This window comes from Poecile atricapillus, chromosome 3, assembly GCF_030490865.1.
Source record: "Poecile atricapillus isolate bPoeAtr1 chromosome 3, bPoeAtr1.hap1, whole genome shotgun sequence".
Lineage (NCBI taxonomy): Eukaryota > Metazoa > Chordata > Aves > Passeriformes > Paridae > Poecile > Poecile atricapillus.
Genome location: NC_081251.1, coordinates 96766878 through 97055235, shown reverse-complemented (window position 1 = coordinate 97055235; position 288358 = coordinate 96766878). Strand labels below are relative to the sequence as shown.

The window sequence follows — 288358 nt, the reverse complement described above, 5'->3', positions numbered from 1 at the left end:
GCAATAATATTTTCCTCACAGGAGTCTTGAGGAAAGCCTTGCCTTTCAGCTTAATTTCTAACTCATTTGAGGATAACAAACTGTCTGGTCTTTGCTAGGATTTTGTCAGCTGTTTATCCCAAGATAATGAAGCCAAGATAAACCCACCTTCTTCCATTAATATGATAAGGGAGAAAGACAACCAATTACATTCCACAAATCTCTACCATCCTGGTTTCTGAAGGCAGAGTTGCCCTAATTTAGACAGCTGAAGCTGTACTTCTGGAGGAGATGAGGGAGGGACAAAGTAGAAAACAATTTAAATACTTTCAGGATTTTTTTCTGCTTTGAGGTACTGAGGAGTGCCAGGATCAGCTATCCATGCATTTTGGCTGATTGCTTCTGAATTGGCATCTGAAATAAGTTTTTAAGCAAATGTCTTTCATGCTGTGATATCCTTGTGAGAGACATTTTGCTCAGCCAGCACTTGCAGAGGATTGGACAAAACCTTGGGGTGGCCACCCTCACACAGCACCTCTCACTTTTAGTCCCAGGGCTAAAAGCATTTCTGGCCCATTCATGCACAGTGTTCACCTGCCTAACTGCACTGGGCCTGTTTTTTTGGGGAAGGACCTTTAGATAGCCATGACTTCCCCAGTCTCAGAGTGGATCCCAGCCTCCAGGCCAGCAGGCACAGGCAAGTCTTGCCATGCTGCTCTATGATTCTATATTGTTTCACTATGCTCTTCTCTATAGTCATGTCTATTCCAACATTGGATGAAAGAAAATGTCAACTTTTTTACCACACATCTACATCCTTTGTAAACAAAGTAATCAAGAGCTGTAGTAGATATTGTGCTCTGGACCATAGCATTCACTGGAGATTATCTGATTTAGATGACTTTAAAGGCTCTTCTCTCGAGCATAAACACAGTCTCCCGCCTCTTTAAAATTATCTCAGTTGAAGGCTGAAAAGGGAGAGGATCTGAGAAGTTTTGGTCCACCATTTTTTTACATTCAGCATTTTGCACAGATTTGTCACTTTAGCCAGGGGTAATTTCTTTGACAAGGAAATCATCTGCATTTTTCTGGGTGAGGAAATTTAAATATTTTTAATTGTCACTCTGGATTTATGCTCATCTAAAAATTTTAAAATGTGAATTGTTCATGTCAGTGGCTACTTAAAATGAATCAGCCTATATGAAACAAAGTGTGTTTGGGCCGATGTGTAAAACTTTCGATATTTACTGTAGGCATGTAAGATCAGGATGTAGAACTAATGCACCCATCAGTGTATTGTGGTATTAGAATAGAAACAAACAATGGGTTTTGAAGGCAAGGAGAACTTGCATTGACATGAAAATTTATTTCAGTCTTATGTACTGAAGCCAGCAGCCAAACAGCTCATTTAAAAAATGAGCCATAAAGACCAACACTGTCAGTGGACACTGAGACAGGATTTATGGTGCCCAACAGACACTGCCTTGGAAGATGATTCTGGTGAACCTGCTTGATTACTTATGTGGCATTTCTGTTCACTGTGAGTTTTCATAAGTGTGATACAAAGCAGATGGGTATGAAAGGTAAATAACCAGGTCAACCAAATTAATTGGTGGAAATGAGTCCTGCACCATTATATAGTCAATATGCCAAATTACTGAAGGTAGGCCTCATTCAGTCATCAAAACAAAATAAGTTTGTCCTATAGTACCAGAAAAGAAGACAAATTTTGGCTAGATTTCTATCAGGGAAAAACATTTCTCAATTCTTTTTTTCTCCCACAAAATCACAACTACAAATGTAGATATTCTGAAGTAGATACGTTAAGATTAGCTCAAGTGTTAAACTCCGAATATTGCTCTAGCTCTTATTTCAGAGCCAGGCATGGAGAAGGAAGGATATAGATCCTATGAATGTCTATCAATTGCCACATTTTAGTGTCAGCAAGTGATAGATAATTTTGTCCTTCTCTTGTCCCATTTCTATAATCTAATACACAATATACAACTCATGCTGAAGCTGTGGCATTGATACATCTCACACATACAGTGTTTTAGTAAATCCAGACTTCCTCATTGCAATATGCTCCACTAAAGTAAAAAAAAATCAACAAAAAACCCCAAAAAACAAAAACCAAAACAAAAAAAAAGCAACAAAAAAGCAACAAAAACCAACTATGGGCCTCACTTCAAGAAAGTATTTTCTCATTTTCCACATTTTATCCCTTTTCATGACAGCAAAAGGAGTTTAAGGCTCCATTTACTTTAATGATACAGTGTTCATTTTTTAATATTACAACAGAAATATTCTTCTGATGTGACCTGGAAACACCTCTGAGGGTGCCTGCACTCACTGAGTCCTGTTTTGGGGAAAGTGGACTATTAATACTTGTGGTTGTGATAACAGCGTGGTGATTCTGTGATGTAGTTATTTGCCATCTAGGCATGGGCCAGAATTCACAAACTCATTTCTTATGGTTTGAAATATGTTTCTATTGCAAGAGTGTTTACTTGTAACTCTTGCAAGAGAGAGCAGATTACAGCAAGTTTTGGATAAGAAATTGTTCTTTAGTCTAATAGCACCTCAGAGAAATTTCAAATTGAAATTTCTTTGGAAGTAGATATTTCATTTTATATGTGACAACTTATCCTACAGAGGAAGAGATTTTTTAAGTCATTGTTAATTATTGTGTTCTCCTTTATTTCACATTAATATATATTTATTGCTACTTAATAATAATACTATTTTGTCCCCACATTTTTAGAAAGCACTGATCAACTTACAACTAATAGAACTCAAATGGATATAGAAAGGAGCAGATTGGCCTATAGAATTTTATGCATTTCTAATATTTTGCTTTTCCTTTGTGCTTATTCTTTTGTATGTCATCTAGCATTTCTAGAATCCTGAGATTTTTCTGAAACTTTAGCATTCTTGCCATAAGCAAGAAAGCCACAAGCAATGTTTTGAAGATTTTATTCTGGGTCAAAGAGAATCTGCTGACAATAGGAATTCTTTGTGAGTAGACCCTGCTGAATAAGGAGTTTTGCTGGACTTTTGCTGTTATTTCACTTAAAAATGCTCACAATATGAGCATAGTGGTGTAGGATTGCTACTAGTTTGATCTCAGAAAACTTCTGAAATATGGTTCTTGCTTAGGACTTTAGTTAACAATACTTAAATAAGATGTATTTTGTATTTATTCCTAAAAATCTATGTTTTTAAAAATATTTATAGCCCATGAAGATAGTTTTCAGAAATGTTCATCTGATACCAATATTTCCTCTGAACAAAACATTGAAATTATCAGTCTCTGATCTCCAAGCTCCCCAGCTGTTATTACAAGCAAAGCTGTGGAGGTCAGTGTTACCTGGCACTCCTTGGTGGATCTGAGATATCTTGTAGATTTTGGTCCTGAACTTCACCACATGAGGCAATTTCTCTCAGGCAAGGGACTTCCTATAGAGGTGGCACTGAAATTCCATTTAAAATTGTTCTCCTTCTCTCTCTTGTGCTTTTTTGGGGACCACAACAAATGAGATAATAACTTAGTCTTGAGAGTATCCATGGTTTATTATAAGCAATGGAGAATGTGAATTTGTCAGGATTTGCTTCTGTTTCTGAAATCTCTCTTTTATGCAGGAGTTAGATTCAACAAATTATTTGTGCTTTAATAACAAGGAGAAATAACTTCAGCTGTCTCCAGACTTAGGCTGTTGTTGCTGGAGCATTGGTTTTTGGACACAAGATGCTTCTCCTCTGCCCCCACCCCAAAATGTTCACAGTCATTTTCTCAGGCTGATGTAATACCCTGGGATTATTCAGGGAAAATGGACTTCAGGGACTCAGCAAAAATTAATGGTTTTAAACATCACCAAAGTTTTCCCAATCCAGTTCACAGTGGGGTTTTTGTGGTGGTTTGGTTTTGGTTTGTTTGTTTGTTTGTTTGTTTGTTAGTTTGTATGTTAATGTTGTTTAAAATAGGAATGATCCAATTCCCCAAAACTACAAAATCATAGAGTAATTCTGAGGACTTATTACTGCTGCACTTGTACTGTGTTTTGTAAGTGGTGAGACCAAAATGCAGCATTGCTGGACTGCTGCAATTTCTTGACAGGTCCAAGCTTTCAGGTTATTATTAAATGTCATTGCTTTAAGCTTGCTGTGGGCAAAAGGTGTCGGGGTAAATTAAGTACAACAATCTCCAAGTTTCCTCTCTCTAGACCTGTTCCTAAGTTGTTTTCTTCAACTTCCAGCACACTTGCAAGTGCTCAGAATAAGGTCCCATCCAGCAAATCAGCCTACACCCTGCATCTGCCAAAGATGTGGAGATATGCATTAGATTTTGGCTGACATCTCTATCTTGGCATGACAAATGCTAAAAGCCATTCACCCTCCCCCAAAGCAAAAACAGAAAAAAAAAGGCAAGGAAAACCTTAATATTGGTTAAAATGTCAGTTGAATTAAATGAGAGTGTTGTGATTTGTACCCATGAGGGGAGAAAGAAAGAACAGCAGGTATGTTAAAGGTGCAAAAAAATATTGGGTTTCACACATAGCATGTATGAGCTGACAAGTCTGCTGGCAGCTGCCTGGTCACGGGGGGCTGAAGGGATAGCAGGAAAATACAGTCAGTGCTGTGGTCCAGAAACATGGGAGAGAAAAAGAGACAGAGCAGGGCAATAAATACATCTCTTGGCTTGCTGAAGCCCAAGACACTTTGGACTCAAGTCTTGGCTCACAGAATTGGGAAAGACCAAAACTCAGTTTCCAAGAGAATTAAAACAGAGTGAGAGCCCCTCTTTTCCGCATGTATTTCCTCTGACTGATCATCTGGCCCTTCCTATGTTTCCATTGTAGTGGATCTGTATTGAGCTTAATGCCTAAACATACTGGGAACTGCTTAGACTAAAAGTAAAATATAAATAAAAAATTAAATGCATGATCTCTGTTTTTTTCATTATTATTATTATTATGAAGATTGAACAAGAAAATCAAAATATGAAGTTTACAAAAATCAGAAAATTATCTTTCTTGTAATCAGAACTGCTAATTGAAGAAATGTATTGTTTTGGTTTTTCACAGAAAATAAATTACATTTCAAGGAAAATCTAATTAAAAGAAAAAAGTATTTAAACCTCTAACAAAAAGCTTTTTCATATCTTAATGCTGAAATAGATTGTTAAGCTATATAATCAATAGTTTTCTGGTAGTGAAGGAAAACAGATGAAGATTAATTTCCGTTTTGAATTATTGCAATATTTTCTCACAGCTTTATAAAAAATAATTAATTTAACCAAAGTTCCATTTTCTCTGCAAAATCAGCTTGAAGAGGAAATGATCTGATTTTACACTATGTAAAGTTTTTAAACTTTTCCAAGGATCAGGTTTTGTTCCAAATTAGACTCATTGTCATCATATTCAAAGAATAATACTTTCTCTAATTGTTTTAGATGGATTTCTGGATTTCTGCTGTGGTTGAGGAGATAATGCTGAATTTGTTTTTTTAACGTGTTAAAGTGCCTAGAATTTGGGATGGGCACTTAAGTGCTTTTTATTTTTCAGGTAAAATGAAACAAAAAAAACAGTTATAATAACATCTGCAACTCTTATGACCAGGAAGCTGTGCTCATGATGTTGTCCCTAGATGCTTTTTACTGGAGTTGGAACAAGAAAAGTCCGACATTACCAGCAGCAGATCTGTTTTGTGGGTAATTTGGGGGATGAAAGACCCCACTTCATCACATCACTTAAGCAAGCCCTTAGCTCATTACACACACTCAAATTTAATTGACTTGGACGTTTAAGCAGAACACAGTCTGTGAATAGGGTTGTATTGAATAGAGCCACGGTTTTCTCAGACTGGAGACTGCCAATCCACACAACCAAATGATAGATTCTGGAGTCAGGCCTGTGCCCTGGTTTTCCAGTGACTCCTAGAGACAGCCAAAGGCCTGTTAGGCTCGAGCATCCATGCCTCATCCCAGTTCCAGCAGCAATGGCCCTGCAGTGGCACTGAAGATGGGTGTTACACCTGCTTGCAGGTGTCAATTTTGATAGAAATCAGAAAAGATGGGTCCAAGGTAACAGGTTAAAATAAGTTGCTGGTGGTTGTGGGGAGCCAGTCTTCCTCCTGCTCTTTTCTGTGCCAATTTTTTGTAACCTTCTTAAGAGCAAACACTCAGAAAATGCAGGGTAAAGTCAGGTGCTCAGTTTGGGCAGCCTCCCAACTGCACCTGCCTTCACAAGCACAGGCACAGTATTGCTGTTTCAGCTAATGACTTCATTCCTTAGATCACTATGATATCACAGATAGGGGTTTTAGCAGATTTGAATTCTGTTGAAATCTTTACACTTATTCCACCTTTATACTGAATGCCAGAGAAGCTCCAGTTAATCTTCTTTAAGGCCCTATTCGCTTAATGGAAACGCTTAGCTGCATAATTGCTTTGAGCCTATTGCTATTCCAAAAGGAAAATATAATAATCTAATGGTATTGTCTCTATAAGCGAATGAGAATTTCAGGAGTGGATGTTGGTGCCACCCATGTGATCCGGAGAGGTTAATGCAGTTAAAGTTATTTCACAGTCCATTAAGGAGCTTACGGTGACCCGTCGACCTTTGAGCCAACAACACGGAATCCATTATCATCACAACGGAGGAGCCGGGGCTCCGCCGGCTCCGCAATGGGCCCGGGAAATCCCAAGTTAGTACTTAGTCTAAAAAAATGCACTTTTCTTTCTGCTTCTTGGGTATGGCTATTAATACACCCTCCCGTAATTTGTAACATTAACATTGCTGAAGGTACAGAAAAGGACATTGAAATGAAGACATCAAAACTGCTGACTTGGTTCGGAGTATGATAATATTGGCTACATATTGAAATGGTGGATATATATAACAGGAGAGATCAAGATGAAGAAAGTCAAGGAACTCGGAAAAATTGATGATAAATTATTGAAGGTTCCGAAACTCATTTAAGCAAATAATAGCTTTACTTCACATTTTCTGATACCAAAATGCTGGTGCTTTTTTGTTTTGTTTTGTTTTGTTGTTTAAAATTCTTTATATGAAGTAGATATTTGGCAGGAAAAAAAAAGGACATTGGGAGTTTGCTATATGCAGCATAGGTACTTTTTAGTTCTGCAGATGTAGTTATTAATATTTCTTCATCTAAAACATTATTTTTTACTTTAACTATTTTATTTACACATTAGTAACACTGAAGAAATATTCACTAGTATATTTAACTAGCAAATTCGTAATTTACTAGTTAAATTTACTTAGTAATTTAAGTATATTAAAATTAAATATATTAAAATAAATACATCGTCTTCAATGTATAAAAGAATTTTTAAAAGATAATGTCAGTCACACAAAAAGCATTGATATGGGGTGCTGAGGAAGAAAAATCAATTTTTAAAATCCTGAAATTTAGCAAGAAAGTGTCACAGATTTTACTCTCAAAGTTAATGAAAATGTAATTTTCCAAGTTGCTTAAGAGAATTAATAAGAATATTGAGATGGTATGTGCGTGCAGTCGTGTCCCATTTTATAAAAACGATACTGCTGAAATTCTAACAATCTCAATAAACATTAAGCAATTTGATAATGCAAATATCATGATTATACAGATTTTTGCTATGGTTAGAGATGAAAAGAGAATGACAAATCTTCCTAAAAGCCCTACAGGTTATTAAGGATCACAGCACTGGAAAGTTGATCAGTATCTCTGATAGTTCAGGACCCATTTTAAAGAAATAAAAATTGAGACTGCCATAAGCAAAGCCCCTCATGTCTGTGGTATGGTAGTACTGACAGAGAAAACACATACACATAGCTGCATGTATAGCTAGACCAATTTCAAGAATGCAAGACAATAACATCATTTCATAGCTGGCAGTCAGGTCAAATAATTGAAAACAGGGTTATATCATCCTGATGACTCTAAAGAAAAAATAATGTTTAGATGATATTTTTAATGACAGAACTTATGGTAAATTTTGTGTCTTTACTGTAGAAAACCTTGAGAAAGTAGTCTGAGTTGCTCTACTATAAAACATAATTAAAACTCACATATATCCTAATTTTCTGCATCATGTCTTTAGAGAGATTATGAAAACAATGTATATTGAGATTGGATTCTGTAGAAGTGGCTGTAAAAACATAGCAGAATATTTTGTGGAATTCCAGAATGTGTGTTAACTAACTGCATAGTGTCTCTTTCACCAGTTTACTGAAAAATAAAATTAGCTTAATTACTCTATCGAATGACAGAGATAATATCTCTGACTCTTTAACAAACATGAAAGGGGGGTGCAAATCTGTGGAGTGCTGTAAAGCTGTTAGGGTTTGCATCACTGCACATGTTAAAATAGCTCTTTTAAAAATATTGGGATTTTAGCATTGCAAAGGGGCAGACAGTCTGTACCTTCCTTTTTAAAGATCATTGTGGTCACCGTGTCATTAGCTAAATAATTAGTTAACTAGTGATACTGAGGGGAGAATAGCAATTTGAGTACTAAATGATAACTAGTCCTGAAAGATATTTTATGAGGTACATATTATTTTAGAAAATTGGTGAAATCATCAGGAATTACCATGAGAGGAATGCTGTACTGACGATTTTCCTTCTATTCCTAGTCTTTATTTTTAATTCCTACACTCAGTCACTACAGCAGTGTGCAGCTTAACTGAGCCCCAGTTCTCTCTCTCACACACACACAGAGGCACTATCAAATACATTTACAGAGCAGCAATTATTGAGAAAGTAGCCAGGGTAAATGTAGGTTGGCATAATAATATAATACAAATAATTAATCATTGGGTGTAGGATTCATTATGTCAACAAACTAGATGAAACCTCCTTGGGAGTGTGATATAAAACAATATGTAAGAATGATTTTTTTAAAGTGGCAGGCAGAGATAATCAATCAAAACTCTATTCGAAAAAGCAACATATTCATAAACCTGGAATATTTGGGAGCAGGAAATGTAGATACCGTTATTGCAAGAGAGGATACCTTTCAGAGAGTTCTTATGCAAATGGAATTAATAAATGGTATATCAAAACAATAGACATAGTTTACCACATCATGTAGGCGCATAATACAGAGTATTTTTTTATATATATTTAATTTTTCTTAAGGACTTGAACACTTTCCTGAAGATTATAGGAAAAAGCATAAATACTCCTAAAGGCTCTACATTTTCAAGCTGCAGTGAAAGAAGTAAATAATATTGATACACAGCTAGGAAGTCCCACCGCTGCACATGGGCAGGAAGCGGAAGCAAATTTTCCATATAGAAATCACATCTAGGACTACAAATGTGAGGCAAAAGTTAGTAATGACTTGTTAGTGAAATAGCAAGCGAGCAGTGAAAATCTTTGGACATAAATGGAGCTCCAAAGTGAGTCTCAGCCTTCAGCAGCCAAAAATAAACCAGTTCTTGGCTGAAAGGCATAAGTGTTATTGTGAAATTGATATCCCTCCTTGGCTTATTCCCAGACAATATGTTGCCTTTCTGGGGGCTGATCAATGTGATTGATGTGATGTGTGAAATCCAGGAGGGAGCTCCCCTTTAATCAAACCCACTGTCCTCCACTGATAGGCAGCTGTGGACTAACATGTTCTTCTGCCTTGCTCTCTCTGGCTCCCCTCAGAAATTAGTCCAGGCACATCAAAAAGGACGAGAGGGGAGAGAAAAACGAACTGCAGCACAGGACATGAGAGGGCAGCAACTGAGCGGTGGATTTAGTTCTTAAAATCTCAAAGCCCGTGACTGTCCCAGGCAGCCCCTCCTGCGCGGCGCTGGCTGCAGGGACAGAGAGGATGGGTTTGCTCCCAGGACAGATCGTGCCCTGGTGCTGGGTTACCCCCACATCCCTCCCCTGGCTTCCCCGCTCTCTTAGGATCGATCTGAGCTCTTTGTACTGCTTTGGGCTAGCACGAAGGTAAAATAATCAGGGATAAAAATACCTTAAAAGGTTTTTGGACGTTGCTTTTCTCATTTAGACATAAGTAGCTTTGCAAAGAATTTTAAATACTGACCCACTGCAATTTTCACATCACTGGCTTATAGTCCTTCATGTTTCTCTTCTGCTTGTACAGTGAAGGATGTGTGTGTCCTAAGGTTGCTGGGTTTTGACTTCAAGCTGCACAACATTTTTAGCTAAATAGAAATTACAGTTAATACTTCCCTAGCATGTGGAATACATTAAATTCATCTATTATAAAAGGTTCATGTTACAGTGTATTTTTTTAAAAAGAAATATGTTTTTACAGGCTTATTTTCATAATTGTAAAAATTTCAGAGATACGAATCTCATTTGGTTTACTTTTCTTACAATTTTCTGTATTATTGTAGTACTTGCATATCTGCTCTTGATGACAAACTGTCAAATAATTATGTCATAGGCCACCAGCCAAGAAAGTCCATCCAGGCCTTCTATAGAAAATTTATGTGGTTTTAAAGTTGAACCAAGAAGAAAGAACTTTGCAACCTGAACATGTTCTTGAATCCAAAGGTGGAGTAGCCAGAGTCAATATACTTTGAATACCCATTAGGTGGGTAAATAAATGTTGATCTAGCAAAGGATATAAGTGCATGTTAACTTTAAGTATGCAAACAACCTTGCAGAGTCTATGTCACCAGTCACAGACCACATGTTTTAATGTCCTACAAAAAAGAATTTACAGAGACCGATTTTTTCACTGAATTTGAGAACAGTACTCTGACATGGAAAGTGCAAAGGCTTTCTATGGTCCAGCCGTGCTATTGCCAAGAGTTCTACCTGACCATCAGGTTTTATAAGTATACCATTGCAGCCAGGAGTTGAAAGCCTGACTAAGAACCCAGCAGCGTCAAACCTACAGCATTAATCTCTTTTGTTTTTTCCCATCCCTTTGTGAGTAGCACCACACTGCTATTGAGGGATCCATGAACACGCAGATAGGTATCCCTAAAAGACCTACCTTGCTCCTGTACTCTTCTGAGCACCAAAAATATATTTTTTATTTGTGTCAGCATAGACCTTTCCCTGTTATATAGCAGACAGCAATCATTTATGTACAAATGCATCATAAGAGAATTGAATATTTGCCTTTCTTTATTTTGAGTTGCACAAGCAAACCCATTTCTTTCAGATCCAGGCAAGACTGCCCAGCAACCTTGCATTGAACAGAAAAAAAACCCAACTCAACTAATGCCATGGAGGAAATGTAAATATCAAGAGGGCAGAATTTTCCAAGGTACAGTCTTTTTAGCTGAAATTTTTAAAATACTACAATCATAAATGTATATACTCACAGAAACACACTTAGAAAATTGCATATAGTGAATATGAAGATCACCTAGCTAGGTCTTATAAATTCTATTGCTGTAAAAAGACACACATTTTCCAGATGTGGGCACACAGTATTTGTATTTATACATCCATACAACATCCTTATCCAAAACATTCAAAAGTCCTAGTAACACCAGTGATGTTCCAAATCCAAAGTATATCAGGATTTTTCTTAGGTCCAGAAAATCACTGTTTCCTGGGTTTTTTTGTAATTCATTAGCATTTTTTATTTGAAATTGTTTTAAGTTCTTGTTTTACAAAGGAAATGACAGGACAATATTCTTGGAGCTCTCTTTCATGTAGTGAAAATGCAATGATTGTCTGACTACAAAATGCATCTGCCAAAACTTAGATCCTTATCTTCATTACTAAAAATGCTCCTTTCATAGGACAGACTCAATAAAACACTAAGAGGGATTAATGAGTATAACACTACTTTGCTGAATTCTCAGTCCTGCTCTACCTCACCATGTTTGCCTTGCATTTAGAGTCACTCTGTCAAGGCCCAGTTCTAGTGGTGATGGACATAGATTATATCAGAGAAGGATAAAAGGCTGAAAGTGTCAAATGAGTCCTCAGTCACACCAGAGAAAACCACCTGTAGGCTGTCCTGTGAAAAATATTTAGCTTGCAGCCAGCAGTTCCCATGGAAATTAACCCAGACTGGAATACTGCTGATCTAAACCTCAATAATTTTTTTAAGAAAATGAGAAGACAGACATATTTGTGTCTTCCTTCCAAGTAAAAGCAAGCGTTTGGAATTGATCATTTCCATCAAAGAAGGGATGCATAAATATTGCCTCCAAAACATAATATTTACTGTGCAAGAAAATTTATTTTGCCATCAGTGAACTACACTGTGTTAAACCCCTTGCTTTTAGTAGCATGCAACACAGTAATATGAGGAAAATGAACAACAGGTAATAAACAGTTCAAATGTGCATCAGCTCGCTACAGCAAGTATTTGCTGAATGTATGTTAGTACCAATGCTCAAAGTAAGACTACAACACATTCTTTGGCTGTGTCTCCATAATTAATATCCCTCTAAGTACATTTTCATGGGAGTCACACTGAAAGATTGCAAGCTCTGATCTCAGCTGGGCCACTGCAGTGAGTCCTGCAGATAATATCTAATGCACAAAGACCAAACAGTGGGTAGACTGCCAAATTCTTATTTGTCCTTCACATGAAGACCATATTGACTGTTTCAAAAACTCTTTGTATGAGCCATTATTTTCAAATTGTTTCCCAACTTATACTGCAATTGAAAATTGGACAGCTCTTCAATTGCTCCAACATTTCAATTGATTACCAATACAGGTTTTCAGAATTAAGAATATTGCTCTATTCTTTTCCACAGCATCATGTTGACTTTGTGTTGTGGTCATTTAAATATTGCTTCACAGCTTGTGCCGGACTGTGGTGTTTAGATAACAGAAGGGAGAATCAATTAGAGTTATTATCTCTAAACTGTACAGTAAGTGACAAGGCAACCCTTACACATAATGTAGCACCCATTTTCAAGGACTTGTGTAATAGTAGTTTCAGTAGTGAAAGTAACAGAGCAATTTATAGTAACATATACAATGATGGAAATGACTCTGCTTAAATAGAATCAAAATTATCCCCAAGCAGGAAAATTAAAAAAGTAGGTGAAGGCCCTCATTCATGAAGGAACTGACTATGGCTGACTGACAAAGCTGAGGTTACAGTTCCAAGCTAAAATCTGAACTAGAGCAGCCTTCTTGAACTTTCCTGGCTTCTTTTTGTCCAGAAGTCTATTATTATTTGTCCCTAGGTCAGGTTTAAAACTCTCCTTAAGCTTCTTTTGTTCTTACTGTTTTCAGTAGGAGCTTTTGAGTAAAATTGACCAAAAGATGTGGTAGAAATTAATTTAAATACTTCAGCTTTGCATCCTTTAACAACTAGTCTCCCACAATTGTTCCAAAGCTAAGTGAAGACAAATTGAATAATTTTCTGATATCAATAAGCTTTAATTCATAATCTGCATAATTGTATTTATGGCCAAAAAAATGTGATGTGAAAAATTTTTGCTTTTCCGCTGAAAAGCAAAAACAGCATTTGTTTTCTCTATAGTCAACACTAGGGATTTTCCTTCATTTGTTTCCAATGAGATATTCAAATTGATGGGATAGCATTAAGGAAAAGGTCACATACACAAAGGCTAAAGAGCTTGATCCATCCCCCAAAATCAATGTAAAGTTTCCTGTTGATTTCAGTGAGAGCCAGACTGGGCCCATAGTCTAATCTTTGTTCATAATTCTTCAGAGTCAAGTGTTTTGCCTTCAATGACTTTGAAAAAAAGGAAGTCCATCCCTCTGAATACATTATTCAAAATCAACCTTGGACCTCCCTGTACAAAACAGTGTTCTTCTCCGTGAATGTAAGGAATAAGTTTCACATGAGTCATTTCCATGTCTACTAACTTCCCCTACTATGTTTTTTTCCACCATGATAAAACCTCACTTATACTGATCCAAGGTTTTTATGACTTTTGTGACACATGCAGCTTATTCAAAATCTGTCAACTTGCATTCTATTTGAAATGAATTTGCCAAATTGCCTTATACCTAAGACATATATAGAGGCAGTAAGTATCCAGTTTGTCAAAGAAAGTTAAGGCTCCCTCTGGATGCAACAGACCTATAGTTTCTTGTGTATTAAATTCCCCAGTGAGTTTTCATCTGCTGCCCATTCATGATATGTGTTGTCTAAATAACATATAAGAAGTATTTTACTCCACCAGACATGAGCAATGCAAACTGGGTATTAATGATACAAATTGGGAAAGCAAGGCAGTTTTCTGAAGATATAACATCTCTGGATATTTTATTTGATTGTACTTGGCAGGTTGTGAATCTGAAAATTTTAACACATAGACTAGACACCTCTGCAAGAGTACTAGGCTGACCCAGAAAATGGTCCCAGAAATTCAGGTGCTGCTGCTTTTCCTCCGTGATTGAAGGGAATGGCATTGTGCAACTGAGGACACCAGTTTTTCCTTGTGTTCATCAACCAAAATCCTAATCAGCTTTAGCCCTTGAAGGCTCCAGCATTCTCTGGAAGTGTAGGCCTTACCTGCATAACCGCAAGAGCTCTTCTTAAAGTCTCTTTATTGTTTTCTTATTAATAGTGTTATTAATATTCTGTCATTATAATCCGATTGTAGTCTTTTTAATTTTCACTGCCTCTGTTGTTTTTCTGTGTTCTAAATGGGGACTTTAATTGATATTTCACTAATACAGAAATTTCTGATCATATACCACCCTGCAGAGCACCCCTTATGTCCTGGGGTGACTTTATGATACTGGTATCCCCAGTCGTCTGGTTTATGTTATATATTAAGTTCTGCACCTTTAAGACTGGCTTTGAGAGCAAGAGAGGGGGAAGAAGAAGCCGCAGTTTGTGTTAAAGAAAAACATCACTCCCACACATCTCGCTCCTGGACTGTGGTGTCTGCAGCACAGACAGACAGCGGGACAGAGCTTCTCTCTGGTTTTTAGTTAGTTTTAGCTAGCTGAGGCAGAGGAGTTCCCTGGACCTTTGTTGTTTTTTTTTTTTCCTTTTTCTTGGATCTGTGCAAGCCTGCTCTGGACTGAACACCCAGCCAAACCCCGGGAGCTCATGCCTGTGGCCCACCAGGGCCTGGGCCTCGGCACTTTCCAGCGCCAGAGGGACTGATAAGAACCTGAGCGAGACGAGCTACACCACATGAAAAGGACTTTTCTTCCTAGACTTGCCATCCCATCGAACAGCAAGAGGTTTTATTATTTAATATTATTCAATTTTCTGTTAAATAAACAGCTTTTTCCACTTCTCTCCAAGGATTTTTTTTTTTTCCTTTCCCGGACCAGTTAGTGGGGAGGGGGCATTTCCCTGAGGAAATCCCCATTTGGAGTTTTCTTCCCTAATTTGCCCTAAACTAGGACACCTTAGTATCCCCAGAATCCACAGACAGGTCTATTGCAATACAAAGAGAAAGTGAAACTTGAAGAAAATCTTACATTCTGATCAATTTTTCTATTTACATCAAAGGGAAGTGTTCTCCATTTTTCATAAGTGGTTGATCAGGTCCTACAGGCACAGTCCCTTAACCATCCTCTAGTTAGATACACATTTACCAAGGTTCAGGATTTTCATCATTCTTACTAAATTATAAGCTTAAAGGGGCTACATCCACTGTTTCTGCAATAGAGGGCAATCCACTATAAAATGTTGTGATGACAATACTTATTTGAAGTATTTTCAGCTGAAAAAAGATTAGAAAAATTAGAATTATGGAGGTAGATTATCCAGTGTGGTTTCTATCACAGCAAAATCTAGTACCAACATAGAGCTAAGAAAACCTCCTTATTTAAAATATTCCGGCATATTGTAGAAATGTTGTATTTCAAAAATATGTTGTTTGCATTAAAAAAAAATTGGAAAAGATGCAAAATTCATGAGTTAATTTAGAAGTCTTATTCTATTCTGGGAAACATCAGAAGTAGATTCATATTGAATATTTCCATTGATAATTATTGAATTTTACAATATTTATATAGTATTAGGACATGGCAAGCCACTATAGCTTCAGAACAGCCTGTGCTCGGAAAAGTAATTTGCTATTCTGTGTATCCATTCACAAATCAGTTGTGACTACAACTTTAGAAGACAGAAAGGTTGTGCTGCCTGGCAACCCCAACTTCTCCTGCAGGGAGATGGCACCATCACTTCACACAGCCCACATGGGGAGGAACTGAAGCTGAAAGGTAAGGCAGGCGTGAGAAAACAGACAAGGGACAGGGGTGGATGTGGAGGCAAAGAGCACAAAATAACACTAGCTAAAGTAGCTGCCAGTGAGTGCAAGATCTGCCAGAGCTATAACAAGAAATCTCCCTCTTTAGCAGCAGAGATCAGCTGCACACCCACTCTCACCTAGTCCTGGGACTCCAAGGTGGTGCGTGAGTGCAGGCACAACAACTGCAAGTGAAAAGACAGCTTAACATTCAAACAGGAACATCAAGTCCAAGAACCTCTAGGACTTTAGCATCTAGACAGGTATTTTTGAAAAACTAAGTTTCAGATTTAGGTGTATAACATGCCAATGAAGTGGCATACCAGAGTGATATCCTTTTCCAGTTTGACACTGGCAATCCTGCTGGCTGTAAGGAGTCACATGGCAACATTATGCTGAATTATGGAGGTTAGTTCTGATCAGAAAGAATGACCAGTAGTAGTAATAGTTAACATCACAAACCAAGTTAATTTGGAACTCTTCAAGCATTGTGCTTTAAAAATATGTTTCTCAAAAGATTTTCAAACACTTTTTTGGAAATATTGTACAATGACATTTTGCATTGCTGCTCTTACCCCTCTAGATTTAAATATCCTAAACAGTAAACTGTGTTTGCAATAGTTGAAAGTCAGTTGGATCAAGGCAGTTCTCAAGTGAATCAATGTATCCTGATTTATACCACAGTTGATCTGATTAGTCTCATAAGAGAGGCAGCAGCTCTAATAAAAGCCTCACTGGAAAAAAATAGTGTACCTACTCATTGCTATCTTTAATATTTTGTGAAAAGAAAGACTTAAAGGTAAGCAGCTTTAATGAGCCTATTGATTTCCTTTTTTTTAAAATATTAATGAACTGGCTAAAATAAGTGATGTTTAAAAAAAAATATCAGATTTAAACAACATGCATGATGTTTTCTACATGATCCCAAGTGTTTATATATTAAAAACCAAATTAAAACTGATTAGTTGATAATGACTGCAGATGCTGACCTTTGGAAAGATTTATTAGTCCTGCAAACTGTGAACTGGGCTACCTGCTCATTCTGACCTTGATACAAGAACAGAAACAGCAAATGGTAAATTTAACCCTTACTGATTCTAAAATAAATTCCTGATAAAAGAAACATCAGTTGTGGTTAAACAGCAGAACTTCAGCCCATGAATATTAATGCAAGTCCTTCTGTTTTGTTTTTATTTTTAATGAGGTTATTCATAGGAAATTAATTAATGTCCTCTATATCCCTGGTTCTTTACAAATAAATATCTTTTTAGGCCATACAGAAGACTTAGTAGAACATTTCATTATATAATCTGTACAGTCACACTTACTTTCCATTCACCAGGAAAGCAAGTTGAATGTGCATCATACAAAGAGATGGTTATTGCCTCCCTTTGGTCTCATGATTGATTTCATTCAATGTCCACTGCAAACAGTACAAATATTCCCCTTAACTTCAGTCTGTTCAAGTACAAGCGCAGATATGAAGAAAACTGTAACTTAAAAGCAGACATTTATCAAGGTAAAACATCAATATGTCGTTTAAGTATCTGAGAAAACTATTTAGTTGTAATTTGTATTTAAATAATGATGATAACTGGAACTGTTTTCACTTACTTTTTATTTATTTATTGTAACATCTTTTCAGACGCCTGTTAATGATTCTTTCAAGCTCACAATTCATGTCTATTGACTTTAATACAACCCACTGCAATACTGATAGATCCTGCCTTCAGCAGATGCTTTATAACTTACCAAATAAACAGCTAAATATCAGTTCTTAGTCCTGGGCTTTTAAGCACAAAGAAGCCAAGTCTGCACTGTCTGGATTGTGATCAGGGACATGCAGTTACATGATTTAATATTTTTAAAAATGGGGTAAGGAATAAGGAAAACAATAGAGGAGAAGGGGATTTTGGGTTGGGGTTTTGTGGATTCTTTCTTTCTTTCTTTCTTTCTTTCTTTCTTTCTTTCTTTCTTTCTTTCTTTCTTTCTTTCTTTCTTTCTTTCTTTCTTTCTTTCTTTCTTTCTCTCTTCTCTCTTTCTCTCTTTCTCTCTTTCTTTCTTTCTTTCTTTCTTTCTTTCTTTCTTTCTTTCTTTCTTTCTTTCTTTCTTTTTCTTTCTTTCTCTCTTTCTCTCTTTCTCTCTTTCTCTCTCTCTCTCTTTCTCTCTTCCTTCCTTCCTTCCTTCCTTCCTTCCTTCCTTCCTTCCTTCCTTCCTTCCTTCCTTCCTTCCTTCCTTCCTTCCTTCCTTCCTTCCTTCCTTCCTTCCTTCCTTCCTTCCTTCCTTCCTTCCTTCCTTCCTTCCTTCCTTCCTTCCTTCCTTCCTTCCTTCCTTCCTTCCTCCCTTCCTCCCTTCCTCCCTTCCTCCCTTCCTCCCTTCCTCCCTTCCTCCCTTCCTCCCTTCCTCTCTCTCTCTCTCTCTCTCTCTCTCTCTCTCTCTCTCTCTCTCTTTCTCTCTCTCTTTCTCTCTTTCTCTCTTTCTCTCTTTCTCTCTTTCTCTCTTTCTTTCTTTCTTTTCTTTCTTTCTTTCTTTCTTTCTTTCTTTCTTTCTTTCTTTCTTTCTTTCTTTCTTTCTTTCTTTCTTTCTTTCTTTCTTTCTTTCTTTCTTTCTTTCTTTCTCTTTCTTTTTTTTTAGCCACCCTGTGATCTACACTGCAATCTGTTTTGTCTGTTGCTTCTGACAGTATCACAGGGAACCTCGCTTGGTGAGATTGATTGGTACCTCCAACTTAGCCATTTCCTTGCAGAATGGCTGCCTTTTTTTGCCTAATGATGTTACATTTGTCCTGCAGATGATGTAGAGCATGCTGCAGAGGATGAACAGCTCTGCTCTGATCACTCCTTACTTGGCAAGTACTCACGCTTCACACCAACACTCCTCAGCACCATTAATATTATATATAGATACCCTTGTCACAGATTTACATTCGGTGATCCGAAATCAGGACAGGAAGGGTGAAGTGTGCGGGGGGTGTGTGGGTGAGGAGGTGATCTGATTTATTGTGAGGAATGTTGGTGAATAAAAAGGAAGTGATCAAATTTATATTAATGTCTTGACCTATATTCTCAGTGCTGCTTTTTTCTCTGCTCAACCCCAAAGTGTCTTTCCTTCTGCAACAGATTTCAAAAAGTCTTTAAAAACATGACAGTTCAGTGTCTCAATATGCACTTGCAATAAATTCTTTGAAATCACAATATTGTGCATCAGTGACAGCCCCTGGGGAGTTTAATTAGTCGTGAAGTAGAGGCCAGGTTCCCAGTCTCTAAAATGGTTCATTCATGATCTGCACATCCTCAATTGGATGCACACAGGAAACTCAAGCACTCAACACAGTAAAACATAGAGAATGTTGCAGAGTTACCTTGAATTTACATGATCACCTGCAGATCCTATGTGTAAGACTTATCTGGAAAGTTCATTAGAGCTTTCTTTAGTGTATACTTTACACAGGAAGTGCAATACTAAGCTATACAGAAATGTTGTACAAATCTGCTGAGTCAAGAACTCAGAAAAGCAGAAATAAGATTTCTTGCAACCTAACTTCAGTGTCTTTTATTTAGGTCTTTTAATAATAAATACTTTAGTAAAATAAAGTTTTCATCCAATTAGTTTCATAACCTGCTCTGGGGATGAATCAGAGTATCATTAAGAAAAATCTTAAAATTGGTAAGAGTACCAGCTTTGTTTTTCAGAGGAGATAGACCACAGAAGGTTTTCTGAGGTTTCTTGTGTGGCACTTGCTAAGTTGCCTACATTTATATACTGATTTCCAAGTAAGTCCATTGAGGTTTGGAGGTCAGGGTGTTAAAGAGTAAAAACCCACAATTTTTTGAATGTCTGTGCCTCTCCTCTGCTGAGCAAAGTGGAGATAATAAAGCCACCTTAGGAGTAATGTGTGGTATAGTGGAAGAGAATTAGAATTGTGTAAATAATCATTTTGTGTCCTTTGCATAAATTGTTTCTCAATCAAAAGGTGGGAAATTGTCAATTTATCATGAATAGACTGCTTCATTTCTTACTGTTTTACTTTTTTTTTTTCAAAGGAAGGTCAAATTTGTTTCTATATGAAACATGGCTTCAACCCGAAAAGCTTCATATAGAAAGAATTTAGAATATTCATACAAAATTGAAATAAAATTATGTGCTTTGAAATATGTGTTTCTGATATTGAAACAGACTATTTTAACCCTTTGTTTTAAAGAGAGGTTTTTTATTTGTCTTTACTTTTTAGCAGTAGCATCAGTCAGAAATTAGTACAAATTGACTAAGTGTTCCTGGCAGCAAGAAGTGATGTTTTTCAGTACAGCAAATGTCCTGATTGTTGCTCTGCTCTACCTGAGCTTCCTTGGACCATGACAATCCTTGAGGAGAGGGTATATACACAGAAGCAAACCAACTGGTTCTTATTGTTCTACAGCAGAAAAGACATGACTCAAGCACTATAGTGGAACATGAACCTGCAGTAAATGCAATACTGCAATGAAGCACTAAGGCAAAAAATACCATTATGAGAACTGCCCAGTGACCCAGCAAGTCAAGATCTCTCTCCTACTCACCCCAGGTGGCTGGTCAGCAGTAAGTTAATGGTATCTTTATACATCTGAAAAGTGTATGCAAATAAGTCATTTACAGTCCATTAAATATGTGCTCTTGGTACTTGAAATGCACAGCTTTGTAATGCCTTGAGATATACAATCTAAAATCAAATGTGTACAAAACTTTGTTCTACTTTCCTGCTTCTGCCAGATTGTCCCTCTTCTGAAAGGATTTGGCAGGAATGTCACTATGTTTTCCCAGCTTCAGTTAGTAAAGCCACGGTACTTAACTATTGACCTTGATTACTTTGCTGCTGTCCTCTTCTGTCTGATTTCTAGCCAGTGAGTCTACTAGTATTAGCAAAATTTAATTTTTAATACATGGGAAAAAATATTTATGCGTTAAATATGATTTTTGTGTGCATTCATTCACATTTAGATTTATTGGTGATATTCAAACAACACATTAAACATAAACTAATACCACAGCTGATTACCATCAATGCAACAAGGCATGAACTAATGTGCCATAATGCTTCACTGCAGTTATAAAGTTTTCTTTTAAAATGCTTTAAAATTACTTATGTTAATTTAGTTACAGGGCTAACATGTACTGAGCAGGAAATTATGTTGTATTAATTTCAGCATTCACCTCTCTTATTAGCCAATCATATTACTCTTCTTTCCATTTTATAATTATCATTAATTACCAGTTTATAATAAGTTTATTCAGTTAATTCAGTGCTGTTCATGCCCTGAAGCATAAACCAATACTGATATCATTTGAACTTGCAACTAATTAGAAAATTGTACTACCATTAGGTAACTTGTTCTGTAAATTATTTCAGCCTTTCAGGTAACTTAATTTTTAATTTTATTTATTTTTTTTTTTTAATTCTGAATAGAAAAGACAGACATTCATGATTAATTCCTTTGAAGTTTGACACATCAAGATTTTTCCTGTGCTTGCTTTGTAACCAAATTTTTACCAGCAATAAGAAAATAAGCTAGAATCGTTGAATCATAGAATTGGTTAGGCTGGCAAAGACCTTTAAGACCATCGAGTCCAACCATTAACCTAACATTGTCAAATTCACCACTAAATCCTGTCCCCAAATGCTCCATCAAGATGTCTTTTAAATGCCCCTAAATGATGGTGACTCTGCCACTTCTCTGGGCAGCCTGTTCAAATGCTTAACAACCCCTTTGGTGAAGACATTGTTCCCAATATCCAGTCTAAACCTGCCACTGTGAAACTTGAGGCTTTCTCTTCTTGTCTTTTACTTACTACTTGGAAAAAGAGAATGACCCCCCACTTGCCTGCAACCTCCTTTCAGGTAGTTGCAGAGAGCAATAAGGTGACCCTTGAGTCTCCTTTCTCCAGGCTGAATTACTCCAACTCCCCCAGATACTTTTCAAAAGACTTGTGCTCCAGACCCTTCACCATCTGGTGTCCTTCTCTGGACATGCTCCAGAGCCTCAATCTAAAATGACTGAAAGTGGAAAGAACCAAATGTGTTACCTACAAATTTATATTGTCTGCTTCCATAGCAGAAAAACCCAAAGACACGGACAACTGCAGGTAAAATCTGGGAGTAGAGCTTTCAGGCAACTAAGCAGAGTGTTTTATTGAATGATCTTTTCTTGTACACTTTTAAATGGGACTAGACAATATCATTGATCAAGTACCATAAAGGGTCATCTTGCACTGTACAGAAAAGATAGAATATCTTCTGCCTGTAATTTCTTTATGGAATTTTTTAAGCGATTCTTTAAGAATGATTTCTTACAGTAATTCTGCTATTTGAGATGGAATTTTGTTTATGATATAACAACTCAACTATATAAAAGAATATTAACACAGTAATGCTACTAAACAATACCTCTTTCTTCAGAAACAGTGGTTTAATTCCAGTGCACTTTAGATACAGTCACAGGTTTTCAGAGAGATTACACAGTGCCTAGCTAAAGAAGTAAGGCCTGCACTAGCAGTACATGTACACTTTTCAGGTGGTGGAGTGAAATACATTTTCCCTTTTATAAGGAATACTTGAGATCTATTACTCTCAGCTTAGTTAATTCCACAACCATTCCAATTTCACCTAAACATTGCACTTTTAACACTCCAAATGCAAATAGACCTTTTTCCAGTGCTTTAATCCAAGACAGTAGGTTTTTGCACTGACTATCCCCAAACCCAAAGCACCCTTGTAGCACCAAGTCTTAGCGAGGAGGCAGCTGGTCATTCAGTCACTTTCACTGTGACACTCACAAGATATGCACAGGGATTTAGATATCCCAGAAAGTTCATCCATTTTCTGTATTTTCTACTCCTTTAAAAGAAGCAGAGGTAAAAACTCAGGTGCAGCTGTGAGGTTATGTCAGTCTACAGAGTTTCCAGTTGCTGCCCTACCAAATAGACCACATAATTCTTGATTATGTCACAAATATAGTTAGTGGTATAGTTATAGTTCCAAAAGAGTCATTGCTGCTTTGCAAATAGGCATGGTACAAGTAGGAGCACTGAAAGTAACAAAGTGGGGTGTTTCTTCCTTCTCATCTTGATGGCATGCTTCTAGCCAGTAGCTAGAAGTCAAGCACCACCCCCAGCATGAACCTGAAATCACTAAGCCAGTCTTGTAGGACCTATGGTTTAAATCTGGGCTGACTCATTTGCCATTTCCTATGAAGCCAGCTTGTGCCAGCTCTGCTGCTGCTTAATCACACTGCTGCTGGGAAAATTTCCTGGCAGAAGAACCACATACGGAGTGACAGACATCATCTTGGGCTTCATCATCTTTAGGTGGTATCCCACTATGTTCATACCATGAACAGAATGCATATGCAGAAGTGTATTTTAATCACAGCTTGAGTAAGTGCAAATTACTTTTGCAGTGTGAATAAACGTGAGGCCAGAGCCCTGAACTGCATCAGAGAGTAACTGGTTCACAGCATACCTGTGATCTCTGAGGTCTAACCTGATCCTCTCAACCTTTCTGTTGTGTTCAGTTCCTCCTTTCATAGCTTCAGTCATGACAGGATGATCACTCTCTGTGTTCTCTTGACATCATAGAAACAGCCACACTGATTAGGACCAGTAGTAATTTTGAGTCAACATTCTCTGTTCCTAAGGAAAGACTTCAAAGAGAGTAGCAAAAAAGCTTCAGGTGTGCAATTATGGAATAACTGATACTTAAAAGTGATTTTATCTTTGAATGAGGTTTAGATTTTATTTGCTAAATATTTCTTATAAAATAGATTTTTCAATCTTGTTCTTCATACTGCTACAGCCTGTGTGGAGTGATAAAAAATTCTGATCTCACGCCCATAGTTACAAAGCACTGTTTTGATTAACCAGAAAATTGTTTTAATCATTTGTTGCTTGGAATAATAAATTAATGCAGATGAAGTCCATACTGCTGTCTGTTGAACTGTGAGTCTGATATCACAGGCATTCCTGAAAATTCAGAGGAACTACTTATGTGAGTAAGAATATTCATCTGTATCCTTGGTCTTTAAGTCTTCACTGTTCTGTTTAAAGTATTTGAGATGGTTTTCAGTTGTATCTAGCATTTAATTTCTTTTCATATTCACAGACAGTAAGTAAATATTAGGAACTAATGTGTCAAGGAATATTAATATTATTAGATGGCATTTTGAATAATGGAGTAAAGATAAAATTCTACAGTGGAAAGGGACTCTGGACAAAGATAATCATCTACAAACTTTATTCCAATATATTACGACTTTCTTACTTAGATAATAACTCTTAAATCCATGCTTTAATAATTATTTGATAATTATATGCTGGATGTCATCATGGTTAGGTTACACTTTGCTACTTCAAATACAAATATCAACAGAAAGCAGGATTTCACTGATGTTGCACTTTTTTAGACATATCATTATGCACTAAATATCACTCATATGCTTACAAGACCATAAAACACGGAACCTTTATTTACTGCATACTTAATAAGGCAGAAGACAGGCTGAAAAAAATAAACACACACAGAGACTATCATGAGGGAAAGCTTTCAGGGGTGAAGAGGGTTTTGCAGACAGCACTAGTGGTGGTGCTTGTTAAGTTTTGACATCTTAATTTGGTGTGATTTGAAGAGTGTCCAACCAAAAATTAGATTTTGTATGTGTCAAACATTTATTTTCTACAAATATGAGAGCTAGGAAATGAAGCAGGAGTTGTGACAGATCATGAATTGCACTGAAAACTCTCTTAGGGTCACTTTACTTTTCAGATCTAACTGATTACTGGCAGATCACTCCTACAACTTGTAGTCAGGTAAGTAGACCCCCCTCACTCCAGTAATCCTGTAGCTTCACATGAATGCAAATGGCAAGCTTAGAACAAGCTTTAAATGTGTGTGTACTCTCACTTTTAATTAATGAGCCATTATTTCGTTATTTTGTATCAGTAATGCAGATACCATCGGGTTCTTTCCTATTTAAAACCAATAGGTTCTCACACACACACACACACACACACACATAAATACGCAAGGTCTCTTTCAAACAGAAAACTGATTTCTCAGTTACTCTCAGCAGTTCTCTGCAGATGGACTTCAGCTCTTTGGAAAATGAGGTATATTGAAGAAAGGAAACATGTAACACATAAAACTCTTACCTAGATAAAAGTCAGCTGTCAATATATGAGTACTGGTCTCAGAAAACTAATACCAGCTGCAGTCATATGTCATGTACCTTTATTCAGAGTTCTGCACTTCCTGTGATGGGTCAGCTCTGTAAAAAAAATAGTCAGAAAATCAATAAGTAGAGTAAGAAATAAAATAAAATAAAAGGTAGACCTTTTTTAGGCAGAGTGTTTTCTGTCCTCATCAATGACATATGTAAGCATTTTGTGACTTACACCTTTCTGTCTGCTGCTGAATATGTTTTCTGCATGTAGTGTGAAGACTCTTCAGGAAGAAGAAGCAGAGTACAGAATTCATTGCAAGGTTATTCTGAATTGATAATACTTTATAGAGGTTTTGTGTGCTTTTACATCTAAGATCTATCAGAACCTGTGAATGATCTGAGTAAAACTTGCATTTCCATATTACAGAGACTTGAGGGGTAGTGTGGCTCATGAATCTTCTATTAGTTTGTGACACAAACTCTCTGATTTACACACTTGAACAATTTTTAACTATGTTCTGTGCATAGGCAGTGCTCAGCTGAAATCCTCCTCTGCAGAGAGGGGAAATCCACTGCCACACTAATCTCTGAAACTGTTAAATGAAATCCTCCCCTCTATTAGTTGTGTCTTAGATGTGCTGCATCACAGATGTCCTAATCCAAGAGATGGTAACCAGGGCGTGAAGCAGCACTCCAGCTACCTGGAGTGGCTGGTCCAGCACACTAGTTTACCAGTCCAGCTGGTGAACTCTGCTGAACTGAGCTCTCCTCTCTACCCTACAAAAGTGGAGCTTCTACCCCAACATCATCACAGGCTTATCTGCAGCCCTCCACCACCAGTCTGTGCCTTTCTGTGTGGGCCCTCCTACCTAAGAGATCTGTGTGTGTGGAGGGATTTGTGTGGAGTAGTCTAAGGACCATACAGGATTTAAATTTCCATCTAACACTGCAGCAGAGATACCCTTTGGGAATATAACTCCTTCAACAGCATTAGTATCTTTTAAAGTTCAAACACAAGCGCATTCACATCTGAAAAATGTGCAAATGGTACTTTAGAAGGAGGATGTGGCTACAATTTATTGTGTGATTTAATTATTTTGAATTGATTGATAAAAATTTGGATTGCTATGGGAATTTTGTTGCAATTTCTCAAAGTCCTTTGCAAGTAGCAATGAGATAGAAAAATATTATTTGTAAAGAAAAACTTATAAAGGAGAAAAGTCATAGATAGGCTAAATTACTTAATAAAACCAAAATTCACAGCAGGATCAAGACTTGATACTACATCATTATGCCTTAGTCACTCTTTTCTGATGATAATGATGTTGGTGCCCCTTGATTTCACTTGAACACTTTTTCTAATCTGGATAATTTCTGAAAGTTTAACTTCTCTCCATTGCTGGAGCCTGAGTTCTTTCTGCACCTGAAATTTTTAAGTGTGGCTGAGAAATGCGGGCATCTTGTTATATTCAGCAGCAGTTCATGGGTCTCATAAGCTTTTCCAGTCTTCCAAATTGAAGAATAAGTTGTTCTGAAAAACCCTATTAATTCTTAATGCCAAAGGGAAAGGGTTTTACCATTCCTATACATTTTTTTTTCCATCTGTCAGTGGTAGTGTGATGAATTTTATGTTGTGGATTAAAATTAAAAAAAAAAGTAGCTAAACCACAGATTTTGTTCCTGGGCCAAATATTTTACAAAGTATGCCAATTTCAGTGTGTCAGGGAGATGTGTTTCAACACACCCATTTGAAAACTAGTACAATAAAGTTTGACAGACTCAAAAATAATTTCAGATTGTGAAAAATGGAGAAACATTAAGTGTCTTAGAATAAGCAGCAGGACAGTGATATCAATTTACTTTTTGTGGATCAAAAGAGAGAGGTGAGCTCAAATCCTAAGCAATGTGCCAAGAACTAAGACACTGGGGATAATTTATGAGCATACAATCAACCAAAAAGAGCTAAATATTTTGATCTTCAATATCCTTCTATTAAAATATGTTCATTTCCATGCACTATTTAGTTTACAAGTATTGATGGACTGAATGAGTTTTAAGAAACAGCAGGGGATTTATGGCCTTCTGATTTGTTATCTGGGTCATGAATATAAGAATTTCATTCTAATGTCCTGGAGCCGTATCACACCATTGATTTTTTTATTTTTTTTTTTAAGCAGATTTTGCCATTGATTTAAATGGGGAGTTCTGCTTAAAAATCAATGGCACAATATGGCCCTGAGACATTAACGCATTCAGGATATTGACAGAAAAGCAAAATAAAACCTTTTGTCAAAAGCTCTTTCTTTCAAAATATTATCCTTTCCCTAGAAGGTTTAGGCATTCTACTGGATGTTTTAAAATTAAGCATAAACGCTGTTGAATGCAAGTTAACAATTAGATTTTTTTTCCTAAAAAAACCATATGACTGGCATCCAACCTTTTAATCAAATAATTGACTAATCACTCACTACGGTAAAGCTGCACAATCAACTCTTCCAACTAAACTCATCTCCCTGACCCACTCCTCACCACTTTACTCTGCACTTCACTTCAGAAAATGTTCAGTACAGCCCATTAAGGAACAGTTTAATTCAAGAGGGTCTGGCTGATCAAGAAAAATTAAGCTCCTAATAACAGCAAAATCGAAAGAAATTTGGACAAAATGACTCTCCGCATCACAGATTTTGTTTACTAGTGGGTAATTAATTCTCCACATATGTTGGGAACATCTGTCGCAGTGACCTGCCATCGTATCTGTGAAATGACTGCTGTGCAGCTTCTCTGCAGATCATTAGCAATGCTCTGAAAGGAATCTTCCTCTTTCTGCCCCAAACGGGCATTGCTCTCTGGGGTGCCCACATCCCAAGAGCGGCCCAGGTCTCTGTGACCCTGCTCCTCACCTGCTTCCAGCACCTACATCTCCTTCTGAATGATGCAGTGCTCAGAGGAGGACCTAGTGCCTGGTAGAAGGATGTGCAAGAGAGACATTACAAGAAAAATCAGATGGATCTTGTCATCAGCTGCATCGCTTGAATTTTGTCCCAGTGCATGGGTTAGCAGCCTTCTCAGCTAAGAAATCATCCTAATGCAGCATTTTAGCAGCAAAACTGCCTATTCTGTTTCTACTCGGCCAAAGGGCTTTGATGAATGGAGAGGAGAAAGGGAGCTTTTTTCTCTTTCTGTGCAAAATTTCCTTTTCTGTCTGCATAGGGACATCAAGACAGAATGAGGATGTGCCAAAGGAAGTAAAACAGAGGCCAGGTTTTCAGGCTTCATCTACTGTGTCTGTATTAAATTATTCTGTAACATCCAAGGTATGAGCTTATATAGGAAGTCTTTCTGATTAGAGAAGGGAGGTATCAGTGAACACTGACACATGTGCAAATCCCTTTTTTACCATAAGTAAAGCAAAAAGCACAACAAATAAATGCAAACACTAAAGGAAAAGCCCAGTGTCTGCACTTGAAAACCACATTTAGGTCATATATTGGCCAAGTACTGCTCACATGCCAAGGCATAATCACATGCTTCAGAGCTTCACACATTATTTTCAAGGTCATGCAGAAAATATTTTCCTGGTGAAGCAAGTTCCCCCCCACCCTCCCCCATACCCATAGGGACTAGAATAAGCTGAGGAGGGTGAACACCTGCAGCTCTCCCAAGACACCTGTGTTTACTGTGAGTGCCACAAACCCAACAAATCTTCTTTCACATGAAACAAAAAAAGATGCAGACATCAAATAAAATTAATCTGAGATATCATTATACTCAAAACAAAGCACCTACTGGAAGGATCATGTATCTCTCTGCCTCATATTTTATTATATACAGGGATTTCAGATCTTGCCATTCTCAGATTTCCTTTAATTTTTAAATATCTCTTCCCTAACCTTCCCCAAACGTGCATTTTACCCCAAATCTAGGATTAACTGATGTCTTTAGGTAATTTTCTAGTTTTATTTTTTGCAAGGGACACTGCCACATTAAAATTCTGGATAGATTTGAACTGATGGTGTAACTTCACTGGTATATGAGCAACAATGCTGATTTACACCCACTGAGACTGCTGAACCTCTCTATTAAAAAACTACAACAACAACAAATCTTTATCAGTTTCAGATTATAACAGAAAGGAGAAATCCAAGTTAAATATTTCTTCTAAAATTAAGAAGCAATTCCTATCATCAACATAAATGCTGATCATGTGTAGCCTGATATAAGGCATGAAGAAGTCAGTCTGTAAATTATAAAACACATCTACAAATATAAAATAAATGTCTTACTATTGAACACAATTGATTGTATTCATTTTTCAAGATGCACAGTTTGTTCTGTGAATGTACAGTTTGTTGGAGTGTTCAAATAACTACAAAGAAATTGTGGCCAGAGCATAGGGCTGGGAATTGGGAGATGGAAGCTACTCCTGACTCGGCTGAAAACTACCTGTGTGACCTTGGCAAACATCTTAGGACTCATAGGACTGATGGCTGCTTAATGAGATAATCTACTTTGAAAAATGGGGGTAGGGGTATCAGGTGAGAACATATGTGTGCTCATGAGAAGAAGAAGGGGCTTCTGAGGTGAATTATTTTTTAATTGGGTCAGTGTTTTCAAAGGTTTTGAGACATCTTACATACAAAGTCTGGAATTGTCAGGACGGCAGGAACACAAGCAAATGGAAGAAGCGCATCACTAAACTTGCCTTATGGAAAGTGACAGGGTCAGGAGGTAGTTTGAAATGAAACCATATTTAATGCTGGATTTGGTCTTGCACATAAGAGGAGAACAGGCTGCCTGGGCAGCACTGAAGTGGCTTTGACAGCAGGGGAGAAAACAAAGTTCAATCATTGATCCTTTGCAATACCAGAAATACTGAAACAAATTTATGAGGAGATGCAAACTTGATTTGGGTTTACCATGGGGATTCATTAAAGAGGAAATGTACTTTGTTGCATTTTTAGCAAGAATAAGATAACGTGTCTGGGTTCCCCACAAGCTTCTGGGGCTCAAGGAGAGAAGTTTAAGAAACACTGAGAATCAGAAAATCTATTAGCAATGCAGAGTCTCTGACAAGCAAGCTCAGAAATCGCAAGGCCTCCAAGAGACAGCATTCACATGTCTATATGTATATTCATACCCATTCAATTCTTATCTCATGTAGTACTAGTGAGAGTTATATCAGACATGTTATTGCAATATGGCAAGGTTCAGAGTTGTGTAAAGGACTACCTGCACTGCATGCCCGGGATATTTCCACTTAGAAGTGTTCAGCAAATTCTTCAAAGAAGATCTCCTTGTGGATCACAAAAATAGCAATGGGAGAAGGTTACCTTCTAGGATTAGCATGAGCAATTTTTAACCACAAAGTAATACAGGTGAATATCACCCCCATCTCTCTCAGTCCAGTTCCAAAAATTCAAGAGGATCAGGGCAGAAGGAAGAGAGTATAATCTCAACCTTTATCTTTGAAATTCACAACAAATCTACACACAAGCACTGCACCTTGCACTGTCGTTAGTCCTCCTGTAATTCCTGAAGGTATAGATTCTTCTGCAGACTTTCAATCTTGGGAAAGTCTAGAGAAAGTTATCTGTGAAAAGTCAGAACAACTTTGGAAATTAACAGTGCTCCAAAGATGCAGGAATGTCAAAATGGCTGTGGCCACCTGTAGACAATGTCTCCAGACACCTTTTCTGAAATACTAATCAATTCTACAAGAAATCTTGCAAGTTAGGTTTTTGTGAAGAGACCTTCTTCATCCCTGCATTGCCCTCCCCTTCTCTTCTCACCATGCACACTTCCCCCTTCCTTCAAGTTGGAGGAAGCTGGAAGGCATTCTTCCACAGGAGATTTTAAAGTGTTTACTTCCCACAAATTCCTCACGCACGGCATTCTCCCACCCTCTCCATGGCAGACCCTGGTCTGACCCAATATGATTCACTGTTCCTTCTGCAGGCTGTAATCTCCAGCTCTCCCAGGAGAGCAAAACCAGCAGCCAAATATCTACTGACAGCTTTGCATGTGTAAATCCATAGCAACTTCATTGAAATCACTGGAATTAGTTTGGCTTGACACCAGTAAGAAGAAGAGCTGGATTTGACTCATTAACACAATAAGGGAGAAATTAGTTAGATTACACTAAGGATTTCTTTGATAAAAGACATTTAGTTTTCATTTAACCAGTGCAAAGGTAACAGCATAATTCCCTTAAGGAATGTTCAGAAATAGTGGCCTATAGACAAAGAAGGAAAACCCTTAAAGAGGAGTATGCTGTCAGGGAGAGTGATACTGATGCCCAGGAGAGCTGTATATAATTAGCTGTCATCATTTACATGGTTAGTTTCTTCACCACATACAAAATATACATAATTACAGTTCACATACAAAGGATTCATTTGCTGTTTTCCATATCTTATGAATTTTTATGGCACGTAAGTCAGTTACCATTAAGTTAAAATCTAGGCCAAAATTTATAGAAAACTTCCAAGCAACAATCTGTCGTCGATTGCAAGAGAATCAGCTATGACTGCTTGGTATTTCAGCTGTTAATCCTTCTAAAACTCAATGTTTAGTTATTTATAACTACATCAAATATTGAGATTGTTACTCATTTGACTTAGTTAAAAACAACTGAAATTTGGCACTTCTGATACATATTAAAAGATCAGAAAAGGCTTCAGAAAAATGTCAAAATAATTCAACTATTTAAATTCATATAAATAGGGAAAAACATCCTTTATATCTTGGAAATTATTTAAAATCACGCCACTGAGCAACTGTACCAAACTGGAATTTTTAAGGCCAGTCTCCTTGTCAGGAAAGGAAATGAACCCATCTATAAGAAAGTTATGAACTTCAGCCAGATTTTGGTTCTTCTGTAACCTGAAGAGACTCTAGCAGGTAAATTGTCTGAGGACTGGAGAACAATAAAAACATTCTCAGGAATCAGATATCCCAGGTGTTACAACAGACCCAAATATTTCTGAGTCTGACCATGCCTTTTCTGCTAACAAATTAATGTGAAGATCATTGGCCATTTAGAATTTTCATCTCCCCTCTTTTTACGGATTTGGAGTTGCTAGCAACCTACTATGAGTGAGTATGAGGCAGTTTGATTTTTTAAAAATAAAACAGCAAATGAAGGAGCTGAACTAATTTCTGTCTGTAACCTCTGTGAGGAAGGGGAAGTACAATGTTTTTATAAATAATGTTAATCAAGGTCCTTGACTGTCGGGAGAAAACACCACGTTGTTGACTTGTGTATCTCTACACTAATGAACATGAATTTCTAAACAAAATTCTGTAGAATAAGACTGACTCTAGAGTGATTGACAAGAAATTAAAACCTCATTGTTAGCATGGTATAAAGTGCTGGCTTAATAGAAGTATTCCATGCTGGCTCAAATTCATTTTAACAACACTTGAAAGGGCTAATATTGTCTTATCAAAAGCTATACTGACAGTAGATACTCTGTTATCTCACTACCAGCTCAAGAATAATTCTGCTTTATCAGAAATAGTGTTCTTTCTTCCTATGTTTTTCAAATTCTTGAGCTACAAGACTCTCTCCTTCCTCAAAACAGGTTATTGGACAAATTGATCTTAAATGCAGGTGGGAAAGGGGCCCAATACCACACCCTCTGAAGAGAGGAAAAGTTGAAACCTGGGCAAAAGGAACGAGAAAATAGAAGTAGGAGCCCATTTTTAGGTCTAGAGTAAACGTAATGCAAATGTATGAAATATATACATATGCATATATATTTGTGGACAAAGTACTTTCTGGAGCTTGATCTGAAGTCCATTAAACATGGCAGCTTAGAAACAGCAGTCAAGAAGCCAGGAACAATGAACACAGTGGATCTTTCTGAAAAAAAAAAAAAATGTTTCCCAGTAATTTCCAGACAAAGGGAGAGGAAATAGTGCAAAGCACACCAACCATCTCTGGAAATAATGTCTAGGCTCAGCTTATAGTGGGTAAATGCCTCAAGGAAATGATTGAAGCTTCCAACGTGTATGATGTGAAGGAAATGGTCTAGAATATGCAATTGGAGCTTCTTTCAAAGGAATTAGCAAATATAAAACCCTCTGTGTACTCATGCAGAAGAGTAAGACTGCAGACTGCTTGTTTGCCCTAGAATTTGACACTGGCCTGAGGGCAATATTCAAATTCCACCCACTGTCATTTCTATGCTCAATGTCCTTCAAATTTCTCAAATCTCTTTCAGCTTTGCCCTACACAGTGACTGTTGGTGCCATTTCTGTAGACGTTTGTATGTGAATTACAATATTACTGTTATTAGGAAGTATCACTAATTAATATAGATAGGTGATTTTTAAAATTCTGCTTGTATCTCCATTGGACTGGCATTCGGATGCTGGTAACCGTGCTCTACTGAGAGCAGTTGAGCAACATTGTTTTAACTAAGCTGGCTTTCTGCACCTTGGTTTGCTAAGCACCCTTGGCACATGGGGAAATAGGTCTCTGCCTTGGGAAAGAGGAAAACAGAGGAACTGGAGCTGTGAGTTAATTATTTTAAAATCACAATTAAATATTGGATTATTTTCTGAGGCTTGTAACATGTTTAGAAGGTTTCATCACAGGCTGCTACTACATTTCCCTGTGTGGTCAAACACTGAAGCTTTAGCAGAGCTCCAACTTCTTCAAGCAAATGTTGTGAGAAACTAACATCTGCTCGAAAAACGTGACTCACATGGCACTTTAATAATGCATTGAAATTGCTGAGGAACATGGTTGTGAAGACTTGCATGTACCACACCTTCCCACACACCGCATGCAAGACTGCATTAAAAAATTTGCAAAGTCTAAGCAGATGCTGTTACCATGACAAATTACTTTTTAATCAGTCATAATTTTACACTAAGTGCTGTATAAGTGCCCTTTGTTTCACTACTTAAACTGTCAATGGCTAACAGTGGAAGTCACAGACTAGTGCCTGTCATTAAAAGCAATGGAAAAAAATCAATACAATTTTTAATTAAAGCTGCCCAATGACTTGAGCTTTTAAGAAAGGAATTCTCCATTCTTAAAAGATCAGTCATTTTCCCTTCAGGCCCTTTCTGGCACTTCAGAAGTTAACACACAGGCAAATTGTGGAATTTCCAACATGCTCCTGGAAACAAGGAGAAAAGGGAGCATGAGAGGAATTCAGGGAAAATATTTTCCATTTGATTGGTATTGGAAGGGTAGGGATAAAGTACATGATGCCTGTGGAAACCCTAAAGCATGCTTTTTACTAGACCTTTGAAAATATGGAAAAATATATAAAGAGATATCCTGACAGCAAAAGTTGCAGTATAGATTTTTCTGTATAGACTTGTGAAAAAGCAGCTTGAAAAATCTTCCTATTGCTGTCATTATTATTGGAGTATTTCTGTTATTGACTGCCTCAAGCAACTTGTTTTTGTTTAGTCTTTTCTTACCCCTCAGTGCTCAGGTTTTTTTCTTGTTCTATTTTTTCTACTGCCTTCTGTTTCTCTGTCATCTGCAAAAGTCTTTCTGAAGAAGCAGATGTATTTTTCACTCATGGTAATAAAATCTTTACTGGCATACCTTTAATGGCTGTAACATACAACTGTAGAACTGAACTCTTAATTTCTCAGTAGAAGAGGAATTTGACAGGAATAAATACAAAGGCTGGGACAAACTGATGATCTTTTTGGGTACTTGCTGGATGGATAAAACTAATAAATGAGCATAATATTTTGAAATTATGGAAACATTTTTTGACTAGATAAAATTGCATTGAAAGGCAAAGAATATGAGACATGAGGGCAGTTGAGTACTATAGTATATGTTCACTTATGTTACTAAATTATGAAGAAGTTCTGCAGTATATGTGAACTTGGCATGACCTATAAAAACTTGCATTCCTTTTGCATTCTACAGAGTTATAGTCTCAGTAAATAGAAATGATAAATAAAGAGCATGACCTCTTTATTCATGTAAACAGCACTTCTAGGTTTTTATAGATTTAGATTGTAATCCTTTTGTCTGCAAACTGAAGACTGTTAGATTATGAAACAAAAACGGACTATTAAAAATTCTCTGTTTCTAGGACAAATGGCTAGATGATTTTTAATTTGACATTTGATTAAATCTTGAAGCAATTATAAAATAGAATACAGGACTTCTGTAACACTTCCACCAAGTGTATGGTAGTCTGAGTAAGCTGATCCTGTGAGCATTAGGTGATTGACAGTGCTTTTACTTCCTTACAAGGTGTTTTCATAAGCAATACCTGATTTCTAATAGAAGTTGTATTTCCACTCTATATTTCTGATTTAGTCACCTTTGTCTCAACTTTCTTTTTCCCTTTTATTTCTCTTTCTGTGATATGTAGAGGGTAGACTTTTTGTCATAGGAGTAGCATTTAACATGCAGCATTTCTTTTTCCTGCTTAAATGACAAAACTTCCATAGGGAGCAATGAAGAAGAAAATGGCAGTGGAAGAAAACAAAAAGCACCAACTGTGCATAAGATATATGCTAGAAAATGAAAAAGAATAGAAGTAATGCTTTGGGATTTGACAGTGCAGCCAACATTTTTGGATACAACCAGCATGGCCTACCTGCCCTGACTGAGCTCCAGGGACTTCTTATTCTGCTTTTGTCCAAGTCAGTCTTTCAAATTTGCTCTCTGATCAAGATTCAGGTGTCTAGACTTCTTTAAAGTCAAGCTAGAGATGTGGAGTAGGAGTTGCTGAACATCATCTTCCCAGCTCTCTGCTGACAACAGCAACAATTCACAGTGACTGGTCCCTCAGTGCAACTCAGGAGCATGTTAAAGTGCTTTACTGAGGACATGGCATTTCTTGTGCCAAGAGGTTGTATTCAGCCCCCTTCCCATGACTGCCAGGCAAGGTGTGGTATGAGAAGAGATGAGATGGGAGTCTGGGCTTCACTCTCAGGACTGAAGGAGCTATGTCAGACCTTGATTGTGTGGACTGTGTGGACTGAATTAACTGAGGGCAGCCAGTTAAGCTGCCTCTATGGTCACTGTGTCCCCTCAGAACTGGTAATGGAAGACTGTTCCTGGAGGGTGTTGAACTGGACCAAGCTGTTCCTTTCTCAGCTTTTGTTGAAAGGACCAAGTGTTCCTTTCTCAGGTTATGCATGCTGAAGGAGGTAACTCAACTGAGCTGTTGCTTCCAAACTGAAAGGTGAAGTGCCTATGGAAAGGATAATGGTGACTGAAGCACTAGAGCTCTGAGTGTAGGACCTGTCTGGCACTTAGAGTATCATTTATCTCATGGCTCTTTATGTGTCTACTTGCTTACACTTGAACAAGTTGCTTAGTTTCCTTCATGTCTCTGTGCGTTGGAATCTAGACTGGCCTAGCAAACACCAAAAGCTCAATAGGCAAAGTTCAAAGAAAAAAATTGCTGCCCTTCCAAAATGTGTCAGGTATCTACTGTGGGTCTGTGTCCTCCAACAGTGCACTTTTCCCATTCCTATCTCAGACAGTGAGCAGCAGCATTTCTGGGGAGTTTTTGCCTTTTGATCTCCTCTCTGATCTAATGCAATTGTCCACTGGCAGAAGCGCTGTGAGGTGCAGAATAAAGTAATGAAGCTAATCTGATTTCCAACCCCCAACCCCAGTATCTACATGCCCTTATTATATTAGATTCCTAATGAGATTCTCTGTCTGCACTCCAGAAACCAGGCTGGAAATGTATGTATATGTGGGGAGGGGAGGATGTTGTGGAAGGTTGCCTCCATTTACATCCCATCTTTAATGGATAAAATCTGCCCGTCCTTGAGTTGCAAGGAATCTGCTTCCAAGATTTCTTGAGGGAGAAGCTTCTAAAATTGCCAAGAAAAAAAATATATATATTTAACACTGGTATGTCTTTGGTATGGCGACAAATGTAAGCCCGGGAGAAATGCAGGGAGGAATCTTCTTGTGAAGGTCTTCCTGATACAGCTGGAAGATTTCCTGAAGTGAGTGAAGAGTTAGTTGGAGGGATGCACCTGAGCTGAAATTGCCAGGAAGAACTGAATAAACTCTGGAAAGGACTCTGAACAAACTAATTTTGTGCTGAGCAGCAAACATAATTACTTCCTTGTGTGTAGGGAGCCTACACCCTTTTAAAGGTCCCTTGAAATGTGGTCACACAAGTCATGCAATCCATAGTTATTCCTCACTAAAAAAACACAGTTCTTATCTTTCTCAGCTGTACAGAGCCATTTCCAAGCAGTTTTTAATAAAGAAGGTGGGAGCTGCTGGATGCTACAGAACTGGTCAGTAATGGAGCCATCCCAGGCTAAAATTCACACACCAGAACCATGTATCTCCAGTTTGGTCATAAAATCTCTCCAGCTACACTGGATTCAAAGCATCTTAGAAAACAAAGATCTATGATCACCTTACACTCTCTGAGTATTGCTCAGAGAGTGTATGGTGATGATAGAAGATTTTTACTTTCCTTAGAGGCCAAGTTGTAACTTCAGTTATGTCACTGAAATGTACTTGCTGTAATGTAGTATCAGAATAACCATCACCTAACAGAGAAAAACCTCTGGCCTCCCCTCAGTTCAGTGAAAAGCACTGCCAGCAGGGCCTGAATTCAGCTTTATGCTTGATGGGCCCAAACTTAATCACTTCAAACCAGAGTCTGCCACTTTTTCCTTAGGCAGAAATTTTTTCTTAAAAAAGACCCTCATGATTGCTGGGTGTTTATGGAGAAAATGCCTTTAAAAGCAGTTTAACAGCCTTGTCTGGTTCCTTCATGGACAAAGGTCCATATCACAGAAGCACTATACATAATTCACCACAAGAGAGCCCCAGAACTAAGCAAGAAAGCTAAATTACCTGTCACTTTCAGAAGAAGTGTTCCCTTTGGGTCAAGGTTGAAATCATTGGTAAACCGATGTGAAGAAGATCACGTTGGTGTCCGTATGCATTCCTTTCCCTGTGTCAGGACTGCAGAGAAATAAGAGAAGCAGAATGAACACCAGCTACAATTTTCAAGATATTCTCAATTCTTATTCACAAACCAGTGAGCCTGTCCCTGATCAAAGTTTGAGGGATGAAGCAGCATTGATTCTTGCACTAAAGCTAAACAACGCATGTGGCAGAGCACGTATTCTGCTCACAGGGGCATCCTGTCAGAGGTGCGGGGCACTACGGCTGTGTCTGAATACAAAAAACACCTCATTATTACCCAGGATGGGAAATGCTGCTAGTTACAGGGAGCGAGTATGACTTCAGGAGTACAGTTCATGAGAAGTAGATGCCATCTGGCTGTCATTAAGTGGCTGATTGTGGCTTTCTGTGATTGACTGGTGATTGATTGACAGGTGGTAGAGAGGAAAGGGATATAGCGTGTCAGCCAGACCAGCCAGCCTTTTGTTTCAGCCCTCTAATTTTTGTGGTATGTGTAGCTATCAGGGGGGCAATTTTTCTTTCAGTCCTACTCGCATTGCATTCTCCATGTCAAGTAGACCTGAAGTCCATAGAGAAGGAGAGTGGGGAGAGTATTCCACCAAACACTTAGACTCCTGCAAATCTTCACATTTTAATTCTGTGAAAAAGGTGTGATTTAAAGAAGATATTTGGTCTTATCTTCCCTTTCCCACATGCTCACATTTCCAAAGAGTGTAAAGAATAAATTTATGCTGTGTCACATTAAGTTTATAACAACTTTAAACATTTTAACAGTTTAATAACACCTTTTCTATATGTTAATTTGAAAAAACTGAAGCTTAACTGATAGGACACAGAAAAATATAGTCAAATTAAGCTTGAAATGGTCCACAACAAAATATTTGGGACTGAAGTATTTGTTTCTTCCTGAAAATTAAAGAGACTTAGACCTATGTTGTTCTGAGCAAGGTTTGCTTTCTTTAAATATGCATAGAGTAACTGGTTTCTGGGGGTGCAAGCACATGGCAAAGGCTCTATTCAGAGCTGGATCATGAACAATCTGTGTGCAGTCTCTACACACGGGAGCAGGTGGGAGCTGCTCTGCCTCTCCATAGCATGAACTATCACAGCAAAGCTCCAGATTTCTCAGGTTCATGGATCTCTGCTAGAGACTGAGCTTGCAGTCTAGGCAGTGCCATCCTAAGGCTGGAAAGCTTCCCAGGGGAGGTGGTGGTTGCAGCAGGGGCTGCTCTAAGCTGGGAGGGTGGAGCAGTTATCAAGGAAGGCTGTAAGGTCAGTAAATGAGCCAGTAGAGTAAGAAATCAGAATGCAGCTCAATATGGTCAGTGTATCTAGCTGACTGCTCCTCAATTTTCAGAGATTAGCAATGTGTCTTTTCCTCTGCAAGAGGATAAATTTTGTCTCAGTGAAGGTTTTGGGAATGAGTCAGTCCACGCTTGTGAAGGGACTTGCCCATGCCCAAATTAGGCCTTATTAGGTTTACTTAATTACAGTTTGTACATTAGTCTGAGGTGTTTCCTTGGGCAAAACCTTCCTTGTTTTCTACACTAGGACTGTTGCTTCCAAATAAAGAATTAAAATAACTTGTAAAACCTCAACAAAGATATTGGACCAGGAAAGTTTATTGATGTTAATGTTGATGTGTTAATGTTGATATTAATGAGCATTTCTGCTTAAAACTTGAAGCTGCACTTCCTCATATTTATATACAGAGATTTTACTGAAATACAGGTGATAAATAGCTATATTATATAGCTGAAAGACGTTTCAGATGATCACTTTCTAAATATGCTTAGTAATTTTGAGAGAAAGTGAACAAAATAAATTGCTTCCTCTGTTCTGATTATCTGGAGTAGAAAAATAATGTAATATCACTTAGACTGGAATAGATTTTCATCTAAAGCTTATTTCTTGTAGAAATATGTGAAACAAAATAATAATTAAAAATACAGTGCTTTTCAGGTGCAAAAATATCTATAATACAATGTGTAATATCTTTATATATTTAGTAAGCAATTGACTACATACATGGGACATAACTAAATCCACAAAACCAAGTTTTAATAGTTCCCATGGTAACTATATAATGCATAAGAATCACCTAAGTAGATAAGCAAATGAATTTATATTTAAAAGCCTTGATTCCTAAATACCTATTACTTTACTAATACAAATAAATAGGCTGAAATTTTTCACAGGAATAAAAACATAAGATCCTTATTAGATTAAGACTGAGCTAAAACATTACTGTTCTGTGGGATTGTTTTGTACTTGTTACACTTGTGCACTGATACAGCAGTTCTAGAACACAGTGCAATCCTTTCTACCAAAAAAACAAGCTTACATTCCAGCACATACCAGCAAAGAGTGTGCTCTTACAAGAAGGAAAAATTAACTATATAGGATTTTGCAAGTTCATGCACACAACTTGATATTTTATTCTGGGAGTCAACAAGACTACTGCTGCTTTAAGGAAAGATGGTCTCGAAACGGTTTATGAAGTGATAGATCATATATAAATAGGTTGTTTGCTCTCAGTACAGATGCCATCATTACTAACTACTTTCAGGCTCTTTGAGAGCTAAATAATTTCGTAATGCATCATTGAACATTTAGTTGCTTCGATAGCAGATGGTTTCAGGGGTCCATCTGCTCACAGCAATGTTTTCAACAAGCCCCCTTCACCTTCACCAAAAGGTTCAGAAACATTAGAATATTCATTCCTCACCACAGGTGCCTTTCCCAGAGCCTCCCCATACACAGGCATAGGGCGTCGCTCACTTGGAAAGACAGAGGTGGTTACTGAAATATGTGACTTAATCTATTGTGTGTAGATTACTTCTGTCAGCAAATGGAGACAGCAACAATATTGGGAAATACAAAGCATCAGGTTACCTGGAACAGAGCTTCCGTTTGTCAGGTGTAGGTTTTTAATAGGCTTGCATCTAAATATAAGGAGTTGAATAAATTTTAATAGTATTAATAATTTTAACTGTGCACACGCAGTTAACTGTAACTGTAACACCATGTTCACAGAGTTATGAATACTATTAAAATATATTCAACTCTTTACATTTAGATGCACTCACAGTTAAGAAAATCAGTGCACAGCATAAATATCCAGGTACCAGCTGCTGAAGAGAGAAATCTCATGTAGTGGAATACAAATACGTCAAGTATGTATTGCCTTGTAGTGCTTACAAGTGTAATAGCAAGAGAATAAGTTATAGTCATCTCTTTTGTAAATTGCCTGAGATTTGTAAATTGTAAAGAGCTTTTTATTAACTCTGATACAAGAAATGCAGTGAAGAAACTCAAGATTGATCTGCTTTGTTGAAAACAAAAAAAAAAATAAATTACAGGGCTCACAGAGTTATTTTGCCAGAGAAAATAAACATATTTGATCTGTTGATCAACAGGAGATGAATTTCTCTAACACCCATTTTTACAGTGGTTTTCTCAAGCCAGACAAGAGGGTTCTCTGAGAAGGAGAGCACACAGGCTGATCTGTTGAACACCACTGGGACACAGGAATTAGAAGAGCCTTTGTGTCTGAATTACTGCCTCTGTAGTTCCCAGGAGAGCTATCTAGAGTTGCTTGATTTTATCCTCTCCAAAGGCATATATTCTCACACAAATTTCCAATTTTATAATGTGTTTAGAAGTAGAAATGAATCCTGAATTACCTGAAAATAGCTTTTGAGCATTGAGCATCCTCCTAAGAGGAACTAAAAGATGGGGTTTATGGAAGTGACAGATCTGTAAGTAGAAATAACACTTCAGAGCTATGTACACTGGGATAGGGAATGGTTCAACTTCTGTGCTTATATCAGGTTGCTAATTTTTTTTGCATATAAATTGGGGTACAAATATACAGTAGCCACTCAGCTGTTCTCTGCCTCAAAAACAAGTAGTATGTTAGGTATACAAAGAACCTAGCACAACAGGGTGCTCTAGTTCATCAGTAGCTTGAACATGTTTTGATACCTGCTCAGGATTTCCTTTACCTGTATAAACCTAAAGAAATTCTCATTTCAAAGCAATATGATAGGTTTGACATACCAAAGCAGATAGTAAGAGTTAAATTACTATTGGTGTGTCTGCCCCCTGCAGTTCCAAAGTTTCTGAAAATGTACATTGTTAGGTTATCTCTGATCACTGAAAAATTGTTTCATAATTGTATTTTTGCCCATGGCATAGACTCCTAATCCTGACTGTGTATGGTGGTAGAAGTGGCTACAAACAAAGGACCTGAGCTGAAAACTTCAATTGTCATTTGGCCTCACTAACTCCATTCTGTCATGGAGAGTTGGACAGAAACTCCCATCAGTATTTAAGACACCCACTGCCTTCTGAGCACTAGCAGCATACCACCCCAAGAAAAAATCTAAACAAAGGCAAGTCAATTGTGCCTCCTTGGTTGAACACAGACCCAGAGTTCACTCTCCTGAAAGATTAACTCTGAATTTTGCAAGTAGTAGGATCATCTTGATGGCCTCATGCAGGTCAGACCCCAGAGAGGTCTTTCCCCCACTTTTAAGTCAGTGAAGCAGGATAACATGCCTTTTTAAATATATAGTCAGTGGGTTCCAGATAAATCTAGGATGGGTTCCTCTTTCTTTCTCACCAAACTTGCTATTTACACAGAAAATTTTATATTTACCAGACAGGAAGCACAAGGGCTCAGTCTGGAGGTCAGAGAGTTCAGTGAAGGGGATGGGTTTCTGCAGCAGTCTGGGGAAAAGAAGTGAACAGTGGTTTCCTTCTAATCACATGACCAGTGAGCAATACATCACCACTACCTTTCCATGTTTGTCAGTGGCCCATGTGGTTCTTTTCTTTATCTAAATTCCTTCCAACCCTGCTGCTAAAACTCTGCTGAGTGAACTGTTCCAACAACAGGTATTTATTTTACCTATCTAGAGGTAGGATACAGAGGTGGATAAAATTAGATTTGAGGGGAATTGCTTATTTTGGTTAGCTGGATAATAAAGCTTTGGTCTGCCTGTAATCAGCATTTTGAAAAAAGGACCCACATTACATGCATGCAGATACATCAGTCATTGAAATACTGATTTCAATGTTGAATCCCAGCTACATTTTGAGATATAAATGCTTTTGTCCTGGAGAAATATACAGTTGGTTTTTTTCATTATTTTTACCATGTACAATAAATCACAGCTGTAAACAACACTTTTAATAAAATATGTGTCATGTAAAATTATTTTATGAAAGGAGAGGTTTTATTTGCACTGTGGTTAGAACTTTACATGTCAACAAAAAATTACTTTTCCTTAACTATACTACTGCATGTGCCAGAATAGGTGTCACACCCCAACAACTGGAATTTGTGGATAGATATTGGTAAAAATAAAAGTTTCAAACACCGAAAAAGCATTCAAATTGAAAAAAAAATAATTTTAAAATATAACAGATCTTCTGTAGTGCTTACTAGCAAAGGTACTGTACACAGTGCATGTATATACATCCACAAAATAATAAAAGCAAACATTAATGTGTTCAAAAAGAAGATCAATGAGAAAGTCAGTTTTATTCTCAGAAGTATGGGATTAGACTTATACTGTGGCTGTCATTCCCATCTATACTGTCTACTTTGTTTTGTTATAGCATCACATTATTGCTTTAGATGGCTGTGTAAGGTTGTGATGCTGCAATCTTTCTCCAGTGAGTAGCATCACTGACATTTTATGGGACTGCTCATTTCATGAGACTGCTCTTTTTTGCAGCTGCAGAACCTCAGGCTTCATAGCAGATGATTATTTTTTGTCAGTTTTCACATGCTCATCACAACAGGATTTCATGCTACGGTGGACAAAAATCTGACAGTTACCAAATAATTAGTTCTAACTTCTCTATGCCCATTAAAAGTAAGAGGGTCAGGAGACCATAATCTAACCTAATATTTGCCATTTACACCCTTAAAAGATCATATCAAAAATCTATTTCAAAGGTGGTCATAGTGCTTTTCCAAAACTATGGGAAGTTGTCAGCTCTCTCAAGTCTTTGTTCTGGTCTGTCCAAGCAAACTTAAAAGTCCCTGAGAAGAGCAAAGTCTACAGACAGGCTGTTACAACTTCTCTTATCTGTCACTGCATCTTACTCACCAACTGCTCTAAATTCAAATTTTGTTCTCTTTTCTGGAGTCCTTGAGGTGCCTTACATATATGTTATCTAAATTATATGGTCCTCACCAAAAGACCAGTATAACTCGCATGGATTTTTTGACACTGCAAGCCCAGAGGAACCTCTCTCTTCCTTCCTCTGCAGTCCCTTTCAGGATTAAGCCTCTCTCAGACCCTCACTCGTCAATGTAAAACATCACTAGTCTCATCCTGTTGATACCTTACAAGCATTAGCCATGAACACTAACCAAAGCAGGAGAAAAAGGGATTAAAGCCCAAGTGTGATAAAGTTGGTTTAAATATCACAGGGAACAATTAGGAGGCAGAAAATTTAGTCTAAAAAAAGGGAAGTGGTGGAAATAATGTAATAGGTCTTTTAAAACCATTATGGAGAAAATGTGTTTAAGTTTGGTTTTGTGATGGCAAAAAGATGGATTTGATAGTTTTTATGGCTCTTGAATTTTCCGTGTATTGAACATACTGATTTACAATTCTATCACTTGATTGAGTTTCTGCTGGATGGGTACCAGATGCAACTTGCTTTAAGAAGGAGCTTAGAAACTTAAAGCATGAGTATGGAAGGGCTCTAAAAGTGAAAAGGTACCAGTATTTGAACTTAGAATTTCACTAGAATTAGGAAGAATTTGCATTGAGGATCAGGTCAGATCATACTTGTTAGTATTGGCTTTACGAAAAACTTTCATGCAATGTAGGATGGAATGCTACCAAGTATACCCACACTACGGTATTTTCTGAGATTTGCCAGTAAGTTTCCTCTGGGCTGGAATTTTATAACACCACTGGAACAACCTGGCTACTTTTAGATCAGGAGAGAATAAATTGTGGTTTTTTCCTCTCTCCAGATAAGGAATGATAGCCAAGCATTGGTGTGATTCCAGATCCTGTTTTGCAAGCCCAACTGCACTAAGTACTCCTACATTTTTATTTTATCTTGAAGAACTTTGGGCTAAGAGGGACATGGAAACCACAATTAAATATAAAATCAACTAAGATTTTTCAACTTTGACCGAAAACTGACTTGGCCTGTAGTTTGGACGTTAACACAACTCCCATGTTAATATGGTGTCAGGTTTATATGAGGACAGCTAGTGAATCTTAATACCCATTTGAAACGTTGGACAGCAAGTGCTATATTTCTCATTGTCTTTTAATTTCATTTCTCATTTTAAGGCTGGAATAAAGCAATTGCAATTTAAAATACAACCATTAAAGGAAAAATTTTTCTGGTGTTTTATAAAGACACTGCAGCTACTGAGCAGCTGACCCATGATTTTAAAGTATATAAATTATAATTATTAAATATAGGACAATTTAAGCATTTCTTTAAACAGGAATGTCCATTCTGGTATCCATGTGTGTTTTCTTTCCACAGCTAGCTGAGCTTTCTGGCTTTCCTACTACCAGTCATAGTAGTCATAATTCCTCTAATTTAGACTTTCATAAACAGTTTTTTTAGTGAACACTAAAGTAACTCACATTACTAAATTACGTTGGTAAATGTATTTTCTTATAGGAGATCTTTTAGATATTTCGCTAAAATTTAAACCAGAAATATAATTGGGTAAGAGTATTATATGAAAAATAGTATAAAGTAACTGAAATCATCAAATCTGAGCAGGTAAAAGAGAAAGAGTGCTGGAAAATGGAAGGGAAATGCAGTTATTTATATAAACAGTGATTTATATGCACATGCACATACACACCTCCATATATCCATACATATCCTCCATATCCATACTTTTTTAATAATTAGGCACCAAATTGATATGTTTTCACTATAGAATCCTTACTGTGAAGCTCTCCCCTATGCTTCAAATACAGAGCAAGATCTATGTAATACCTTCTCAAACTTTACACCTGCTGTACTCATCTCCTTTTAGTGGATGTCCAACAAGCCTTGACTGATAACTTTTCCATTCTGTTGCCTTTGTAACACTTTTAACATTATTTCACAATGAATTTGGGCCATTTCCCTTCCTCACTGCTATGCCTCTCCTGCTATCCCTGCTTGCATATCTAACAGAGCACAGGATTCTTCCTCTCTTTCTGGCCCCTGGGCTTTTCTTTAAAAGAAAAAGCTAACAAACATGCCAAGTTGTATCAAAAAGTAGGATGTCAGGGCTCTGGTGAAATAATGACATTCCATGTCTACAACCCCAATTTTTGAGGCAGTGTACAAGTTGGAAAACCACCAGTGGCAAGAGCAGTTGCCATTTTGAATTTCACTCTGACTCTCCCAGTAACACTGTGGAAGAGACTATCAAGCTTTTAATTTCTGTTTACAAATGCAGGTAGACAGTGGTCTGTGTTGGAATGATACAAAGTATGCCAAATCAATTACTATGTTAAGTTTGGGGCTGCACATCTTTTATCTACATAATGAAGACTAAAAAGCCACCAGATACCTTCTTCAAAAAAATGTTATAAATAAAACCAGAAAAGATAGCAATGACTGAAGGAAAAATTTAGCCTTTTACCAGTTGTAAAGTTTTGTATTACAAATGTTTAATTAAAAGTGTACATCAAGCTGTGTTTTGTGAAATAGGTTCCTGATGATGCAGTGTTTAAATTCAGACTTCAGTTTATCCGTATGCAGCTGCTTTTTTACAAAGGACCAAAGATCAGTAAATAATAGAAAATTAAGCTTCTCCATTACTTAAAGTACAAAGTACTTTCTTATATTGTTATGTGAACACTTCCCATAACTTCAGATTAGTAGGTATTTAGTTTGTTTTGTAAGACTGAGAATCATAATATCATATTTTAAACTAATTTATCTTTATGCTTTTATTCATGTGTGAGGCAAATCAGTTGTGTATATTCATCTAGCTAAAGTGAAATCCATTGTGTCACATTAATCTGCTCCGGCATGTTAATATCTTCAGTGTCTGTGCCTGAATTTTAAAATTAAAATTAAAACACTAAGTCTAAAGTGACTTCTAAATGTAGTTACAAATCTGTATACAATTCTAAAAATAGAATGTTGATATTAAAATGAAAGTGCATTTATGGGTCTGTAGGTAGAGAATTAGAGGGTAATCCCGTTATTTCATTAGTAGGTCACTTATGATTAAAAGATACCGAAACAGTCCATAAAAATAATTCATACAAATAGAGTAAGCTTTTTTTATCCTTTTATTTATTATTATTTTAGTATTCTTGCAGGAAATTTGCAATGGCAATAACTTCCAATTATGTTCCTTTTGATTTGTTCAGGTGCTGAAATTCTGTTCTCGTTGACCATGGAGTTTTATTCATGTGGTGGAATTGATTATTTTCATCCTATGGAGTTAAGATGATTCTTAGTGTTATCCACCTGAAAGCAAGCTTAGTGCTAAATTTTAAGGAAGGGTGCTCAATTTCACCTAAAATACCCTAAAATAACATCATGTTTTTCTAAGGGAGAGGGAGATGGAAGAAGGTGCTGTTCAACAATTTAAACAAGTGCCCTGTGCTCATTTTGGAAAAAGACAGGGGCTCCCTGCACCCATTTCTGCTCCAATTTAATGAAGTTGTTAAAGTAGCAAGACTGACAGGTTAATTATCCTTTATAAAAGGGGGACAAATTGAACTGTGTCTTTCCATCATTTTTTGATATATCAAGAAGCTCCTGAGGTGCTCAGGTGCCACTCTGGTGAATAGAACAACTAATCCACTCTGCTATTCTTTGCTGACCCTGGTCCCCCCATCGGGGCCTTGCAGTATATTGCAGTTGCTTTTTGTTTCACATTCAACAGATTCCACTTTATTATAAATTCAGAAGGATTTTTTTCCTCCATATGTTGGCTGACAGTTCCCCTGAAATAACTGATGGCTAAATTTAAACTCTGATGAAAATTAACCCGAGTGTTAAATGCAAACAGGAGCTGCTTGGAAAGAAAAGAGTTATCATGGTAAATGCCAAACAGTGGAAAATGTGTGTAAATTAATGGAGTCTCACTGGTGACAAGCTGTCAGGCAGTTTGATGGCTCTCGCTAGTGCTTCAATCCCACTGAAGTTGGCCAGAGGGCAACATGGACAAGTCCTGCTTTTCAAAAAGACCGCGGGATGCTTGACAGTAACGCTAACTAGATCATCTAAAGTTCATGGTCAAATAAGATATTTTTTTTTTTTTCCTTTTTGCAAAGCTTTGCACTAAACAGAGTTCTTGTACAGCTGGGCTGTGAATGAGATATCAAATCACAGTTTCTGTACAGCGGTCAAAACAGAATGAAGATTTTTAGAGACCAGAGTGGTGGTGAAAGGAATTCAGAGAAACTTAATTTCAAATAGATATTCATATTGTTTTGTTGCTGTATCTGCTAAACACAGAGCAATGCTTGAGGGGGTTCTGGATGAAATCTTGTATTTCTAGATGTATTTAAAATGTTTTTAAAAATTTATATTAATTTTAGTCTTTTATTGAATTCTTCAACTGAATCATCCTTCGTCTCTAAAGAAAGATTTGATATATATGGTAAGATATACCTTACCTCCTATTTTTTATTCTCTGTTATTTTATTTTTCAGCATTTGTACGCTGTGCATTTGGGAAATTAATCAGTGGTCTGCTGCTTTCAGAAGAAGAATGGTCTTGTTATTTACTTCTATGGAAGTAATGCCTAATCCTCACACTGTCTAAATAGTCTCTTATAGTATGTTCTGGCAAAACTTTAACACAAGATAAAGTAATGTAGTGGAAATTAAACTGAAACCACTATAATGCATCTGAGCATGTACTAAGCTCTACAGACATGAAGGAGTCTGTTTCTGGCTTTGTTTTTGTCAAAAATGGGAAAGCACAATCTTGTTTAAAGGAGAAGTTTTAATATTCTAAAATTAATATTTTGAAGATACAGTCTTAGTCCAGTTAGCAAAGTTAACTTACCTAAGCTTACCTAAATTATTTGTATATTGAGCACAAAGTGTAAAATATAATAAAAAGTCACTCTACTGGATAATTCACAACTGCCATTATTTACATGAGATTAAAATAACAATATTACTTATGAAAATACCTGTCCATATCAGTCAGGATAATTTCTCCTAGGTTAATGCTCAAAAGCACCACTCTTAAAATCTTAGCAAATGTCACACAATGTACAAAGGAATTGTATTTGAATAATACCTTGGAGAGGACAAAGGACAAAGAGCAGATCTACTCTCCATGATCCATCTAACTAAGTGACCTCACAATTTCACCTCCTGTGACTGATGTCACCCATCTATTCTCTCTTTTTCAGCATTTCAATGCTGTTATCAGTTCAAACAGCACCAGGTTCTCAAAGTTCTCCTTTTCCCTCTGCAGACCATTGGCTTCTCTGTGAAAATGATCTCTGACAGGGGAGACAAAATTATGTCCAGAGTCAGTAACCTCTTTCCTCTGTAGGAAAGCATCTCTGTCTTCACTCTTGATGTACTATGATTCTGGACAGGAGGATGAATTCAGTGTGTATGCCTTGATACACCAAGTTGGCATCTAACACTGGGAATTCTTAGTTGTTTTAAGTGACAACCAACTAATTTAACTTGTAAATTAAGATGCTTGTCTTTCCTTGTATTTTCCTTTCCTTGAGCCCTGTGTATGAGAGTGATAACAGACCTCTTGTTACTACCAGGTATTAAAACATGGCTTAATGATTAGCATCCAAGTGGTTCAATCAAATTCTGTGCGGTTTCTCATATAGGTAAAGTTAGTTCGCCCTTTGCTTGATGGTATGTGCGTTGTGGTGCACAGTAGAGAAGAAGGAAATGGTTAAAACAATATGAATTCTCTGCTGCCTTCACTGGTTACTTGTACAGGTAGATGAGGAGTAGACAGGAGTCTTGTGTAGGTAAGTCAATACCACACTGTATAAGCCATTGCTCTGTATCACACTCTCCTTACAAAGCAGCTCAAAACAAATCATTAAAATAAAAATTAGTATTCAATCTCTGCTTTAAATAAAAATACAAATGTCAAGAAACTCAGAACCAAGATAGCATTGGTTACATTTTAGATTTCTCTCGTGTGTCTGCAGAATATACAGTCTTGCCTAAATAGGAACAATTTTCTTCTTAGAAATACCAGAACTTATTTTTCTAGCTGCTGTTTAATAACTCTTTAAATACTTTTTCTCTGTTTTTCATAAATATCCTGTGACAAATACTGTGTGGTTCTGTTTTACATTTTCATCATTAAATTTCAAAATTTATATTATAATATAGAACACAACATTCTGATTATGTTCATAATTGTGAGCACTGTAACTAGAAATCTTTTTTTTCTGTGACCTATACAATTTAATCTGTGGACTTCATAAATTTCAAGAAGTCTTTTGATTGCATACTACTATATCAGAACCTGGAGCAATTCTGATTTCATTTAAGAGAATAAGTTTTTTATTCCTACTTCCCAGACTAGGGGATTTCGTCTGCAAAATTTCCTAGTGTATAAAGGCCAGAACTTTGAGCTGGACCTCACTGTGCACATGTGGCTACACCACAGTGTTTACTCTCCTGGTATGTTTTCACCACTCTTAATATACAACTGGGAAGGCTGGGAACAGCCTTACCCACCTCCGAATACCCAATAGTCTAACAAAGAGGGGAGTCATACATGATGTATTTAATCTGTTTCTTCCAGTTTCTGTCCAAGGGGCTGTGGCCATGGATATATGGTATATTTCCTTTCTTGTGCATCCCAAAGTGCCGACATGAATATACACTGCCATTTGTGCATTTCTGCTGCATGTGGGGTTTGCAGACTCTTCTCTGAAGGTGGGGCTTATTGACAAAATAAATTATGTTTAGAAATTGTTATGCTATCCTGATCTTTGTAGGTTTAGGTGATATTCAATTCCATGAATTTTCTAACAAGAATTCTTGCCAACTGAAGTTGAGCCCAGGTTCAAGCAATAGTGACTGCTGCTGCTAAGAAACACCAGAAGATACACGATCAGCCCATTGCCTTTTATAATTATATGACATGTGCTCCTGCTCCAAAACAACGAGGTTGCTGCACTTCTACCTTTGAGGCTTTGACTACACACAGTGTCAAAGAAACTGAACCTTGGATTTGCTTGAAGGAGGAGAACTACCTTTCCAGAGTCTGTAGTTTCTACTGAAGCTCTAAGGAGACAAAACGAGCTGACCTGTGTATCAGTTCCTCTTTTCCTCTCTCTCTTCAAGTCAAAAGGCTCTCTGTGTTATAAACAGCATGTTTAGCACTGCCTTTGTCATATGTTGTAGGTTGCATGGAGCAGACATGGAGGGGAGAGACTGCAAGAGACATGATTTGAAACTAATTGTCAACAGCTCTGTGATTCGAGAGGGAGGCTGTTTTCTATTTCACAGATGGCACCCAGGATATCTGCCAGGATAGTTGGTTTCCTGACTTAAACACAGGTCTGTGAAATCAGAAGGTAAAATGATGTGCAGTGCTGGAGAAATCGGAGGAGCCAGCTCAGGGTTAGGTGAAGATTTCAAGTGAGCCAAACAAGCCAACTGTGTAGCCAGTGCGGGATTCAAGCGAGTCGGGGCCTAAGCAGAAAGAGTCCCTAGAAGGAACTAAAGCATGGGGTCCAGCAGCAGTAGTGTGAAGCTGCTGCCACTGCAGGTGTGCCTCTTCAGGGTGTTAAACTGGCAGCAGGTGAATATAAATAAGGTGCACAGACGGTGTGTGGAGGAAAAGGGGGAAATTAATGAACGGTCTAACTGCTGAGTTCGGGAACACAGAATGAAAACATGTTGAACTTGACATGTCTGCACTGCTGTTTTTGTAAATGCTGATGGCTAAACAGAGGGTCTCTGTGACTAAAAAAAAAAAAACAAAGGAAGCTTCTATATTCCTGTCTTAGGAATATGAACAGATAATTTTTTTGGTTCAAACAATAAAATCCTGGTTGATCATCAAGTGTGACTTTGACCCTATTCCTGAGCAAGGGCATTTAAAGACAAAATATTTTGTAGCTATGGATTCTTTTGTTGAAAAAAAATAAAAAATTCACAACTCCTTAGGGAGCTGTAATCTTCAGTGTCCAATATTATGCTACATCTTGCAATGCAGGGCTGTGCAGAGTCACAGCGAGTCTGTTAAGCTATCTCCAGAACAAGAAGCAGTGGAAATCTGTCAGCATGGTCCTGTGTGAGTGTTATTTGCACAGCTGGAAGCATAGAGCAGATCAGATTAAAAAACTTTTAGTCCTCAGCTAATGTCTCTTGCACAGGGCTTTGCTGTGCTGTGCCCCAGCCTCACTGGGAGATAGCAGAGAGATTGCTAATGCAGTTCCTTTCTGCTTGGAGCTGACATGCCCCTGTGCCTACAGTAGAGTTCCCGCTGTATTTACCACTCTGTTGATGCTTCTGCCCAAAACTGCTTCCAGTTTGGCAAGATTTAAACATGTCAGGAACTATGAAATAGATAAGTCCTCCCAGATATATTCCTTACACTGTTCACTGGTCAATCTTCCTCTTTTTTTTTTACAGCTATGGAATTGAAATTCATAATTGCTCCTAGAAAAGAGACTCAAAGATGACACTTATCTCTGAGACGGAAAATCCCACTCCTTTTCTCAGGCAGACTTGTAGTTGTTTCATATAAAGGACTTGTCAGTAGAATGGTGGAGGGTGACCCACCCAGAAATCAAGGCTGATTCTGATATTTCCCACACTTTCCTTCTATCAATAAGCAGATGCATGAGCAAAATTGCATCTCTGAGTTCACTTTTTGGTGTTGATTTTTACATTAGGATAGCTCATATGAGCTATTACTTAGAGCTGTGAATCCATTAATCCATGAATGCATGGATTAAAACAGTTTTCTCCCAAATCTTGCATTTCAGTCTCAACATAAAAAGCAGAGACAAGATGTGGATACAGACAAAGCAAAATGGAAATACAGCCTGAGAAACAAGGCATTTTTAACCCATAGGAGGGCTTATGGTGTACATTAATCCAAAATCTATTCATTGTATTTCTGTTCTTGCTGCAAATGAGAAATATACATAGACAGTGAAATATGAGTATGTAAGGAAAGATAGGAGTTCAGACTGATCAGATGTGGGACTCAGCTTTCCACTTATTGGGTGATGATGGATAATTTGTGGAGAGATTCTGGAAGTGAGCATAAGTAATGAATCTGACACAACAGAGAAAATCATGTTGCAATAATCAGAATATGAAGTGAGTAGATACCATCCAAGAGTTATCTTTATACAGATTGACATGAAAGTCTGTATCATGATGATGTTATGCAATAATTATCTCCAAGGCTTAGACACAGTCTTCTATCCATGCTGTGTAGAAGATAATGCCAAAGATATGCACTAGAACAACTGATAATAGCAAATGGGAGAAAGCAGGGAAGCTTGGGTAGGAAGTCATATGTCATGACAAATGAAACATAACAAAATCTGTTTTTTTCTGTCGCACTGGGCTAAGGGCCCATGCAACAAACTACAGGCAAATATGAAAGGCATACAGAAAATTTCTGTGGTGACTGAGAATCAACCTAAAGGATAAATAAAAACTCCCAAACCCTACACTAAGGGAGGTGAGAGGAAAATACATGTGCAAATGGGAGATGTTAGGACAGGGAAACAGCTGCTGTTCAGCTGATCCTTCATCATGGATGCTGCAGTGTGAGAGGAAGAAAGATAGCAAGAGAAGAGAGAAGGGATTGTCAGTCAGAATCAGAGAGAACTAAGGGGAGGAACTTAATGGAACAACTGATGGCAGCAGACTTAGATAGACACTGAGAAGGAGAGAGGCTGAAGCCTTGTATGGAAAAAGAAAGGATACAGTGGACAGGTTGGAGAGGAATGGGAAAAGCCTTTTACATTCATGGGACACAGCATCTAAGAGGAAAACAGTGTGAGCAGGGTCCTGGGGAGGAGCCCTTATGCCTGTCAGCATTGTTGACTAAAAGGAAGGGAAGCTGAAAAGATATTAGACAACCTTGTATAGAAAGAGATAGAACAAGAAACGTGGAGTGGAGGGGACACATAACCCAAGAAATTATTCACATGGGAGAGATGGACAAGTTTTACAAATTAGGTGGGTGGAAAGCTGGCTGGCTTTGTGTGGATGTCAGTGACGGGTGTGGAACAGGGAGGGAAGAAGGGGGCTGTTCCACAGCAACAGCCGTCAACAGCCCTTTGCACCCTGTACAGAATGGGAGTTAAAATGAGATCCTGTGTTTGCCTGGATATCTCTGAACTGATGGCCACAAGATTTACAGTAGCAGTTTAACTTGAGATCTGTATCTTAAAAGTAGTGGGAACCAAGTCTCTTGAATCCTGTGTTACTGGTTGTGTTGGCAGACACCAGTTATTAGGTATGTGAGGAGTGCACCTGTCATCTTCTCTGCAGTCTGTGAATCTGATTCAGTGGTAATACTGACCCTCTGCTTACTCACCTAATGAATCAGTGACTCACTTTTATAATCAATTGGTATTTTATTGTAAATTTTAGACAGATCTGAGTAATTATTAAACAGAGGAATCTGAGATAACTCTGTTACAGATGTAAAGGGGGTTTGTAGTTGGGGAGGTTCATGACACAGTATACATATGAAGTCTTGGGAATTAATTTGGTTAAATGTTTCAGAGGATGGGGCTATATGTGTTTAAGAAATTAGTTTTCTTGCCTTCCCTAGCCCATTCTTAATGCTTGAAAATGCTGGTCATTAAACTTAACCTCTTCAAATCTATTTTTTCTTTTATTATTTTGTTTAAAAGATCTACCTATACCACCCAGAGAGAGGGAGAGAGAGAGAAAGAGAGAGGGAGAGATCTCCTCCATGGAAAGCACTTACTTCTCCAATTAATGTATTAAAAAATTCTATACTTGCTATTTGCCTGCAGGTATGTCAAATGAAAGATTTCAGACCTCTCCAGAAACAACTTCACTAATAACAATAGTAATAATAATAATAGTAGTAATAGTAATAATAGTAATAGTAATAATAATAATAATAATAAATAGCAACATGAAAACTCCTAAGATGCCCCTGGTGTCATTACCTTTTTAGGTGTCAGGGAACATTTATGTGAAATGTGTTGGTACAAGCTGGGCTGAACTGCTGAGAAACGCTGGGCAGTCTGTGCTGAGCCGCATTACTCTTGCAGGCCTCTTGTATAGGTGCTTTATGAGACAATGTTCTGACAGATTTCTTACAGGCATGATTTTGTTTTCCCTTCTTTCTTCCATGAATAGTTGGAGGAATTGATTTAGAATCTCTCCTTCTTGTGTATTAGGGAATATATTATTTTCTCCAAGTCTTTGCCTATTCTTGAAAAAGGATTTAAAAAATAACCTCTGAACCTGCTAGGTTTAGAGTTACAATGTTTTCAGGAGTTAGCAGTCAGTCGGCCGGGGTTAGGAGCAAACTGAGGTCTTTGCTGGCTTAAAGCAGACCTAAAATATCCTGAATCCAAGGCTGCTGTGCCGCACCTGACCAGCGACCACCTTTCATATCCCCACTGAATTAAAAACAGCTCTGCAAGGCAGGGGAGGTTGCAAGATGCCGAACTGTCCTGCAAGGCTGCCTCAGCCCACAGGTAACTGACACTGCCTCTTCCTCCGAACGGCTCTGGCCCTTTTGCTTCTCCATCTTCCTACCTTCCCTGCCATCTGTTCCCGCTGCTCCCGCAGCCTCCCCGCTCTCCTCCCGCCAGGGCCTGTCTGAGCAGACGGGTATGAGAGCCTCTGATGAGGTAGGCCTCAGGCCCCTCCATCACTCCTCACCACGAGGAAAGCACCAGCTGTCTGGCTTCATTTGCATTTTCTCTCCAAAATAATGAAATTAGCCATGAGTATCCTGAGGTGATACGAGACGCAAATTTAGGCTGGATGTGTCAGCGTGTGCTGGGAAGGGAGAGGGAAGGTCACGGAGGATGCTTGCAGCATTAAAATGGAGGGCAAGGCATCTCCTGCCGGCTGCCAGGGCCCCGTGACCCGGCACGAGGCCTGACGGGTGTCTGGCTCTCCTGGGCCCCTCAGCCCACACCGACACCGCCTCACGGGGCCAAGACGTCCGGGCTGTGTCCCTGCAGACACCCATAAAGGACACGAGTGTGGTTCAGCTCCCCAGGGCCAGCAGCCAGCTCGGGGTGCAGCCAGGCACTGCTGCAGCGAGCAGGAGCTGTGCGATGGCCATGTCTGGCCTGGCCGGCCTGGCCACCCGTCGCGCCTTTGCCACAGCGCGACTGTTCCTAATTATTTCAGTGTTTGCTCAATCAGGGCTCGTCGTAGGAGCTGCTCAGCAATCTTCATCTCTGCTTCGTGTTCCTGATCGTGTTTCAGAGTATTTGCTGAAGTGTTTCCCACAGTACTGTAAGCACACCTGAACAAGCTGGAGCTCTGGCCTTGCAATCTCTCCTTGTTCTGAGGACAGGCACTGCTTCCACGATTTTTACTGTTGTTCATTCAGGTAAACAATTATTTACTGCATATATATTTATATAGAATACAATTATTTCTAAAGCATACAGGGAAGCTGCCTTTTCACACTCTACTCTGTCTTAATTACTCTCCAGTTGTAAAGGGTCTTTGGATCTTTAAGACAGCTCTTTAAGACAACTCTAGAATAGCAGTACCTAGACGAAGCGATAAAATATTTAGAAAAGAAGGCATTTTGAAAGAAAAATGAAAAGAGATTTCCTTTATTCTCAGGTAAGATTATGAATTAGCCTGTGTATGTAAACAACTTCTTTTGAGAGAATTTTGTGGAATATTCTTGGAAAGTATCATTTTTGTTTCTAAAATATTAGTATTGTCACAACTGGATTCTAGAACAGATTTACACTAAAACTAATCAGTGCACTCTTTGCTGTCAAACAGTCACCTTAAACTCTTCATGAAAACAAAGTATTGGCTTTGCAAAAAAAAAATAAAAATCCCAGGTGCCAGAACAGATTTGTTCGCTCATGGCATCTTCAGGCTAGGTGGTTGGTGAGCAGCCTGTGATCCTGTATTTCCTCTTGACCATATGGAAAGATTGAGTTTCCTCATAGTATTTTCTGTCTTCTATTTCATGTACATAGCAACAGTCTAGGTTTTCTGCCCAAGGCTGGTTTACAGGTCATGGAGTCTTGAGCTTTGGGCCACCAAGACAAGTCAGAGTGTTCTCCACGTGGTCTAATGTGTGCTGGGGTGCACCCATTAGGTAATGATTTCATGAGCAACTGCCTGTGCTTTGTCAACATACAGATTGTGACCTGTACATACCTTTAAGACCACAGAATTTATAGCAGCCACATGTCATGTGCTATCAGGTTGCATGCTCACATTGTTCAAGAGACAGTGGGAAGGTCTGGTCATAGAATGGACCAGCTTGAAAAAGAGGATACATTTCAGGAACTGGCAAGTTTGTGGCATTTTCTAGGTTCATGAGGATGCAGGTGCTTTTTTCACTTTGTTCATATGTAAATCTTACCTGTACTCTGTAGGCAATGGAGATATGTATTAAAGTTAGAGTAGGGAGAAGATACTCAATTTCACTTGATCAGATTAAGATTTTCCCTCATATGTTTAGAATTTATTAATAAAAATGTATTATGTGGTTTGAGTATAATTTTACTTGCTTTGCACTAATTGCCAGGTTTTGGTGATATCTTCAGCTTTAATTCATATTCATCTTCAAATATATTGGACTTTGTTACCTGTTCTGTCCTATCACTTTTCTCCACTTGTGCTTAAAGAGTAAACAAAAGCAGAATGAGCCAAGATGATCTTGATTTTGCTGTCTTCCCTTTACACTGAAGTCAAAACAGATGCCATAAGACTGAGACAAGATATTTTCAAGTTCATGGGAGTTTCCAGTGATTAGAGCAAAGAAGGTTTTGCTTATGAAGTACAGCATAACTCTTGCCAAGAGTGCATCTACAGTGGTTCTCAGATATATTAAAACATTTTTTTTTTCATTTATTCATCAGACAGAATGTTTTATGGGGTTGGTAAACAGACAATGGGAAGTCTCTATTATGTCAGTCTTGTCTAAATCTAAGTAAAATTACCTTTCTTGATTTCTTACTTTATTGCAGTCTGGTTCTCACCACTTATTTCTATCACAAGTTATTTTACCAAACACAGCGGTGGCTCAGATCTCTCCAGTGCTTACTCACCACTTAGAATGATGTACCTTGCCTGACAGCTCTTCATGTCAGTCAAAAGTCTGGGTCAGTCACTTATCAATTGACCCTGTGTTAAAGCCAGGCCCTCATTTCAGCACCCATCAATAGCAGCTTTTGATGCATTTTCAGCCGAGGCTGTTTCAGTGGAGCTACTTGTAAGTTAGCATGTATGGACTTTAAAGGAAGGGAAACACTGATAAAACTCTGAAAGCAGCTTGGTGCCTGGTTTGTTGGTATTTAATGCATAGAGCTTCTTTTTTGTCTTTGTCTGGAGGACAATTCTCGTTACACCAATATCACTGGGAGATGTGCTGATAGTGAGAAATGCAGCAAGTGCTACTAATGTACACAGCTAAAGCCCTTGCTAATCTCACATCCCTTTTCTAATACAAATGAACACAAATAAAAGGCTGGTCTTTTGTACTTTGCTAATGTGGAAAGAGAACCTTTTGATTATTAGCTGCAGTTACCATGAGCTCCCAACCTGGGATGGTGTCTACGCTTCTCCTTCTGAGGTGTTAATCACAAATCTGCCAATCCTGTCCCACTTACAAGACAAGGAAAGAAATGTGAACATGTAAAAATTCACAGAGGGGCCCAGGAAAATTTCCCTGACACACTCCTGCTGTGACACCACAGCAATTGAAGAAGGCCTGTCATTTGGTTGTCAACCTTTGACCTCAGCCAGACATATTTTGAAATGATGTGAAAAGAATTGCTGTGCTGTACGGCTGGCTCCTTACAGCTTTGCATGTCTGTCCTTGATGTCAGTCAAAAGTAGTTAACTGGCACCCATGGAGTCTAAAAAAAAAGCTCCTTTAAAATATCAGTAATGACTTCTGTTAGCAAGACTAGCTCTTGTCAAGTAATGACTTTATGACATAAGGTATTGTTTATCTAGGCATCGTTCTCTTACTTGCATTTTAATGAGCCTAATTAATAATAAGTTAGAAGTCCTCAGCTATTTCTTCACAGCTGGACCATATGCACTAATTACACTGAGTGTGCAAACTTAGGCTAATCCCTTTGTCAAAAGAAATATTTTAATTTGAAAAACCTCAATGTACTTTTTTTTCACCTGATTGCTAAAGATGTAATCTTTTCATTCTGGCAAATTTGCACAGAATCAAAGTAAACCTGGGAGTGGGAGAATTCTATAATTTATAATTTTTATAGTGGTAGACTTCATTCTTAAAATAATTGAGAAAGATCATTCAAGAGCAGAGAGGTGTCAGGTTCATTTCAGATGTGCGTTAGGTTCCATAAAAGTAAGGGATAATAATTTTTAAGTTGAAGGATAATCACCAGTCTCTATGAAGAGATCCTTCCTGAGCAGTAGTATAAAGGATAAATATACTTTGGTGCAAACAAGTTGGGAGGGTTTCTATTCTCAAAGTACAAGAGAATACATAATAACATAATAAAATTCCCAACAAGTGATGAGACAATATTAGTTCCAGTCTAATAATAACAATGTAGTCAATATTAGAACAAGTACTACTGTTTGAAAATAGGCAGGGTAATTTTGACATAAATGTGTACATTTGCAAACCAATGAAATACAATTTTTTAAAATAATAATAATAATTACTTGTTTTTTCTTATATAATAATTTTCTGGACTGATATATTGGTGTTTGATTCTTTTTCCAACCAAAGAAGGACCATACAATGCTTTTCAAACCTTGGACAAGAAATATAACTATACAGCTGTCCATAGATTATAGCATCAGTGCACATAAAGAGCTAGAATCAGGAATTATAGCTAACTTCAGACTGATTCAATAAATACGTGAGATCATAAAGTACCCTGTTATCAAAATAGTACTCATATTGTGGATTCAGTTACTAAGAAAGGGGTATTAAATAAAAAATCAGTATTAAAATCCTGTTGGCGGATATGAAAATGGCCATCAGTCATCAGATGTCTTTGTTTTCCAGCTCCATACCAGTTCAAAGTCACATTTGTCTGTCTCCACAGGAAAAGCAGAAGTCAAAGAACCACCTTGGATGGATGGCAGCACTGTTACTCCCTTTTGACCTTTTTTTTGGTTTCATTTTCCAGTTTCCAGGCTGTTGTTCGAATTGGGTTGGCCTGCTGACTGGAGAACAATGCTGGTGTGTCTTCTGCCTCTTCTGCCTCTTCTGCATTTTGCATGTAAGGCTTCTTGAGTTCAGCACTGTCAAGTTTTCCTCAGCAGCTTCCATAGCTGAGTGTGTAGATATGTGAGCATGTGCCTCGGGAACATGTCCTTAGTATTAGATTCTGCTAATGGAACCAACAATTTCTAACCCAAAGAAAGCATTTCCCTATTTTCCAAATGAATAAAATGTTCCTCCACATCACACATGAAGCCCCCATAGAGCTGAAAAATCATCCCTTATGGTATCATCCCTCCTCCTTCATATCTTCAGCTCTTACCACCATGCCAGGCCCAAAACAGTTTCAGTTCTTTCAATCAGCTCCCCAACTGCAACCTCAGCATCTGAGTTCTTTCTTAGTATGCCTGAGCCCAAATGCTTATTCTTAAAAAGTTACACTGCTATGCATGTTACTCAATACAATAGTTACTCAGCACTATTAGCTGAGGTATCCACAGGCAACCCATTTATTGGCTTACAACTTTCAGTGGCAGAACCCAAATGAGTAAATTGGAATGAGCAAATATTGCTAGCAGAAGGGAAAAAACTTTGGTCATGAAGTAAACTTACTATATGTACACATTGAAAAGGTCTTTCCTAAAGTTCCTAAAGTTTGGTTCTAAAGGAATCCTACATTGACAAGACCTTTTTCCCAACAAAATACGACCTGAGACAGTTACCTCAGCCTGGGTGCACATAAAAAATATGGGGCCTTTCAGGAAAGGAAAAATTGACTGGGTGTCATGAAATTTGGTTTGCCAGAGACAAAGTTTCAGCCTGGAAACTCACTGATGTGGAACTAAAAGAAGTGATTTGTTAAATTTCTGCACCTGTGGGCTGGTCAGGGGCCACATTTGTATAATTCACATAATGTTCAGAAGTTTATGAAGGCATTTCAATTTTTTGTTTTATTTTTTATATGTATACAGGCAAAAAAACTATATCATTTTGGATTTTTTTTCTTTCATCTTCTTGTTCTATTCCTCCCACCTACATTTTGGGGCTTTCATTGCAGTGTCAGGACAGTGAAATGAAGTGATGTAAGCAGGTGACCATAGGTTGACACCCTTTCCTCAGCACCAGTCCTGACATTGCTCTTACCACCACGGTCTATTCTATTGTATGAAGGTCCATTTTAGCTATTTCAGAGAATTTCAGCAATTCCAGCATATCTCTTGGGAGGCTGCTTGGCCACGTAACAGATTTTTCCAATAAGAATTTTTCCCTGATGTGCCCAATCTAAATTTTCAATTCCTTATTTTCATTCCAGTAGTCCTTATTGAACTTTACTGTACTTTTCTGTAAATCTTTATTCCTTTTAGTTCTTCCATCCTACAGACCATTGCAAACTGTTAGCTCATCCTGCCTTACTTGTTGTTTAGCCAAGATTTCACTTCGGATTTTCAGACCTTTCAACCTTTGTTTCAGTGAAGAGCTACTAACATTTCAAATATTGACTTTGCAAATACAATAGTTCTTTCATAATGAGTTACTCCACACATAGCAGTTTGCATGAAAATTTAATAATGATGCTTTATCTTCTATTTAGAAAAACAGTCACAGTCAAAGAATATTTTTATCAGACTGTAACAAGCTATTTTGTAATTTGGAAGCGAGCATAACTTTCCAGGAATACAATGAAATGAGTTTGAGGTTTTTGTTCTTGAGTCTGAGATTTTTATTCTATGTTGTTCTCTTGGAAATCTGAATGCTATTGATTACTTGTCTAATTTGTAGTATTTCCTGGTTCTTATCAGACAAACAAGGTTAGCACTCCAGGCAATCTCCCCTCTTACAGTTAAGCACTTACAGTCTAATCCTTTGAGTCTTTCTCCATGCACAGAAAGCTTCTGGCTGCTCTGTGCAGCACCTTCCTCTATGAACAGACCTCACTGCCCTAAGAGACAATGTGCTGATGCTGGTACAGACGTTCTTCAGAAAGGACAGTTCTCCATTCCTGTTTGGTACTGGCCTATGTTCACCTTCTTTCTTGTGGTGATGCACATTTTTGGAGTATCTACAGTACATCTAAGAGAAGTCCTTTGTGTCAGGGTGAGCTCTGGAGCTGTCAGCTCCACTGAACTCAATGAAACCTAGTGCTGAACAGAGAGAAGGCAGAAATTACTCTGAGCTGAAGATGAAGCTCAGGTGAAGTTCTTTCCTAAACAACCTACAGTATTCAGGTTCTGACCCAAAGATTCTGGAAATCAGCCTGCTTTCCTTTTTGATGTTGTTATTGTCTGTGGCAGCACAGGAACTCCAGTCCTGAATCAAGGCACAGGCAGAAAGAGACTAAGTGTACCTAAATTACCTTCTCTGTACTTAATTTATGCTGATGTTAAAGTTTGTTCTCCCAGGACCTTCCAAATATAGACATGAACCCCTGTTTCCTTTGGAAAGCTGAGAATGTCTCCCCTCCAGAAGGTTAGTGCTCCAGTTTATAACCTTGATATATTGTCTGATCCTAACCTTGTTATTTAATTAAGTCTGGGCTCCGGAGCAGTGCAATTCCAAGGTGCTAAGACTGTATTCAGTGAAGATGGGGACATTTCTCTGGCTTTTTCAAGAGAAAGTAGCAGCGTAACGATGAGTGTTTAAACCCACTGCTAATTATCAGCCACAGGAATTACTTTTAGTATTATAAAGCCTTTTATTCTTCTTTGCTTCCCATAAAGAAAGATTCAGCTAATTTAGGTACCTACACAATTATTTTTAGCAGTGATTAATGGATTAATCTAACCATATGGAATTAGCGTATTAGTCTCAATATTGCATTAGATGTCAGATTATTTTTCTGGTTTAGGGCTTGGAGAGTTCATAGAACTGTTCTGGGGAGTAGGGAGGGGTTTTTCCCCCTTTTCTTTCCTGCTTTTGTTGTCATTATTCTTTGTTTTGGCTTTGGATTTTCTTTTTTAGTACAGAGTACTATTTTTGGATCATGCTGCAAGCTTTACCTCTCCTCTCAGTCTCATCATACAGATTTTTCCAGGGACAGTGAGATCCCTGTTAAGAGCTACAGGAAGGCCTTTTCATGTATTTTTCCACTCTTTTGTCATTTATGGCCCTTTAAAATGACATGAAATAAGTTAGCTGAGGGTTGCTGACATATCCAGCATTTACTACATTTACATTATACGTTTAGATAAACCTGCTTCATGTATAGTGGCAAGTTGTTTTGTCATTTTTTTAAGGAGCTATTCCATGTTGATCAGATCTTTTAAATGATAGAAGTGGTCCCACTGGAGATGGATTAGTAAGCAGAGGGTAGATGAGGCAGTCAAAAGCGCAAACTGCAATTTACCACATGGTCTGTGTAATTTATCACACAAACGTCTCTGACACATACATGGTACGTGTGTATCCTACAAGTTTGATTGTGTTGTGCTTATCTACTTACTGAAGATGTTAGCCAGCCTTCTCCCAATTCTGGAAAAAGGCTAAGTTGCACTAGAAGTTTGCTACTATTTGGTCTACAAAGCACAGTGTAATAATGAAAATATTTAAAACAGAAATTCTTTCTGCTGAGGATCACCACAAAATTTATATTAAGACAGATGCTGAAAATAAGCCTCACCCTCAGGTTAGATACGAATGCACAAGAAAGAAAAATAGAACCTTAAGAACCTGACACAGGTTAATTTAATCAGAAAATACTCAGTGTATGTCTACACAACCTAAAGGCAGTACTGCATAGAGGTATCTGTGCTAGCTAATGCATAGAGATGTATTTTTCATAGTCTGCAGATAACTGCATGGATATTAATGAGATTCAGTCATTTCTGCTAGAGGCAACATTTCTCCTAGATCATTTTATTTGTTCCATATTGTTATCTAGTGCTGCATCAAAAGGGTTTCGTTTGCTGGAGTTTCTTCAAAAATTACATTGTGAAAATAGTGCAGGCATCATGCTGTGTGCACCTGATAATGTTCTGCACCATCAGTAATTCCTACAACACTTTGTGCTATTATGAAAACACTGAACCAGAATCAATGCTTTCATAGAAAGAGCCTATTGTTTAAAAAAATAACACATATATTCTATTTGTTTTTCTACTGTGAATATAGATCCCATATAGCTCCTTCAACAATGAGAATACTACCAGTAAATTGTGAACAGTCACTGCTACTTGCTTACATTTTAAATGAAAAATAAATTCTATACATGTTAAGACAACAGTGTTCACATGAAAATAAACATGAGAATAAGGTACAAGTTTAAAGACAGATTTTTAGTGATAACTTAGAAAAGGATTCATAATATTCTGCTGTTTTTTAACATTGTTCGATTATTGATTAAAAATGTTTTTATGTGCAGCAAGGAGGAAATCCAAGTTCTAGGATGAAAAATACGAAAGATTTTTATTGTCTGAGGTTTGACTAAAGGGATAATACCCAAGACAGATAAAAATGAAATTGCTTGAAAAAGGCATGGGTTATTGCAGTTCTTTAAATATTTAAAAGTACAGTAGCCAAACAGAGGATGACTCCAAAAACCTCAGTTGATATAAACAACAGGATTTGTTACTCCTACCTGTGTGTATGTGAGCAATAAATTATTTATCATTCCAACTAAATTGCTGGTGAAAAACGGGTTAAACGCTACACCTTGTTCTATTTTGAAGGAAGTACATTTCACATAATCCTCATATTCAATGTTGCAAACGATGGAAAAGTTGGATTTTAAGACAAATTTCAGAATTCAAATAAGTTTTGCTTTGTGGAATGCTACAAAAACTATGTATACCAGTCACCATATGGATTCAACTCAAGGTTTCTGCATAAGCCAAAAGATAGGTTCCTTTATGAAAATACTGTTTATTAATAATTGTACAGCTTGAGCTGGCTGCTTCTCAAGATGAACCCCCCCCCAAAAAAAAAACCAACCCTGTGTAAATCTACCTTTACAATCCAAGTTCCTTGCCTCTCATGCAGTAATTTATGGATGAATAGTAATATTAAGGTCTAGTCTTATATTTGCTGTTTCGTTACCAAGCTGTTCTGTAGTTACCTATTCAGTTGCAGTATGGTTGCTGATGAACTGGTACTTAAGAAACCAACTAGAGTTGCCAGAGGAAGCTTGTGACATGCTGTAAGTTTAATTATGTTCAATTCATTAACACAATTAGAGCTGTAAACAAATCTATCGACACAGCCAGAATCACTTAGAAACAGCTAGTAAGTCATAGATTACAGGGACTTGTTCTCCATCCCTACATGTCGAGCATGATTCCCTGGCAAAATACAGCAGTCAGTCATTTGGGAGTGTAGATTTGATGACAGAGGTTTCCTCTTTTCCCTGGATCAGATTAGTCATGTTTCAGAAGAAAGGCCTAATAATGAAAAAGTACCTGAAAGCAAAATCCTTAATGTGTACTGACATCATGCAGTTGTGAATGATTCCTTTGCTGGATTTACCTAATCATCTGTTTGTTGATAAGGGGGAGATATATTTCAGGTGCAGAACTAGATCAAAATTAGAATTCATGTATATTTTGTGGGATCCCCTCTGAGAGCTTTAGTTTCCTTCTGAGCATGCATTTGCAACAAAGTCAGCGAAGTGACTGATAAGAGATTCAAGGAGAAATGTATAGGAGAGGTCTGAGGAGAAAAACAAAAAAGCTTCCTGAAATTTCTGCTCAGTAAATTTGTCACAGCACCAATCCACTCTCAAAACTCCCCAAAATTTCTGCAAGGTCAGAATACTCCTTGTGAAAGTCTTTTGATGCCATTGAAACTTCAGCTACTTCCCAGCAACCTGACTGCACTTGGGCAGGATTGCTTATAAATCCCCTGGTTGTTTTCCCAGGCCCACTGTGATAAGTGAATCAAGCAGATGGAAGGAACTTACATGAAGTATTTTTGGGCTGCCTTCCCCAGTCTGTAACTTCATTTTTCTGCTCTCCCTCCACCTCACAGGTTAGGAAATTTAAGGAAGTGAGCTAAGGTGGAAAGTCTATCTTCACTTTTGACTGTGAGAAGCTTGTGTGAAGGGTCCCTTCTAATCACAAGTTTGGGAAATAAGTTCAGGTCAAGTCTGTGTAGTGCCAAGTTATTCCTAAAGATTGTTGAATGGTCCTAGCTTTGTAACTTACAGATGATAAAAGAATCGTGTGCTTATTGGTCTTTTATTTTTATTTTCTTTAATATAGTTTTAAAAGCTTTCACCTGAGCTTCAGGGACTGGAACAGTCCGAGATAAAATTGTAAGTTTCACACAAGTTTGCTTTTATCAGGCAGCTAGGAACAGCCTAAAATTCATAGTCACTGGGAAATCTACTTACAGAGGTGTGTGGTGAGGCATTGCAGGTGTAAAAATCATATAAACCTTTTGTAGGCACTTAAAATATGCTAATTTCAGACATATATATAATAATATAGTAGAACTGTCTGATCTACCTTAATTGCACTATTAAAAAACATATATACTGTACATACACTATTTCACCAGCAATCCATAGAGCATCTGAGGGCTTTTAATAGCTATCATAAAAATAATAATAAAATATGTAAAGGATATGCTACCATGAAAATTGCAGAGGAAAATGATGAGCTATGTATTTTTGTATTTTGGGATGAAGTATCTTACATGTATGTTATGGTGTTACATTCACTGAACAGCATGTATTCAAGGGTTAGGTAACGTGGTGGGTTAATGCACAGCCTTTCACATCAGAAGCCGAAGCCAAATTTAATTTTGGTTATAAGTGATTTGGGTTTGGGTAGGTTCCACTTCTTAATGAATCTTTCAAGCAGCAAAAGTATGATGGAGTTTGGTATAATTCATCAGAATTAATCTTTCTTGCATGGGAGGAATCCAGGGTAAGTGTATCTGAGGCCATGAAAGAGGTTGCAATGGAAAAGCTGAACTGCAGTGTGACTAATTATGCCTTTAATGTTATTAAGCAAATAAAAAATAATTCACTGAGTTGCTGCTATGAGCATTATTCTAGAGCCAGTAATGGCCTGGTGGTAACAGGCAGCCCTGTTTTAGCATTAACAGAGAGGCTGGAGAATGTGATTATCTGTAATTACTCACACATCTCACTGTGCAGCTCCAGGAAGAGGTCCCAGGCCAACCCCAGGCCTGGGGTTAACTTAGTTAGTTAGTTAGTTAGTTAGTTAGTTAGTTAGTTAGTTAGTTAGTTAGTTAGTTAAACCCAGCACTTTTAGGTACATATACTCTAGTGCAGGTTCATGTGTCCAGTCTGGGAAGCAAAGCCACACTCTGACTACAACATCTCTGTTTTGCACTGCACTGCACTGTCCTTTGTTGGACACATCTTCATGTTCAGGAATTTCTTCTACAGCACTGAAATGCACCAGCATAAATCAGTGGTGACTCCAGAAACTGATTTACCTGGTTTCTTTAAAAACCAGAAAGCTAAAAATACTTCACATTTGTAAACAAACCAAAGCTTTCAATCTGTAATGATGCTTTTCATTGTCTTAACTCTAATATTTTTCTTCCCATTCACTTTGTGCATCAATCTGTCAGTGCATAACAACAGAAAGTCACTGTCAATCTCCCATTGCCATAACTGTGGTATGAAACTTCCCTCTCACGATCAGGGATACAGCTCTGCCCCTGGCTGCCCAAATTCAGGCTAAACAGCCTCCTGCCTACAGCACAAGAACTGTGTCCGCTTGAAGTTTGCATCAGCAGAGTGGCTGAGACCAACTCACATGCACAGAAGCTGATTGATGAAGCATGATGCATCCCTTAATTAAGCAGAAGCTACTAATAAAAATGAACTTACTGGATGATTTGTGTGATTCTTGCAAGGCAGCCATATGTGCTGCACACTGGTAGTGGGAAAGGGTGGTATGCAGCTGATGCTGGGAAAGTACAAAAGAGGAAACTTGTTAAGGGAGGCAGTTTGGGTGCTGTCACTATTCAGGGCAGTCCATAATTAATGCCCTCCATGCTTATCCTTGTTTCTGTGATAAGTTGTCCTTTCCTCTCTCTCTGCACCCTCTCAGCATTAGTCCTTGCCATTGCTGCTGCTCCCACATCTATTTTTACTTCTTCTTTAGCTGTGACTGCAGCATTTGGGGGGATAAAATTCCTTGAATCTGCACATCTGTTCCCCTTTCCGTGAGCCATAAGCATGTGTGTGTTTGTCTCAGCAAACCTTCACAACAGTCGGGGTCCAGATGCCTCTTCCTGTGCTTCTCTACAATACTTCACTACAGCATTTTCCAAGGGAGCTGGAATGGGAGCACACTTAAGCATGGGATCAGGAGGAGGCTGCTGGAAGTCCTCTGTACCATTGGCCACCTGCAGCTGCTTTTCCCAAGTATGCTGTTCACCTCTAAGATCCAAAGTGGTTGCAGTAAGATGGTACAACCTTGTAGGGTTGTATTGCCAACTAATCAACCAAGTAACAGCCTAGAGGTCAGTTTGTTGTAAAAACATGGCAACACTTTCTTGGTTACTGTCCATGATCTGCAAGAATTCCTGCTGCGCACCAGAGATACGAGCACAGAATTTAAAGGGAGAAGTGATGTGTGACGCTTGTATCCTCAAGCTCCCCACTCCATATGTCTGAGAATTAAAATATTCCTTCCAGATGTGCGTTCCTTTAACAGGCTGAAGAAAACTGACTCTTTCACCTCATTTGCTTGGGGGATATGATAACATCTTCATGCAAATACTCTTTTTCTGCAATTGTCTGCAGTAAAAAACAGCAAAGAAATCCCTTCTTCAGTATAGTCAATCCACTTTTATTAAAAGCAAGCTGGAAATGAGTGGCGAGAGCTGCATAGGAAAAGCATGAATTTAGCACAAAACAAGAAATACTGTCCTTAACACATTTGATAACAGGCCTTTCATTCTGCAGGGCACAGCTAGGAGTGCAGCTGTGATGTTCAGTTTCCAATGCCATGTTTGAGAGAGATGTGGCCCTAGCAAAGGGAAACCAAATGGCCTGAAGTCTAAATGGCAGCAAAATGAAAGAATGGGGGTTCTTTGGTCTAAAAGAAAATTTTAAAAATAGGAGGGATATATAGGAATCATCTTTCTATTTGTAAAAGGCACCTGATTAAAAAAAAAAGGAATAAACTTTTTTCCATGTCCTTGGTCTATAGAACAAAAAAATAGCAAGAATAGACTGGAGCAGTGTTGATTCAGAGTTAAGCATTAGGAAAAACTTTCAAACAACAAGGGTAGTTAAACACCAGAATAGATTGCCTAGGGATGTTTTGGAATCTCTGTGATTGGAGCTTTATAAGAACAGGTTAGACAAACATCTGTCAGGAATGATTTAGGTATAGTTGATCTTGCCTTGGGGTAGGGGGATGAACTAGACGACCTCTAAAGGTTCCTTTCAAACCTCTTATGATTCCACAAAAAAATACAGGAAATGATTGCATGTAGAATTGAGTTCGGCACCTTTTAGTAAATCTCATTGTTTCTGCTTTTCTGTTGTTCGCTTTGCAGCTCAGCCATGCTGAGGACTCCAGGTTCCAACAAGAATCTTAAAAGGCTGTTTGATGCCAAATAGTGCTCTGATTCTTTTACACTGTTACATTTAATTAGGGTTTCTAATTAATCTTCTCTGTGTATTACACTATATCTAGCCATCAATGTTAATAAAATCTTTGCTTAGTTTAAAGATTCTCTGAAAGTTTTCATTTTGAAAGTGAGACCATCTGGCCTCTCTACCTCACTAGGATTAGATTCTGGGTAGGGCATACTCCATCTGTTTCCGAGATTCATGTACATATTACACAGGAATGTGTTTTGGGGTGAGGCTAAGGAGGGATTTCATTGCAAAGATAACTAAAATACAGTCAGATCTGTCTAGAGAATCTCTTTGATATTCTTGATGCAAAAAATAGGCAAACTTCCTTTTCAAAATGTTCTCAATATCTCTTCAGAGAAGGGTTATTTATTGCTTCCCATTGTGTGAGGTGAAGTCCTCCACTGAGGATATACTTCAATCCTGAACATATGTAGCACAAAATATTGAAATGGTAAACCCTGTTTGGTAATCACTGAGGTTCCCAGGAAAGATTCCTCAGCCTACTCTGTTGTCACTGATGAGTCCCTGACAGACTGGGGGCTGTGTAACTGTGCTCCTGGCCAGCAGTACAGCAGTGCAAAACAAGCCCATATATTTCGTTTGTGAGCTGGGATGAGCCTGACTCCACCTCCTTCTTCATTCCTTGGTTTACTAAATGAATCCTATATCTGATTTGGTATTGAACCATGGATTATACATTGATATATAAAAGGAATATCTCTTTTCCAGGTCTTCTTTATTCAAGTTTGTTTGCCACATTCTATAGCTTGTATTGTCAGAAAAAAGCCACATCCTGTTGGATTCTCATCCTTCTTGACTGAAACCCACTGAGAGAAGAGCTTTTCAAAATAAAACCACTTCATTAAAAATTGCTGTGAGTATGTGGAATTTCTTACTCTTTTTTTGTGTGTCCTGGTTCTCTCCATGTGCAGTTTACCAAACAACAGAGCCAACAAGTAAACAAAAACGAAACAAGATGCAGAAGAGTTTTGAAAGGGGAGAGTATGACACTTTAGCTCCTGGATGCAAAGAATCATTAGCTACAGCTTAGCTTCCTTAGCATGGCCATTTAGAACCTCAGTAGATAACAGTGACTTTCATTGATACTGGCAGATTTATGGGGCCATCATTAAAAAAGAGCAAAGTGGCCTTGATCAATGTTTTCAATGGATGAGGTACATACTTGCTTTCCATCAATATCAGACATGCATCACTACTTTTCCTGCCTGTTCTTTTTTTTTTGAGAAAAGATATAAATTGTGACCAAGGGAAGACTAGATATTTTCTTGAGGCTCTGTGCGATAGTTTTTCAATGGAAAAGACAGAGATCCACACAACAAAAATTTGCTCTGCTCTGCACATAATTCTTTTCTGATAGGTTCCACTTCAGGTCCCCAAGTAAAGATTCAGATTATTTGGGCATCGATAATGGTATTTTATATTTTGGAAAAAATCAACAGGATTATTATCTTTGATGCATAAGAACAGAGAGGGTATCTGTCTTAGAATCATTCACTGACTAACAAATACAAGCAGGCTTCATTATCAGAAGGGGCATCACTGGGATCTCAAGAATAAATAAAGTAATTTTCAGCTTCTGATTGCAGCTGACGTATAAATAACTTCTCCCTTTCTATAATGTTGGGGTTTAGGTGTACTTTTTTTAAAGTCAGCTCCGTCAAAAAATTGCAAAATGTTAAGAATATCCAATTTTGCAAACACTTTCAGCAACCCATCAAAGTATTATGATGGAGAGTTGTAAGACACACACCGGCTCCCTATGAGGTTTGAGGAGTGGTTCATAGCTAAGGGCAGCAAACAGTGTCTGAATAGCCCAATAAACCAAGGCAACCACTTCATCAGGCCCACAGACAGGACCCTGACCAGGGTCAACCCCATCACTCTGACCTCCCTTCTCAGCTGGATTTTAAATTTCTCTTGTAAAGCCATTTTTTTTCTACTTTTAAAACTTTGAGTAAAATAAAAATAAATGTTGAGCAAAATCCTTTTGCGGCCTTTAACTTTCTCTTCTTAGAGAATATTACTCAGTTGTTTCTAAGAATATTCATTTAAAAATTCTGCATAGATAGTGCCAAGACTGATCCCTCTAGTCCTTGCTTCTGACTCCTAGATAGCAATAAAATACTTAATATTTGAATTGATTTGCTAATTCTATGTGACAATCTGAGTAACAGATGTATCAGCTAAATGTGTTCTTGCTGTGAAGAGACAGTTTATCAACATATTTTGAGAAAACAGCATGGCCAGACTCCTTTTATCAGTGTAAAAATTGGGGCAGCCTACTAGTTCTCAAGCTCAGCAGAAGGTTAGTAGTGACTTGTTCAAGGTGAATCTTCTCTCCATCTATCTTTATGTGCACATAATGAGGAGAAAATCTGAGTCTTCCAAATTTTAGCTGTTTATATGGGCTCTTCATATTTATAATAGAATCTGAGATTCCCCAGAAGAAAGAATTCTCAAGAATCATTGGCACACACATTTTATTTTCTTCCCAAGTGGACATAAACTTACAGTTATATTAAAAAAATAAATTATTATTTCTGCTTAGCTGCTGGACTTTGAGAAAAATTTATGAGTAACAAAATTATATCAAACATTCACAAGACTGAAACACAAGTCTCACTTTGTTCTAATTTCTTAAATTATCAGAACAATTTTTTCACCCATCAATAGAATCAGCTTTGTAAATAAATACTTGTACATTCTTTGCCAATTCTGTATCTGCTCTTTAAAAAAACCTACGATGTAAGAACTCATTTTTTCAGCTTGAGTGCCCTCAACAAGGACAGTTGTGAAAATCTTTTGCATCTGACCACCTTTACAAGTTTGTCTATATCAGTCAGATTTTTGTAAAGCAGGAGCAAAGATCAGTGAGAGGTGAGGAGGTACTGTTAAAATCTTTTGATATTTGGAGCAATCATTATTGAAGAAGAACCAAACAAGTGAAAGAAAGTTATAGGGGACAGAAATAAAGATACTCAAATGAGCCAGATTTTATATTTGTCATTTGTGGGGATCTCAAGATGTTATCATGGGAGAGATTTTCAAAAATTGCAATACTGTCTGAATGCAAGCAAATTGTTAATGTTCAAGCCCTCACATATGCCTGCCCTTACTCAGAGCTTCTAAAACCTCCCACAAAAGGGCTATGCTGGCACAATGTGCTTCTTTGCATTTTTAGATATGTAGATAGGTAGATAAGTAAACCTATCAGAAACATTTTAAGTCAGCGGAGACACTCTCCCAGCCCAGATGTGGTCAACTACCAGGCTGATACTGAACATCAAATGAACTTTCCACATGCTATCCCTAACAAAGCTATGAATTTTTGAGTCCATGCATGGGGAATTATTTCAGCACTCCTAATTCCCAGCTGGCCACAGATCTGTAACTTTTTCTCTGTTATCCTGACAGAGATGCAAATATATTAAACTCTGAATCAGCGAAAGCACCTTGTCCCTTTTGGTGCAATTATAGTGGAGAAGGAATCATGCAGTCTCCACTGTAAAAATAAAATGTTGAACAAGAATATGTACAATTGGAAATCCTTCAAACATCTCAAAGATAATTATTAGACTGATTATTATTTGGTGATTTCATCTCAACACATAGGAGCTGTGATAAATTAAATAAGCATATTGATAGTTTTTATGAGAAATTAAATACACCATCACTGTTTTAACATTTCTAGAATGTGCTGGTGGTTAAACAAAAATAAAAACTTCAGAGCAATGGGAGCAAGTATTCTTATTTTTTAACAAGAATCATAACTTATTGTAAATGATTACATCTCACCGTTTGATGATGCATTTGTATAGAGTCATCAAAAACCTTTCCTGATTCTTGGTGTTCAGCAACAGCTGTGAGATATATGACCATGAATAGAAATGAATGAGAGCTAAATCATGTGTTAATCATTGCCAGAAGTAGGTCAGACATAAGCTCTCTCTCGATGCTAACAGACACAGCTGTCTGTCACAGTCATCCTCCTCAACTGTCATTAGATGGCAAGTGACAAACTAACAAGTTGCAGGAGCTGTGGTACCAGGCAATGGAAAGTGGTCTCAGTCAGAATTCCTGCCTTCTCACGGGCAGCACGACTTTACAGTGAATTCTTTACCACAGAGATCTGGCTTTGAGTCACTGTGCATAGATCAAGAACTATTGCCATTATTGCCTTGCACCAAGCACTCACTGCCCAGAACTGACCTTTCTCTTCCATTTTCCTGGATAAAGTGAGTAAGTGGATAAAATGAAGCATGGATAAAGTGTTCCCAATATTTCCGATAAATGTCACTAGCTGGTCTACATGAGCAGGACAGTTTCTACGGTTCTTCCAGTCACTACTTTCTTTGCTCCTTTGCAATGGCTGTCAAATTTCTACTCTCTTTTTCCTCTGAATTACTTTCCTTTTTCTTTTAATATCAGAAACAGGAGCAGCAAACAAGAGGCTCTATTCTGAATAAGACACATGAACATTTGTGAAACTGTAGCAATGTTTATCCCTATAACAGATCCCTGCAAAAATGTAATGGGAGAGCTGCATAAGTGAGTATGGATATAAATACATATACACACATAGAAGTTACTCTAAACCAAACCATAACCCTAGCCCTAAGTCCCAGTATATCCCAGGTGCTCAGCATGCTCATTCCCAATCCTCCCAGTTGCCCCAGCATGTTTCCAGTATAACTCAGCTGCCTCCAGTGCACACCCACCATTCCCAGTTGCTCCCAGTAGCACCCAGTATGGTCCCAGCCTTACAAACAAGTGTTTGAGTTCACTTAAAGAATCACCAGCAAGGAGATCAGTAATAACTTGATTTAATATTAAGTGACAGCACGACAGAGTTCATTGGCAAAGGTTTTCTCTGCTACTTATGAGAGGGTTTAGGCACTCTGAGAGAAAAAAACAACAAAGTCAATCAAAACAGAAATAAACTGAGAACTCGGGTGGGGGTGTGTTTAGGTGCATGTGACAAAAGGATAGAAAGGGCAAGGACAAAAAAGAATATAGCCTAAAGGCTTAAAGGCAATCAAAAGTACTTCAACTTGACTTATAATTTAAATTTAACAGTTTAGCAAAGGAACAACACTAGACAACATATAACTTAATTTATAACTTAAATTAACTTACTTACAGGCCTAACTTAGATAACTAAGGTACTTGAAAAATAAAAGTAATCATCTGGACTAAGTAGGATTTAGGATTATTCTTAATTTTAGAAAATATATCATAACATATGTTGATATATTCTGAGTGAGAGTAAGATATAAACATAGTCAGACTAAGAGTTCCATAATGATTATGTTTATGGCACTGTCAAAGTTTTTTTCAGGAGACTGAGGCAAGTCAGAAAGCCCCTTCTGTTTCAAATAAATGTCCAGGTTTTGCTTAGGAACCACACAGACTGCTTTAGAATACTCTCTTCGGTCTGCTGTCTAGAGCAGAAGATTGATGACAAACCAATTCTCCTTTCATCTGCGGATGACAACACTTGGTGGTGGAGGAGATAGAAGATGTTAAGAGAGAGAAAAATATTGCAAACACAAATATTTTCAAGATTTGAATTTTTTACTCCCAATTGATCTTTAACTAATTTTCACAGAACATTTTTTATGCCATTATTAGCATAAATGTGCTAATGTACCTAATGTACATAATGTACCTATGATGCAGAGGAAATGGATCCAGTGGGAGAATAAAAGAAAAGCTCAAACAAAGAAAACCATGGTGTTTTCATTCCATTGAATGATTCTTAGCAGGTACAGAGGAAGTCACCTATCTGATGATTTGAAAAATAGGAAAAATTAAGCCAGCAAATGCCTTCTGAACTAAAGAGGGATCCATGTCAACAACTCTTTGGTCAGTGCCAAAACACAGGTGACTACTAGGCATGAATGAGATTATTATTGCTGCAAAATCATAAAGTGTGAGCAGCCCGTTTCCTTTTCGTTTTATACATGCTATGCCTATTTCCTCCTCTAACCAGTGATCCACTGGCACAGATTTGGGGAAAAATACCAATGAGGAAAACCAAGAGCAATCCTACTCAGGCAAAAGAAACTACATTAAGGGCATATTCAAACGAAATGTAGCACCTGTTTTGCTTAGGTATGAGTGATCACAGCTCCTTCCTTCCTTCCTTCCTTCCTTCCTTCCTTCCTTCCTTCCTTCCTTCCTTCCTTCCTTCCTTCCTTCCTTCCTTCCTTCCTTCCTTCCTTCCTTCCTTCCTTCCTTCCTTCCTTCCTTCCTTCCTTCCTTCCTTCCTTCCTTCCTTCCTTCCTTCCTTCCTTCCTTCCTTCCTTCCTTCCTTCCTTCCTTCCTTCCTTCCTTCCTTCCTTCCTTCCTTCCTTCCTTCCTTCCTTCCTTCCTTCCTTCCCTCCTTCCCTCCTTCCCTCCTTCCCTCCTTCCCTCCTTCCCTCCTTCCTTCCTCCCCCTCCCCCTCCCCCTCCCCCTCCCCCTCCTCCTCCTCCTCCTCCTTCTCCTTCTCCTTCTCCTTCTCCTTCTCCTCCTCCCCCTCTCCCCCTCTTTTCTTTCTTTCTTTATTTTCCTTCATTCTCTTTCTTTCTCTTTTCTTACTACTGAGTTGCTCAGACTTTATAAATCTGAAGAAAAGTTGATACAAGTTGACAATAGAAAATGATCTGATGGAATCAAGTGAAGCACGTGGACAAGGAATCACCACTGTAACATGCTACAAACTTTGAGTGACAAGGTGACTAAACTTGGTTTCACCTTCTTCTCACAATAGTGCACAAGATATATCTCTCTCCAATTTATAAGCACTTTCCCTTCCTAAAAACTGAATCATTGTGAGCATGTCCAGACTGCAAGTGCCCCTTATTTGTACCATGGCATACAGAATGTAAAAGGTTGGGGTTTTGAGATTGTTGAGTATCTTCAGCCAAAACAAGAACATTTATTTTCACTAGACAGAAAAAAATAAATTAAGAGTAAGAAAGAGGGTTCAGTTTGGGATAATTCTGATCTAGTTTGTACATGTTATTAGCTGTTAAAATAATCTAAATAATCTAAACTTGCATTTTAGGATGTGACCATGTCAATGTACAATAGCAACATTAAATGGATTTTTTTAAAACTAAATGTTATATATATGGAATCTCATCATTTTTCTTGAAGTGGCTGAGTGATTTATCTCAACAAATTTCTGCACTTATGAGTTTTTTTTACTCGAAGATGCTCAAAGGAAGCAGTTTAATGCAAACTCTCAATATGTCACATTTTGGCATTGATTGCTTAATGCAGCAGCGCACAAATGAATTGCTCCACTGCATCCTCTGATCATGAATATGAATCGGAGTACTATAAACTGAACTCAATGTACTGATAAGTGACTGCATCTGATTGTGCCAGCAGCCAGATGATTTTCTCATTAATGAGCTGAACTATTAAAAGATGGAAGAATATGAAGCCAAGCCAGCATTGCCTGAGCCTTTTGGCTGACATATTTCCAGGCCTACCAGAAAGCTTTGTCAACCAGTGAAAGAAAATTAATCCCAAAAAAATTTTTATGAATGAAGACAAATAATAGATTCAAGGGTCAAACTGTTTCAAATTACATGGATGTGACTCCCTTGTAGTGTTTCTGTTTTAGAATAGGACAACCCAGATTTGATATTAAGGAATTGTGCTCCTCCTTTGCTTTTCAGTCTCTGATATTCTGTGCATAGAAACCCATGGGTGCCAGGAAAAGACAGAGAACCTCATTCAATTAAGCAAAACTTTCAAATTCTTTAAACTAGGATCCACAGATTTATGGAAGCCACGTGGCAAACACATCCTTTGCAATAACAATAAGTGATTGTTATATCAGAAAAATATCAGAAATATTTTTAATTTGGATATTTTCAGAGCCTTATTCAATGTCAGCCATTGATGTGTAAAAATCCATTATTGTTTGCAAACATCACCATACTTACTTTGCAGTTTAAATATGGTCTCAACTCAGTTGAAAGCAACTGCTGTACAAGTCCAGAATGAGGCATGTAGATCAGTAGCAGAGCCCATAATATTTCTTGATCTCAGGTCCTATAGAAATGTGACATGTGGTTAACAAAAAAAAAAAAAAATTAAAAAATTTAAAAAAAATTTAAAAACAAAAATTAAGAGCATATCTGCAGGCACCACCACTACTATGGCAAATCTGCCTCTAGAGGGCATTGCAAGCTAAATGTTTTCCCTGGCAAGTGTTGAGAACATCTTGGATCAGCCCAGAAGGCAGTTCTTAAATTGCCTAAATTAAGAGATTTTGCTGTGTTTACAACATCAGCTATGTAGCAGTCAAAAAAACTATTAGGCAGCAATATTGAAGGATCTTTAATCTGCTCAGCAACAGCAGATAGTTTTGGTAAGAATAGATATTACCAGACATTTTCTAATATACATGAAGCTTCTCTGGACAAGACAGGTTGTGAGCCAATTTTTGCACATACCTGTTCCCTTTTAATGATTTTGCCTGCATCTTTCTACGAGCCCTACCATCCCCACAGGTGGTTGAATCCAAAGATCATTGGTCATTAGTAAGGAGATGCAAAGAGGCTTTGAATGCTTCGCACTTGGCACGTAGGCCATGCACCTGATACAAACCAAATAACATTATAATTTGACTCTCTCAAGATCTATGATCAAATGAGAAATACAAATTGCTCAGATATAACTGTCATCAAAGTATTATGTTCCAGGCTTTTTGTGTGTGAGACAAAAATATCTAAGTGACACATCATGAGATGCTCTGATAATGAGCTGTTAGGACAAGCTCTTCCCACTTCAGGTTGTTTTCTAGAGGTCTTTTTAAGCCTCTGCAGACATGCAGTAGGAAAAATCCAAACTCTGTTTTTTATTCTCCTCTCTACATGTGAACTAAATCAGTTCAAATTACAAAAGCTACCTTTCTGCTGCTGAAAAGGAAGGAACATTCTTGTCTTGCTGCATGCTGAAGGCCATATTTTGTTGTTACAGACAACAGCAATCAGGTCCTTTGCTAGAGTTTGACTATGGATGTTTTACTATTCACATTTGTTTGACTACAATTAACTGAAATACATTCAGTACATTCTTCTTTTTCCAAGATTGATATTTGTCTATTTCCCTACCATCACAGTGATTCTTTTTGATTTTCAGGTACTGCTGTGAGTTCTGCTAAATGGCATAGCCAACAACATTTCTAAGAGGATACAAGTCTTGCATAATCTTCAAGGTTCAGGAGTCCCTTACAAATTTTCAGAGTGCTCAGCTCATTTCTTGGTTCCTTATTTCCTGGTGCTATTCTGTGTGTTAAGATTTTGTACTTAAGAATAGATTTTAACAATAAGATAGAAATGTCTTCTCTGAAGCATGTTATAAACCAACAATTTTATTAATAAGGAAGACACAGAATCTATAACATGTTAAAAATACAATATACTAGAAAAATATACTAGAAAAAGAAGTTTGGTAATTAAAACAGAAGAATAAACTATATCAGGAAGAAAGTTACACAGGAGTAAAGTAAAACCACTCACACAATCAGTATTTATAGTGACAGTTGGTTACACAATGATACCATTGAATTTCTTCCTGTCTTGTTCATTATATTACTGCAGTGAACAGAAATGTAAAAATTTTAGCTTTAACTGGCTTTAGTTAAAAGTCTAAGTTTGCGACGTGCAAACATTTCGATTTAAGCAAAATAGTCCCTCTAGAATAATTATCAAGTGGTTTGTGTAAATGTAAGTGCTGAATGTATTTGATGAGAAATAAAAGGGTTCTGGGATTATACTGTGGCCACACAAAATAATTTGGATGCTATAGGCCCATGAATGACAAAGTCTGTTTGAACTCCAGATAAAGAAAATTGGATTCCCTGTGAAATACAATTTGCAAAAGATGCCCAAAATCCAAACCCCGCAGGTAACATGTTTGCTACTTTATTAGTTTTGTGGATGTTTATTTATCTAATAAAGTAAACAGACCTAGTTTTGTGTAAGAATGTTTCTGGTTATCTGCTCAGAAATAGAAAAGTTTGGGGGTTTTTTTGGTAAGATGAGGAAAAGTATGTGTGTATCAAACAATTCAAACTGAAAGTGTTGGGTTTCATCTCCCCCTGTGCTCTGGTCCCTCAGCCACATGCACCACCACCCTGCAGTACAGGCTGCGTGGGAGGCTTTGCTTTGTCCTGGGGTCAGAGATACTGAAAGGAAGAAAGAGAAAGAAAGATTAATCTGATAAAGGCATTGCCATTTCTAATCGGACTGATGGGAAACTGCAGTAGGAAGTTAAAGAGGCAACACAGGGTGAATTACTGTGATGAACTACTTGAAAGCTGAAGCAATCAAATAGATAGCTCTCACATATAAAAATTACTGTGCCATCTTTATTCATCAACAGTTTTGCACAAGTGTCTCATTGAAGTGTTCAGTCCCTTCCAGGGACAACTAAAGCACTCTGATACATTGGATCAGATTAAATCTTACCTAGGAAACTCAGTCACTGGGGTGGCTGCTTCCTGCTTCCCAAACTTAATTTCTCATAGCAGAAATAAAGTTTTTAAAGCTTGAAAATAACAAACTCCAAAACGTGATACCAGTACAGGCCAGGGCCTGCTCTTGCAACCTGCTGGAATGGAATTAGAAGGGCTTTTACTCTGATGTGTGGTAGCAGTAAAACTTTTTCACATAGGCTGAGAGATGAAAACCTATAGAAGGGAAATTTGTGACTCTTAGTTCATAGAATCAGAGTGGCTGGGGTTGCAAGGGACCTTAAAGATCATGCAGTTCCAACCTCCACACCATAAGCAGGCACATCTTCCACTAGACAAGGTTCAGAAAGTATTCATACAAAGACATTGAGGTTTTCTTCACATTTATAGAGACCAGAAGAACCACATTTAAAAAAAAAATAGTAATAGAAAAGACTAGTACTGAGTAAGAGATGAACAGACATATTTACTTCAAAAATAGTCAATATATAAAAAGCAAGTATGGTATCATAGAAAATTCAGCATTAAATTCCTGTAAAGATTCTTTCACATGATTTTAAGAAACAGCTTATAATTTGATCTTTAGATATGCTGAGATCTTCCCATGATGCTGAATTCTTTGAGACTTGTGAAGTGGATGGGCTCTGAGGATACTCAATATTTTGTAGGACTGCTTGCTAATGGACAGAGGAAATAAGCATCAGTTTTGTGTCATCAAGTATGTTCTTCTGACCAAGCATCATACTATTTTGTACTCAGGGCATACGGGATAGGAGTAAATGTGCAGGTACTGATAAAGAAAATTAAATGGAATTAGAGAAACTGACCTAGTAATAAATGTTTTCAGAACTTTACGTTTTCAAAACTGAAGTTCTTTCACCTACAGAATTACTAACAGGCTTTTAAATAATATCTTCCATGTAAATGCCTATTCTGCACTTCTGAAGTCATGGATCAGTCAAGGATACTAACACCGAAGATGAAGAACAACAGTGATGGACCAGATACATTTATAGTTGTGAGGAAAGAAAAGACATATAAATTTTACACTTTTTTCTTTTTAGCGTTAACCTCACTTACAAACGTGTACATGTACAGGTGTACACACATAAATAAATGTGGTTCCGAGTATTTTATTTGATGACTCTGATTTTGCAACCCAAATTATTTATATTAAACAAAATACAGCATTTGCAAAAATAATTTCAGTAAGATAATACTTTTTTTAAAAAATATAATTTTGATAAATCTTGGAAGCCGTATTGCCTAAATTTCAAGCAAAATCAATTAAAATTACTTCAGACAAAGTATACATCACACAAAGAGTATTTTTTGGGACATTCAGTCACCATGCTGCTGTGTATTTGCTGAAATAAATTTATTGACTACTTTTCACAGTCTTATAGTTTGTAGTTTTCAGGACATTTACACTATTTGTCCAGTGCTGGAATAAGTTTTTCCAAACTTTTCGAAGAGAACAATCGATGAAAACAGTGTTTCAAAGTCCTAAAGAAAAAAGAGACAAAAAAATTATGTTAGGCTTAAATGGGTTTGCCTTTTTTTTTTTTTTAAATATTTTAGAGTTCTAAATGTTGTCTTCTAGTTACATTTCATTACATAAGATAGAATGCAAGTTATGCAAAATAGTGAATATTAAATATACATTTTTACATTAAATTAATATTACCTTGAAGAGGACCAAAAGAATGGATTTAGTTGAAAGTAAATATGTATTTCAAACTCTCAGCAACTATAAGAACTGCAGAAATTTTCTGCTCTAGAAACTACATTTTATAGTCCTTGGTAAATCATGGTATGCAGAGGTTTATTCTCCTCCCTGGCAACCAGGCAGGTTAAAGAAAGCACAATAGCCTTGATATATTTTAACTTTTCCACCCTGGTTAACACTGAAATAAGTGTATTAAAACAGCTCCAAAAGAAATGGTAATAAAATGGTAATAAAAAAAATATATATTAAATAAGTATTAGTGGCAAGAAATTGATTAGAAGCAGGGTGATTCCTGAACATGTTTTTTTTTCCCCAGGTAAAGTTCTTGCTTATCACATTCAATTTTTTAAAAGCAAATACTTAAAAATCTAAATTGAATGAGGGAAACACAAGTGAAGCTGTGCCTTAAGAGTGCAATGTCAGTTCAGCCAACAAACAAGAATGTAAATCAAACTAAGTGTTCCAAACCATATTTTGATTTGTCTACTTACTAATAAATACTCATGGTAAATGATTAGCAAGTCCATCGTATTTAAGGTCAAGGTTTTAAAGCCTTCTTAATAAAATTATTTTCTTTGAACCTGAAGTACTGAGGATAGTAAAACGATAGAATATACTTGGTTTGTATTAAAATGTTTTTTACTTTTAGGCAGTAACATGCCACTGATGAATTCTCAGCTTTCTAGGATCTGATGATTCATTTTTAAGAAGTTGGTCTGAGTACTTTGTACTGTTTTCTATTGCCAACAAGTATCTCTGTGAAAGTGAATGAAATTGAATCATCTTCATGGAATGTTTGAGGCCATGAGTGAATGAAAGCAAAAAGTTTTATCTTTTCAACACATTTCCCAATTTGAAAAGTTTCATTTTCTCTTTAAGGTAGAATACAACCTTTTTTTTTAAATGACATGAAACAGAATTATCATTCCCTGGACAATTTGGACTTGGTTACCTCACAGACCACAGTTCAGCTGTATCTCTATCAGCAGAGCACCTCTAACTTCTAGTAAGCTTCATGCAAACACTTATTTGGCCCACCTGCATTTCATCTACATTGCACAATGCCAAACTGAGACAATATTATTTCTTACATCTCATACTTAAATTTATTTATTATGATTCCTCCAAAATTCTGATGCATAAATATTAAAATATAAGGTAGACATACATTAAAAATAAAATAATCCATGTGCGGTGTGAAAGTGAGTACTATCCCATTCCTAAGTGATTCACAAGATTTACTTTTTAATGTTTCTCTATGCCTTATACTGGCCCATTTCTTATTCAACAGAAACAGCCTATTTGCATATTTTCATATTAAACTTTTAAAATGGCAAAATACTCTAATTTTCAGTGTCTGTTCCAAATCATAAGCACCTTCTTACCAAAAGAAAAGTTGTCCATATAATTATTATAATAAATATTATAGTATCTCCAACACAACTGCAAATGGCTTCCTTCTAAAGTGACGCTAGTTATATTTAGTTCAGTAAATTAACCAGAATAATTCTGTTCATGGGAACGGAAAAATCAACAAACCAGCTCTAGTTGCTGAGAAAGCAAGCAGATAATCCAGCAATAATTTAGGATTAAGCAGTAATTCAGAGCAGAACATGGTATCCATTATTTTTAAACAGGAAGTATTTTACTAATTAACATGCAGGACAGTTACATACAGCTTAAGAAATCATGAACAGTTTGACAAGTGGTGAACTTTGGGTAAGACAGGGAAACCAGTGAAACCTGTGCACCCCCCATATCAGGATAAAATCAGGAATGGGAAGGCTGAGCATTGCAGAGATCTTCATTTGCTGGAGCAGACGGCTTTTGCTATTAGGATTCCTGGCCAAACAAAAACAATTGGCTGCCAAAATTAGCTCCTTGGGACGATTTAGGAGCCTTTGAAGTGAACAGTGTTTTTGAGCTGGAACTAAGCCCAAGTCCAGCTTCAAACTCAAATCAAAATGACAAAGAGGAAATTTTTTGTGCCACACGCCCCCTCAGTGTAAGATTACTTTGGTTTGGCAGCTGTACTGTTTATCTTGTTATTTAAAACTATTCCATTAGATACTCACAACTGAGCATTTAAACAACTGGCTCTGATTATGACGACAGCAGTTATGTTTGACCACATTTAGGAAACATTACAGAGTCTGATGGATAAATAAAAGCATGCTGGCTTTAGAGTTACATGAATTAAAGAAATTTAGAATGTACACTAGGTAAAAATTGTATAGCATGCATATAAAATATAAATATCTTTTTGGGAAACAGATCTTGTTTCTATTTTTTCTGTACTTGAAGATAAAGATTTTAATTGGATTCCAACAGAGAGATAAAGTAAGGCCTGAAAACACCACCTGGCCTTGAAAGATCTACCTCACAGAATAAAGGGAAAGGAATTGGAAGAGAGGTTCTCACATCCATCTAACATGATGGTGAAATGACCACTCAAAACATGCAGGGAACACAGTGATGCACTCCTCATTGATTCTGATAGGAATCATCTTGAATTTAAGCTGTTTGCTACATAGCATAGAAGTTATGAAGTTATGTAAATAATCCTTTTGAAGAACAGAGGTTGTGAGTGGAGAAAAACAGGCTTCTTCAAAATTACTTTTACCATCAGTTACTCCCTATTGGTAGTTGGAATGAATAGACTTACAAATATGAATTCACACATATTGGTGAGATTGACCCTATAGTTTTGCACTCTCAAGACCACAGAAGCAAGGAGCTGAGATTTAAGGAATTTTTCCGCAATGCATTCTTAAATCATGCCATATAATTCTCAGCATCAGAGATCTGTAATTCTCAGCAATGAGACCTACTTTGAAATTCCCAAAGTTAATGTAACACTTCCTTTTTAAACTTGTCCAGCTTTGACTCCTTTCACTCTAGAAAATCATAAGTGATTCAAGTTCAGCTGACAGAGCTTAACAAGACCTATGGATCCTTTCAATATATTTGGCTACTTGAGCTTGTGAGCTCATCAGTTCAAAACAATGGAGTCAAAAAAGGTGGCATAAAGCCACCAAAGATTTGTCTCAATCAGCACTCTGATGTCATAGATTAGACTTGCCAAATGATTACATAGTCTATATCTGGAATGTTATTAAAGCAAATTCCAAAGACATTTTTCATCTGACGATGCAGTCTTACATAAATACAGATCACGTACAAACACTGGCAAATGAACAAGACCTTGTAGACCTTCATATTGGTTTGGAGGCCTTTGAAAATGACTTCTGTGATATTCTAGAAAGAAACTTGTACTAACAATGTTTCTTTCCAAGCAATTTTGGGAGTACTGCATGATATCCCGTAATGTAAAAATGCAGTTCAAAATGAGACAGGAATTACAATTGAGTATCTTCTTGGAAATTTAATGAAGTAGAAAGTCAGCTGCCTCAGACCAAAGCAAGAATGGACAAACAGCAGTAGCTGTATCTACTCTCAGATTTTAAGGCCAGAGAGCACTATTATTACCACTTATTCTCAGCTCCTGCATACACACTTCAGGTAATTTCATATATCAAATCTCTCAAGTCCATAATAATTATGAAATTGTTAAGCATGTGATAAACCTGGAACAATAAGCATGCAATAAACTCACATTATCTGATTTACAGGATACAACAGTCTTTCCTTTCTCCGTAATGAAAAAACTTGGGTTTGCTGAATAAGTACAGATTTGATTGCATACATTGAGAATAAATTTGTGTTAGGTTGTACAAATATAGATTTCCTTCATGGGTTAGTAGAAGCAGTATGTGCAGAAGTTTCAAATATAAATTGTATAATGAAAAGTATATACTGAAATGCAAAGCATTCCATCAATTGCAGATATTCAGAGCAGTGAGTCCTCTTCTGAGTCAAGGCAAAAATACTAAAGACAGTGTATAAATGCATTATGTCAACCATGACACCATGTGCTGTGTAAAAGGAAAACCAATCCATGAAAAGTTTGCATCTCAGAAAAACTTTTGCAGCATTGGAATTGTAGCTGTTGCTCCTATAGAGACATCAGGCGTTTTCTATTCTTCTCTTTATAGAACACCTATTCTGAATTAATAAAATTAATTAACAGTAAATTCTGTTAGTTATTAATGGCAGAAGGAATAAGGAAAAATTGGCACAGCTGCCAGAATCATAATTCTGTCTTCATGCTACTGAATAGTAAAACCAGGAAACAATACTTTGAAACCAGTATCCACAGATACACACCAAGACCTTAGAGGGCACAGTGGGAAATTCTGCACAAATTTCCCTGCAGGAGGTACACTCTTAGTATAAGCTAAGCCCCTGAGCACTGTAGCTTTCCCACAAAGCCGGGAGACATCCCATGTGCACAACTCCTTTGGAAACCAGGCAGTACTGCCAAGTGTCACTGCACAGCTCCAGTCCACAACCCCACTTGTTTAACACTAAGTGGTCATATTTAAGTGTTTCCTATGATCCTAATGCTTGTAATAGTAAAATTAAAGTTTTAAATTGAGCTGTCATAGAAAGACATCTGACCTGTTAATAGACACAGAGGTCTCTAACAAGGAAGCAAACCACAAACAGCAAGCTGTTAGACAAGTAAAATGTTGATCCAGCTAACTTTTATTCTCAGCAAATTTATCAATACTGGTTAACAATACTTCCAACTAGTACAGGGCCTTCTGACATGACAAAATGAGTGTAACAACCCATTCTGTCAATACAACACAAATGTCATTTCAAGTGCTCAAAACCCACTAAGCTACCCTAAAAAAGATTGATTTATCTGCTCCAGTGTTTCTTTGGGGCAAACTTTTCTCACAACTGAAACCAATTAGTGGGCCTGGCACTTGTAGTGCAAAATGTAGGTCAGCATCAAGTAATAAAAAAGTATTGACTTTTCTCTGTCTGTAAGCAGCATGAAAGGGGTGCCATGGCCTTGTCGTATATGAAAAGAGCTCCATTAATTTCACTTATTTCAACCAGGGCTGTCAAATACTAATGCTTCTATTGCACTTTTCACACAAAGTACATTGACACCAATCCTGGCCCCAGTGTAACAAGTTTACAATATTTCAGTCAGTGAAAGGGGTACTATAATTTTTAATTCCCTGTAGTACATTTAGTCTCTTTAAGCAGCACTGCTCATGAGACTTACTAAGAGATATGAGCTGGGACATTAATAAGAGGTTCATACTTCTTCCCATGGGCAACAGAACCTATTCCTTGGCCACAGCTTCAAAAGCTAATTAGCCAAGAAGTTCAGGACAGAGTTGTTTGGCACAACTCTGTTTTTGTGGCTGGTGGGCACAGACTGCCAGTTTTACTTTCTGCTGTGGAGAAAAAAAAAACAAAATCTAGGAAGAGGTCTTCCATGACTTAAGGCTATGAAATTGAAAAGCTAATGTGTTAACCAATTGGGTCAACCAGCCCCTTCAAAAAAGAGATAATAACAAAAGCCTGGATCTTGCCTTAGGGACTGGATCTCATTGTGTCAGCACAGAGGTATTGACTCCCATGGAAAAATGTCAGAGTTCCCTGCCCACAGCTGACAAGTGACCACTGCTGTGATGAATGGGGTAGAATTGCACCTTTCTCTATTTATCTTACCAACAGGATGCAGAGAAGGAGGAACCAACATCTACCCCCTCCTTCAACTGTCTACTACTGCTACCAATTTTAAAACCTCCACATTTTGTTCTTCCTGGTAGGAGCAATAAAGTTTTCATGGAAGCACAGGATATTTTATGAGCTTCTCTGTATTGTGGATAGACACAGCAGAGGTCAAACTGACTCAAAATGTTACGATCCTGTTTCCATCTATTTTCTGCAATCTGCCTTCTAAACTGACTTTTCTTTTTTTCAAGTGAAGTTTATGGTTCTTGTTGACAAGCTTGAGGGCTCTGAGTGTGATGTCTAACTCATTCCCTAATTACCTCCTGCAAATGCAAACATCACCACCAACAATAAAACTCTTTGATTTAAAAAGACCGGGTGACTATGGTAGAAGGCAATTTTCTACTTGCTTTAATGACTTTGTAAGTCTTACCCTTTGAATCAACTTGCTATTAGATCTTAAAATAAAATGATATTGTATAGCCATCATAAAAGGCAACTTTATAACCTTCTGTGTCACGCTTACATCAGGCAAGGTTTTTTTCTATTTGTTAGTTTTAGTCTTTTTATTGACATTATGATAATGTGTTGTAAAAAAGAATCAGGAAATTATGTTCACAGTAGGAAATTTAACAACACTATTTTAATATCCTATCTTCCAAACAGAAAGAGAAAACATTAATTGCTACTTAATTTATGTAACAAACATTTCATTATTTTTACACTTAATTTTTCATGGATATTTATAACTATCACTGACTCTTACATGTTTTATCTTTTATGAATTAAAAATGAGGAAGCCAAACTCAAGCAGTGCTTGTTAGGAATTATGAAAGATTTCTAATGATGGCTCATGAGTTTGTAAAACCACTGACTTGATAATCACATAGGTTTCGATACTTTCTGTGTGATGTGTCAAATATGAACAGCACAGCCATGTGTACTCCCCTGGGACAGCCTAACATGGAAATTATTACTCCATTCCTCCATTTCTGCAGTATTTGGAGAAGGAAGCATTCTGCTACTCATTTGCGCTCACTGAAGTTTCCTTTCATACCTCAACAGCTAAATGCGCTAATTTGTTCTTTGGATATAGTTGGAGACAACTGACAGAAATGAAGCTCTAAAACTTCTTGTCCTCATCTGTGCAAGGTAGGAGATGATGGGTTCCAGGCTTGAAAAGAGTTTATTTTAGCTCCTGCATGGTTAGAAGCAGTTTGGACAAAGGAACAAAAGCATATCCCCTTTCATAGCTACACAAATTAAGCTATGACACGACAAAAAATAATGATGCTCTTGAGAATGCAATAGTTTGAGCCACTGTACAAGGAAAGCACAACTATTCCTAAACAAGTAAGATATTCTGTGATAGCCGTGTTCATTAAGGATTATAAATATGTCAACCCCTACTGTCGTTTCTCCCATGCAAAGGCAAATTATCTCTGGGCTTTGATGGAAGTTTTATACAAGGAAGGACAAAGGAAAAAAAGAAGAATTTGGTACAGTAAATTACTTTCTCCTGTAAGTATTGCCTCTGCAAAATTAACCTGGGATCTGAAACTAGGCTGTCTTTTTTGTCATGTGTAATACAACCAGCAATGAAGATTTGTGGTCCAAATTTGCATTTGTTACATTTACTTAGTACCCTGCAGTCATTGTGGTTGCCCAAGGGGAAGGAAGTGTGGAATTCCCAACTGTACCCTGTATGTTCATTTATTCCATTTATTAATGATCTGCAAGCCAAGGCACTGTCTGGTCCTTCCTCTTAAACATGGACTAGCTGTACAATGCTTTAGAGAGAAATACATTCTCCCTTATAAATAACTGTTCAGTTAATTAATTTCATTATGTGTTTAAAGCTAATCTACAGGAGAATAAGTCACCTTGATGTAGACACTTTCCAGGTACTTTTAGACCTGTTCAGAGTCAGTATCAATATTACAAGTATAGCTTGCCACACAAAGTTCTGGTGCATGCTATACCATACTTTAGGCAATGTTATGAAACATCACCCAAGCTCTATTCTGAATGTCTGTATATGAACTAAAATTGCCAAAGACAATACTCTGTTTTTTCAACTATGTAGTCTTTTTTTTACAAGTAAATTAAATTAAGAAACCAATGTGAATTTCTCCACAAGCTATTTCATACTTGGATACCCTTGAACTTTACTGAATCTGGGCTAAAAAACAAATGTGCAGTTGAAATAGTTCAGTAAGTATTCAGAATCCCAAGAGGTGTTTATTTTCCATTGTCATGCAAATATCTCTTACAGAGTATTTTAACAAAATATTTCTGAAGAGGGGAGTAGAAGTTCATCTTAATCTATTTAAGATATATAAATAACATTGTCAAGAATGAAAACACTCTAATGAGAAATATATAACCCTTTAAAGAAGTTATTAAATCTGAGGTGGAGACAAACACTACATTCCTGTGTACAAAAAAACCCACAGACTTAAAAAGCAGCTGATGAAAAAAAGTAAAGGACATATTTTTAGGATAGTACTTGTATATTTAAATTTGTATTTTCTTGTCCTGTCCATCACACACACTCTGCTAGCAACAGGACTTGAATTAAAAACTACTGCACTTCGGGATAAACATCTTGACTTAGGCCATTTGTAAGCTCCCCCTTTGTTGTCTAATCTGTTCAACTACCACATCCTCTTTCCAGCTGAAAATAAGCCAGTGCCAAGTGCTCACTGCCAAGACAAACTCTGAACCACTTTTAACCTGCTAGACTAATGCCAGAAAATGTTTAACCTGCCAAGATCAAGATGCAACTCTCTCTAACTTGCCAAAATCATGCCACCAGGAGTTAAGGAGGAAAAATTCTGAGTTGAAATCGTCAAATCCTTGGAAACATTTATCTTATTTGGCTTCTGATACGCAGCAAAACCATTACTTCAGTTAGATTTCATCTGGCTTCACATGGTTCTGGATTATACTTTCTAACCTGATTGTTTTCTGTGATGAAATTACTAGATATCAAAGGAGATACCAAGCATCAAAGCAGATCAAAGGAGAACAGTAGATGACACTGTCTGGCTAAGCTTTAACAGGGCTTTCACACAGTCTCCCAGAGAATCCTTTCAACCAAGCTGGTAAATTATAGTCCAGATGTGCAGACTAATACATGTAACAGCTGCCTGGAGTCTCAGGTTCAAAGATTAGCAGTGAATGGCTTCTCCTCAACTGGAACCTGGGTACCAACATATTTTCTCAGGTGCTGTCTTGGGGCCTATTTTAATATCTTCCTCAATGACCTAAAGGTGGAGATGGAATGCTCTCTCTTCAGGTTCCCAGATTCCACCAAAGTAATGGGTACCATGGAGGCATTTGAGGGCTATCACTCAGTGATGCAGACAGGCTGGAGGAATGGCCTGACAGAACTTTACAAAACACAGGATGGACAAATGCACCTGGCACAGATTCACTCCAGAGCAAAGAAGACTGAAGGCTGGCAGGCTGGGCAGCACCTCTGCAGAAGAGGACCTGGTGGTCCTTGTGGGCAACTGGCTAAACACCAGTCAGCAATGTCTCCTAGCACTGATGAAAGCTAAAGCAAAAACCAGTTTTCCTCTCCAGAAATACAAGCTACCTTCAGAAGAGACAGAAGTGATCAAACAGGAATATTTTCTCATTTTGCAGGCAGCTTACTTTGCAGATCGGCTAACCCCGGAGAAACTACTCATGTCCCAGTCAGTGTTTACAAATGCTCTCATTAATCAATAAAATGGGAACAAGAGCTTTTAGACTAATAGCTATTGTTATTTTTTCTATCTGTCTTTACTCATATATGATAACATATCTTCTTTATGTGTCATGTTTTCAGTGGCACTTTGTCTTCTGTGTAAATCCACCAGTTCTTTGATACAGTTCAGGAATAGCATCAGCTACAGTGATTGCTCACTCAGGTGCCACAGATTTGTTTTGGCATTTGCATGAAGTTAGTTCTGACAAACTTGCTGATTAGAAGCTTTGGGGAGAAGAACAGCTGGTATTTATAGCCAAACATTTTTACAGATTCAACACTGTTCAGAAAAATGATATGGATTTACACTTATTAGCACAAATTTTAAAAATAGATTGCTGAGCAATTCAAAACCTAAAGCCATGCTGCATTGGTTCTGATATGAATACAAGTTATGTGTATAGTAAATGCAACAACTTGTGTAGCGATATTCTGTGGTAGTGCATAAACAAAAGTTTATTTCATTTTTCAGATAGATAGCTTCTGAACAAAATTCAACACTCTGCTGGCCACATTGAGGAAAGAATTTAGCCTGAGACTTTAACATCTACGCCTTTAATGTCTATACAGAACTTTCAATGTATGGCTGAGTATGATTATATCTTATAAATGAAGAGGAAGTGGGAATTTTTGCAATGTTTTATATGCTAATTTATTCATTGACAGTGTAGTAGCAATATAAGTTATACTGTAAAGTTTCCCATACTTCTCTGAGGACTTCAGATTTAAACTGAAGTGTGGAAATCCTTTAAATAGCAATGCATTTTGGTCTTCCTTTTGCCAAAGGCTTGGGCATCTACAAAAACTACAAATCATGCCAAACTCTTTGAGTGATATATGGAGGACCACAATCCACTAGGAAATAAGCTGAGACGAAGTCATTCATTTCATTTGGGTCTTTCAGTGGGATTTGAACCATCCAGCCCACAAACCATGTCTCATGAGATTGCAGTGTACATCCAGCCCACAGTAATAATGATTCATATACATATATGTGTATATGCTTTATTGCTACTTTTAGCCGGATTAAAAGCAATATATCAAATTTTATATTTCTGCTTCTTTTATTAGCTTTCTAGTACTTGATCAGCTGATAGAGGCAGTAATGAAATGTTTTTTTATAAACTGGAGTTTGTAAGTCCTGTCCTGAGAATGTAATATTTCAAAAAATAGCCTAAGCTTTGGGGAAAAAACCAATTACAGAAACAGCATTAAAAATGCCAAGCACTGGGCAGAAGCAATTCTGGATCAGTTTAAAAAAGTGATTGATGAAACTCTAATCTGAGCTGAAGGAACAGTTTCACGACAAGCTGTGACCATTCCACACACTTCATTAGCTGCCATAATTAGCCTGGTGTTTCAATTTGTTAGAACTGGTGGGGACAATTTTACTCAGAATGCAAACATCAAAAAACAGGGTGCCTCAGACTTCAGAAGAGGCTGATGAGAAGCTTTTCTAGTCTCTGTTAACTAAAAGATTAATTACAGCTGATGGGAGGCTGTACTCTGATTGTCACTCTGTCTCTGTGCATTACTTTTAGCATTAGAAGAAAGACATGGTTGACACTACACTGCTCAGTCAAGCAGCTTTGCATTAGTATATGAAGTCTGATAATATGTTCTGGTTTTATTGTTTCTCTTTTTTCCTTTTTCCCCCCCTAAGTTTGAGACTCTCATATCTAACAAGTTATTCTTTGAAAGAGCAGGGTGTCTGGTTGGTAATTGTAAGCACTTATCATATATGCTGTCATTCCTTCACATGACTACAGGTGAGAAATTCTAACATGTCTCAAAGCTACAAGCTGGGAATAGTTTTAGTTCCTATTATTGCAACCAAAATGTAAATTCCTACTCAAATAGTCTCATTATGAGAAACAAAACCAATACAATTATGAAACTGGTACTGTGTCCTTCAATCTTTGTACCCTACTCCTCTACCTGAGGTGTGGTTACCTCTATACATTAACTCATCAAAGCTTGTAAGGTTCTTTAAATGGAAGTGAAGTTTGAATTTGAAATGCAAATGTTAGTCCTGAATAATTCCCTAACTTTCATTCTAGAACATTAACACATTGCAAATCAGCTGCTCATAAAAACACTCCTTATTTGGATATGCCTTTCACTTTCCTACAAGGAAAAGTTAGATCAACACTAACTGTAAGAGATCAACAAAGACTGTAAGAGAAGAAATAATGTAGTTTATCATGGTGGATATCCTTTTAACCTGAGTTTGTAAAGGGCATGTTGAAGCCAGCTCTTTATTGCAATAAAGGAATGAACACTGAAGTGTACTGTAAAGTGAATATCATATCGTGATTTAAAATGGGAAAATGAGTCCAGAATTGATTAAAAACAAATTTTGAAGAAAGAAGCATTAGAAACTTACAGCAAACCATTAAGACAAGAAGCAGTCTGCACTACTTTCCATGTCTCATTCATTCTAACATAACTGCACAAAGCTTTTACTGTGGTTTTTCCAATTAAAGAAAGGTAGGTTACTCTAAAATATATTTTTCTGCACTGAAGTCCTACTGTTTTGAGAATAATGTACTTTTGCTCTCTGGAGAGAGCATGAAAACAAACAAAAAACTTTCTTTCAACTTGGGCTCATACCTGGCATAATATCTTGGAACACCCATGAGTGTTATTAGCATTTAAATTATGAGTCTATACAATCATAATGAGTCAGTGTAGCAAAATCTCTAATTCAGACATCATTTCAAGATGCAACAGTCTGTAGTCCTAAGTGAGTGAACCCGTTGCAAGAAAGTCTTCAAAATATGTGTCTCTGATCTTAGACCTCAATTTTGCAAAATCACCAGCAATGTACATTTAAAGATGAGATTTTAAAAGCCTGTTCTTCTGAGAAAAAGGGCAACACCATTTTTCCTAGAACATTGTCTGAATGGTGTGTATTTAAATATGTATTATAATCATTATGGGCCAGATCCTTACCTGATGCCAAGTAGACCAGATCCATGGATATATTTCAATTATGGTATGTCTGAGGACCAACTCTCAAACCTGCACTTTTCAACAGTTGTATGGCCCATGTAATTCTCAGAGGATTGTGTGAAAAGCTTTTGGTTACCTTAATTTCAACTCTATTTAACAAGCACAAACAAGGTCTTGGTGAGTATTATCAAATAATAAGTAGCTTGCTTTTGCAGGCAAGTTTCATAGAGAATTTCAAGTGACTTCAAAATATAGCCTTTTTAATTTAATATTGTGGCAAATTGAATTGAGTTGAAATACATTATGTTTGACATACATATAAAAAAAATCCACTTAATTCCAAGAATACTGAACAGTACTGAACAATACTGAATCAAAACTGATATGAAAAGTCAAGGCCATGGATTTCCCAGTTTAGTGTATGTATTTTGAATTCCAACAAACAAAATCATATCCCAATAGTCAACACCTAAAGAAATATAAACAACTTATGTGTAGCTCCAGTATCTTCTGTTTCTAGATTAATTCAGGGTTTTTTGCAATTTAAAGCTGTGTCACAAGTTACTGTAATGTACACTAAGCATGTATTGAAGGAATTGGGAAAGATACTCTATTTCTAAAGTGTTTCTGATTAAATAAGAGGCTTTTAAATGTTTAAGCAATGTGTACAATAGGAATTATTTACAAAGCTTAAACATACTCACTCACAGAAATACTGGTTAAAGTTAACTCTTACTAAAAAAGCAAGATTTTCTTTTATACCACTAAGATGCAAGTTGCATTATTAAATGAGGAAGGTAGGCAAAGCAAGGCATTTATCATCCAACAGACAAATGACAGAGGATTCCTAGTTAGACAGTATAATAAGTGCCATCTAATTTTCTCTTTCGAATCAATTTATTCTTCAAAGCCTTGGATCATCATCAAGGGACTGCATTTTCCCACTGAGAAATTACAGAACTGAAAATCAGGTTTTATAAAATATTCAACTAGTTGCCCACAAACCCTTAAAAACAACCACTAGAATGGATTTTTTTAGACTACTGGTGACAGTATCTCTTCTAATGCAAATAATTGAATGGTTTGACTCTTCTCAGACACTACTTTGTAGCATTACTTCAAAATCAGACCCTGTGACTCATCAGTAACCACCAGAAAGTTTTTTCAGCCTTCCACTTATCCACAGATTCTTTTCTGCATTTAGCTGAACATTAGCCAAGGGTAAATTTTGCATGGTTTAATTTGATTCACAGTGTTTACCATCTTTCTACAACCAAGAAAATAATTTGAAAGCTCAATGATTATTAATAATAATTAATAATTATATATCAAGCGTAGAATTTTTCAAAAGCAACCCAACAGTGGTGACCTTAAGGATTTTCTCAAAGGAAACAATCTACAGCTCAAAAACCTCACCAGTGGAAGCACTGAAAGTGATCTTTATAACAAAATGTAATTCTGTAAATATGACACAGTCATAAGGAACCTGGAAAGGTCATTATGTAAACTGTCAGAAGTTGGAATTGTCATTTTCTTTCCTGGAAAATGAAATGGGTTCATCTTAAAATATGAGATATTTCATTCTAGTCCTCTGAATTCAAGGTGTTCCATTTTTGGACATGGCACACTCCTGCTTTTCTTAATACCTTTCTGTCTCAACAGAACATCATGACATTTACCAAAAAAAAAAAAAATTGCCAAAGTGACTTTAAGATACTTTTTGTTACCCAGTTTCAGAGACCACCTGCTGATTAAATTGTCCTGTGATATTAAATTGGGCAACACTGCTCTTTTTCTGTACTACCTAACCAGGTAGGCAAACACCTGAGCTCCAAGGAGCTCACAGCATTGAAGAGTAATGCTGTTCAGGGAATCAACCTATGTGAAGGCAGGGAATCATTCAGGCTGATTTTCATGTGAAGATACAGGACCATTCTGACTCCAAGTGGTTCTTCTGAGAGCAGAAAATAAATGCTACAGGGTAGAAAATATATGTTACAGGGTACAGACAGACTTTTCATGAATAATACAGTAGGTACTGTTGTAGGACTAGATCCTTGGATTTAAATGATTTGGTTTGGTGAAGGACTCAGGATAGAAAAAGAAGTGAGAGAAAGCAGTGTTTTGTTGGAAGCAGATAGTTGATAACTCAAACTAAGGGTCCAGTTGGAGCATCTGAATAGATACAACAAGTCATGCTAGCAGTAATAACCATGTGGGAGCCATGTCATGGGCTGGGGATTGCTGGAGTGCATCCCATTTTGGCAACAACCCTTATTATCCCTGACTTGACTCAGGAGGAAACCAGGATTAAAACAAGCAAACTCTTACAACCCATCTAGTAATTCCCTTCTGGCTGCTACATTATGCAAGATCTGTATTGTCTCGGAAAACACACTGAGGTTGGATTGGGGAATTAGGAATCTGATATTCCAAATATGTGCTAACACTTCTCACGTACATTAGTAACTTCTGTCACAAAGCACACTGGTAAATATGGGCTTTAAAGTTTTAAAAAGTATTAAAGCTGACAGTTCAGATTAGCCAGTATCACAACATCTTAGAAAAAGTTCTTGGATAATCTTCTTTTGTAATTAGAATGAAAACTAGCAAATTCCTTTGATAAAAATGAAATCACAGTCTGAGCGAGAAAGAAATTAAAACTTCACACAAATCATGCCTATGATCTCAAGTCAAATCACTGGAAGGTAAGAAAAATGGAGTTAAGGTGGAATTTAAGTAAATTTCAGTATAGTCAGGGATGGAAAGCACAAATAGTGTATTAAAAATTCTGCCTCACAATGACATCAGCCACTAGACAAGACTGTTTTATGTGTTGAGATAAAACTAATTTTCAAACAGAAAAAAATCTCTTCCCCCCCTCTACAATAGTTTTTTCTGTTTTCTCTGTTAACCCATATTGAAAATCTGTCAGTTCTTGGACAAAGAATTTGTCCAAATTTACGCCTACTGTAAAGCAGTGCAACTATACTTTTCATTATACATATGTAACATTCTTTATATAAATTCTGGCTTGGAATATATACTCATACTTGTTTTTATCTGTTATATATGTCATGATTTAATTAAATACTTCTGCAACTTCATGCAATCACAGTTAAAGGTAATCATTGTTGAACAAAAGCAACTGAAGCTGTTGATTGTGCCTTTATCTACACTGGCTGAATCTGAGCCTGTAATTCTCTCCCTCTGGTGACAAAGATGGAAGTGATATAATTTATACATGGAACAACTATTGCCTGCTACACAGTACAGTGTGAAAATGCCAGCAGTGTTGACCAGAGCCCTGCTTCCACTGCTCCACCAAAAAAAGAAATGTGTTGGTGGTGAATTATGAGGGCTATTTTTCCTAGCCCAGGCAAGGCCATGATAATCAGAATTATTTGAAGTTGATATTTGATTAACGCTGGCAGTACTCTATAAGTGATTTCCACTAGACAACATGTAATTATTTAATTATTTCCCATTATTAATGGAATGAAACAATTCAAAACAAACAGCTAGAACGACTGTTTTGCAAGAAGCACATAAGCATCAATTCATACATGTAGAAATCTTACTAAAATTATATCAAGCTGGCTTGTTGATCTTGAAAGGCATATTTTATCCCAATCAATGCATGAAAGTAAAATTATCAATAGCTAAGGCATGTTTCTCTGCTGTACAGTTCAGCTGTAATGATCCTCACACACTGCACTTGCACATCAATTATGATAATCATAATCACGGTCGTTAAGCTGAATGTTCATTATTATCAGGATGCTGGTGACAGCAGATTCAATCATCGGGTGCAATGGGCAGGCAGTCACAGTCCCACCCAAGTTTCTGCAGACAGCGTTGTGCCACATTAAATCTACGATGTGTTCCACATCCCACTCCATTCCAAAAGCTGTAGACGGTAAAGGTCAACTTTATGTTCTGTGCAATATGCTTAGGTTCTCTAAATTAATTCTTTGCAGTCCTGGGTATTTTTATGCTTTGTAGATAATAAAATCCTGTTTAGGGCCAAAATGCCTGTGCAAATAATGAAATTGTGATTCAGTTGTACTGTAATTCACCTATAATGAGGCATCAGAGAGAAGAATTTATCAGAATGGAACATCTTAAACTATCACTTCCTGAATTTTACAAATAAGAAAACATTAAATGCTGTCATTAAAGTCAGTTTTCTAAAATGCATATGCAAACTAATTCAAATACCGATTAAAGACTGTAAGCTTTCATTTCTGCCTCAGCAAATATGAACATATGTGAGTGTTTTGACAGCTGAAAGACTATAAAGACTATGGTTAGTTGTTTGATCCCTTGACTGTCCATCTACATTGGAATCTATCACTGTAGATTAAATTCCTAGTGACTAGTACATTTTTTACATTGTAACTTCTCATATTAATTCTACCAAAGGGATTGAAAAGTATTTATATAGATAATGTAAAACTTAAAATATATAAGCATTTTTATGTTTTATACTCATTTACTGAGTAAACTAACTAGATTCAGTTTCACTAAAGGCAGTGTTTCCATTCCTTGTTTATTTATAATGAAGAATTAGAACAGAACGCTTCTTCCCTTAATTCAAACTTCTTTGAAATGTAAACAGAGTGAGATAAAATTTTCAGATTATAACTAGATGAAAAAAAAGAACTACTAACTTTTCCTCACATAGATGTGGTAGTAATTATGTTTAGAGGAAGTCTATGCTAATACCGGTTCATTTTCCAGAAGATTTGTAACAAGGTAATATTTTTCATTGTTGCTCACTTTGCTTCTAAAGTAATTATATAATTTACATACTAATCTTTTTGTGACTTGAATTAAATTGCATAGCAATAAACACATGAAAACCTCAGGAAAATACAACTAGAACATGCTCGTGCACACACACGCACGCAAAGAAACTTTTTGTACTTAATATTAAAAAAAGCCAGCTAATAACAGCTAACATCAATTAATACCTCAGCAGTTCAGGTGGGTTACTGATCCTCTGACCACTGACTTCACTCATTGGAAGAACTTACACAGTCTTACCAGCAACAATACAAGAAACTTGTTTAGCATAAGACTGCCAGAAGCTGAATAGAGATCAGTATTATCAGCTATTCAGGTTGTAATAGAGGTGGCATCCACAAAAATATAACCTTGTGGTAAACTCAAAGGAGGGTTGTGTTCAGCAGACAAACTATTAAGCAAAAATCCTTTTTTTTCTAGTATTTTTAAAATGCCCTTTAGTCTTGTGATTCATTAGAACAGATAATTTTTTTCATAGCACTGTTGTATTCCAGGTTTTCATACAGTTTAGAAATAAGAAAGTGACAGAGAGTTCTATCAAATTTAGCAGTTAGGAAAGTATGACCTCACACCTGCCTATAGGCCTTTTTCCATTAAATTGCCATGAGCAGCTTGAGGTTTTGTGGTTCTTTTCGAGTTTTTTCCTGATAATAATGACCCATTAAAGTAGTAGGTATGTCATAAATAGCCCTTTTCTCCTCTTATCTCTCTGCTAGGGTAAGCGGCTCCTAATGGAAGCTTCATATCGATTTAGAATTGGGGTTGGAAGGCTCTGTGTCATGTTGGGTTAATGTATACAGCTATTCACCTCCAGAGATTTAGGTTGATATCTATCCAAGATCACAAGTGAGTGGGTTTTTTTGCTAAGCCCATAGTTTATATATTTATAATGTATGTCATATTACACATATCTTTAGATTTTTGATATCATCATCTGAGCCTGAGCAAGAACTACTAAGAACTGGAAAACCAAGTCTTTATAGGACAAGATGAGTGCCAGAAATAAGACAAAGATCTTTTTATACATCATACTTATGCTGTGGGTCTTCAGCCAGTCATATCTTCCACTCCTTGCTTTTGAAAGACAAATTCAGATCTTTTTGTTTGATTGTTAATGTTACATTTGCAAGGAGATATCATTAATGCATACTGAAATACCAAAATTTTACTCTTAGCTCATTTTTAAACCTTAAAGTTTTGTGGAAAAATCTTTTTAAAATGTTCCTTTTCAAACTAAAATTCCTTGGAACTTGCTTTATATTTACAAAGGTTAAACAGCTTTCAAGGAAATAATTTATCATATCTTACAAAATCCCAGAATTCTTTAGGTAGGAAGAGACCTCTTGAGATCACCCTCTATAGCCTCCCTACTCAGCTAGAGCAGGTTGCCTAGACTACGGATATATCCAAGGATAAAGATTCTACAACCTCTTTGGGCAACCTGGGCCAGTTTTGTCACCCTCACACAAAAAGAAGAAGAAAAAAAAGAAAGTGTTTTCTTTTTTTCAGATGGAATTTCATGCACTTCATTTGTGTTCATTGACTCTTGTCCTGACACTGGATACTATGGAGTCTGTGAAAAGTTTGGGGTCCTGTTCTTCTTTCAGTCTTATCAGGTGTTTAAGCACTTTAATAGGCTCTCCCCTGTGCCTTCTCTTCTCCAGAATGAAGTGTTCCAGCTGTCTCAGCCTTTCCTCCTACAAAAGATGCTTCAGTCCCCTAACTATATTGTAGAGAGTGCAGCACAGAGCCAAAGTCCATTATCCTTTTTGTACTCAGAAATTTTAAAGTGATTAAGGTACCTAATGCAAATAGAAGTAAAGCAAACCCTACACATACTCATGTTCTGAGAAAAATTACCTCTTGCAGCACTACAAAACCAGACATATATGAAATGCTCCTGACAAAGCAGGCAATTATGTCTTCTTAAAAATAAAAAACAGCTATTCACTAGTTTTAAGATTTTTCTAAAGAGTGTGAGAAGTAAAATATTGTGTTGTTTTAATCAGGTTTTGCTATAATCTCCTGAAGGTTTATCCTAATGTGTAAGAGTAAATATACAAACTCTCTTAAATCAAAAAAGGCAAAACAAACAGAATGAAACTTAGCAAAATGTATGTAATGGAAGCTTTACTTAATCAGGATCTTAAAGCCTGATCTTGTAGGACCAACAGGTGTTGGGTTTCCTCAACTGAACCTGGCTGAATTTACCAGAGAGTCAAGGAAATCTCACATCTCATCACAGCTCTAACTATGTGATTCTATAACATGCTAGAAAGAATCCCATTGGACTGCATGATCTCTGGATCATACTGAAATTCACTTAGTTCTAATAAAACAGCAATCTAAAAGAGTAAATAAATTCTTGATTTTTGCAGTGACTTACCTTGTCTGCTATCCACTTCTTAGGATATACTTCTCTGAAATACTTAGTTCCATAAGCTTCTTGGCCATATTTGCCTGACTTACAAAGTGATGGCTCATACTTCTCATCATTTTTATGATATGAAGAAAATGGCAGAAATCTGAAATTCAAGAATATTTTAGAATCAGTTATGCTCTTCTCTAGGTGCCTCATGATTGATGTAAATCAATGCTGCAGGAGATGTCATAGACACATGTTCCTGATATTTTTCAGTATCTTATTAATGTTCCCTCTTAGTACTGTGAGAGAATTACTGCAATTTCTCCTGCAGCTTCTTTCAGATTAAATTTGGAGCAAAAAGATAGTGAGTTTCAGCAGGATAAAATGAAGACTTAGTGCACAAGGTTCTAACTTGGCTCACTTGCATGAGTAGATTATTACTTTGTCTGTATCTGCACTAAGAACTGGTGGGATGTGCAGGATGATCAGGGTGCTCCCTTTGCTGGGAGGTGCATGCAGATACCTCAGGTCCTAGCAGGCAGTGCAGCTTGTGCCAGCTGCCAGTGGCAGGCACACTCCATGCACGAGGACAGAGATCACCTCTGGAGATAGACATCCTTTGCTATGACCAAAGCTAAATAAAACAAATTCTCATTTAACAGAGCAGAAACTTGCACATGCTGGCAAACCACAAAACGAAGAAATTGTTTCTTCAGAATTCATAGACTGTGTACTTTACTCTTAAGTTATAATTGAGTCCTAAACAGTGATCTTTTTGAGACAGGTTCTTTCATTTTTGGTCATAATGATGATGGACTTGCTGCTTACATGGTGCCAGCTAGCAGTGAACCTGCTGGAAGGGATTTTCAGATGGATGTCGCTAACTGTCATGGACAACCACAGGGGACACTGGGGCCTGTGGGTTTTTGGTTAAGTTCCACAGCAAACTGTAGGAAGGAAGGTGAAAAACATATTGTACATACAAGATTGGCAAGACACCCTAGAAACACGTCTTAGTTCCAAATATTTCAGTTTCCAGAAGAGTCATGAGAGCAAACAAGTACATTTTACTACAAAGTAAAACACAGGCAATTAAGTTTATCATTGCTGGTATTCTGAAAAAATCAACATGTGTTCTTAATTCTAGAAGTGAAGGAAAAAATATTACTCAGTAAAATTAGAAAGATATGCCTCAGAAGTTTAAAACATGGCTTTTAAATGCCATGACAAGAAGTGTAGTTAATTAGAACCCTTCCTTAGCTGAAAGCTTTTCAGAATCCAGAGTCGCTATAAGAGTTAGGCAAACAAAATTTTGATTAAAATAAGGATTAAAATACCCTTTGTCTCTCAGCTGATACAGATGCATACAATTATTTGACTAACTGCTTTATCAGAAACTGAGTGGTTTTTAAAATTATTTTCCTTTCTTTTCACCTCATAAAAAGAAATGGTTTTAGAATCTTTCCAGCTATATCAACTTCTTCTATCACATGCCACAAACAAATGTCATATAAAATTAGTGAAAGGAAAACCCTGAGTTAGCAGACTTTTAAATAATATAAAGCTATAGTAGCATGTGTATACCCATGGGAAAGGACACCCTCACACAAGACAGATTAGGGTACTTGTAATGCTAATTTGCACATGGGATGGACATCACACACACACAAAAATTAATGTGGCCCCAGTGTCCCAGAAAATACATTGAAGGTGCTGTGAGCTGGCTGCTCCACTTGCAGTTTTTATCACTTCTGAATTGCATTTTAATAGTACATTTTTCTTTTGTTCAGACATTAAAGAAAATTGGCTTTCTCAGGGGATTGAATAGCTGAGAAGACAAGGCTTGCAGTTTTGGGATTTGCCCATATATGCACAGAATTTAGTTGAGACATAGCATTTATAATTTAACATGAATACCATGTCTGTAAAATTTATACACAAAATTATTAAAAAAAAATCTTGAGGAAAGCAGAAATAAATTATTATAGTTTTCCTTAAGAAATTTCTATATAGAGGTTTTGATTTTACTGTGGGTCGGTTAATCTTCGTCTTTTTGGCAAGCAAATTCTCAGAGTAAGTTAGGTTCTACTATGATTCCAAAAAACCCTCCAAAATTAACACTTTGAGACACAGCTAGCAGTATGTTCTTTTACATGAAAGAACAAAAATGTAATAAGGTGTAATAGAAGCTTTTTCTTCCCTTTATACTTTTGCTCTCAGTCAGGGGGCATATCCTTAAAGTGATGATGCTGTAGCTACAAGAAAGGATCACATACTTGTAAATTCAGTGTCTGCTTAAAGTAAGTGAGAATTTTTATTATGTGAATAAGTGATTTAAAAAATTACAACAATTTTTCGTGTTAAATAGGGTAACCAAATTAATGGGAGTAATACAAAAGTCATTACACTCCCCCAACCAATAATAATAGCAAGAAGTAATAGCACTGCAAAACACTTCAGTAATGGTTTTATGTTCTGTAGCTCTTTGTATACACCTGACACAGCTTTTCCCAAAATTAATAACAGTATGTGCTCTGCAAGTGATAGAAGAGAGTGATGGAAAAAGAAAGTTAAATTCAGGCAATGGCAGGATACCATTATCAACTGTACAAGTTTATATTTCAATAGTTTAGATTTCAAAACATTCACTCATTATTCCTATATCAAGGTTTCAGCTTTTCCTTGTGATTTAAGTGTAAATTCAGAAATTCTTAAAGGTTTTCAGTAAACATGACAGAGGCAGAAGTACCAATCATAGAAGGATTAAATTCTGTATTGATGTTTTATTGTGCTTTAAGACAAAGTCAGTATAAGCTGAGACTTCCCAAAATATTATTTAATGGAAGGTGAACTTTCCCAAAATAAATATATTGAAAAATTAAAAAATATTTCATCTCAGCCTGAATGAGAGAGATGTCAAAGAATACATTCAAAATGGGGAAAGAGTTGGAACCAAAAATGGGAAACTACAAGTGTCAGTATTACTCATACATAACCTGAGAAGGACCAGGACCAAGGCTGGCTGTGTCACTGGGGATTAAGGCCAGCTGCACTGCTGCAAGGACCCCTCTATATTGAACCTAATTAGCCTAAAAATACCTAGAAGCCTTTGCTTAGTAGCCAAACCAGGACCTGACAGCTTCTAGAGGTATTTAAATTTCAAAGACACCATAGATATTTGTTGCTAACAAAAATAAACATTGTTTTATCTGTCATACTTTGCTGGACATTCCATCTACTATTAATTTCACCTTTCTAATCCTTTTGTCCCTCACACATTTACACTCCCCCTCGGTGATTTTTGTTCCTGCATTCCTCACCTACCATTTCTTCCCTTTAGTCTGTCTCTTTTATTGAAATCTCTCTCACTATTTTGACAGGATTTGGAAAAGGCCTTTTAGATGCTGAAGGTTTTCCAGTTGGGTTGACAGAGATGACAGAAGCAGCAGCAGGAGCTGGTTTCTGGTGTCTACGGCAGTGTGAGAGGAGCACAGCACCGCAAGCAGGAAACAGAATTTCACAGGTCCATCGCTGACTGCTGGGCAGCAGTGTCCCAGTGCTATATGGTACTTATGAATAGGACACAGGACAGAAGCAGGACTTTTTATTGAAATTTAAATGACAACAAAGAAACAGAGTGGTCCTTCAGTATATTCTCTGAACCTGCCCAAGAAGCAAAATTCCAGCAGTCTAGTGGAGCAAGCAGGTGATGCTGATCCCAGAAATGCTTCAAAACATACCTAGACTTCTAAGAACTGCCAGATCTGCTGGACTGCCACACATGCTGCACTGCCAGGGCACAGTTAGAAATATGAAACAGAATACTGCTTATGTGGTTTTTCAAACTTCAATATTTTTTTGTACTGTATATTCTTGTAATTTAGTAGAAAAGATGCCAGCAAACTATTAACCCTATGACATTGTTAAATTTTTATTTAAAGTGTTTTTTTACAATGGTAATTCAGTTCCTTGCTGTCTTGATTTAATTCAAATAAGGCTATTTTATCTCACTTTGAAGAACTCCATGAACAATTAGCTCCAAACAAGCCATGCTTCTCTATCAGGAATCTGTGAATATTTTATCTTTTTTTTTTTTTTTTTCATTCATAAAACATTACATCAATTTTAAGCTTTCAAATTTGGATTATACCTGAAGTAATTTTTTTATCAAATCCAATAGTGTCTATCTTTTCAGTTGGGAAACAAAGAAGGAAGCATAATGGTTTTCCATAGCAAAACAAGTGCAGCAGGGCAGACATTATTTAGTTTATAATGTGTGTATATTAAAATCAAAGTGTTAGACAAAAGAATAAAGATATATTTTAATTAACATATCAACTGACATTATCTGTAGTGCACTGTTTTTGCCATGAGAAACCTACTTGGGTGCATCAGTACAAATATTGTTTCTGGTAATATACTAAATACATGGTTTACTGGAAAAGTATCAATCACTTTGATTGTAACATCACTAAATCTAAAAATCCTCTGGCCATTTTTATTTAACCCCTGTCTGCAAAAAAGTAAAGTGGCAAATAAAAGCACAGCCTAGTTCTTGTAGGAAGTAAAACAGATCCCTTCTACAGCAAATTCCAGAATTTCTTAATTATACACAGACTTATTATCTGTATCCCCAGTGCTATAAAGTACCAGAACTTCATTAGAAAAATTAAGATGGAAAAATGAAGGCGCTACTTTGTAAATTTCCAGTGGAAATTAGCTGGAAGAAGCAGAGGAATACTGGATCAAAAGAGGGTAATCATGCTTAACTGTGCCCTAGAGCACCCGCATGTATAATACGATTTGCACAGTAACTACCTCTCCTATTACTGCTTGTTTGGAGTATTCTGTGTTAATGGGGTTAGCTAATTTAGTATTTTAACTTAAAAAGACTCTGCTGATTAATAAATGTTGCACACTGTGCTAGTAATTAAAATAAATGGAAGAGTTACAAATAGAAGTTGAATTGTTAAGAAAACATTATCTGAAAATATATGATAATCCCTGTTTATCATAATACAATAACAGTCCAGAAAATATGCAAATTGCTGAAGTTGCAAAGCATATGAGAAACTAAGTACAATTTGAAAAAAGTTTTCAGATATGTTGTTTGTTTGACATAAAATGTACTAGCCATTTTCACTGCAGCTAAGTCAATAAAATATTTTATAACTCTAGAAATTAAAGATTTTTTTTTAAATTCTAAAACTTAAAGTGACTTGCATTTTAAGTTTTCTTACCATTAATACTAGGCAGCACAGCAGCACCTGAGCTGCTGTAATGAAAAGCATCATCTTGCTGAAAATAAGCCCGTGAGGAACTGGGCACTGCTGTATTCACACGGCACAGGAGAGGCAGGATGTGCTAACATTGCTGCACATGAGTGAACCACTGTGGCCAAGACCAGGCTGTGCATCTCCAGCACAGCACTGGGCACAGACAGAGCCAGAAGCTGAGATGATGTTTCTGATGTCACACCAGAAGACTACAAAAAATTAGGAAACCTAAGCCTTACACAATTGCTATCACCAGACTGCACCTCATTCTGATGTTTGTTGACTTCATAAAGATGTTTACTAATATACTTTGAAGTATGAGGCATATTATATGATACAGATTTCATCAAAGTTAATGAAAATAATTTACATTTTTGTCCTCTGGAAAATTAGGCCAGCATGCAGCTGCACACAACTGAGGAAAGAACTTCTTATGCGTTGTCTAAATTCGCTGGACCCAGCAGTTGGTGTCTCAAACTAGACACTATATTAAGTGGCCATCCCAAAGGAATGCAATTGTCATTCTTATCCAAGTGGAGGGGGAAATCACTTCATTTGTATGAAAAATAGCACAATAAGGTAATAACAGCTTCAATTACATGAGAAAAGGGAATCACTCTTATTGGACTGGATTGCCCAGTTGCAGTTCCGTTATAGAATAGGAAATTCCAGCAGTTGCTTTAAGCAAGCACAGGATATTCTCTTTTGGTTCCATTTGTACTGCTTCTGCCTGCCTCACTCTCTCACAGCTTTTCCAAATTTTTTCTGCATTTTGTCAAAGGCAAGAACTTTCTTGCCATTTCTTTAAGAGCTTGCAGTACTCATCCTATCATCCTGTAAAAACTGCTTTTAAGAACCTTTATAATTAGAGGTGTGTGAGAATTCTGAATATTACTAAAAATTTCAGGTACATGCCAACAATCTTTCTGTCTTAAGAGACCCCACACAGTACTCACTCTAGAAATATACATATCAAGGATTCAGTCTGTCATTTCATGCAAACACAAGCTTTCTCAAAAAATGCCACATACTTCTACTGCTCTTTCTCTACTTATTTTCTAAAACAGAAGAATAATCAGCATAGGAAGCACTACCAGGAAGAAATAAAGTCCCAAAGTACACAATTACATGGCAAGAAACAGAAATTTGTCAATTCATAATAGACACTGCTGAGAAAAAACTACTGTAGAATCTGAGTAACCCTTTGCTGGCTCCTCCCTGGAGACCAACATCCCACACAGCAGCTGCAGCATTGCTAGTGAGCATTAGTCCTGGTGATGACCTGCAGCTCTGTCATCACCTTTTCAAGGTTACAGATGTGACCCTTGCATGGTTGGTTGAATAAGAAGCACAAATGGAATGATCACAGCCTGAAAATGTATAATATACTTTGCATTTAGTGTGCATGAAGCTGAGAATCATTGATTGTTGGGACATTGCTTCTGTGCATTAAGGATGGAATTGAATGCTTCCTTAACCATAAGGTAAATAAAGACCCCACATCAAATAATATCTGCCAAAGTTGGAGGCTCCAAATTTAAACCGTACAAGACCAAATCTTCACAATTCCCTCACTAAAGAGTCAGTGAAACATTTATTGCAAGGTCTGACCTTCTAAAAGTGTTGACAGTAATGTCTGGGGTAAACTTCATCAAATAAAAACTGGGCAATATAGTCATGCCTACAAATGAAGAACATCAGCCATCCTCAGTTGGAATGCATCAATCACAACTAATTCAAGAAAGAAAACACTTTAAATGAGAGGTAGTGTATTAATTACTACCTAGTTATAGGGGTTATTTTAAATTTCACCAGCAGAAATTAGATATAAAAATCAAAAGAAAAAAAAAGCACAAATTTAAGCTGAGATGTGAAAATTAAGCTGCTTCCTCCTCCTCACACCAATACATGAAAGAATACAGAGAGAAATAGAAAAGGGGAGTATATTTTTACTTGTAACTGAACTCCGTTATTATATTGGTATTAAAGGAATAAAAAGTGCTGTTGCTCACTAAACAAACAAACAAAAAAACCCACCAAAAACGTTGTCCAAAAGTGAAAAAGTAGTCTAAATAAAATATTTTGTTTTAATTTCAAAACCATTTTTGAGTAGAATTTTCATTCAAAGATACTATTAATATTAAATTGGGGGAAATGATCCAACAATAAAAACATAGAAGCTAAACCATGTAAACACAATTGATTCTGGCAGTCTTAAGTCCCAGTCTTGAAGCTGTCACATAGCAATATGGAGCTGATAAAAAAGTGTGAAAGAGATCAAAGATAGCAAAACATCATGTGCCAATGAACACAGGCTGCTCATGAGGAAAAGTGATTCCCTTCTGTCCTAAATTCTGGTATTGAAGGGCCAAAGGATTGCCAAGAGCAATGAATTCAAGGAAAGGTTGGCAAAACATTATTCTTTTTCCATTTAACTACAAAGCCAGAGAAAGGGACTTAGCAGGCTTTTATTATAAAAAATATACACTGGACAAAACAGTGTTTAACAGTCCATCGTGCTAAAAAAACAAAAAAACCAAATGTTTTGGCAATAACCTTAAATCATTTGGGACAGAAGCCTCTATCTTTTGGGACGGATTACGCCTGTATTTGAGATTTTATGGAAACTAACTGGCCTGTCTGACACTATTACAGCTGCTATGGGTTAAGAAATCAAACTGCTTCAAAGATGATTCCAGTTTTTGTATCATGTTCTAACATGCAACATATGCTCCCTCCCCTTCCAAGTGAGCTGTGGTACCCTTCTGGGAATGAAAACAAGTCTCATTGGCACATAACACCATTTTTCCTCCCATAACCAGTAAGTTCCCAGAATATAAAGACTGAAACAGTATTTTTTCCTTGGCAAGATGCATGTGGCAAGACAGAAATTGCATTTATTTTCTTATTTCCCATTAAAGCCGTCTGTTGCATCACATATTATTATTATTGCAAGTACTTTTACAGATTCATAGATATAGATGGCACATGTCACACAATTACAAGATAGGGTCTCTGCCCTGAGCAGTTTATAATCTAAGGACACAGAATTTAGAAGTATATACATAAAATGTTTTCTAGTAAGCTGTCAGGTTTGACATTTCATTTTGTCAGGCATGAAAGGTTTCTGAAACCAACGGAATAAAGAAAACATTCTCACAATATAAGAAAAACCAAAGAACTCACTCATTGTCATGTAAGGGATTTCTCCATTCCTCCCTTTGTGTTGCCTCTTTGGCCTTGGCTGGTGGTGAATACATTGATTCTCTCACTCTCAGGGTTGGTTCCAAAGGCTTGTAGCGCTGCTGCAACACTTCAGCAGGATTGCGGAAAGGCCCCTGAAAGTTGTAGGATAGTACAAGTATTTTATTTTGGGGTTACAATTCTTTCTTTTCTCTCTTTTATTCATGGCATATTATTGATGAAACACAACACAGAATGTTTGGGAAGTGTAGCAAGACTCTCCCTACAAAATAATTAAAGCACTTTATTTCGGTAGAGACTTACATAAAGATTGATAACATACTCTAAGGCTTCAAAGAGAGTGAAAAATGTGCACTCCAAATTTATTTAACTACTAATAAAGACTTAGTATTTTAAACAAATATATTGTTAGAACTGATTAGGAAGATATGGTTTTTACTTAGAAAAACATATTGGTGAAATAAAAAACAAGCATTAACTATATCTAAATTCTGCTTGAGAAGAAAACTTAAGTATTTTATTTGCATAGAAGAAACTTTAAAGAACATGCTCTTTTAACTATAAACCTGCCTGGGAGGGAACTAAATGCACGGCTTAAGATACAATTCTTCTAACATAATTCATTACTTCAGTACTATAAATGTATAGTTCATTTCTGAAAAGTCTAATTTCACATTAACTCTGTAATTTTTAAAAATACATGTCTCTTTTTCCCAGAGTATAATGTTTAATAACTGATTGTATCGGTATCTACCATTTAACAACATGGACAAATAGCAGCAGGAAGTCCTCTCCCGTGTTGCTGAAGTGACATATCCTATATAACTCATTTCTAGCATTAACCCTTAAGAACTTACCTGGAATATAATTAGTGCCCTGTGCCACTCAGGACAGTTTAATGGCAACTCTAGACCTAAAAGTATTACCAATTAATTTTTATTTTTGTCATTGTTGATCTTGCAATGAACTAATGAAACCTTTTGAATCTATGAACAGACAAAGAATCCTACTCACTGCCTTTATTCTTAAAGATATCCTTCTTTAAATAGGTTATCACTAACAAGTCACAGCTGGAGTTACTGCAAGCACTGAGTGAAGACTGTGGGGCTAATAAAAAGAAATGATTCACGCCTCATTTATGTTCACTTATGTTTTACATTAATAGAAACCAATAATAGGAACCAGTTACCATAAAAGTCATGGACCGTAAATAACACAAATGGCAAATAAGTATCATCTAGTACTTTTCACAGCTGGACAGGAGGATTGCTATATTTGAAAGTAGTTAATGGATTTTTATTGGAACTTTACTTTTTAAAGGTGCAGCACCAAGATTTGGAGATCTTTTTGAAGGTCCCAGTAAGCAAATGAGCATAGTATTTACACTTCTTGCAGATATTTTCTTGCTTCTATTTTATAAGTCTGGGAAAAAAAAAATTCATTTAAAAAGAACACAAAAGTCTTCAAAAAACAGAATGAAAAGTGAGAGGATAATCAATATTAGAACAGTCCACTAAAACTCGTCAACAATGTTCTAGTGATACATAACCTGATAATCAAGTTATAAAAAAGTTTAAAATTCATTATAAAAAATTAATCTTCTGTTACAAGATGTTTGCAGTAAGTGGATATATGGCAGAAGGAAGAAAGAAAAGTACTATTACCAAATAATACCAAGATGAATATATTTGCTCCTAAAAGTAGGCTTTCAGAATATTGTATTATTTCTTCACTGAAAAATATTGGCTCATATTCCTCCAGGATAAGTGCCAAATAGGATAGTCAAGCAAGGGGTTTTCTCCACCTTTAATTTCTACGACCTAACTAAAAGTTAGATACATACAAAAGCCCCCAGTCTATAGTTCAAATAAAATTACAACTTCTAATAGGAGAGGGGAAAATGATGTAACTAAGCAAAGGCCCCTCAAAACAAATCTGTGTCATCACTAATGAAAGCAGGGTATATATATAATAATACATAACAAATAAAAATAAGATTTTTTCCATTCCTCTGAATAATGTATCTGAAGAAATTTACTTAGTAACAAGGACCTCAGGAATGTATCTGAAATTAAGACCTCTAAAAAATCCATGTGTCTATTTCCATTTTACAAGACTAAGACTTTCGGAAACTGTGGTAGAATGTTGCTTAGAAATGTTTTCAAATAGACAATTCTTGGAAGAATTTCAGGCATCCTGCTACAAAAGGAAATCTTTCTGGGGAGGTCAAGGTTGGAAAGGAGGGGAAGGAGTCAACCAACAATTTTTACCCTGAAGGAAACTCATACAGCTGTAAGCTCTATGTTTGGAATTTGTACTCAGTAGCATAAATCTTGATACCAACTGGTTTGCCAAATAAAGGTTAGCAGATCTGAATTCTTACTATTTTATCATACCATCAGAAAGTCATAATAAAAAGTATGATCTACATGAAATTATGCATTCCTCACTGTCCCCATTCCACGACAGATAATAGCATGCAAAAAAATCTAAATGGTAATGTGCATTCTGTTACTAATGTCTTTTAATGAATAGATGACTGATTTTTGCATTATCTGTGTTTCTATCAAATTATAATTCTAGTTAACTCAGTAAAAATGATAGATCTAATTCATGTAGAAGCATCACTATAACGTTTCTTTTAAATATTCTACCTTATACATACAGAGCTTACCTACTAAACACTGAAAACCCATTTCCCTATGTGAAAACTGAAAGTTTTTTTTTTCTTTTAAACATATATTATTGACAACCTCATATAAAATATCCAAACCAATGGGCAATAAAAATTTTAGATACCTGAAAAAAGTTACAAGTGGCTCACAGTGAGCCAGACAGATATTAGAAAAAGAAGCTTGGTGATAAAAAGTGTCACCACAAAGAACTAGGACACAAGTATATCTAGTAATTAAATTTCTTATTGTCACACCAGACAACTTTCAGGAGGATGTGTTCTGATGGGTTTTCATTTCCAGCTGTTTCATCAGCTCAAACCAGTGTCCTTTTCTTAGACATACAACCCTAAATTGTCAAAGTGTTGTGCAGGGATTTAGCCGTGTGACTCCCATTAACATCAATAAGAGTCGGGCAGCTAAATCCACGCGCTGTGCTTTGAAAATTTACCCCACAGTGTACATCCCAGGGTGCTGAAAGGATTAAAGTATTATATAGTAAATTCCCTCTTTGAGGTGCAGAAAATAAACAGAACTCTTCTGGTTTGTTCTAAAAGGCTATCTGTGCATGACTGCTGTGCGTGCATCTGAACATAGAAGGGTCTATAAAATATTCCAAATCCAAGCAGAAACTTGTAAGTTAGTTTGTATACAGTAAAGCAGTTTTGAAAGAGCAGCTTAACAATGGAAGAACTGTGCTTCCCTATTTATTTAAAAGCCTGATTCCTGTACCATGTCCACAAGGCAAAATCTTTCCTCTTTCCTGAGAGACAATGCAACCAGTCACATCCTGCTCAAGGACTGTCATAGCCCTCTTGGTCCCAGACGGTAAAGCTATAATGTCATGTTTATGTCAGCTCTAAACTCCCTGATCACCCAAACTGCTTGTTGGCTCACACTTTGTCTCAATTCTACTGTGAGTCAATGAGGTCATTCTATGAAGAAGCTCAAGCAGTCAAGGTAGGGAAGGAGGGACAAAGGTAGCCCTGAAGTTGATTCTTACTGCTATAAGCAGAGGGCTCACCTCTGCTTCTCCAGAGGTATTCTCACAGGCCTGCACCTTCTTAGAATCATAGAATCATAAAGGAGGGAAAAGACATCAAAGATCATTGAGTCCAACCTTTGACCAAACACCTTGTCAAACTAAACCATAGCACTAAGTGCCATGTACACCCATTTCTTGAACATTTCTGGGGATGGTGACTCCACCAGCTCCCTGGTCATCCTGTTTAATGCCTGACCACCCTTTCAGTGAAAAAAATTTTTCCTCATGTCCAGCCTGAACCTTCCCTGGTACAGTTTGATGTTATGTCCTCTTGTTTTGTGACTGGCTCCCTGGGAAAAGAGACCAACCCTCCCTTGGCTTACAGCCTCCTTTCAAAGAGTTGTAGAGAGCAATATTGATTCAGAGGTGCAAAACACCATTAAAGATATACATACATTGCTTATTCCTCAAGTTGTTACTTGAGAAATTCCTGAAGATAAGGTAATAGCTTCACTGAAAGTTGCTAAGAAGAACTCATTCAAAAGTATTTTCTTTCTAAGCAAGATACAGATAAGGAAATTTAAATATAGAATGGAGTACAAAAAGGGAAAATGTCAGAGGTTCTGAAGATGTGTCACTCAAAGTGAAATCAGCATGGAAAGTGTTTGTGTGAGCTAAGCAGAAGATTCAGTAGACTGGGAAAATGGAAAAAAAATTCAGAACAGAGGGAAAGACAGAGTATTTCTATCCCAAAAGTAATTGTATCAGGCACCTACTGGCAAAAGCTACGTGTCATCATACTGTCATCAAGTGTGGAACACAAATGCCTCAAAAGTTTTTCTGCTGTATATATTGGTCATGTTCCCAGCAGCTTTTGATAATAAGGTGGCAAAAGCTGTTTTGCCATCTTGTGAGACATTCACTTTGGTGCATTATCTCAGAAACGTCCATTACTTTACGGAAAAGAAAAAAATCCACCTGCAAGATAAGGTGACACCAACTGAAGTTAAAATCATGACCATTACAGTTAAGATTGGAAGCTGGGAAACTCAGCTGTGATGGAGCACAACATGTAGAAATCCTTGAAATTAGAGATGACACACACTTACTGGACACAAGAGAGCAGCAACTATTCTGAACTGAGAGGGCGTCTCAGTCTTCATATGGAAAACAATTGCAAACTGAGGAAAAAGTTATCACAAGTGCTTAATTTTTCCTATCACCTTTCATTTCTCTTTTTTTTTTTCATTATTTAAAATTGGAAATTAAGAATTCTAGGTCTAATGAATCATAATATTGATACTCAATTATATCAGGTCATACCTTTGAAATATCATAAATTACACTTTTCTTCCCAAAGGACAAAAACAACGTATCAAGAATCATATTTGCCTGTTTCTACATAACACCTAGATTTCTTTTTCTTTAAGTCAAATCTGTGTCAAAGACTTTATATCTTCAATGCAAGCACTAGATTTATATTTTTTTAAAAAATCACAAAAGGGATTTTCAGACCTAGTGATCCATCTCAAGATATTCTGTGATAATCTATGATAAAAGATGTGAGCAAAAGCTGCCTCAGAGTCACTGGGAAAATATTACCTGAGGTTTCTGTCTGCCAGCAGGTAGCAGAGGCAGTGCTGTGACAAAAGCTGGAGGCTTTTTACATGTTGGCCAGTCATAGAGCTCAGCACAGGGACTCTTCACTTGCTGCTTTCTGTGGGTCAGTGGCTTTGACTTCCGTAGCAGCAGTTCCATTGGATCTGGGGATTTTTTGAATGGTGAATTGTAGATGCCTGGAATCTGAGCAGAAAATGGGATTATCTTTGACTTCCACTCATTTAAATTTCTACGTACACTAGGAACAAAACCAAACAGTGGCACCTGCTGCACTTTTAAAAGTAAAACAGTCCTTGGTTAAGGAGAAATAGAAGATAATTTATGGAATACCAAAACCAAATTGTTTTTTTTCCCAACAAAATGTCCACAATGAGTTCCTGAATAACTATTACAATGTGTTTAGCCTTAATAGCATAAAACATGTGAAAAACAAATATTTTGCACAATGATTTCTAAATTATTACTAAAATAGAAAGGTTCATTCATCACTGAATTTTATTTTTATTTTTTTTTGCATTACTTATTGTATGACTAGTGTGGTATAATATAACAATTACTAATATAAAACACACATTTCAAATTCTGTTTTAGTAATCTACATCATTAACAATCTGTGAATATCTGGCAAGTCAAAATTATGTGACAGACTGTTTCCAAACCATACCTATATATGTAGGGATTTTATCAGTTATATATAAACAATTCCCAAATAGACATATGTGAGTTTACTAAATTAATTATGAAGTGTTAAATATGAGAAATCCTTTTCCATATTGCACAAAGCCACTAAATTTCCTATAAAATAGATGACATATGATTGAAATACACATAAAATAATTCAGATACTTAGCTGCTTTAAAGATAATTAGATTTTCTACAAAGATATACTAAAACTTTTAAAGGAGACTTGCTCAGTTAAAATATATTGTCTTTTGCTTTTATCATAATTCTAATTACTAATAAACCTTGAATAAAAGTAGTAGGAAAAGAAATCGGTTTCAAGATGTGATGAAAGTTAAGGAAAAGAGTAAATGTGTAAAATCTTGTATTGCTCCATGAGGACCCATGAGAAAACTGTGTAAGGCATCAGACTCCTCATAAAGTATTAAACTCTTGGGGCTGAGAGGACAGAAATCTCCCCAATGAGATCTAATGCATTTTTCATTAACATATCCTACTGGGAAATTCCAGTTTCTTGCATCAAAACAATTAAATAAGGCACATGTAAAACATAGTGTCTAATAGACAAAAGTATTCGTCGATGGTAGCTTAGTCAAAATAATGTTGGGCTACTCAAAATTTTAAAGGGTGCATTCTTCATGTCTAAGTTATATGGGCCTAATGAAAATTTATTTTGGTCCTCTGTTATTTGTTCCCCTCTTAGACTAAACCCTACAAGCTATTTCACTAATGGGCAAAATGTACAGTGGGGAAGAGGAGATGAATAGAGGTAAGTGGTAGAAACATATGTATGCCAAACAACCACTGATTGTTCCTTCAGCCCTTCAGGATACCAAATTAGAATGGCAGGGATCCATGCTTCAAACAGCAGGCAAGCAGAATCACTGGAGTGAATGTGAAATTCCAGGTCCATCTCTATGATCTGTAAAGTCCAGCTGCAACTTAATCTTCTGTTCTGCAAGTCTGGCTCTTATGTAAATATCTCATAAAGTTACAGATTATCCTCATGCTGTTATTATTTTCATAGTACTTCATCATTGTTATATTGCAATTTTCTTATCAGCCCAGTAGAGTTTTGCCTGTGAACACTTGGTGATCTGCAAGTGCTACATAAAGATAAGTTCCATGTGTTGTCTTGGAATTTATTGCACTCTCCCACAATTATTGATTGCAGTTACACCATATACATTTTGCACAAGTTCTCTCAAATATAAAATGCCACAGTCAACACAAATTCCGTACAAATGGAATACACGAGATTCACACAAATTAGATCCCTTTCTGGAGATACACAAACCATCTCTATACCATGGTCATTATATCTCTTCACTCATTAGTCCTACCACAGCCTTTGGATTTGCCTACATTATGACCAATTAATTTTTTGTCTTCACTAACAACTAATGTTGATAACAGTAAATAGAAAAGTAATAGCCTGCAACTACTTTTTTTTACATATTGCACTGAACTGCTCATTATGTTGTGGCTTCATTTTTCCACCCCTTCCTACACCATCCATACTCAGCTGTGGAGATTGTTCTAGCCATGCCACGAGCATGCAGAAGTTCCCAGCTATGGGGGAGAGATACTGCTCTCATGGTAGGTCTGTGAAATGCATATTTTATAGAAAGTGACAATGGCACTGAAAATTTAAATATTATCCAGAAGAGGAACATCGCCATGCTCATCACTGAGAATCAGGGAGATCTGAAAGAAAACACTAAAGCATAATAACAACTCTCTAAAGTTGGCAGGCATAGATTTGTTGATCAGTAGCAAATCCTGATCAGGCCTGTGTTTTCCCAAAATTTACACCTCTTCTTAAGCCTTTTCTTAAAAAAAAAATAAAATTTAAAAAAGGCTGAAGAGCAATTTGAGGAGGAAATATTTTAATTTTTTTAACTGAAAAAAAATAAAGTATTAGATCATTTCAATCTACTTAATACAGGTTTGGGTTCTGTTGCTCCAAAGTGTAAAAACACAATATCTGAAATAATTTAAATGTTCTTCCTCTGAAAAATTAAATGCAAGGATAAATTTAAATCGATGTTCTGTCTAGGCACTTCCTTTAGTCACCCTGAGAGATACTGTGTCTCCATGAGTAAAATGGCTTTCTGAAGATACGTTTTGCAATCTCTATTAAAATACTGCATGTATTGTATTTTGTGCTTCTTTGATTAAATGTTTAGCAGTAATAAAAAACTATAGTTCATAAAAGGTTCAAGCAATGTGAAATGCTACAGAATATCTCCAAGAGCACTAATAAAATTGGCTTTTAGCACTTTTAATGAAACTAAAATTAGCCATAATAAATGTGGAAATCCATTGATTGAGTATCTTTGGAATTATTATTGCTGAAAAGGTGTCTTAACAAAGAGTCATCTTTTGTTGCACTTTTTTTACACACTCCCTAGTTAAATACACACAGATATTATATCAACTATAAAAACAGATTTGTAATTTAGAGAGGCCAGCTGGGTACTTTAGAAGTTTTTGCTTCTTCTACAGATGAAACTCTTTGTAAGATCTGGGTCAAAATTGATTACAAAGTGCATATTTAAATAATGACTTTTTAAGCAATCCTTGTTAATTACTTTACATTTTAATTATATATGTTCAAGTATTCAACAAGACACATAACAGAGCAATCAACAGAGTTAGTATCTAGACAGACAAAATTAATATTAATTTACTCTAAATTCCCCAAGGTTTGTGGAAAGGTTAGGCCTAGATTGAAAATGGTAAAGTTTTGTAGGAAAGACAAGGGGATGAGTTTGAGTCTACCTTCTAGTTAGATGAAATTGCTTCCATTCTTTTTTAATAATATCTCTTCAAGTTTTAGTCTTGTTTTTGGAATTTGTTGCACTGTACAATGTGATAATGAATACCCTATTCACTCCTTCCTTTGCAGGGAGCTGGCAGAAATCTAAGAATTTGTGGGATCAAAGCCTTTGATACTTAATACATTTGTATATCTTCTTGAGACAAATACAATGTATTAAAAGCCTTACTTCATTTCTTTCCCTACTTTAATAAAATATTCTCTCAACTACAAAACCATTGTACTTACTACTGCTTTTTCAATGGTAGAAAAGTATGTGTATTGGATATTACTCCATACTATGATATCAATATTTTCCCCATATTTAGTTCATAAGAAAATATGTAATGCTCCATAACATTACCATAGATTACAAAAATGTACCTCTGGTCTGCAAGGAAGATGACACATTTTTCTGTACCCGTGATCTTCAACACTAAGAAGGGATTCTGTCAAAGCCAGCTTTCAGGACTTCATTTCCAGGAACAATTTTCCAAAGTGACAAACACTATGGGGAAATCTGTGCTAACTGTTAAAAAACTTACAACTGAGTTATTTGCAATACTGTCATGCTAACTTTCACCTCAATGAGACCAAAGAAATCTCAGGAGGGGACTCTGCTAATAGCTTCCTACTGACCTCCTTACATCAGGCCCTTCTGGTGAACAGTGGCCCAGTGGTGAATATGGCAAATGAGGTGTGAAAGCAGAGATTTATTTTTTTTTTAAGACTATGGTTCTGACTCATCAGGAAAAAGAAAGGAAAAAAAAAAAAAAAGAAAGAAAAAAAGAGTGAGAGAGAGAAATGAGTTGTACAATAGATATATTTTTCCCCTAGAATTCTCTGCCTCAGACCTTCCATCATGGAAACCCAAGCATGACCTGGAATATTAATTGTGTCAGGTCAGGCATACTGGCAAATGTACCATTTGTTACCCAGTCATCCTTAACAATACATTAATATTTTGAATCATTTTGCATTTCTAACACTCTATCATTTTGTTTCCTCCCAATCATTTGCTTATCTTTATAATTAATGGTCAAATATAAAGGAAGAAAAAATCATCAGGAAACAAATATTAATTTAATAAACATTAGAAAGGAAAAGGTTTGGGGATTTTATAGCCGGAATTGCTTCCACCACAAAAGCTGCATTTACTCAGTGCTAAAGAATATCCATTTTTGTCTTCCCCTGTTTATCATTTCAATACAGAGAGAAAGAGTTAATTTTCTTTCTGTCTAAATTAATTAATTATTTTTCAAGAACAAAAGAAGAAAATTATTAAGGAGTTGCCTTTAAAGCTAAACTATGAAGTAAGGCAGCAGCAAAAGAAATAGAAAGAAGGAAGAAAGAATAGAAAAAGGTGCAGGTAGAAAGGGAAAGACAATGCTATGTTGACTATGCTGGACAGTTCCTCAGAAAAGATAGGTGACCCCAAGTTGTATAATAAATCCTGAACAGTTTAGATTCTGCAATATTTATTAATTAATTAATTATTTCTTGGTCTTCTTTCCTACTTCTTTTAAAATTTATGTAAAAAAGACCTTTTAAAATCCATGTAAAAATTTTCAAACCAAATATGTTCTAAGATACAACATAGGTATTGTGCTGCAAATAATAACACACATGCAAAATTAAAAATTGACGAAGTTGAGCTGAAGATAAATTGAAAGCATTAAATCAATAGAAAGTGTATTCAGATATATTTACTTATTTTTACTGTAACTTTAATAAGAAATAATAAAGATATGCTCTATATTAATTACTATTTCACATCAACTCTGAAAGACTGAAATAATCAACATATATCATGAATATAAATGTTTCATTTAACAGTCATTTAATCTTGAAAAAAACAACTTTGAGGGAGGAAGCTTGTGCAAGTGGTTGTCACAGTAAGAACCTAAATAAAGTGCTACTTTCTCACTCTGGTCTTTTAATGAGGAGTTAAATGAGAAAGAAAAGACTTCAACAAAATAGGGACTTAATTTCAAAATCCTTTCTTGCTCCATTGTAATTTGTAAAAAAACCTAAGCAAGCTGTGAGGAGAGGTAAGAGATCTTTAAAAGCCATAAAAGTAAAAGCATGAAGGAGAGCTGTGAATGAAATATTTGCTAGAGATGGGATTGCTGAATCAACACTGACCAGTGCACTTCATCATAATTATCAGGACATACCACTGCCAGGGGATTTATAAAAATCCCACTCAGCAAATAATTGCCCTGCTGTTAGGAGATAGTCGGAGTGTTAACACACTGTCACAGTCTAACGTTTAGTAAGATATTCAACATTCAATTACTCTTGCTGAGAACTAAAAGGAAACATGATCATTTCTCAGCTACTGCAGTTATGCTTCCACATGAATTCCAGTGAACAATCCTGTTAATCCCCAGATATAGTTGCTCTAGGAGGGAAAAGAAATACCTTAAAACATTAATGATTCACAAAGAAGTGTTTATATAATGCTGCAAACATGTCTGCAAATGAAAAGGAATATTGAACTTCTAAATAGCTAGCTTTTTACAGACTTTCAGTATATTTCATATTTAGTGAAAATAAAAGGACAAGATTTAATATGAGATTTATTTTAGAAAGAATATCTATGAAAAAATATGTAAATACTGTTCTAGCAACAAGTATAATAAGATTATGTCCATGAACTCAAATTCCAAACATCAAAATATTTAAGCTACAATAGAATGTATTGTACTAGCAACAATCTGCAATTTTTTAACTAATGTGAACAGAGTTTTGTATTAACAATTAAGAAATACATTGCAAAGTTTATGCAGATGTTGGAAAAATACCATAGTATGGTTTAGCATTCTGGTTTGAGATAAAACTTCTTTACCATGCCTAACAGTAGGAAAAAATTCACTAACCTTTATAAATGTAGTTTCAGTCCTCACTGAGCTAATGCTACTCCTCAGGCCTGATCCTCTAATCCCTGAAAAATATACTCTCAGGAATTTCATCTAAATAAGGACCGGAGGACCTAGCCTGTTGTTGCACCTAAGGTATTTTACCTTTCTTTGAGATACTGCTTTTATGGAGAGACTGAAGAATTCATAAATGAGTGATGAGTAGAGTATTTTCTTTCAAGTGGGATTAATTACCTGTCTTCTGCATAATATATATTCTGTTTAAACAGAGTAATAGAAACATTAATTATTGTTATTGTGCCTTCAGACCGTAAAGCTTGGTTCAGTCCTTTTCATTGTGAAATGTTTGCTTGATATCGAAATAATAGTGCAATCACAGTTTAAATGCACTTGTATAAGTAAACCAAGAAGCAATTTTATGGACTATACAATGAGGTGTTAAGGAAATATTCAAATCCAGTATCCTGGCCACAGACCATAAAACCAACCTCTAAACATACAAGGCACTAAGTTCAATTGCAGGAAACGACACTGTAATTGAGTCTCCAAACAGGTACCATCTGCTTGGGCATTTAGGCACCAAGACAAAAGAGAAACATAATCTTCATTTACTGCATAAAACATTGAGGCACAATATCCAAAACACAGTGGCCCAGAAGATGCAGAGGCATCCCAAAAATGCATCCACCTTTCACTGATAGTCTTTCTGAACGAGGTTTACTCTGTCAAATCTAATTCTAATGCAGGCTCTTGATGACTTGACTAGATCAGAGATAATAACTTGAATGAGTGAATGATGGCATGAGAAACAATATTCTTATGATGAAGATGCAACACAGGGACAGCACATTCAGAGTTCTCTTACTGTCTTCTCACTCGACTTCTAATTTCAAAACAAGCAGAAAAATACAACTTAATTGCTGCATAGCTTTATTTTAAAAGCTGGAATGGGAAATTCCATTGCTGTTATCATTTTCTCTTTAAGAAGTGCTAGGCTGAATATGGGATATTATACAAATTATAGGAATCTCTGAAAAGAAACCTGTTATATAACCACCTTGAGTAAGTGAGAATTAAACACCTTAGTCTGAAAAATAATCGCTGAAGGTGAATATATTCTGTGGCTCAATAACTGCCTATAAACACAGCATTTTCTTCCTTTACAGAGATATTTTGAGACTAAAATTATTTATCTTGTGAGAAGTTTTCAGAGCCTTAAAACACATACCCACATATGTGATATTACTTACATATTAAAAATTAAAATTCCATCCATTGTCATTGTACTAATGGAAAAGAATAGCTTTGTACAAAAAAATCTACTTGAGATTCATTCTTTTTCTAACTGGATTAAGAAAAATCCTTATAATTATAGCACTTAGAATCTTTGAATTTGTAACACCAGAGGTTACCTGCAACAACAGATCAGAAGAGAGGAGAAGCTCTTTGTAACAGATACAGACAGAAATCATATGGAGATTTCCTTTTTCAAGGATATAATTGCTAAATAGAGAATTGTTTTACTCCTCAAAAATGCAAAACAATGTAATATTTCATTGCTTTTCCTTGTGCCTTATGTCTGTTGTATTGTGCTTACATGTGAGTATTCCCCCACAGACATATATGCTGACAGATTTATTAAACAATTTGCTGTAGTAAACCTATTGGATTAGGCAATGAGTAAAAACTCAGAATGTGGTATAATGTTTAACAAAGCAGTCTGCAATCAGACCAATAAATGAGGGGAATGTTTAATGAACAGTCATAGTATTGTATTGGGAAAGAATAATGAGGGGCCAGAACCATGTTAGTATGATTAGTTAAAGATAGTCAAAAATTAGTAGAAAAGAGTGATATAATTAGAAAAAAAAAAACCCCAAAGATGAAGACTTTACTTAAAGATTGTTGAAGTGGAAAAACTGAAAACAAAGCAACTACATATAAGGAGATGTACACTGTTCATCTTGTCCCTCGCAGGACAGACACAATTCTCAAATTAACAGTATATATTAGATACTAAACAAAAGCACTGAATATTGAACAAACAGTGTAAGGTAATGAAAGAACTTTACCATTATGCTATTCTGTTGCCTAAGAGCTAAGAGCTGAAAAACAAAGGAACCGGTGTGTGCATCACTCATCTTGAAGTCTCATTAAAGCAAGGATACCATCAGTGCCATTTCTTAATCAACAGGAAGGTTTGCTGTTGGGACATGCATGGTATTTTATCTTCATGACTTCTCCCATGCCATTCCTAACCTCTCTCTTATGCAATTATCTCTTACTTAGCATGTACTTCTCCTAATATAACAGGAGAAAAAAATTACCTGAACTAGACCATTGCTCATCCCAACTTGGTTAAATACCAGATGGACTACTATGCATCAAGCAAATTTATACCAGTAACTATTTCAAGAATATCAGTTGAGTTACACCGTTTCTGAACGTGGTTTTGTGAACTATTTAGCTGATTTTGTGCTGCATTGTGATTTCCTTGCAGTATAGAGTCTTTCTTAAATATTTTTACCATATCATACACACAGCCAGCATTCAATATAAAACTCATTCTTACCAGTTTTCTGACCCTGCAGCAATCCAACCCTTTTGCCACCCCAATTGACAGTAATACACAAAATGTGGTCATGTTTTTCAAAGATCTCAGCATGCACACTTTTTGATAGATCACACAGCTTGTCCTTTAAACTCTGCCATTAATCCTACCCACAGGAATGGAGCACAAAGTTTGTTGTCTAGAAAAAATCCACACAAATAGGGATTATGCAATTTGATTTTGAAAAAGACAGTCTAAGTGCAGGGAACTTCTATCTGGTGGATTTTGAAGTGACTAAGGCCAAAATGTTCAATGCTATAATACATGGTAGATGCAGAGATGTCACTATGCTATAATATCAAGCTTTGTGTGATATGGCTAGTAACAAGCTATTTAGAAGAAGCTCTGAGAAATATTGCCATGTCTACAGGGACATACCTTTAAAAACTAAGCTTGCATAGGATCAATTAGAAAACAGCACTCAAACTTTACATTTTATTTTTGTTAAGCTCTTTCTAATGAGAGATGAATTTTTTGTGTAAATTCTCATTTCTTTGAACAGTTAACCAGTTATCAAAAAATCTGAAATGATTTTATAGCAGGCAGCCTTTAGGAAAAATAGTTCACAATACTGTCACAGATAATGCTTAAAAGTTGGTTAATTGACTTTCTTTAAGGAATAGGAAGCGAGTATCTTGTTTTCTGGGAAGTGGGACAAAAGAAGAAATTATTGATTTCTCTTGGAAATACTTTCACTTACCAGATGTGCTAGGCTGAGACTTAAGAGAAGACTGAATGGGATGGAAGTACTGTTCACTGACACCAGGAAGAAACCCATCTGAAATAGTTCACATCCATGCATTTTTGCATAGGAAAAAGGTTATCGTGTCAGGAGATAGCACTTCCTTCATCCTCTAACCACAGTTACCCATTTCTGGTCATGAAGACCATGCTTACGATCTTAGTTTTGGCTTTGACTGTATTTTTCACTCTAAGAAGCTAACCACTATTTCCTAGAGAACAAAAATGTCTGATTGAAAAAAATATACGAGCAAAACTGAAAAAAACTGTGGAAACTGTAAAGTTTGTCACTAAATTATTTTGGCAGTATGTGGATCAGATAGATTCTGGAGGTGTATTTTGGTTTTCAGCTATTTCCCTCTTTTTTACATCACCATGATACTGTGTTGAGTAGCAGAATTACAGTTCTGTGTCCTCAAGATGAGTTAGCCCAAAGGGCAAGAGCTGGACTCAGATTCCAAGAGAACTAGAGATTTTCGATTGTGTGTGCAAATCACTTAAAGGTCATTTCTGAAATTTAGAACTGGCATTCAGGCACAATGTCTTTCAGGATCACAAACAGCTCAGTTACTGGCTTCTTTCAGTTTACCTTATGTTGTCCTTCTTTCTGGCAGAAACATTAAGCAACATGAACAGAGATCCCTTCCAAGTGAACTGAGATGGTGTGGACAGCGCCCCATGAAGCACAAGATTGGAATGATTTTCCTAGAGTGAATACCTGTAAATAGACTGATACATCTGGCTCCCAATGGGAAGTGAATACACAAGGAAAGCTTGCTGATCAAACATACCTGTCACAAGTACTGTCAGAAGGATGTAATGTAAATTTTGAACCTTTTAGAAATTATATTTTATAAAAACAGAATGCTGAAGCATGAAGTGCTTCACATACAAGTGCAATTTAAATATAGCTGCTAGCCCCTGCCTGAGAACTAAGAAAGCTCACTCTCCTCTTTAATTTAAATAGGATTTTTCACGGTACAAGCTTTAGAAAGTACCCAGAAACATCTGACTACTTGGCAGAGAAAAGATGAGTGGATATTAAACACCCATGGATAGGTGGGGATGTTCACTGATTGGGGCACCTAGAATAAAAAAAAAATTGACTATTTTAGTTCATCTTCAGGAAGTATTAGTACTTATAATGAATGATAATTTCATCCCCTGAATGTTTTAGAGACAGGATAATAAAATTACAACAGTAAAGAGGGAGGAAATAAAATGTAAAAGGTAAGAGCTAATTCATTCTTCATGCTAGCTCAGTCCTTGGCCTTTTCTGAACAGACACTGCCAATAGTAACAAATTATGTATAATCATTTTGTGATGTGGACTGTTCACTCGGGACTAAGCTCAAATGACCAAACTTGCAGCCTTGTCTCTTAAACTGTGGATCTGAAGATCAAAGGCTAAGGCTTTATCCACTGAGTCCTCACCTTTATAAGAATAAAACTGCCAGCTGTCCAGAGACAGAGTGGATGTCAAACAGTGTCATTTTAGACCAATTGTTTTTCAAGTTCTTACAGGACAGCACATTAGGTTAGAAGCATATTAATCAGTTGTGTCTCCTGAATATTCATCAACCTGCTCCAGGAAGGATTTTGTGGCCTTTTTTCTTTCTCACTTAGAACATTAGACATTTAGACCTGAATAAGTGCAGTAACTTCAACAGAATTAACTCCCGAATTCCAGTAATGTGAAAAAGGGACAAAGGCAGTCAGTGTAATGTTTATGAATTGCCATCTCTGTTGACAGGAAAAAATCAATAAAATAATACTTCAGCATTGAATACCATTTGAACTTAAAACATTTTACTCTAGGAACTGACAAATGCTAAATAAATATGGAAAAAGGATAAATAAACATGGAAACAATTGATAGAGTGACATTTTGAGATCTACAATAAATACAGCAAATCGAAATGAAACTGTTCTTAGAAACAAAAGACATTTTTTATTTCCTTTGTATTCAAAAGCCCTAATACCCAATCCAGAGAAGTTTGCTAAATGGTTCCCATTAACCCACAATGGAATTGTTTATGGAGATATACAGAGAAAGTAAAATGGAAAAACTTGATTCTTGTTGCTGACATTAGAATTTTCACTGTTACTCACTTGAGAGTAACTCATAGCAAACATTTCCTTCCTCCTCATAGAGCATTATTCTTAAGTTGGGGTTTTTGGAAAACATTAGTGCTAATCTATTAAAGGGTTACTTTCTCACATGTTTATGTTCCCCTGGAAAGGATCATCTCAATCAAGACTAGTTCCATTCAAAATACTTTCCTATTTTATAGCACCAGCTATAACACCCTTATAAGTAATACTTTACAAAGCATTATTTCAACGGGAATAAATGTGGGCCAATATCAGCCACGTAGCGAAGTGCATTAGCCATGACTCAACAGACAGATGGTGTCACAGTGAAGCAGGCACTGAAAACTGAACTACTGTGATCCAAAGAGAGAATGTGTGCCTTGCTACTAAAAGGAATGTCATAGTTTCTAAAACTTCTGCAATGAAAACAGCCTGTTATTACACATGGACTTTGTTCTTCCCTTGCAGCTCTAAATTACCAGCATCTTATGAGCAGTATCTGTTCACAAACTGTCCAAGGACATCAGGAAAAACTGTCACCTTGATAAAGAGGGCTGAAAAGTGATGGACTTCAGTGTTGCTTGGAGTGGCAGAGGCAATCCCCAGAACCAGGTGAAATTGTGGAGAAAAACTAAGGCACTTCGTAATTACATATTCTCCTGTGAGAGAATATCAGAGACAGCAAAGCTGTGAAAAGAACAAGCATGAGAAAAACAACACTGCAAGGAAAATGAGTGAACCTGGTCTTCCAAGGAAGCACAAATTCAGAGCTAGTGTTAGTGCTCTTAACCCACTCTCCCTGTCTAGGTTGCTCCTTCTCTGGCTATATAGAGAGGCAGGAATTGAAGAAATATGAAGGTAAAAAATGAACATCTAAATATTACAAAAATAGAAAGTTATACAACTAAAAACTACAATTCCTTCAACTAATGTTTGCTGGAAAATGAGAGAGTATCCTTGACAGTAATTGTATTGCCCCATTGCTCCATTTTATTCCTTTACCCTAAGCCATGCTGTTGTCCACTGTCAAAGTTAGGATGCTTGGCAGAGAAGCCTTCAGTCTGACTCAGTCAGGTCTCCTAATTAGTCAGGGGCTAACAGAAAGAATGTGCTATACAAAAGTCAAGAGTAGATATACACACATAACAGCATAATTAATTTTTCTAAGGTTTCAATTGTTAAAGCATTCAGATAGAACAAAAGCTCCCAGAGAACAGGGGACCAGTACTAGCTCATCTACTCTCAGCATGATTTATCACAGAGCAGGAGATCCAGGTTTAGAAATGAGGCTGTGACTCAGTCCACCAGCCATAGCAATGATAAGCTTAAGCAATGCATGTATAACATCCCAAAGTTAGCAATGTACAAGTATGTCCTGCAGCTGTGTGACAAAACTCTCAAGATTTTGCAGATCCAAAGAAATTTGGCTTCCTGGACTAGATGTACATTTATTTTGTTTGACAAAAAGTAATTATCTGCTTAGAAACAGAAGACATGGAGAAAAGAGATTCAAAATTCTCTTTTACCTCACCCATTATTCTTTGCTACACAGTAAAAAAATATAAAGGGAAAAAATCTGTTGCTCTGCTGATTCTCCAATCCTCTCCTCAGGAGAAACTGTAATAGCAGAAGGCCTTTTCAGCTGTGACACTTGGAACACTGTTTCCACAGGGCTCTTCTCCTGAACTCAACAGGTCACCACTTTTGCTCTCTATCTCAGCTACCACTAGCTTCTGCTCCCCATCCCATTGTGGACTTGCAGGTGCTGATGCACCAGCTCCCCCTCACAAAATCACCTCAGCATTGCTGCTTGCTCTGTCATCAGATGCTGAAAGTAATACAGGTCTGCATTCTAACTCAGTACTGGATCTCTGGATTTAAAGTGACATACTTTGAGTCTCATCACCAGTGTAAGACAAAGACCAACTACAAAATTTCTTGAAAGGCTGGAAATACCAATGACAGGAATCATGCAACCATTTATTTCAACACAAGTGGGCTCTTTGTCCCCATTTCTGCAAAGTGCCATGAATGTATTCAGTGCTTTCCTCCGTTGTTGACTTTAAAGGTCATTTGTCAGCAGTTGGCAGGGGATGGCCCTCACTACAAATGTTGGCCTTGAAAACATGACAAAGAGCAAAAGTAAGAACCTATTCAATTATAGTGAAGGTTGTTCAGAAAGAGGAACTACAGAGATATAGAATAATAATCTGCATAAGTAAACATGTTTATAATGGAAATTATAACCACATTTAATAAGTAGTTCATTTATTAATGACAATTTGGGAAAAAAGGGATTACTATCACTGTAGTGGAAATAGCATACTGTGATTCTGGACTAAGAAGAAAAAATTAATTATTGTAAGTTTTATGTCTCAAGAAATCATAATTCAGTTCATGATAAAACAGATAAAAATGGTGAAAACAAATTGTGTTATCAATAGCAAATTGTAAGAAATATTCTTAACAAAGACTTGTTAAATATATAATTTTTATTTTGTTCATCATAAAGTCAAAATGCATCAGGCTGATTAGGTAAAAAACACATAAGGAAAGGATTGTGTTATATAAAAATTTTAAAACCTGAAATACAGAGAACTCTATTTTTAAAATTGAGTTTGGTTTGGAAGTCCCAAAGTTGTGATCTCATAGATTTATTTCTTGTTGTATTTTACATTGGAATCGCTTGCACTAAGCAACCAGAAAGTGTTTTTTGTTTATAAAGTAACAGTTTATGAAAGAAACAAACGCTTGAATAGCAAATTAATTCTTGAAAAGGACAAAACACTAAATTAATCATAGGCCTTGCTATTACGTCCGTACCAGATACCCCTGTACATTCCTGACACTCACGTTCTTCAGCTTTACTTCTTAAAAGTAAAACAATGTTAGCAATTAGGAATGGGAGCACCTTGTATATAGATAAACATATAGATAAACACAGATATAGATAAAGATACAGACATATTGATATATAAACACACTTCTGAAATGTTGTGGGCTTCAGCTCAGGAGAGAATGAAGATTGACACACCTTAACAAAAACTGAGGAGCAACAACTCCTTAATTCTTTTCTGTCAATAAATAAACACCCTTTTCTCACCCTTTTTGCCTGTATTAAAACAAAAATATTCCAAACTATAGGATATATTTGAAACAATTATAGCATATACAGATTTTTCAATGCTGTCCATACAGCCTTCCTGAACACCTAAAGCCTTGATCCATGAGGTGGCTCAGCTCTATGACTGAACCTCATTGCATATGAGGAAGGGAGGAGAATCAAACTTTGACAGGTCTTCTCTCTAACTTACTGGGCTTTAGGTAATGCATGACTCTACAATAAATCCAGCTCATCAATGTCCTATTTTCATTTGCTATGTGCCCTGCTTACAGATGATATGTTTTCTTAACTCACTCAAAAGTGTTAACTTTTGCTGCCTGTTTCTACTGAGACATGAATGGTCCTTGCTCAGTATTCCAATTAACTGTTCTTTGAAAACAGCAAGATGCAGCTGTAATCAGATCAGAAGACCAAACATTTAGAGAGCAAAATGTCAGGCACAGAGAAATCAACCAGTAAATTCTGCATGGAAATAACTGGCCCTGTATCTTAGCAAGATACCAAGTTCTACAACTATGTGGAGTTGTGGAATACAGACTTTGCAGTAAGTAGTTTATTTCAAATATATCTCTGCTGGTTTTTAAATTGTCTGTAGGTTTTGCATTGATTTACATTTATTTCAGTTTTGAAATACTTCCTGCAAAAGAAGACAGCTCTTGGAGCTCAGTTCTCTGATAAAGAAAAGCATCTGCAGACTCTGAGTCTCAGTATTCACAAACCATCTCAGCAAGCAAAACCAAGAATTTTTCTTTTTGTTCTGCTAGCTAAAACAAACCACTGCTAGCTAAATTCTAATTCTGTAAAATTAATAACCCAAATTCATCAGAACATAACAGTTACTGCTGCCCTCTACCAGTAGTACTTCATGGCTGAAATGAGGAACTACTTGACATTCCTTAGAAAGTGTTACAGCTTGCTAAGCCTGTGTCATTGGAGGTGAGCTGAGCTTACTAAAATCTTACCAGACCACAAGTCACTCAATGTCTCCAACCTGATAATTTTTGTATTCCAGGTAAGCATATTAATTTTTATGCATGTGTTTATATGAATTGCATTGTTTAAAACAAGAATTCCCAATTTTCTACAGTTTAAAACAATGTAAAATACTGTGCAGATTATTCTTAATATCCTAAATCTACATGTGGAAAAATAAATTATAATGAGCTAATTTCAGTCATTAACTACCTTCTTTGCCTAATAGCCACTGAGAGAACTTTTTGTGCTATTTTTTACTTACAATATACTATGCTTAAAAAAAATTACATTAATTTAATTTACACATCAAGTTTTCATAACTGATATCCAGTTAATCAAATCACATTTCTATCTACAGGATATATCACAAATAATTCCCAAACAAAAGGGAAGATTAAACATCTTGCCATTAAGAGTAATGGTATTTTTTCCTGCATTCTTTAGGATTAGCAGTTCTTAAACTCAGATTATAATTAACAATTTACAAAAAGCAAGCATTTAGTTAATACTAATATTTCACATTAATTCCTTATCTGTATGAAGAACAATCAGTCACCAAACACTCATGGTGACAAAATCCTTTTATTTTTTTAATGAAAGTTTACAAGAGGAGACTAAAAAAATGGCAAACCCACAAGCTTTACCAATCATATCAAATTTATGCAAACTGTATCTACTGGCATATTTACCTGTCTGTTTAAAGCACCTTGCATAAGAAAGCTTGGAATAATACACCAGTAATATTGATACAAAACTAATTAATAATAAATATTTAAAATTTATGAGGCATTTTTGAGTGAAAACAATCATGCTAAATAAGCTGATTCAGGGAGTTCTAAGAAAAGCTTTAGCTGAAAACCCACATTTACAATCTATCCTAAAAACAAGCAGAACACTGCACCAACCCAAGCATTAGCTCAATTAAAAAAGGGGGAAAAAATGAAATCCCTTCTCAGCTTAATAACTTGTTAGTTCTTGACAAGTGCAACAACACAACAATAAGCCAGTCAAAATGAGTTTTTAAAGCGAGGTTATGCCCTTCATGTTGTGTTATCACAGTGCCAGATCAAACTGCTGACTTGGACTCTTTCTGCCAGCAGTGCTGATGCTGCCTCTATGAGCTACTGTCACAGAATAGTCATGGTACCTGCTCTTGCCTATAGAAAAGCACTAAATTGAACTCGAAGTAGTGTCTTTGTGATATCTTTTCAACAAGTCATGTCCCATTCAGCCTGCTAGTTTATCTCTGTCAGGCTGGGGGCCCAAGTGGTTTGCATGAGCTGTCAGGGACAGGTCTACCAACCTGCTCAGTGCTAAGGAGGTAATGCATCTTTCGGGCTTGGTATTTCTTTTCCTTTTCTTTCTTTTCTAGGTCTTTCATTTTCTCTTCGTTTTCCTTCATTTCTGCATACTCTTGAAGTTCACTCCTGTAATAAAATAAGTCTGCTGACTATATTATAACAACAAAAGATGTGCTACTCTTCTATCTTACTTTAACCCTTTCATAGCTTCACAGTGTTTTGTTCTTATATATTAGCAGTATACTGACTGCACAGGAATGTAAAATTATTGTTCTTTCAGTTCCACAGCAGTAGGATATTACATGGATATAACTATGAAGAAACAGGATTAAAGTCATCAAAAGTAGGAGTAGAATATAGGTCCACATTGCCTACAGCTTGATAAAATAGTATTCATGTAAGTCATTTTATCTGCCTTTAAGTATCATTTTACTTTGAATTTCTCTAAGTGGAAGCTATTACAGTATAAATAAAGGTTGTTCATTTATGTTTGAGCTAGTGCCTTGCAACGCCTCCTGATCCACAGACAGGGGAGATTACATGGAATAAGAAAGGACAGCAGACATGGAATAAGAGATGATATTCACTCCTTGATCCTTGAGCCCTTTGTGAGGTTGAGAAAGTAGGCACAGAGGAAAACTGGATGGGAACCTTCCATGCATACATTGTCCTTAGGAGGAGATTCCGTGGCATTGGGCTTCTTGCACAGGTCATTTCTGCTCTGCTTTGATGAGAGCTGAAGAGGCCACCATGAGAACCCAGAACTGAACTGCTTCATGAAGCACTGTATGACAGAGGTGTGCAAACACACAGAATCATCTCAATATGTGATTCTGTGCAGAAAACTCTTTTGTCATGAGAGAAATATGGAACTATACCTAACACCAGGTTTCAAAGAATGGAGAAAATTCATGATTTCAACTGAATGCTTAGAGAAAAACTTGAACAGAAAACGGGCATAAATTTCCTCCTCAATGGTTTGTTGGGATTTTTTTGCTTTTTTCACAGAGCCAGGCTTGCCTTAAATTATGCAAACAGTAGAGTGAATTAATGTTCTATAAGAAACAAAATTTTGTGCTATTGTGCACAGTGCACATGTATGGAATTTTTTGACCCAGTTAAAAAAGGTTAGTTTGATTAACATTTGTTGTTTTTGTTATTACAAAATGGCTAGTTCAAATTAACCTGTGTGCCAAATACACCAAGCATATTCAGTCAAGCATTTAGATTGCTAAAAAGTTAATTAGGTGAGTGAATTCTAATCTTTATGCTTTTTGGTATGTGTATATATGATAAAATAAAAAGGAAAAAAGTATTTTTAACTGGACAATTCAAACATTCCTGCAAAACAAATTATTTAGAGAGTTCCACATTAATTGTCCCAGTTGTTTCAATGAGTACCAAGACACTGCGAGGACATAGGTCAAATTGTTTCAAAATATGGACATGGGTAAGTTTGCTGATATGAATAATTCCATGGAAAAGTCATATTGCTCCCAAAAGTGTTTTTTTTCAGATTGTGACTCAGACTTACTCTTAATATTTTAATTATCATTAAATTAGTTTATCAAAATATGTGAAAGAGCAATAATTGCTTTATAAATATGAACACTATGAAATCACATTCTTAAATACAAGTCGCAGTGTAGAACTTATTTGTTTCATGCTATCTTTCAAGATTTTATCAATTAAAATATGTAAAGTATTAAGTAATTAAACATATTATTTTAATTGTAAAAGAAAAATAGAATAAAAGGAAATACAGAGCAGAAAAGATGCACAGGTATTTTTGAATCTCTGAAAATATGTTTTGTTGCAGTTTACTGTTAAAGGCTGCTAATACAATATTTCATACAAGGTTACTTATGAAGCACACTGACGTTTAAAAATCACCATGCTATGCTTTTGCAGCAGTGTAATTTTTTTCCAACATAAGATTAAATTGCAAAATAAATGAATTACTTAGAGTGGCATGGCCCCCATTTTGCCACCCTTCTCTTGAAAATTGCTTATTAATATGAAAAAAGAAGTTGGAAAATAGCCTGTTTTACTTTATGCATAGCATTCTGGGGCCTCAAAGCCTGCAGAGCCGGAGTAGCTGCACATTTTAGATTGTGTTGGCAAGCGGGGACGATGACCTTTCTGACCTGCATCTCAAGGCTATTATTAATCGCTAAGTAACCTGGTAAAGCCAAACAAATTTGTTTCCATTGAAAGGATCTCTATCTGTGTCTGAGAATTTGTGCTGTACCAAACAAACCTCATTAACTGTGTCCATTTTTGACAAAGAACTAGGAGTTGGAGAGATTGGCGACCTTTCTTTGTCCTCAAGGTACAGATTTCAGAGTCACTACATGTAGGTACATAAGCATTTTTTACAAGGAAACTCTTTGTTCTATATCCATCAATCACAAACAAATGAATAAATAGACAATACATATGGTATCAACTTTGTTCTTTTATTTTATGCCTCTTTAACTTCAATATCAGAGTGTATGACCTGTGGTTTACATATTTAATACTATTCCTTTTTGATTACAGAGCCCTCTATTCAGCTTTAGTACCCCTATCTACAACAGATGAAATAATAACATATTACTAAAGTCAATTCATGTTCTTATATACTGAGGTACTTCTTTCTAACAGTGAATATGGAAGGTTTTTGATTTAGAATACAACTGGTGATAAAAAAGCCACAAACAATGTCAAAAATATAGATCTGTATTCAAAAAAAAAATGATAACAGGATGCAAAATGTTTCCCGTTGTCATCAATAGGAATTTATCAGATTGCTTTGAATGAATGATTAATAATCATTACTTCCTGAAATTAAATGAAGTCCAAAATACTTGTTGAAGTTCAATGTAATTCATGATCTTTTTAGACAGTGTTATTATCATGATCATTCCTGATCATCACATACCTTCAGTAATACTTGTACCATAATCCATGTAAAAGTTTGAGATTTTTTAAGCAGTTACAAATAATTTTCAGCATAGTTTTGCAGCCAACACATTTTGTTCTAAAATATCTCTATCACTCTACTGCCCTGTACAGTTGTACAGATCATGCAGACGATTTTGTCACAGGGATAATAGCTCCCAGAATGGTTCTCTCCTGAGAGGCAGTACAAAATAAGTGGTATGTAGCAGTCCAAACATTGCTTGACTGGAAACACAAATGTTTTAGCATAAATATAGATTTATTTTAAAGCTATTTGAACCTGAAGCTTTCATCTCTTTTACCATACTTTCAAGCATTTGAAAAGGAGCAACAAAAGCAGAGAATCTAAAGCAGTTAGATATGAATAAACTATTTCACACATTAGCAGATTAATATTAACATGCCATGCACTGTGCATGGGTTTCACTGTTACCATACAGAATAATGTGTAAAAGGATAAGTGATATTAACAACATAAACTTAACCTTCCAAATGCAGCCAGAGTTCCACATAACTTACAAGGAAATGTGTTCACTGGGAAGTTTCATGCTTGCGATCTTCTACATATATGCCTTCCCAAAGAAAATAAATCCAAATTCTATTAAAGTCAACAGGAAATCAGTTGAAATGAAATGATTTTTGGATTAAATCAGTACACTTCCTGCCAGTCTGTTCACAAATTTGATAGGTTCATTGAGCAATCTTTTCTTGGGATATATGGGTATCATCTCTGTGACATTATGGATACTAGCTGTAATACATGACACTCTGTGGATTCTGGACCAATTTTGCTTCAGGATGAACCTTTCCTGGTTCATTGTGAAGTGGAAAATAATTTCGCCCACTTTTTTAAAGCTTCAATAAATTTTGCAGGAGAATAAAACTTCTGTAAATGCAAAATATGTTTTAGTTTATTTGATAATCTTGTTCTATTTTTGTAAGCGATCTGTCTGTTGTATGGTTCATAGATGGGAAAGTATTGCTTATTAAAATGTTATAACTCAAAAATTTGTTAATTATTTTAGCACATAGTATTTTCCTTATCTTAAAGCCTATCTCAATATATTAACAGCATCTATTGCATCTTCCTACAAACCTGGCTTTCCATATAAGTTTAGTCCAATCAGACTTTCTCCCACACACATTTTCATTGAATAGCTGTGTAGGAGAATTATTTGGATGTTTTAACAAATGTAATGTCTTATCATGATCTGAAAATTATTAAACAAATCAGAATAATATAAATGTTTACTACGGCAAGTTTAGGATTTTTTTTTTTACTAAAAACATGAATATACTGGCTAACACAAAGTGTGATGTCCTTGTCATAGGGAATGTTTCATGCATTGGAAAACAGTCATAGGATTATCAACATATGTGCTCAAAACTCACAATTAAAAATGATCTTGTGTAACAAATCTGTTAAGTAGCTACTGAATTGTTAATGATAAAATTACTTGCTCTATGTAGTTTGAAAATAAAAAAATTTCATCTGACAAGGTAACTCATTGTTATTCTGATTCTTCATTATGCAGTAGGAATGGTGTTGGTTCCTGCTATGAGATGCAAATTCAGTTGACAGTGCTCCTGCTGTCTGTATAAAGGTTAAAAATACACATATAATATTGTTCCTGGCACTTTTGGAAAGGTCTTCAAGTGATGATTTCAGTAATATACAGATTTTAATAATTCTGCATAGAACTTCATCATTTTACAAATTCACACTGACCTATGTTTATTAAGTTTATCAAACTATTGCATTCTGTTCGCATTTCCACTGGCATTCTGTGGTCCTTTGGCCAAATGATATTACAAAATGATTATATTAACTGAAGGAAAGGGCATCCAATAAAAACCAATAATTAGTGTAGTTGCCTAGAGTATCCAGAAAAAGTAGTAAGTTATTGTGATTTTAAACAGTTCAGATACCAAATCATAAAATTCCTGCGACAGAAGCAGTAGGCAACCTTAGCATACGAGGAGATAACCTAAATCTATTTAATCTTCCTGACTATATATCATTCCCCCTGCTCAAATACAGAATATGGAAGGTAAAATAAAATTAGCGAGACAATAATTTTGGGTATACCACTGTATGCCACTTGATTTTACATCACATTGGTGTAGGTGAGAATGGAATATAACCTGCCATGATAATATTGTTTGACTTAATTGATTAAATTTGGGAAAACAATGAAATATATCTATAGACCACCCTAGGATGTAAAATAGTTTAGAGAACTCTGTACTTTGAAGTGAAAGTTTTAACAGAACACACATACTACATACTTCAGTTAGCTATGTACCATCAGACAGCTTGCTTATCCTCAACATTTTTCTCATTTTTTAAATGAACCCCTTCAGATTTAGTAAGCAAAACAAGGCAGCTATGTAACTCTCTTTTCCTCTCTAATATGATGTATAGTCCTGTGCGTATCCTGACAGAGTTCCTTGACCAAAATATTTGATCTCAAGCTGCAGTTAGATAGATGCTCAAAATGGCAATCAATTATTAGTGGCACAAGGTATCTTATCTTACTGCCTACAAGATCTACCACAAATAGACGTCCAAAATTCTTACTAATTTTAAAGGTGAATGTTTGCATGAATCCATTCAACAAATTAATCGTGACACTCTTTTCAAGATCTTTAGGAGGAATATTATTGCTCTGCAGTGGATGTCACTGCAGTGCAGTGAACAAGAAATATGAGTCCATAATATGAAAAAAGTAAAATAAAGTCAATGTGTAGGTATATGAAAACACTCTGTACTTCCTATTGTTAATAATTTTACAGAAAGAAATTCACACCTTAAAATCCCATTATAATTTGTGCATAGTAGGACATAGTCTGTCCATCTCCCCTTAATCACATAGTGTACCGTGCAATGGAATTAAGTGACACACCAGTTCCACTGTCAAGGTCCAGAGTTTGATCAATACACAACGTTGGAAATGTGATGAACATGGTGGTGAAGGGCACACAGTGAATGAATACCTTGTGCAGATCAGGAGATCAGGGCACAGCATGTACCAGACGATAGGGAAGAACAGACGGATGCATCCTTCTTATCCTTCCAATTTCCACTGCTGCACAGTTACTCAAGAGAGTGCAACAGCCTTTCAAGCTACTGATTGCAGAGGCAGCTTAGAACTAAAACCAGAGTATTTTCCTAATCCATTATGCAGAATCTTCTAATTAAGTTTTCAATAACAACTCATATGGAATTCTTTCTCACATATACTGAAACCCTGAATTTTCTCATATCCAGTCTCTTAAGATTATTCTATTTTCTCAAAACGTGCAAACTTCTTGGTTCAAATGTTTTTCCCTTGTGTATATATACCCTTAAGGCAAATTTACTTTATCCTCATTGGCAGGAGAAAACACTGTGAAGTTAAAAAAAAAAATTGTAAAAGGTCCAATCTAAACAATGATTTTTCAGCTTCATTTTTTTGATTTAATTAAATTGTAAACCCCTCTTATTATGGATGCGGTATAAGAGCATCTCAACACCAAAGCTTCTGTTGGCAGAGGAACCAGATCCAAGTATAGTGATTCAGCTTTATTTATGCCCAGGTCTATACTGAAAAGCCTAACAAAAGGAAAAATGTTCTCACTCAATGTCTGCTTGCTATTGACCCTTTCACGAAAAATCAGCCTGATTGATTAGCTTTAATAGTGAAATTAGTATTTGGTGATTAGCTTAAACAGTGAAATTAGTATTTGAGGGTAACAAAGCTGATCTGGCCCAGAATGGATAACAAAGCCTCAACACAATTTATTCTGACAGCAATTTAGCAGCAGTGGTCATTTTTAGCACAGTGTTAGTGCTAAGCTGCTAAGAGAGCAGTCATGTTCCTAATTTTTCCTGCAACATATAAAAGAGGATGTCTAACCACAGCCAAATACCATTGGAAGTTTTCTAGTGAATGTCATGTGAAAGTATCTGTTATCTTTTGGCACTGCAAATCCCAGAAGACTATATATGCTACCATCTGCACAGTAATAACTAGAGGAAAGCTCACTGCTATGTTTTGCTACAGTTAAGCTGTTCCCAGTACTAGAATGAACTCATTTAAGCTAACTGTTATCTCTCTGCTGCAGTGCAGTACAATGTAGACCTATCTGTACTTCTTTTACTTTAATATATGGTACTTGGCAACATTTACAATATTCAACATTATGTGATTTAGAAAGCAAACATGACGTTATAGCTTCTAAAGGTCATCAGCTAAGTTGATTTTCCTTCTCAGAGTATTATGAAACAATTTGACTGAGGTCTACACAGTAATTCACATCCTTCACTTACCTTCACATAAAAGTCTGCATACATTGATAAATAGAATGGTACACTTTGTCTACATGAAACAGGTTTTACAACAGCAAGGCAGGAGAGCTTTTATGCAATGACCCATTACGTATAGCAGAGCAGCAATGCCAAGACTCACAACTTCATAGTGACTTTTGTGGTACCTCATGGTTTTCTCATTTTCATATTCATGGAATGGTGTCACCACTTGAGCATCTGTGATGTCATTTTTATTGAAGCATAAAACATGAAGAACACAGTAAATGAATATTTTTATTACATAGCAATTGTAATAATTTTGGGAGAGATCTGACACAACTTTTTTAATACAGAAGTGCTACTTGTAAGTATGTGATTTCACAGCAGTGGCTCGTTACCAAACTGAAAATATCTACTAGATCCTGATTTTCAGAATTGTTAGGAAATCTTATCTCTTACTGCCTTGAAAACTTTGAAGAAATCAACACCAGGGAAAAAAAAAAAAATCAGGCATTTTTACTATACCATGCCAAAAACTACACTCAGAATTAAAGTATATTCTCTGAAATGTCGGTTCTACCTAATAAATGCAACTACACTTAATTATAGATTTCAACATCCAATTAGGCATGACTAAAGAGTACATCTAATTGATTCTATTGTCTTTACCCAAGCACATAAACTTCTGGTCAGGGTACTAAATCTTTCCTGAGGGGCCAAACACAATGTTGTAGATGGTTGTGAGGCCCCTCACCACTAAGTACAAATAGGCAAATGAGTGCTGCATCATTTTGGGTGCCAAGCTGAAAGACCAAATCAGTTTGTTAGATGAGGCTGTAAACATTTAGCAAACCATTAGTTAATTGGACAAGAAAAGAATAGCCTTCTTGGAGAAGAGAGATGGAAAACGTTGCTTTCTTGAAACACTTTCGTTTTTGATTTGAAGGTAGCAGGAATTGTGAAGTTCAAGGTAAAACATTGGGATTTAGCTTGACTGTCAAGGCTGAACCAGTTAATGGACCCCTGAAATTATCCCTACAAGGTGAAGAGTCTGAGGAATTTGAAAGGGGTACAATAATAAGTAAAATTTTCCCACAGTTTAAGGAAAGTCATGCTCAAAATATGAAAAGGAATTATGGTTTTTAAAGGAGGTATTCCAAGCAGGATTCATAGACATGAAGAAGTCCTCTCATGTGATAGAAAGCATTAATACAAATGAATGAACAAACTGATAGAAGAAAAATTATATTTTTTTAAATTTCCTAGTCATCATAACTGTGCTGAGTTCTGATGCTGATAGTATTTTAAAGGACATTTGAAGGTCTGTCTAAAATGGTGATAAAAATTATTTTAAGCAGAGACAACATCTTTCAATGCTCTCTGTTGTTTATGTCTAGCACAGAGTTTTCAGTCTAGTAGAGCTGCATATAACAAGTAATGGTTCAAAGATAAAGTGAAACTGTTTCAGTGGGGAACTATGGGACATTGAACACCAAAGGTAATTAACTCCTGGATTAGAATATAAAGGGTATTTATTATATTTTGATGTTATTAAATCAAGACTAGATTGTTCAGTCAAAGCTTAATAGGCTTTTTATAGATACTGCTATAAACTGGGTATTGATAAACATCACATTGGTGATAGATGTGAAGTCAGACAAGATCATCTGATTCCAAATAACATTGTTTTCATTATTACTAGAATAAAAAACCCACTTTTTTGTAACTATTCATTACTGTTCTAGACTGTAAAAATAGAAGACAAATAGTCTTTCTCTTTTCTTCTCTGAGTGACCACTTCAGAGACTTAACTCTCCTGAGATAACAGAAAAGTCTTTTTATAATGATTCAGAGAATTAAAAAACTATTAATCAAGACAACTTTTTTATTCCCTATTTTCTCCATTTTGGATATTTTTCCTTTAAAACAAAATGAAAATGTGCTCACAACACACTGTATACTGCTTTTCATCTCCTGTAATTCCATGATATCTCATGGGGCATTATAGGATACACCAAGGTAAAGCAATGGATTGTAATTTTCGATTGTAAAAAAAATCTGAAATGCCAAAGAAAGATCAATAAGCCTTCATGTCCTCAGACAAAAGTTAAATCACGAACTTGGAAAAAAGTTCTGTATAGTCACCACACTTCCGATAACAAAAACAACTGTGATGTGGCTCATTTTAAAGGTCTTCACTGCTGTAGTCTCTATTTCTCCGACACAAATGGGAAATGATAAAGGAAGTCTACTCTCAAAAGCCTTTCACTGGGTAGAGCAGTGCCAAAGAACACTTTATTTTGTTTGGCCTTAACATTCTGCTATCTCAGAGCATTTTGCTGAATTGTGAGGAAGGCTACTTGTTTGATAGAGTTAGGAAATATGGCAGCAGTAACTGGCAACTTTCCAGCAGCACTCAGACACAGTATCTTACATTATGATTAAAACAAAATAGTGATGTTAGATCAAATATGCTGTTGTGTGCCAATTAAGAAAAATAACATTAATGTATTTTGATTTTTTTTTTGTTTGTTCCTTTTTTTTTTATTTGGTTTGGTTTGGTTTTGTTTCTTTGCAGATCTCAAAAAACATACCATATGACAGCATGTTCTGGAAAATCCATATGTGTAAATTAAGTACTCACTGATGTACTTGCAGATACATATGAGCTCGAACACATGGGTAGCAAAGAGCAAACTTAGTTATATAATTGTATATAAAGCGCTCCTACAAATAAAAGAAATATCTAATTTTCTTATGTAACATGTAAATTAATGCATTTAAAGTTTATGTTTCATTATTAAGCATAAATAAGTGAAAATAGCACAACAGAAAGAACCATCACCTTATTTTAATAACAATGGAACTGCTTTAAGTGAGTTGAGTAAATGGCACATAATACTTGTCATACTTCTAATGACCTAAACAGCTGAAGTGACTATGGCACATGAAAAATATTTATATACCTCTTCAGGAGACTTTAGTCTTCAAGTGGTAGAGCCCTTGCCTGATAACCTCGTATAGTCTGTATATAGATGGCCTGTCATGTCTCTACAATTAGATAAACCAGAACTGCTATAATGTAATCAGTTACAACCTGAAAATTATATTTTGAAAATCAAGTTTATTAATATGTAATCTTTAGGTAATCATATTTATCCTCCTAATTTACACAATATTTATGATAGTCTACATGTCCTTGAAATAGGGAACAGGGACACTACAATATGAAAAAGTGGTCTAGCTGCTGGAGTTCATAAATTTTGTTCAGCTTTGGATGAGTTCAAAGAATTGCCATGTAAGAAAAGCCTTACAGAGGGAATTTATCTGATTATGGCAGTAATAATTACCCAGCTGTTTATTGCAGATAGAGAAATAATTCATGTAGGCAATAGGCCGTGGTGGCAATGACACTCCGCATTTAGTAAATATGCAAACTGTTCATTTCTAATTAACCAAGCTAGAGGATGCCCTTATTAAATGTATAAACTAAAAGTGCCTTCCTGACAAGTGATGAATTGTTACATTGCACAAACTCTTGCCACAGAATTACTGGAGTGAACTTGGGGCTTAACTTCATTAAGAGATCTTGTGGGATAGTTAAATGAGGATGGACAGCATAACAAGACCTACCTGACAGTCAATGATATGTTAGAGCTTAATGAAACTGCACTTCTTCCCCTTTTCTACTTATTTTACAGTGAAGATCGTACTTCAGACAAAATAGAAGACTGTGAAGTCTGTCTCTATGAGACAGTTTAAAAGGCCAAGATTAGTCAGTCTTTGTCCACAGAAAATGTTTTATGAGCTGTCAGTAATTCTAACAGACCTTTTACAAAATAAAAAATCTATCCAGACACTACAGCACCTTCAAAACTCGCAGGTATAGAACTATTGTTATCCTACAGTACTGTCTTGCCACACCTGTTTTATTCTATCTTCATCAAAACTAATCATTTACACCACAGACTATTTGGTCCAATAAATGCACACAGGATCTCAGATTTCTATATACACATTCAGATAAAAAAAATTTTCTTTGGATACAAGTGAAATTAAGCTTCATGTTTAATCTGTTGATCCTAATGGTGTGTTTAGTGCTATATGAAAGTAACGAGAAAATATTGCCTTCATGTCATTGAAGACTTCAGTTTAAGCAGCTACTTGAGTTACAGTGTTCATACTTATTGCAAAACTTCAACTATTTACACAGAACTAGCTAAAAACACGGTAGGGTGCTTCCACTCCTTGCTCAAGAGAGACATGGACAGAATAAAGCTCATGAGGCATGTGAGCTGAATTTGTGTTGGAAATTCAGCTTACTGTGCAAGCATAATTGTTCCTACCTTAACCTCACTGTATTCAGGAAGTGCTTTCCCATGGAGTTAAAACAGCCCAATGACTGCTCTATAACTTTAGACAATTTGCTTCAATTTCATGATCAACCCCAAAAGCTCATTTTTTTATATCTTACCTATCCTAACAGCATCAGGTTTGTGGCTACGGAAGTACTCTGGGATCCTCAGTAAATTACAGTTTTAAGATTCTTAGAAATCTAGCAGTTATGCCTAAAATCCTCTGGAAAAGGCACAAATGTCTTAAGTTATGTGACCTACTACTCCAAATTAATATTTAAATATGAGAAAGCATACTTGGCACTTGTCTCTATTTCTGATGCTCACAGAAAAAGCTGACAGGGTAAGTTTATACCCAGAAAATTCAAATTACAGGTAAGTTTAAAAGCATAATGTATTTCCTCTCCATATCTTTGAAGACAAGTAAAAAAAGATGGGTTGAAGATAAAGTAGTTAATTAAACATCAAGTGAAAGACAACATTACAAAAATGAGGGGTTTACTGTTGCAAGAATTCTAAGGAGCTGTCTGAAAGGCTTTGGCACTAATTGAAAATAGACTACAGATCAATTGCTTCTGCAGTCAATGATGAGGAACATTTTAATTGAATTATAAGACAATATATACATTCTTTCAAACACTTTGACACCTGACAAAATGGCTAGCACCGGGATTTATCTTTATCAAAAAGGGACAGGTGGAGGCTGAGGAAGTTTTCCTCATATTTTTATGACAAAGAATGATTTATTTCAAGCCCACTCCATGGAAAAATAGCTATAGCTTAGAAGGTTTAAGAAGCCATGTACTTGCCATGTTAAAAGAAAATGCACTTCAGAAATGGTATAGTAATATAGAATAAGATAATCTTACTTTTTTCCATACTGCATTCTCAGGCATATTTACAGAATAGCTAAACATTGGATTAGATCACCAGCAGCATGTAAGTACACTTTCATTTCACTCTTCATTAGGGCTGTAAAAAATAAAGCTGCACAAATGATTTGTGAATATACATACTGCCAAGAAAGTGATTTTTATTGTTTCATATTATCTATTTCCCTGACGTGTCTTGAAGACCTGGAAGTTTTAATGATGACTGTGAAACTACATCTGCTGATAGAACAGCTAGGCAAACTTGGATCAAAGCCACACTCTCCACTCACTTCTAATGCCAACAATGGAAAGAAGAATTTGGTGTTGACCCTGCAAATGTGTGAAATGCCTGATTTTTAAACTCAACAATGTTTACATAAGCTATGATGCTAATTAAAGGTAGACTCAGGCCTTAGTTTGCTACTTTTAAGTCAGTGTTTATTCAGTAGCCAAGGAAGCTGAACTGTCTGCCTTGATTACATAAGAACCCCAATGCCAGTACTTTGCCACTGCTTTGTTAGTTTTCTGATACTGCTATCTTTACCCAGTTCTGTGCCTCAGGAAAAATTTAAATGGTGCCATTCATCAGTAAATGGAGCAATACATCCCAAAATCTTATCTCTACTTGCACACCTGACATATAGCAAAGTTCCTTTACTATAGTTTAAAGGCCAGTGTGTAGATAACCTTAGGCAAAGAACCGCAAGTTAATCACACAGTTGGGCAACTGACATCATCCATAAATTCTTCGGATATAATGGCACCAGCATGCTAATTTATGTGAAGTGATGTCCATTTGCTTATCATGGACTGGAAACTGTTTCACATAAAACAAAATTCTAATGCATCATATGGAGTTATAGCCTATGCTAATTGCTTTTGGCATATTTCCCCTTGTAACCATTTAGCCAGCTCTTGGAGATGGTAAATGCAGCTTTAAGAATGTTTCAAAAGAAAGTATAGAAAGTATTTTCCCTTAAAATTAAATACACTAACTGCACTGAGAAGCAATGAAATTTACTTTCATGCATATATTAATAAATTAAACCATCCAACTAATCCATATTGAGATAGAATATAGTATATATTGGTACTTAAATAAAATTGGGTGCTACAGATGAAGATTTATTACTAAAATCTAAGTAACAAAATACAGTAAAATAAAAATTTAAGAACAAGTTTCTTACTTGCTTGAGTAAGAACTTCCTATATCTTTTAGGCAAAAGAGAACTCAAGATTAACAAACCCATTTCATCACTACACTGAAGTTAAACTGTACAAATGTTAAGAAAAATATAAATATGTCCTTCTGTATACAGAGTTTAGGGTTCAAATTTGGTTTTTTTCATCTCTGAAGGGATTCTTTCAAGCATTTCTCAATGTAACTCCTAGGGCTCTACTGGGGACACCAGCAGCCATCAGACTTTGTGGTTCTGTAGCAGTGGGAAGAGCTAGGAATGCTGAAGGAATTTAGCCAGTCTGGGAGCTAAAGCTGAGAGTTATCTTCCATTTTTACAAAGGCAGGACCTTAAGTCTGTTAAGTCTAACAGTGCTATAACCAGTCTGTTAAGTGAGTGAAAACACACACATAATATGACTATTATTATTTAATTATATTTTAGGTCAATTTCTGTTAAATCAATTTCTGTTAAACTTAATTACATTCCTCTATAGCTTTAAGCTGGGGCAGCTTCTATTAAGTTTAGTTTCTCCTGGGGTTTTCACACTAAAGACAAATGATAAAGGTCTGGCTACCAAATGAGGGCAGCTATTAAATAAGGATGGTTTGTATTAAAGCTGAATGGTAAAGACGTGGCTACTGGTTGAGAAAACCACTTAGTACAACAAGTGTCGTTTATTTTTTAAAAAACTAGGGTAAAGGAGGAATGAGAAGGAAACAAACTTTGGTCAATTACTCTTTTAAGATATATCTTAAGACATAGTCTCAAGCTGCACCAAGGAAATATTGGATATTAGGAATTTTGGGTTGGATACTAGGAAAGTTTTTCACAGAAAGAGTGATAAAGTACTGGAATGATTTGTGCGGGTTGGTGGTGGAGTCACTGTCCCCGGATGTGTTTAAAAAAGACTGGATGTGGCACTTGGTGACATGGTTTAGTTGAGGTGTTAGGGCATAGGTTGGACTCAATGATCTTGAAGGTCTCTTCTAACCTAATGATTCTATGATTCTGTGATTCTGTGTTACAAGAAACTTAACAGAATGTCCAAATTTTCATGAGACCTTCCTCTGAAGTTTCTCTTAGAAATGAGTGAGGGATGATTTGATATAGGCTCCTCCTTAATGAAAGAGGAGAAAATTAGGCACAAATCTTGGCTCTGGTGTCCAAAAAATAAGAGGACTTGCAATGTGATTTTAGATAGGTGTTGACAAATTAAAATTCTGCCAGTGTTACTCTAGAATAGATAAGACAGAGAACTGTAAAGTGTAGTTCAATTCAGAATCACATCATAATTCTAGAAAGAACAAATTGTAAACAAATTTTTGAAATTAAAATTTTGAAATTAAAAATATCTTTTGCTTTCTTTGGGGGGGAGGCAGGGGTTAATTTCATGTATTTACTGGCATTATTTAATGTTCCACATTGTGTTGCTTTATGCTGTTCTAGAGATGTGAAACACTCAAAGGCAGTGTAATATGGGTGCACAAGAGTATCAATCTCTCTGCCCATCAACAAGTCAATTTCCATAACGTTGATGTTTTAATAAAACACAGCCATTTCATAAATGCATTCCTTCTATTTTTGACAATTCCTTGTGTTTCTTACAGTGCACAGCTGCAATAATTTTTATATGCAAAAATGTTTATGACCAGTGAGGATATACTTGTCCAGAGCCAATGTAATGGCTAATGAAAATATGAGGAGAATCTTTCCTCCACCTGGCTCAATATTCCATGTAAGAAACACTGTGGGCCACCTTGGGGCCAAAGTAGTTGGCAGCAACTTAGCCCAATGACAGGAAAAATCTGTTTGGCTGAGGGCCTACACCTAATCCTCACTAAACATCTGTTAGATTTCATAAGAAGAATGTTGAAGGTGATATACATATTAGTTTTCAAATGTATCCCAGTAAAGGGATTACTGCAGTGATTCTTGATTGCATATGGGAACTCATGCATTTTTAAAACTGAAACAATAAGAAACAGTTGTCCAAATTATCTCAAAAATTAATTTTTAAGTTCTTTTAACTTCAAAGATGGATTTTTTTTTTTTTTTTCACCTGAAAGACAGGTATTTCTGTGAATTCTTGAATGCAGAACTCAAGTTCGCAAAATATCAATATATCAGTTCCCAGGTAAGAGCTCACACAGACTTGCTTTGACACATTTTGATGTACCTGAAGTCATACTGCTCATCTTACCTGTTAAAAAGCATAGAAGCATTTCTTGATTAAAATATCTATGCAGTGCATAGGCTTTATGGTTTTTAATAACCTACACTAAACACTAGGGAATGTGACCAACATGTCAAAGTACTGAAAACCAAATATTTTTGTAGCCTTCTGAAGTTAGGTATATTCAGCAGAGATCTATTGTGGTTGTGGGGAAATAAAACACAAAGCTCCAACCATTCCATGTTCACAGTGTAGCAGGAATACCACTTGCTATCCTGTTTTGTTGGCACACATCAAAGGTCAATCTAAGCAACAAGTTATGAGCCATGGTCTAGGTTTAGGCAGGGAATGGAGAAGAGCGATAGAATGACTATGAACAGAGAAGCAGATTATGGTTTTGCAGTTCATCCAGTGATATGGATTTTAAAGCAGAGAAGTTATGGCTTCACTTATTTTCCAAGATTTGATCTAGTCTTCCTAGAGTTCTACCTTTTCAAGAAGAAAGAATATTTCAAGGATTTCAAATCAGAAAAATACCATTGAAGCTATAACAGAAGGTTTAAGTCTGATTTTGCTGACTTGTGACCTAACTTTCTGCACAGAATACACTTGAATAATAATGAGAGATAATGAGAGTAGGTGACTATCAGTATGGTTCATTATAGGTAACAATGTAATGCACAAAAATTAATTTTATGACAAAGAGGATGTAGCACCAGCTGTACTGTGGAAGAATAATATCATTAATAACTAGCATACAAAGAAGTTGGGTTTTTTTCATATATATCCTGGGTTTTTTTCATATATAACTTGCATATGGTGCTTTATGTAACATATAATCCATGTAATTATGCAACATGCATAATTGATGCAATGTGATGTTGACAAGATTTCTAGAAACACTGGTTTACTAGACTCCCTTATATTTCTGTGCTTGGGAAAGCAAAGATTTGTCTCAGACATTGTGAATGGCAAACACTGCATGGATTTTGTCCAACAGCTTTCATTTATACTGAGAGAGTAATGATCATGGTCACCCAGCATTTCATCTGTTTGTTTCCACTGTTATCTGAGTAATGGTCATGGATCAGGATATCAAATCCACTAGAAGGAAATACCTCTATTTTACCTCTATTTTAGAGAGGTTTCAGCTTAAGTACAGGAAAGACAATGGATGGATATGAGAAATACAGTAAGAACATAGAGCAACAACAGTTCTAGACAGAAATCTGACTGGCTATTGGTTCTCTTCTGTAACTACAGAAAGAATCTGCTTCACTGTATCCACACAAGTATCTTTCCCTGTTAATATTCATAGTACGGCTCATGCATGCAAATCTGCCCTTGCATTCACTGTCAATAATCCATATTCAAAACAAATTATAAAAATAAATTTTTGGTTAGCTTGTGTATACTGGGGGGAAAAAATCTAGTTCAACAAACCTTAAACACAAAAATTTAGGACATAATCACCTATGAGTTGTGAGCATAGGTGAAGATACAAATCCGTTTTTATTAAACTAGTACAAACCCAGAGCATACCTAATTAATTCAAAGAAATTATTCTAAAGTCATAACAGTGTAAATGAGAACAGAATGTGGTGCAACATGAATAGACATAGGATAAAGAGAATGATGTCTGATAGTTACATACATTTGATAATGGAGGGGAACTTATACTGAAAGAGTTCAATTAGTGCCACAGAGTTTCTACAAATAAAAGAAGAAAAAGTGAATGCTTTACCATATGGAGCTTTTATCTTTACCTGACAAGCTCGTTATTCACAGAAACAGCTTTCAGGTATTTCTTCAGTACATAAAAATTATGGATATACTTCCGAACGTAATAGCCTCGCCACATTTTCTGGATCTGGAGGAAATAAATATTTGTTTAGTATATTTCAAATCAAAAGTTTTCATACATATCAAATATATGTACCATATCCCAAGTACTACTTTCCTTTAAAAGTGATACCAAGTAGAAGCACCTATAAGTTTCAGTGAAGAAAATGAGTGTAGGTTGTAGCATATTGTAGCACTGAGTCACCACCTCACCTACGTCTTCTGCTACACTTTCAAGTTCATGCACTGCAAAGGCATAAACTGAATAAAAGCCTTCCCAGGAACCCAATGAATCAGTCTTTCTGGGAAATTCACTTATAAATTGCAGTTCTTTCATCTCCAATGTAAAACGATTCATGCCTATTATTGTTCCACATTAATTTAATCGTTCTCAAGAAATACTATGCTCTTGCATAACAGAGAAAGCCTAACCTAGAGAAAGTTTAACCTGGAGGAGAAAAGCTCTTTATCTGCAGCTAGTTATAAAATTGTATTATGAATAGAAATTAGGTAGCATCCTCCACCAAAAAGGGTTAATATTTTGGTGCATTTTGAAAAGCATCAGTTAAAAAAAATAATAAATAAAAGAGAGGAAGAAGAAAATAAAAGAGAAGGGAAAAAAAAACCTACTTAGTCTACCCAACTTCCCCTAAGAACTGATTTCAACAATTGTGTTTAAATCTCTGATACTTGAAAATTCTAATAATGAAGTTTCTGAAATCCCTGCCTGTCATTACTATCTGGTTTTTGGCATGGCAAAGTAAGCGTTAAGAATGGACAATTAAGCATTGGAATGGGCTGCCCAGGAAGGTGGCGGAGTCACCATCCCTGAAAGAGTGAGAAACAAATGAACATGACACTTAGTGCCATGGTCTAGTTGACAAGGTGGTGATCAGTCAAAGGTTGGACTCAATGCCTTTAGATGCCTTTCGCAAACTAAATGATTCTGTAATTCTGTGGTTCTGTAATTAGGTAAAAAGCTAGCAGGAATGCCATTTGGTGAGTTATATTTATCCTTTTGCCAGGACATGAAGAGGTGAAAGATGTAACTTGCTCTATTCAGTCATGCTGAGGGCTGCTCTTGCACCTGATTTTCCTTGCCATCAGAGGTCAGTGTACCCTGGATCTCTACATCTGAAAAAGAGTAACCATCTTTTCCTCTCTTCTCGGCGTGTAGTTCCTCCACTGCTAAATTCTTCCATCCTTGAACTTATTATTAATTTTCATGCAAAATATTATTTACTTCCTAAATTGCATTTATCTCCTTTTTTCCTCAATATTTTTCTACTTTAATCTCCCAATTTCTATCTTCTAGTCAGCAGTAGCTTCATTTGCTCCAACACCCATCTCTTTGACCTTTATAGCTTTGAAAACTTAAAAGACAGCTGGAAAGCAGCAGAATCTAGATTTAAAAATCAGGAAGTTAGAGGTTTTACTCTCCAGAAGCTACTCCCCTTATTTAAATACACAGAAGAGTAAAATGTTGCAATGTACTAAGAGCTCTACTTTTCCTGTGGACCCCTAGCTACCAAATTTTCAAGAATTTAAACATATCAGTGTATCTATAAGGAACTTATTTTTTTTCTTTACATCAACATTTCTCTTTCCAGAGCTAAGGCACGACTTTTTAAGTGGAGTGAAATCCATGTGTTTGTGCTATTTGGCTTTTTTTTCTTAGCCTACCTCTTTCAAATAAATATATACTTTTTTATTTTTTTTTTTTAAAAAAGGGGGGAGGGGGAAAAGAATGTCATGGACTTTGTGTTTGATTCAGGAAGAAGGCAAATTTTAAAAAGCTGCCAACTGCCCACATTGTCAGTAACCATTGCACTCAGTAATTTCAGAATCTTTATCATCAAGTCTTCAGAGTGCTCTTCAGTAACAGGCAAAATTCTCTCTACTCCTACCAGTTCCAGTGCAGTGCAATTCTGTACCACTGTGACAACTGACAAAAGTTTTTGCAATTTTTCCACTTCCAGACTTTTACTGGACATATAAAAGGAGACCAACTAAAGCAGGGCTGAATATTTCATAGTTTGTCACCATTTTTGTATTCACAAACCCCCAAACACTACTCTTCAAAGTAAAAACCAACATTTGGCCTCAACTGATAACACCTTGGGGTAGAGTTATGATTGTCTTTTTATGTGAGATTTAACAAGAGAATAAGAATCACAGAAAAGCATTCAGTAATTCTTTCAGGTATGTGTTAGTTATTAGGAATAAGAGGATACTAACTTCCCATGTTAATATATTCTTCTATTTCCCCTTTGTGTATCAGCATGGATTTTTCCTCCCTTCCCAAATAAGACTTAAAACTAGTTTGAAAAGATGTAATTTTTTTTTACCTACATGTTGTTTTTTGTTTGTGACTTTTTTTGTTTGTTTTGTTGTTGCTGGTTTTGTTGTTGTTTTGGTTTGGGTTTTTTTGGGGAGGTTGTTTATTTTGCTTTGTTTTTGTTCATTTTTGTTGGTTTGGGTTTTTTTTAAATGAAAAGCGTTTGGACCTCTAGATATTATTGTGATATAAACAAATAAGAGTTCTGGGAACAAGAAAGATTCTAGACATGCTGCTTTGCACTAGGTAATGGTAAATTTCATATTATTTCCAACACTACTTTCTCATACACAAGCTTATTGAGTTAAAAAGGAATAGAGAAAGAGCAGAGAATGAGTATGCCTTCAGAGATATGGGATTAAGCAAAATCCTTTGCATGTGAATAAGGATCTTAGCTTTGTATTTCTGTTTGGCTTCAAAATTTCTCAACAAGAGCAACTTGGCTCCCATATAGCCATGCGCTCATTAATGCAGGATTATGGTCCCTTTGAAACTCTTTCTGACAGTTTTCACCTCACAGTTATAAATGCAGAACTGGATATTTCTGGGTTAAATGATCAAAACTCAAACTGAAAGACAAAAGGCTCAAATAGTATAAAGCTATAATTACCTCCAATGGGCTCAGTGTATCAATTAAAAGATGCACTCTACCTTTATTTACACCACTTCCTGTTCAGAATGAACTCACTGATTTCAACTGAATGAAACATAAGTAAGAAAAACTGCATTGTGACTCAAATTATTTTATGCCTGATTTCTGTTTCCCTAATACTGTATGTCAGCGATCCCAAAACTGAAGATTAATCTTTTTAGGAAAGACCATTTTATAAAAAGCTTCTAATGATGTTCATATTTTCAATGTGAAAGTTCTGAATGTTTGCTTTTATAAAGAAGTATAATGTTACGACTGCATTTCTTTTTAATTCCAAGGTGAATGTTTAAAAAATTCTTGAAAAAGAAGAGACAAGTGTGTGTATGCCCTTCAAAGTAATTAGCAAGTTTCAACAGTGATTGGTACAAAACAATTATTGTCATTGATCAGCACTGAACAGATAATTTTAAACAAAGTCATTGTGTGCTCAGCAGATTACAGCTTGTTAACGGGCAAGTTCTAAATGACCTCTTAAGCTAGTCAAATCAATGATGCATATTCCTCATTAAGTAACATCAAAATGTAAGTGGTCTTATAAATAATGTTTATTTTAAGCACTAAAACAAATGGCAAAACCTTGATATATCAAAAGCCATCTGCTCATGGATTTTTTTTGCCATAGGATTATTTTTGTTGCTGAAAATTTACAGCAACCTTAAACCTTTTAAGAGAGAGAATCATATTTTCCCTCAAAACTGAAACTGATTTAAACAAGATCTCTGATTTAATTTTAAAAGATAAACTAATAGCTCTGACTCCAATGAAATGCAATCCAGAAGGACAAGATATGTAAACTGGCATCAAAACTATGATCGTGTGTATGCTCTCAGTAATACTTCAAATGCCAAAACTGAAACTGCCTTTCTGTAGAGTGACTATAAACTGAAATAAATAGTTAATAATACCATGAGACAAAACTAAGCGCTTAAATAGAAAAACATACACAGTTATTTCTATATTTTTAGAACACTGAGTTATATTAATCATAAATCAAGCTCATGATGTATGAATATAAGGAACTGTTGGCTTAGAATGCCTAAAGTCTGAGCAGACATCATCTATGCAGAAATTCAACAGGCCTGATTTGCTATTGGACCTTGGTTAGTTCTTCAAGAAACACATGACAGAAAAAAACCCAAAGGCATTAAGGGTTTCAGATTGGTAGCATTTTAAGTCTGCTCTGCAGATATGGCTGCACAATATTTAGATAGAGGAGAATCAGATTCTGACATCTGCAACTAAATAAAGATCTGTTCTATTGTTTTCTACTGATTTAAATTTCCATTAAAGAAAAGGACATGACTGAAAAAATGGTACTTTGAAGATTTATATCACCTAATGATTCAACATTATATTTCCATTACAAATGAATGGGAACACATTCAATTTCTTTTTAAAATGAAAGACAAAATGCAAAACTCCATTTGACTAGAATACATAATTACCTCCAAAATTTGGTCTTCAAATATCTTCTGGAAGTACAGAGGCAACTTTTAAGAGCTGACTTACATCTTATGTTTCCCCACTTATCTCAGCAGCATGAGTAAACAGCATTTATCCACTGCGGAATACTTTCAAACTAGCTAAGTAAGGAATGAACTATAACAACAAAAAGGTACATTTTTGAGGTACTAAACTGCTGTTAAATACCTTCAGTTCTTTAATATGCACCAAACCTAAGGCTACTTTGTGCCTTTTAGAGAATCAAAACTAAGCAAAACACCTGATGAGTACAGAGCTCTTGACTGAGTTATTTTGGACTCAGAAAGGCCACAAAATTAAAATCCATTCTGAGAATCTTCTTACTCTACACGAGTTTCCCTGGGTTAATCCCTGGGTTAATCTCCATTGTCACCATATTCATACATTTGATAGAATTCAAAAGGTAAGGTGCCCGGCCTAAAAAGATACAGGCCCACAAAGTAAAGCAGTTTTACATCACAAAATGAAAGAAATATATAACATAAAAGGACTTAACCCTAAAAATTATTTTATGTTTTTCCCATATTTGTTTTACATATTTTTTCAAGTTCAGGATCAAAGTTCAAAATAAAAAAAAAATAAAAAAAACTAGTTTCTAATTAAATACATTTTGCAGTTTCACCTACAACAAACTTCATTTGCTGTAGATTCCTTGAAGTTCAAGGTCTGTTTATACTCTTCTTCATCTAGAAAAATTCACTGATAATATCATCAATGAGATCAGTTCAGTTCCACCTCTGTGTTTAAGAGATGAAATTGTCCTGTGCTCTCTAACTCTGGAGATCCAGCACATCAAATGCCATGGACTAACAAGAGAAAAAGCACAGTTACATCAACAAGATTAAAAGCCCTGTAGTTTGACAGAATTGTAAATATATGTCTACATTAGTAGAACAAATGTTCTTACATTTGTAGGAACACTCGCAGATAGAATGTTTGGGGGTTTTATCAGCATCATACATGATAAGGTCCAATGGAGATTTAAATGGGGCAAGACACATTCAGGTACCTCAAATTCAGCTACAGTTTTCAAACACAACCCGGACTACTCAGTGTAACTTTAATTTTTAACTATGTAGTATGTCCTGCTGTTGCCATCAGCATATCAATCAAATGTATATTATTCTGCTTTGCTCATTTTATTAAAAGCAAATTCGGAGCACAATTGACTTTTCATTTGTTTAACAAGTGAAGAAATATTTACCCTGACAGCCATTTCATTGTAGAATTTCAGCTTCTTAATAAAATATGCTCTCTGTGAAGAAAAAAAAAAAAAAAGATGGCATATATTTCAGTTACACAAAGACAGTCCTGCTATTTTTACATATAAAAGATAGGAATCTTTATACATAATACATAATAAGAGTTCTAGGCTTAGAGAGAATAAAATCAAACTTTGTATTGAAGAGATAGGCTTCCTAATACATAATGCAGGCTTAACCAGAAAAATCTATGGTAGTCAAACTAGGAGCTAATGGAGATATATGATCATAAAATGCTCTCCGCTGAGTTTGATAATCAATGGTGCTCTACTGAGAGTAGAATAACAAAGCAGAAATATTCACAAGTGCTGGTGACATGTAGTATTGTATGATTTATTCACTGGGGTTCTTTTAGCCAAAACTCACAGAAACATAAAAGGAATTCATATTTCAAGATGTCTGGTTTAATGAAAAATTCAGAGAAATGCTGTCTTCAGTCGAAATCGTTCAAGGATACGGATGCAGTGATGGAGCAAAATTGTGCCTTCCAACCATCTGTACTAAATGTTATGTACTTAGCTGCCTCCCGAGTAATCGTTGGGAATTTTGTTTCATTTAATATTCATTTTAACATCATAAAATCATAAATACAATGATACCATGTTACAGTGAATCCCCTGATATAGAAAACATTTCCTGAAGTCCTGGTTTCCTTCCAATAAAGTAGAATTCCTCTCATAGTGAACGAATCCCCTATTATACTAAGCAATCACTTGGCAGCATAGGTTATTTTAATGGATACATCACTTTAAACTAAGCTTTCACATCTGTTCCGCCCTCTAATTACAAATGCAAAATGAACATAATTCACAATTGTATCATAAAAAGTAAAATATAAGTACTTTGAATGCAAGACTATGTCCTTTATTTAGCACAACATGCAGCTTTTATGTGTTTCTCATGTTTTAGACACAAATCAAAGGCAAAAGTGCTTTCCCCTGATATAGTGATTTTCTCCCCCATGGCAAACAGGAATTCACTATAAAAGGGTTTCACTGTAATTAGTGTTATTTGAATTGCCTAGTCTGATCCAAAGCAAATTGTCTGTGGAGAGCAGCAGGACTGGATTATTTATCAACAGTCTGGGCAATTAAGAAACAGTTGGCTGCAATATGTTATTTACAAATGAACACAATGATGCTACTTCATTTTAAATTCTCTTTCTTCATTACATTAAGCAAGGCATAATTCCTGCAGTTTAATTAAGGTGCATTTTAAATGCTCACTTTAATATCATACCAATCTACTAATAATGGAAACAGTACAAAAGATATTTCTTATGTGAAAGAAAATTGCAAAGTTGTTAAAGTTCAAAGAAGTTTCATGCATACATGTGAATGCGTATACATACACATAGATATATACATATCTATATTCAAGGGAAAATCTACCCCAAATGTACAAATTAGAATAAATGATGGACTGTCTCTCTCCTCCTTATTCTCCATAAGTATTTACTGAGCAATACTAACTGTAGATAGCTAATAATGGATTGAAATAATGGTTGCCTGACTTAAGCATATCCCTAAAATGCTCAACTAAATCAATAAAATTTTGGGTTGCAGCTCATCTTTTCTTTCTTTGGAAGGGAACATAAGAGTTACTACATCACCAAATAGATAAAATACATTTTAATGGAAGCTTAACATGTTCCTAAACTTAAAAATATGCATCAGATTTCTGTCCATCAGTGATTAAACTAAACAAGTTTACACCTTCTTGTTTATTCATCTCATATTTGAAGGCTGTGAGCACTAAAGTCTCTAAATGCATCCCATTTCATTGAAGAACATAAACTGGAGACCTAACATCATTATTGCTCTTTATGTCATCCATACTGAAAGATAATGTGGGACCACTTTTACTCTGAGCTTGGCCATGTATTGAAGAACTCTGTCTACAATTTAGAGAGAGAGTCAATGTGCGGCACCTAAGGTCTGATCTTGCACACCCCACAAAGGTGTGAAGAATCCAGGCCTTACCCTACCACCACTTAACAGGGTCACTCAAAACAAGAAGGAAGTTACACATTCCTGCCATTACTCAACTCTTGTTCTAAATCACAAGTCTCCCAAATACAGAATTGCTCATGCAACTGTCTTACAACTTCATTCTTTCACAAAAAGCCAAAGGCTGTCTCACCATCTAGGTTCCTTTGCAAATGTATTTTCCCTTTGTCTTTTAATCCTGATTAGAAAGTTCTGCTATTAAAATGATGGAGAAGGTGTTCATTGCTATTCACAAAAGCAGAGTCATAATTTAATGCTTCAATCCAAGTCTACATTTACATAGTCTCCTAATAAACGAAAGATTCTTTCCTGAACTGGGTCCTGCTTGTCCAGAAAACTCTTTTTTTATGCTTAAGTGGAAATTCATGCAGTTCAACCCATGCCCGTTGGATTGCCCTTCATTTTTTCACTAAGTGCCAATTCAAGAGTGACACTACCAGGTTGACTCTCTGGAAATAATTACTTTCCCATCTCATCCATGTACCACCTCTACTTTTGAGCCAGGATATCTTTGTCATGAAGTCTGACATTAATAATGTATTAATGTACAGGCCTTCCTACCAGCTTACCTTAAGCGCATTTTTGAATTTGAAGCCATATATATATATATATAAACTTTTGTATTACTTTCTCCTTTTGTATTTAAAAACATGCTTGGGGATCATCCACAAATGTGCTCTGATTGGTGTCTTCTTTTGCTTTTAAGAGTTAATACAAAATAACAAATTCAAAGAGAAGCAGGAATGTGAGTTTGAGAGTAAGATCGAGGTTGAGAGAAGGAAGCAACACATACTCTAAATTGTGAATGGGGTAATGGTGTATTTTGGGGGTTTTTGTAGAGTAAATAGGCATTTGCCTAATTCCTATTGGACTGGAACTATTTAAAACTGGTTGTTGACTTAAAACTAAATTACTTAGGGTAGTGTCAAACTATATAACATAAATATTCACTTTTCTCAACTGCATCTCCTTCCAAATTAAACTGCAAATATGGCCATCATGCATACCAGCTTCATATAATAATGAAATGTTACAATTCCCCTTGCTTTAGCAAATGATTCTTTGGCTATGGGAAAACAGTAATAAAGAAAAAAATGATACACATGTTCTGGTGTTTGCCTCGTTCTAAAACTCATACCTTCCTTCAGGTTATTAAAACTTTCAGAATCCAACACAATCAATGTAACCAACCTATTAAGAAAACTGTAGGAGAGCAGTTCTTAATTTTATCTTGAGATTAATTAGGAAACAAAGCTTTTTACCAAACCACCAATATTTAGAGTAGAAAGGCACATAACTTTAATCATATAAATGCCATCAATAGTTGTTCATTTTTTTTTAGGATTTTACCTATTTTTAAAATATTTATCTTAACAATCAAAGGAAAAGGCACTAGAGGAGAAGCAAATGAAATACTAGTGGTGATGCACATATGGACAGCCAATCTGATGAGCCTCAGCCTTTGTTATTTTCCGCATCAGTACCATTCACATTTCACAATTTTGAATATAATCATTAAAATGATTTATTATCAAGCAATCATGGGTATTTTGTGCATATGCTTTGCCTTGTTTGCTGGCAGGAGATACCAATCCAATCATTATCAGCAGACAAATTTCAAAGTGACCAGTGTATTTAAGGAACTATCATGCCAAATGCATCATTGTGTTTCATAGTCAGGAGTCCTTACAACAGTTACTAGCAAGAGTTCATTAAAAAAAAAAAAAATAAAAAAAAATATTGCCTGGTCCTTTAACTTGAATGTTATGTTAAGCTGCTGAGATTCGGCTTTTTACAAATTCCAAGTTCAGCCATTAATTGAGTAAAGATAGTAAAACAACAAATATAAGGACTTTATATTTAAGTCCACCTCAAAACACACTGAATATAGCAGTCCAAAGGCACAGAATGTGCCTTTTTATCTGATACTCTTGGGGTACTCAGCTTGGCTTCCAATCAAGCTGTCCTGTTTAGTCTTCTCCAGTCAAAGAGATGGCAAGAACAAAATGTAGTATTTGAGGGAAAAAGATCATTTCCTGTGCTGATTGCTGTAAAATTTGTAAGCTTTCTAATGACATTGTCTTTGAGCCCTGGATAACACTGAATAAGTTCTGGAATCCAGAAATTGGATGAATTAATGATCTGATTTAGAATGTATGTATTAAGTTGCAGAATTTTTTTGTCCTACATTGTTCCATAGACTTCAGATTTGGCAAGTTTTTCAGTTGTGTCTATTTCAAGAACTAAGTATGCACAAGGCTTTATTGATTAAAGACTATTTTATTTTACTTTTCAGGATTATATTCAAGAACAGAAAGCTGAGGGGAGTTAGCTGTCTCAGGTTTGTGATTACAGGAAATCTGTTTGATCACGCTGATTCCTTCCTTCCTTTGTCCAGCAACTGCAGATTCTTGCTTTTCATTAACAAATTTTAAGATAGATTATCATATCTCTCTTCTACAGACACTTTACTAGATTAAACAAACCTTCCTTAAACTCAGGAACAATATTCAGCTGAAGTCCCACTTTTTTCAAAAAAGAACCCAATGCAATCATGCAGCTATCTGTTCTGTATTCAGGAATTACTCTTAGAAGATGAGTGAAAACCACACACTTTCAGGACGGCTCATCATTTATAAATTAAGTCAGTTAGTAAGTTGGGAGAGAGAAAATCTTTACATAGATTACTGATAGACTTGGGGAAAAATAAATGATCTTTCAGGTACACGAGTTCTGCTACTTGAAAACATAGTTTAGTAGGGAGTATGAACTCAGGTCTTTAATATATGATTTATTATAGCTCTTTTTACTTTCTGAATTGTCTGTTTTGACTTAAAAACAGCAATTTAACAAACTTAATCAAGAATAAATGACTAATGAGTTTAACACTCCTGTAAAACATTTACATAAATTGATAAATTAGTAAACCACATATTTTATGTTAAATTATTTTCTTCTTAGTTCCATAAACCTGTTAACAGAGGTTTTAGCTTATGTGCTATCACACACTTTCACTCTCTTCAGGAATTAGATTGACTGCTGTGTGCCTTAAGGCAAAACCTCAAATACTTCAAGGTTCATTAAGTAAGAAATTTGTACCACTAAAACATAAAATAGCAATGTGTAGACACATTGGCTTATTTTACTTTCAAAATTAAAAGTTCTGCAATAGAAAAAAAAAAAAAAAAGGCATCTTGTAAAGCTCCAATCCCACAATTAGTATCATGTGAGTAGACTTCTGCATGAGCAGATCTCATTGCTGGTTTGGGGACCAATATTCCAGAGCTGCAAACACTTAAACACTGACTTAACTTGACTGTTATGAGTAGGCTTTCTGAAATTAATGGTGCTTTTCATTACAGTAAAGTTAAGTGTGTGTGTGTGTGTGTGTATAGAGGATTGAGTTTCGGCTTTTTAATCTCATGATGAGTGAATGAATTATTCATACGTATTCTACAAATAACCAAACAAAAATTTAAAGAGTAGTTTTCTACCTCCACTATTTCTCTGAAGTTTTTTCTTCTTAGATATCCTCTCCACCACTTCTGTATCAAAATCGCCATTCTGCTCAGATGTCTAAAATGAAACACATTAAGAAAATAATTAGTTTTTCAGACTTCAGACCAATTAGCTTGTCATAATAATAAAAATAACATACAGTGTATCATGCATCATAAAAATTACCACTACAAGCATACTATATATACATATACATACATACATATGTGTGCGTGCACACACACACACACACATAGACCATTATATACATATATTTCTTCATACACACATATTTTGCTTTTGGAAAATGTGGGTTACTGCAAACTTAGCTGTATACAATTAGAAAAGTTTAATGAAAAAGTATTAGAAATTTAATTTGCATAAAAAATGGGGTTTTTTTCATGGTTTTAACCAACAAATCTGACCAGGCCAGAATTTTTTCTGTCACGTGCAACATTTTCACAGCTGGACCATTTTTAACTATTTGACAAAACTTACTGATACTTGAGTTTCTAAATACTTTATTCACTTTCAGACACCTTTTTGCTTTTATAAAATTACACCTAGCTTAATAGTGAATATTTACTTTGTCACTTATTAATTTATTAATTAATTTATTTATAGACATATATGTTGCTACTAAAAATTTCATAATTTATGCCACATAACTTTTTGCAGAAAATGATAGAATCATTACTTTGGAACTGCCTAGAAAGAGCTGTAAAGGGGATCATTCACACCACCCAACTATGGACATCAAACCTTTAAGTCTTGCACTCCATTCAATGAAGGCACTCTCTGGGTAGTTCTGAATATGGAGAACAGGCTACATTGAGTCTGTACTCCTAAGTAAGCCAGAGACAATCACAGAATTATAGAATCAATCAAGGTTGGAAGAAAGCTTCAAGATGGTCTAGTTCAACTGTCCACCCTGCAGTACCATATCACCCCTAAATCATATTTCCAAATGCCACATCCAGATACATATTGAAATTCAGGAGATGATGTCTCTGACCACCATCTTCCCAAGCAACTCATTACAATGTCTAACCACTCTTTGACTGATTTTTTTTTTTTTTCTAATATCTCATCTGAACCTCCTCTGGTGCAGCTTAAGTACATTTCTTATAAATATACATAATGACTGCAGCCTATCCTCCTATGAGGGACATACTGGGCATTAAGTAGTAAATGTTATTTAAGCTAATAATTCTTTAGGTTTCATGCAGCAGGTCTGGATGATGTACAATTACTTGCAACAGGCAAGAGGTCAAACTAGAAGACCTCTCCCTCAACTGCCCTGTTTTATGAAGATACAGAAGCTTGAGCAGATGAGCTTGGCCAGTTGAGCGTATGACATAAAAAATGGAAGAGGGTTTTTTGGGAGAATGAACCAAGCACGGTTTCCAGGAAATGTGTAACAATGTTATAAAATCATAGAATCACTAAGGTTGGAAAGATCAAGTCCAGAGTTGATACAGCATTTCCCAGAACAAAGCTGGTGAAGGGCCTTGAGGGGAAGCCACAGGAGAAGCAGCTGAGGTCACTTGGTCTGTTCAGCTTGAAGGAGACTGAAGTGAGACTTCAGTGCAGTCTACACCTTCCTCACAAGGGGAAGCAGAGAGGCAAGCACTGATCTCTTCTCTCTGGTGACCAGTGACAAGACCTGAGGGACTGGCCTGAAGCTGTGTTGGGAGGATTTATGTTGGATACTAGAAAAAGTTTTTCGCTCAGAGGGTGGTTAAGCACTGGAGCAGGCTTCCCAGAGAAGCTTGGTCACAGCCCAAGCCTGCCAGAGTTCAAGAAGCATTTGGACACTGCTCTCATGCACATGGTGTGACTCTTGGGATTGTCCTGTGCAGGGCCAGGAGTTGGACTTGGAAGATACTTGTGGGCCCTTCCAACTTAGGATATTCTATGATTCTATATTCTATATGCTGAAACAGCATATCCAAGAAACAACATCTAGTTGTTTCTTTTTTGTCCAGTCATAACAAGATTTCTTAAACAATACTGTGTATCGATTCTGAAGATAATTTCCATGCTTTCTAATATCATGCCCTTTTAGTTGTACACAGTTCTGAAAGTCAAAACTTATTATTTCTTACAGTGCCACAGCATATATTTAATTCTGTTGAAAAAGTGGATAACAGTTATTACCTTCTTTTTTTTTTTTCAAAATGCTCCAATTTTATTAAAAACAAGTAATACCATGAGAAATTTTGAGGAAAAATTCAACGCTGAAACATGGATGAAGAAAACCTTAATATACTACCTCAGATAGGCTCGGACCCTGCATGCTCGAAACCAGCGCTGGATCTTGACAGCAGCTTTGTACTTTGTTTTTCTGTCTTCATCTATAGCTCTGAAAATATAAAAGTAGTAATATTTCTCAGCATGGTAATGTATAAAAAAAGCAAAAATATTATGGATGCTAAATCTGAACCAAAGTGCCTGTAGAAATTACAGGCTGCATAGCTCTCAGTCCTGCCTGAGAAGCTAGTCTGGGAATTTCATGGGAGGATTCAAAACAATCCTCAGAGACAGAAAACAGCCTTGCAGGTGCTGTTTTCTATCTCTTGTTTTCTTTGCAAGAGAAAATCAGAGGGTGTTGTGCCCCACTGACCAATGATGGTGATGTAGCAGTTTACTAACCAATAAGAGTTTCCTTTCTGTACTTTCCACGTATCGGCCTATAAAACAGACCTGAAGTAATAAACTAGAGGAATTCTCCTGTTCTCACTCCATGAGAGTCTGTGTCGTCTCTTCCCAGCCGTTCCTTAATAGAGCGACAAAATATTATTCTATATATGTTTTATTGTTGCAGCTTGGGATTTTTATCGCCAGGTTTTTCACTTTTAATTCTACATAATTCAGTGGGACTGCAGAAAAATATCATTTACATTAGTTGCATAGTATGAAGGTAACAAAGGATATTGTAGCTTGTAGAGGATGTGAGTTTTGGGAGTGGGTATTTCTTATTCCCCTACAATACTTACATACATGTCAGCATGTCACATGGGCATCTTCCATTGTAGGTGAAAAATGTGCATAATGCCTTAATAATTAGGCCCGAGTTACAAAAAAATCACACAACTGTATAAAATTGTGAATCTACAGTGTTTGTGACAAAGCTAAAAGTTATGTTAGGAAAGCATGAATCTAAAAGAGATTAGAGGAATATATTGTTAGTCTGGAGGAGACTTTACAGAGAGTTCAGGAAGAAATCATTACCATTATGAGCTTCAATGCTGAGGTATGAGATCACCTCTAACTTTTATTCTTTTTTTGTTTGTTTCAAAATGTCAGTAACTGTCAAGTCTGTGAACTTAAATTTTAATTTCCATGGATTTTTATTCTTTCCCACTTTTATTATGAACATATTCACCAAATTCTTTAATTTGTTACACCTGACAAAAAAATAATGATTAGGTTACTGTTAGTTTTCTTAATTAGCTCTCTTAATAAAGTTTCATGTCAACATTAATTGCCTCAGTAAATACCAGCAAGTTCATCTGATAAGTTAGGATTATCCTCATTATATTTCTGAAAATTAAATGAATTGCAGATTTACTACCAGAGATCAAGAAACATTAGCTCCACTCATTCTATATCATCTAGTGCAGCACGTGCTCTCAAATCACATTAAATGGGCACAAATTTTCACTATCTGACGTGCATCAGAAATTATCAGCACCTGAAAACTCTGGGAAACAGGCTTTTTTACCTAAAATCACAAAATGAATAGTTTTCAAAACTGACTAGAGAGTTTTCTTGCTCCTTTCCTGTGCAGCTTCCCAGTCTCCACAGGAAGCAGACACATCCAGAATATTTTTACTTAGAGGAAAATTATTTTGATCAAAAGGGTATGAGTGATTTGGCCCTGGGCAGGCAGCCACAATTACAGCCTGGAAATGAAGAGGATGTGGGATTGGTTGTGTCAGAGGTGCCAGCTCCAAACCCAGCCCTACCCACTTGGCAATGACAAGAGTCTCCTAGAAGAGCAGAAGCCTTCTCCTTTCTTACTCCCTGATAGTTAGTTTTTTCTAGTTGACATTTAGTTTGGCCTGGCCAGGATGGAATAGAAGTCCTTGTAGAGATTATTGAAGCGAACCAACAGACTTGTTTTTCTCATAGGATGGTTCCACAAACACTTCCAGCTGCCCTTGCCAGCAGAACTGTTGCAGGGTGTAAGTTTCTCAGGCAGATATCTGCCCTTTTGATCAGATTGCACAGTAGTCATACTGATTGAATTAAGCTCTGAGAGTCACAGATACTTCTCGAAGGCTGTACTGAAAGTTACAAAGGCCTACACAAGCACCTGACATACAGATACTACAGTAAATAAAAGTAGGTTCTTGAACAAATAGAGTGATAAAACTGTGTAACACTTAAGAGAATTAATTAATAGATCTTGTATATTCTAATCCTCATACTAAGGATATTTCGCAAAATGCAGGAAATGCTTACGGTATTCTTGCACTGTGGTATCATTGGGCAAGTTCTTCCCTAGAAAGGTGTTTTCCCTGAAAAGCCAGTTTAGGACACCTCATATCTCTCACATAAACAGAGTTCTGCATAAAGCACAACAGGAATGCTATTAAGAACATAAAAATATGATTAAGACTTGTTGCTGCACTGGACCGTTTGAATCCTCTCATTTGCATTCTCAACTGCAAATCTGAATTTTCTGAAACTGACGGATCATAGCTCATTCTTAGAAGAGAAACAATTCATTTTTGGAGAGCCCTGCCAAAAAACAAATCCCCAAGCATCAAACATGCTGCCCTCCGATGGATTTCCAAGTCTGGATCAGGCTACTCTTTCTAACCTGAAATATGTGAAATACAAGCAGAGCCTCCTGTAGCTGATGTTTGTTTAGTGAACTGCTGTGTGTACAGCCACAAGAGCATGAGCGAAAGTTCAGGCAAAGAACAGAAAATGCAACACTTTACATGCAGGCAGGACTTGATCTCTGTAACTTTTTGCAATGTTCAGAAGCTTTGCTATTCATGCTAATGATGTTGTAATTAGATTCCAAAATAAATGATTCATTAATTAGTGAAGACAAAAATCACAACTATGCTAAACATGTTTGGTGGTTTTTTTATGTTGGAGCTTTTGCATTACACATACAGCAACAGTGCAGTTGAGTAAAAGGATTTATAGGACAAATCTCTGCAATATTTAAGTGAGCCTTACAACTTTTAATTTCCTAAAATCTGGTCTTGGAAAAGTTGCCGGCCTCCATTCTGGGAGTCAGAAAACTCAGTACAAACCATTCCAATTGGTGAGGACAAGGGCAACATATCTGATCTGATCTCTTTCAATTAACTTTAAAAAAATTAGATAAAATTTAGAATAAAATAAAAAAGAAGTAGTGTCCTTGCAAGAGGGATGCTCCAGTTCCTTAATCATCTTTACAGCCTTCCACAGGAGCTCCGTGTTTCTCTTGTACTGAGGAGCCCTGAATTGGACAGTTTACAGGGGGGCTGCCTCCATCTCATTGCCGGCGGAGAGCGGGGCTGGCCCACCTGTCCGCCCCAGCCCAGCGTAAGGCGGTGTATCCCGCCCCACCTCCAGTACGGCCCAAGTACCTGTTCGTAAGGAAATACTCCTCCCGGAGTCCCTCCAGCCTCTCCTGAAGCCGGGCCAGGGCGGCCATGCTTCCTCCTTCCTCCCGCCCTCAAGACGCTGCCGCCATGGCAACGGGACCGTCCCAGTGCGCCCGGCCGCGGGGGTGTCGCTGCTCCCGGCGGCCCCGCAGCCCGGCACGGGCAGCGCTCCGGGGGCAGCGGGAGCTCCGCGGAGCTGTACCGCACCCGAAGCGGAGGTGGCGAAGGGGACACGGCGTTCTTAGACAGCGGCCGGGCGAGAGAAGGGAGGAGGCGAGGTGGTCGCGTCCGGCTTCCTCCGGTGCCGCGGCTGCTTCCGGGCTCTCATCATGGGGGACTGAGGAGCAGCGCCGGCCGCCCGCGCCCTCCCCGCCCGGCCCGAGCCCTCCGGCCCTCGGCCCCCGCCCGCCTCCCCTCGCCCAGTCTCTGCGAAGCGGCGCCAGCCTCCTCGGGGAGCGGCCGGGGGAGGCGCCGGGTTCATGTTCCGGGTCGCTGAACATACCCCGACCCGAGCTCAGGCGGCGAGGAAGAGCTGGTAAGCCTGGAGGTGACACACGTGCCCGCCGCCCCTGCCCGGCTGCGGGGCCGCTGCCTGCGGGAGGGGCCCGGGCACCATCGCCGCGCCACGCGTGGGGCGTGGGAACGAGGGGGCGAGTGGTGGCCCCCGGCCGGGCCTCCCCGCTGCTGCCCTTTTCGCTGGGGGGAAGGTGATGGAGCTCGCCCCAGGCCCCCGGGGGACGAGGGGCTGGAGGTCCGAGATGTGCCACTGTCGTGTCTCGGCGGCTGGACGCGTTTATGAGCGAGCAGTGGGCTGGAGGATGAAACTTCCACGTCTTGTTGAAAAAGGGACAGTAGGCGAAAGATAAATTAAAACTTTAGTCCCAAGCTTATTTAGGTTTTCCTGTCTGTGTTTTTCCAGTAGTGGCAGACTCTCTAAGGCCTAAAGCCTTTGCAGCGTGTGTAGCTGAGCATCCAGTGCGGTGTGTGTTTCCTGCTTTAAAGCTTTTTCTGCTGCAAGAATCAACAAGTGCTGCTGTAGCCATCGAGCAGGGAAAGTATGGGTAGTTCCCCTGCAAAAAAAGTTCATAGATTTACTGTTTTATGTAATACCTTATGCTAGCATAGTGACCTCAAAGGCCACGTTATTTTTATTGTAGTGCTGTAAGGAAGGGAGGCTGAGTAATAGAATAGAAAAGGTCAGTTCTGTTAGTAGGCCGTGGAGATATAAAGACAGTAAGTGGAGAGAGTTGAGGGAAACAAGATGTTTCAAGCAACCAGCTGGGAAGCTGGTTTAATTTTCCTTTAATTTTAATTTCCCTTAATTTTAATTTTTAATCCTTTAATTTTCTTTCTGAAATATTGGGTATCTTGTGATATGTTTGGTATCAACTGGTGTGCGTAGCTTCTCACTTGTTTCACTTATTAATGGAAGCATGGAGGATTGTGATAGGGTTTTGTTTGTGGGGTTTTTTTCAAAAGTTCATAAACATCTTTTAGAGGCTATGTTAAATATACAGACACCTGCTGGTAGATTTCCCAGCTGAAATAGATTTGAAATAGACCTGAAATAGATTTCCTTTCATCTTTTTCTTTGTTTCTTTTCTGGAGATGGGAAGGAAGAGGAATGGAAAGGTTTAGTGCTTTGTTTCTCCTCCACTTTTGCTGATATAATCATTTTTTTCCCCTTGTGGGTATTTTTTCTCTACATTTTTCTAAATGAGAATACTCTCAAAAAGAGATTTTATTTGCCCAGCTGATATTTATTTGCTAGAACAAGTTTTCAGGTGTTGCTAGCCATCCAAATTTGCCTGGTGTAAATATAACAACTTCTGTTGGTGTAATTCAGAATGTTTCAGAGAATGAGATATACTCAGGCACAAGTGTTTTTATCTGAGTATTAATGCTGCATACAGTAGAAACATTGCCTCAGACATTCCCAACATGTATCTGTGTTCTGTCAAATACTTCACTATTTCTTTGACGTGTTATTTGTATTTTAATTTTAATATTTCATGTCTACATAAAGTAATTTAGTTCCAGAGGCTTCTAGAGTAGCCCTCAGCAACATGAGGTGGAGGCATATTTTTCTGTAATTGTCATCAGACAGTAAAGATTTTGCTTATGCTAGTACACTACTCAGAGGAATTCAATACAGAGGAAAATGTTGAAATGTTGTCCATTAAAAATCTGATCACTCCTCAGAGCTGCTCTCTTGCTCTTCTACACAAGTTCTTTCAGAAGCTGTCTATTAAAGGAGGCCTGTTTGAGTGGGATGCAGGAAAATACTTTTTACAGTGTCTAATACTCGATGTAGGAAATTAAGAAGTTGTGCTTTCTAAAAACATTAAGATCCTAAACAGGTGAATAGGTTTAGAACTGGCACAGAGTAAAATTTTTCACTTTTTGGAGTGGTAAAGCTTCTCCAAAGCAGAATGTTTTTCATTTAAATTGTGAATTCATGTGACAATTTAAGAATAGTTTGCAGTTTGGATAATTGCTGGGCATTCTGATTCTTTTGATAATGACTGTGGTGCTTTAGCATATTACCATGATTTGACAGGTCATGTGATTCTGCACCTTGACAATTAATTAATGAAGTCGTACTTCTGAAAAGGGCAAGCATATCAGTAAATGGCAGCAGTGGGATTGCAAGAATTGCTCTCTCTCATGACAAATTGCTCCAAATCTCATTTCTGGCTGACCAATTCATTTGTGTTAGAGCCTTGTTAAATGTAGTTCATGTCAGCATCTTTTTGACTGTATGCCATTGCTCTGTACTGAACACTTTTTCACAGTTAAATGTGAGTAGACTGATAGTATTTATTGTTGTGCCTTCTTAGATAACCAGCAGTTTTAGAAAAGTCAGATGTACTTACTGCAAATTATCCTGGTTCTAATTTTTAGGGGAATCAGCAATATAATAGGTGATAAAATTACATCATTCCTGAAATACTTTTTATTGTACAGGACAGAATTACAGAAATGCTCAGGCTGGAAGGAACCATGGTGGGTCATCTGGTCCAATCTCCCTGCTCAAGCAGGGTCATCCCAGAGCACATGGCGCAGGATGCTATCCAGATGGGTCTTCAATATCCCTGATGAGGGAGACACCACACTCTCTCTCTCTGATCAACCTGTTCCAGTGTTTGGTCACCTGCATAGTAAGGAGGTTCCTCCTCATGTCAGGAAAATCCACAAATGCCAGAGTTTATGTCCAAAAAGGAGACAGGAGTCCTGCACCTTTATTCAAATAAAGAGAGAGAATCCCCTGGGGCACACACATGTGGTGTTTTCTCACTCAAGGTTTTGGAGGGCGCAGGCTCCTTTTATCCTAAGCTCCCGGCCGTACCTTGCCCTCTTCCTTTCCCCATTGGCTGGGGTACTAGGAAGGTACAGCCTTCCCGAACTGCCTACCACATACTCTCCCCTTGAACCTACTCTTTTACTCCCAAAGCTCAGAAGTTCAGGCTTGTGCAGACCCCCACTTGTTTGTTTCAGGAGCTGAGCTGTCTGGGCTCTGCAGGGAGCCTGCTGCCCAAAGTTAGTAGAGACATAAAGACCTATTTCAAAGGCGTTAACACCCACACCTTCGCTCATCAAATAGTTTGTAAAGACATTAGCTCTCCTCTCAATCCCTCCTCTATTTCTCAATTTGTCTTTACAAACCCTAGTTATTAACTTAACCCTTTAACAATAAGGAACATTTGAAACACACCCTCCCGACATTTCTGATCCCTGCACCAGGTGTGGCAAATAAATACAGAGAATAAAGTAGACAGTGGACATTCCTGTTAGTCTGTTAATCACTAGAGGTCCTTGTCCATGGCTGCTGATAGCCAAAGTCTCCCATCCTTTTCCTCCAGCTGAGAAGTCCAAACCTCCAGGGCATTAGAGACTTTGGCCTGAGTATGATGGGTCCATCTGTTCTGGCTGCTGTCTCTGCAGTCCTGGTTGGAGGTTATGAACAACAAATGCTGAAGGCAGCATCTGTGCTAACTGGGCTTCTTGTTCAAGGAGCCCCAAAATTTATGATTGGAGGAATAAAATGTTGATAGTGAATGTATGCATTCAAATATTTAGGAACTGCATATTTGATACAGAAGTTTGTAGACATTTCTAGACAGTGAAGTAACTGTCTTTGAGGAACAGTCATTTCCATAAATTTTCTTTTTTTTTCAAAATTCTCATATACTTTTATTATTTTGTCAAACTTGTGTACATATGTAACAGATGACAAAAAAAGGCGAGTTGGCACACCTTGAAGATGGAAAATAGCCTGGGATCTGGGAATTGGTTTTCTCTTTTCATATATAGATGTGCTCCAGCATGATATCCTGGTTTGTCTCAAGAGTCTTCATCTTTTTATAACTGTCCATCCTATCTCATATGAAAGTCAAAATCATTCAATTTCTCTAAGTGTCTCTTCTGATACTGTCACATGAAAATCACATTTTTATTAAGTCTCCTTGGCCTACAGGTTAGATTTACTTTGAATGTGTCGCCAATGTGCTGGATTTTAGTCTTTAAAAGAATGAGGATCCTCAGAAGGTGCAAAGTGTGGAGCTTTTTTGGAAGGTAGCTCTTAACGCCCTGCAGTGATGGTTGATGTGGGATGGAAGGGATGCCTTGTGGTGTAGCTTTGCATACCTGTGGTCCAGCAGATAGTGCCAAATGACATAACTGTGTGTGGATGTGGAACTGGAGGCTTTGTCCACCTCTTAGTGATGGCTTTTTAATGACAGGGAGTTTAGATAGTCTTGGCACAACTTCAGTTTCTGCTCATAGAATTGTTAAGTTTAGAAAGATCCTCTGAGGCAGAGTCTGACTTAATCCCAGCACTTCCATGTTCACCACTAAACTGGTGGTTTATTACCTGGTGCAACATCTACATGTTTTTTGAACACTTTCACCAGTGCTGCCACCACTTCTCTGGGCAGTTTGTTTCAATACCTGACCATTCTTTCCTAATATTTTTCTTCCTAATGAAGAATTTTTTCACAATATATATTTCTTGTAAACCCCCCCGGTGCAGCTCAAGGCCATTTCCTATCTTGTTACCTGGGAAGAAGGGAAACAAAAGCTTCTCTATAACAGAGGTTTATCAGTGATTTCCTGATCTACCATAGTCTCTTGCTAGCTTTTTAATAATTTTTTATTAATTATGCTGCTTTGTTTTGCTTCCCCCTTTGTGTGTCCCAAGAACCATGATAGTTCTCTTTTTTGAATCTGTAAATTGTTCAAGTAAGGCAGTGAGATTTATCATGTGGTGTTCTCTCCCAAATAGTTGCACCTCTTCAATCCAAATTTCAGTCACACTCATTAATAAAGCAGAGCTCTCCAAACGAGTGCTTCTAAGGCTTTGTGAAAATAACTTCTGAGGTGGAGAAATGGGATTCAAATTAGTACCTATCTGAAGATAAAGGTACTCTGTGGGTACAACTGTGTTACGAGACATCAGAGAATCCATATGGGAAAAGATTATAGGAGTCAGGTTTTATAATCCCAATGTTGAAGGAACTATTTGATTTTGCTTTTGCTTTTAGCTTGTGACCAAGGTGGTTTGTGAAGGAAATAAGGTGGTTCTTTTTGGAACTGATGAAGCACGAATGCAGCATAAATTTAGCTGCAAGATGCCCCAGTCCTATTTAACAGGAAAAGGTATAGAACTAGAAGATAAATATAAATGCAGCTGTTGCCTCGGCAAGAGACAATGCCTCTCCTTAAGAGTTGTACAACTAAATTAACGTCAGTGTGTGTTTGTTAAATATCTTGTGAGCAGTCAGAACTCTATATTGTTATGTGCTTTAGGTGAGAGGTGAACAAAAATGATACTTAATTTTCGCTGAAAAAGTGTATTATTTCCATTAGGATTTTCAGTTTGAATATTAATACTGAACAGAAGCTGTGCAATTTGTTTTGGAGCAGGTGAAAGCAGTTATGCTATTTCCTGCAAACAGGACTTATACGGTCTGTTCTTGTAAGGGTTAGAGAGGAAATGGATCAGTCTTTGGTGAACTACATTAAAATTGCTTCAGATAAATGTAAAGGTCAGTGTAGGCAAACTAGATTTTCTTGTAGTAAAGTAGGATCCTCTCCTAGTGAGGACATTACAGTTTATTGCTAGCTGTGGGCTGTTGCTGTAACAGCTTTTTTATAGCCTTGTGTGAGTCATGCTAAACTGTGGCTCATCTTAATATTTTATGTACCTCAATATGTTGTTCTACATTCGTTGTTACAACCTTTGAAATTTCTTATCTTACTGAACACTGCTGATACTCACTGCTAATGTCCTTAATACTTCTTGTAGTTATTTTTCAACTTGTTTCAAATGCAAATATTTTTGTTACAGTTCCGTCTGCAGCAATGATTAAAATTTCTTCATAGGTTTGGAATACAAGCTTGACAGCTGGTTGCAAACAAGAGAGAGTTTCAAAACTGAGTTTGTCTGATAAATAATACTATAATAGAGATATGCTCCTGAATTTTGAAGATAGAACAGTTAATCTGAAATCTATCTGGCTGCTGCTACCTTTGGGGGTTTTTTTCCTTCAATTATGGCAGGAGAAATGAGAGCACCAATAAAATTAAGCAAAAGAGTTTCTTTTCTTATTTTTTCAGGTTTTCAGGAGAAGGAGTTCTAATGTGGACCACTGGCATGTTGAAAGTGCAGTGTGAATAGAAAGCTGAAGTGGTTTGTGTTTGTGTTCTCAGTCTATTGCAAAGGAGCTTGCACTGTCCCAGACTGATCAAGTAATTCTTGCAATCATTTTGAAATAATTAAAATATTAATTTTTCTGATCTGCATAGGAGGTGATGCAGTTAATGATAGTTATATTATACACTGAACCATGGCTACAATTTTTAGGGTAAATAAGGTCACTGCCCTGTACAAATCTTTATTCAGGAGTTGCAATGAAGAGACTTGATATTCAGTAGAAAAGATTAATTGCAGGACTGCATAATATTCAAAGTCATTGTCTGCTGGAAATTAAGTCACGTTACTGCTCAGAGTCATTTAAGAACCTTGTTATCCCTTTACTTCAAAAACACTTGAGGATGTTCACTTTTCTTGAGCTTTGTCTTTTGATCTGGCACCATCTGTATTGCAGTATTTTGGGAGGAATTCAGGGCAAGTTTCATTGGGGTATAAAATTCAGAGCTGGATATATTGTGTTTGATCTTGAAATATTTTGGAATTAAGGCAATTTTACCACTGTAATTGTGCCATTATCTGGAGTAAATTGGTATGTCCACTCTAGGAGCTACATTGATTTTAGTGATACAATTACCCATACAGATTAGGGATACCGAATTGAAGGAATTAATCATAAACTATGGTGCAAGGCATTAGTGTCCCTGTCTTCTCTTTCCCTTTTACTTTGTGCAACAGGATCACTAAGAGAATGGGCTGCAAGAGATTTATGCAAGCTAGTTCATATTCTGGCAGGTTAGCAGAAATCTGTTCATTTGGAAAGCTAAATCTGGGTTTAAGCCTACAAATTCAAGTTTTGGTGCTGTTTGCCATAGATGCAAAAGTGTGTGGCAGGAAGGCCTGGGCAGGTGTTTGAGGGAATTGGTTTCTCAAATTAACCAAAATGTGCTGCAGTTTGTCTGTTCAAGTGTTATGGCTTATGTTAAATGAGTGCAGAAAAGCCCCTTACATCTCAAGGGCATCTCATTTCTTTTACATGCACCTCTGGGGATGTCTGTCCTCATGGGAGTTGGACAGGAAGGCTAAAGGTTGAGTGCCCTCCCACTGCAGCTATAACTATGGAGAAACATGCATCTGCTTGATGCATCTGCTTAAGCATCTTGTGAACCAAATAGATTAAGGAGAAAGTGTAGCACTTTTCCAGAGATGTCTTGCCATTTACAAGACGATGTAATTCTGCTGTACTAAGAGCGAAAGAAAACATTGAGAGGGAGTAATATGACTAGGGGTTACATCAGGACAGAAAAAGAGGTATGGGAAATAAATGGAAGTGACACAGCAGTTTCAAGAATTCAAAATAAGCTTGTATTTCTACCACTTTCTGTGCTTTTATTGTTCTTGCAATTGAAATGTTTAGAGTAAGTATTTCTGAAAATGGTTTAAAAGGAGAATATATAACTTCTTTAGGTAAGGTATTTCATTTGGATTTCTTCTTAATCATGTTCTTCAGTTCCTCCATTAATATTTAAGACTGCCCATTCAACCATCACCATTAGGTACCTTTGATGTTGGAGTTTGTGCTAAGTGGCAGAGGGAAGCTGTCTGTGATCTGTCTAGGTTTTCTCCATGTCTCCAGCACTGACCATGTGTAGAAAACTTGTTATTATAGGTTTCTCCAGCTATTTATATTGTAAAAGAAAGTGAAGTTTTGCTTTTAAATGTCCTCTACATAATTTACTGAATGTACAACATCTTCCATATGCATCAGTTTGTGCAATGTAGTAGCAAGCATGAAAATTGTTCTTTGCTTTACCTCCAGGAAGGGGGTCTTCTGATGTTTTTATATGGGAGTCTGATTGCTGTGTTTATGGAGAAGGTTCACAGACTTCAGAGAAGGATTAGAGTTCAGCAGCAATCATTTAATGTTTTTGTAATTACGTTCATGTAATGCATAGGTGAACTTACTGAAGCATATTGAGTTAAAGGCATGCTAAATGCTAGTGAAATTTGAAGAGGAAGGAGCAAAACATTTAAAAGGGAAAGGCCTTAATTTGATGCTGTGTGTTTAAGGATCTTTTTCCTTATGCAAGCATGGGATTCTATGGATGCAAGTGCCTACATGTGGTAGGAAACTTTGCATTTAATACTCTAGAATTATCTGTAGTTGGGTATTCTCTCAATATAACTGCACTGAATAATTTTTTTTTTTTAATTGAATAGATATCAGCCATTTGGAAAGACAGAATTAGTTGCTATTAGGAAAAAAAGTCATATTATCCAAGAATTGCCATCTTAAATTCATTTTGGCATTTAGACAGCATTAAGAGATAATCATCCTTAAAAATATTTTATCATAATGAAAGTCTTAAGCAGAACTCATTAATGTACATCAAGGAGAATATTATGTATTCCATTTCCCATTCCTAAATTTAAAATGTGCTCCTTACCTGCAGTTAGAATGCTCTTTGTTGATGCTGTTGCCATGTGGAATCCCTGACAATCATATAAATATGATGAGATTAATCAAAACCAAGCAATAACAGTGAGGCCAGAAACAAATGGGGGAACCTCCTGTCTGCCTCTTCTTTCCAAGACAGAAGTTTGGGAAGATACTTTTTAAAAGGAACTTATTTATGCTGATGTGCTTCAAATTTTGTAGCACTGGTTGCCAAGGATTTTGTCTCTTGGTAGAAAGAGTCAATGGCCATCCTATAAAGATTATTCTACCTTGCCTAAAGGGACTAAAATGATTTTGCCAAATGAAGTTGTTGTACTTAGCACTTAGCATTTGTTGTACTTAGCACTTTTAATTCATTTGTTGTTTTCTTGTATTTTTTTTTTCCTTTGAAATCTGTAGGCATTTCAGTAGGACTATGGAGGAACTGGTTCATGATCTGGTCTCAGCACTGGAAGAAAGTTCAGAGCAAGCCAGAGGAGGTTTTGCTGATACTGGAGATCATTCTCGAAGTGTGTCTTGTCTTCTAAAGAGACAGGCAAGGAAAAGGAGGGGACGGAAAAGACGTTCATTTACCACCCATCATCCCTGGGAGACTGGTCACTGCCTTAGTGAAGGCTCTGATTCCAGTTTAGAGGAATCAAACAAAGACTACAGGGAGAATCATGCTACCAAGAAAGACCACAGTGATTCTGATGATCAGCTGTTGGTTGCTAAACGTAGGCCTTCCTCAAACTTGAATAACATCAGAGGCAAAAGACCTCTGTGGCATGAACCAGATTTGGCTGTGGACAGTTTGGGAAACAGAACTTTGCGCAGGAGGAGAAAGGTGAAACGCATGGCAATTGATCTGCCATCAGAAGTCTCTAATGCACTGACAATAACTCAACAGCAGGATAACAGCAGAGATCAAGAAATGGACAATAACAATAAATCATACCAGCACCAAGAGTTTTCCAAGAGCAAAGTGAAAAAAAGAAAAGTATCTGCAGCTCGGCAAGGTCCAGAAATCTTGGATGAAGGAGTAGTTATAGAAAATGAAGAAGTGAATCAAGCAAATAAGGACAAAATGGAATATGAGGAGCAAAAAGGCTCAGATGAGAACATGAGTGACAGGTTATTCTTTCCTTTTCTTTTTACAGAAACTTTGGATAATATTTGTTTGCTTTTATTACTGTTGCTTGTATTGGGAATCGTCAGATTTCTTGTTGATTCCAGAGATAAAATTCTAGCATCAATAGTATCTGTTTTAACAAATTACTCTTAGTTTTTTTACATCTACTGTTCTTTATGTATTAGTTGCCCAGGTTAAGGAATTCAGCAAAAAATAGAGAGTGATTTAGAAGACGAATAACCAAGAAAACAGTTTTGTGAAATAATATGTTCTAGTTGTTTCAAGATTAAGAATGACAAAATACACATATGAATAACATGGGTTTTTCTGGCTATTTCAACTGGTAACAGTTGTCAGATAAGAATTTAGTGTTTTTCCAATTGCTAGTCATTGGTGTTTTGATTGTTACCTCTATTTGTCAGAAAGGTTGTCAGTGTTTAGAGTCACCATTTAGACAGTATGTTCTGGTGTGTCATGGACATAAAAAGTCTGCAGGTTGCCAAGGATATAGATCATTTACGAAATGCAAAAACCAATTTACAGTTCAGAAACACCTGAGCTTGCCATTAGAAAAATGGAGGAATGATGACCCTTTGGCAGTGCACCTCATCCATCCATTCCAGACAGCAGTCATACTGCAATGGTAATTGTTTCCAAAGTACTATTTTGACAACACAGTAAGGTGTAAGTCATTTTTCCACCATACACAGGGGATGTTAACTGCAGGGCCTGGTAAGCCTGGTTTTGTTTTATTCCATGTGCCAGGTTCTGAATGCCAAAGTGTCGGCAAGACAATCACATCTTGTAAGATAAAATTTTCATCAGTTCCTTGATGGCACTGGGTTTCCCTGGGTTTTTTTTGTAGGCATTTTATCTATTAACTGTTAAGCCTTTTCCTTACTGGACAGGTAGAATCAAGATGCAGAGAGTTGTTTTGACCAGAGCAGTCAGGTTGGTTACTGTAATAATAGCAGTGTTGGTAAGTGCCTACCTCCAGTTACAGTCAGAAAAGTCCTAAGTCTTTTTGTTACATGCTAGCTCTGACCCTCACTGGTGAACAAGGAGCAGCTGGAAGAGCTGAATTAATCCCAAGCCTTAAACATTTTTCCTTACATGTTAATTATTAGAACAGAACTCATCTTTCAGGGCAGCCAGTGTAACTTTAAACATCTCCCTTTGACATGCAAGTTAGGAGTCTGTGCTGTCAGGAACCCTTTAGAAAACTTCTCTTTTCTTTGATGATACTTTGAGTCTTTTCTTCCAAGTCTGGGACCTGGGACCTAAAGATGTTTAAAAATTTCCTTCAAACTAGGAACCATTGCATAGTTTTTCATATCTCCATGGTCTTGTGTTTTTTATTTGTAAAAGACTTTCTGTTATGTTACAAGGGTTAACAGTTCTTCAACTCAAAAGTTCTGTAGCTAATTTTTGGGTGGAGAGAAGAGCAATCAATAAGGATATTCTCTTGTAGACTCCAAGAACTGAGCTCATCAGGTCAGTCTGAATCTTCTTTCTCAAAATAAACATTATTGTTTTAAAGGTTGATTGTCCTCTTCAAAACACTTAAAGTTTTGTTACCCCCAAATACTTGAGCTGCTTTTGCTCAAGTCATACTCCAAATACTTGTCTGTGGCCCCAGTAAAAAAATCTTTAAAACCATTCTCATCTTCATAGGGTTTTCCACTCATGCACACAGTAGAGTGGTGGCCTGTCATTCTACTGAATTTCTTTCAATGACCAGATGTACCAGAAAGCTTGGAAATCACTGAATTAGAAAACTTACATTTCATTGTGTGGTTAGAAATCTGTATCTAAGCCTCTCAGGTGATACTGTGTCAGAATATTTTGTATGTGCATAATTTTAACTTGTTTTAATCTAACTTTAATCTAACTTTATTTAGATGCATTAGTGTGTTTATTAGAGATCGTTTAGCTAGAAGAATTTGAAAGGACCAACAAACTCCTTAAGAGGAGTATGTTCTGAAATAGAAAGCTTTTCTTTTAAAAGTGAAGATGGGATTTTACAAGATACAAAGAGCTAACAAAGCATCTTGGATAACATTCAGCAACACTTGCTGGAAGAGGAAGAATAAAAAGTATACAAAGTTGCTTTTGTTTTGTATGCAGTAATGTGTGCAGTAGTATATTCAGTGCAATAGTTCAGTAATTCTTGAAAAAAAGACTAATTTTTTAGAAGTTTGTTTTTAAAAACAAAACAAAGCTGTTAATTTTTAATGGGAGTTAAGTTGCTTGTTAAAACCAAAAACTGGTTAAAACCAGTCAGAAGTTTTCAGTGTATACATGGCATTATTTGAAAATAACATGGTTTTGAAGTGCACATTAAAAATGTTAAGTGAGACTTCTTTTGCAGGCTTTTGTCTGTGCATGTGAGTGTTCAAACACCAAACAGCAATAACCAGTTTTTAAGTGCATGATTCAGAAGTTGGAGGAGTCTTCAAACTCCTGAAATGTCAGCATCTAAATGATCCCAAATATGAATTCCTAGGAGGATTGTTTTAAGCACTGGGAATGACATTTTTTTGATCAGGGCTTATCCGTCCTTATCCTCAATGCACAGCTTTTGGTCAGTTTAAGCCAAATTCAGCAGTGTGTGATATTCTGGGTGCTATTTAATTCCCACAAGCTTTGTCACGTGTTTGTGCTGGAAGTCACTAAAGAGAGGTGAAATCTCAGTTGCCTGTTCTGAAAGAGTAGCAGCAGTGAAGCTTGGAGGCACCACCCATTGTGGCCACGGGGGAAAACAGGAGCTTGGTCAGGTCCTGGGGACAGCACAAAGCTCCCATGTCTCATACAAAACCAAGGCACCAGACAGCATGTTAGTCATAGGAAGTGCAAATGACAAGTGTTCTTTTTTTCCATAAGTGTAGAAATAAAGATGTGAAAGCTTTTTGAATAGCTTAGCTGTTGCTTCCAAATTTTCGCTTGTGCACACTATTTTATAGGACTAGAAGGAGTCTGTGGGTTTTTGCTTTTTCATGGAAGTCTTGTTGGGAGTGGAATTCTCATTACAAAGCAAAGGAATTGCAATACACTTCAAAATTATGTTAAAACTGGAAATATACTCCATCATAGCAGCTTTCATGTACTTAGATATTAATGTATTCATTCCAGAGGTTTTGAATTTATTCAGTGAAATGACTGCCATGTAGCAATTATCTCAACTGTAATCCTTGCCCAATGTGACTGTGGCCTGAGGAGAGTGAACACTGTGGCTGCCATGGCTAAACACGCTAAACATGGCTCACACATGCCAGTCTTAGTTTGAATTTTTAAATTTTTTTTTAATTTTTCAAATATTTCAAGTGGTTATGTTTTCATGTGCTGATTAGTCCTTCAGTGAGAAATATTTCATAATTGAAATATTTTAAAAAGGGAAGGAGGCTGTTCTCAAAATTGGAAATTTTGGTAGAGAAAGTAGCTGAAATATCAGGGTTGAAAGGATTTTCTGATGTTATAACATGCAATTAATAAATAAGCAAGAAGAATCTATGATGAAGGGATGTTTTTTCCTTTGAAATGGATGCTGTAGAATTGTGCACAATGAAACTTATGGGACAGTAAAGCCATCTGTGTTATAATAAAAGTGAGGATGGGATGCTTGCTAAAAGGACTTGCAATATTAGAAAGTTCAAGGCTTGGTCCCCCTCACAAAGATGGTTCCATTCTCATTGCATGCATGTCACCTTTCTTCTGCTTAGGGCAATTGTGCGAGTGCTTAAGTCTGTTTTGATTATATTATGTATATTATATTATGTGTAAGATATAGTGTAAGTGCTGCTTATGCATCAAGGATTTGGATCAGCCTAAGATACAGCAAGGATTAAGACAATCTTCAAACACAGAGATATTTCATATCTAGATATATATGTATATGCTTTTAAAAACCCAATCACTGCTTTGTATCACCTGCTACCATATTGTGTTTCAAATCCTGTTGGGATGCCTCCCAAAGGGAGATAAAAACATACATATGCCTATAATTAAATATGAATTAGATTAATTTTATATAATTCATATACTCAAGTGAAATACATAAAAAAACAGAGGCTTTTGTGAGAAATTAGAATTTAAAAGGAAATTATTTTCTCATGTGTACTAGTTATTTGATAGAAAAATTAAAATAATTTATTATTAAAAATAAAAATAATTGAAAACAGTTGGTTTCAAGTATAGGACAGCATGCTAATTGTAATATGAATAAGTGTACAAAGGTAAATAGACATAAAGTTCTTGTGAGTGGCTTGTAGGGGCACATCAGGAGTAGCCATAGTATTTATAAAATGTACTTGAATTTGTGTGCTGAACTGAAGTGTTTGGGTTTTTTTTTAAAAATTGTTCCACATCTCAAAGTAAGTAAAATGTGATAAAATTTTGATGAGAATATTACCTCCTTAACATAGCTTTCTTGATAAAAAGTGAAATAAGAGGTTTAGAGAAAAGGCCTTTCATATGAAACTCAGCAGTGCAATCTGTGTTATTTAAAGACCAGTCTGATTTACTGTTTAGAGACATATGGATTATTGTATGTAACACAATGTATATACAGCAAGGAGCTAAATGCCAACTCATGTCTTTGAATTTAGAGATGTGTGTCCATGTTGTATACACATGTTCTGATTTTAAGGCCATGCTGGAAATCATAGAAAAGTAAACTGTACCTTGGTTTTGTTGTTGTTGTTGATGTTATGATCATGAATCATACTTGTTTTCATCAGGGTGACCTTTATTTTTATTTAATTGGCTACCTTTGTTATAAACTTTTTTTTGTTCTCCCCGAGTAGTATGTCATGAAACCTTAACCAGTATCTTTTCCAGAATATTTGCAAATGATGTTCAGAAATTCGATTTTCAGACTCTTATATTTCATGTGCTGAAGGAAGGCTTAGTCTGCTTTTGATTGAGACTTTTCCTATTTTATTGAGCAGTGCTGTTCCAAGATCAAGCTGAATTGCGCAGCATAAGAAGGGAGCAGTGAGCATTTGATGGAAGCAGATAATAAAATGCATCAATTGTGTCAGTACCTCGTTGCAGTCACATCTGGCTTACTGTCAGGGTACCATTAGATTCCTATGGTTTTATGTGCCAAAAATAATACGCTGTGTAGTTAATGGAACTAGGATATTTGCAGTTTGATTAAAAAAAATCATTCTATTTTCTCTCCAATCTCTGTTGGGCTTAAGTTCAATCTGAGCACAGCCTTGTCTCCTTAAAATTTTACGACTGAAAGATCAATTGTTCTTTTGATCTGTTTCTTTCTTTCTCTTATTACAGTGAATCCAGCAGTCTGAGCAGCAGTGATGCTGGTTTGTTTACCAATGATGAGGGAAGACAAGGTATTGAAACAATCTTTCCCTTCTCCACCCCTCAAACCACATCAGTTGAAATTCTGTAAGCGTTACAAGTTATTTCATAGGTTAATTATTGTATTTCAGTTTCTATTACTGTTTTACTAAGTGGAAATATAGCTTGCTTTCCTTTTTTTTTTTTTTTATGTTGTCAGAGGGTGTCTTGACTTAGTCAAAAGCTATATTGAGAAACAGCCTCTGTAATATGAAAAAGTTACTTAAAACTTGAGCATCTCCTAAAAATCAGCTATATTAATTGCTCAGTTCCTCCAATGTTCTGACATGACTCTGATTGTAGTACTGCAGTTCTTGGGGTGTTTTTTTTCTTTCTTTTCCTCCAAACTGATAGGGCAGGATTTTATAGTTAATTTTGATTCACTGATTTCTTTAACAAGTAATTTCAAACAAACTACTTTTTCTGCAGCCCAGGACTGAGATTAGAGCTGTTTAACATCTCCCCTCTGAAAAAAACACTTTAATCTGAAATGTAGTGAAGATTGAAACTTTTCTTTTAGTATGAATAATATTCACACATGTTTTTTTGTGATAAAACTATTAAGGATGGAAGTAAGAGGTTGGTGTTTTTAGCTGCTTTAGTCTTTTTTGCAGCACATTTACCTATATTATGCTATGATGGAGTAGGAACTCACTGTCTTTGACAGGATACAAAAATGAGACAAAAAATAGTCTCTCAGGTATTTAAGACTTGCTTTTCTGTTGGAAATTTTGAGTTAATGGTAATGGAGGGTATTTTCTTACACAGTTTGCAAAAGGCTACTTGAGTGTGTGCAAGAGAAGAAATTCTGACCCATTCCACAAAACTAGGTTAAAGGAAAGTCTGGGTTTCTTTATTTTTTAATTTCTAATTCCACCTGTTTTTGTGAGGGTTGGGGTTATCTTCAGTAGGGAGAGGATTTTTCCTACTTAAAACAGAAGTGTTACCCTTCTTGTTCAAAGGTAACTTGTGCTACACAAACTGTACCTCCCAGCCTGAGTATCTGTTTTCAGTTGTGCTAACTGATGTTTTTTTAAGAGTTAAAGTTTCCTTACAAAATTTTCAATTGATTTAAGTTCAGTGCTACAATGCATTGAGTCTTTAGGTATGAGTCAAAAAGATTTGCTTTTACTTCCCTTGAATTTCTCTTTTCACTTGGAATTTTTAAAGCATTTGTTCTCTACATTTATATGTAAGATAACTTATCACACTTCCTAATTGCATGTTTTTCTAGTACTCTTCTGATATATTTCTATCAATATTTCTGTCCTTACATCCTGAACTGTATTATTTAAATCTTGGAATAATATGACTGAAAACACTTGAGTTGCTTTCTGATTTTCTTATATATTTCGTGAGAAAACAGGAGGGATCAGTGACCAGTTGTGTTTTTTCAGTGGTGTGGTGTTACCTTTTTTAGTGCTGGTTCTTTACGGTAAAGTTGTAGTTCTTAGTTTTGTCTGATATTTAAATCTTGTTTCAGTTTTCAATTTTCAAGCAGAAAGCATTAGACCTGAAATAGTATTCTAAAATACAGATAAACAGAAGAACAATAATTAAATCTGAAAAGGATACTGTCATGGCAAAACATAATTTTTTCAATCTCTCCTTTGAACTAATAATTTTGTGGGTATGATCAGAAGTCTGTTAGCTTCACACTGAAACTCGGAAACTTTTAAACTGCATTATAGCTTTGGTTTTGTGAGACTTTCCCATGAAAGTACTATCAGAGATCATACTTCAAAACCAAAATTGTTGATTTTCTGGTAATGCTGATAGTAATTTGTACTCTCCTTGAGGTTGTCTCTGTGAGTTAATTTGTAGCTGAACTGAGACACAAAATTGACAGGAATGAAGGAAAGAGAAAGTCAATCTGATAGAAGCAAAGGGAAAGCCTAGGTATGATAAACAAAGATGGAAGAGGACAGGATGAAAATGTATTAAGGGAAGAAATGGCTAGTTTTGTTTTGTAGTTTTAAATCTAGACTCTAGTTTCTGTCTTACCAGTGTCCCTCCTCCAGGATATCTATATATCATCTCTATCTATATCTTTAACATCCATGTATAGGTATATCTATGCTAAGAGCATCAGCGTCTTGACCTCATTTATGGTTCAAATTTTCTGCACTTCTGACTTCAGGTTTCTGCAAAGTCAAGTGGAGAACCAGAGACTGATTAATGTTGCCTGGTGAAATTCTTGGTTTAAATTATGTACCTGCCATCACTTAGAAGTTTGGGTAGCAGAGGACAAGAGGTTCCTGTTCTTCTGGGCAACCTTTGTTAGTTTTGTATTTCTGAGATCAAGAACCACATCTTATTTATTGCAGAAAATAGTATTTATAAAACTTGAATAAATTCCCAAAGCATATTCATCCTTTGGGACACACATTCTAGACAGGAAAGTGAGTAAAGCAGAACTTTCTTGAAGCATTTGGCCAGTAAATTAAGTAGTTGAATATTTGTAAACTTTAGAATGCCTGATTCTGTGACTTTTAATATATTCCAAATTTTTTCAGAAAGGATATGGAAATAAATTCTGTTACAATACTTACTCTTCTGTGGACAGAATCTCAGAAGAGTTTCAATTTTTATAATTTGATTTAAGAAAACCAGGTGTAGCTTTAATTGGGATAGTTCTAGATACATTTTAATTCTCATCAATTGCTATGATAAAATTGTTGAGACTTGAAAGTCCTCTGTTCAGCTTCTAATATGCGCTGTACCATCTAACATTTTTTAAAACTTCTGTACTCTTTTCCTTTCCCTATTCCAGTTTTTTGGATTTGATTTGTTTGGTTCCAATGAAGTCCTCATCTGAGCCCAGCCTTGTTTGCCCTCCTTTTCCAAGTTATCCAAGTGTTAACATTAGGTCATGTGAGAGGGCACAGGCCGCACCCCTGCTGTGCTCTGTCCTACTCCGGTAATTCCTCTGGCAGAGGTAATTGATGCTCGATTTTGGCAGGCCCAGTGTGGCAAATGTTTTTATTCTGTGAAACGTTGCAAACCCTGAAGGGTTAGTCAACAAAAGCTTAGAGATCATGGAAAATTATTAGTGACGGTACAGTCAGGGAAGAAGGTAGCTGCTAAACTATTTACAAACCTCAAGTGATTTTTTGTGGGTTTTGTTTTCTTCAGAGGTTTTCAAATTGGGCAGTTTGGGGGTAAGATGTAATAGTTAGGGAAAAACTCAAAATACTGTGATTCTACCAAGCTCTTAAGTATGGAGCTAGGGAGACTGCCAACAAAGTGAAAGACATGAAGCTTATGTATGAGAAATCCTTATGACTTCCCTTTTTCTTCTTTTTTTCATTTTGTTCCAAGTAGTATTTTCTTGTTGTTTTGCAATTATTAAAAACATTAATGATAAGCAGTATTATGCCTGGTGAAGGAAAATTTTACGAGAATTTTGAACCAAAATGTCTAGTTTTGCATTGCTGCATGAAATAACAACTCTGTGATTGTCCCTAACTAGTAGGGACTCCTGCAGTTTCAAGGCACTTCACAGGTCAAAGGCACTTTGCAAGTTAAGCTTTCAATACAGTGTTAACAAAACTATTGTCATTCAGACACTATTGGAAGAGACTCTGTTTTGGAGGAAGAAATAGTTAAATTGCAAGGATGTTCTTTAATGAGCTTTAGAGCTTGGGTATAGCAAATAAAACATATTGTGTGTTCCTGGTTCATCTATACTTGTACACTTGGGGAAATTCAAAGTTGACTTAAGGCTTCTTAAATCATGGCATGCAGCACTTGAAATGTCCTTTAATATCTAAGCAAGTAGGAAGGAATATTATGTTAATAAAGTGTTAAACAGTTAAAATTGGAGGTCAGGGAATGTCAGAGTTCCACTGTGGATGTGGCTAAGCATTTAAAGATAGCTGTTCATGATTTTACAATTAAACATATATTCATTACCGTGTCCTTTATGAAGATGACCCAGTACTGATTCAATAGAAGAATTCTAGTGAGGAACTAATTTGGGCCTTGCATAGCATGTCAGTAGCTGCGAGTGACAGGGTGTGTTTCACCATATATAGAAGAGAAATGGAGTGAGCAAAACAAACTGAAATCACACCAGGTTTGAACTCTTGTGGCAAATAAATTTATAGTCTTTGCAAATTATAAAGAAATAATATGAAGTTGTTGCATATGACCTGAATAGTTGAAATCCTAAATATTTATATATTCTTTATATGTATCTTTTGTCAAGGTAGCTCTGTAAAGTACAGAGAACAAGATGCAATGTTCCTCTGTGAATGGGTAACTTCAGCTTCTGCTCTCCTGAAACTCCTGAGACGCATGACAGTGAATATCCTGATATCTCCAAAAGATTATTACAGCTGTTAGCAGTGGGGGTTTTTTACCTAGAAAGAGATACACTAGTCCTGGAAATGAGTCTGAATCCTGTGGTATTCACAGACCCTGTGCTCTTGCTCTCCGTGTGTGGGTTGGTGGATACCGGAGCAGCACCTGCTGTTTGTAGGACACTGATGCCAAACTTGTCACAGTAACCTCTCCAAGTATGTTGTGGTTGTTCTAGGCAGCTACATGTACTGGCTGCTGTTGAGCCTGATCTGGTCATTTTGTAATAAAACACTCTCTTAGTGTGCAGTGGAAAGTTTGTTTAAAACTGCACTGCTTTTGCTAAAGCAAGATTCACATGAAGCTTTTCTGAACATAAAACTGATGGTGATGCAGAAGGTGTCTGTGTCCATAGAGAAACCACCAGAAGCTCACATAAAATAAATTTCTAAACTTCTTAGAGAGGAAGGCAAGGAATTTAACATGGATCAGCAGTTAGATAAATATATTGACATAATATAGAGTGAAATTTAGGCTAAGAGTAATTGGAGGGAGGGGGTGGCCTAAAAATAACTCAAAAAAAAAAAAAATTAAGCCAGAAGTTAGCCTGGAAATTTTAGGATTGAAGTTGACATTTTTGAGCCTTAAATTGACTCTATTGTACTCATCAGTGCAGTTATAATACAATGTAAATTACTTTGAAGTAATTCCTTGAAGCATTAACCTTACACATAAACAAGTTTGATGTATTTTAAAAATGTGTTTAGGAGGATGCATGGGCTCTATTTTTGGAGGTCTGGAGGTTTTTCTACCTCTCCTGTACCTTGGAAAAATGTCATAATTTGCTGTAGGCCTATGCTGAATCAGCATCCTAGGAGGAAAGGACAGTGTAGTGAATCTTTGGAAATCAAGAATATTGCTTTGAGCTTTTAGTATTCCTAAGATCCCATTTGCTATGAATACTGTGCTGCCTTTTGAGAGCTGCAAATTAAGTAGGATAAAATCCAAGTGTTTGGTTATCAAACTCTTAAGTGGGGAGGCTCTGTGTTTTATTGCCTATATGTATCTGGTAGGGGATGGATTAAATGCAGTGGTCTTCCTTGGCTCTGAAAGTGGCATCCCTTCAGGGTGGAGCAATTGGTAAGCAAAATGCCTGTAAGTGCTCTCACCTGGATAAGAATAGTAGTAATAGGCTTACCCTTGCCTCAAGGTGATAATATGATTTAAAATATTCAGAGGATCCAGAGTTATTTAATTTCACAGACAAGGAAGATAAAAAAACAAGTATATCTGGATCCTGCTGTCATGTGGAAAAAGACTAAGAGGTTCAGATCTGAAGTCTGCCTTTGGCTGTAAGCAACATAAGTGCTTAGGGAAGTGTATAATAGCATAAAAATTAAGGTATCTTAACAGATAATTGCTTAACATACTAATATTCCTGTTGCACAAAAAGGAAAAGTAAGTTCTTTTTTTTTTTCCCAAAGAACTGCTGCTGGGTATATAGCAAAAATACCAGTTTCCTTCCATAGCTGCTCTTTGCCTTATTGCACATTCCACCAACTCAGTCTTATATTGTAGCTTTCTTCCAAGACTGCACTGCCTGCCTCTTACAGCTTCTGTCCCTGAACTCATCATGGAACCCTGTTTCAGAATTCTGTGCTTACCTCCATGGATGAATTATGTGTAAGAAGACTACTTTTGAGCTCCTGATAGTATTTCTTGTTAGTGAAGGTGTCTGGAGTTCTCATGACAAAATAGAGAGACAAAGTTTAACAAACATAAAAATTGGCAAAGTGTTTCCAACATAAAAGTTTGGAAAATCAAAACAAAGGATTTCAACCTTAACTCCAAACCAGAGACCGAACTAATTAAAAGGTGTGATTCTCCTTCCACCACCATCAGTGTCCCTATTAAGTATTCTTAGAGTTGCTCCAAAAAGCCTACACCTGGCTGTATCAAAAGGAGGATAGAATTAATGGTGTATGCCTTTCTGAAATGTCATAACTATAAATGAGGATTAGAGTGAATGGGGAGACAAGGCAGAATTGCTTCAAGAATGCAAAGAAATTCAAATCTTATTTTGACCTGTATATCTCTTTTCACCCTTTTTCCCCCATTCCTTCATCTACAAGTTTCTTTTTGTAGCCTCTGCTAATTTTCTTGTAGTAGTGATCATTAAAGATGCAAGGATCCCATTTCACCTGCAAGTGACCAATGAAGGGCTTTAATTATTCTATATTTTCTAGAAATACTTGTCCTTAATGAATTTTTACAGACATTTTCACTTGTGCTTGATCTCAAATATTCTTCATATTGCAACTGTTTATTTGGAGAAAGTGTGCTGGATTTTATTTTTTACATAATTTTGGCTTTGGTTTTCCAAAATGTGTGTTTCTCCACTATGCCATTGAGTGACAATGGAATTTTACATAAATGCTTTTTTATTCTTGAAATCTGTGTCACACAAATCTCACATTTGTTTCTTGCTTAATTTATCTTCAAATAAAAATGGAAATGTCAAACAAATAATTTATGTGCAGAAGTAATGAAACATGGTTTGGATAGTTTGAAACAGAACAAAATATGCAGCAGATACCTAATCTAAGTTTTGGGTGAAAGAAAGGAAATTTCCCATGTCTTTTGCAGATATTTTCTGTTCTTTTGAAATTAGATGGTGTGTATGAAAGGACGTGCTTTAAAACAAACATAGAAATTTATTTTTAGTTGCCAGTGTTTATGAGCTAATTTTAAGATCAGATTTTGTGTCTTGTATTTTCAGTCTTGGCTTATTTCTTAATTTAAATCCGAGTATTTAGATTCTACATAGATAAATACTGTCAGTAAAAATGACCAGCTTTGGGTTATAATGGAGTATAATTCTCAATCATGTGATACTGTCAGTTTTCATTTAAAATCAACTTTTTCAAAACTTATTTCTAAATGAACTTAATCAGATTAACTTCATTTAGTCACATCTGTTCATGATTGTTTTCCCCTTTTACTAGCCATACAAATCATGAAATTAAGCTAATTATATACCATTATCAGCTGCAAAGAACCAGTTTCAGTTTTATACCTTTTAATTCCCTGCAGGAGATTAAGGCTTGTTTTTTTGTTAATATGTAAAGTGCAGTAACTTAAATGGATTTCCCCACAGTTATTGCCAAAAGGATTAACTAGTTTATTATTGTTTTCACTATTGTAAATTGGTTTTAAAACATTACATTTTATGATGTTTCATTGATGGCAATGCTTGTCATGCTATTGAGAAACATTTTCCAAATAAAACTGCTATATAGGAGTAATTGTTATACAGCTATAAAGCAAAAGAATAATCCTGTCAGAGTATTTATTGATGGTAACATCTGATTTTTATCTTCTCTGCTCCTCCCTCTTTTTTGGGGGATTTGGGGACCCTGCCCTCACACAGGTGATGATGAGCAGAGTGATTGGTTTCATGAAAACGAATCAGGTGGAGCATGTGGAATTACAGGCATCGTTCCATGGTGGGAGCAAGAAGACTCCACAGAACTGGAGAGAGAATTGCCTGACCCAGTCTTTGAAAGTATCTTAACTGGTACTTTCCCTCTCATGTCCCGCTCAGGGAGGAGAGGTAAGTAGCAATCAAGCAAATGCAAGGTGTAGAATCACTTGGGTACAGTAGAAAGGTATTATATGGAATTATAATTATATGAAATATATAAGATATGGATAGGATCTTGGAGTTACCCATTTGTTTCCTTGAACTGTTAATTTTTTAAGATATCATTAGAGAGAAATAACTCAAAGTCAGTTATTAGAAAACTCAGAAAGTGGAAAACATCTCATTTTGGTGGACTGCTCTCTTATTTGTCTCAGTGTTTGCATTGAGAATTTTTCAACATTATTGAAAATGAAACTTGATGTTCCATTTTATTCCAGGCTTCTGCTGTAATGTATAGAATTCTGTAGAAGTTCATTAATTTAAAGGCTGGAGAGACTAATGTGACCATCTGTCCTGGTCTAGGGCAAATTTAGGAGAAAACTTCCAGTGGGGCTTCCCCCCCCCCCGGGAAGCAAACCCACGTGGCCCTTTTCCCCCACCCCCCAACCGGTTCGGGAAGAGTTTTCTCTGAGAGAAGTGGAAAAAAACCTGTTTATTTCACAGGCACAGCACCACCCAGCACAAAAATGAATGATTTCAAGTTACAAAACCTCTCGCCCTTCAGAAAAAGATGACAAACTTCAGAGGGTCTCTTTCCTGTGGGTGTTTGCTCTGTTATCAGTCCCTCTGGCGCTGGAAAATGCCGCTGCCCAGGTTGGGCTCCCGGTAGTCCACGGGTGCAAGCTCCCAGTGCTCCCCCGAGTCCCCAGTCCAAAGCAGGTTCGATTTGTTTCAGAAAAAGGGAAAGAAAACAGTCCAGGAAGACCTCTCTGCTCTGACTAGTTGGAAAGCCAAGGCGATCTGTGTCTTGTTCTCTGTCTGTGCTGTAGTCAAAACTCCCCATGCGGGGAGAGCAAGTACAGTCTCTGATAACAGACTCGGTGCTTCTTTTCCACTCACTTTTAGTCTCAGATGGAATTTTAAGAATATAAAACCTGTCTCTGGGTTAGGTGGACGAATGGGGATACAATTTAACATCATAATCAACCCAGGACACCATCTGCTTTGCTTTATGGTCAGGCCATGTTGTTTGTGTATAAGAGGAAAGGGTTTCTTTAGAGCATGGAATGAGATTCTAACCTAGAAAGTACCCTTTTTATTTCTAAAATACTTTCAACTACTGTGGATCCAGTCTAACCAAAGGTAAACTCTACTGGTGTTGGATTGCATTTACAGCTAGGAACCTACTCTTGTCCAAAAATTGAAGTTGTCAGACCTCAGCTTGCTGCCACAGAATTTTGTTGTACCTTCGTCTGCCACAAGAATCTCCTTTCCATTCAAATACAAATCTTCTATCTGAGCAGCGGCCAACTCACTTTTAAACTACTTCGCACACTGAATGTGTTGAATCCTTTTAGGTGGCTTATTCTCTAGATGCTTGGAATTGTTCTGAAGGACTTGGTGTCTGCAGATTAGCCAGATTCAATATTTCCTAGTGATAAGGAAGTTGTAAGTGATGGAAAAATCACTTTCATACTGGAGTTCAGTACGTTCTGCTTGTGCTGCCAACTGCGCATAAATCTAGGCTAGCAGTAAGAGTAGCTGCTGAAATGTTAATTTTCATGACAATTCATTCTTTCTCTCACTTTTCTCATTCTGTTCTCCATATTTCCACCAGTACAATGTTTGCCAATAAGATCATTTTGTGAAACAGAGCTTATGTTGATACGTAATGGTGAATTTTATTGGTTCAATGGTAGGTAAAATATTCTGTAATAAATTAATTTTATCAGTTAATTTAATCAATTTCTACTGTTTTTTAGGTTTCCAGAGTAGATGTAGTCATCTTCATGGAATGCCAGCAAGAAACATAAAAAAGGCTTCAGGAAACCAGAATGCTTTGGTAGGTGTTTTCATTTTTGTAAGCTCATGTGCACTTTTCTGAGATGTTTTTAAAAAGGCAAATTCTTCTCATGCTTGTTCCCTGATACTGTAGATGGGTAAGGGAACTATAATAGTTGGTGCTGCTGAGTGTGGCACTGCCTGTGTGTTTGCTCTTTTTAAATACTTTGACTCATCCCTCTTCAAAAGAAAGAGTCTGATACTGTTTCTCAGTACATGTTTTGAAGTGATCAAAGGAAAAGGTTTTCAGTGCAGGTGTGTGTATAAGTTACCATTCTCAGTATATATTTTATGTCTATATGGAAACATATTTCACTTTTATGATGAAAATCAAACCAATTTATTTTCTGATAATAAAAGAATTCCAGGATGCATTGTGGTACAGTTCAGGTCACTTTTTATCCCAAAAATCTGCTTTGAAAAATACATCCTTGTTCTCTTATGTTTGGTTTATACCTGTGTGGTTAGGTGAAAAGGGTGTATACAAAAAATATAAAGCAGGTTATCCATGCACCTGCCATAGACATCATGCATTTCTTTGGACTGTCATTTATTTGTTCTAAGCTGGAGCTACAACTGGGATGTTTGGGGTTTTTTAGTACCTACAGCCCTATGGGCAATGTTTATGAGTGGAGGAAAAAAATTCACGTGTCTGCATTTCTGTGCAGTCTAATACTTGGATTGTCCCACAGTTTTTGTCTAAAGTAATTTTCTAATAGTTTTTTTTCTTTTTAATTATTCTTTGGAGGAGGGCATAAATGAGAAGTTTGACTTTTTAAATTTAAATGCTAAAATGTATTAATTATAGCTCAGTCTCTTTCTTTCTTCTAAGAAAAATATTTGAAGAGGAAGAGAATGTGGGAGATCCTTTTTCCTGTGTTACAAACATAGGCCAGGACAATAAATACTGGAACATGGATATTCTTTATTATTAGACAACATTAAGTGTTTTCAAATTTAAGTTGCCTAAACAACATAAGTTGCTTCTGAGAAATGCAAGAGTTATTATATGTGGACAGAATAGAAAGGAACTGCTAGAAATTTAACTTGTTTTGAAGAGGCAAGGGTTTTGTAATTGAAGTTCCTGTCCAATAATTGCCATTTGGAGCTGAATAAGATGCTTTAAAACCTTGGCCTGTGATCTCTGCTGTTAGTGGTCGTGAATTAGATGAATGCTGTCTACTTCTTGGTTTCCTATCTACCTATTTTTATTTTTGGTTCAGTGCTTGCTTGAGCATATCTGGGATTTGTAGCCCATTTTCTAGGCTTATTGCAATTTCACTCTGGTATTTTATAGGAGCTATTATAACTGATGGGTTAGCTTCATGGTACTGATGATACATGGCTTAACTACCCTAAAACCTGCCTTTTCCTCTAAATTGTAAAAAGGTGATTAAATTTCAATTGATGAAGATATACTGTGAATGCATATATACAATAAAAAAATCCTAATGTTTATTTTCTGCTACGCTTTCTGGATTGTCCTTAGGAGCCCATTTTGTCTTCCAGTGATGATATCCCATATATAATGATGGTACCTTTATAACAAAAATCAAGGCCAATCTACTAAAGACTGATAATTCAGTTTCCTCTGGTTATTAAATATATCATTTGCATGATGTTGTGGAAGAAGGTTGGCATGTGAATGTAGCTTCTGAGTCACTATGTTTATGCAGGAGTCACAGATAGAAGGGATGTGCTGTTAGCTCTGCAGATGCAGTTTTCTGACCTCCTTAATGACTGTTTATGTTTGTGGGCACATCTGCTGCATCTGTCTTTGCAAACATGGCTATATAAACCAGAGCTCATGTGCTTCCTTTTGTCAGTGATTGCTTCTTAAAGAAAATCTTCTTTAGATACTTCAATCCAGTGACAAAAAAAAGTCATTTAGTACCTGTGACATCTGATAACACAGAACAAGAAGTAATTACTGCTATTAGATGGTAACAGTGAAGAAGAGCAAGAATGCTTTTAGAAAGATTAATATCCTGAGAAAAGAACACTGCAGACTCAAGTTATTGAGCAGAATTGTGGTGTGGATGAATCCTTTTTTAACAGCAATGAGCCTGATGTTTGTATCACTGCCTTTACACAGACCTGAAAGGGAGGCAATGTTAGGAAAAAAAAAGAGAAATACACTACCTGAAAGACACACATTGTATCTTGTGTTCAGTCTAAGCGTGTGTAATTTGTATCTAGAGCATGTGAGCATACAGTTGGCCTTTTGCATACAATCAAGGCTTAAGGTTTTTTGAAAAGCTTGGTTGAAGGTTCACAGTTATAGCAGCCAGCAAAGCCTGGGTGAGATCACAGGTTTGGGGAAGGCAGAATGAAGAGTTATGATAATTCTTTGATAAACCCTCATCCTCTCTCAGAAGGTGTTTAATGCCCAACTGTTTGGTTGTTTTCTTGTAAGAGAAATAACAGGCTGTCGTGGTTTTAAACCAGTAACTAAAAAAAATCACTTATTTCCTGCTGTGAGATATGGATTAGAGCAAGAGCAAAACAGGCCTAGAACTTAAAAAGGAATAAAGAAAGTTTACTAACAAACTACAAGAATAAGAACACCAGAACAAACTTCCAGAAAACCCTTTTCATCCCCTACTACCCACCATTCCCTTGTTCACATGACAACAGAGACAAAAACTCTGGAACTTTGGTGGTTAAAACAGTCCCAATTCCTGCTACAGTATTTTCATCAGTCTTTGTAGAGAAACAGAAGTCTCTTCCTGTTAATCTATGGAGTGTCACAAGAAAACTATTTCTGTTATAGTTTTCTTTTTCCCTGATGTCAGCTGCCCAAAAATCCTGTTATCAGAGCTCACTCCTCCCATCTCACACTACTCTGAGGTGTGTATGGGCCAATGAGTCTAGGGATGGCATTTTAAGAATGAGTTATTCAAAGGCAAAAGTCTTCTTCATCTGTCTCTATGAGCTCCACTGGAAAACAGCCTTCTCATCGCCCCCCAAGGCTTCAAATCTTCCAGCCCTTCACTGTATCACAATTACTCTACTTTTTACTCAAAATCCACACTTTGAACACTCCATTCCTCCCTACATACTCTATCATGAATTAAAGGAGTTTTTTCAGGACCTTATTGTCCATCTCCATAGCTTTAACAGAAAGATATTTCAGCTTATAAAGCATCTCCTTATTCTCTACCTTTTCTGAAGCTTCTTTTCTTTACTGTCTCTGATAGTTTATAAAGTCTCTTTACATGTTGATTACTCTCTTTTTCTCTCTCTGGATAAAAGGATTAATCTGCAAGTCTCATCTGGGTAATGAAAGGGTTAAAATCTTGCCCAGGCTTTTGTAGATGGTTCTGTGATCTCTGCTGGAGCAGCAGCTGGAGCTGTCTGCGATGGAAGATTCTTCATGGCTGCTCTGGAGAGTGTGGTCACTGTCTCAGCCTGCCGCAGGTCCAGAGCTTTTTTTCTTTCTTTACTCGGCAGTTTCTGGTGAATTCAGTCACAGCAAAAACTGCAGCCGAGCCAGGGACCGGCCTGGCCCGGCCAGAGCCCGGGGCAAGCCCCGCAGGCCCCATCTCCCGGCCGGGAGCCGCTGGGCCCAGCCCAGCCTCGCCCGGGCCGCATGGGCTGGGCAGGGAACAGGAGGCCAGCCAGAGCTCTGTTACCTTTCACAGCCAAAAAACAATGAAGGCAAAAGTGCCCTGACTTTACATCTCAAGGAGGTGTTCACAAGTTGACTTCACTTTTTAATGGTTAAAACTGCTGTAAATTCTTAGAAATGACCGATAATTGGTCAGGAGGAAAGGCTCCCATCAGCCACCAGCAGCTTCAACTTCCCTAGCTCCCAAAGCTATCTTAAAGGTAAAGCCACCCCATGACACAGGCTGAGAGTGTGACTGCTGCTTGGTGTGGACCAAGGCCTGCTCACATCATATTCACAGCAGAGCAGGAGCTGAGGATCAGAGGGAGAATGCTGCTCTTTATGGACCAGGTAGTAAACTTGAACTTGAGGTAGCCACAGCTGGCACTTCTCTCCTGAAGCTCTTCCTGTGTTTCATGGATGAGTTGTTTAATTTGAGCTAACTCATGGGTCTTTGTTTTATCAGGTGTACAGCCTTTGAGTCAAAACACTTTTTTACTAATCACACAACATTGGACAAGAAAGAGAGAAGTAAAAAGATAGCATGCACTTACTTTGAAAATCCTTATCTAATCCAATGTGCAGATTGAATCATACAGCAGATGACAACTGAAAAGGCCAAGCAAGAAAATAAAAAAAAAAAAAGTAAATATTCAGTACAAGTGGCTTATAGCCTTTCAGTTGTCCAGTTCATTTAAGATATAGGCACGTTTCTAATGGAATCTGTAATTTAGTAGTTTGTCACATTTATTTGTGTTGCAACAATAGTGGTGGCTTTTCATATCTTCATTGCTTTGTCTTGTGACAGCATCAACTGTAACTATATTTGAAAAGAAATAGAAGAGCATGTGGTTTCTCTAATACCATGCCAAGTTGATAGTAGTAGCTTTGTAGTTAAAATGAGGAAAATTACCCATTTGCTTTCATATTTAATGTACTCTTTAATAAGGTGTATATTGCATGAAATCTTACTGTGGTTGAGTTGAATTGATTGAATTCTGAAGTTCTATATGATGCAATCAAGTAGTCCCAAGCCTCACATTGCTTTATGTTAGGCAAAGGCAAAAGTCCTACAATTTAGAGGTAGTGTTCTATGAATGGAACACTGATTTCTTAGAAGGAAAGAGTTTTTCTTCTGATCTTTGTATGTTTATATACTTGGCACTTACCTAGTGACATAGTTTATATACATGTCACTTTTCTAATACTCTATCTGTGCTCTTTCTAGCAAATTGCATGTGCAGCTTTGGTATATCATAGAATAAAATCTAATATTTAGATTTAGTGTTGTAACTGTAAAAGTTTGTTTCTAAAATGCAGAATACAAAATTGCCTCTTTACCTAAAATGAGTAAGGTTGTCATTTTTTTTCTCAGATGAGTTCCTGAGTAGAGCATAAAACCCTTATTAAAGAAAATAAGAGTTAATTATAGATAGTGAAAACATAACATGACTATTTTCTCATTCTCTTCAAAATGTTTTGCCCAACTTAGTAATCAACTGAAAATTTTGGCTTTTGTTCACAACTCCTCCATACAAATAAGTGAAAATAGTTTTAATAGATTTTAAAAATGAGTGCTGCTGTTTTAGCTATTCTTTGTGTGGTTCTAGGCACTGTTTCTTCCCTGAGACAGAAAGAAACATTGCAGGGTTTTGTTTGGGAGCTATTCTGTGTCGTCTCTTCCTGCCTGTATTCCCTGTCTAGGCTGAAAGCTGGTAAGTGATTTCAATGAGCTGAAGTGCAAAAAACATGACCAATAAAAAAGATGCTTTCTTTTGACTCTGCCAGTTTTTCCTTCCATCACCTTTGTGTCATGGGCTTTGGTTTCATTATATTAAAGACAGCTTGTATTAAGTGTTGCACTCCTAGACTGATTTATTTTTTTGCACAGCTGTACTACTGAGCTTGACTGTACACAGCTGTAATTATTCAAAATATACTTAAAGGATGAAAGCTGTATTTCCAGATCTTGTTATCTCTTCAGATTCAGACAGGTATTCCTGTCAAATCCTGTGACTTTTTTTCAAAAGTTCAAAGATAAAAGCTTTTCTCAAAAAATTTGTTGACAGATTAACAGTCTATTGACATTAGGAGAAAAGATGCATTGAGCATTCGTGCTGTTTTAAACAGCTTTCAAAATGTAAAATCAAATCAAGCATTTCTGCTTCTAAATTCTTTCTAACTGAAGAATAGCCAGGTGTTTTCAGGAGCTTTATTTCCCTATCAAAATATTTTGCAAATAAAGTGAAATTTTACTGGATAAAAAACCTTGCTGTAGATATTTCCTTAAAGAATAATTTGGGTACTCTTCTTACAATATTGGTCAGAAGCCTCTTTGTGGATACTCTGAAACTTTTGGAAGAACATTGATTCTCAAGTTAAGATGTATTTGGTGGTTTGGAGAATTTATTTACGTTAGATGAGTGGTATACTGTTGGATAAAATAATACAGTATCAGCAAAGTGCATGAAAGAATTTATCTGTGGTGTGTTAATTATTCAGTTAATGATTTTCTGTCATTTGGAGCAATAGTCTCTGTCTGTGAAAATGTGATGGTACTGGATTATAACAAAACTAAACTCTTGTTGGATTTTACACTTTGATTCATTCATGATGAGGAATATCAGGTGTCTGTCTGAGGGTAACACTTTGAAACCTTATGCTCCTAAAACTGCAAGTGAATTTACCTTTAAATGAGTAGAAGGGTAGGTTTTGGTTTTGTAATGTAAACCAGTGTAGTGGCTGCTTTTTTCCACAAATTAATTTTCCAGTGCATTTTTGCTAAAGCTTTTACTTACACTGGTGCAAGCCTAATGTAACTTCCATCTGCCATGGGAAGCACCTGATGAAGGACTAAAGCAGCTTAGTGATAATAGCTTAGCATACTTCCTCATTGAAAGGATCCTAATTACACATATATAATTTTTCATGGTAGGTCAGTTCTCAAAGTGGTTCTCATCACTAATAGCACCAGCAGTGGTATCCATATGTAAGGCACAGTTGCTTTGTATTTTGATTGTTCAAGACAGAGCACTACAATTAATTAACAAGTCAGGTTTGTCAGTGTTGATGTCATTGTTATGAAGGGTTGTGATTTCTACCTATCATGAGATTTAGAGTTAAATGAAGTCTGCCTCACCAACTATTTGCTTCAAGTGACAGTGATTTTACCTGAAATAGTCTAATGAAAATCTTCAATTATCATGGTGTCATCAAATCAGCAAAGAGGCACAAATAATACCACAGCATTTGTCTCACTTGAAGCTTCAGTTCATTAGCCAGAAAAGAGTTACAGGTGAAGGTGAGCTCTGTGTGATTTTTATTTCTTCTTCTGTACCACCTACCTTGTAAATTAGAGTGTAGTCTTGAATTGTGTCCTACCTTGATTCTTACAAAATATATGACTATCAAGAAAAAAAGTAGTTTACATGCATCAGGCAATTAATAGCTTGTGGAGATAACAATTGTACTTCATCAACAAAATGTAAGTATCTTTTAGGTGTAACCACTAAAAGAGATACTCTGTATCACAAAGCTCACAGTGTTTTTTTCTCGGTATAGTTGACCTGCGGTAACAATCAAAGCATACTCTTAAACTATCGAAGATTAACTTCTGTCTAACTGAAGTGAATGTGGTGGCTTAGTCTCTTCTTGGACTCTCCATATAGTGTCAAATCCAGCATCCCACTTCAGCAAAATAGTTGCCCTCCAGCATTAGTCTCAGAAATGCCAAGTGTGTTGCTTAGTTTTTCAGATGCGTTCTGTGGTTTATTTGTGGTGACAAGTGCTACGAACTGTTAGGCTAAGCAATATTTCTTGTAATTCACCTCAACCCAACCACTCCAATGATTGTCATCTACAATTTCACTTAAGTTGATTTTTAAGCAGGACAAATAGCATTATGATATCCCTTTCATTCTTCAGTTAGTGTCTGTCTTGAAAACACATTTAACACAGTTTTACAGCAGTCTTTACAGATAATAATGATTTTTAAAACCTCTGACCTCAAAATACAGAGCAATGTGATTATTCCTCTTGTTTTCTGCAGCTTTAAAAGAAGTCTCACTTTTTGGTGTGTGGCTGCATGAAATGTTTCTTCTGTAGACATTAGGAATTTGCTTATTTTGACTTCCCAAGTGCCTATGAGTTCTTTAAAGTTTTATGTTTTAGTGTAGTTCTAATGTAAAAAATAAATCCTTTAAATGTAATTGCATTTAGTATCTTTTCCACAAGAATTTCTCTCAGTTGTGTCTCTTTTAGAAACTTCTTAATGCCTCAAGAGCAGCATTTTTAACAATTAATGGTAGAACAGCATCTTGTATCCAGAGTCAAGTTAGGAGTTGGTTTTCCTTGAGCTTGATGGGGGAGTTGATCCTTTAATGCTGAGAATAGATAGAAAAATACATGTAATAGGCAAGGAACACTTGCACAGATACTGTGGTTTACCTGATAAGCGACATCTCATTTATGCTGTAGTAACATCTTAAATGTAAAGTAAATCATGAAAATCATGCCAGTGATTTCAGCTAACACAGTGTTTAACATTTTTTAATTGAAAGCAAGTACAAGGTCAACTACAGCTCCTAAACACTTGGAAGTTTCTTGCTAATTCAACCCATTTTAACTCATTCACATGAATAGGTTTTTCCATCAGGCCTGCTGATAGGTGGAACAACTTGAAAATAGTCCCATATATTTTTTTATGTTGCCTTTCATATGTTGGTCACCTGTAATGAATACAGCCACTTTAGATGTCTAGAGATAAGCAGAGTATTTCCTTTAGATGTCTAGATTAAGCCTATTAGATGACCTTCTAGATTTTTCTAAGATAAGCAGTTTATATTCAGGTGCATTCATTTGTTCTGAGATAAGCAGTTTATATTCAGGTGCACTCTTTTTTTTTTGTTCATTAATTCTGTTAGAATTAGTTTATGTAATACATATTCCAAAAATCTTGTATGAAGTGATGGATACCATTAGCAGATTATCTTTCTAATCATTACTATAAGGCAATGATGAGGAATTAGAATATTTTAATCTTGTTTGATTTTTAACAAAAGCAAAAATACAAATCCAAATTTAAAATGGGGGGGTTGGGGATATGTTTTGTTCGCGTTCATATGGCTTGTACCCCGCATAAGAAGTACTGCAAAGATAGTAAGTTAAACTGGATCTGTAGTACTCTCTCCAGCAATTCATCATGGCAGTGCATATATCAAATTACTTCAAAATGCAGGACAGAAAATAAAGTAGGAAACATATATGATGTATTGTACTGAAGTTGAATTGACCAAGAAAATTACTCTGCTTCTTTTCTGATGTGAGAGATTATACAGGAATATATTCTCTTTGATTCCTCTGACTTCAGTTAGATGTAAAAAGTGTTCAATAATGTGTTAAACATGACCAGAAAGGAGTGAAGCAAACCACAGTTGTTGAACCTAACTTACTTCTGACTCAGCTGTAAAAAAGGCAGGCTTGCTACTGTTTCGTTTCTTGAAATAAGAAAATCAAAAGTCCATATTGAGAGCGTAGTTTTGAGAAGGCAAAAACGACTAAAGTGTCTCAGGGATTGCTTCTTCTGACAGTTACCACATAGTATTTACAGCAAATTAGCACTTAACTGAATGCAGAACCTTTTCTTTACAGGAATGTTGGCTTTGTTTATGTTTCTGCAACACGTTCAATTTGAAGATCTGTTGGAAGTGAACACTTTATAATACATGTTTATCCAGCATTAGACACAGCAGTGCTGACTTTAAGTAAAATGGTGGTAAACAATCCTAGAATGGAAAGGTCATTCCCCAGAGATAATCAGTACTTTCAAAAAACTGAGTTGTGAGACGAATCACAGAAAAACTCAAAGCTCCTCATTTTTGTAGGCTCTTGATGTTGTGGGAAAGCCCTAGATAAAACATTGCTCTGATGTTTTCAAAAGCATAATAATTACTGGTCTTTGTGTACTTAAACCATTTGCCCAGTTGCTAATTTACATAGAGTATCTAGGAATAAAGAGGACAACAAGAAAAGGTTTATTAACATTAGCACTTGTAGCTGGAGTGGTTCAAGAGTGTATTAGTCCTTGCTTGTTAAATTACTGTCCCTTCAGCTGCAACATAGCAGGTGCTTTTTTAGATTCTTTTTGAAGTGAAGTGTAAATGCTTATAACTGATCAAGTGAACCCTTCCAGTCCAACAGTTTTGGTAATAGCCCAAAATCTGTTTCATTTAGCCCCTTGCAATTAGACTCAGCAGATTCTTCTACTTGCTTCTGATCTGATTTTTGCTGTGAATAGTTTTTCCTTTTCTCACTACTAACTTTGGATAGGTGGTCTGATAGGTGGTTTTAAACACCTGCATTCATAAGTAGGAGACTTTCTTATTCTGTTACTTCTCAGCTTTGACTTAGTGTTCCTGCAGATTATGGTTTTAAAGGTCAAGGAAGAAACTTCTCAGTTCAGAGAACTGAACGTTGTTTAGGGAGTCAGTCTTTCCTTATTGCTAGCTGATGGGCAAATTGTGTTACAGCTGTCTTGCTTTAGATGTATATTTCTTTAAACACTCGTGTAGTTCACTTTAAAGAGCTTTTTAGAGAAAGTGTGCTCCATTTTCCCTTTACACTGACCTGTTTGCTTTGCTTATTTTACAAAGACCTAAACAGATACATACAGTATATTCACAGTAGGTTGTATTTTTATTCCCTGTAGAATATGTTCAAATTGGAGAAAACCCTTTTTCCTGTTTTGTCACACTATTAGGCTATGGAAAAGAAAGCATTGCACATGTGGCAATTGAGATTTTGTTGCAATACTGGAACTCTTGGTTGTGTTTTTTAAAAATTTGGAATTTACATGTTGGTGTAGGACTAAGGCAATTTAATACTATTTGCAGTACCTAAAAGAACTCTAAGAACTTCCTCTTAAAAGTTATTCTAAGCTCACTATTCCATGCAGCAATTTATAGCATTTAAGCAAAACATAGGAAATGATTTCATAAAAAAGAGGAGGGGGAGGGTTTGCATGAATAGAAGCTACCATTTCAGTGTTAAGTTGGGCATAAATATTATAAAATATACTGTTATGCCTTATTCAGGAGAACATTTACCTGCATTTTTTTCTGATTGAGAGTAAGTATTAGATCGTATATGTGACTATCGAGTTCAAAAACTCTGAAGGTTTTATTAAAGTTTTCTTTGTACACAAAGCAGTATCATTATAAAATTAATTGCCCTATATCAGTGATGCAGATGCCTATTTTCTTTAGTATTTAATGTGGGGCATTTTTTGTTTCAGGAAAACAACTTCATTTATATAGGATGTTTTGCTGAATCTTATATTAAATATTACTAGCATGTGAAAAATATTTTTAAAATATTTGGGGGTTGATGGATTGGTACTCTTCAAAGGGAAACAAAACACTAAATATTTCTAATCCTGCATTATTTACCGCATGGGTGGTTAAATGCTACTTTAAGCCCCATAAAATTAAAAGGGAGAAATCTGCCAACTGTAGCAGGAATTGGATTTAGGAAGAGTGGTACAGAGCCAAAATATTGCTACAGAATTAAATGTCAAAAATCTTCTTTAATAGTAGATATATAGTTCACAGTGTCTGGTTATGATTAATACATTTAATCTAAATCACTGAAAGTTGCTCTCTCCTTTTCCATAAAATACAATAGGACACAAATCAGTTTTACTGTAGGTGGATAACAATTGGAAAATAATGCATCTTCCCGCCCAATAAATTGTCAGTTATACCTTTTAACTAAAATCGATTCATCTTTCCAAAATTTATTACAATTTCTAATAATAAATCTTTTCAAATGTTTATTCATTTGCTTTTTGATACATTTGTGCCACTTTTGCTATGGTCTAATGTTTTTTCTTTTGATTCATTGTAAATTAGAAAATCTATTTTGAGTCAATTTTCTAGTTAAGAAGTTAAAATCTATAACCCAGCCATTTTTTCATAGTCTCCTTTGCACATTTTAATACCCTTGAACTTAGATCCAATCCAGTAAATTCTGATCAGAAGGTGATTAAAAGACTTTTCACTGCAACTCCTTGACTGAGGGCCAGATTCGTAAAACAAGTACTTATGAGATAGTTAGCTGGGTTTTTCCTGCACATCTCCCTGAGTCGAAGAGGAGGACTGAAACAATTATAGGAGACGAATAGATACATAGGTTTTGGTCAAAGATTTTTAATATGAGCAGTCAGAATTGCCCTTGGGAGTGAGAACCCAAAGATGGTGTGTGATAGAAGCCTCCTTTTGTTGCCCCCTTATCAGAGCAATACAGTGGCAGTAGTGGTGATTGCTAAAGCATACTCTGTGCCCTGTTATTTGGGGTGCCTGTAATTATCCAGTGCCAGCCTCTTCAATTGTGGTCACCTGCCATGGAGTGTTCTTACAAGTAACACTTTTTTTAAGAAGAAAGTATTTCAAAAGAAATTTCTCTAATGATTGATATTCTAATCTGCGTTGTGAAATTGTGTTCACTGTTCAGCAGTTTCCTGCTCTGTATATAATAAAATGTGTCAGAGAGGGATAGTCTTATTTTTTTAAAAATCTCCCAATAAGCATATTTCCTGTTATGATCCAGTTAAAAATGTGATCTTAATCAGATTTCTGACAAGAATTATATATGAGGAGGCTAATCTGGTATGTAGCTATCTCAAATATCTTAAAAGCACAAATACGTTTTGTTTATAATAGAAATGTGAACATTGGCAGAATAGAGGAAGAATGCTGGAAAATGTTTGAAACATAACTATAAGAAAATTACAGTGTTAATTTGAACTTGATCTACGGTATCATTTTTTGGTAAATATGTGTAGCTGAAAGCATCTTGGGCTTTAAAGTGATTGATTTCAAAGTTTACAAAATAATTTGTTTGGATGGATTGGAATTCATTAATTTTAGTAATTACACAGTGAAGAAAACAGATGTTTTCTTAGGCAAAGATCAGGCTTTAATTACAGGTCTTATGTGCTTATCTAAAAATAGTGTCAATATGTTCATGTCTCTCAAAGTTAATTTCTTATTTTTCTATGGAAGTATCTTTTTTCACATTTTAAGCCTTACTCTAATTATGTACAAATACAAATCTAATACTCAGAGTACTTATTGAGGGATACATATGTCATAATCATGTATTAACATTCTTTGAGAGTAAGTTGGGTGAAAGATGTCTCTTTAAATTGTCAAAAATCAGACCCACCCAGTGCTACTCTATTTCTAATTGTAACAATGTGTTAAAAAGGAATCAAAAACATTTGCAACAAAGCTGAGTTTCCAGCAGTGATGTAAGTCTGTGTGACCTCCCATAGGACTTCCTGCTCTGCGGTATGTAGTGGGTAGGACTACAGCCTACAAAAGGCAAAGAAAGCTGCCATAGAGCTAGAGAAACAACAGAGGGTTTGTGTATGCTTGTTTTGTGCTTTAGCCAATCACTATAAATGTTGTGTGTTTTAAATATGTATTTGGTGCTGCCTTGGGGAAGTGGAAATTACTTAACTAGTTCTAATAATTGGAAAGTTCCAGAAAGACATGGTCTTTGAAAGGAACATTTGCAACTAAAGATGCATGATGTATTACAGGAATAATATTTTTTTTTGCCACATTCTTCTGTGATTGGAAGAAGCACATGAGCAAACAAGCATCATTAAGTGTAAGTGTAACTGGTATCATGAATATTTAATGGTGTAAACTGATGCAAAGCTGTACATTAACTCTGATATGTAACAATTGTCAAATTAGAATCATGTGATCATTTTATACGTTGTGTGAACACTTTCAAACTTCAAAACATAATTTTCTCGGAACTACATTCATACTGTTGTTTTTCAGGGTTTATTGTTGCCAGGATGCATTCGTTATTTCAGAAAGTGCATATGTTGCATGGAAGAGAATTTTCATGTCTTTTCAGAAGAAATGTGTTTTCTTCCAAATTAGAACAGTGAGCACAACTTCTAAAAAAAAGAAAAGTATTGAGATGTGTGTACTATGAAACAACACAAAATAACAAAACATAAGTAGAGACAATAATAATAATAACGCATTAGTAGGAAATGCCAGTGGTTGTGCAGATGTTCCATGACAATCTTCTCTTCATTTTTGATGTTATGGGGTGGGAAAAGGTACTTTCTAAAAATCAGTGTGCTTTCAAGGTTTTGGTCAGGGGGATTATTTTTGGGTTTTTTTATTCTTTTTCTGTGGAGGGAGGTTTGTACCTCACTTGCTTATTTCAGGGGAGTTACTACTGCAGGTGATATGATGAGAGCTCTTCAGCAGTCTTAGAGGGCAGCAGGCCCAAAATCTGTAATGAGCATGGAAAACTTCATTATGAGTACCTGTGTCTAGTTCTGGTGCCATATTGAGTCATTGAGGGACCTTGGAGAAGTAGGTCTTTAATTATTTAGTGGTCTTTTAATTCTAGGTTAATAGATATGAAACTGCTGTATTTTGGTAGATTGCATCTGTTTTATCTATAGTCTGCTAGTTTGTCATATAGTAATGAGGGAGTAAAAAATCTTTTCTGAGCTTTCAGTAAAATTATCCAATATTGTTGCTGACAATCGATACAGCCTTTGTTGATGGTTCTTTGAGACAGATTGGTGATCTTTCAGTTAGTGTTATTGTGTGTTTTTTCTGTTGAAAAACTTTGAATTTCTTTTAGATGTGTTTCTTCTACAGTTTTTCCACTAAATTAGTAAAGTGAAGAAACTTAATCTCAATATAATTGAAATCCCAACATTGCAATGGGGAGAATGCACTTGAATGAATAGCCACAAATAGTATTTGTGGTAGCTAACTGTTTTCATGGGATTCTGAATGTTGTTACACCAATCGCTTTTAAGTTTTGCCTTTGCCATGGAGATCAACTGTACAAGGATTATTTTTGAAAGGAGATTAAGTCTTGCCTCCTGTGCATGGAAGTGTTTAGGGAACGGGTGACTATTTAGACGCTCTTGCTTTGGAAGGTAAATAATATCCTTGAGGTATTGTACACCATGGCTTTCAAAGTGTGTTACCAAGCGCAACTATTTCTTTCACCTTCAGAAGAAAATAAACAGGCACTTGTGTCTACCTTAACCTAAAGGGAGACAGAAAAATGCCTGGAGATTTAGGTAGGTACATCTGGTGTCCCTTTTATCTTGCTGTTTTGCTGGAGGAGCTGGAAGTGGCCAGCCGTGCTGTCAGCCTCCACATAGCCCAGAGGTCTCAAATGGCCTTGACTTGTGCAAAATAGATTGTTTCAGTAGGGTGACAGAGCTGGTCGGCCGTTAAGAGAGCTAATCAAAGCAGACACAAACCCAAGTATAATACTGGTTATTAGAAACTCGGCTGGCATCAGACTAATTAAATGTAAACACCTAAAGCATTCATTTATTTCATTATCAAAATTATCAAACTGGTGAAGTGCCCACAGCTGGGGAAAGGTGGGACTTTTTGACCTCACTTAACCTCTCTAGTATAACTAAGAGGATTTGTCTTGGCAGCCCCCTCTCCAAGGGGAGATCATCAAAACCATTAATGATCTTTCTTTTGGCAAAATGCCTGACACAAATTCTGTCAGAGCAGACTTTTTAAAGCTTTGTGTGCTTTCCTTAGCATACATCTTCTAACTGAACATTCTGAGGAAGCTTGTCCACGTTTGTACATAAAATTAAAATTTTGATGGTTGTGTGCTTTATAGAGATCAGTCTACTTGATCCATGTGTCCAGTGTTGTTTAGTATGACCTAGTTGTTGTGTGGGCTGGAAAACTGTATTACTTGTTGTTTGAGCAGCAGCACCTATACACTTCAGAACTTGTCTGACGAGCAAATTGGAGAAGGCTGGCTAACCCCAGACACTTTGAGTTTTCTCTCACAAAAGTGATAACCTAAACCAGCAATCCTCATCAATGAAGCCAAAACAGAAATCATCATCAGTTCTCTCAGTTTCGATTATTCCTGATCAAGGGTCTCCTGATGTTTGGCAGTGTCTCACCTACTGTGCAGCAATGGCTAATCTTAAAGATATCGAACCAAAGAGGTGAGATACAGAGGGGGTTTTGGCAGGCACTGCCATAAGTTTTTGTCATGTGCAGCAGGATGGTGGGTTGTGAAAGGCTGGGGAGAACCCCTTTGAGATTTTCCCATGTCTTGCCATGTGCTTTCTTTATCATTTTTTTAGCCTCTTTCAGGTGGAGCAAGTTGACCTAAGGGCTATGGATTACACCAGTCCTTGGCTTGTTATGTTTGTGTTTCTTTGTCTTCCAAGAGATGTTCTGGCTAGGTATCGGTAATTTGTGTGTTCTCCTGGCTGTGGATGTCTCTGAATTCCGTATGTATTCTTGTTTCTACTAGGAAGCACTGGCTTCTTTTTGTCAGTTGGAGTGTTTACTGTGTTAAATTTCACATGGCAGACTTTGAACGTACATTTTCAACAAGTTGAAGATTGAATTTAATGCCATGTTTGCCTGTTGGCAATATACAAAATGCAGTTAGCAAATACAACTATTCTTGACCATCTCAAAGAACTTTAGTTTCTTAAGGATTTTCTTCTGCTGCCTTTCGACAAAATTTTTTGGCTACCGGAACTTTTGTTCCCTGTCCCATTATTTTACCTGACTCAGTCTTTTTTCTGTTCCTGATGATATCCACAGTTGCCTTTCCATAGCTATTTAAACCTGCATACAAGTATACAACATCACAACTGAACTGCCTATTTGAAGAGGGGCAGTGTATGATGCAAATAGTTCCAGGCTCCACATGTGAGTTGGCTGAGTTTGTACTGTTGTCTCCCAAAACACAGCTTCAAGTGCCTGATTTCTCTATGGATATGGAGGGATTGAAGATTCTCCTCCTAAAGAGGATCAACTGATGAAGCTGAATAGCCACAAGTCTATGCGACCTGATGACCCATATCCCAGGAATGGGGGAGCTGACTGATACTGTTGCCAAGCCACTCTCTATCATATTTGAGAAGTCATGGCTATCAGGCAAAATCCCCAGTGACTGGGAAAAGGGAAACATTGTCCCATTTTTAAAAAGAAGAGAAAGGAGGATCTGGGGAGCTACAGACCAGTGAGTCTCTGTTTAGCATTTATCCCCTCCTGGCATCTCCTTTCTCCATCCTCTTGTGTGTGTCTCCTTTTGGCTTTTGCCTCCCATTCCCAAATACTCTTTTCACAGAAGCAGCAGGGATTCCTGGTTCCATTTTGGTACACAGTGAGTTGGTGTCATGGGGTGGCTTTACCTTTAAGGTGGTTTTGGGAGCTAAGGAAGTTGAAGCTGCTGGTGGCTGATGGGAGTCTTTCCTCCTGACCAATTATCAGTCATTTCTAAGAATTGACAGCAGTTTTGACCATTAAAAAGTGAAGTCAACTTGTGAACACCCCCTTAAGATGTACAGTCAAAGCTCTCTTGTCCTCTTTGTGTTTCCGGCTTCTGGAAAGGTAACGAGGCTCTGTCTTGGCCTCCTCCCCCCTCCTCCAGGCCAGACAGGGCTGCAGTGGGCGGGAGGAGGGGGGGGGGAGGGGGAGGGGAGGAGCAGAGCCGACCAGCTGGGCTTAGTTTTCAGTTTCTGCTGCTGGACTGAAACCTGACACTATGAACTCTTGCAGCTTTTCTAAGGCTTTAATTCTTTTATTACCTGGATAAAACGTACAGATTACTCCTTTTTCCCAGAGAGACAGAGAGAGAGAGACAATCAACATGAAGAAGACATCATAAAACCACCAGAAACAGTGAGGAAAAGAGTTAAGTTTTAGATGGGGAGAGAATAAGGAGATGCGTTATAAGCTGAAATATCTTTCTGTTAAAGCTATGGAGATGGACAATAGTAGTTTGAAAAGACTTCTTTAATTCATGACAAAGTATATTGGGAGGAATGGAGTGTTCAAAGTGTGGATTTTTGAGCAAAGAGAGTAATTGTGATACAGTGAGGTGCTGGAACAGAGTGAAGCGAAGATTTGAGGCCTTGAGGGCATTGAGAAAACTGTTTTCCAGAGAAGCTCACAGAGACAGATGAAGAGGACTTTTGCCTTTGAATAACTCATCCTTAAAATGACATCCCTAGACTCGTGGCCCATACACACCTCAGAGTGATGTGAAATGGGAGGAATGAACTCTGATGACAGGATTTCCAGGCAGCTGGCATCAGAGAAGTAGAAAACTATAACAGAAACAGTTTTCCCGTGAGAAACTCCATAGATTAGCAGAAGAAGACTTCTGTTTCTCTACAAAGGCTGATGAAAAGACTGTAGCAGGAATTGGGACTGTTTTAACCACCAAAGTTCTAAAGTTTTTCTGTTTCTACGTTGTCACACGTACAAAGGAATGGTCAGGTAGTGGGGGATAAAAAAGTATTCTGGATGTTTATTCTGGTGTTTTTATTCTTGTAGATTTGTTAATAAACTATCTTTATTCCTTTTAAGTTTTACGCCTGTTTTGCTCTTGTTCTAATCCATATCTCACAGCAAGAAATAAGTAATTTTTTAGTTACTGCTTTAAAACCACGACAGTTGGTTTTGTCCATCACGGAGCCAACTGGTACCAAATGGGACTGGCACCGGCCAGTCCCTGACCACTACCTACACTCTACTGAGACAGTTAACCACATTCATAGAAGTTAAATTTAATTTTCTAAATTAAGTCAAAGCCTAATCTTGTCTAATAGTTAGGTATCTCTGAGTAATTAAAGCTAATAAAGTCTAAGGAACAGAGACTTGGGTGAGTTTACACTCCGTAAATCTGGATTTATCTCAATGTGGGTTTTTCATATATCCGTCTTAATAGCTAATAACATCCTGCCTTCTGTTTGACAGGCATGCAAGAAGAAAATGCATAGCAAGTTGAAATGAATGTGTTTTAGGGTATGGATTATAAACATGGAATCATGTAACTTCTTTTATTAATTTTAACTATTTCTGTTAATTTCTATTAGTATGTCCTGGTTTAGGGCAAATTTGGGAGGAAAACAGATGACTGGGGATACAAGCATCATAAAGTCACCCCAGGACAATAGAACCAACTTCTTAGTACTGTTTGCATGGGTAGCAACAAGCTCTGTTGAAGTTCTTGATGAAATATATGTGTTTTTAAGCTTTGATTTGTGGTAGTTTGTGAATTTACTAAAAAGGGCTCAAATAGCATCTTGGAAAAAGTGTGATACTGGAATACTGTCAGAAGAACCTTGAAATTGAATTACAGCTTTAATATTCAAACTGGGGCATGTATTGTTATTTGTAGTATATGTAAAATGACTTTTATAGATGAAATTTAAAATCGGTGGCGCAGAATAGGGTTTATAGTGCATGGTCTTTAAGAAGAGCAGGGAAGGATCTTTGATGTAGAGCATGTAGCAGAAAGATGCATATTTATTAAATAAAGGAATTTTTAAATGGGGGTATGGCAAAAGAAAAGGTTGTTCTTGCTGATGTGTTAGTCAGATTATAGTATTCATTGCCAAAAATAAATGTGAAGTGTTTCTCTGTGCTTAAATATTTATTAAATAAGTAATATGTAGGTTTACTAAAAATAAACTGATATTGTAAAATATTTATTTTGTAAAACAATGAGAGCATTTTCCAATCTTAATGCCTGAGACTCATTTCTAGGAATCTGGTTCTTTGTGCTGCACTGTCAGTATCACCTGCGTTTCCAGCGAGGTGCCATGCTTTCTTGCCATCCTTGGCATTCTCTCTGAATTGCCATACTTGGCCAGTTAGGCCTGCCTCTGTCTCAGATGTGTGAACTCCAGATACCACAGGAAAGCTGTGTAGTATTCCTTAGGACTCAGGGGACACAGGCATGAGTAGAAGTAAGTATTGGGAGAGGCACTGCATGAGTGGCAGCTTGCTGGCCTCATCGTGCTCTTCCTATCCTGTCACCCACAGCATGCACTGATCACCCCAGACCATTAAGCTTCGTATGTTTAATGAGAATGTTAACAGTTCTGTGTTGTCCAAATATAAGCTAAAAATGTCTTGTGTAATTGTCTTATTTAAGGCAAAAAATAAACCAGAACCTCCCTTCTCTCTTGCATCAGTCTTGCCTGGGACTGCCACTTAGTGTCACTGCAAGGGCAGATCTGGAAGACGATACAGGGAAAGCCACCTGCTGTATTGTCATATATATTGTTTCCTGGACTCCCATTTCCCAGAAATGTTTCATAGCATTTTCTCTTTGTGTTTTTTCCTTTGGCATTTTCATGGCATTTTTTCTTGGGTCTTTCTGACAGTATTCTTTATTCAACATTTACTTCCTTACCACATTGTTTGTACTGGTTTTGGTAGTCATTTTAAATGAATTTATTTGTCACAGTAAACCTAATGCTTACTTCTGCATTGCCATTGAGGAGTGGTGACAGCAGAGACTGAAAAGCATGGCCTTGCTTGGCCATGCATTAATACTGAAAACAACACTTCAACTGCTTCGGAGCATTATGAACTCTGGCCTTGAAGAGACTAATTCAAGGCAGTCATCCCAGCAGAAGGAATTTACTCAGATTACAAGGCGTGGAGTATTGTAACCAGCAACCCTCTTTCATTCAAAGGGGAAAATTCTAAATACTTTGATAAAAATCCTTGGCAGTTTACCAGATCTTTTTTCCACTACTCAAATTACTTCAAAAACTGGGATGGTTATATAGGCTGAGAGAGGAATGTGGTTTTGAAGATAGAACCCAAATAATCAGGAAAACAGTGCATTTGTTTTCAATATACTTTTGATATTTTGCATTTTTCACTTCAATGGTAAGAATAAGATAAATATTCTTTCTGAATAATTTAATCCTCTATTCAACCTAAAATGTCATGAGAAACCTTTTTAAAGAACAATCATGATATATTAAATGTACTTCTCACTGTCTTGCTCAGGGATATCAAACTGGCTTGCTGGGAAGTTATAACAATCTGAAATTCTCTTACTTGAAAAGTGCATTTGGGGGTTTTCATGTTCCAGTGGAATTAAGAGGTATTCTAAAACCTTTTGATTTTGTTATCCACAACCATTTCCCAGAAGCCATTTAAGAATTTAGATTTTACCTTTGGATAGGGGTTAGCTATTATACATTAATGTATTGCTAGTTGCTGTTTATAGGAAATGGGGAGGAAGAGAAATGAGAAATATTTTCGCGTTCTTTTTAAGATCCTAATTGTTTAAATCCACTTTGAATGATTTGTGCTGGCTCTTGTTTCTAATGTTCTCTGACTGTAGTTACAAGTAAAATAATAATCAGTCTTTTACCATTCATCACAAATCTAGCATAGCACCATGGTGAATGAACAGTTGGCCTTATTATCACTAATTTGTTATGATCAAAGTTGTAGTCCAATTTCAAATTACTACAAACTTGATGAATTCATTTGCAGAAACAGCTGAAACTTGGATTATATTCTAGGCTGTAGCGAGTAGGGCAAACAAAGAAGAACAGTAGCACTGCCAAGAAAAATGTCAGTCTGTCCAAGTGTATGCAGTGAAGGTGACATCATTGTGTCTAACATATGCAATTATAACTTTATAAATTTAAGACTATTCTAAAATAATCTCTGCAATTTTTTCCTTTTTTTTAGGCTGGTTTGTCTGCCTTTATCACTATTACCTTTTCCATTGTGATGAACATATAATGAGAATCATAAATAACTATTAGGGAAGACATTAATTAATACTTCTTTAACTTGAGAAGCTTGAGACTGTCCTAGTTTGCCTGCTTCTTCTCAAATAATTACTCTGTCAATACATAGTTAATAGAATCCTACCTTATCCCCTTCTAGTAAGGATTTCCCACCAAACTTCTATTTTGAAATTTGCTGAAAGTATATTTTGAAGACTTGAAAATAAACTGCTATTCTACTGTAGTATGTTTTTTAATAATAATGATGATAATAATAATAGTACCTGGGGTTTTTTTCACAGTTTGGCATACTTAGGTTCATGTTAAAACGTGAAATTGAGTAATGGGTTTTAGATTTGTATGTTTTTATTGAAAGTTTTTTAAACTTTGTTAATCTAAGAGACAGTGATTAGGAAAGGTGATGAGGCAGTTTTGAAGTAGCATGGGGAGAATGTGTGGGGGCAGTATTATACCATGGGAAAGAAATAAGGAGTCTTTATTTATATTTGAGACTTTCAGATTTTTTCTTTATAACACTTTTTGTTTTCTCATTCTGACATTCATTTTGCTGAGAGCTGCCGGAGTTTGTTACTTTATGACAGTAACAAGTAGTTGGAATATATTGCAAAACAGAAAACTGAGAGTTTTTCCATGGTGTCTTTTCTTTGACTTCATTAAGTAAATTCAAGCTAATGGCAGTAGAGTTCATTTCAACACGTTCCTACTTTTAGCTAGTATATTTTTCAAAATATTTGTGATGTTACTTGCATCTGAGCTTTGCATACCATCTTGTCTTATCTTGTCAAAAGTACCCAACAAGCAAACCCCTCTGATTTGTATGTGCTAAGTGCATAGATTTACTGCTGCAGTTTGAACATTTTTAAATTAAAATATATTGCTTGTTCCAAGTGTATTGATTTACACATCTCTTTGTCAATATTAAGTAGAGCAACTTTTCCAATAAGTTAAAAAACATGTGGCACGACAGGTTACATTTACTGGATTGGTTGAAGTTTATATTTCTGCATTTTACTTGTTTGTGTGTTCTTGCTCTTTTGCCCTTTATTCTCAATCACTGTTACAGATATTTGTAATGTCCCTTAACTAAGAAGAGATGCTGCTGGTTGCACTCTGAATTCATACAAAGTTGCAGTCATTTAAATGTGACCCTTCTCTATGTTTTCAATTCCTAAAAGTGCTTAAATACAAAGGTTCTACCTGAGGCTAGATTTTTTTTAAACACCTAAAAGATCCTAACTCGGGATCAAAGCTCTTAAGCTTAATGGTGGTGTAATGGTAGTGAATTATGAGAATGGCTGTTTTTACTTTAAGTGCACTTTAGAGCAATGTTTCATTTGTACCTGTTTGAGAAGGCTTTGACATCACCTTTTTTGTCCACTTCTAGTCATCAGCCAGCTACTTGAGCAATAGTAATTTATTTTTAAAATATGTGTATGAGTTACCAATGCAAGCAATCTTGCTGCTGCTCCCTCATCTCAGTTCTCTTGCGCCTGAATGTGTCCTAAGTAAGCAAATCAGCAAGTGTGTAGTAGTTGATAGGCTATAGGAGCATCCTGTGACTTACTTTGTTAAAACTTTTCTCCATTTCTCTGTCTGCTCAGCCTATTCTGATGATTGCTGAACTGAAAAATAGCTGAGATGTAGAGCTGGACAATAACATCTAGTGGGTATAAGCTTGCTAGTGGAACATCAGCCTGGTGCAGATCAAGAAAAGATAAATTTGAGTGGTTGTTTGTCTATAGACTGAGGTCACACTTAAGTTAATAAAAATCTTTCCCAATGTCAGGTAGCTCCACCTGGGGGTTGACCAGTTCTCTAAAAACTGTTGTGATGATTTTTGCTTTTTAAGTACTGTCATTCCAGTCGCTTGACCTCTAGGAAGTCATTAAGAGATTCTTTTTAGGAGTGATGGGTGCTGAAAAAAAATCAGCAGTCACTTTCTCTCTGTGTGGTTGGCTAGTGTGTATCTATTGGTATTAGGCATGAATGTAATCCAGCAAGTAAGTACCTGTTTAAATATAGTACTAATTTTTAATCTGAATACTTGCAACAAGTTGAAAGAATGGATTATGATAGCAGATGGTTTGTTGAAGTGGAAATAGTAGACTAAGGAAGAAAAGAAAAATTGTAGCAACATTTTCATGAACTGTTAAGAAAATCTCTTGAGTGACAGTGGGCAGCCAGCGTTGTAGAGACATGTAGGAAAACTGGGTATTTAGTTTCTGTTTAGGGGTAAATTGAGAGTGATTTCCAGAGCCCCACAGCAGTGGAACATGTGAGGTCCATGCTGTGAGGTCTGTGGTATGTGCTCTGTATATAGGGGGGAAAAAAAAAAAGCTTGTCTAGAGCTGCTTTATATCAGTAGAGTTAATATAACATACGAAAAAAACCAATAAATTTCTTTGTCTCTCTAAATGACATTACTTTGAACTTCCAGGCATCTTATCTTAGATTTTCTATAATAATTGAAATGTACATCTAGATTTGTGTAACCTCTGTTGTTGATGATACATTCTGTGGAGTTGGTACCTCTATTTTTTCCAGTGTAATAAATCTGTTTTGTCAAGAAGAGCAAGAGAGGTGTTGTATCCAGTGTAATTCTCTAGTGGAAATCAAATTTTTTAATGCCTTTTTTTACTTGGGTTTTCCATGGAAGTGATGTGAGTTGTCATCGCTTTTCTTTATTCCTTCTTGCCTCATCCTAATACCTTCAGGAAATTCCAAATTAATTTGACAATCCACTTAAATGTGACAGTCGTTCAGATGTAAATGATTATTAAATACCTCAAGTTTTGTGAAAAGAAGTAGCCAGCTTAAGTGACAAACCTAAATTTATTAACTCCCTTGAGGAAAGGCTTTTGGCATAAACTTTGATATTAGCATGAAAGAAACCCATGCAGAAGTAACCTTATAACTGCTTCAACAATTGATCAGTGTTTGTGCCTTTGGTACCCCTCAAAGTCACTTAAATGTCAGATATAAAGCTATAAGAAACCAGGTAGAGTTGCTTGATTTTTTTTTTTTTTTTTTTTTTTTTCCCCCAGTTTGCTTTATCTCCCTTCAGTATGTATCATGAACAGGTAGAGATAGAATAGAAAGTTAAAAGCACTGATTTTATTGATTTGTTGGCCAGGTCATTTATGTTTAGTAATTAGTATCGTCTGTTACCTTTAATTGTTTTAGACAGTGTTATTTATGTATCAGTTAATTATACTCGAAGCTTTTTTCTGAACAGAAACCATGCTGAATTTTGTTTTTTGTCTAGATCTATGATTGTAATGACCTCTAAGACTTACCTTAACTTTCGACTGAATATTCTAAAAATGTTGTGTTTTCCTGTTTTAATAGTGTCTAAGGTTAAATTTCCCTAAGGTACTGATAAAAGATAATGCCAAGAAAATTCTTGGCAAATTTTCAAGAAGGGCAGGTCCCTTGAGTTCCAAGAATGATGGGTCAAGGTGAAAGCAGACGTTTGCTTTCTGGTAGCCCAGAATAAGAATTGGGTCTCTGCTAAGTTTAGTTAAATGAAGCACGAACAGAAGTGACAGCAGACTGATTCTTTGGATTTGAACTGTATACACAGCACATTTACATCCAAGAGCACTAATAACTAATAAATAACTACTGTGCATGCATCTCCATGCTACCTATTTTTGTGTCACTTGGAATTTTAATCTCCAGAAGTTTGGTGATTTCATTCCTTCTACTTTCCTATTCCCTTGTATTATGTCAGCTGCCAATCTTGATGTTTATTTGAACTAGATAAGCAAACTGATTCTTACAGTGCTAAAAAGTTGCTTGAATATGTTAAATTTCTTATTTCTGATTGTGGAGAAGAACTATGTTATAGCAGTGTAATTCTGTAGGAATTTAACACTTTTGCTGGAAATAAATGCTTTTCATTATTTAAAAATAATGATATTCAGAGATAATAAGGGTTTTACTCAAGAGAAAATTTGACGCAATCTGTGGTTTTTTTCCCTGTATTTTTCAGTGTTATTAGCCTCCTCAGTAAGAATTGCAAACAATTAAAATTTATATTACCTTCACACAGCTTCAGTATCATTCATTCACACTGACTGCCTTATGTGCTTTAATATTGCATTAAAGAAGTTGAGTGTTTGGGCAATCCAGATCACAGGAGGAAGTTGTTTGCTAAGTTTTTGTGTAATATTTGTTCCATATAGAAATACACTCTTTACATGTGTGTCTGTGTTTAAAAAGAAATTAATGGGGATTGTAGCCAATGCTAAAGTAAAATTGCAGCCTGATAGGTGTATCAGCCAAAATAAATAATCAGTAAGAATATCAGGTCTGCCCTTTCTCCCATTGCTTGGAGTATTTAAAAAGATTTACAAAATAGCTGTGAAGTTAGCTTCTTAAATGTCAGAAGTCCACTGATTTCACGAAGACTGTTTCATTTAACTGAGAAATTTTTATGGTTTCATTTATTACACTGAAACAGTTCTTAAGAGCGAAGAAAAATACCTCTGACATAATTTAATTGCATTACTTCATGGCATTCAGATAATTGAGGTTGAAGTGAGTTGTCAAGTTAATGTCATGTCAAACTCTTGCCTTAGTGGACTCCAATACTGAATTTGGGGTTTGGCCTGTTTTTGTGATTGGCTGGAAGGCTAATGTATATAACTGCTACTTCAGGACATGATCAGAGTTACAACACTGGATTCTGTATAGTATATTCCTTTCCCATCTGAGGGGTTTTTAAGGCTTTCTGTAGGGGGGGTGAAAAAAACAAACCAGAACAGCAATGCTAGCTGTATGCTCTGTCATCTGCTTAATCCTTATCCCCTTCACATTGTCAATACTCATCTAATTCCACTTTAACAACAGTAATTGGCTGATGGAGTAGCAGATATAGATTTATTTTCCTGATGACTCCTTGACTTTTTTCCTCTGGTAATACTAATAGAATTCCAAATCCTTACTGGTGTGATCATGTCATGAGTAGGTCAACAGTCATGTCAAGGTCCTATTGGAAACTTCATAGCCAACATCTTAATTTAGACTTAGCTATCTTTTTCTCTTGTATGTGCAATTGTAAGCAATTCTTTCAAGTATCATACTCATTCCATTATAACACAATTCGTTTGATGCAAAGGGAGGCAGTTCTGCATGTGAACTGTTTACTGAGTGGTAGTGGGTCACAGGCTCAGTTAGCCTCTTCCAGGTGTGATGCATTATCTGAATTATGTGGGAAGCTTGAAGGAAACTAAATACTGCTTGCTTGTTTTCAAAGTTCTTTCAGTCTTTCAGTTAATGAGAATTGAAATGGATATTGTGGCTTTCTAATATTTAAGGAAAACATGTCTGAAAATGTGAAATGTGAGGTCGCTGGGGTACCTGAGTTGATCCAGTGGTTTCCAGCCACTGGAAGGCAAAGGCTTGCTCTGTTTCTTGATTTTTTTAACTCTGTCCTAGCTCTTCACCTACCTGCCCTGAGCCATGTGGTTCCTTCCTGTTCTGCATTTTACCAGAGCTCTAAATTACCACTGACTTCTGAGTTGCCTCAATCCACTATAGCAAATGGTAAAAAAAAAAAGACTTTTCTTTTGAGGTTAATTTTGTCATCTTAGTGAGCTGGAAGTGATCTGGAGAAGGGGAGAAACACTCCCTTTGACACATGAATATGAAAGAGGGTATGCTGCCATTTTAACAGAAATGTGTTATTTAGGACAAACTGTTTCCTGGTGGGATTTTACCTTTAGTTTTTGATTAAGCTAATATTGAGAAATAAGACTATCAAGTTGTTTGAAAATTAGTCTAGGTTTGATGGACTAATAGCCGTCTTTCATATCACCATCTGAATTTGCTTTGTCTTTCCTATTTGTGTTAACCTTCAAGGGGTTTTTTGGCACCAGTGTGTATCTAGTCTGGAAATGGGAAGTATGCTGTGTTACCTTTCCTGGACTTGAAGTAATTTTGCAGAAGTTTTGGGGATTGACTTGAGTAAGAACAGAGTAGAATGCATATACTCAAGCTGTCAGAAAAATCCGTAACAACTGATTAAACACCTTTTGTCTCTTAAAACATGTCAGACTTAATTGAGTGGTTAAGAACCACTTTTGGCAGAGACTTAATCTCACTTAGTCTTTTGGCTAACTGAACAGTACTCAATATTGAAAGGGTGCATGCAGTCTCTTGATAGAGATTTATGCACTTGACCAAGTGCTTAAATTTTACAGGGAAACATTTAAATTCAAGTGCTTTGGTAGTCCTACATCAGAAGCAATGCCTATCTTGGGAATTACCACTATTAAATCAGCAAGGAATATTAACCACAGTCTACAGCCTGGCTTGACTGCCTTATCAAAGCTACTCTTTTTATCCTCTGTCCAAAACCTTTATTCTGTGATGCTGTTGACCAATTATAGGGAACTCATCCATTAACAGTGTCTCTGCCTAGTGCATTAGCTTGGCCTCTTAATGTTTCTGTATGAGTGATAGGTAGAAAGCAGAAAGGAGCAGAGATGAGAAGAAATACCCCCAAACAGAGCATTTCCTGTTCAGCAGGGAAGTTATCTTCAGTGTAAAGCTTCTAGTTGCCAACCCATGCAGGTGTTTGACTTCCATTTTAAAGTAAGGGGAGGTCCCAGTATTATAACACCTTCTAAGAACCTGATCTAGCATATGAAATGTGCTTATCGAAATATTCCTTTTGTCTAAAAAAAAAACAGACTGCTTTGCTGTACGTAAAAAATGTGTATTATTTTTTAATTTTTGGTTATATCTATTTGCTTCTTCTGGAAAAAAAGCCCAGAAAGCATAAGTAATAATCTACACTTAACTACATGTTTATTAAGTTTTCCCCTGATCTGTAACTGAAGAAAAATCCAGTAGTTTAGGATGTTAATCTGTAGTTTTAGAAACATAAATTGCTTCAATATCTAAACTCATAATAACAGTAGTACTGTGTTATGCTAAATTCTTGTACTGAAATATTTTCATTTTATAATGTTGTATGTGTAATAGCATATATTCTTAATTTATGAGCAAGTGGAACTTCAGAATTTTTTGGAAGTATTGGCAAGTGCTACATCCTTGCTCCGTTCTCTTTTTGATATGCATTCAACTCCCTTATTAAATTAATTCCATCCAGTCAGTTGTCAGATGGACAAGAAAATGTAACTGGGACCTTGATAAAGTGACTAAACATGTCTTTAGTGCATATAATTTATTTGTATTTCCTCATTGCAAGTAAATAAAAAAATAATATTTTTTAAAGTTTGGCTTTGTTTTCCTTTAAAATGACCATCTTTCTGCTGGTATATTCTATATTTATTATATGTGAGGTTCTTAAAAAAAATATTTTGAAATATAGTTTCAAATTAACAATGCCAATAGTGTAAAAAATTTGAAAACTTTCAGTATAATAATTAATCTAAATTAATTTATAATGACATTCTTAAGGGAATGTTTCCCTTCTTTAAGGGATATGTTATCTTGGATTCTTTTCCCTAACATATATTTGGTTTTCTCATGGTTACGCTTTTTGGCTTTTAGATTTTATTTCCATCTTGTTTTTGTTCAGGGTAGAATAGGTTAAGTTAGCAGCATAGGATTTGTTTCATTAAAAAATTTGAAACATTATTCTGTTGTAATCTCCCCCTACCAACACCCTGAAGGTTAACAATTTCTTCAGTATCCTAAGAAGTTGAATTGAACAGCCAAAGTGGCTTAAAACAGCTTGTAGTCCCTAAAGAAGGGGAGGATAAGAGGATGCACACCCTTGGTTGATCCTGCTCTTTTCCACCTAATGAAGTAGTTGAGCATTTCACTGAAATTTCTCAACTTGGATTTGCCCACTCAATTGCACCATTCCATCCCACTTCTCAGCATTTGAGTGGGTTGAATCATCACTAAAAAAAAAAACTGAAAATTACAAAGCAGAGCTAGACCTAGCACAGACTATAAAAGATAGCAAAGACATTGGCAGATTTAATTTTTACTATTTTAATTGTAGTTTATAAGTCATTATAAACAGTTTAGGATTTTTGTTCCTTGTGGACTTATATCTCACATACTTATACTTGTTTTCTGTTATTCTCACAAAGTAATAGATACTTTCCAAATGTAAAAAACACTGTTCCTGCCACAAGGAGGTAAAAACAAACATGCAGAGGAGATTGAGGGAAATAGTATGGCAGGATGTGACTGTTGGCTGGTAAATAAGAATAAGCTGTTCTGTTGGGGTTTTTAATTAACTTGTCAGTATAAATCAGCTGGATTTCCCATGGGCAGCATGGCAGATGAGGGTCTTCCAAAGGGAATTAACTGGAGGACGGGTGAAAGCTGTACAGATGAGTTTGTGAAAAATGTTCTGTGCACAAGAGACAGGAAGGAGTCAGAGAACTGCTAATGCTAGAAGCATTAAAAAAATAGTAAAAAAATAAAAAATTGTGGAATCTGCTTTCTCTAGCAAGGGAGGCGGAGATGGCATGAAAAGTGGATAAAAATGTCTGAGGGGTGTGAAAAAATATGGAAGGCTTGAATTAGATTTCTTGATACGGATGGTAGAATTCAACTAATAATGCAGTCTTCAGATCTTAAACCTGAAATTCTAAGATGAGAATAGCAGGCAAAGAAGGAAGATTAGGCCATCAGTATCACTGTTACTCACAGTTCTCTGGGGTTATTAAGACAGGAACAAGAAACAGGTGATTTGGGGTTTGGTTTGTTCTTTTAGAACTGTGTTAGTATTAAACTGACACTGAGACATTAGTGTGAGGTTTCAGGAAAGGAGTTGGGATGGATTTTAGGTGAAAGCTAACATCTAGAAGATGAGCACGCTTCAGAATCATCAACCTGTATGCTCTACACTGCAGAACTTCAGCTTCCTCTGTTTTTCAGGTTGCAGAGCTAAATCCAGCATGCAGGCCTAGCTTGACGTAAATCCAGAAGATTCTTGGAGTACTTCTCCATTTTATTGCACTGCAACAGAGAGCAGCAGGTGCACTGTTCTGAGAGAATTTTGCTTGTGTCATTGAAATTACCTCCCATTTCAATCAGGCAGAACACAGGACCAGTCATGGGAAGACAGTGTGTCTCCAAGACTTTCTGCCTTCGAGGAAGTTCAAAGACAATGGCTGTTTGGAGGTCTCTGTGACAGAGAAGTCCAGATTGTTGTATGATGTCCACAGCTATGCTTTATTAACTGCATTGGAAATGGTGTACAGCAGTAGTGGAGGAGCTGGTTCTGAGGAGGTTGTTTCATAGGGTCTAACTCTCAATAATTCCACTCTGGAACCTCAACCCTTAAGCACTTGGTAGGTAGAGGGATTCTTAGAGTGGCCCACAGCATTGTATGTTTCAGCAATTTCCTTTCTGTGTCACCATTCTAACCCAAACAAACTTACCTCTGTTGGTAAGGGCTCTACATTCTCTATACAAGTAGATAATAATGATATAAAATACAACCCCTGTGTTTTTGAAACAATGCTATTTGGTTTACAGTATTAAGATACCAGCATGACCAATTTCACTTTGCATGTATTTTTCAGTTACTCTATTGAAAGCTTAAGTTTCTGTGAAGCTGAGTCTTACAATCTAGTGAGTTTAGGAGCTTGCTTGATTGCTTAAGCCTGAATTTGGTATTTCCTTCAGAAATTTCTTTATGGGCTTTCATACTGTCACAATATTATTCTGATTTCAAGCCTGATTTTTATGGCGGTATAATTAACAGACAGAGTATGTTGATACAAGAAAAGACATCTACTGGTTTTGACACTGAGAATTAATTATGAAATAAAAGACAGATTTGTGCTCAGGCTAGCATTAGCCTAGCAGTTCAAAATGTAAGCAGTCACCTTGGAATCATGTAACAAAAAGTGACACCCTTTCTTTTACTATAGGCTAAATATATCTTGTGAACTTTAGTTAGATAAATCATCTGTGTGTCAGTTCTATTTGTTATTCTATTTAATTAATTTGGAAAATGGTTGCTTTCCTTTGACAAGCAGAGAGTTCATGTTTGTTAAATACTTTTAAAAAATGGGTATGCTTTTTGTAGTAGTTTAGATTATTATCAGAGAGGTGGTTCATTCTTACTAGAAAAAGGTGACATTCAGCACATCATTGGTAGCCAATTTTAAATGAAGTTTCAAAAGACTACCTATAATACCGTTTTTCAATCCCTTTAATTAGTTTTTGCATGGAATACATTGCATGAAGTGCTGGCATCATCTTTTACTCTTGTTCCCTGCAAGTGAATGCAATTTGGATGCCTCTAATGCAACTTCCCTTATTTTATGGCAACAAAGACTCCTCCAAATATTTCATGCTGGTAAATACAGAAAAAAACATTGTGTTAGTGTGTTAATCTTGAGTGCACAAAGAACCACTGGAGGATAAGAGGAGGGCATCTGTTGGATAAGCTTTCAATATGATGGGAATGATAACAGACTACAACTGGTGCAAAAAACAGCTAATCTTTTACAGTATGTGATTAACATCAGTGCATATCTCCTCAAAATTTGTTTATTGATGCAGTGGGGAATAGTAGACAAAGAAGGACCTTATTTTTGAGAAACCTGGCCATTCCAAGCTGCTACAATTTGTACTGGCTGCAGTGACCATTTCAAGTTTTTAGGCCTATATGTTCTGGGTGGGTTATTTTTGTGATGGATTGTCACTGTGATGAACGATCCTCTACTCCCTCCTCTATGTATTTGTCAGTACAATTGTAGTTGTAGTAGGTTTTAGGTTTTTATAGTAAGAATTCTTGGGAAGATTGAGGAGTTATAAATCATTTTAGAGTTTTGCATAACTAATTAAAAAGCTTCTTACAATGGAAGTGTGGTTACGAGGAAGAAAATGAAGATGCTGAGAAATCGGCTTTGGAAATCTGTAATTAATGTCGTCATTTCATTTTGAATAACAAGACAGACAGTCCTTTGTGCATTTTCTGGTTCCAATGTAATTGACATTCTGATGCAGATTAGACTTTTTTAAAAAAATATTTAGAAAAGATTTCAAATATTCATGTTGCTTTCAGAAAAGGGTTTGGCAATTGTGTCCCTTACAAAGATTTTTTGCGATTGCAGTATTTACCGAATGGTATGTAACAGTACTTAAACACCTTCCTAGGCCACGAAGTATGGCAGTTTTCAGACACTTATACGACCTTCTGCTTAGTTGGCAGTGAAGCCACCAGCAGGTGATTGTTGATTATTCTCCAGACTTACAGAAATCACATGTAGAGCTAACTAATAGCAGCCAGTAAGGGTGTTCTTAAGTTTTGTACGTGAATGTTTAGTGCATGCCCTAAGGAGCTCTTCAAACCTTTATTTGAGTGCTATCTCTTCCTATAGTTAGGCAATAATTAAGGTAAGTCCAGAAATTAAGTTAGTGTACATCCAAGTTTGTGGGAAGTTAGTTCTGGCCCACAGTCCCTTCTTAAATGCCATTTGAGTTGCATGCATTAAAAACAAACTTATTGTGTGTATATGTTTTCTGAACAGTAACCAACGATAGACATGACAGTCTGGGTTGAAGGTATCAGTTTTGAGCACAATCACCTGTTATATTTAATAATGCTTCCATTTAGCAGTGTGTAACATTTTAGCTATCAGTGCTGCTGAAGTTTCATTTGGACTTAACAGATACATGTGAATTCACATATTTTTCCTAAAACAAAGGAAATTGGTGGTTCTGATGTCAACTACAGTACTGAAATGAACATGTAAAGGAATCCGATCCTTGCTCATTAAATTCAAAAAGACCTGGTATATTATTATTTGGCTGTAAACCAAAAAAAGAATGGTTTAGTTAAAGCTGAGGGGAGGGTGGAAATCACTTAATCAAATTTATACAGCTTTCAGAAAGTTACTGGAACTAAAGTAGTTGGTGATGTAATGTATGAAGTCAAAGAGTGTTTTGCTATGCTGGAGAAAACTAATGGAAACATTCACTTGGGGTAAGACAAATGGTATTAAATGAGAAAACACACCATGAATTGCAAATGGAGCTGAGTTAATTTGTTGCTACAGTAGTGTTGCCCTACTGTTAAATGAAGGCTGTGTAATTATCTTGCTGGCAGAGATAATGTCAAAACCTCATTTCTCCTTACATGCCTCATTTTTACATGAGGGCTAATTGAGCTGCAAGGTGACAACTGATTATATATAGCTATCATCAGGTCCTCTTGCTCAATTTGCAAATAATGTTATCTTTTTTAAGTGACGATTTTTATCACATGTCAAATTAAGGCATTAAAAAAACTTTTTAAGGCTATTTTAGTAATTTGTAACATTGCATTTCTGTCACCATTTTATTTATATTTTTAGCATTTTATTTTTACTTTTTAACATTTTTATTATATTTTTATATTTAATCCTTCCTTCAAGATTCTTGACATCCATTTACTTACTGTCCCTTTATTTAAAGCAGAGAGACGTGTGCTTGTCACTTTTCCATGCCTCTTGATCATCATGAATGAAAGGGCACTTCATAATCCCAAATAGATGGTTTTCTTAAACATGTCTGTTTTGTTTTCTTGTTTATTGGAAATGTTGCTGAATAGTTTTTGTCAATAAATTTCAGACTTAATGGATATCTATCCTTTCCTTATGCCTAAAGAAGCCCAACAATACTGTGTTAAATAGCAGCCCTATTAGCTGTCTTGACACAAAATCACAGAGTGGTTCATGTCAGGAGGAACCACAGTGGGTCATCTGGTTCAACCTCCCTGCTGAATCAGGATTGTCCCAGAGGACATGGTACAGGATTGTGTCCAGCTGGTTCCTCAACATCTCCAGTGAGAGGCTCTCCACAGCCTCTCTGGACAATCTGTTCTAGTCCTCACTCACCCACTGCAAAGAAGTTCTTTATCGTATTCTGGTGGAACTTCCTGTACATCAGTTTCTGCCCATTGCTTCTTGTCCAATTGCTTGGCACCATCAACAAGAGCCTGGCTTCTTCTTCTTGGTACCCTCCCTTCAGATACTGACAGACATTGATGAGTTCTGCTCTCAGTCATCTCCTCCAAAGGCTGAACAGGCCCTGCTCCCTCAGCCGTTCTTTGAAGAGAGATGCTTCAGTCCCTTAATCATCGCTGTAGCCCTCCACTGGATTTGTTCCATGTTTGTCTTGCCAAGGAGCCCACAACTGGACACAGCATTGCAGGCCTCATCAGGGCTAGTAGAGGGGGAAGATCACTTCCCTCAATCTGCTGGCAGTGTTCTTCCTGAAACACCCCAGGACTCCGTTGGCCTTCTTGGAGATGGGCACTGCTGGCTCAGGGACAGCTTGTTTTCCACCAGGACCCCCACATCCCTCTCTGCAGAGCTGCTTCTCAGCAGGTCGGCCCCAGCTTGTGCTGCTGCCTGGGGTTATTCATCCCCAGGTACAGGACTCTAAGGATGATATGAGAGACAATGTCAAAAGCCTTGAGATCAAGGTAGGCAATATCCTCTGCTCTCCCCTCATCCATCCAGGTATTTTTCATTATAGAAGGCAATCAGATTGGTCAAGCTTCATGATGATCAAGGGGACTCTTCACTTAGTGCAGAACTAAAGCCTAATATCATTTGTCCTGATGTTTTTTCTTGGTCTATTTAGTATCTGCCTTGCCTGTAGATGCAGTGCTGTCTCTTTGCAAGATCTTAAAGTTTTGTGCCTCTAGCTACATTCACAAGAGCTCAAATACAAACAGTTAATTTTGCATTCCACATGTATAAAAGAGCCAATCTGGATTTCCATGTTCTTGCCTAACAGTGCTGAGCTACAGAAGCAGTATGTGAAACAAGCCTTAAGAACATGATTGGAAAAAGAGAACTTCCAAAACCTGGCACTAATGCTGAAAAATAAACCATTTTTGCAACCCTTCATAAACTTCTTGCATTTATTGGAAATACTGTTCATAAGGTATTTATGACATATCTGAAAAATAGACAAGTCTGAAATTATCTTACTATATTTCCTCACTTTCCCCTTGCACATACAACTTAGATTGAAGTGGGACTGGAACGTTTGATATCTTTATAATGACTGTCTTGTGATTCAGAGTAGTCAGACTCCTACCAGGGGGTTGATTGTAGTCTAAATAGTATTTAAGAACAAATTTAAAACAGGAAACTATTTTCATTTGAAAAATATAAAAATAGGCTAGTTTGTGTTGCATTAAATACATCTCAAAAATAAAACATCATAACTTCTAACTGGTTGAAACTTAATAATTTGGGACTATCTTACTTGCTAAGGCTATGTACTTAATTAGGATTCTCAGATCTTTTATTAAACTTAAATATGTGGTTTTATATTTTAAGTGGACGTACTTCTTCATTGGACATGAAGTTCAGCCATGACTTTGCTTTTAAACAAATTACATAATTATGCAAAACTAGCTAAAGTCTTCCATTTTACTGTATACTTGACAGTTAGAGAATAAAACTTCACTTTGAGATGAAAAAATATTTTCTTATTCTGACACTTTTTTCCAGATTATTTGCATCTTGTAGGGTAGGAAAGATATCCTTCTTTATTGGAAACCTCATGACTGAGACCTTAAATCATTTTACTTTATTAGATTGTTCTGCATTTGGAAATTAAATGATGCTGCTTAAAAAAAGAAATTACTCCAGGAAAATTCTATGTCTTGCTTGTCTGACATCAGGGGAAAGGGAGGAAAAAGAAATCATAGAGCTTCTCCTGGATGAAAGGAGTTACTTGAAAGTGAAATGTGCAAATCCATCAGTGATATTTTAATAATGCTGGGTCATGTTGAGTTCTGAATAATTTAATCATTTGGTGTATGTTTGCACTTCTGTATGAGACTTTGTCAGAAAATACCTTTTTAATGACTGACTTGAATCCTGAACTATTTTTTTAATAACCTCAATGTTCATGTGATAGTTTTATAAATCTGAGTGTATAGTAAATTTATACTTATTAAATTCTTCATAAATATAGCACAGTTCCCCCTCATGCAGTATAGCTATCCTAGGAACTGAAGGATACTGCTGGTCTAACACTACCAGAAAAGTTTGGTTTTTATTGGATGTAGGCAGCATATGTAACCATTTACCAAGTCAGAATGACATTTTATTTTTGCAAGTTGCACTTTTTTGAATGGCTTCTAGGTAGAAACATTTCTGCTGTGTTTGTATAATACTTACTGTGAGGTTTTGGCTAACTCTTTACTGATGACCTTCAGCCCAGTTTAAGCCAGAAAAGAATTTCTGGTTTTTACTTTCATCAAGCCAGTTGACTAAAAGCTTGAATTTTTCCCTCCTGCCATAAATGACTGCCTATAATGAGCAGCAGGAGCATTACTCTTGGTTTCCATATATTGCATTCTAAGGGGTTTAAAATACTGCAGACATCAGAAAAAATGTCAGATTTCTTAATAATATATTCATGATTGCTAATAGAAAATAAATTCATGATTTGCAAGATTTCCACTTTAGATAAAGTTAATTGTTTTTAATATGTGAAAAGGAGAATTGAGAGTATTATAATAAAAACAGCAAATATTTTAGACAGCATTTGTCTATTTGAATAATTACCAATACTGAAGAAAACATCAGCAGTGAGTAACCACTTTCCCCTTTTAAAATATTTATGTAATAAGAAACCTGTGGTAAAAGTACATGATTCTTTGCACAGCATTATTTTCTTAAGCCACTTATTTTTTATTTGCTTAGCATTAGCATGTTGCTTATCATATTCTTTTGTAGCCTGTCTGAAAGGTACACTCCCACTGTACTTATGTTAAAATTATTTCTTTATGGGTGCATAAAGTAAATATTAGTTTACAAGTACAGAAGAGTTCCATCACTGACTCACTGGATTCTCAAGCAGGTATAAAGTTTTGCTATGCTGTTAAAGAATTAGAGGACTTCGAGGATACTCTGAGGCATAAGTATTCCATAACCACAAGCTAAGTCTGATATTCCAAAACATCCAAGATACCTCCTAATATGCCAGGAGTAAAATTGGTGGTATTCTCTGCAGGTGCTCAAGAGGGACTTGCAGAGCGCTGAGGATGTGAGGTCACCTCACTGGTGACCTCATAATTTCCAGAAGCAGGTGGAGGTGGCAATTATAGCTATGGCCACTATCTTGAACCTTCTGTAGTAGGTGATGAATTGTAAATGGCTAGACCCGGTGCACAACAATAAACTCAAATAAATCTTCAATGTGTAATAATGACAAGACTGAAAGACTGGCAGTTATAACAAGGCTGCTGTTGTCACCCACTTTACTGTAGCCTTGATATCCATCATTATCAGCTGGAGCTAGCTCAAGAGTCGGACAAGAAGGTCTGAAGAAGGATGAGTTGTTTGCGCTGAAGCGTCCAGTAGGTCCCATCTGGCAGAGAGTAAATGGGATTTTTTTGCCTGTTCACTGGGCCAGAGCTGTCCATCATTTTGGGCAGATATCTGATCACTTCATGCTGTGGGACAATATGGCTTTGTGCTGTTTGGTACAGCAATGGCAATTAAAATAACAAAATTTTTCATTCATTTCAAGCTTTTGTTTTGCTAGCCAAAAGTGATCCTAAGAGGGGATCTTTACATTAGAAGAGCTTTTTATTTCTTTGATTCAGGAGGTCAAGTGAGACCAGTCAATGCCAAGTTACTGAAAACTTTAAGGTGGTAATGCAAAAGGATTTATAAATCCATGCACAATGGACTTTTTTGTCTGTGTTTTCCTAGTCACAGTCTTAAGTGTACCTGAAAATATCAGAACTAAGAAACTGGCAGGAATGCAAAATCATCTTTAATGCTTGTACAGAAGTAGCAGGGTTGCTTAGCCCCTGGCAAGTTTCTTGTAATTACTATAAATCCTAATTGTCTTAATGCATCTTAACTTGATACTTTTTTCTATTAAGTACAATTCTGCTGGGTTTACATCACATGAGTAGCTTTCAGATGAATTTATCAGACAAGCATGAAGGATTATTCCCAAAAATGTCATACACAAGAAATAAAATGTGAAAACTGAATACTGCTTAGTTTAACATGGCAGCTTTTCTAATATTCATTTGATCTTTAGACTTTTCAATCAGATCATAGGATTAATCAACATAACATGTTAATCAGCAAATCCCAGATTGATTCGCCCTGCCTTAGAGGTATAACACGTCTTCAACAGAAGACAATTTAGTTTATTGAATATTAATTTATGAAGTCAATATAATTGCACTTTGTAAATTTGTTTTGTACTTTTGTTTTAAGATACTTAGTTGCAAGAAAAAAAATCAGATGTCACAATTTTAAAATGAAGGTGATTTTACTAGAGGTTAAAATTTTATAGTATCTAGATTGCAAGCTGCTTAACAGCAGTTTGTTCTGTAAAGCTGTCTTATTTTGCATTCAGGGTGCTTCTTACAAAGCTTAATCCTGGCTTTAAAAGATTCAGAGTAGTGAAGTGATGCATTATAGATATGTAGATCAGGTGTTCTTTTAATTTTAAAAGTATTAAGTGTGATGAAAGTGTTTTTCAAGATTGTATGTTTTTGTTTATATTTCATAAGTGTTAAATTTTATACAGCCTCAGCTGCATGATAGTGGTTATTTTACAAACGTTTTAATGTCTGGGATGATTAAGAGAATATAATGCAGGTTCAGTAACTGATGTCCAGGCCAACTGGCATACCATCATTCATTTTTTCTTTGTTTCATAATAAATCTTGAAGCCTGAAGGCATTAGACCCATGCAGATTTCTCTGTATTTTAGTGTCTTGACAGAATAACAACTTTCAAATTTGAAGTAGTGGCATATTGTATTCCATCTCTATAGACTTAGCTCAAAACAGCGGTAGCCACATGAAAATATATGTCAAGAACACTGTTTTCTCATATTGGAATTTAGGCAATTTGTTTTCAGTCAGAGAGCTGTTTCTAACCTATTTTTGGAGCCCCTCTGTGGCCTGACCATACGTTCTAACATAATTTATGGTGGCACTGTAACATATGGACTTTTCATCATTGTCCAGCTGAAATCCTCTGTTGGACATGGATGCAACCCCATACACAGGCTCCCAAGGCAGGTATTTTAGAATACTATTTAGTTTTGTGTAAGCTGAATTCATCAGTGTGTCTAGCATGCTGTCAGGGTTGTTTAGTGCTCTTTCTTTTTAACAGTAGTAAGAATATTTCTTGTGTGTTTTATCTACAAATTGTCAATTAAAATTGGATTTTTTAGCAAATAGGGTAATTCCTGATTAGCATAAGCATCACGAGACTCCAAAACTTGAGGTTCTTATTGGGCTGGGCAATGCAGAAATAGAAAGCAAAAACAGTCCTAGATCCACGGAGCTTTGCAGTTTTAAATACCCAAAACACTAGAATCGGGAAGCAAAAATGTTAACACCAAATACTGATACCTTGTGACTGAAACAGTATTGTGTTTGTAATGGATGTGGGGTTTTTCTATTGCTTTTTGGATGGGAGAGCATAAATTAAATGAAGGAGGAAAGACAGTAAGAGACTGGTGTGGGAAAAACAAAGGACAGTAAAATAAAATTGTAGAAATTTGGAGACAGTCACAGAATATAAATAAATTGAAAAACAGAAGGGAAGGTTTTAAGTGCTTTTGATATTCTTGCATGTAGGAGCCGATACTAAGACTTGACAGTAACTGGGAACTGTGAAGTGATATAAACACTAATAAAAAAGTAGTACTACTATTGTCTAATAGTTGTCTTCTAAAAATTGTTTAAAAACCTTCCTCCATATACCTGTGCTTCTTAAAATCTGTGTCAAATCAAACACAAGAACAGAGATTAATTGATTAAATGAATAACTTGTATTTACAGAAGGGTAGTTCTCTTAAGTCCATTCTTTTTTCTTTGTGTCTTCTTTGTTTTCCATATCTAATAAATCTTAATTGTGCTAATTAGAAGATGAAGTAAGGAGGGTTTTATCGAGAGTGTGTCTCAAAAAGATGAGTTTATTTTTCTTTTAACTAAAGACAGACTCGTTTACCAAGAGGGTATTAAGCCAAAGATGTCAACACCTACGAACTACACTTCAGTAAAAACTTAGCTGGCTTCTGCTTGCTACAGGAAAACAGACCATTTTTTCTTTTAAATCATTTGTTCTGTTCTCTACTGTCATATTCAGTGCATGTGTTGATCATTGGGCATTTCAGTGCCAGGTCAAAAAGAAATCACATGCAGCAGTGTACAGAATTAGCAAATGTACAGGTATGACTGAAACCCATTTTTTTCTGCTGAGCTTAGCCATTTGAGTTAGGATTGTAGGCAAGTTCTGTCTCTTGCTGTTGATGTGTCACCAAGCAGAATGGTAAGTAGGACCTGTGGGCAGGAACCAAAGCAAGCAAGGATGTAAACTTTAAACTCTTAGATTTCTTTTCTTGAAATTCTTCAGGGTTCATTTCTAATCACAATTGTAATGTGCACCGACTGTTTGTACATTTATATACATAAATTTGCACTGAATTTATGCTTGGGTAAATAAATATGTTTTTATAAATATTTCAGTTTTGCACACTAATTCAAAAATTGGAAGGGGTCTGTGTAGCTGCAGAAGATCTGGCTTATGATCATGGAGGTGTGAAAATTTGCGATAGGAGGAAATTCCGAAGTTCTTTTCCAACTAAACTTTGAGCACACTTCATATCAAATATGAGAAATAAAAGTAGTCTGGATTAATACCCTTAAAGGAATTGCAAGCTTTCCTATAGCTAGTGCTCTGATAACTGCACCTTTTTATCTGCCTAGGTTTTCTCTTCTAAAAAAACGAAACAAAAAACCCCAAAAGCCTACAAACAGAAAAAGAATCTCTAAAATACTGTAATTAATTTGTCATCAGAGCACTGAACTGTAGTACTGTTTATTAATTGAATCAGTGAGTGTATTTAATTTGTTGTGAAGTTGTCTTGTTAACACAGTGGAGTTGAGATATGCAGTGATGGATTTGAAAACCTGTATGTAAAATGTCAGTATTGTCAGGATCAGCCCAATACTGGTGGTTATAGTAATGTGTTTATCACCTGTTGTACTAGACTGATGTTTTTCTGTCTTCTGCAACTGCAGTTACCTGGCTTTTCACACAGCAGGTCTTTTATTGTGTAAAGTATTAGTACAAGAAAACCTTATGAATTCATAATTTTGTTCATAGAAACCTACCGTGTAACAAAAGTTGCAGTGGAAGCAAAAGTCTTTTTAGTCTGTTCTTGATGGTACAAGATACACAAGTAAACACTGTCAAGCTTGTAGCAATTGCCTCATTTTTTTCGACTGTTCCCTGCTTGACCATCATACTGTAAAAAAAAAAATTACTTAGGGTTTTGAAATGTGATAACCATCATACCAATCTGAGAATCTTCAAACAGACGCTTCCTGTTTTCTTTGTTTACTTTGTTCCAGTAGTGTTTATCTTTAGAAAGCTAATAATTCTAACCAAAGAATATATAGAAAGTGTTATCATACCTCGTTTGGTCCACTTCTTACAGATGTATTGCAGCTCACCTTAGTTTTTCTTTAATATGGTAGAGCAATATCTCTACGCTGGGAACTGTCTTGAAATTCAGAGCTGGTTTTATTATAAAGCTCAGACTCCTTACTCAGATATCATTGCTGGTATTTTTAATTTCATAACTGCTCTGCAATTTCTACTGTTAGCATTTTGCAGACAGTTTCTTCTAGAAAAAAAAAAAAAACATTCTGTCACTTAAATCTGTGATATGAGCAGATTATTTGGATGTAATCCAGAAGATAAATTCTGAAAGACTCTGGAATCTCCTAAAATGGTCATTCATCATTTTGAGGAAAATTTTTAGAAAGCCTGTGTAATTACAGGGTAATTGTATAATAGCACACCTTAATTATTATATTTCTTACTTAACAAGTTATATACATTTGCACTAATTATGCTACCAAAATGTTTAATTACTAAATTACAGTTGCATGTGGAGGAGACTCTAATCTTCCAGCTGAAAACAAGTTTGTAGCTTATATTCTGCAAGCAAAGTTTTGTTCAAAATAAATCTATCTTACCAAAACAAAATAAAAGATTGTATACGATTGTCATGTTCCCAGGTTGAACAGAAATAACAAATGGTTGTCTGAGAGAAGTATTCATAATGCTGTAGCTGAAGACAGAATAGGGATTACCAGCAGATGGAATAATAGAAAGAATATAGTATGTTGAATTGGTGTTTAATTATTTTAGCAAAGAACAAGGAAAACCTGTTTTTACAACAAGGCATTGTCTATAACGACCATCGATACTCACATCACACAGTCCTTCACTCTCACCCCTAGTATTTCAGTATCCCATCTGGACTGTCATTATTTTATTTTATTTTTTTAAATATATATGGCACTCGCTTATTTAATCACCGTGGAGAATGCTCCCAGCCTTTGTCATATCGGTCAATAGCCAGTGTCAGCTTTGACTTAGCTTTCTTTCTAAATCGTGTTATTTGGCTGTCTTGCTAAAGAAACAACCTTTCTTTTTCTGTCTTTCTACGCAATTTTAATCTTTTGCTCAGGCTCCCATCTTTCTGTATCTTCTGTTACAGTTTGTTGTCTAGCCTTGACAAAATCTTTTTGCCTGTTTATATCTATTTAGAATGTGGTGACAAAGATGGTTTTCTTAGCTGAATGTTTGTCCATTATTATTCTTCTACTGCCTTCCCTTTCCCAATCTTTTTCCAAGTTTAAGATGCTTTTTCATCAGATCCTTTCAGGTTTGTTTATTGTAGGCAACACTCCAGTACAGAAAGGTTTTTGAGTTTAAAATGTAATTTAAAATTCATACCTTGTTTGTAGGGCTTTTGTATGGGGTTTGTTTCTTTTGTTGTTCTCTTATCAATTGTATTGTGTACCTCGATATACAAGATACTAAGATTATAATTTCATTTTCCTGCTTTTTTTTCCATCAGTTACCACTAATAATGAAAGTAGTCAAACTGACAATGCAAAAGCAAAAACAGTTCCTCCAATATAATGATTAGTCATACATCCTTGTGTCACTTTACCTTAAGTTTCAAAATAAAACAGTCAGTTTTTGAGTGTTTTTCTGTAAAACTGAAAGACCTCCCTCGTACAGTCTCCCTAAGCATTTTGCCATATGGTCCATGATCTTATCCTAGGAAAGTTGTTTTTCATGTGTCAAAATCTACCTTCTTGCAATCCTGAATTTATTACATTAATAGAGAATAAAATTTACATGGTTTCTTACTGTGTTTGAAGGCCTCTATGTCATTCCTTCCCTCTGTTTTCTTCACGCTGAGCCACCAATACAGTGTGTGAGGAAGTTGTGATATGAGGAACCAAAGTCCTTTCACCACTGTTCAGTCAGTGTGTTCCCAGAGCACAGAATGGGTCAGGTTGGAAGGGACCACAGTGGATCATCTGGTCCAACCTCCCTGTTCAGGGAGTGTCATCCTAAAGGGATGTCCTCTTCATGAATTGATCGGTTGTTTCATCGCACACGACTTCCACTGCTTTTTATAAGAAACAATGGTGAAAGGCTGGAGGAAGCCCTCATGAGGGTAGTTTTACAGATGTCTGTCCATACCCTTGAACAGGGTTTTGATAAACCAGTGTTCTCTCAGGAGGGGAGATGGGAGTTTAACAAAATAATTCAGTCACCAAAACGGAGCAGCCTCTTTGAAAAGGACAGCTTTAGAGCTGTGAAAGCTTGATCTGTCTGCACTTGCCACAGTTAGATTGCCTGTGTGCTGGTTGCTGTAACTTATTGGGGTTTTTTTTAAGCTTTGCATTCTTAGCTTTTTGCTGTTCAGTATCTTAATCAGGCTCTTTGTGGAGTGCTGCTAGGAATATGTCTATTGGAAAAAGATTCTCCATCTGTAATTATTTTTGAAGATGATCAGCTGTGATCTTAATCCATTATATATACTATGTGGTGTATTGATTTTTGACTAATGATAACTTTTAATAGACCTGTCATGGAGTATCAAGTCAGATTCTTTAGAGAATTCTTTAGGCTTAGCTGTACTTCATAACCTCTCTATGATGCAGCAAGTGTAGTCACCTTAAAACAGTTGCGTTATCTCAGTTGATGAGACTTAAGACATTCTTCCAAGCATGTCAGGAGGATCACTGTCATAGCTCTGTTTGTTACCTAAGAGATGGTGTCTCACACCAAAACCAAACAATAAGCCTTACTTTATTTTTTCCACAAACACCATTTAGTATCAGTAATGCTGTGTCTGATGGTGTGTTTGCTTAATTTGTTTAATTAACACCTAAGAGAATTTGGAGTTGGATAAAGGAGAGTTTTGTTTTTTTCCCAGGGAGATATGTTATCTGAGAATAGGAGACTTCTGAGTAGGGGAAGTGAACAAATGATCAGTTTTATTTATCTCTCAGCTTCACTGAATGGATGTAGACGAGTGTCCTCATAGTGAGATCCTTGGTCACAGTTTCCATGGATAAATTCTTGGTTCTTCCTGTACAATCATTGTTGCCACCTGCTTAGTCTTAATTTCTATGAAAAAGTATTCTTCCTTCAGTTCCTAAAGCAGAGTCTATTTTCACTCTGCTACATAATTGTATGTTTATGGAAGATGTTCTCTGACACAATTCTTAAATATCTCAGTTTGTGAATACTGTAAAGGAAGATGTTTTCACAGCTTTGAGTGGTTAGATAGTTATCTGATTATTATCAAGAAAACTTTAAGGGACTTGAAAAAAAATACCCTTTTGTGCTTAAATATTTCCTCTTATGACTGCTGACATTTTTGTTTGTTTCTATGATTGCATGTTCCAGTTTTCAACTGAAATATTTTTTTGTCTAATAATAATTTTGTTCATAAGAAATATGGCATACTTTACAGCTGAATAGATGCTTTCAATAAAAAGAACCTTTCTTTTTAGAGAAAAAATACAAAAAGATATATACACACTTTGTGCACAAACATTTAATTTATTTTTTTTTTTACAGTTAACTGAAGTAACATCCTAGTATTCGAAACAATACAAATCTCAATATATGAGATTGTTGTTAAATTCACAAGTTTTTATCAAGGCCATATTTTGTGGAGGATACAAATCTGAAATACAATGTTAGAAAAACACTGGGAAACTCTTCAGATACATTGTGCTTTAATTTATAATGTATAATCTATACATACTGTATAAACTATATAAAAAATCAAGCAATCATGTCTTTCTGTGTTATCTATTGCCATCATTCCCCATGCATTGAGGCTCTCACTATAGCTATTACTATAAAACGTTCCCTAAGTACATAAAGGCTCTAATCGTTAAGATTTTTATTACCAGCCACACATACAGAGCTGCAAATTGCCTTGTTTCAGATTTATTATGTATTACTCTAGAAATTCTATAAAGATCAAAAGAACTGATTACAATGTTGACCTTTGCATTAACTCATCTGAATTTAAATTCAAGTGTTTGATTTGGGAAAATAAGTCCATTTATCATAGGTCTGCTACTGAGGGGATTGTGCAGCCCTGATTGGGAGTGCTGAGACCAAATTTATTTATTGAGCATGGGCTTGAAAATTGTTTGTAGGACAAGAGGAACGAAAGTTTGACCTGCCATTGTGTTGCACCCAGGGAACAATGTGGCAGCTACCCTTTTCAAATATCTAGCAGTTTGTTTTTGCTGAAGAGCAAACAGATATTTATCATTTAAATACATTTAACTACTTCAAAAAAGGAAGCCAGTAAGCCTTTTCTCCTCATGAAATAATTAACTATTAAATACAAATATTGGAGTCTAGCAATGTGGAAGGAGATGTGGCATTCTAGATCTTGTTATTTCCTTTTTCAGGTTTTGAAAAGTTTTAACACTTTTCCAGTTTGCTGTCTTGGACATATAAATATTTATGAGCGTACATTTTAGAATTAACTCCTTAGCTAGTAGAAGGATGATAGCTTTATCAATTAATTAATTGTAGCTTATTTAATGTGCATCTCTATATCAGCTGAAAGGCCAGTCCCTTCAGAAAAGTAAATAAGTGAAAGAAATTTGAACTAACAAAGCTGGAATCATGTATCCATACTACTCTCTGTAGTAGTGTTCGCTTTCTGAGGTGAACTGCTAAATGTGAAGATTTTGTCTAAAAACTGCAACTTACACATTGCAATGTTGGAGGTGGCGTTTTTACGGGCTTAGTCTGAGGTATTACTGTGTGAGAAACATAATTTACTACTTAAAGATATCGCCCCTCTGGTTTGGAACAAACTTGTTAAATTTAATTCAAAATTAAAGCAATTAAATTCTCATAAAATGCAAGTCCTTACTTGTTGATCTGGTTGCAACAGCACGTGTACAAACAGGGTGCCATGATGGAAGAAGTTGTTTGTAAAACAAGACATTTTTTGTTTGCATGCTTGTATTTTTACTCTAAAGCTGGTAAATGCACTGATGCCACAGTGATAATGCTGGTATGTTTATAACTCTTTTACTTGGTTGGTTTTTTTTTTCAGTTTAATCTTAAGGAAAATATGCATTATAATCAATTATTTCATCAGAAAATGCTTTGGTTGAAATTTCAGTATGACTGTGTTGATGTCCCACCTCACTCAAACTATTCAGTTAAAAGAGACAAGTGGAGATGAAATACCATTTCTGGTATGAAAAGAAGCTTGTCTTGATGTGTGAGTTGCAACACTTCAGACTAAAGTCACTCCACACAGCCAGCAGGAGGGGTAGGTTTGAAAAAATAAAGGTAGTATTATTTCCACTCCTAAAATGATACATCCAGATCTGTTTAAGATGCCTAACAAAGTCTCCTTTAGGAAATTGCTGTTAAATTTTTATTTGTGGCATTTTTATTTATGGATCTGAGTCATATGGCTGAGAAATTAAATATTCTTAGTGGAATTGCGTTTTTTGTCTATTAGGAACAATCAGGCTTTTAAGATACGTATATATTGTTTTATATGTATGTATATATCATTATATCATTAACTAAAAGTGTCACTGCTGCTTAGGTTCCTAGGGCTTTCCATTTTCAAGTACTTTAACTCTGTTATTCTGTTGCTGCGTGGAATCTTTAAAACTTTTAAAACTTCATATTCTGAACTTCATATTTTCACTTCTAAGAGCCAAATTTGAGTGATGATCCAATAATAGATGCGAACTGCTTTAATGCATGCAAAGGGTTGTGAGTACATCCTGTCCTAGCCAGCCTCAAGTTTTATAGGTTCTGAAGTCAGCAAACTTTAAAAACAATTGTGAGGGATATTGTCTCATCTCCAGTGTTTATTCTCTTTTAGACACCTAGTGAAAACCTAAGTGCTCTATTAAAATAAATGGCTGCATCCTTGGGGAAATTAGTGGGGTTTTTGTTTGGGATTTTCTGGGTCTTTTTAGTCTACTGCACTACATGTTATCTGCACCATTGTCTGTAGGCTTATGTTCTTGCTATGTGAGGAAATGTACTCCAAAGTTGAAAGAAAAGAGCTCCATTGTATTAGGGGTAAGATGTCATTCTTCTCAAAAGTTGATAGACATTTATTTAATGGGAGTTCCTGAGGTACTGCGCAAACTTGAACTTCTAGGAGCTTCTTTTCCAAAACTGTTAAACTGGGAGGCAGTAGGAAATTTCTTTACTTAGGTCCCATATTCATAACGTTTTACTTAATTTCATCAGTAGAAATTTTGTAACTCTGCCATAGATCTCTTACAACATTTTACATGCTTTAAAAAAAAATAAATAGCTTTTAATAGAGACCAAAGCCTTTTGAGAGGATGCAAAAAAGGCTCTGTAGTTCTGTACTGATCAGAATCCTAAAGCACTTCTGGGAGAAAATATTCTTCATACAGAGAAAAGTATTCTTTTGGCATGAAGACATTCATTGGTTCACTCTGTCAGATGAAGGAGAACACTAAAATGTTTGGGTTTTAAAAGTGGCTCCTTCATTTAAACTGGAGTAATTTCCAAGTATAGTTTGAACTATACCTATGTACCACATATACCTGCAGAGTCAAAACAGAATTCCTTGGTCCTCCTCACCCTTGCTCCCAACCCTTGGTCTTTTAAATTATAAAATGGTAAGCCTGTTGGCATGATAAAGAAAATTTACTGCAATTGTCTGAGGTTCTGGGAGGATGTCATGTGTCAGTCTTCATGTAATCAAGGATTTTTTTCCCCTGCTATTCTCTGTTTCTGTGTTTACCATTTGACTTCAAACACTAAACCTTGAAGACAGAATAATTCCTAAATACTTCTGAATTGCAGAAATAGCACAAATATTCAGGTTTAACAAACCACAATGTTACAGAATTCTTTAATCAATACAGGGAACTGCATTGTGTTGTTTATTTATCATACCTTTTAGTAGACATGATTTTCACATAGTAAACTATGATGTTACCTAAAGATGAATGAAGCTTGTTGAAAGAATTCCGGGAGTATGGAAGAATCCCACAATAAAAAGGAGGAATTTTTCATCACAGTAAAATGGTGCTATAATTGTGGATCATACAAAATTGTAGGAAATAGCTGAGATTTTAAGGTAAGATACAAATGGAAAATGTATGCTTGCTAATTTAGTCACAAAATATCTCTTTACTGAATAGTTTTATGTGAAAGCTTCTGTAACTGATAGACTTCCATTTTGAATCGATGAAAACAGTAGTACAATCCCCATATCTTATGATAGAAGTAAGTAGGTCTTCGGTTAGAGCAGAAGCTTCCAGAAGTGATCCCTCAGATCTGCAAGTGAAAGTACGAAATAACTCTGAATTCCTGTAGTAGACTGAAGATAAATACAATTCTGGAAAGGTTTCATGGGAATAGTAATTTACCCTGTACCAGCGATAAAGTATGTGTATCAAGTTAGATGACTATGAAATTTTCAGGGTTCAGGACACTTCATCATGTCTGAACCTCATTTAGTTGATGTTATAGATGCTAAGCCAGGCAATGGATGTATGTCTGCATCCCCAGATTTCAGAACTGGAAAGATTTTTAAATTTTTTTTCCTAAAGTTTATCATGTGGGAATGTTGCTTTTCCAGGAGGGTGCCTTGAACCATGTGACTAATGCCGTATTTTACCCCACCCCACAGAACAGGAACTCCCTCAGTATGCACCATTTTTTGATGGGCAGATGACCTCTAATTTAGTAATAAGATGTTTCATTACATATGAATATGAATTACTTTGATAACTTATCAGTATTTTCTGTAAGTTTTCTTTATTTCATTCAATATTTTCCTTAGTACATGGCTATATGCCAGAAGAGCTTGAAAATATTTCATGGCACTTACGGCACCTTTTCAGTGAGCATCTCTTTCTTGCCAACAGCATTCTGGTTAATATATCACTGTATTTTTATTATTTTTTAAATAGTTTATAAAATGTCAAAGTTTATTTTGTTTTGTGCTACTTAAATGTTTGTGGGTCATAATACCCAATTCAAATGACTGTTTCCCTAATTTTTTCTTTTTGGCAGCCTACACAATTTAATGCTATCAAGCATATGATATGTACAACAGAGTTTTCTGACAATATATACAATTTATTGAATGCTGCAATCAAATGTAATTTCATAAGAGATTCAGCCAAAGTTGTGGATGTGCCTCAGGTTTTTTTCCCATGAATTGAGCTATTTATAAATTCTTTATACAGAGTTCTTCTACCTCTTTGTAAATGTTACCATTTCCAGTTAACTTTGTGGAATGCATTATTTATGCTGTTAGTGTCCAGTTAGTAAGTGAATAGATGAGCAGCAGTTTTGATTTGTTGGGGTTTTTTTGAGAAATCTGGGCATCATATCAATAGCTTGGAGCATATCCTGTTTCCTAGTGTTGAGCTGAACTGCAAACTAAACCAGGTTTAATAATATGCCAAATTACCTCAACTCAGCCCCTATTCTGCTGTTCAAACTTTTAGGTGTTTGGTAGGAAATGGAATAGTCCATCAACATAGTATTGCTTCAGTAGCTAAATTAAAGGTGCTCATGCTGAATGCTGCATTTAGTAAACAGACATCATAGGTATGCTTTGGCGGCAAATGAAAACTTAGTAACTCACTTCAAAAATTTTGTACCACAACCAACTTGAATGGCAAGCAGTGGGTTCAGCAAGGCTTTGTGCTGGTGGTATTTACTCAGCTGTCTTGGGAACGATAGAGAACATGAATCTGATTATATTGACCTGATGTCTTTGACCCTTGAACAAAGCAGAGATTCAAAGAATTCCTCAAGCACCATTTATAAAGAGATTGTTATTGTTATCTATTGACAGTCTATTAGTGTTTATCATACTGAAAAATTCCGTAAAGGTGTACTTTTCCAAATACTGACATTTTTTGTAGTAATATTTGCACAAGAATTTCATTCTGGCTAATTTTCTTATTCCTTCCCTCCTGCACTAAAATAAAATACATATTCCAGCCTCACATAGGAGAATGCTTATTTTTTTGTACTGATAGTAAAAATACTTCCCTTAACTGAAAGTGAAGTTTGCATCATGGAGATAATCAGATTATACCATGAATAGTCTATGAAAGTCTCTGAACACATATAAATTTTAAGCAGCAGGGCTGTCACTCATAAATAGCTGCTGAACATGATTTACTTCCATTTCCCTGTCTTGGGATGTTGTTTTGGTGAGTCATGTCATACTGTTATACAAGTTGTAAGTTTTATGGACAATTTGTCTTTATTAGGGACTAAGTTAGTTCTAGGTGTTTCTGTAATAATATGACCATAAAAATGTAAAATGTTGGGGTTTGGTTCCAGATCTTCTCTGTGTCAAAGACCCTCTCTTTGGCTGCTCTGATTTCTTTTGCCCTTTAATAATAGAGAAAATAGTCTTCTACCTCCTCAAGAGCAACTTAGGTTTTCCTCGAAGTTTCGCTAGGAGTTGCTGATAACCAAAGGCCAGAATTCTATGATGTATGATGTCTGCCCTGAGGTGGGTAGAAAGTCAGTCCTCTCCCAGACCTGGCAAAATGTGCTCTACAGTTTTGTATCTGAAAATCAGTGCTATTCTCTGTGCCCTGCAAGCAGGAAACACTTGCAACAAAGAGAAAAATGTTCTTTACTTGATCCTCTATATGATCAGGATCCAACAAACCAGGTACTCCTTTTGTTCTTGTTTCTACAGGAAATGTTTTGTAAGTAAAATATATGGTTTTGGTAGGAAAACATTTCCTGTACATGGTTTTATCAGGAATTTCAGAAGCCTAAGGCAACTAATGCGTTGTAGAGTCACCAAAACCTATTTTCATGGATCTGGCCAGAAAAGTAAAATTGATGCTGCCAGAGTCATCAGGGAGAGAGGATTGTCTTTCCCCCGTGTAATTTCCAAGGACAGAAGGGCCTGTAAATGAGAACAGTGCCCTGATTTCTGTCCTGCAGCAGAGGTAGCCACTTTCGTCACTCACACAGACACGCATCTAGGGAGTGCTTAAACTCTGTTTTCTGTACATTGTTTTAAATTTTCCAAGAGAGCAAAAGTTTTTCATATACTGAGCACAACTTTCGGACAAACACTGTAAAACTCCATTTACTTGATGGCACAAAACCAGCAGTGCTACTTCATCTTGCTGGAGGAGAGGATAGCAAATAGAAGCAGCATTCTGCTCCTGGAACACAGGCTTCCCTTCCTTTTTGAATGAATGTTTTGGGATAATTATCACTGTAAAGCATTGCAGGTTTAAGTTACTGTAAGGAACTCTAGGCTCTCTTAAGATTATACTGTGATGTTTTCCATCTTACAGGGCTTGATACCATACAAAGAGAACTTCAGAGTACTCATACTGAAAAGGAAGGATTTGAGAGTAAGATAATACAATTTAGTCTTTAAATCATAGTTGATGATGACTGCACAATCCATTCATAAGCTCAGCAATCAGTAGGATACATCCTTGGAGTCCTCATTATGTTAGTAATTAAGAAATGCAGTGCAACCTTATTCAGTGTCAATATCCCAGTGTGGCACTGCTATTAAACCTTTAAAGCTTTAGAGTTTATTTTAAAATGTATGAGTGGCATTCCTGCTTTTGAGGGTTTTTTCCTATTAGAACCTCCTTGTTTCCATTTTTCTATAGTAGAAGTTATGAATTATTTATATTTGAAGACAAGGTGATGGAAAAGCTAGAGAACGTCTTGATAAGAAGAATTATATTTATTGTAATATGTTTTAAAATACATTATATTTCTATGTCATATTGCTTGGGAAGAAAATTTGCAAATATATCTTAAGCCGGAATTTAGCTTGACCTTAAAAATGCCCAATGAAAAGTTGATTTCTGAGCTTCTTTCTGTTCATCTCTACTTGTGTTTACAATCTGAAATGATAGTTATAGTTGTATATTAGAAGTTTAGATGGCAGAAAAGTGGCAAATGCAGAAGGATTTCTAAAATCTATTAATTGTGTAAGCTTGTAGTGTGAAATATTTATGTACAGATCAGTTCAAAATAGTGAGAAATGTCATCCACATACACACTGTCAATAGTGAAACTGTCCAAGTTTGTGACTGAGGCTCCCCTACAACCTTTTTCCTATTGTTTTACCACTGTTGTGAGCCCTTCCAGTGAGAATTTCACCTGAAATGAAGAAAAATTGTTTTGTGAGCACTAATTATTTAAATGTCATCTAACCTAAAGGATAAAAGGTCATGCTTTTATTTTAGCAGTTCAAATGTGTAAATTTCACAACATCTGTTATTGATCAAACTGTATGGATTTTGAAAAGGGTTTTATTCCAGATCTTAGTAAAGTGCACCATTTTAATTCACAATCTTCTGATAACTGTTTTCTTCACATGGGAAATTTTTAGGTACACTGCTATCAAGCATTCTTGTGTGCTCGGTCTTCTTATAATCACCTTCTCCTGATAGTAGTTCAAGTTCTGCCTGATTTTTGTTGTCCAGGCTGTAATACAGCTCACTGGGTGCCCCTTGGAAAAAAAAAAGGTATTGAGTTTTTCATGCAGATCATACTCTAATAGTTCAAACCCAGGCAGGACTGCAAGTGTTATGACAGGAAGCCATTTGGTGGCTGAGAGGAAGAGAATTATCCTAGCAGATCTGTCAGGGGTTACTAATCCTCACCAGTTTCCCAGTCACTCTTAAGTACAGTGGTATGGAAAAAGTGGAATCTCACTGTTCTTCTGTTTGCTGCAAGTCCTTTTTCTGGACAACTCTGGGCTTCAGTGCAAAACTGTCAGTGGGGCATTCTGTTTAATTGCAGTGATTGGCCATTTAATTTTCATTTCATTTATAGACTAAAATTCTGCATCTTTTTTTGTAAATGAAAAGGCATTACTTGCAGGCTGCATTCTCGTCAGTATTTTTCATGTTTTCTGATGATAGAATCTAACATTAATATGTCTATGTCTAAATATATTCATGAGTGTATGGATTAATGGAATACATGTCAGCATGTTTAAAGTGAGTTTTAATGTGTAAGTAAAATGGAAAGACTTTAAAGCAAATTATTTGGCTCAAAGCTCCATTTATATGGTGTATGTTTCAAGCTAATAATCAGGGCTTACTGTGGGTCAGCATGTCATATCCCAGTGGTGTCTGTTGAGATGGAGGGTTATCTTCTATGTCAGCTAGATAACCCTGTGAACAATTTGGAACAGTGGAGATAATGGGAATGAATTCTGAAATGAGGTGGAACTCTGGGATGGGGCAGAATTCAGAACAGGAGCTGGAAATATCAGGAAATGCAGGGCTGCGTGTGAGCACCGTGTGGCTGCTCGTGAAGGCAATCACCTTTTGGCATCAGTAGTCACTTGTGTTTGACAATAATCCTTCTTGATAAGCTGCAATTAAAAAGTGAGAGAATGGCAAATCAGGTACATACTCTTAGAAAAAAGAAAGGTGAAGTTAAAAAAAACACTTCCTTGCTACTGGCCCTATTTTTATTTATCTATTTTTTTTTTTAATTTTGATACAGACATTGAGTAATAATCTAATAAGCATTTTTGCCATGTTTTGGACAGCTTTTCTCCAAGCTGTGTTGTCCACAATTATTGTACTTTAAAAAAAAAAAAAAATCTAGTTTTTGGTTTTTTTTTTTTTGGTTTTTTTCTTTACAAAATATAATTTTTATGTACTTGGAAGGAATTGTAGGTGTTCTTTGTGGCAATAGACACATTTTCATCCTTCAGGTTTTTAATTTCTTTTTATTTCACTGTATTTTACTGATTCTAATTTTATATATAAGGAAAAGACCAAATCTGTTTCACATTCGTGAAAAGGCTAGGTGGTCTCTGGATTCATACATCTCACATGCTGCAGCAAGCTTTCTGTTTGTGCATCTAAATCAAACTGCAGATACTGCAATTGAACTAATTCATGTATAATAAAACATGTAATTTACATTAACAGATTATACACTGCTTGAGTTTCAGGTTTGTGTCCACCTTTAGAGCTAGCACAGTACATCCTGCTAAATTCCATTGCTGTTTTGGAAACTGGACTACTGCATGTATCTGTAGCATGCATTTGGAGAAATCTCAGGAGCTCTGGTATTAAAGGCATTTTTCCTTCTCTCTGTTGTATCACTCACCTTGTGTTTGCTGTTCGTTTTTAGCGACAACCTGAGTGAATAATGTAGCACTGGCAAGCATATTCCTTCTGTTCCATTTCTTTCCACACTGGATAACCTCAGCTGTAACTCAGAGCAAAAGCTTGGTGACTCCTGTAGCCTTTGGTCAGCCAGTAGAGGCCACTCACAGCTTGCGACTGAAGCTGGGCGGCGACTTGGGACTGGGGCTTTTGTTGTGTGCTTGGGTTTGAATCCACACCGAGCCAGCTCAGGCTGCCATGAGCTGCCATTGTACAACTGGTACCTGCAAAGGGCTCTGCTAGGAGCAGTTCTGCTCAGATACGTAAATGCATTTAATATTGATGTTTTTCTGTGTCCTCTAATAAGTCCCATGGCAGCAGGGAAAAAAATCACCTTCTGTACTTCAAGCAGTCTCAAAGCAAGTGTTTTGGTGACGTCCTTTGCTGCTGGTACATAATGGTATCTTTGCTGTCACTATATCTAACAAAGTAAGGAAAATACTGTTACAGATCACTTTTGGGGGGAACGGAAAGGAGGGTCTTGTTTAAATGTTTTTTCCTGTTTTTCCCAAATGGAATCTGCATGTCCCAGATCAAGGCTAGTAGCCTAATTGATGCTCTGCTACTTCTGCCTCCCTATATTGCTGTATGGGTAACTTACTTATTGATAATAATTTTACAAGGTAAAACATTATTTCAGCTTTTTAGATTATTCTTAACTAATCAGGGCATAGTCCCAGCACTACTGAAATCAAAATCCCATTGATTTAGTGAAGATTTCACCTAAGAATAAATATTATAGCTAAGCAGACAGATACAATATCATCATAGAGATTTTATATTTATATATTTATATATTTATGCAGCATATTATTGGACCATTTAATTAGTAGCTCCATTTCCCAAATAAGGTAAATCTGGTTTAATTAAAGTTAAATTTGTTAAACACTAGCTATTTACAGTGTACTGAGATAACAAACTTTAGCCATTGTTTTGTTTCACAGCTGTCTTGAATATTTCCCCTTTCCTAATATAAAATATTGAAATAGTGGTGCTGTTTGGTATATTTTTGCAGTCAGTAGAATCTTTTTGCCTTTTTATAAGGAATTTAAATTTATATATAATTAATAATAAATGTAATAACATAAAGAATATAGTAAATGTATATTTAATTTAAATATAAGAACTAATATTTTCTGGTTTATATTTTCTTCTTGAGACTTTTAAGTCAGTCCATTTTTTGCAGTGTTGTGAGCTGTTATTGGAGGCATAGTGCCACACAGTACTATTTTGTATTAAATATGGATCTCATAAGAATCTCCTACTGACTCTTGCAGATGGGAGACTTAAAATTCCCAGTTTACCTGATGCTTCCCCACAAACCAGTTTTTTTTGTTATGTTATATATTAGTATTATTTCCTCTAATAGCTGCTCCAGCATTACTGTATTACACAAAGACAGCAGGAATGCACTAATATATATATGTATATAATATATATATTATTACAGTGCATCATTAAACTTACTCTGCTTATTCTATAGTGTGTAAAAACGGGTCCCTTTGACAAAGATTTAAGACAAAACATGGTGTGAGATATTTTTTGTTACTGTTACAATTTTAAACAAACAGAAAATGTTATACCCAGGCCAGTCTACTTTCAAAAAAGTACTTTTTTGTTTTAAATTTGTATTTCTTTAACTTCAAACTCAGGCTTTGTCTTAAAAGTAGCAGAGAAAAACTGTGAAATAGCAAAAGTTTACAAAGAAATTCCGTTATTTGCTTTTATACATGGGATTTAAATTTTCCATTTTTCTCTGAAGTAGCTAGGTTCAATAGTAGAGTTTTCTTCTTTGTGTCTCTGATATTCTCATGGTATTCCTTTTCCATCTGTTAATCATTCAGTTGAAAGCTGTATATCAAGAGATAGAGGCAGTTTGATCAGTTGTGTGAAAAGAAATGTAGAGAAAACTCTTAACAGTGTGTGAAATCACTGGAGAAATTGGGGAGCTGGGACATATTCTGTCACGCCAAGAAACTTACTGATTCTTATTTTCTCTTTTTTTAAAAATACCTTAAGAGAAAATGGTAAAACATGTACAGGGAGGTGCCTGTTTGCTTTAGGATTAATATCCATGTCTTTTGACTTATTTTTCTTACAGTTTTTTTCTTTCCCTGTCATTTGCATGTATTTTGTAAGCAGAATGATCAAATCCATTGATTTTTGCAACACTGAGTTAGTAAGAGTTTAATTTTAAATAAATGTGACTAGAGTAGCAAGAAACTGTTATAGAACTATTCTGCTAGTGAGCCATGGCTTCATAGAGACTTTGCTGAGTTTTCTCTGGAATGGTCACTTTGGACCCTTCAGTTGTTATTATTATTATTATTATTATTATTATTATTATTATTATTATTATTATTATTATTATTATTATTATTTATTGCAGAGTGAAATCCTCTGACTTGTCCTTTTTCTGTTTAATCCCACCATCTTTCCTTATGTCATTTCTGAAGTTTGTCACATGTAGTATCTTGCCAGGGAGGATGAGGTTGGATATTAGGAAAAATTTCTTCACTGAAAATGGTTAATAATTAGAACAGGCTGCCCAGGAAAATGGTGGAATTGCCATCCCAGGAGGTGTTCAATGAACAAATGTGTTGCAATGAACAGAATGAACAGACATGTCACTTTCTGATACGGCTTAGTGGACATGGTGGTACTCAGCTGAAGACTGGACTTGAAAATTCTGGGGTCTTTTCCAGCTGTGATTTTGGGCAGCAGTATATGGTGTTGTGTATTCTGAGGCAAGACCCTTTAGTGTTGAATATTTTTTCATCTTTCTGTGTCCATTAGTTTAGGTCATAATTTCTCAGGCAAAGCTGTCTTTGCAAATCAGGAGTACTTTTTCTCTGAGTTGGAGTACCTGTGTCTCAGACTTTCTATGAACAGGATGCAGCCAGAACATGTCATCTTATTCAAGTAGTGGTGAAAGGACTTGTAGCCAGAAGAGACTAAAAGTTCCAAAAATGACCCTAAACTTTATTAATATTTTTATTAAGATTTTTGTAACTGTGAGGTAGCAGATGCAGGGGAGTGAGGTTTGGTTTAGATTTTTACACCCTAGGTAAGTTTTGCAAGCAGGAATTAATTTGCAGCAACATGCTGGGAATCTTACAGTAATCAGCAGCGAATTTTAGGCAAAGGTCTGTACGTGTGTACCTTGGGTGTTTAGTTTTATAAACATTCTGTGGCTGTGTGGTAGCTGAAGCCTTCTGGGGTGTGCAAGAGAAACCTGAACACTGTACTTTGTGATCAGTTGTAACTGTATTCCAAGCAAGTTCATATTCTCATAGAAATTGGTGGAAAAACCTACTTCTGTGGTTTCTATATTATTTTAAAACTGCCAATTTATCAAGTGAATTTTCTTGAAATTTCCATGCTTATTAAATTTCAGATTATGTATTTTGAGTAAGCTGGAAACTTAAACTTGTTTCCATAAGTATTGCTGCAGGTAAACAACCAATTTTAGTCCAGAAAATAGCTTTTGCTTCTGTCAACATGTTGTTTATTTTCTCCCTGAGATAAAAAGTTCGGTTTTCTGATATTTGTACCAAGATAAAGTCTGTAAACAAGATTAATATAGTGTGGAAAAGGTTGTCAGCAGCCCTGGCAAAGGAAATAAGTTGCCTGTACACAGAACATACTGTAAACTGAATAAAAGTGTCAGGTCCACCATGAGATAATGTGATCATGAACCTCTAACAAAGCATGACATAGGCACAGTCTGCTTTTCTTATAGCCACAGTGTAGAAAATGGATTACTGTATTCCAGGGATACCCACTGGAATAGCATGAAAACCTCATTTTGAGATTAATGCAGGATATAACTCTCAAGAGCTGAGCTGCATGCTTACTTGTAGTTTTAAAGTAACAGTTTAGTTATTAATCTTAAAATTTGGAAATGACATATTAAAATATTGGCTTATATTTCCAGGTCTGTCTTTGTGAATGGCTATTTCTCAGTTTTATTATTAGATGAACTATGACATTGAAGCAGTAGCATTTGGTCGGTGTTTTATTATCCTGTGGCTGTGTAAGGCCTTGATCAGTCTAGTAAAATAGTAAATTCCAACTGGGAATAAAGCAGTAGGTGCTGTTCTCCCAAGTAGCTGCTGCGATTTCCTCTACTATGATTTGTATGTTTGCATAGATTTTTTGGATGTAAGGTATTACCAATTCTTTTCAATCCACATCAGCCAGAAAAGTGACAGCACTTTATTGTTTCTCAATTCAGCCCAGAGTGACATCATTCTTGAGGTCAAAGAAGCAGATTTTGGTCAAATACTTTAACCATGTGGAGCTTTCAAATTACTCCGTGAGCACTCTTTGAAAGCCTTCCAGACTTGGAGCTCTGACTGCCCTGCCTTTTCTCCATTACAGCACCAAATTAATAGGTTTTACTTTCAGCGTTGAGCTCATTGTTCTTCTAATAATGAGTAGGCTGCTTTTCTCCATGAATCTCCAGCTTATGTACTTTTGGCAAGCCTGAGGCATATAAATGTATTACCACTGAGTTTTTGTGGTCTCATGAAAAAACTGGAAGAACATCTGACTTCATTCCCACCTCTGGTTATCTCCTGACTATAAAATTATCTCCATGGAATGGAAAGCTTGTTCCTTCATTATTTCCATCAGGAATAGTTTGCCTGCTGCTCTGCTTCCTTGAGCATGTCTATCATGAGTTGTCTCTTATTATTCTGCTTTTACCAATCTACATATACACATGAATTAAGCATTTTGCAAAAATAAAAGCAAAGCTGTTTGAATTCATTCTTGAACAATATCAGAATGTCTTCATCTGCAAAAGTCTGCACGTGCTTTCATGCATTCTGAAGATCATTTTTCAATTGAGGACATCATGTATTTTAGGTTTCAGTGTATGTAAAGCCACTAGAGAAGGACTACAGTATAGTTTGGTAAAAATTAATTTTACCTTTGCTTTCCAGCCCACGTCAACTTGAATTTCAAAAGATTTGTGTTGGGAGGTGTTTTTTTTAATAGATATATTGCTGTACGAACCATAAATAAGGACAGCATGTTGTCTGTGATTTTCAAAACATCTAACTTTCCTTTTTTGGAGGTAAAGTACTTCATGGACTTGGCAGAAAGGTAACTTAGGTCCTTGAAATCTGTAAATGTCTTTATGTCTGACATCCAATCAGAATTGCAAAGGATTTTCCTTCATCTCATATAGCGCTTTTTGCTCTCAGACTTTACTTAAAAATTGCAGATATTGCTGATTGCATTTACTCTATCTAGTATACTGTCTCTATTTTTTATTTAGTGTTTGTGATGTATTTTCTTAATAAGAAATTAGTCAAAGACTTTTTTTTCTTCATGTTTCCATTAGATAACTCCAGGACCAGGCGGTAGCAGGAAAACAGTTCACTTGTCCCAGGATTCTCTTCATCATGAGTGAGTATCAGTGACAGGAGTTACAACTTTTCTGTTTTTATTTGCTTTACAATGGTACCTCTGCCCCAAAGCCACATTTTACAGCTGCACAAACATGTGATGAGAGCCTCAGCTCAGTAACATGATGGTCTTTATTTAATAATAAATATTTATTCAATAAGACTTGCAATCCTTTTTATTTCATTTTCTATTTCTTAAGGAAACATAAAATTCAGTGCTTTGTAAATGTGTTTTTATTAACTTCCTAAGTATCCTTTCCTAAAATACAAACTTGTTGAAGGCTGGAAAGCAAAAATGGGATGTGTGAAAATACATAAGCATCACATCTTTGAGTCTTTCATGTGATGTATCATGTGAGGAAGAAGTTTATCATAATTTTCACAAAAAGCTGTTGAGTTCATTGTTTTAACACCTGTAAATAGAAAGTATAATTAACTTTGTTTAGTTACTCTAGTGGGTCATTACTGTAAACTTTTATTCTTTTCAGCTGACAACACTTAACAGCATTATTTATTAGTTACCTCTTTGGAATACTTAGAAGATTACATTTTCCTTTATTTTTCAAATCAAAACTAAAACACAGACATACAGGATGAGGAAATAGTATATTTGGAGATTGATTTATGTGTTTTAACTGCTACTAAATACATCATCCAGAGTTTAAAACAAAACTTGCCAAAGCAGAGATACTACAGCTCCTCAGTACCAACTGTTTTGCACCACTAATCCACCTGTTTCATCTCCTAACTTGATAATGTGTGTGTAAATTCAAGAGGTTTTGATTTCATAAGTTTTTTCTGTCATTAAGTAATTTAACTGTTACATTATGGGCTTTACTTTTGCTTGTTTTAAAAGAAACAAACAAACAAATAATGCTGTAATTAAGGGAATGGACAAAAAGGTAAAAATCAGTGTGATGTATCACTTTTGCATTAAAAAAGGTCTTATTCTTTTTGAAGGGTTTTTAATATCTAAATATGAGACGCATTCAAGTTACTCTGATGTCTTTTTTCACTAGAAACATGCTTTACTGATCTTTTAGTCTGTAATTAACTGGTTTGCTATGACCCACAAGAGTTTATGTGGAGGATACCCCAGTCTGCTGCTGCTCCTTGAGCATTTGCTGTTCAGACTGGTCAGATACAAGACACTCATCTATGTAGAATTTAAATCTAACCCGTTATATTTCTGATTTTCATCAGCCCCTGGATGTTTGTGACCTTATTTGTTGAATCACTTGCAAATGTGATGTTTTTACTTTTCATTCACTACCAGCATCAAAGTTGTGTGTAGATAAAATCTCCCAGTTTTCACCAGATTTTGAATTACTAAATGCAGTTGATGAATATTTCATGTCCAAAATATATAGATACCTACCTTGTCTCAAGGTTTACTTTTGACTTTATTGCTGTCATCTCTTTTTTATTTCCAACTCCTTTTCCTTAATCGCCAAGTAGAAAAAGTAGTATGGATGTTTTGGTGATAGCGTGTCTTTTATGCAAGAATGAGAGGGTTGACTGCTTATTATCAAACTCAGAAAAGCTAAGTGACAAAAAGCCACAAAACTTTCAGATTTGTGACTTGAAAATAAAAGGGATTTAAACCAGACAATTTCGTGGAATCAGAATCTTTTCAGTATACTAATTAAAGTAAAAATTTAAGTGGCTGTTCGGGGGAGAATATGGGACTAAGTTATATTGAATGGAACTGTTTAAGAAAAAGCATGGCTAGGTTAAGCTGTGATCTTTGGTTACACTTCTAGAGGAATATGCAAGCACAATAGCAGACAGTGGGATGCTCTTTTTTTGTGCAATATTGGGATGGGTGGAATTATTTTATTCTTTGACCAAAGCGTATTGCTTCTTTACGCAAATAGTTTGTAGATACTACGTGTAACTTGAGATCCCCTTGTTGTAGGTTTTTTTTTCTTTCTTCTTTCCTTTTGCAAGTGTGCAGATTTGTATGATGCTTGCTACAGCTCCATTCAGATGGTAGTTCAGTTCTTTGTGACTACAGTGTGTATGTGAATTAGCATTGTCATGCTTTTAGTGCTGTGGAGGAAAGAGGCACATTGTGACACCCGTGTGTCAAAATCTTACTCCGAATTTCCATCTCTGTGAAATAAGGCTGTCAGTAGTCACAATTTTGCAGTTGTATGGAAATACAAAGTCACAAGGTTTTCAGACTTGGCATTTCACTTTAGATTCAAAGTCTGACCTCATTTTTTGAAATAATACATTAACAGCAATCAGGTAGTCCAAACTACTTTAAAGTTTTTCCAGCTATAACCATCAATAAGTATTACTTCAGTACTAAATAAGGAATTACTCTAATTTATGGCATGTGCATTGTAGTATATTAAAATACCATCATTTACGTATTATTTTAGCTTGTTTGACAAAATATAATTACCTATAAAGCCAGCAGCTACTCATAAGTGAAATCTGTGATGCATTCTTTCAGAACTGTTACAAACTTTGAGTTCAATAAAAATACCCCATTAAAATAAACCATTGCCAAAGGCTGTATTTTCCTGGCAGGCAATAAAATACCCAAAAGCACGCACAGACTGGTCATATGACAGCATGTGCTTTGTTAGTTATATTGTTAAACCTGTCTTTTCTTTTTCTCCCACAGTCACTGGTTTAGCCCTGGGGCTAGGAAGGAACATGGCCAGGTAAGAACTGCTTTGATCAAGAACAGTTGACTTGAGATGTATAAAGAACTTTAACTACCTCTGCTCCAGAGGTAGCGGGCTAATACTTTAAGAAATTGTAAATAAAGCAGGTATAATTTCATATCTGCTTGTAAGCAAACATATTAACAGCAGTGCATTTCCAAAATTCTCTTACTTAAAACTCTTTAATTAGTCACTTAATTTCACTTAAGTATTCTTGAGGTTTTAACATTCAAATGAAAATTCTGTTTTGTTTTTTTTAATCATTTTGTCAGTTGTGGTATCTCCAAAGGTTACCTTTCTCAAAGTGCTGGAAAGGAAAACATATCACTCCCAAAATCAAGAAATACAGCACTAGTTACAGAAGTGGGGAGGCTTTTACATCGAGATCTTCAATTCCATTTTTCTGCATTTCATTGGTTACAATGACTACAGCAGTAAAAAAAAAGGAGCTGTTAAATCTCCATCGTGGTTCAGATATTGGTAAAAATACCTTATTAGTTTGTCTGCTGACCCCCTGCAGTGCAGTCCCTGGGAGATCCAAGCCTATAGATATGGTTGCAGGAGTGTGAAGCCATATTTAATATTTGATTAGTAGCATGGCACTTAGTTCTTTAGCTTAGTTCTTTAGCTTCAGACATGGAGGATAAATATCTTTATGGATGGAAGTATGGTCTAAGCAGAACTTACTGTCCAAGACTACAAAATGTGAAAATAAATCTGGTCTCATTTCATCAATGTATAGTTAACTTCAGCTATTCAGTAAAAGTAGCTGAATGTATCATCAATGCATTGAAATTTAACACAAATGTTCCATTTCTTTAAGTCGGAAGAAATCGCTATAACAGTTGATTTCCTTAGATCTGTGCCAATTTTCTGGTACTTTTGCAAATGTAAATAGATTTGAAACTTAAAAAGGAAATAAAATCTAAAGAGTCTTTGGACGGTTCATTTTAGGATGATCCATTTTGAACACTTGTAGCTCCTGTAAGTCATATTTTAAATCTTTCCTGTTCCCTCCCCTTTCTTTTTAACTCCAGAGCAAGCAATACTGCTTACCCAAAACAGCCAGAGTAGATAAAACATGGTAGTTCTAGCTGTAAATTGTGAGATTCCAGCATGTTACAATAAGCAGACTGATACTTAACCTCTAAGTAGACAGCTTTATATAATTCATATTTAATGGTCATTATTTTGAAATAAATTTCCTAGTGAAAGAAAAACCTAAAAAAGCATTAGATTACTATGAGTTTGAGTAATTTTTTTTCAATATATTTAAAATATTGATCGTCTCATGTAACAGGGTTAATTGAAATTGTACTGTTTACTTCCTTAAAAGATTCTAAGCCAAAAAATAAGGAAACTTCCACCATGAGAAGTACCTTAATGTACATCATACATGCTAGCACTGTGTTTCAGCCTAGTAGATGAGAAATGTCTGCTTAGCTGGTATAAAATAAGTTAATCAATTTTTCTCAGAAAATAGTAAATTTGAGTTAATTTTGTATTTTATGTGGAGTTTTTCATCTGTCCTAAGAGCTATGTTTTCAGAGCTTATTGGAAGTTAACTGAATTTGTAACTTACAGATTACTAAGGAATTGTGAAGTAAAGTTAATGTCACAAATTATAGATGTTACTGGTGCCTAATGGGTTTGAGATTTTTTTTAAATCAGAAGAAGAAAAGAAATAAATGTGATGGTGTAATGTATTTTTGACAACCAATGAAATTCTCACGAAATTTATTTATATGATAAATTATTTTACTGCATCTGAGAGATAGGTAGTTGAAATGACAAGAAACATTCCTTGTACAAGAGAGAAGCCGTAGAGAGTTAGGGAAAAACTGTTCAGTTTTTCAGATTGGTGGCATTTTTTCAAGTCTGTTCTCATTTACCACATTAAGGTGTGGTTGGCCAAGTCTTAAAGTTGATAATTTACTAATTTCCACGGGATTTTTAGGTGTCTTTGCTGTGAATATTAGGTCCATTTACATCTAATTTGATTCTAAGCAGTCTTTCATTCTGTTTTTTCTTCAATATATGAGACATTTCCAGCAACATTTGTGGGGATTTTATACTGTCCAGTTTTAATTTCTGTAGTTTAGTATTCTGATGGTTGTTTTTCACTTAGCACGTCCTGACTCATCTGACAAATATCATAATGCTGGAAATAAACTTTTAAGTGTTGGAGATAATCTGAATGAAAAGTCTTACTTGTCTAAAAATAAAAATAAATGACAGCTTGTTTCAGAAGCTGAGTCACCATTTCAGTTAAACAAATCCTTCGCTACTCCTACGTCCTCACTATTACAGGAAGCTTTAATACTGTTTTTTTTGTTGATTCTGCAGCTTGCAAATTACTAAAGCTCCTGGGGCTTAGAACAGTTTATAACTGTTTAATAACTGCTTAGACACAAGTGCTAACCTGAGTAGTTTTTTTGTAAATTAAGTGTCCTCCAACACTTCCAATTATATAACTTCAAAAATTCAAATTGAAATTGTGAAAATTATGAAATTTTACATATAAGTTAATTGTGAAATTGTGAATTGCATAGCTTTCTATTATGCTTTGAAAATGCTTTAATTTTTACATTTTCCATTATTTAGGCATTTTAAATTAGTGGATATATATATATTTATGTATTAACTACTATTGTAAAATTCTGTTAATACTCATCTCAAAAGTCATGAGTGAAAGCTATCAACAGATTACTCAAGAGAGGAAATAACTTCGCTGTCTGGATAGAAATTCTAAAATTCAAATAAAAGCCATTGTTTGTGAGACTCTTCTGAACATTTATTTTTTTTAACAGCTTCAGCTCTTGCGAGACAACCGCTCAGAGAGGGGACACAAGAAGAACAGCTCTGTAAAAACAGCCAGCAGGTAAGTTAATATGGTATTTGCCTTTAGTACAGTTTATGAATTTATTGATTCCTCAAATCTTTATATGAAATTTACACTATTCTTTTGGAGTATTTTCAAAGGTGGTCTGTGTTTTTTTGTGACTTACTTTCAAGAATTTTTTTGCATGGCATAATCTTTGCCTTATATATATTAGACCTTTTTTGGTGGCTATGCAACTGCACTTAGCAAACTTAATCACTTTAGAACATCAGAATTAAATCAATGCCAAAGTAAGGTTTGTGCTTCTGGCATGTAAATTAAGCACTGAAAACCTATAAAATTACATTATGCATATCTGAAATCAAGAAGATAACTCAAATACTATTAAACTTAAATTGTTCTTATATTTTGACAATAAACATTTCATTGTGAAGACATAATGAAAAAATAAATCTAGTTCTATTCTCCATCTTCTTTCCTTCCCCTCTAAAGACAGAAAATGCAAGACTGAACTTACTGATCTAGGAGTTTGTTTCTGGAAGGGTTTTTTATGTACAAGTTGCTTGCTGAATGTAGTCTACCAAATAGTTATTTTAATTCTAGCTTTTTTTTCATATCAGAAACTACAGAAATGTTTCTCTTGCTATGCACAACACCTTACACAATTTTTATGTTGTCCTGTAAAGATGGTAGTGTGCTACCAAATTGCTTTCTTCAAAAGTTGTAATAAATTTATATCAGCATGTAATTCTATTGTACCACTTGAGATAACTTTCTGTCAGTCGGTTGACTTTTGGTATATATGTCGTCACCCCGACCAAAGTTTTTATTATTCTTTGCTACTTACCTTGCTGATTATCTGGAAAAGGAGACCAATATTTTTTTAAAATGTGCATATTAAATAGGAATCTATTTCATTGTGTACTAGTGCTGGTTACATGCTCTCAAACATAGATTACAGAAGTGTCAGACATTCATCTATAGAAATTTTGATTATCTTAGTCTATCAAACCTTTTATATTAAAATTCTTAAAATTTCTGCACAGATTTTCTGGCAAGTTTACCTATTAAATGATAATTTTCACTCTGAATTTTAGGATTAATTCACTTTAGACAGAATTGTCACCATAAATGCACTCTTACTATCAGACTGCTCACACAAAACTGAGAGTTTAAAGTGAGTATAAAGTGAGCAGTTAGAATATATTCAGAGTCATTTTTGGATTTTTTTTTTGCCATAGCAAAGTAAAGCAGAGTTTGAGAAATTCAGAATCATAAGTTATGTTTGTTATCCTGACCAGTGAAGCTCTTGGGAACTGATATTTACTAGCACAGGCAGTTAGAATCAAGATTTGTAAAATGGCATTGAAAACCTGAAGTCATCTTCAACTGCTTTTCATATCCAGTCAACAGTACCTTCATAGACTCTTATCCTAATAAACATGTGGCAGGTTTGTGTAGAAGTAATAGGTGGCAAAACCAAGACTGAAGCTTAGCATTTTCCAAAAATTATCTGTATTGTTCAAATAGAGCTTACATAAACTAATATTGCAATGTATTACAAAGTACATAAAGCCATAGTCTAGATTCATCCAAATGAGCCAGGTTATTTCAAAATTATTTGTGCTCTTTCAGAAAATCACTGTTCTCTCTATCTACCATAGAAACTTGAAGTGACTTCAAAAATCATATTTTTAATAGGCTATCTTAGAATCTGAAAGCATGCAGTCTTGTTTACAAGATGTATAATAAAAATATAGGGACACTTCAAGTTAATACAAATGAGTTATCCTCTTAAAAAGATGCATACAAAAAGTAGTGGCTGCAACCTTTTATTTCCTTATTCTTTGTTGCTAAATGCAGTGAGAGTACAGCAATAGTGGACAGCTTTTGGACATTCTATAAAATTATTGTAGTTATCCAGAATATAGTCTAATCTGGTTTTTTTTTTGGTTGGTTGGTTTTTTTTTGCAAGACTGAATTTCTCTGGGTCTTTTTTTGTATAGTTTTCAGGTATCTGTATTTCTTGTTTGTTTGCCATTCTGAAGAGCTTGTTTGTGTTATTCGTATGTGTATTGAGATGTGTAATTTTTCTATGCTTGCCTTGACTTTTCTTACCCCTTTTGGATGACTGAACACAATTCTTTTCTCAGCATGTAGACAATATGTAAATACCCTTATTACATTAGATCAGTGACTTGTGGAGTAATTTACTTTGTAAATACATCAGAAAGGTGTGGAGCTCTAAGCATGGCAGTGGTCTGCAGCTGTCTCATTGTGGTGGAATCATACTGTCTGGGATGAGCTTTATTGTACTGGGTTTAATGTCTTAGGTTTCTTCTGTCAAATGAATGATAATTATCTAATACAGTACAAATTAACATGAACTTTGGCTAGTGGCAAGATAATCAGATTGTAGACAGCTGTTGATATGGCTACTGATGGACCAAATGTTAAGGAGGGGGACAGTCCTGCACCACAGAACTTAGAATCAAGATGGATTATATTACATTGTTATATTACAGTTCATTATATCTGTCTGTTAATCCTACCTATACAGGTAAGATTTAATCTGCAGATACAGAGTTTTTCCATTCATTATTTAAACTATTATCAGTACTGAAAAATACTTTTTTAAAAGCTGTGTTTCCTTCTGTAAAGCCTTGAAAATGTTCTCTGTTTACGTTATCTCTCTGCATTAGGATGGGAACAGTCTCCTCCCCAAAATCAGCTACACTGCTTAAAGGTGATTGATAAATTCTTCCAGCTGCTTGTTTTCACCCCCTATTCTTTTGTCAGTAGAGAAGGGTTTTTTTTCTGAATTTTTTAATACGCTTTGGGCAAAACCAGCCTGGTTAGCTCAACTCACCTATTTAAATTAAATTGGCTGGTTTTGTACAAACCATATTAAGGCATGCTTACATGATTTCTTCCTCCAGCAGAGCTGTGGAGATGATAATCTCCAGCAGATGTGTGATAACAAATAGCTTGGGATAGTAATGTCTTCATCTGGCACAGTTGTTAGCAGACCAAATGTCTGTCTGTAGCCCGAGGCTCTGGGCAAACAATTGCACATGATTGAGTTACGGGGAGTTAACAAGTTGCTGCTTGGCAGCTGAACTGCCAGAGCTGATCATGGGCTCTTTGCCTGCTTCCCTCATAAGGTAAAATACATTTTCTTAAGTCACTTCCTTAAAATTTTACCAAAAAAAAAAATTTACCTAAAGGAGATTCCCCATGGCTAAGAGATTCCTTTGATCAGCAGTGGGGACAGTGTTGAAGGATATTTTGGTGAACTGCTGTAATGTGATTTTGAACGTGTGATTGCATTAACTTTGGGGGGGGGCGGGGAGCCTCCATCACACAACTATCTCCCTGTCTTTAAATACATAATGTACTTATCCTCACAGCACCCTTATGAAGAGTGGAAGTACCTTTGTCCTCATTTGACAGAACAACCAGAATATTTAACCAACTTAATATTTTGCCTTTGGTCATACATGCCATAACTAGGTAATTTATGCTGTAGTCTGGAAGCAAGAGAATTGCAGGTTAGGAAAACCGCGGACGCTGAATAAGTTACTCTCTTGTAATTATTTCCTTTACAGAGAGGTCTTGTGTCATATTTCTTTTGTAGTGTGCTCCTGTTAAGTACCATGAGTTATTTCATCTACATATTTATTTTTTCTTACTGTACTGTAACTAAAATTTGATACATGCCTGAATTGAGAAACTGAAAGGAAAATAGCACCCAAATTTTTACCACTTAGTAATTTTTGGGGGTTGAATCTTGATAATTCTGTATTGGCTTTCCACATGCCAATATTCCCCCACAGACCTCAAAAAGAGGGGAGGGGAAAAAAATCTACTAGTAGTTCCTATTCAGTTCAGTCCTGGCTTGAAGGAAGGCTAAGTTATACTTATGAAAGTGGTTTCAAGGTAGAGTAGAATTTCACATGTCAGGTTTCAGCTACCTAGCTGAGGCTGTGTTAAGAATTTAATCAATGTGTACCAGTCCTCAGCAATCACCTGAACTGGCCAGAAGTCTTTGAACTCTTCTCATGCCATGGTGAGCAACACAGACTGAAATTGCCCGTGTTTTTTGCAACCGTCGCTTTCCCTCCTTTCCCTAATTGTTCTCAGTCCAGTTTAAATTTGTGCCTTGTGCTGATACACAAGGATGACTCTTGCATGCTTTCACTTCTTATAACTGTGTCCTCTGTTAATTAGTATTTATAGAAAGCTTGTAAGAGAAAAAATTACACCAAACCTGAGGAGAGCTTTTTAAAAGTGTGTCATTGTTTTGGTTAAAATTGCAACTTTCCATCTTTCCCGGTTTTAATGGATAAATCTTATTTGTGCATTTGTACAGCACTTGTGCATCTCCATCTGATGATACGGAACATGGTACTTTTTTACACAGATGTGACAAATAACATTGCAGCTGCTCTTTATTTGATCATCTAAAGAGACAAAGATGTGCAAGGATTCTGTCTGCTCCCTCTTTCCCATCGTGTCATCTGTTGTTTGGGAAAGAGTCCTAATTTGCAACAGATACAAAACTATTTGTCGAGGTGCAGGTTTGCCAAAAATAAATGAAACCATTAATTACTACATTTTTTGAGCAGCTGTTAATGGATTGGGATAAGAAAACTGTACATTAGACCACTGGTTAATTACAAGAACTGTAATTGTTTAATGTGGCTTTTGTGGAATGAAATTACAATACCAGAGGAGGTAAATTCAGCCAGTTTTTGGAAATTATACACAAACACGTGCACATACTTACACTTCAGAAAAGCAAAGGAATGCATAGCTGTTTTATTAGGTGATCTGCTTCTGCCATCACATGAACACACATTCTCAACAAAAATACTTTAAAATAAAGTCGTATTTAAACACACCTTTTAATTCAAGTGTAAAATTATTAAAGGTAGTAAGTTAATGTCTTGTAACCCCAGAGCTAATAATGCAGGAGATTCAGATACAACATTAAAATCCAAATGTGTTTACATCATTAGAAATTAACAACTAAGCAGTTTTATCTCCTCTTTGGAGTGCCATGAAGCAGTAACTGTGCTGTTATGATTGCTGCTTAATAATATTTGCAGTTCCAGATTAAATTATGTGAATGTTTGAGGACACATTGCTTCCCTCCCTTGTTGTCACCCTCAGGGACAACATTATTCCATCAGTTTGGTATTTTTCTTCTCTGGAAAGGATAAAAGATGGTGCCGTTTTGGGAGAGGGCAATTACTGATTGAGTTTTCTCTACCATGGTGTCTTATTTTTAAGGTGCTGAGGAGATTTTCACTTGGGAGAGGAGGACAGGGTGATGGCTGTTGAATTGTTTCAAAATGTAGCCAGTTTGTGATGCTTTAATTTTATGGAAAGCTTCAAACCTCAGTAGTGGTTCATGGCTAGATTTTAAAGTACCTATTGAATAAATGCTGATTAGTCACCTAATGCCTTGAAAGTATTACCTTTTAACTTGCATAGTGAGATCTTTTGTGAAAATAGCAGAAATTTTAAACTGTGCTCTGTTTTGCAAATACATTTTTCCATGTAATCTGAGCAGATTTTTTTTCCGGCTTTAATGTAAAACTACAAGCTGAATTCTGTTGTTTTTACACTAGAATCTAATATACTTTATAAGGTACATAAACAAGCTACTACATGGTGCTGAAAATTTGTCATTTTAAATTGAATTCCAGGTAGGCGAGTACGTTAACTAACAGGCAGTTAATGTTTTCCTGATTTTAAAAACATGTAAAGTAAAAAGAAAAATCAGATAACCTCTAGAAATTATATACCTCTAGATCCTCCTGATGTACTATCTGGATTGAATTTTTCACCTGAATGAACTGATAGCAAATTTCTCACTTTGAAGTAACCAAATTTTAGCACATGTTGTGCTTGTTTCTCATGTTCAGCTGCATTAGATGCTGTATCTTGCTCTCTTTTTGCATAAGTTTGTGCTCCACAGCTCAAACTTTGTTTGTCTCATCTTACCTATTAAAGTGCTAATGGCATAAGGATAATTTGTGCTTCAGAGGTCTGAAGACGCTTCCTGCTGTGTAAGGTCTGGAGGAGCTGTGCACCAGGGCTTGCACTGTCATTCCACAAACTGTTTAACTGGTTTAACTGTGGTTAAGCAGCTCTGCAGTGAAGGAGGTTGTTTTGCACTCTGGTTTTCCACCAATCAATTGTCCCATCATCTCCCCACCATGAGAAATTTGGTTTTATCTCTGTGTTTCTTCACAGAGACACATGAAAGCTGGATGTTATAAGGATGAAAATGAATAGCTGTGTATGAAGGAAGGGTGGGTTTCCCTCTTTCTGGCTTTATTGCACATTAAATTGTGCAATTTTTACATCAGGTTCCTGCTAATCTCAAAAGGATCTCTGAATATCATATGTGTAAATCAGTATCCCCTGGTGCACATTAACTAAAATTCTGAGGCATAAGCACACTAACTTCTATTTAAGCTGTGATTCTGTATAGTGAGATAAGAGTTTAGAAGAAAATTTGGATAGTTTGCTTCAAATTACATAAAACTTTAATCTTTTTTCTTTCATTTTTGACCTACTGTATTACACACATGGATTTTTAGTGTTGCTTCTTATTCCTTACCTATTTTAAAAGATTTTGAGCACAACACTAATGTTTGCAGTAATTTAACCTAACTATATATGACTGTAATCCAGAACTTTAAAATGTGTTTTTTAAAATCTGTTCAAAAAAATACATTTGTTCTGTACTGAGCTTATTTAGTGAATATCATTCTTGGTAAACAAACATGGAAGAAATAGTGTAGCTGAGTACATTATCAAGTCCTTCCATTAAAGTATCTGTTCAGATCTATGTTTACTGCTCAAGTCATAAAGATATTTTCTAAATCACTTCAGAGCTGGATTGAGGCCCATCTCTCTCAAATAGCAACAAGGTTGTTGCAAGATGAAGAAGCAACCAAAACAATACTTGTTTTAGAATTTGTGGAACAATATTTTCCTGTAACAGGATGATATTCTATTACTGACCTATTTTCAAACTACATTTCACCATTGCACAAATATGAGCTTTATTGTTATGTATTTCTTCACGCGAAACAATAATGGAACTTGACATCAAAAATGTTCAGAAATATTCTAAATTAATATGAAATTTATATTCTAAGTTAGTATAAATATTAATTTCCTGTACTGAAAATGTGAAATCATGTCATTTGTTGAAGAAAGCTTAAAGTTTTTGCTATCTAATTCTTGACAGAAGTGTATTTTTTGGGTTTATTCCTTCAGTGTTCCTTGGTGACTTGTTTGTACACCAAGATATTGGTTTGGATTTGCCTTTGTGTAATTCATATACTTTTGATCAATTCCAACTCATGCCCAATTATATTACACTAAATTAACATAATTCAACAGATGTTGATATTTAAATGTTTTCTGGCATTCACATCTTGGACAGCTGTCTTAGAGCTTGGGGAAAAGGCAAACATTTAGAGTTAAATGCTGAACATATGCTTAAATTACTAATTAGAACCAAGAAAAAACAATGCATTATCCTTTCTGAGGGCAGTAGGCCTCTACTACTGAACTATTATTTTAGGGTCTCTTTTCACAAATAAAGTGAATAAGTGACTTGAGTATGGGTGTCAAATCATACATAGTGATGCTGGTTTTTATTTTCCATCATATACGCTAAAATTATGCCAGTGTGGAGTTGAATGTGTTGATTTGTAGTGTTCAGATAAATTTTGGACAATTACTGTCTGAATGACTAAAGTGCTGCTAAAGATGACAGCAAAGCGTGTGTTAGGATATAGTATTTATTAAGTGATGAGATAATCTCATAGGCCAGGGAAAAACCATATTCTAGTCATTATAGGATTGCACCAGGACCTTCAATAATACAGGTATGTCACCCTTATGCTTGAAGTTATATTGTGAAGAGATTGGCATTGTATGGAAGGAGTTTGATAGAGTTACATGGGTTTATCACATCATTTTAAGATGTAATAAAAGGGAAATAAAGTGCATAGCTCTTCTGGTTAATGTAGTGGTTTTCACACTTGCAGAAGTAGGTGTAGCCATCTATCATACAGATGATGTAATTCTTTAGGCAAGTTTGAAGAAAAGCTTTACTGTTTGTAAAGGATGAGGAGGAATCAAACATGGAACTGATTTCGCCTGAATGTTGTCTGAGAGAAATGGCAAGAAAGCAAAAGAGCAAAAGAAGGCGGGTGAACAAGGAACCATCCCTCTCTAACTGTCCATGGAACACATGCACTACTGCACATGCCACCCTTCTTTGAGTGTTCAGGTAGACATCAGGGCCTGCATTCATGTTTTAACAAGCTGTGTACCACGAAGGAAAGGGGATGTCTTTCCATAAAATTTTCCTTAACCATTATTTTTCATATATTTTTCCTCAGAAACAAACGTGCCTTGCATATTTCAGTGTGATATGAAATCATCATGCATCTGTTCTGTGGTTATATTGATACACATGCCAAAGGCAAAGATTAGGTATTCGTTATACCTAGATAATACAGAATAGTCTTGCCAAATTTACAGCCCCAGTTGCTTAGTACGTGTATTTGGAGTGATACATTTTAATTTAGTCCGTACTTCTGGAGATTCAATCAAATGGAAATGTCGAATTTTATGTTTGTCTTAATTTAATTAGCTATTAGTGTTATGAGGTATTTAGAAAGACATATATAATAGGGTTTTAATGGTGTTTACCTCTAAACGTAGCCTAAGCTGTTCCATTGACTCGGATGCTCTTGAAGCCATTGTCTTCCACTTGTGGTAATTTAGGAATGATCAGTAAGAGTTAAAGTTCCTCCAGACTCCCTTATTTAAGCAGCACTAATGGATGTGTTCCACTAGCCACCAGATACAGCAGTGTCTGCATTTTAGCCATATAAAAACAAGAGGCTGTACTACAGGTCCATTCTGTGTAAGGAGAATCATTTAAGTGATGTTTTTGTGTAAAATGTACTTAAATAATGGGAGGTTTGCTCACAGTATTCTTTGATTTTTAGAAAGTTGAGCTGTTCCACACATTCCTTTTTTTAATCATTTTTTAATTTGTTATTATTTATTAATATTATTGTTTCCCTTGGCTCCACAATTGGGTTGTTTTCTCCATCCTTAACTGCTGCTGTGAACATTGCTTCACACTTTCCATGCTCTGTTTCAGTTTGTAAGAAATTGTCCAGTAATTTCAAGCTTAAAGTGAGTTAAGTCATCCCTACTGCATTCTCCCTGTAATCATACCCATATGAATATCTATTTTTTACCCATGTTTTAAGACTGAGAACTGACAGTTTCAGTTAGATTTCCCTTTCAAAAAAATTCTCTCAAAAAATTCTCCCTTCTAAAATACAAACTAGTTAATTTTTTCCTTTTTGTGATGTCTTGTGAAAGAAGTTTATTTAAAAACTTTCATCAAGCCTCTCCATTAGCTGAAGCATTCAGTGGTGATAAACTTGCAGAGTTCTACAGCCATCTGCAGGAATGCACTGATACTGTGGCAGAACACAGTAGGGTGTCACTATTTACTGTGTGTTTCCTCCTCAGGTGAGAGATGTTAATAGCATTATAATGGATAGGCATTTATTGATCATTACCAATTCATATAATTATGGAATAGAAATCGGTCTTCTTGAAAACATTATTACATCATAATAATTGCTGTATCAGAGTTTGCAAGTTAGTGTACACAAATTTGATACTGTTAAACAAAATATGTTCCTCCATACCTGCCTTCATTAATAAATTTTGGTTTGTTTTTTTACACCTGGGATGATAGTGAGTACAGAAGCAGGTAATAAACCAGAGAACTAGAACACATGTTCAGGAGTATCTGCTGTCCTACAGGCATTTTATTGTGTTTTTCCTCTCAGTGACTGGTGAACTTTTAACTCTGACAGGGGCAAGGGTGAAAACTACCAGTGAAAGAGTGAAGAACCCATTGGGTCCTCAGTTGCTCAGTAGGTTTATTGCATTTAAAGCAGTTTAGGTGTAGGTTCCCATGCAGAACAAGATGTTTATTTGGAGAATGTAACCACATGACCCATGGACTGCAGAGGTCAGGGTAGATAAAAATCTGACATGGCCTGTTACAAAAGTCTTGGAGAGGTGAATGTGTGTAACTGCTGAAAAGGCATTCGTCAAAATTATTTGCCTGTGGAGCTATGAAAATTATGGAAAAACATTGTGTTGTATAGGCAGGTATATAAATGTTTGGGGAGCTTAAAGAGACAATTCTAGACATGTTACCATGGTAAGGGCAATTACCTTAATTACCTTGAGAAAAAGAAATTATAAAGAGATTGCCACTATTTAAGGAGGAAATAGCAAAGTTTCCATCAGAGGGAATGTTTCACAAAAATGTGTAGATGCTTGTGAATTGCTTAATCGTTTGCATGTCATTGCTTCTATAAAAGTGTTTGCTGTATCAAATCTGTGGGGTTTATTTATGGGATTTAATAACTAAACTTTGTGGGGGTTTTTTTATTTCAATAGCTTTTTTCTGTTATTTTTATCACTGCCCTCCCAGTCTGTCTTCATTTTTGAGACTCTTATTTACCATGTAGAAAGGAGAATCTAAACACTGTGTGCAAGATGAAGAATGAATAAAAATTGACAGCAGCTTTTCCAGTGTTTTGTCTAATACGTTGAGGCATGACACAACAACAACAACAACAACAACAAAAATTCTTGGCGTGCTAGTGTAAGTTCACACCAGCCTGGCTTTTGCAGCCCTCTTATTTCCCTCTGCCACAACTTTGCCGCTGCTATGACACTTGCAGGCCTGCTCGGCCGTGGTGCAGCTGATGCCCTGTCCATGCTCATATTTTTCTTATTGACAGTGAGTGTTCTTGCCAAACGCCAGGGACCATAGTCACATCTGTTTGTCTCCTAAGCTTGTCTGAGGCTGCTTGGGAACACTTTTTATCCAGAGGGCAGCTTTAACTAGGCCTAATACTCTGAAAAGCCTCTATTTGTAAATGCACACAATGAGGCGACAAGTTCCTGTTGTCTTTCCTTAAAAATTATTCCATTTGACACTGCTTGCTCTAGTCCCTGTCACCAGCACGTCAAAAGCCAGGTTTTCAGGCAAGGTGGTCTTAACAAGTTTTATTTTTTCCCTAATAAAATGCCTAGCTTCCCTCCAGAGCACTATTTATAAATGATAGCTAGAAGCAAGCTAGGGGTAAGTAGAGAGAAGGCAGGCAAATAGCTTTCTTTCTTTCTGTAATCCACGCTCTTCTGATTTAATGCTAAGAAACATAATGCTGAACCTAGCCTGATTGAGGGTCAGAGTTCTCCCTACTTTATAATACCCCCATTACAGACATTTCAAAATGTACTCTGCAGCTTCACAACTCTGCTTCTTTTTGTCTAACCTGCCAGTTCCAGAGCATTAATAGTTATTGTCTGATGCTCTCTAAATAAATAAATAAGAGCTTTTTGTTTTGCTGTGATTTGCACTGGCAGAGCATATCAAATGTTAAGCCCTGGTGAAGACAAATGCAGCTTTACAATCGCAAGTTGGCCAAACATTCGATGGTAGTGGCCATCAAACTGGGTTTGACAAAGCTTAATTGGTACTCCAGCATATTGTTATTTATTTGCGGTGTAGGGAATTTTTGACGACAACAAAGAAATACCCACTCTCACCTTGGCTGGTGAAGGGGTTGTTGTGATCGGCAAAGGCAAATGATTCATTTCTGCTGAAGGAACAAGGCTGCCTTTCAGATGTTCATTGATTTTAAATTAAAAAGTAACTGCTGTGTTCTACATGAAGGGTGACAACAATAACAAAGTAGTCCTTACTTAGTGTTATTTGTTGCAACTCCATTCCCTGTGCCTGGAGGAAAAGTGGGGAGACCCCAGTACCATAATCTTACAGATCAATAATCTAGATATCTCAATGTAGTGTAACAGATAATCAATTCTGGTAAAATAACTCAAATGCTGCTCACTGTTAGTGCTGTGGCTCAGGTCTTCAAGTTCAATTGCCTGACTTTATTAATTTTTATCTTTCATCCTACTTGTATTCCTGAAGACTTTCTCCTTTTTTCATTCAGAAAACAAGAGTTTAACACTGTAGAACATATAATTTATCACATGATTTATTCTGCATGTTTGATACTAATGTTAAATACTGATCTGTTGGTGATCAGACATCTCAAATATCTTTTCTCTAATTACAGTTTCCCCATATTGTATCTAAATATTCGTTTTCTTTATAGTACAATCAGTTATGAAAGGGTTACACTTCTTTATTTCTTTCTAAATTCAGAACTGAAAATTATCATCCTGGTAGTTTACTAGTTCAGCTGTGTTGAGTTTCTGGATATTAAAATAGGATAAAATTTCATGTTGGAATTGCAAAGAGAATGTGTCTTAAAACAGAGGTAAAAAAGTGTTTGAACAAAGGTTCACTGGCTGAAACTAGAGTGCACTTCTCAGTGAAACATAAGTTTCTTGGAATATTTTATTATTTAAACACAGCACTGTGGGACTTGTTAATTTACTGTGTCTTTTTGGAAGAAAAATGAAGAGGATTTTATATTGTCATCTTACTCATCAAGGCATTGTTGTCATTCTTTTACATTATTGAGCAGATCTGAGGTCTCTCAACAGTATATGACCATTTGTTATTCATTTAGAAGCAGCCCAGCTTTAAAAAGTTTATAAATGCCGTAAAGGGTAAGTCATATATCCACACTGAAACCAGATCCCATGAGTGACAGTGTTACTATGCTGCAGTGGATTGTCAGATGCAATTTTCAGCTTGTAACTGTATCAAAATTCACTACACTTAGGTGGAAGAAACACATTTCTCAGTAACATTTATAGATATATATTAAAATCGTGCAGTTCAGAATTTACTGCATTTTCCCCCACTTCTGTTCTGGTTCTTTCAAAAAAAAAAAAAAAAGTCAGCTACAGATATTCAATTCTGCAGGCATTATGTATTACTTTAAGAAAAATAATGACTGTAATTGTCCTTTGAGATACTATTCCAAAAGTCAACAACTGAAAATTCCAAATTTACCATTTTCTGCCATACTGACTTCTATTAGCTGGGTTTAATGCAGTAGCATTTGCTTGTTTGCCATCCTCTGCATCTCTATCAATTTTCCAGTCTCCAAGTGCAACCTCAATTGTTCAAGAAGCCTACCAGATACTGTGCTTCCATGGTCTTCTCATGATTTGCCAGTGAATTAGAAGAGGATAAATTTTTATGCTACAAGTTTATTTCATGCACCCTTGAAGAGTTTACTGTTTCATGTTTTCTCATTCATTCTTCATCTTACCTTAAAAAAAATTGATAATATTTTCCATGTAATAAATGCTGCTCTGACAGTCAAGCATTACCAGCCAATTGATAACCTACAAACAGCATTGTGATCTCTTTAGATAATTAATCTTAGCTATTTTCCTGTCAGGAGCAACAGTGTTTTTGTTTTATGTTGAGCTAGAAAGATTGCCAGTTTTGAAAATTAAAAAGCATTCCCTTTATATTTATATTTATTCATCCCAGTAACAATTTATGATGCTGCATTTAGATACTGAGGGCTTGTCAACAAACATAATTATGTTTCGATATAAACAAGATTGGTGGCTTGACTGTGCAGCTTCATCTTGGTTGAGAATGTTTTGATATAGGTTCAGATTATACAAGCTGTGTATTTATGTGGCAGTTTTCTTCCTTTGTTAATAGTTTTCTCCTATAATTACTTGCAGGCAAACCAGTGTACATTTAGGATCATTGTGCATGGGAGACATCAAGCGGAGAAGGAAAGCTGCTCCCCTGCCAGGACCCACAGGTAACCAATTTTCCTGGGACAGAGCACAAACCACAAGATGTTAAATCTCTAAATACAAAGCAGTAGGTCAGTGACTTGGTGAAAAGCTTGATAAATTCAGTAACTTCCCATATAACTTCAGATATATTCTAGCCGTATTTATTAATAAAGATTAAGAAATAAGTAGGCTCCCTCCATTCTCCCACAATCATTGCCAATTTCCAGTCCTTTGTAGCACAGCACTTCTGTAAAGACAGTAAATCTTTTTTCATATACTGACACAGCAAAGATTACTGCTTATGTCTCTTCAAACATTACAAGGAGAGAGACCTGAGGCGTCTTGTTTTCTGCATATGAATGCTCTAAAAACCCTGCACAATAAAGTTAGGATGTAAATTCTTGGGTAAACAATCAAAAATGTGGTGATAAAGCTGTGAAGCATAGCTTCAAAATTAGTGCTGTAGATTAAACAGGAAGCACTTGGAAGCACATATCTGAAAGATTTTTACAGATGTGAGGTCACAACCATTGGATGCATTTTGCTGATGTCACAGCTGTGGAATTACTTTTTCAATACTTAGCAGTGATTTATAGGACTCTAATCAGTTTGTTGTATTAATTAGATATGTGCATACTGGAAGGATTAGGTTGTATGTGTGCCCATGTGAGCCTTTATATATATTACTAATATAGAAATCTGGATTTCATGTCCTAGTCATACATAAATTACTGTAGCAACATTTGCGGCACATAGAATTTTCAAATATAATTCAAGTAGATGTCTTTAGAGAAGCCTAACTTGGATTCTAACTGAATTCCCCCTCCTGAAACTTCTTTGTTTCAAACCTCAGTGGCAGAAATAGACCAGGAATAATATTAAAAATGTTATAAAAGCACCTTAGTGGCAGCAGTATGAAAAAAAAGAGAATCTATGGGTCAGCTTCTAAGACTCTGAACATATGTGAACCAACTAAGAAAAATACTTAATGGCTGAAGAGAGAATAATGTAATTATTTCTACAAGGTGATTTTCACTTCACAACTTTCAAGTACTAGAGGATGTCATTTTGTACTGAGAGGTTATCAAGTATCATTAAATTAATTTTATTATTCACTTTACCTTGGACTTTCAGCATTCAGAATTTTATTTTACAAGCTGGCTCCTCTGCATAACTTTGCAAAGCCAATATTTTGACACTAAGGCAAATATGTGGTCATTCAATATTATGTGTCTATGTGTGCATGAACTCACAGTTTTGGCAATTGTTTTGCCCTAAAGTTTGCCTTTATATGAAGAGCAACAGAGAATAACAGTGGATTAAGGTATCACATGAAGTACCTTTTAACTGATGTGCCTTCTTTTCTTCACAAGTTCAAGGTAATATTTTCAATTTGTTGTGATCAGGAGGACTGAGAATTTTTTTTGTAGTCTTAGAAAAGTTTTTCTACACTTCCTCCCTGTGAGTTTTTGAGCTAATAGAACCTTTGGTAAACATTGAATAAGCTTGTACCTATGTATAGGTAATGTAAAGCATTCTAGAGATTATTGCCATTTTCTCAGCGGCTAGCCTTCCTACAGCTGAATTATTGTTTATCCATTGCAGGCCTTGTTTTTTGTCAGTGTTCCATAGGATTTTATGAAAGAAGTGAGGTTTTCTTTTAGAATCAGAATAAAATTTGAAAATTTGAAAATCTGAAAATTTGGATTAAAATAAGAGATTGCTTTTTCAATTATTCTTCTTTTGGTAGTTTTAGTTAGCTAAGATATGGGAATAGAAAGGTTTGATTTTATGTAGAAGAATTTGTGAACTTCTTTCTTGAAAGAAAAAATGGACAGAAGTTGTTAACGTTAACAGAAGCTGGAAACGAAAAAAACATTCTCCTAACAATTATTCATATTTAATATCATTGCAAAACCTGAAAGGCTGTCTGTAAATGGCTCATGTACTGCAAATGTTTTCTTTGCATGGACTGCAAAGTTTGATCTGAATCAATGTGTTGGTAAGAGTATTTGCTAAATTCTCATCTGCATTTGGAAAAAAATACACTGGTAAATTAACTCTTGTAAAAATCTGCACAGTGCTGAAAATGGTCATTTATGCCTTTAGGTTCAGTAGTACTGATGAGAACGAGTGGTGATCCTAACGAGGTATCAAAACGCTTTCCCTGGGTTTGAGTCTCACAAGGGTAGCACCTGCTACATTCAGACACCTTACAAAGCCACAGACTTCTGTAGCAAATAGTGTGATTGGTCAAGCATTTATTAATTGTGACAAGAACACCCAATTTATTTCAGTACTCCAGCTTATTTACTGCTCTTTCACCTTTGTATTTCGTATTGAAAAAGTAAAATGAATATTGATAGAGTTAGATATTGATTTCTAAATTTATAGCCTGTTCTCAGCCTGCAGTCAAAGTCACATACCAAAAGGTTTGTTTGTATTAGTAACAAAGGATGTAGCTTTACTTGTACAGCATTGAGAAACTATTGAAGCACGCAAGTTTGAGCAGCACAGAGCATTTTATAGTTTCAAAAATGTCATTTGTAAAGGTGAAGAAAAGATGTGTTGAATAGCAGTGAAGAAAATGGGAGATAATATAAGCATGGATGGTTAGGAACTGACAATACTGATACAGAAGTGTCATATTCCATCTTTTTTCCTAGGATAAATTTTCTATTTTGTGGATGTTTCATATATCCCATATATGTATGGTTGAACCTAAATAGTTAATTAATCAACTAAAAACTGGTACTAGTAAAAATTGATTACTTCCCACAATTGAAGTATGAGGTGTTGTACATTTTAAATGCTCTTTTTGCATGACTTCTTCCATGAAACCAATATTATTCCAGTGATTCTGTTCACATGTGAGAACAGGTCATTCTCAATGACCTTCTGCCCCCTGTGACTACCTGAGTGGTAGAGCTGTTTCATGTGATACCCTGACATATTTCACTGCAGCAATACAGTGCTCTCAAATTTTTATAAGGACCTTTTAGACAAACTAATCCATTGTCATGGAAATAGCCCTACCAATACTGGGTCCAGTTTAATGAAAATAATAACAAAAATAGCAACCACAACAACAGCAACTAAAATTTGCTAGACAAAGAACATTCTTCACAAGGTAGTGTTATTCTTGAAACACATGTACTGGGAATATTTGCAGTAATTTCAGTCTTAGATTATCTAGTTTAAGTCTCATATCAAACCAATAGGTGCTATGGAATTTTAGATACCATACACTGAATATGCATTTATCCCAGTTCCTTTTTAATTGACTTTTCTGTACAGGATTTTTTTATTTTTATCATTTCCTGTTAAATCCCTGAGATATTTTAGATTTTTATGTTTTTTTAATAACTAACCTCTAAGTCTTAAATGTTGTGGGAAAGATCAAATTCTGCTTCACATCTTGTATGTGTATGCCTTGTGAAAATTAATCTATTTCTATTTATAAACAGTCTTTACTTTGGTGTTGCATTGTGTGGTGTACACTTTGGAGCAGTGTTAAAAACCTTAAGAAGTCAATTATATGAAGAGAAAGCTATTTTGTATTTAACATGTACAAAATGTTTATATAAAATAGATAAATTACTATGTGTGTAATGGGCACTTTAATACTTACCTTTTGCAAAAACAAATTTCAGATGTCATATTCTTTATCTAGTTGGCAATGTTGCATGCACATGCTACACTTCAGGCTGGTCCTGATTGAAATGACCAAGTTAAAAGTCTCATTTTAAAGAATGTGTTTTAATGAAAAATATGACAGTTTCTTAATTACAGCAGAAATACTGAGCACTGCTATAATGCCATCATGACTCACTTTAACAAGGTAATCAAAAGGGTACATGTTTTCATTCCTTTTTAAAAATTGCCGGTGGAACAGCTAAGCAAACTATTTTGCTGATGCTTAATATGTCAGTGATTAAAAATCAGACCTGAATATCTGCAGAACCAAAATGATGATTTGAAAAAGATTGTGATTACAGTGTGATAACAGAGGTGGCTGAGGCTAAGTTTGTGGTGAAGGTCAACTTAGTGCGATAGTTTCAGAGGAAAGGTAAACTTTTGGGTACTTGGATCAATGGACCATAAATTTCCAAAACTTTGGATAAACTACTATAAACCTGTTTTCTTTTTAACTTGATTCACTGCTTTTCTGTCTACCAAATGTACAGCTCTGTAGGGAAAAATCCCTTGTCACGGGGCAATATAAAATTGGCATGTTGTGAATTCTTTCATTGCACCATTTCTTATCCTTAGTCTGCCAAAGTCCTTCCTGGCATACACTTCATGCTGACTTGGGTGTCCAGCCCATGGACACTCATTTTTCTTTGTTTGGTATCTGCAGCAAGTTAAATTTTAGGGACTTCTTTCGTGTTTCTTTTGTTTCTTCTACCAAATTGTCTCACTAAACTAGAAGTTAAAAGATTGCAGAGTGCCATCCAATATTGAAACCTGCTGTCCCTTCACAGTAAAAGGCTTTCTGTGTTGAGCTTGAGATGGCTAATTCAGGCAAGGCATCTTTCATATAAGCACCAGAGTTCAGAAAGTTCACTAACAAACTTCAGAAGACCTACAATTCAACCAGAACAAGCTTATCTTGGAAAGTTGCTGATGGGTTTCTTGTGATCTAGAGAGAAGACAATATTCTACAGGCTGTACACACAGCCACTATAAAGTCAAGAAGAAACATTCCGATTGATAAGGATGACTGTACCTGTCTTTTCTAAGTGCTGTTGTCTTCTGAAATGTGGAAGCTTCAAAAATAATTCCCTGAATTACTCTGGGAGTCTTTCCTAAGATAGCTGTTTCTGGAAACCATTCAAATTGCTTCTGCTGGGAGCTGAACTTCATGATCCTTATGGGTCCCTTCCAACTTGAGATGTTCTGTGATTCTGTGGATTCTTTGGTTTCATTTTCAAGAACCATAAACCAGGTGACCAGAGAATATAATCAATGAGAGCACCTTTAGTATAGTGGAAATTTGGGGGGGAAAAGAAGGCTAAACCAGGCATTATTTTCAAGTTTCAAAGGTATGTTTCATTAAACAGTTGTACACTTGAGGACTATCTTTGAGTGAAACAAAAATGTCAGTAGGGAGGCTTACCCTCAAGGGCAGCTATGTGCTCTGCAAGTTCTGCACAGTCTTTGCCACATATCATAATAAAGTGGAGTCACCTCCTTTTTATGTGCAGTTTGTGAGAACATCACCTTCCTCAGATGGGCAAATGTGGCTTTCCTAGAACTCAACCAGTAAAAAAAGTACCTGATATTTTTGTCTGTCAGTTTTCGGTTGGTAATTACAAAGGATTTTTGTTAAAACACTGATGGTTTGGCAGTTAAAATGTGTATTTTTTCCTCAGTCAAGATAACTTCTTATCCCAGCTCTCCACAACAACCTCTCAGTTGCTGGTGACTAGGTTTTCTTTCTTCTGAGAGAATAAGGGAGCACCTCTGCAAACAGTCCCTGGTAGAGATTATGAAAAAAACCACTTTTCTTAAAGGTTTTTCAGCATATGATTCACTTTTTGAATAAGGAGGGAGGTCTGTACCTAAACCTGATAGCTTTATGCAGAAGGTTTTAGCACTTCGGAGGAATAAAAATATCTGTTTACCATGTGAGAAAATAAAATTCATTGATCAGGTTTCCAGTGCAGGCAAGATTTCTGTCTTTCTGTAAAAGCCTTGCAATTGGTGCAAAAGATAAAAGAAATAAAACCTGTTGTACATATTCTGGATTTCACAAAGAAAATTTTTGCTTTGGATTTCCACTGGGTTTCATTGTAAGGCTGCAAGTCTTTCTGTGAAAACAAGGGAATGCTTATCAGATGGGATTCATTTGATGAATTTTGTGAGGTTTAAACAGAACTTTGGAATGTCCCCCAGTGAGAATGCTTCTTCCAAAGTGCCATCCAGTGATAGCATTTCTGTCATCAAAGACAAGGCATAAAACAAAGACCTTTGGGCTGAAGTGAAAAGACAGTTCTGGGTATTCAAGAGATTCCCCTTGCAGAGGAATAAATGGCAGTCTAAAAATACCAACTCTTCCAACCAATTTTATAGCAGCAAAAACTGAATGGGGAAGAAGTTTCACTCCACACACAGTGTAATCCAGTAAGGAATGAAAGGAGAAGGGCACCTGCAAATCCGATTCCAAGTGATCTGTGTTTCTGGATAACCAGTTGTACCTAAAATTCAGCATCACAATCTTCCTTGGTGTGTGAATTTATGTTTATATGTTCAGAAGAGCTGAACAGAGATTTAAATCTAGAGTCTGTGCTTCCATATAGGGTGTGTTTACCCAGGCCACATTTAATACCCTTTGAGATGGTGTAGTAGGAATGAAACTATGGCAGGGCAGACATCAGCAAAACTCTGCTGTGGATACAGGATAAATACAGGGGCTTCCAGCAGCTGCTGAAGTCATAGCTGTGTCCTCTCTGCTATTCTTAGCTCTCTGTTAGCTAGAATAAAATTCAATGCAAGCAGACTCACCTGAATATAATAATTCTAAGATTATTCTTTAGACAGTCTTAGATAGCTCAGTGAGAGGGATGTGTAAAAGTCTGGTGAAATAATGCAGTCTCTTATATTAGCTAAATAGCTTTCATACCATTCTCATAGCTGAGTTGGTTTAGTTTTGGTTTTGTGTTTTGGATTTTTTTTTCAGTAGGTACACAGCCATATGTACTGAATTTTGAAAACCACTGCAGGTAGTGAGTTTTAAAATCACCATACAGCTGTTGGCTGTGCTTCTGAAGCTGTGTCTGTGCAATTACCCAAAACAATTTTAAGAACATAAACATCTAGGCACTCTGATTCCCATTTTGCTAGTTAGAGAAAGCTAGCATAAAAAGATAGACTACAGCAATGTATTATTCTGATTACTTTCCTTATGTATCAGGATCAGTCCTTACTGGTCTGAGCTCATTTGTCTGGTGAGGAGTCAGAAAAGAAAAAGAATAGATGAAATATTAAATGCTTTCAGAAAATGAGGGGGAAAGTACACCAGCTTTTAAAGAGAATCAGCATGTATCATTTCTGCTTCCATTGGCTGTTTATCCAACATCAATACAACACTTTAGGAGCCAAATTACTAAACAAGCTGCCAATTAGGCTTGCAGTCAGCTGGATAGATTAGTGGCTAAGAGAGGCAGATACAAGATTTTCATCTCTTGAGCCAATTACGCAAGTGAATTACCATCCACAATGCTCCTTGGAAGATTTGAGGTAGAAAAGACTGACTCTGCTGTGATAGACATAAGTGGGATCCAGGGTAGGGGGTAAGGGTTAGCAGGCCATGTATTGCAAAAATTACCCAAGCAAAAAGAGATCCTTCTAGGAAAGGATTTAAAGGATTTAAGGCTGCTGGGAGCGATAGAAGAGGAAATAATAGTTGTGGTATGCTCTGTGAAGGCAATGCTGCTGTTCTGCTCACAAGTCTTAATCATACCAAAGCAAGATGAAAGGGCAAGACTATATTTATGTACAGTGTCATTTTCTCAGAACTGTTTAAAACCCCGTTTTCTTAACATCAAGAAATAGTTTGGTGGCCAGAGATGAAATTACTTCACTATGCCTTCATTTGTTTCTTACAGCTTTGGGGGGGGTTGAGAGGGGAAAAAAGAAGCACAACAAAAAATCCACACATTTTCTTAAATAAGGGTTATCTGAGAGCTTGATCCTAGCTGTATTCTGGTTTTATTCAGCCCAATATAAGCCAAACATGCTTGATGTTAGTCTTATCCAGAAACTGGACATACAAATAAATACTGTCACAATAGTGGTTTATGAGGTCACTGCTCCTTTATTATTCTATAATAAATTATAACTTCAGTGATGAGCTTTGAATTTGTAGAAGCATTTTGCAAATAAAATGGGTCTGTCGAATCAAAACTGTTCATAGGCTCATTTGTTTCATGCTGACAGTGTTGTACACTGGTGTAACATTGTTTCTTAAATATGAAACAAATTTAAAAGCTGAACTTTTGCAAGCTGCTGTATCCAAAAATGATTAAACAGATGTGGAGCCTGCAGCAGCATTAGACCTCTGATCTGATTTTAGCTTACAGATGGAATTAAATTAATTCATGGCAATCACTGTAAAATCAAGGGTATGGCACTGAATGCTAGTGTACTGTTTAACCAGGACATACCTGTCTCAACAGCTGTTTAGAAAAAATTACATATCTTTATTTTTCACTGAAACCTGCCTTCAATGCCATCATAAGTATCATACCAAAATTAAACAAATGTGATGAGTTTTTTGCTTTTCACTTCCCAGTTTTGTCACTTACTACTCACAGATTTCATATTCCATGTATGTAAGGTCATATGCATAAAAAATTTAGACCTTGAAGTGTGTCTGTTCATATACACAAAAATTTTAGGACTGTCCTTTTTTTCTTTCAGCTGCCAGTATTGCAGAGAGAAGGAACATAAGCTGAGGGTATTTTACAGTGCTGTCTTTTCAAACAAATTACTGTACCTGAATGTTTGTTCCTCCCTCATATCATGGCAGCCTCTTCTACATGCAGACACTCATCTACCGATCAGGAACCAGTTGTTAGGGTTTCTAAAAACATTTCAGTCTGCCGAGAACAAAAGGTGTACTGCACAGGAGATTCCTACAAATTATTAGTGCAGAGACATCCTTGTAACTCTTGGAAACCTCATACAGCAATAAAATTAGAAAAGCAAATCCTCACTTTTTTTAAAAACTTTTTTTTTTTTTTTTCCAATAATCTGATTCTGCACAGTTATTTTTTGTGGGACAGCACAATGGATTGGTTTTGCTCTTGCTCCTGGGTGGGTCAGGACTGAACACGTCCCAGAGGTAGCACAGCCCTTTTCAAGGCCATGTGCTTGGACCATTCTCTCTAACAGGCCCTACCGGCTAGTCCAAGAAGTGCCATAGGCATGAATTAAAAACTGAACTTGAAGATGAATATTGCAAGGACAATTACTGCTTTTAATTAGAAAATAAAAGCCCAAAGCACGGGAATGGGGGTCAGGGGAATAGCACACAGTGTAACATGATTTTTAAGAGCTCTCCCCCATCATGCAGTCTATCAGCAATGCAAATGTTGGGGGGTTTTTCCAACCTGCTGATTGCACATGAAATTGAGAAAGAGGGCAATACCACTACCCGTATTCTTTGGATTCAAGCAGAATATGTTGCATTACAGATAAATTTTTCAAGTGATGGGTGAAAAATTGCAGGAATGTTAAAGGCAGACAGACATAGATAGTATTCATATAAAAACTAACTATACTGCAATAGAATGGCCAGGGTATATTAAATATTTTCCACAACTCAAATAAAAGCAATCTGTATTCGCCTCATTTATGAGAAGGAGTAATTAGTCAATTAGTAATATAGGCAAGATGGGTGGGTTTTTTGTTTTGCTTTATTCTTATTGCAATACAAAGCCTCCAAACACATTATCCTTTGGACACTGTATGTTGTTTGATTGTTTGTCCAAAAGTAGGTTGCGAAACCCAAGTTTATGGTGGCTTCTCTTTTCTTTCTTTTTCTTTTTTCTCCTTTTTTTTTTTTACTTGATGATATACAAGAGTAAAACAGGGCTCTTGGGGAGAGCATGTATTTTAATAGGAGATAGAAAAGTACATACAGTGGAGGGGAAAATAGTTACCGCATACACATTCTAGAAGTACTTATATGTCTTTAAAAACAAATTATTCCAATTATCCTGTCATGGGAAAACAACACTGAACTGCTTCAAAAGGTATCAAAAATAGAAGCACCAGTTTACTAAATAATGTGTCTGGGTACAGAGTGTCCTTTCATATATCTTCTTTGTGAGGTTCCTCTGGCTGTCTCATGAATTGAAATTCATATAGAAAGATACATCTGTTACAGGAAGAGGTCTGTGGGGTTTTCCCCTGAATAGACTAAAATGAAAAAGCTGTTTATGTTGTCTCAGGCTATACCTTGCTTACTGTTCCAGCAGCATTGCTGCCTCTCCCTAGGCTGCGTTATGAACGGTTTCATATTTCCAGGTTTTAGGTGTCATAAAATACACTCTTGTGCTTGCTCTTTCCTGCTTGGCAGGTCTGTTGGATCTCTCTTCCCCTTGAAGTTTTCCCCTTAATTGTTCCACAAACATTTACTGGAATGGTTCTTCATTTCTTACCATCACTTCTTACAAAAAGTGGACCAAAACATACTTCCAGGGTTTTACCTGCGAAGCATACCAGAACTTTTGTTGAACAGTACCCTTTTTTCTTTCCCTTTTTTTTTTTCTTGAGCTAGAAAGTATAACTGGGAAGGTTGCAAAGCCTGTGTTGTGTATGCCAGGCAGTGCCAGGGACTCGTTTGTATGAAAATTGCCTCTGCCTCTGGGGGTCTGAAAAGAAAGGAAGTCTTGGACCTTGAATTTTGTGCTGGTCAGTTCAAGAGAAACCCTCTTGGGACTGGAGGCTGCTGACTTAAAAGCCTCTATTTTAAGCCTAGCATTAAGCATAGCTTCAAACCAGTATTAAAGGATGCCTTCCCTCAATGCACTCCTTTTTTTCTTTGACTCAGGGACTGAGATACTAGAAAGCAGTCTGCCTTTTATGTAGCTAGTGTTTTACTGAGTATGAACAGCTCTATAGTGGATAATGTTGGAGTACTGTAAATTCATCATCACAGTCATCATGAGGTTTTTAATGTGCACCTCTCATTTTGAATTTCTGTCTGTGTAGACAGTTTCCACTGTGGGACCTTGCTTTTTGTGTGTGTGTGATAAATAAGGCTTTTTAGAAGCTCATGTTCAACTTTTTTGTATTCTTGTTTAGTAAATTAATATAATGATAAGGCAGCTGCTTGTCAGTGTAAGTTCTTGGCTGAAGATATTATAGTCTCCAAAAACTCAGAATCACAGTCTTCTAGTACAGTATTTTTCAAAAAGTAACAGGCATAATAAATAGGTAGAAAATTAAACAGATAGTTTTGAAGGTATCTATTGGTACATTGAGGGTTTTTTTATTTGTTATTGGGGCAGGGAGATATTGAATAATGCTGAAAACAAAATCCAGCTATCTGTGTGCAACTGCTTGTGTTCAAAAACTTAAGTCCTTTTTAAAATTGTTTGTATGGTGGCACTTGATAAATTTTAACACATATTCTTGAAATAACTATCCCTTGCACAAGATGCTTATATTTAGAAGGCTTATCCATGCATTATCTCCAAACTCTGGCTTGGGGAGTTTGGTTGATGAAGGGGAAAAAACTGCTTTGTTATTTTGACTTCACTTTTTTTTTTTTTTAATGATGCACTAATGGGGAAAAAAAGCCCTTTCTTTTAAAAAAAATTAATCTGTTATACTAAAAAATATATACTAACATTTGCAATGTTGGCGCTCTTTTCTGTGGTATGTGTGCAGCTTTTCTCAAAGATCTCAATGCTAAGAAGAAGAGAATGTAAACAACACTTAGCAAAATTGAAAACACTAAAAGTAACCTTGTACATATCAAATCTCACTATGTTAAATAAATGAGAAACTAAGTAAAAGTATTGCTGAATTTCAGAGTGGTTGAGCACCTGTCTGTACTGTTTCTGTAACAGCTATAATTGTTTAATCAGAACTTATTTATTGGGTTTTCTTGAAGGAGATCATTGATAAATATTACTAATAACAGAGTGATGGTCATGTTACTATGATGTGTCTCAGTAACTGCATAGGACTAGAAATTCATGTGATCTTGACAATGTACTTGTAGACATCTGCAGGTGATTTATATTCTTTGAGGCTGATGTGAAATCCACTGTATTGGAATATAATGTGGCAATATTTGTCATATGTAAAAACAGAATGAACCTTCAGAAGCATTAAAAATAAAAGCATAAGACTGTATTATTTAGAATAATATGCAGTCAAGAGGTCAACATGCACAAAGACAGCCTGTTCTAGAAACCTGTTAGATGAATTAGGAGAATAAGAAGGTTTAAAGGTTTACGGGAGATTATCCTGCTCTTCTCCACATGGCAGGCAGTGCTGATTAATGCTGTGTATTTCTTTAATCTCAGGGTTTGTAGGTGAAAACACCCAACCAATCCCAGAAAACAACATTGGGAGCAGAATGCTTCAGAGTATGGGCTGGACCCCAGGCACGGGCCTTGGACCAGACGGCAAAGGGATAGCAGAGCCCATACGAGCCATCCAGAGACCCAAAGGACTTGGACTTGGATTTAGCTGACAGAGACAAAAATAAAGCTCAAAAATAATTTAAAAAGGAAAAAAAAAAAAAGAAAAGAAAAAAATGGCAAACATATTATTTGTTGTGATCGGCAAATCCAGATTTTCTTCTCTCAAAGATGGCTGAAGCTTCACACCAGCTCCACCAGCTGCAAGGTACAGCCGCAGTGACAGAACCGGCATTCGAGTCTAACTTCATAATGGTGCTAAAATGTACAAAAACTTCTACTTTTTTATTTTCTGTGGTCTTAAGGTTTGTATTAAGCATAAAATTGCATAAAATTCAGTATATTCACTTTTTTTTTGTAAAAGCTTCTGACACAAGAGGTTTTAGTATATAAGTAAATTTTGTTTTGTAAGTGTAGTTTCATCTCAAGAGCCTTGATAAGATTTGTTGAGGAAAATGGAATTTTTACAGCTATTGTGGCTCCCCCCTTTTCAGGCAAAGTTTCCAAACCTGGTATTTATAGTGTTTAACAATATTTGAGTATAAGCTGTCATTATGGCCATACTACATACATGTTTCCCACTGGAAGGTGATATGGTATGCAATTTTGTCTAAGAGCGTGAAGAACAGCTTTGTTGTCATAGGAATGCCATTCCAGCGCCATTTTCTGGCAATATATTACTGTCTTCCACATTTAAGCTGAAAAGAAATGTTTTTATACTTGTTTTTACATTTATGAAATTATCTTTCCTCAGCAAATATTTTACAAAGTTAAAGTTTACTCTGACTTTGGCTTTCCCTTCATATTAATAATCCTCAGTGTTGCCACATTTAAGAATAGTTTGGGCTTTGAAACAGGAAATTGTATTTTAGGGATGACTGTTTCAGTGTTTTTCTGGGGTTTGGCACATTTTAAACAATGCAGTGTTCAACATGGTGTTAATGTTTGGCTTGTGACCGTGCTGTTGCCAATGAGCCACAACCTTTAAGGATCATGAAGGAAAAAGGGCAAGGAGAAGCAGGATTAGGATGGAGGAAAGGAAGGAAAAAGATACTTTGATGGCATCTCACAAATCTAAGCTAGCAATTTAAAATCAAGAGGGATCATTAAGTGTTTTAATCAGTATCCTAATGTATCTAATGTCAGCAGAAGCAATTTCATTAAGCACCAACCAATCAAGCTCCTAGGGTACTTATTAGTGTGCTGGATAAAACAAATTCCACTTTAAAATTAAATGATAGGGCTGAAGGAAACTGTTTTTCAGATGGACTGAGGAGAAAATCCTGCCCCTCTCACCACCCATGCCTGTAGTAGCTGGCAATATTTGCCCTCACTGCAGAAGGAACAGGATTTGATTCTCTAGTCTTTTTTTCTTCAGGAGGATGATCTCCCTTCCACAGCTCCCACGCTGCAGAGAAAAATACTTAGTTCCAGATGCTTGCAAAGATATTTCTTTAGGATAAAAAGAGCACAGCTTTGTTCATGCAACTGTGAAATATAGTGATTAATTTTAAGACGTGTTTTTATTACTTTCCTTTTTCTCGCAGCTTCACTCATTTTTCCAAGAAAATAGTAGCAGGAAGAGAAATACCAGCAGCATTATGGCATTAAATTTTCTTAAAAGAAATGTTCATACTTTCCAGTGTGATTACTGTCAGTTTGGGGACGTTGTTTTACCGTACCACCATAGTGTAGAGATTACAGACTAGCACCTAATGTTGTTTTTATGTTGGTTGAATGTACATGTTCTCTGAGTTTCAGGAAGACTATTTATTGCTGTTTAAATACTTTATATGATTGTGTGGTTTGACTTTTTAAAATTATAAGAAATTTTAAACATAATTGGGATTTATACAACAAAACATATACTTTTTATTGTAAAGTTTTGGGGCATAGTATGATGTGAGTTCAAATTTCTCTTGCACAACTGAACCTGGTTAAATACATTCCATATCCAAAGAATTTCAAGGCCACATAATTGCAAAGGGACAAGAGCTTGGAATTCCACAGCTGGCAGAGGTGCCCACTTGTGTGTTACTACAAATAATGAGTTACTGTGGCTTGCACCTGTTTTGTCAGTGCCATGCACTCCTGAGAGCAAGTGAACTCTGACAACCTTTTTGTTTTGTACACTACAATCAGAAATCCCTTTAAATCATTTTCAACGTGTGAATTGCATAAGTGAATCTTTTAAGATCTGTTTGTTATAGCTCTATCTGAAGAACTGTGAAGGAATACTTAGTCTGTTAAAATTCCACTGTTTTGCTTTAGTTCCAACACCTGCGTGTCTTGGACTGGAAGTATGGCACCTATAACACTTCTTTGAAGTATTTCTGTGCAATTTACCGTAGCAGTAGTTTCTCAAGAAATAAGTGTAGAGCTCCAAAAGTACTTTAAAGTGTTTCCTGTTTTTCAAAGGTAAGAAGGAAATAATGGATACATGTTGAGGGAAAACATCTTTAGCTCATTCAGCTCTTTTTTCATGCATTCCTACAGGTGCAGTGAAGCAGCCAGCCTAGTAGACAGTCATAATGGAAGAGCTATGTAATCAGATTGAAAATCTTAGAGGTTTTTGCTTTAAATCAGCCTTTTAGTGAGAATCTACTAGACATTAAGTTTAGTTCAACTGGTTTTGATATAGATACACTCTGTTTTTCCCAGGTATTATCAGTAGATGCCACAGCTGACAGTATACTTTATTTGCTAGAAGCTGTAGAACAAAGTGATTTATTAAAATATCTTAATGTAGTGTTTTGAGATATTTTCTGTGCAGTAAAAATTCCCATTCTGACTCACACTGTGATTTTGTTTTCATATTTCCACATCTCACAGGAGTGGTTTTAAAGATACACCAGTAGTGTGATTTTGCACAGTTAAAGCTAGTGTTAAGAAACAAAACAGAAATTAATGACAGGGTTTTTTCTTTTTTTTTTTTTTCTAAGACATTGCAATGTTATTTGGCTTTGAAACAGGTCAAAATACTTGGATTTACAGTTCGTTTTCTTCAGATATTTCTATGTCTAACCTGCAATCATACTATGATACCTGCTATAAAGCTGGCACACATTATTTTAAAATACATATACAGGTTTTTTCTTAAATAATAATTCTTCATGCCTGTGATACTGAAGTCTTTTGCCTACATAAATAAATATGGGATCATCTTGTATCTAAAAGTTGTCATCCATAACTTGCCAGATTCTTTCCATTTAAATATTTGAATCAGTAGCTCAGCTGTTGCCATAATATTCTTCCTCTGAAGAATGTTTAGTGAAGAGACGTTGCCTATTATCAGCACTGCGTTTTGCTACATGTTCCATGGTGTCCCAAAGTTCTGTGAATTGAGCCATTAAATGTTAATAAAAGAAACCCATGAGCAGTATCTTATTTCTATATAAATATTTGTCGGAGTCAGAAGCATTATCAATATGCTTGTTTTAACAAGTTTGTCCCTTCATTTGTCTTTCTGCAATTAGGTCGATAATGGGTGTAGAACATCAGTAAATAGCTAAATGATATGTATAGTACGCTTTGCTTTAACAACACAAATGCAAGATGAAATAAAATAAATAGACTCAATTCCTCGTGGGTGTTGTATGTTCTTTTATTTAAACTGCCCTTTTCAATAGTGTTGTTATTGCACAGGTGAGTACAAAAATGTGCTGTTTCTGGAAATATAATTAAAGTGGATAATGTAGTGTACCAAGCAAAGGCATACTATGTTAAGCTATTACACTGCCTTTTATGTACCTTTTTACTAGTACTTTTTTCCTAGCTTATTATCCCGCTGAAGAGGTTACACCACAATGTCAGGAAATGCCTCGTTTAAGATGTTTGTTATCATATTCTTCTAAGACTTCTAAGTACAAGTTCCCTTCACTCCTTAAGTATGTGTTTACTTTGATAACCATGGCAGGTCCTTGTGCTTTCTCTTCA

General features: G+C 36.2%; 2 protein-coding genes across 2 annotated transcripts; one reads left to right on the top strand and one right to left on the bottom strand.

The window, feature by feature from the left end:
- Positions 1 to 82066: 82066 nt before the first annotated feature.
- On the bottom strand, positions 82067 to 167464 carry SPATA17 (spermatogenesis associated 17). The gene is made up of 10 exons (XM_058836269.1): positions 167340 to 167464; positions 164018 to 164107; positions 161739 to 161820; positions 156178 to 156228; positions 150426 to 150529; positions 132847 to 132970; positions 115597 to 115797; positions 110320 to 110471; positions 101879 to 102017; positions 82067 to 82147 (listed from the first exon to the last, which is right to left on the bottom strand). Exons 1-10 carry the CDS (start codon positions 167405 to 167407, stop codon positions 82067 to 82069), a joined length of 1092 nt encoding a protein of 363 aa, XP_058692252.1. The 5' UTR covers positions 167408 to 167464.
- A 227-nt stretch (positions 167465 to 167691) lies between these two features.
- Positions 167692 to 288010, top strand: GPATCH2 (G-patch domain containing 2). Its single transcript, XM_058836268.1, has 10 exons — positions 167692 to 167892; positions 176867 to 177580; positions 182871 to 182932; positions 190672 to 190854; positions 192648 to 192727; positions 252842 to 252906; positions 255544 to 255583; positions 258397 to 258467; positions 272199 to 272281; positions 284306 to 288010. The coding sequence occupies exons 1-10, from the start codon at positions 167837 to 167839 to the stop codon at positions 284473 to 284475; spliced, it is 1524 nt and encodes a 507-aa protein (XP_058692251.1). The 5' UTR covers positions 167692 to 167836; the 3' UTR covers positions 284476 to 288010.
- The last annotated feature ends 348 nt before the right edge of the window (positions 288011 to 288358 follow it).

What these genes read in the sequence shown, in the direction of transcription:
- SPATA17 (XM_058836269.1), bottom strand. Translation starts at nt 167,407, where the DNA reads ATGGCCGCCCTGGCCCGGCTTCAGGAGAGGCTGGAGGGACTCCGGGAG. An exon ending in GAGTATTTCCTTACGAACAG is followed by an intron (nt 164,108 to 167,339) that starts GTACTTGGGCCG and finishes TTATATTTTCAG; the next exon opens with AGCTATAGATGAAGACAGAA. An exon ending in GTGAATAACGAGCTTGTCAG is followed by an intron (nt 132,971 to 150,425) that starts GTAAAGATAAAA and finishes ATTTTATTACAG; the next exon opens with GAGTGAACTTCAAGAGTATG.
- GPATCH2 (XM_058836268.1), top strand. Translation starts at nt 167,837, where the DNA reads ATGTTCCGGGTCGCTGAACATACCCCGACCCGAGCTCAGGCGGCGAGG. An exon ending in GATGAGAACATGAGTGACAG is followed by an intron (nt 177,581 to 182,870) that starts GTTATTCTTTCC and finishes CTCTTATTACAG; the next exon opens with TGAATCCAGCAGTCTGAGCA. An exon ending in CAGGATTCTCTTCATCATGA is followed by an intron (nt 252,907 to 255,543) that starts GTGAGTATCAGT and finishes TTTCTCCCACAG; the next exon opens with TCACTGGTTTAGCCCTGGGG.